Source organism: Halichondria panicea, chromosome 1 (genome assembly GCF_963675165.1).
Source record: "Halichondria panicea chromosome 1, odHalPani1.1, whole genome shotgun sequence".
NCBI lineage: Eukaryota > Metazoa > Porifera > Demospongiae > Suberitida > Halichondriidae > Halichondria > Halichondria panicea.
In genome coordinates, this window is record NC_087377.1 from 3204378 (window position 1) to 3489489 (window position 285112).

At 40.1% G+C, this 285112-nt stretch overlaps 26 protein-coding genes and 7 long non-coding RNA genes across 58 annotated transcripts in view; 24 read left to right on the forward strand and 9 right to left on the reverse strand.

Annotated features, from left to right (window-relative positions):
- Positions 1–660: 660 nt before the first annotated feature.
- Positions 661–5020, reverse strand: LOC135334131 (synaptonemal complex protein 1-like). The gene is made up of 10 exons (XM_064529201.1): positions 4860–5020; positions 4220–4564; positions 3919–4042; positions 3646–3774; positions 3387–3530; positions 2856–2981; positions 2065–2175; positions 1763–1872; positions 1145–1217; positions 661–811 (listed from the first exon to the last, which is right to left on the reverse strand). Exons 2-10 carry the CDS (start codon positions 4237–4239, stop codon positions 746–748), a joined length of 903 nt encoding a protein of 300 aa, XP_064385271.1. The 5' UTR covers positions 4240–4564; positions 4860–5020; the 3' UTR covers positions 661–745.
- A 2999-nt stretch (positions 5021–8019) lies between these two features.
- On the reverse strand, positions 8020–16161 carry LOC135334100 (sodium channel and clathrin linker 1-like). The gene is made up of 15 exons (XM_064529156.1): positions 15522–16161; positions 14771–14854; positions 14390–14434; positions 13801–13845; positions 13173–13659; positions 12515–13098; positions 11423–12106; positions 10939–11141; positions 10605–10728; positions 10321–10449; positions 10018–10161; positions 9562–9678; positions 9253–9362; positions 8705–8768; positions 8020–8348 (listed from the first exon to the last, which is right to left on the reverse strand). Exons 1-15 carry the CDS (start codon positions 16014–16016, stop codon positions 8295–8297), a joined length of 3369 nt encoding a protein of 1122 aa, XP_064385226.1. The 5' UTR covers positions 16017–16161; the 3' UTR covers positions 8020–8294.
- Positions 16162–16232: 71 nt separating this feature from the next.
- On the forward strand, positions 16233–23914 carry LOC135334083 (cyclin-dependent kinase 11B-like). Of its 3 annotated transcripts, XM_064529144.1 has the most exons (16): positions 16233–16499; positions 16870–17016; positions 17317–17469; positions 17600–17683; positions 17836–17929; positions 18026–18228; positions 18521–19108; positions 19422–19550; positions 19997–20122; positions 20316–20537; positions 21844–22254; positions 22312–22371; positions 22467–22529; positions 22582–22623; positions 22682–23620; positions 23684–23914. In XM_064529144.1, exons 1-16 carry the CDS (start codon positions 16419–16421, stop codon positions 23717–23719), a joined length of 3378 nt encoding a protein of 1125 aa, XP_064385214.1. In that variant the 5' UTR covers positions 16233–16418; the 3' UTR covers positions 23720–23914. The 3 variants fall into 3 exon arrangements, with proteins under 3 accessions (XP_064385214.1, XP_064385206.1, XP_064385222.1); XM_064529136.1 differs by having other exon boundaries at positions 17836–18228; XM_064529152.1 differs by lacking the exons at positions 17836–17929; positions 18026–18228.
- Positions 23915–24295: 381 nt separating this feature from the next.
- Positions 24296–38982, forward strand: LOC135334382 (mucin-like protein). The gene is made up of 25 exons (XM_064529538.1): positions 24296–24820; positions 27691–28497; positions 28594–28714; positions 28845–29062; positions 29278–29562; positions 30023–30313; positions 30375–30704; positions 30794–30927; positions 31070–31393; positions 31608–32131; positions 33120–33316; positions 34320–34522; positions 34599–34830; positions 34959–35072; positions 35380–35625; positions 35721–35992; positions 36123–36222; positions 36432–36587; positions 36794–36910; positions 37208–37330; positions 37404–37529; positions 37659–37772; positions 37963–38106; positions 38402–38555; positions 38691–38982. Exons 1-25 carry the CDS (start codon positions 24712–24714, stop codon positions 38842–38844), a joined length of 5595 nt encoding a protein of 1864 aa, XP_064385608.1. The 5' UTR covers positions 24296–24711; the 3' UTR covers positions 38845–38982.
- Positions 38983–39293: 311 nt separating this feature from the next.
- Positions 39294–45446, forward strand: LOC135334887 (uncharacterized). Its single transcript, XM_064530253.1, has 11 exons — positions 39294–39490; positions 39786–39917; positions 41292–41387; positions 41475–41558; positions 41860–42471; positions 43019–43240; positions 43493–43849; positions 43899–43958; positions 44031–44114; positions 44184–45110; positions 45188–45446. The coding sequence occupies exons 1-11, from the start codon at positions 39413–39415 to the stop codon at positions 45191–45193; spliced, it is 2658 nt and encodes an 885-aa protein (XP_064386323.1). The 5' UTR covers positions 39294–39412; the 3' UTR covers positions 45194–45446.
- A 1810-nt stretch (positions 45447–47256) lies between these two features.
- LOC135334981 (uncharacterized) lies at positions 47257–52136 on the forward strand. Of its 2 annotated transcripts, none has more exons than XM_064530380.1 (11): positions 47257–47469; positions 47722–47853; positions 48022–48153; positions 48285–48566; positions 48637–48867; positions 49444–49806; positions 50079–50177; positions 50254–50460; positions 50718–50762; positions 50818–51747; positions 51881–52136. In XM_064530380.1, exons 1-11 carry the CDS (start codon positions 47383–47385, stop codon positions 51905–51907), a joined length of 2535 nt encoding a protein of 844 aa, XP_064386450.1. In that variant the 5' UTR covers positions 47257–47382; the 3' UTR covers positions 51908–52136. The 2 variants fall into 2 exon arrangements, with proteins under 2 accessions (XP_064386450.1, XP_064386458.1); XM_064530388.1 differs by having other exon boundaries at positions 47722–47781.
- Positions 52137–52824: 688 nt separating this feature from the next.
- Positions 52825–60503, forward strand: LOC135335106 (LIM domain kinase 2-like). 4 transcript variants are annotated; one of them, XM_064530527.1, is made up of 13 exons: positions 52825–53209; positions 53353–53499; positions 53986–54105; positions 54161–54253; positions 54479–54709; positions 54954–55211; positions 55653–55913; positions 56211–56405; positions 56509–56562; positions 56609–56671; positions 56725–57662; positions 57729–60208; positions 60330–60503. In XM_064530527.1, exons 1-11 carry the CDS (start codon positions 53126–53128, stop codon positions 57649–57651), a joined length of 2433 nt encoding a protein of 810 aa, XP_064386597.1. In that variant the 5' UTR covers positions 52825–53125; the 3' UTR covers positions 57652–57662; positions 57729–60208; positions 60330–60503. The 4 variants fall into 4 exon arrangements, with proteins under 4 accessions (XP_064386597.1, XP_064386615.1, XP_064386622.1 ...); XM_064530545.1 differs by having other exon boundaries at positions 56211–56396; XM_064530552.1 differs by having other exon boundaries at positions 54512–54709.
- Positions 60504–62087: 1584 nt separating this feature from the next.
- LOC135335422 (probable serine/threonine-protein kinase DDB_G0281745) lies at positions 62088–70113 on the forward strand. 6 transcript variants are annotated; one of them, XM_064530913.1, is made up of 10 exons: positions 62088–62229; positions 63697–63873; positions 65289–65381; positions 65601–65729; positions 66016–66157; positions 66214–66575; positions 66651–66756; positions 66809–66927; positions 68975–69049; positions 69100–70113. In XM_064530913.1, the coding sequence occupies exons 1-10, from the start codon at positions 62152–62154 to the stop codon at positions 69985–69987; spliced, it is 2169 nt and encodes a 722-aa protein (XP_064386983.1). In that variant the 5' UTR covers positions 62088–62151; the 3' UTR covers positions 69988–70113. The 6 variants fall into 6 exon arrangements, with proteins under 6 accessions (XP_064386983.1, XP_064386994.1, XP_064387002.1 ...); XM_064530920.1 differs by lacking the exon at positions 62088–62229 and adding an exon at positions 62947–63511; XM_064530924.1 differs by lacking the exon at positions 68975–69049.
- A 1265-nt stretch (positions 70114–71378) lies between these two features.
- Positions 71379–76224, forward strand: LOC135335167 (extracellular signal-regulated kinase 1-like). 3 transcript variants are annotated; one of them, XM_064530594.1, is made up of 11 exons: positions 71379–71650; positions 71982–72116; positions 72497–72628; positions 72682–72783; positions 73421–73534; positions 73583–73789; positions 74022–74087; positions 74192–74398; positions 74693–74755; positions 74809–75744; positions 75958–76224. In XM_064530594.1, the coding sequence occupies exons 1-11, from the start codon at positions 71399–71401 to the stop codon at positions 75979–75981; spliced, it is 2238 nt and encodes a 745-aa protein (XP_064386664.1). In that variant the 5' UTR covers positions 71379–71398; the 3' UTR covers positions 75982–76224. The 3 variants fall into 3 exon arrangements, with proteins under 3 accessions (XP_064386664.1, XP_064386656.1, XP_064386671.1); XM_064530586.1 differs by having other exon boundaries at positions 71381–71650; positions 73421–73789; XM_064530601.1 differs by having other exon boundaries at positions 71382–71650; positions 71982–72108; positions 73421–73789.
- A 751-nt stretch (positions 76225–76975) lies between these two features.
- Positions 76976–81414, forward strand: LOC135335026 (uncharacterized). 5 transcript variants are annotated; one of them, XM_064530423.1, is made up of 12 exons: positions 76976–77250; positions 77524–77694; positions 77751–77804; positions 77959–78207; positions 78297–78437; positions 78482–78682; positions 78962–79249; positions 79379–79477; positions 79597–79791; positions 80104–80157; positions 80205–81151; positions 81214–81414. In XM_064530423.1, exons 1-11 carry the CDS (start codon positions 77146–77148, stop codon positions 81147–81149), a joined length of 2502 nt encoding a protein of 833 aa, XP_064386493.1. In that variant the 5' UTR covers positions 76976–77145; the 3' UTR covers positions 81150–81151; positions 81214–81414. The 5 variants fall into 5 exon arrangements, with proteins under 5 accessions (XP_064386493.1, XP_064386505.1, XP_064386501.1 ...); XM_064530435.1 differs by having other exon boundaries at positions 78500–78682; XM_064530431.1 differs by having other exon boundaries at positions 76977–77250; positions 77539–77694.
- Positions 81415–100225: 18811 nt separating this feature from the next.
- LOC135334717 (probable E3 ubiquitin-protein ligase HERC4) lies at positions 100226–117934 on the reverse strand. Of its 2 annotated transcripts, none has more exons than XM_064530005.1 (30): positions 117761–117934; positions 117555–117641; positions 117311–117454; positions 116798–116962; positions 116335–116411; positions 115785–115974; positions 114968–114999; positions 114415–114501; positions 114002–114137; positions 113444–113691; positions 112870–113045; positions 112571–112646; positions 112325–112421; positions 111697–111790; positions 111345–111409; positions 110724–110839; positions 110368–110420; positions 109890–109949; positions 109281–109307; positions 108661–108714; positions 107714–107821; positions 104859–104966; positions 104397–104573; positions 104042–104185; positions 103480–103607; positions 101854–101968; positions 101565–101756; positions 101051–101228; positions 100692–100744; positions 100226–100504 (listed from the first exon to the last, which is right to left on the reverse strand). In XM_064530005.1, the coding sequence occupies exons 2-30, from the start codon at positions 117629–117631 to the stop codon at positions 100343–100345; spliced, it is 3339 nt and encodes a 1112-aa protein (XP_064386075.1). In that variant the 5' UTR covers positions 117632–117641; positions 117761–117934; the 3' UTR covers positions 100226–100342. The 2 variants fall into 2 exon arrangements, with proteins under 2 accessions (XP_064386075.1, XP_064386066.1); XM_064529996.1 differs by having other exon boundaries at positions 112571–112652.
- An 88-nt stretch (positions 117935–118022) lies between these two features.
- LOC135334757 (uncharacterized) lies at positions 118023–122181 on the reverse strand. Its single transcript, XM_064530042.1, has 2 exons — positions 122008–122181; positions 118023–121259 (listed from the first exon to the last, which is right to left on the reverse strand). The coding sequence occupies exons 1-2, from the start codon at positions 122046–122048 to the stop codon at positions 118133–118135; spliced, it is 3168 nt and encodes a 1055-aa protein (XP_064386112.1). The 5' UTR covers positions 122049–122181; the 3' UTR covers positions 118023–118132.
- A 1942-nt stretch (positions 122182–124123) lies between these two features.
- Positions 124124–205471, forward strand: LOC135334430 (uncharacterized). Of its 2 annotated transcripts, XR_010394283.1 has the most exons (22): positions 124124–124309; positions 126313–127092; positions 127180–127309; positions 127398–127615; positions 127996–128304; positions 128563–128871; positions 128925–129254; positions 147735–147877; positions 148004–148333; positions 148574–149097; positions 149187–149383; positions 149643–149845; positions 149933–150164; positions 150394–150507; positions 150606–150851; positions 151715–151986; positions 152046–152145; positions 152252–152407; positions 152989–153105; positions 153268–153389; positions 153473–153598; positions 153671–153784. XR_010394283.1 is itself a non-coding variant. In XM_064529589.1 (21 exons), exons 1-21 carry the CDS (start codon positions 124141–124143, stop codon positions 205381–205383), a joined length of 5013 nt encoding a protein of 1670 aa, XP_064385659.1. In that variant the 5' UTR covers positions 124124–124140; the 3' UTR covers positions 205384–205471. The 2 variants fall into 2 exon arrangements, 1 of the variants encoding a protein (XP_064385659.1); XM_064529589.1 differs by lacking the exons at positions 153473–153598; positions 153671–153784 and adding an exon at positions 205372–205471.
- Positions 131465–147538, forward strand: LOC135342586 (uncharacterized). Its single transcript, XM_064539354.1, has 8 exons — positions 131465–131635; positions 141622–142407; positions 142489–142618; positions 142714–142931; positions 145945–146253; positions 146538–146846; positions 147106–147435; positions 147516–147538. The coding sequence occupies exons 1-8, from the start codon at positions 131473–131475 to the stop codon at positions 147536–147538; spliced, it is 2268 nt and encodes a 755-aa protein (XP_064395424.1). The 5' UTR covers positions 131465–131472.
- On the forward strand, positions 132185–134019 carry LOC135337444 (uncharacterized). Its single transcript, XR_010395110.1, has 3 exons — positions 132185–133388; positions 133440–133531; positions 133603–134019. It is a non-coding gene; the product is annotated as an uncharacterized LOC135337444 (long non-coding RNA).
- LOC135336502 (tyrosine-protein kinase SPK-1-like) lies at positions 133628–135479 on the reverse strand. The gene is made up of 2 exons (XM_064532334.1): positions 135272–135479; positions 133628–135227 (listed from the first exon to the last, which is right to left on the reverse strand). Exons 1-2 carry the CDS (start codon positions 135436–135438, stop codon positions 134303–134305), a joined length of 1092 nt encoding a protein of 363 aa, XP_064388404.1. The 5' UTR covers positions 135439–135479; the 3' UTR covers positions 133628–134302.
- LOC135336483 (uncharacterized) lies at positions 135654–136829 on the forward strand. The gene is made up of 2 exons (XM_064532298.1): positions 135654–136550; positions 136599–136829. The coding sequence occupies exons 1-2, from the start codon at positions 135654–135656 to the stop codon at positions 136827–136829; spliced, it is 1128 nt and encodes a 375-aa protein (XP_064388368.1).
- On the forward strand, positions 136796–138332 carry LOC135336978 (uncharacterized). The gene is made up of 6 exons (XM_064532876.1): positions 136796–136969; positions 137016–137095; positions 137150–137633; positions 137701–137769; positions 137835–137985; positions 138034–138332. The coding sequence occupies exons 2-6, from the start codon at positions 137031–137033 to the stop codon at positions 138231–138233; spliced, it is 969 nt and encodes a 322-aa protein (XP_064388946.1). The 5' UTR covers positions 136796–136969; positions 137016–137030; the 3' UTR covers positions 138234–138332.
- On the forward strand, positions 158304–185077 carry LOC135334818 (uncharacterized). The gene is made up of 13 exons (XM_064530161.1): positions 158304–158433; positions 176145–176192; positions 178686–179498; positions 179552–179672; positions 179751–179968; positions 180932–181243; positions 181517–181825; positions 181931–182257; positions 182555–182658; positions 183293–183399; positions 183827–183962; positions 184053–184201; positions 184746–185077. Exons 1-13 carry the CDS (start codon positions 158307–158309, stop codon positions 184924–184926), a joined length of 2952 nt encoding a protein of 983 aa, XP_064386231.1. The 5' UTR covers positions 158304–158306; the 3' UTR covers positions 184927–185077.
- LOC135342593 (uncharacterized) lies at positions 185162–205359 on the forward strand (the record flags this gene model as incomplete). The annotated part of the gene is made up of 20 exons (XM_064539367.1): positions 185162–185448; positions 191403–192251; positions 192330–192450; positions 192852–193069; positions 198562–198885; positions 199243–199551; positions 199731–200060; positions 200206–200348; positions 200465–200797; positions 201107–201630; positions 201731–201927; positions 202781–202983; positions 203056–203287; positions 203413–203526; positions 203624–203869; positions 204038–204309; positions 204428–204527; positions 204628–204783; positions 204939–205055; positions 205166–205359. Coding segments are annotated over exons 1-20 (5199 nt in total), but the record flags the coding sequence as incomplete, so codon positions are not given.
- LOC135341188 (uncharacterized) lies at positions 188121–188591 on the reverse strand. Its single transcript, XR_010396538.1, has 2 exons — positions 188540–188591; positions 188121–188338 (listed from the first exon to the last, which is right to left on the reverse strand). It is a non-coding gene; the product is annotated as an uncharacterized LOC135341188 (long non-coding RNA).
- LOC135337566 (uncharacterized) lies at positions 193870–194791 on the reverse strand. The gene is made up of 3 exons (XR_010395183.1): positions 194529–194791; positions 194247–194332; positions 193870–194178 (listed from the first exon to the last, which is right to left on the reverse strand). It is a non-coding gene; the product is annotated as an uncharacterized LOC135337566 (long non-coding RNA).
- LOC135337637 (uncharacterized) lies at positions 196188–197947 on the reverse strand. Its single transcript, XR_010395205.1, has 3 exons — positions 197738–197947; positions 196297–196437; positions 196188–196239 (listed from the first exon to the last, which is right to left on the reverse strand). It is a non-coding gene; the product is annotated as an uncharacterized LOC135337637 (long non-coding RNA).
- Positions 205472–209311: 3840 nt separating the features above from the next.
- Positions 209312–215801, forward strand: LOC135337098 (uncharacterized). 4 transcript variants are annotated; one of them, XM_064533017.1, is made up of 7 exons: positions 209318–209471; positions 209853–210875; positions 210971–211066; positions 211154–211248; positions 212023–212158; positions 212248–212402; positions 212530–215801. In XM_064533017.1, the coding sequence occupies exons 5-7, from the start codon at positions 212147–212149 to the stop codon at positions 212690–212692; spliced, it is 330 nt and encodes a 109-aa protein (XP_064389087.1). In that variant the 5' UTR covers positions 209318–209471; positions 209853–210875; positions 210971–211066; positions 211154–211248; positions 212023–212146; the 3' UTR covers positions 212693–215801. The 4 variants fall into 4 exon arrangements, with proteins under 4 accessions (XP_064389096.1, XP_064389087.1, XP_064389072.1 ...); XM_064533026.1 differs by having other exon boundaries at positions 209312–209453; positions 209853–211066; XM_064533002.1 differs by having other exon boundaries at positions 209853–211066.
- A 734-nt stretch (positions 215802–216535) lies between these two features.
- On the forward strand, positions 216536–233707 carry LOC135334321 (mucin-like protein). Of its 2 annotated transcripts, XM_064529465.1 has the most exons (27): positions 216536–216725; positions 219468–220271; positions 220355–220478; positions 220554–220771; positions 220948–221265; positions 224008–224688; positions 224887–225029; positions 225144–225467; positions 225775–226298; positions 226362–226558; positions 227263–227465; positions 227521–227752; positions 227924–228037; positions 228095–228340; positions 229297–229568; positions 229652–229751; positions 230097–230252; positions 230496–230612; positions 230800–230922; positions 231007–231132; positions 231323–231436; positions 231564–231707; positions 231927–232051; positions 232100–232212; positions 232686–232821; positions 232887–233050; positions 233238–233707. In XM_064529465.1, the coding sequence occupies exons 1-27, from the start codon at positions 216617–216619 to the stop codon at positions 233413–233415; spliced, it is 6105 nt and encodes a 2034-aa protein (XP_064385535.1). In that variant the 5' UTR covers positions 216536–216616; the 3' UTR covers positions 233416–233707. The 2 variants fall into 2 exon arrangements, with proteins under 2 accessions (XP_064385535.1, XP_064385542.1); XM_064529472.1 differs by lacking the exon at positions 230496–230612.
- Positions 233708–234316: 609 nt separating this feature from the next.
- LOC135336525 (uncharacterized) lies at positions 234317–236187 on the forward strand. The gene is made up of 6 exons (XM_064532371.1): positions 234317–234626; positions 234700–235005; positions 235104–235406; positions 235480–235563; positions 235625–235726; positions 235777–236187. Exons 1-6 carry the CDS (start codon positions 234551–234553, stop codon positions 235980–235982), a joined length of 1077 nt encoding a protein of 358 aa, XP_064388441.1. The 5' UTR covers positions 234317–234550; the 3' UTR covers positions 235983–236187.
- Positions 236188–241199: 5012 nt separating this feature from the next.
- On the forward strand, positions 241200–243788 carry LOC135337000 (uncharacterized). 2 transcript variants are annotated; one of them, XM_064532896.1, is made up of 7 exons: positions 241200–241894; positions 241948–242229; positions 242309–242614; positions 242660–243095; positions 243157–243237; positions 243314–243415; positions 243475–243788. In XM_064532896.1, the coding sequence occupies exons 2-4, from the start codon at positions 242154–242156 to the stop codon at positions 242815–242817; spliced, it is 540 nt and encodes a 179-aa protein (XP_064388966.1). In that variant the 5' UTR covers positions 241200–241894; positions 241948–242153; the 3' UTR covers positions 242818–243095; positions 243157–243237; positions 243314–243415; positions 243475–243788. The 2 variants fall into 2 exon arrangements, with proteins under 2 accessions (XP_064388966.1, XP_064388972.1); XM_064532902.1 differs by lacking the exon at positions 241200–241894 and having other exon boundaries at positions 241911–242229.
- Positions 243789–246014: 2226 nt separating this feature from the next.
- Positions 246015–249216, forward strand: LOC135335875 (uncharacterized). 2 transcript variants are annotated; one of them, XM_064531508.1, is made up of 9 exons: positions 246015–246948; positions 247048–247118; positions 247174–247467; positions 247518–247793; positions 247850–248155; positions 248209–248511; positions 248593–248655; positions 248728–248829; positions 248890–249216. In XM_064531508.1, the coding sequence occupies exons 2-9, from the start codon at positions 247052–247054 to the stop codon at positions 249105–249107; spliced, it is 1629 nt and encodes a 542-aa protein (XP_064387578.1). In that variant the 5' UTR covers positions 246015–246948; positions 247048–247051; the 3' UTR covers positions 249108–249216. The 2 variants fall into 2 exon arrangements, with proteins under 2 accessions (XP_064387578.1, XP_064387587.1); XM_064531517.1 differs by having other exon boundaries at positions 246015–246868.
- A 62-nt stretch (positions 249217–249278) lies between these two features.
- On the reverse strand, positions 249279–250845 carry LOC135337572 (uncharacterized). The gene is made up of 3 exons (XR_010395185.1): positions 250195–250845; positions 249495–249592; positions 249279–249434 (listed from the first exon to the last, which is right to left on the reverse strand). It is a non-coding gene; the product is annotated as an uncharacterized LOC135337572 (long non-coding RNA).
- A 1126-nt stretch (positions 250846–251971) lies between these two features.
- The window catches only part of LOC135334276 (mucin-like protein), a 43340-nt gene continuing 10199 nt past the window's right edge, over positions 251972–285112 (forward strand). Inside the window, exons 1-8 of the mRNA XM_064529406.1 lie at positions 251972–252381; positions 254289–255080; positions 260530–260671; positions 261277–261494; positions 261643–261957; positions 262121–262801; positions 284002–284144; positions 284573–284905. Of these exons, the coding sequence (XP_064385476.1) occupies positions 252018–252381; positions 254289–255080; positions 260530–260671; positions 261277–261494; positions 261643–261957; positions 262121–262801; positions 284002–284144; positions 284573–284905 (2988 nt within the window). The 5' untranslated portion in view covers positions 251972–252017. The remainder of the gene's footprint in view (positions 252382–254288; positions 255081–260529; positions 260672–261276; positions 261495–261642; positions 261958–262120; positions 262802–284001; positions 284145–284572; positions 284906–285112) is intronic.
- Positions 272181–273764, forward strand: LOC135342601 (uncharacterized). Its single transcript, XM_064539380.1, has 5 exons — positions 272181–272457; positions 272520–273184; positions 273246–273326; positions 273394–273495; positions 273547–273764. The coding sequence occupies exons 2-5, from the start codon at positions 272872–272874 to the stop codon at positions 273762–273764; spliced, it is 714 nt and encodes a 237-aa protein (XP_064395450.1). The 5' UTR covers positions 272181–272457; positions 272520–272871.
- Positions 274632–275058, forward strand: LOC135337716 (uncharacterized). Its single transcript, XR_010395261.1, has 2 exons — positions 274632–274917; positions 274971–275058. It is a non-coding gene; the product is annotated as an uncharacterized LOC135337716 (long non-coding RNA).
- Positions 276352–277378, forward strand: LOC135342264 (uncharacterized). The gene is made up of 2 exons (XR_010396816.1): positions 276352–276967; positions 277019–277378. It is a non-coding gene; the product is annotated as an uncharacterized LOC135342264 (long non-coding RNA).

The window sequence follows — 285112 nt, forward strand, 5'->3', positions numbered from 1 at the left end:
TCGAGGGGGGCCTATATCACTAGCGCAATAGGTCCCCCCCTAACACCCCAAATCGCTAGCTTTTTAGGGCCGGGGGCCCCAAAATAAGGGGTGGGCCCAAATCGCTTCTACACCGGTACCTAGTGTGATCTGAACTGCTGTGTAATATTTTATGCCTTTTCTTGTAATTTTATAGCTGATACGATCTTGACACGTAGCTATTACTCTCAACAAGAGTTCATTAGGAAGAGTACGCAACTCCACTTAAAACCATAGTAGGCGTTCCTTCAGGCCTACGTCACAACCACATGCTGTTGTATAAACTGTGAAATCAAATTTGCAATGAATAACATAGTGATGATTATCACTAATGTTATTCATTTACAACTGCGGTAGGAAAGGCAATGAATAACAGCGTTACTAATTTTATTCATTGCCTTTCCTATTTGTTGCGGTTACAACAGCCAGTATCTGTGACGTAGGAGTGGAGGAATGCTTTTTGTGCACAGTCTATTGGAGTTGCGTACTCTTCCTAATGAACTCTTGCTCTCAATTACAACATATAGAAGTGCATGAACACGTACACTCATGAATACAATGGTAACAGCAACACACATGCACTGAAAATAGCGTCCATCTAGAACCTTCTATATAATAATAGTTCCCCAAGAGTCTTCATGATCACATGCAGCAATAGAGGTTCTATTATATACACTATTCTAAGGCAAAATAATAGTTCAGTATACCACAAGTACAGATATAAATTTCAATTAATATTCTCCAATGAGACTACACCCTTTTTCTTGAGCACCTCTAGCTCGGACAATAGCATCTGTAGAATAATAATTATGTGCAAACTGTTATAATTATAAGAGTAGATCCAATTCATGTATTCCTTAGGAGTTATCAGTAGATACTACTATACCCCTTCACAATTAACACCAAGACAAGTAAGGTGCCTACTCGGCTACGCAAGCGACCAAGAATACGTATAATAACTCTATTATCACTAAACGGTACTAATTGCATGGAGTTATAATTGTGCCAGATTGAGTGGATAACAAGACGCACTATGTGATCCTCGAAATATACCCGCTATATTATACAGTATATGCAATTAATATGTACTATAGTATAATAACAATGTGATGGTGTGTATATCTACCGTATTCTTCATAGTGAGGTCATCGATACTTTGCAGACGCTTGTCAAGCTGCTCCTGTAACCGACGACATTGACTGTAGGGAGAAGGGAGTGTGTTTCATACCAGGACGGACAAGTATTAAGATACAAACATGTAATAATCCCTATCAATATCACAACTACATGTATAAGAGACGCATTATGTATTGTATAGGACTATTCACTAATTGGCAAAATTTAATTTGGGATTTCGACAAAAGACCATGCATGCGTGGGCTGCATGGATAATAATTATATACCTCTAGACAAGGTCTATATCACTTGGCAAAGTTCTCGGAGGGGCAAAAAACTGCCAATAATTATTATACCAACAAAGACCACCGTGGGCTATAGCATTATGGTACATTCCTGTGAAAACAATAATAGATACGCTATCTTCGGGAGGTCATTATAAACTGTATGTACATGTATTCATGCAATTATGAATAGTACATTTAATTATGGCACCTGTATGTTCAGCACATGTACATATATAGACTGGAAGCTTAGCATGTACATAACTTTTTTATCTAACATTGTTTACAACGAGCACTTTACCGACCAAGATTATTATATAATGTGTATGACAAATTAAGCTCACCTCTGGATATCCTCCAATTGACGTAGACGTCCAATCAGCTGTTGGTTCTCGTACGTCAGTTTCTTGTTCTCTTTCACTAAATGATCAGTTTGTGTGACGATTGATTCCACCTACATACGTAATGGAAGCACACTGCTGTCATTGAATTGCTCTATAATAGTGGAAGCCCTATAATATTGCATGCGGCAAAGGGTCAAATATTCAACTGATTTAGCTCATTTGCAATATAGTATGCGTGAAACATTCTAGTAAAACTGTACTAATATATAATTTGTACTACCATGCAGCTATTATAGGATCACCTGAGCTTGGAGTATCTGTGCCTGTTCTTTCCTAGTCTCCACCTGGTTTTTGAACTGGTCCACTTGTTTCTCGTACTGCGTTACTTGAGCCGTCTTTGCCTGAATATCCTCCTGGAAAGAGAATAAAACGATCACATGTATAATTATGTAGATAGGTACATGCATGGCAAGTACGTATATACGTCCATATATTATAAGCACTAATAATACCAACAGCGTATAAAAGAAGAGAGGGCATGCAACAGCAAAAAAGCAGACTTCAAACGTGAGCACATGAATGTGCATTAAATGCTAAAATACATTCATCCGCCCACGTTTGAACTCTGCTAGCTATACGTATATGTACTACCTCTCTTCTTTTATACACCCTTAATTGGTAATACTTTTTGTTGTATATAATTATAGCAGTACAAAAATATAATGATCAGGATAAAAATTTATGGGCAAGCTGACCTCCACGAAATGTTTCCCCGCATGAAAACCTTTAGGCGTGGTTAATTACCATGCATGCAATACATGCAGTGCACGTGATAATCATTTTCGTTAGCTAAATTAGTTGTTTACACCACGCACGCAGTCCTATATATATTTTTTCCGGTGATAGATTTTTGCTGACGAAAATCACCGCATTCGGTGAATGAGCTTTTTAACAGACAAAAATACCCACTTATATACGATACATGTATACGTACGTTAAGTTGAAATTAGTGTAAAAAGTACATGTACATGCATGTGATTTTACAGCATGTACTATGTTACAGTAATAATAATCATATATGCTCTATACTGACCTCGAGTTTTTGGGCTTTCTGGCCGTAGTGATGGATCTGATTATTCTTCTCCCTCAAGTCAAACCTTAGTTGAGTGACCTCAGCATCATATCGAGCCTTCAGTTCAGAGTGAGTTGTCACAGCAGCCTGAAAATAATAATTAAGATGCCGATAGTAAATTTGTCTATTTGTGGTGTCCCTATATTTATATAAGCTGGCCATGCACCCTCAAATATGAACAAGTTAAGGAGACCCAAGGTCTCTCTATAATTATAGCATGTATTTGGATCAACATACAATAATTATCGCGTATATACACAGCAGGTATTTTTGTCTGGTAAAAAGTTTGTTCACAAGCTGAGCTATATATAGGCTATACATGTATATACCCCTTTTTTTTACAGCCACTATTGGTCTGCCCAAATATATAATTATGGGTAAACCAATAGTGACAGACCACCTGCAAAAAAGAAGCTATATAGTACATCAGGAGTGCCATGCATGTGCATGCACATTATTTTGCACATAATTATGGTGCAATATTCAACTGACTTGTAGTTCTCTTGCTTTGGTTTGGAGCTCATTGGTCATTGACTCGAGTTTCTTAACATACCGTGTTTCCATCTCAGCTATTTTAGAGTGAGCTTTTTCTCTGTCTTCCCTCTCAGATCTAAAGTCGTCTTCGTAGATTTGCATCTGTTGTGTGTGTGTGTGTGTGTGTGTGTGTGTGTAGGTGTGTGTGTGGGTGTGTGTGTGGGTGAGTGAGGTGTGTGGGTTTATTGTTACTCGATCTATACATAATTATACGTACTGTTTGCTTTGACAAATCCAGTTCACTTTTAGCTTCGTCTCTTTGCTTGCTAATGTGAATCAAATCTGTTCTGTGCTTTTGGATGGCTACCTTTAAAGGAGGCATATCTCTTCGTAAATCATCCAACTCCTAAATCAAGTTTTGAAAAAAGTCAAGTCACACAATTAACTGAATGTAATACTAATTAAGTGTGATGCGCAGTATCTGCACGTATAATTATTTTTATACATGTGAGAAACACTACTACGCACATGCATGTATACATGTATGTACCTTCTGTTTGTTCTCCAGGAGAGCTTGTTGAAATATAATTTTCTGCTGAGAGTTGTTGTATTTTTTATCGAGCTCCTCCAGTTGACCAGCTCTTTGCCTCAACTCATTTCTCTCAGTCCGGATCCTGTAATTTGGAAATTATGCCCGCTAGAGTTATACACAACATTTGCATTAAGGAACTCTATAATTATATACGTATACTAATTGCATGCAGCTACTGAATTAAAGCACATAATTTATATATGTGCATGTACTTGTAAGTATATACTTTATTATATTGCATGCATGAGCATGCATTCACCTGTCCAGATCAGCGTGCATTGCTTGGGATTCTTCCTGAAGTGCTTGAACTACTGCGGAAGTATCGCCTCCCACGCATTCCAATTCTTGATTAAGTTGAGCATTCCGTGATTCCAGCCAATTTAGTCGAGACTCTAGCTCAGCAGACTTCTCCTTTCTGTTGGCTTCTATCTGCTCACTATTTTGATGGGATTCCTATATATAGAGGGTCGACGTATATAGAGGGTCGATGGAAGTTGATCCAATTAAGTTCTTTTGAAATAATTATCGTGCTTGCAGTGGTGTATTTTGCTGACTTGCAGGTAGAATGCTCTTTGACATTGTAAGGAGACCTTCTGCTCGGTTCCTGAATGTAGATAGTAAGAGTATGATCATCTAACACAATCTGGTGTCTGTATAAAGGGTCTACCATGTTCGATGTGACACTGGGGTTCAATTATGGGATGCATACACTAATTAAAATATAAACACCCTCCCGCCAGATGGTAAGCAATGAGCAATTCATTTGATATTTTATATATGAACTACTTAGGCTTAGTACTTTCTGAAAACCATATGTGAGACTTGCAAATTCAACAACATTACAAGTAAATTATCAAAATGCTTGACCTACTATATGCTGCTAGCCTTGAAATACCTACTTGTGAGAATCTTTGCTCGGTTTATATGTGATGTATATGCCCCCAGTTAATTCAGTAATCGATCCAGTGCAAAAGTTAGTATGATAGTTGATCAGATTGTTCAAAAATGACACTTATTAGAGCCTGCTATGACCTTTGAACTTTCAGGCAAATTTTTGTAAATTAAAGAGCACCACTGCAAGAAAACTGATAGTAAGGCCACTCCAAGTGACACTCTGGTTTCCCTGAAGTTTTTCTAATTGCATGCGGGCGGGCGGCTTTTCTCATTATGTCATTATCAGTTTCACCTTATGAATCTCATTATTTTGCAAATGAATATCATTATCACACTATTTTTGTACCGCATGGACCATTATGCGCATGCGTAGTGGAAATAATGGGATAGAAATCCAATAATGAGATAGAAATCCAAGAATAAAATCTGATGCGGGCGGTGGACCAGAAACCAGAGTATCACTTGGAGTGGCCTAACTGTTGGATTCTTCTTGCAACCATACAGACTACTATTGTTGAGATTGACTGCCAATAAACATTTTCAGTAAATTCACAATAAGGGAATAGTACCAGCAAACTATACAAAGACAGCAACTCAAAAACCAACAACTAAAAAGGTAATGGATGGATAACTATTAATTTATAAGAGTCAGGTCCCAGGGGGGTGATCGAGAATAATTCTAGAATGATCCAGAAACAAGGATGCATGATCAATGTGAGAATAAACAACCACAAAGAAAAACTGTGAATTACACAAGAGCGTAAATGTAGGTATGACACATGATAAATAGTAGCTACATCAGGATAAAACAGGATAGAACAGGATAGAACAGGATAAATCATGAACAATCACGCCAGTACACATGCCAACAGTAACGGAAACTGGGATTTAAAGGTGCAGCTGTATTGCTATCATGTACTAGAGTATATACAGCAGAAGTTTAAGACTGATTCGTTCACTTTTATTTTTCCCATTGCGGACCCTACCTAGGGTCTGGAGAACTTCCTATCAACGAGTTGTGCAAGCAGTCTGCCCTAAGACCCCCAACTTTTCAGTATTTGCAAGACAAGACAGAAAATACATACCGCAAGTATGACATCACAAAAACATTGTTTTAATGAAATTCATAATTATATAATGAGATTCATAATGATGACACCCTACAACTCTGCCAGATTGTAGTGAAGGGTGATTTTTTCTGAATTTCCAAAGCTCATAACACAGACCATTTACTGAACTAGAACTTGTTACTAGGAGACAAATTAGTTCAATATGGAATGTATTAACTCAGCAAGTTTGGACTGGATTGAGATAGTGTGAACATGCAGCTTGCGCAAAAATTCAAAGATAGCTCATTCTGAATAGTCTCTGTGGTTGGTGGAACTCATGGCTGCATATCTCCAGATGTGAATGGAACCAGAGACTGCCTAAAGTATCAACTAGTGCATCTGATGCATGTGCATGCTTAGCAGCAAGCTAGAAGGCTTGAAGTCATTCATGATGTGTTCTATGCTATTGCCAAGTTGTGTATTTATGTCAAAGTTTGTGTAACTGCTTTGCAAACACCATTCATTTGTATGGCATTACCTTGAATATGTTGTTATTCAGATGCTTCTTAATTGTTCAACCAATTTTTAGCTTGCTACGTCGATGGTGAACAGCTTGCTCAAAAATTCGAACTTTCCGCAATCGTTTAACACAACTTTAATCCAAATTCATAATTTAAAGTGTTTATCGTATGTTAAAACTGTCTTCTTATTACATATTTCAACTTAGATGGCTCTAAAAACCTTTATTTTTATCGGAAACAAAGAAAAACTGTTCTCATTAATATATTCATGAGGCAACTGGTACAGTATAGTTGAGAGTCCACGGTGCCCAGTGCTCAAATCAGGATGGATCTACAACATGCAAGAAGGAGAGAAGCTATAGCAACTACTCAGAGTCACTAGAAAGATCTAGACTGAGTTTAAACCAGGCATGTTATGTTTCAAGGTTCTCAACAATGGCATGGATTCAGTTCTCAGAGAACAAGATCAAGATGCAAATCAAATCTTATTTGCGGTATACTGCCACTTGAATATGGAATGATGGTTTCAGGTATAGATGTAGTACTAGTAGGAGGCATCCTTGAAGCTAATTATCTACAACTCAGCTCTTGCTTCTGTACAACTACCCATGGAACTTCTCTCTCTTTGTGATCTTCTGGGATAGTCTTAGGGCATATAAATAAGCCATTATTGTCAGTTGCATTTAGCTAGAAACTGTAGCAAGTTAGGCAACAAGAGGCTGCTTTGCATAACTATCTTTCCTTCTTTTTGCCTCCAGTTGACCGCAGCGGTTTAACACGCCAAGAAATCTTCGGCGTGTCGACACAACTTGTACCATCAAGAGTTCATTAGGAAGATAGACTGTGCACAAAAAGCATTCCTCCACTCTTATGTCACAGATACTGGAACCGCAACAAGTAGGAAAGGCAATGAATAAAATTAGTAACGCTGTTATTCATTGCCTTTCCTACCGCAGTTGTAAATGAATAACATTAGTGGTAATCATCACTATGTTATTCAGTGCAAATTTGATTTCACAGTTTACAACAGCATGTGGTTGTGACGTAGGCCTGAAGGAACGCCTACTATGGTTTTAAGTGGAGTTGCGTACTCTTCCTAATGAACTCTTGGTACCATAATATAGATTGAAGAGGTTCAATCTATGCTTGTACATAGGAAGTTCACCAGACCCATGTTATCGACCTAGCGTTCAAATAGAAAACATCCGGGGCTGGCTGTGCGAGACCAGCTACAGTATTTCTAAGCCAAGCTTTAAGATTAATTAATAGCCAGGTTGAGGGTACTTGGGGTTGGGGAATAACTAGCCTCGATCTCCCAGCCCCTAGCTCTCACTTTCTCAACTGAGAGCGGCCTGGAATCGAGGCTAGGGAATAACCTACATTAACCCAATGACATAGTGCAAACTATGCAAACAGCAGCCCCTCCCACTCTTTTGTGCACAATCATGCAATCAGAACAAGCTAATTTGTGTACCTGAGGTAACTCACTAAGACTGTATATATACCTTTCTGATCTAAACTGCTGAGTAATAATAATGATGCCTTTTCTTATTGAGTTAATTTGTTGTAATTTTATAGCTAATACGATAACTTGACACGTATAATTATCAACTCTCGATTACAACACATATAGAAGTGCATGAACACGTACACTCATGAATACAATAACAGCAACACACATGCACTGAAAATAGCGTCAGTCTAGAACCTTCTATAATACAACACACTATAGAGCGTTCTAGTTCCCCAAGAGTCTTCACATGCAGCTATAGAGGTGTTCTATAATTATTATTATAGCTACATTGATTCTAAGGCAAAATAATAGTTCAGTATACCACAAGTACAGATATAAATTTCAATTAATGTTCTCCTACAATGAGACCACACCCTTTTTCTTGAGCGCCTCTAGCTCAGACAATAGCATCTGTAGAATAATAATATTATGCATGTATACAAACTGTTTTAACAGTATATCACTAAACCGTATAGCGCGATTGTTTGAGGCACTTATGTTTCGTGGAATGGCCTCTAAAAGCATTTCGTTGAACAATGTTCGTGGAATGACTGCTTACCGGAAGCCATGCCTTTAATCTTTGCAACGTTAATTAAAGAACAATTTTCGTGGACTTAATTTTCGTGTAGGGTTGCTAACCCACGAAATCCGCGAAAATGTCGCGCTATACGGTATATCACTAAACAGTACTTAATTGGAGTTCTTATTAATTGTGTCAGATAAAGTGGTGGCAAGATATAACAAGATGCACTTGTGTATATACCTACCGTATTCTTTATAGTGAGGTCATCGATACTTTGCAGACGCTCTTCCTGTAACCGGCGAAATTGACTGTATAGGGAGATCGAAAGGAGTGTGTTTCATAGGACAAGTATTAATGTAATAAGCACCTCTAGACAAGGCCTATCACTTGGCAAAGTTCGGGGAGGGGCAAAAACTACCAACACCAACAAATACCATGGGCTATATAATAGCATTATAATTATACTCTCTTGATTTATAGTTCCTGCAAAAATAATTATTCCTGATTATGCTATCTTCGGGAGGTCATTATAAACTGCATTAATGTACATCTGCTCATCATGCATGCATGTTACATTTAAATATGGCACCTGCATGCATGTCCATGCAGCTATATCACACAGTGATGTATACATGGACTGGCAGCTCTGTATGTATATACTCAACCATGCACTCAACCTTTTTGTCTAATCTGAGCAGTTGAATTTGTTCACAACGTGCACTTAACCGACCGAGATTACTTATACCATTAATATTATACAAAATAAAATTAATGTGTATGATATAAGCTCACCTCTGGGTAGCCTCCAATTGACGTAAACGTCCAATCAGCTGTTGGTTATCGTAGGTCAGTTTCTTGTTCTCTCTCTCAAAACGATCAGTTTGTGGGACAGTAGATTCCACCTACATAATTATACGTAATGGCGTTTGCACATACAAAATACTTCTAGCTACCTAAACACAACCTATAAACGTATATATTACTATAGCTGTGCATACATGCATGTATGCTAATTAACAAACATGCGACTACCATGCACACATGCATGTGCATATGTACATGTAATAATACAGCATGTAATGTTACACTATATATACTGACCTGCGCCTTCTGGCCGTAGTGATGGATCTGATTATTCTTCTCCCTCAAGTCAAACTTTAGTTGAGTAACCTCAGCGTTATATCGAGCCTTCAGTTCAGAGTGAGTTGTCACAGCCACCTGAAAATAATAATTAAGATGCCATAGTGAATTTGTCTATTGTGGTGTCCCTATTATAATTATAAGCTGGCCATGCACCCTCAAATATGAACAAGTTAAGGGGACCCAAGGTCTCTCTATAATTATAAAATGTATTTGGATCAACATAATTATAATTATACAATAATTATCACAGCATGCAGGTATTTTGTCTGGTAAAAAGTTTGTTTACAAGCTGAGCCCAAATAATAATTATAGCTATAATTATAGCTATTATAGACCTGCGAAAAAGAAGCTATTATATAATATAGCTAGTGAATGCATAATAATAGAATAATTATGGTGCAATATTCAACTGACTTGAAGTTCCCTTGCTTTGGTTTGGAGCTCATTAGTCATTGACTCGACTTTCTTAACATACCGTGTTTCCATCTCAGCTATTTTAGAGTGAGCCTTTTCTCTGTCTTCCCTCTCAGATCTAAAGTCGTCTTCGTAGATTTGCATCTGTTGTGTGTGTGTGTGTGTGTGTGTGTGTGTGTGTGTGTAGGTGTGTGTGTGTGTGTGTGTGTGTAGGTGCGTGTGTGTGTGTGTGTGTGGGTGTGTGTGTGGGTGAGTGAAGTGTGTGGGTTTATTGTTACTCGATCTATACATAATTATACATACCGTTTGCTTTGACAAATTCAGTTCACTTTTAGCTTCGTCTCTTTGCTTGCTAATGTGAATCAGTTCTGTTCTGTGCTTTTGGATGGCTACCTTTAAAGGAGGCATATCTCTTCGTAAATCATCCAACTCCTAAATCAAGTTTTGAAAAAAGTCAAGTCACACAATTAACTGAATGTAATACTAATTAAGTGTGATGCGCAGTATCTGCACGTATAATTATTTTTATACATGTGAGAAACACTACTAAGCACCACATGCATACGTGCATGTATACATGTATGTACCTTCTGTTTGTTCTCCAGGAGAGCTTGTTGAGATATAATTTTCTGCTGAGAGTGGTTGTATTTTTTATCGAGCTCCTCCAGTTGACCAGCTCTTTGCCTCAACTCATTTCTCTCAGTCCGGATCCTGTAATTTGGAAATTATGCATGCTAGAGTTATATACCTATATACACAACATTTGCATTAAGGAACTCTATTGTTATAGCCTTAAAAAAAGTACATGTATATACGTATACTAATCGCATGGAGCTACTAAATTAAAGCACCTATATAAATTATGTACATGTATTTGTAAGTATATACTTTATTATATTGCATGCATGAGCATGCATTCACCTGTCCAGATCAGCGTGCATTGCTTGGGATTCTTCCTGAAGTGCTTGAACTACTGCGGAAGTATCGCCTCCGAGGCGTTTCAAGCCATTCAATTCTTGATTAAGTTGAGCATTCTGTGATTCCAGCCAATTTAGTCGAGACTCTAGCTCAGCAGACTTCTCCTTTCTGTTGGCTTCTATCTGCTCACTATTTTGATGGGATTCCTATATATAGAGGGTCGATGGAAGTTGATTAAAAATGCTATGAATTGTACGCATTCAACTAAAATATAATCTCTAGCTGTCTAAGTAAATATACGTACGTATATATATACGATACAGCACATGTTCATGTACAGTATGTATAGTACTATATTATATATACAAGATTGTACGTATATAAATGTACGCTTACTGTATATCGGGGAAAAAGCCAACTCGATCAATACAGGTACTGGCATGAATTTCATTATGTACGTTCATGTACCATATACAAAGGTTTTTACCTGCAAGGCTTCCAACTGGCTGTTTAGATCAGCAATTGTTTGGCTCTGTTTCTTGGAGTAGTCTAACACACCTTGATGATCAGTCACCAGCTTATCTATTTGCGACTGACGCTTCTGTATATCAGCAGCCATATTCCCATTGTCAAGATTGAGCTTTTGAATAGTAGACTCCATTTCTGCAATTTTTCCATTGAGTTCATAGATTGTCTTGCAAGCTTTGGAAAATCTTCGCTCTGTATCTCCGCTTTGTTGAGGATGCTCAGTTTTCAATTTCGTACGAGGAACAGGAACCGGAGAGGTTGTGGCTACAACACGTTCTCGCAACTTTTTATTCAATTTCTCACTGAGTTCAAATTGTGCTTGAATTCTTCTTAGTTCCTCAACTGTTTTGGCTAGTTCTGTTTTTTTAGCTTCAAGTTCAGCTGTCTTTTCATCAGCTTGTTCAGTTTTCATTTTCAGCTCAGTTGCTTGCAATTCCAGGTCCATCTGTAACTTTTGCCTATGAGCTGTGACATCTTTCAACTGCTGCAACTGTTCGTCTTTAGCCATCACATCCTGCAGCAGGATTTGGTATTCTTCAGATTCTGTGATGGCAGTATGGTCAGATATGTCGGCTGCTTGATTTTCTTGATGGTGCTGAAGCTCATCAGTTAGCTTTTTGATTTCCTCCTCACTGTTGCGTAGCTGCATGCAAATGATAATTGGAAATTTGGGGCTAATAATTGAAGTCAAAGTATTATTACCCCGTAATATATACTTTGCAAGTAATATAGATATAGCATGACACTAAGTATTTTACAATATACAAGAACAAGCATGGAGGGCAAAGCCCAGGGGACGAGTTACCTGTATATTGCATAAAACATGAGGATTGTCCTGCTATCAATCATGTGTTTTATATCACGACGACCCCTTACCAAATCATGCCTCAAGGCTACGCGACCGTGTACTGCCATCGGTTATTGACCGAACGTTTAATTAGAATGACCATGCATTCCTGCATGTGTCTGGTCAGTACGACTAGACACAAAAATGACATGCATTTGACCATACAGTCAAGAACAATTATTTTTCTAACACTGATATACGTACCTCAGTGACTTTATCCAGAAGCTGATCAGAACATTGCTTTGCTACTTCCTCAAAACTTTCAGCCTTCTTTTTTAGATCAATAATTTCTCTTTGAAGTTCAGGTACTTTGACAGCTTCTTCGGTGAGTACTCTCAGGTGTAGTTTGTCGTCAGTCAATGAAGCCGCCGGGATAGAATCAACCGGAGGTGGCTGGCGAGTTTTTTCTTCCTCAAGAGCAGCCGTAAGTTTTTTAACTTCAGACGTGAGTTGATCCCTCTGGGTTGAAAGTTGTTTTACGAATTGAGCAAGTGTTTTACTCTTAGAAAGTTGCAACTCAAGCTCGGCATTTTTCAAACGTTGTTTTTTCTCTTCTTCTTCAATGTCGGTAAGCCGAGTGGTCAACTCGACTATCTTATCCAAATAGCCATTGATATCAGTATTGCCTTCGTTCGTTTGAACATTTGCTTGCAAGCTATTGATGGTTTCTTGCTTGCGAATGTTCTGATCATTGAGACTATCGACTTCACTCTGCATTAAAGCTAGTTGTGCTTCAAGTGACACCAACTTCTTGTTGAGGTCTTGCTCTTGCCGAGACTGACGTTGACCTACATGTACGCACAGTGTATAATTATGCACGTATACATGCCATAATCATATAAACACATAATTGTGAACGCACCTTTGATCAGTGGAACTCCTTTGTCGTCAGTTTTCATTGATATCATTAGGCCAACCATCTTACATGTATCTCCGCCTCCTGCCTGCAAATCCTCACCACTAGATAGGCCCCCAAAAGACGGCATACTATCGTCTCTCGGCTCGTCTAGAGGATCCACGTTGTTCGTCGTCAGTTTATACATATCCACACTGGTTTCAGTTAAAATTTTGATTTTATTTTCTCGTTCTTCAAGTTGTTTTCTCAAGCGATCAATTTCTTCTCTAAGGTTGTATACTAGAGAATCAGTGGGTGTGCTTTGTCCCATAATAAGGCCAATAGGGATAGAGCTTTCGAGGCCAATCATTTTGTCAGTACAATCTGAATCGGAGCTTGAAACTTTCGAGTACTGTCTTAAGACATCCGTAGAGGCTTCAGAAGTCTTTGAAAAACCTCTCCCATCAATTTGCATTGAGGTATAATCTGATGGAAGCAATTTAGTTGCCACTTCCTATGAATGAGTGTGTATAAAAACAGAGCAATGGCTGATTAAACGATGCTTGGATGCACATAATTATTTTTATAAGAACAGTAGTAGCATGCATGAATAAAGAACTACTTGTGTATTGCGGTTATGGAAAATTGACCTCACCATGGAAGCACACTGTTGAGGTTTCGTTGTTTCATCTTCTCCACGCTATAATTATATGAGGGAAAGAAGACTCCATATAAATATACAACTATCGTACTTCCGAAAGCGTTTGGGCAAGTAATCAGCTGTTCGTTGGCAACAAAAACTGATAAGGTATACTATAATAATTATGAGTTAATTTCTATGAGGTGTCACGTGTGAATCTCCTCTTTATATCGTCCTATACTAATAATTAAGCAATTTGGGGGACTACTAAAAATTAATGATGCATTTAGTGGGAAACCAGGAAATCGACATGCATGCATTATACTGTTCAGTATAATGACAGTATAACAAGGTCGACTGTGTAGTTACATGCGAGCTACAGCACAGCTAGTGTATGAATTAATGTCCATACACCAATTAACACACACAATACGGGGTTATACTTTCAGTTATAATATACACGTACATATTACAATACTCCCGTGCAGATTAAATACCTGAAAGGAACTATACTATAACCCTTGTGGCCGCCGTCCAACCTCGGGTATATAAGAGCCATAATTATGAAGTACAATTATAGGGGACAAGGTAATTGAACACTCACCATGGAAGCACACTGTAAGGGTTTCTTCATTTCATCTTCTCCATACTATAAAGAGTCCATAAAAAATTAATACTTGAAAACGTTTGGGCAAGTATGATTGCATGACAGGGGATTTAACCATTTGTTTGAAATCAACAAGTATACGTACTGTTACAGTACAGTAATTACAGTGACAAGGTTGATTGTCGATATATATAGTTACGTGTCAGCTGCAGCACAGTATATATAGTTACACATGTACGCCTAGCCTAAACCCAACACCACATGCACGTACACTACGTATACAGCTTGTAATGAAAGCAAACAATAACTATTTACTTGCACAGCAGCTATAATAATACATACACACGTATACAAGCTAGTACAATTAATACTAAATACCTGAAAAATCCCTGAATGGTGGAAGTCACCACTACGCTGAGGGCTGTGAAAGAACGTGTCATGATAGAGTGGCACACACGAGTCCTGCATGTGGTGGTGGTTGATTGGGTCAGTGTACATGTATGTGCTACTGCATTTTTATAACAAAACTGTGTTGTTGCAGTACAACTTTCATTCCACAATACAATTCTTATTTCCTCAGTTCCTATATAAGGATGCATTTCAGGCAGTACAAAACATTCCCTAGGGTTTCAGCGTTAATTGGTGCAATGGCTGTAATAGTAATACAGTGCATGGAACCCCTCTATAACGGACACCTTTGGGGAACAATGTTTTGGCCTTTATACAGAGGTGGCCTTTGTTGAGAGGTTGTTTTGTACACGAACTGTTCATTTGGGACCTGGGTGACTGGCCGTTATATAGCAGCTGGCCTTTATTCGGAGGTGGTTAACAGAGGTTCCACTGTAATATTGTTGTTGTTGTTTATTTATACATGTACACATAATTATACCAGTCATGCAGGATTTCATAAAGGAAAAATTGACAGGGGACACAAAAGTCAAAAATGGGGAGGGGGCAAGTCGGATATTCGTGTGCTCAGGCACACTGCTATCTAGGGGGGGGGGGGTCCGGGGGTGACAATGAGATTCCATTTCAGTCATGCATGAATGAATAGACTCAACATACAATTAACTGCAATTAAGAATAATTATGTGAGAGTGCCATCGTGACAAGCTATTGCAGAACTTACAAGCTCAGGTCTTTTAGAATTCCAGTTGGAAGGGACATGCACTTCATTCGGTCGTTGGGTTTTGGGAGGTTGTGTATCACATTGCAGAGATGGTTGTGGTGATGTACAGGATTTGTGACTGCTATTGGACGTATGATTGGCAGGTACTGTACTGAGTGAGGAGTATACATCTTGTGAAGTGATGGGATTTGTTAGGCTCGCTGGACTGGTTGGGAGATCCGATATCGCAGAGGTATTACTCAAACCTTGATTGCTTGTATTCAAGTACTGTGGCCCAGTGTGTGCTGCTGACTTGTCCCTAGTGTTAGTAGTAGGGCTGGACTTGTTCTTCTCATTCTTTTTTCGTTGTCTAGGTATGCTTTGTTCCTTACTTTTAGCATCAGATTGGCCAAAAGTCCCCTGTGAAGGGGGCGAGGTCAAGGACGCTGTTGCTTCAATCGCTGGCTCAAACCGTGACATCGTACTTTCCTTGACAGGCTTTCTCTTCTCTGACATGTTGTCTTTTCTCTATACCGTATAGATCTAGCTAGACTATACATCTACAACTCCATGTGCTATGCCGATCTATATGATACGTAGGTAGAGTCTAGCGCAGCATGTACAGAGCTGATACTGAACCTTACACATCAGCCCCTCCCACTCTTGTGGTGCACACATTAATTGTGTGTGGTCTCTGTGCACATGCATGGCCGGGGTAAGTACCCTTTATATTCCAATATTGAATTGCTGTGTAAGCATTTATATTGCTTGTTACGCCTTTTGCTGAGCTCTTCTTTGCGTTTAATTTTAGCTACATAGATCTAGCTAAATCTACATGCAGACACAAATCAGGCTACACTCTATCTACTGATAGCTATACTGAGAATCGAGTCTGAGAAGGAGGTTCACAAGAGAGCAATGAGTGACAATGGGTACCAAGAGTACACTGGGGACCGACACACACTACCCAGGGCAAATCCTGTAGCAATGCCTAGAGTGGTCAGTTAATATATAATAATATGGATGATACCGGTATATCAGTATTGGTAATTGGGACGATGATTGTTATGACTGGATCACTATAAACTATGCTATAATCATCACTCTGATTTAAAATGCCAGTTTGAGACTGCTTGTATATAGAGCTTAAACAAATGAAGCGCTGTACATGCAGTAGGCAAAATGTTCAATTGGTGAACATGAGTTGCACTTTACTTCAGATGATTATGGTATAATTATATAATGCTAGGTATAGCATTTTAAAAATGCTACAACAGTTTGTACTCCGTCTGTTTTGCTATCAATTTCATGCATTGTATAATTATAGATTGTAGCTATATCATATGTCAAAATGGGACTGATTTTGCAGGTAGAGGAGCTGAATATGATATGGCAAAACCAGAATGGTGGTGACCACACATCTTCCCCAATGAGGGGCAGGTGTGCTTCTCAATCTGCTTCAGCTACTACTACTGGTACTGAAAGATTGCTCGGGACAAGTGTACCAAATTTAAAGGTATGTATCTGTTGTACTTGAGGTAGTGGTGAGGTTAGAGTTGTGGTTTGCCTTTGTAGTTTGTTTAGCATGATAAGGGCCTGATTCCCCCAAAGCCATATAGCATTTTGACCTCTGAGATCAAAGGAAACACTGTGCCACTATCTAGATACTGGCACATGGCTGAAGTTACCTAAAGCCCACCCTCCACCCAGTAACCTGAAACGGTCCCTTTTATAGTATAACACTGTTGCAGTATAAATTCACGTCACAACTATTACATACCAACTTAACATATTACCATACACATGTACTGTGCAGTCACCGTTACAGCAGATGACAGGATCAGACAGAGTGGAAGTGGAAGCTGGAATCAAACCATCAATGTTCGGTGGTACACTACGTCGCAAAAAACCTCCGGTGGCTAGACCTCCGCAAGAGAAAAAGACTGAGCAAGAAACTTCAGGAGCTGACGTACGTTACAAAATCATCATTATGGCCTATATAATTATAGTATAAGGCCTGTAGTGTATAATTATAGTGCATGGTGTCCAATATGCACACAATTGAAACTTAGTCATGAGCACTTTTGTTGGATCTGCAGACTGAACTCGCGAAAATTTTGAACCGGAGAAGGAGAAAAAATGGTGAAGTTTCATCAGTTCAAAATGTGGAGACACTTGACAAAGTGAGCTAGTGCTGTCATTGTGATTGTGATTATAATTAGATGCAAGGAAAATTCACAGATCAAACTTTGTACTGTTCTATATCTCCCACATGCCTATGAATATACATAATAATTATTATCTCCATAATTATTCATAATTTAATTCCATTTAGGATGTCACCAATGCAGTACCTATTCCCCAACAAGTGGGTGCAATGGTGCAGGCTCCCGACAGTAAACCACCACCGACAGATGCAAATCCTAAAACTTCAGTTATACCGCCTCCTGACAGTGAACCACCACCAACAGATGAAGATCCTAAAACGTCAGCTGTACCCAGGCCCTCCCCTCCTCCTGTATTGGCTTCAGCTATACCCAGACCCTCCCCTCCTCCTGTATTGGCTTCAGCTATACCCAGACCTTCCCCTCCTCCTGTATTGGCTTCAGCTATACCCAGACCCTCCCCTCCTCCTGTAGCATTGAGACGGGTAAATTCAGTGAAAATTAGGCGTGAAAAATCAGAGAACAGCAGAACAGAAGAACGGCGTAGATCATTCCTACACCATGTAAGCTATAGCTATACAGTGACTATAATATAATTACGTACGTAAATATTACTCTTACGTCATAATTATATATTATGTTAGAACTACAACAAAGTGATGGCTGCCACTTTTTATATTGCAGTGTCCATATTCACAAATGACACTCTCTACAGTGCATTATAAGCAACAGTGTATTATAAGCATGCAGTGTACATTAAAGATACGTATACTCCCACAGCATTCCACCACCATAACAATCACATGCATGCTCTCACTATAACAAGTACTCACATATCACATGTCACATGTATAGGATCATCACGAGACTAAAGAGGTGGAGCGTAAACCATTGAGTGCACTACCGAAAATTGAGAAGCCTCGCGAGAATCCTGTACCACCTCAGGAAGCCCTAAAATCACAACCAATATTAATTAGTGGTAACCAAAGCAAGCAAGCTATCACTGATGCTGGGTCCACTATAGCAGGGACACAAGCAATCAAACCAACGGAACAAGGATTCCAACTTCATCAAAAATTTTCTGCTAACCCGTTCACAAGTAATGTTCCTGAACCCACGATAAGTAGCACAGCAACCCGATTGCTGCATGATGAAAAAGTCCTTTGTGTTGCTCATGAACAGAATCATACCAGGGTTGATCCTCAAGCTGCTAGGGGAGGAACAATAGAGACAAAAGTTGAGGCTTTTAAAGCTCATGAAAAACCAGGAGCAATTCAGAATCAGAGAGAGGGTTTAAACATTGGGGAGCTACCCAATCATGATGAAGAAAAACAGGACAATACTGACCAAACAGTGAGGCGTCTTCAAGATGGGCACACAAGGATGGAGGGTGAATTGAAGTTACAGCATGAGGAAACACGTCGTTTGGAACAGAATTATAAGGTTAGTGGTGCATGGTGTTGAGAACCTATACGTATAATTATGAGTTCAATTAGTATGAGATGTCACTAGCTGTATATGCTGCTGATTAGTGCATGCATGGTATCTTTGTGAGCACATCAGTACTAGTTTGCATATATGGTATACTACTCCTATATGTATTATTTAGACCATTTGTGATGGCAAGGCACTATGCTATATATATATATACAGACTGCATGCATGTGCACGCATGTTCTTAATGAAACCTCTTGAGTGTTGGTGGTGATTAATTCAAAAGGATGTAATTTATTTATTGTTCTATCTATTATTTTAGAGACAAATTGATAGTATTCATCAAGAAATGCAAGAAGAGAGAAAGCAATTTCAAGATGAGCAGACACGAATGAAGGGTGAACTGAACTTACAACAAGAAGAAAAGTGTCGTTTGGAATTGAATTATAAGGTTAGTGGTGTTGAGTGCTAAGAGATTAATAATTATAATTATGCATGTAGTTGAATTAGGCCAACAGTTTTGTGATGGCAGGCATGTTGCGTATTTTATGTCGTTGTGTTTTACGTCTGTAATTCAGTATACTATTATGCATGTACGTATATTCAGTATACTATTATGCATGTACGTATATTCAGTATACTATTATGCATGTACGTATATTCAGTATACTATTATGCATGTACGTATATTCAGTATACATGTACGTATATACAGTACGTACCCTATACGTATCATTGCAGCAGTTGATTTGTGATTGTATACAGTTAATTATGCTACAGATTGTGTGCACTATTCTTATAGTATGTGCATGTGTACAGCACCCATGCACTTGCATGTAAAGACATCATTATCAGCTGTTACCGTATAATTATTTTGTGTATTATTTTATTATTTAGAGACAAATCGGTAATCTTCAGGAAGAAATGCAAAGAGATAGGACACAGCTTCGAGATGAACACACGAGGATGGTAGGAGAAATGAAAACACAGCATCAGGACGAATTACATCGTTTAGAACACCAGGTGATGCGCTGTCTGTAGATGATGTAATTATAAACCATGCAGCAAAAACGTTCATGATATAAACTATTGCTAATAGCTAGTAGCTGTTGTGTGGCTTTGACACCTCCACCGAGGCATCAGCACCCGCGGTGCTTTCATTGTATTTTAATTTTATGATGATGTAATTATAAACCCTAACATTTCACGCATACAGGTACACACGACACAGAATTCAGTTCAAAGAAATGGCAGAGATGCTGAAATTAAAGACTTGAGGTCGAGACTTGAAGCAGCTCACGAGCACGTGGCCAAGCAAAATGACACCATTGTTCAGATGACTTTTGACTACGAGGCGCTTCAGATTCAGATAGAAGAAGTGAACTCTCAGGAGATAGTTAAAGATCTTGAGGGAAAAGTTGAACACTATCAAATTCAAGTAAGCATATGTATTACGTTTCTGTATCTTTCTTCGATTGTGTATACACGTCTCTTGGAAAAATCATAAATGCTTGACCAAGTATGCAGAACATAGTTTACAGAGCCTATATAATTATTGTGGTCCCACTGCATGTGTACACTTTAGCTATAATATTAATTAGTGATTGACTTACGTCAAGCTAGGGCTTATAAAGAGAAGAAGGCATGCATGCAACTCACTTCTATACCCTATGTAATCAGAGACATACATAGAATCCAGTAGACCCCACTATATATACCCCCATGCGGGGCTGATTGAAAGTAAATCCCTCCCATACCCCCACTTAATAACCCCGGAATTTGACTACACGTGTGCATCTTTCCTGCATGGATCTCTTGTATGTTTGTATACTGAGGAAGTCAAATTCCCCACCCTATATCTCGCTCCTCAGGGTTACTTGCTAAATTAAAACCCCACCTTGCCCCGCAGGGGGGTAGTGGGGACTGACATCAATAGGTGCACAAGTGCAAGCATTTCGCCCACGGGAATGTAGTAACAGATTAAGTTTGCTGATTCTGAGAATAGTTACATGTACATTAGCCTCGATCCCAGCCCCTCTCACTAGAGGGCCTGGTAACCACCGTTTGCGCGTGGGTGGATTCAATAGTAAATTTGTTAGTAAAACTCTTTGTAATTTATCAATTAACCTTTTGTACTATGGTCACCCACGTGGTTGATTAAACTATTTAGTGTCAAGAGAGAGAAATCGCCATCACAACTCTAGGCTCATACGAGGAGCACTGATCTTACTGAGATAGCATCAAACAAGCGTCTGGAAGCAAGTAGATTTGCCAGAGCCGGTCGGTACTGACAGAAAAACGCCTACCACTCTACCACAGTACAAAAGAAGACAAAATCTGGCTTTTCAACACTGGAGAGAGCTTGAACAAGAGCAGAACAGAAGTAGAAGCCATCACAACAAAACTAGTCACTAGTCTAGGTCGTAAATGTTGTAAGTAGCTACTGCTGTGATTTGTGCAATGACATAATTGTAAAATGTACAATATACTGACTAATTTACTAAGATATCTCGATCCCCAAGAATCTTGGGGCAACTGACGCATGCGCAGACAGTGTATACCAGGCCATCTTTCTCAACTGAGAGCGGCCTGGAATCGAGGCTACGTGTACATGCTCTGCTTACGTTTAGGTTTGCAGATGAAAAGAGTTGTACACTGATATTGCATGATTGGAAAAACAGTACTAAAATAGATTTTCTAACACCAGAAGTGAAATGCAATGCACTTTGCATTTTCCATAATAGGTCAGTCAATATGAGAACGACTTCAATGAAGAGCGAGCCGCTCGAGAGAGAGCTGTAGGCGAACAAGCAAGTGAAAAAAGGAGGCACCAGTTTGAAATGCAAGTGCTTGAAGACAACCTCAAAGAAGCTGTGGAATCAGAGAGAACACTTAAGCAGCATGCAACAACAGAGCTCGATGAATTGAGGAGAAAACAGGCTGGATTGGAGAAAGAGTTCAACAAAGCATTGGCTATCCAAACATCACAACTGGATGCAGCTCGGGCAGAGAAGGCACGTCTGCTTACAACATCCGATCAGACTTGGTTGGATCATCAGAGAGAGCTAGACGAGATACGTCAACAAAACGATGGTTTGAATCATACAGTCAAGAAGTATGAAGCTGACATTCAACAGCTGCTCTCTGATAACGAGGTAAATTATACAACTGAAATAAACGTGTGTTGAATATTGTTTCCACTATTGTTATAGCGCACCCGTGAACTGGACAGAAAAATCGGTGAATACAATATTATTGTACAAGCCCTGAAAGTAAGTTGTTAGTACAATTTTGACTTGTAAAGTATTCACAAAATAACCACGAAACCTTGCTGTCAGGATGTATCACATTGTATATGTGTTTACAGACTAACCTTCAACGTCAGAAAGATCAGAACCAAAATCTCACCACAACAAATCAGGAGCTAAATGTAAGAAGATGCATTTGCTTCAATCCTTTACTCCCATTCTACAAATGTACAGGTTATCCTTCAGCAACGGGATCACAAAATCCAACAGCTAGAGGTAGTTAACAAATTGCTAAAATTGCAACTGTTACAATTGATTTTGTGCATGTATACAGGTCTGTTTGAGTAACAAGGATGAGTTGTCTCCCTACATTCTACACCAAATCCCAGATCTTGGAGAGTGTAAAGGGGCGGGTTCGTACGGATCTGTCCACAGTATCCAGCTCAATGGGATTAGTTGTATTGCCAAACGAATTCACGACATATTGCTTGGTCAAGGTAAAGAAGAAAGGGTGAGCTTGGAAGACAAACGAGCTGCCTACCAGAAGTTCTATACCGAGTGTGTGTTACTGAGTCGAATGCGTCACCCCAACATTGTCCAGTTCATGGGTGTGCACTACGGGCCACAGAGAGACTACGGGAAAGAGCTCACACTAGTTATGGAGCGCCTGTACATGAATCTCGAGGATTGCTTAAAGCAGTATAAAAATGTAGAAATGTGGCTAAGGGTGTCAATTCTTCTAGACATCTCCCAAGGTTTGCTCCACCTTCATTCTCAAGGCATCATTCACCGAGATTTGACAGCTGCCAACGTTCTCCTCACTACGAGCTTCCATGCTAAAATTGCTGACCTTGGTGTGTCAAGAATCATCAATGTCCACCCTCTGGCTGCCTCTAAGCAGTCAATGATTCCTGGGGCCCTTGGATATATGCCCCCTGAGGTACTTGCTGAGAGACCTGAGTATGGCTCTGCTTTGGACATTTTCTCTTTTGGTGTGCTAATTCTGTTCGTCCTTCTTCAAGTGTTTCCACAATATTTTGACAATCTTGTTACTCCAGACGGATTGATTCGCAAGGAATCTCATATTCAAAAACGTTCGAAATGGATCAACAAGTTATCATTCGAAAATCCCTTTCGCCAACTAATTTGTGACTGCCTTCAAGATGATCCTGCACGAAGACCTGCCACTAACAATCTCAATTCTAGTCTCATTCAAATTGCCAAGACGTACCCCAAACCTTACCAAGATATTATCAATATGCGAACACATTTGGTAAGCCAATCATTGTGTGGTATAGTGATTTATTTACTCGGTGCATGTGTGTCTATTATGCAGGCTCAGCCACAACAAGGTTTCCCCCGCTACTCTTGATAACTCTCTCTCTGCCATATATATATAGGGAAAACCATAAGTCAGTTATAGCATTAACTTATAATATAGGGTTTGACTCTGCTGTTTTCTATAAGTATCGGCGAGCTTTTACAACTTCGATATTTAATCCTGTATCTTATGATTAATCTGAACGACGGCACACATTTCTTCATTACCTGCATATTTATGTTTTGATACTGTCACAATGTACCAATTCTCGAAGCTTGTATATAGCTACATGCATGCATTGGAGTACATCTATTAAGCAACAATTTAATACTTATACGACAGTGAATACGCGATACAGTTAATTTCAATAATTGCATGATCGGCCTATAGCTATCTATATAGCTGATTTATAACTCCCGATAATAGGGTTGGTAAATATGCTCGAGATATTCCCTATAATTATTAGGCTATTCTTTTATTCTCATTAACAGCCTTCTTGACTTGTTTAATCATCTATGTTTGAAAACAACATTTCACAATGTCAGGCATAGCTACTTGGCTCCCTGTAAGAATAGTTATGGCAAGACTGGGGGTCAAACACATTTTTCTCATAATACCCCTTGTGGTACAGTAGAACCTCGATTATCCGGCCCTCGATTATCCGGAACCTCGATTATCCGGCTTGGCAGTTTTCTTTTTAATCAGATTACATAATTCAGAAAATGGGCGTGTCCCTCAAATGCGCATGCGTGTTGCAGCTGTTACCATGGAGACATGCCTGCTTTTCTTTTGCGCATGCGCAGACAACATGCGGCACTGCTGTTCATCAATAAAGTGGGTGGATCAAGGCGTGGTTTATCTATTCGATTATCCGGCATATTCACTTATCCGGCCTGCTTCTGGAACCAAGGTGTCCGGATAATCGAGGTTCTACTGTACCAAATTCCTGCAGATGCATCGTTATATAAAGTCATGCATAAGTGCAGTTTATTACTATTGTAAGTGTAGCAGCTAAACTCACAGAGACCATTATTTCTCTTGCAATGAAGCTTCTTATAGCTGTGGCTCTGTTGGTTGTTGGACTCTCCCCTAGCCCAGGCTTCAGTCAGTTTGGTGAGGGCTCTGGACAGATCACTGAGGCACCAACTGATGGTAAGTGAGGGGAAAAGTGAGTATTTATAGTATGTTATAGAGTTTGGTCTTAAAGCTGTATAGCTCAATTATTATTGAGAAGTTTTATCTTGAGGCGTAGCTGCAGTAGGGATACGAAAACTGATGATGTGTGTGTGTCGATCTGTTCCCGCTGTAACTGCTCAACAGTTGCAATGCGATGAAAGAAAGACTTCTTCTCCTCTTCTGTGCATGTGCAATGGATTCATTGTCAACAAACTATATCCTTGCGCATGAAGATCATTCATCAAAAAGCTATCGGATACATGTATATCAGTGGCGTAGGAAGTGGGGTGGCTCCAAGGGCTGGAGCCCCCCCTTGTTGGAGAGCAATGTTTAGCTTGAACTGTTGAGCTAGCTTAGCTACAGCATGCTAGCTGCAGCCAGCTATAATTATATGCTGAAACTGTAAATTACGTGATTATTTCAATGATGGGCTAGGCTTCAAGATCAAAGCGATAGATCTACCACAGAGATAAGGATTGATCTGTGAGCCTAGTCTCGAATTCCAGCCTCTTTCAGTCTTTGCAAGAATACGAAGTTGGGGAGGGTGTGGCCAGACTATACTATCAGCCCCCCCTTTCAAAAAATCTTTCTATGCCACTGTATATATATACCTTAGCAGGTGCTATACTAAATCTCAAAGTCTGCAAATGGATCGCGAGAATCACTCTAAGCCCATGTATTAATTACCACAAAGCCATGCGCACACAACATAACTATATGACTTCTAATTGCTCTGTAAACCACAATTAACTACCGCATATAAAATTCTGAGAATTGAGGGATTAGCAGCAATTCATATGATATGCTAGTTCACAATTCAATTCCGCAATTTGCTGATACTGAATACTTAACACACTACCGTATACCTCGCTTGCGCATGCGCACCGACACATAATCATGGGATGCATCATCATATTTTAGTGTTGTCATTTCTACATGAAATTTCAAAAGATGTGTTTCATTTATCATGTTTTATGTTACTGTAACGAATGTGTTTTTACTGTGTAACAAGGAATTATAGATAGTATGTTTATGTATTGTTCATGTATTATTGTCTGTATGGACCTTATTTCTAGTACAAAAAGCTGATGAACTTGCTGAAATCAAAGATATAAAGCATTCTTTGCAGTAGGCAGTACATGATTAGCAATTACGTTGCAAACATATTGAACATAACATGTGGGTGTAGTTTCCTGTTTGTCTGTCATAAGAGGCAGTTTTGCATGAAGTTGGTCAGTTGGGAGCACAAAACTTGTCCTCCGTCTGGAATCAAGAAGGTCCGCTTGTGAGAGGTTATTTTGTGTACTTATAGATAGTAATTTCAATCCGTGAAATTAGCAAATTTTAAATTAGACGCAATCCATTCCACTTGTTGCATGCATCTTGCACACTGAGGAAGTGCAGCCTGGGATCGAGGCTACTTGCACACTAGACTGATTTAAGAAAATTGGCCTTCATGGGAACACGGTCACTTGCACACTTGCCACTATAGATCTAGCACAGGAAGTGAGACTTATATAATAATATTATGGTACTTGAAGGTAGAGTTGTGAAGAATTTAACCATGCATTACATATAATTATATTATAAGTAACATGGCCTTACACCGGTTTTTCAAAATGTGTATGTTAAGATGACGAAAAGTAGAAAATGTGGACAGTAAGGCAAATTTAAGCTAAATTGGTAAAAAAATGAAATTTTGGTCACTCAGGGCCTAGGGGTTGGTAGATTTAATATGCTCGAGATACAGTAGACTCTCGTTGGCTATTCCGGCTCTCTGAAGTAAGGTCACCTCATAACTATAGCACCATGCACTTCAGATACGAAGTATACTGCACGGATTGCTAGCTAGATATTTACTTTGATATTTACTCACGGTACAAAACTCGCCCTGCATGCATGAAATGCAGCCCGGGCTCTCTATTCCGTATTATACTGGTTAGTATAATTATTGGCTGCCCCAAACTAGGTTTTCAATATATGTTTATTACGGCCGGATATGATGTTTTTGGTGTAGTGTGGCAGATAAAAATAATCCTTCATTTATCCTCGAGACAGAACCGCAAAATTAGTCATTAGGTAAGGTCATTTTTTTTTAGCTGCGGCTATTTTCTGAATTGCAGCCACGTCGCTATTCCGCAAGCTAGCTGCACTAGCTGTCCCAAGGGTGACCGGATTAACGAGAGTCTACTGTATTACCTATATTCTTTTATGCTCAAGTTAACAGCTTTTCAATAATTATTGTTCTTTTTATTCCTCCAATGCACAAGGGGTAGAGCCTATGTCGTCACACAAGAAAAATAGTATTCTTCTAATCAATTAACTACTATCAGGACTGCTATCAGGCCTACACTTTTACTAACATTCGTACTGACCTGTATGTACAAAACCTACCCATCATTCTCGTAATTGTGCCTATTAATTATGCGCAGCATAATTCTCACCAAAAAATGTCACCTAAAATGGCCTATTATGCTCAAAATGATGCCAGCATAATCTACTTACCCCTATTAAAGCCACTGGATACCTGCATGCCTTGATACTTTAGAGCTCGTTTTTGCTCTTCTGACTCTGAGTCTGAGCACTCGATAATTGCAATCCGTCTTCATCATATCAATTGGAATCTAGAGCTCTCCTTGAACAATTTTCGCTTACTGTGTCACTGAACTATAAAAGTTTGCAGGCAAATTTCGTATTAATTTTTTGACAGACGACTGTTTTTGGCTCATGTGACTTCATTTACACATCATGTAACTCTAACAAAAGCTATCATGAAGTCATTCATAAGTGTATATATTATGTGTCTGAAAATGTACTGTCTTAATAATTGCGCACCTCTTTTATAGAATCTGTATCAATTGACAGAGTGGAATTCGAGTACAATTATCGTCATGTCTACCTGCGTATCTACTTTAACAACTTGAAACGCGGCCGCCGCGACATCGTTAACGATTATGACTTTCCTGAACGCGAACATCCATCTGATGAACCGTGCTTTTTGAATAAACTTGTTTTAAGAACTAAGGATACGAATGAAACTTTCCAGGCTGAATACCCGGGTTTTTGCACATCTTTCTACTACAACAACTACGTTCAGATCAAAATGGATCCTAGAGATTATTTGAGGCTGAATTTGGGCGATTTTATCAATACAACTTCTACTATGCCCTTGGAAATGTACACTGCAGATATGCTTGGAGATCCTTTCGACCTTCGAATAGAGCCATATGATGCCATTGAGTGTGATGTGATATTGCGCTTGTACCGTGACTACTTCGATTACCATTATAAAATAGATTATTGGATGGATGAGGGGATTCTTATGATTCATGTGAATACTTTAATTGACGTTGCGACTGTCAATGCCAGCAAGCTATCACTCTCTCGCAATTACTATAATCCGGATGCAAACAACATTGTTAACATTACGGGTGGTGAGGTGCTGAACCAGTCGCCTGGCTTAACATCGTCTGTGGCTATCAAACTGACTTCTAGTGATCAAGATCTTCTTGCGAGCAAAGGATTATGCAGGTACAATCTAGTCTGTTTCATGACCATTAAATCTGGATTTGCTGCTACACACTATGGCTTAAAGGTTCGTTCCCCCCGGCCCTATGCCTATGCAGTCTCCAATCTCGGGAGAGCTCCCACAGGTAATTAAATGGAATGTGTTATAATTATAATGTTCCACGTTAGATGTAAGTGTTTGACGATACAATCAATGATCACTATACAATTATTTTTTGCAGAATCTGAGCCAGTGTCGATGTCTATTCAGCTAGAGTACATTGATGGGTTGATTTTGGATGTGACGCTCGGTTTAGGTCAGCCATTCACAGTTCGATCTTATATCGTGGAGAGTATCATCAGGTAAGATATAAGCAGGCACGAGACAATTATTAGAGTATTATTATAATGATTAATAATTTAATTGATAGGGAGAATTTATACATGCGTATACTTAGTGCTTACACAACACCCTCTCCCTCCCCCTCTACAGTGTGACGTGTACTAGCAGGGACACTAACGAACATGTAAACCCCATGCTGGAGATTGACAATGGTGCAGTATCTATTCCTGATAGCTATATCAGGAATGATTGGCCCAACTCCACTACCTTGAATGCACCCAGGGGGCTAGCTGAGTCTGGTTTGGAAGGTTACTACACGTGCAGGACAGAGGAAGATACTTTCCTCAGCCCTCACATTCTGCATTCGAGTAAGTCAGTACGTATAGAGCATTGTATGCATGAAGTACTCATAATTATACTGAGGCTTTGTCCATACACATCATGCATAATTATAAAACTCTTCTAACAACTATAACATAGTTATACATTGTAACATGCTTGAATCACTATACCATAATTATATATTATACATCAGTCTCATAATTATTATTATTGTGAGTTTATATACTTTCTCTTTATTCAGATAGTTATCACCTATTTTTCTACCAAGGAGACTCAGCTACTGCTAATCTTGATGAAGAACTTGTACTACGCTTTGCACATGCCGATTTTAATTTAGTACGTCTTCTCTATTTGTATACTGCTGGATATACGCCACCTTTTGAGTACCGTTTTGAAATGAACACACCATTTCCGTACCATGCTGAGCTGCACATCAACATGGCCCAGGTGGACTACGAGGGAGTGTACTTTGTCACAAAAGGAACGTATTTTCGTCGACGCCCAAGCTTTGTTATCCACGTCAAGGGTAAGTTCAATCTGCATGGCTGTATAGTAAATCCCCGAATGTGTTTCTATTATGATATTAAAGCAATGCTTTTTAATAATTACGAAGCCATAAGTCGCTCATCAAGCATACGTATAATTATGTACACTATATTGTTGTATTGGTTTCTACATGGAGGAAGGCAGTGTTATGTATTCCCAGAGGGCGCGTGCATGCAGCCTCTAGTCAATTGTAATCTTGCATGCACCTCAAATGTATAGTCGTAGAGAATGATTACAATTAATTAATGTATAGTCGTATAATTACTGGTGCCTATTGATCTTGCTTGATTTATTTTAGTCAGGCCTGAGTAGCTGACCATGCATGGTATGGGATTTGCATGGTTGTCTGTACACATCACGGTTCGTTAAAAAATACTTGAAAGTTATCAGCATCTTCATTAGAACGAACCATTACCTGTGTATTTATTAATTTCTCACAGCTCCTACGTTTACTCTCTACCCACCGGTCCTGACTGTTCTCAGCTCTGACACAACCGCCTCTCTCACTTGTACTTCCCACCGTCCAGATGTTCATGTGCTGTTTTCTGGACATCTGACCTCTTTGGGAATCACGACAATCAAAGCTAAAAGCTTTGTGAGATTAGATTTTGAGCTGAACAAACATCGTATTGGTATGCTAGAAGGGAGAGAGTTTATCTGTGAAGCCAGGAACTCAACTAATTACACAACAGTAGTGGCAACTGCCAGCTTAACCTTCAGGGAAGTGCCAGGTGATTTTAGTCTATATAATATTTTAATTTAAGTTTGACTATAATTGTGTACTCGCTGCAGCTCGATTGTCTCTCTTTGCGATTGAACCTGACAGCGATCGTAAGCAAGTTATGGATGGTGCCAAAATTGATACAGCCAGCACATTTGAATGCCTGTGGTATATCAATCCTACACGAACGGATCTTGAGACTATTCCTGGGATGTTGTTATGGAGAATCCACCTCCTAGAGTCCAAACAAGAAATAGATATCACTTCAGACATTAGTGATAAAGATTTTATAGTCACTATCCTCAAGAATAGTATCACTCTCAATATTCTCGGCAATTTCTTAGGAAGTGTTTCGTGTATCTACGGGAATGACAGTATTAAGATCAACGTTATCACTAAATGTAAGTGCGTGTGTATAAATATACCGGAGTTAGTGAAATGCACGCATGTGTGTGCAGAGCCGCTAGGATTATTGTATTTCTCTCTTTAGCTCTAGTTTTGGACTTTCTTCCTATCCTCTCTGGTGATGCTATGGAATTATTTGATAGTGATGATGGATGTTCACAGCGGATTTACTCGAGTACTGGCATTCCTTTTGGATCAGAAACATACCAATACGTTCATGTGAGTTAAAGATATAGGTGTACCTCTTAAACAGTGCATGATCCACACAAAAACACACACAAACATGCAGCAACCTCACTCATAACTACTGTACACCTATAATATGAATAACCGTGATACTGTTTCCTTTATCCTCCTGTAGGTCTGCACGAATGGTATGCTGACTGTTGGCACTCCACCTCTCTTTCTCGGTACAGCAAAAGAACGATTCCCTACACCCGATGTCAGGATCAGCCAATCAAATTTACTCGCTCCATTCTGGAACGACCACGATGGCCGTGATCCTACCTCTAGCGTAATGTACAAAGTGTTCAGTGGTACTGCTGGTTTTATGAATATTGTGAGCACCTTCATCTCAAACTATATTGATGCTAAACTATTTGGTGCATTTGAACCCACCTGGATGCTAGTAGCCTCCTGGAGAGATGTTCCTCCATATCCTTACACTGCAACAGACAGAGGAAGAGTGAGTGCTGTGTGTGTGTGCGTGTGCGCGAGTGTATATACATGTAATAGACTGATGGTACAGGGTCTATTAATAATAATAACATTGGGTGCCCCAACTAGCATGGATTTTTAAAACTAGAGGAAACTTTTAAAGCCTCAGAGTAATGGTTAGGAGGCAGTTATTTTATGAATGTTTTCTATATCAAAAATATATGTTCCCTTTTTATTTATAGAATTCATTTGAAGCCATTATCATAACTGATGGTGTAGTAACCTTTGCTGTCTACACGTATAACTGTGATGATCTGCAATGGAGTCAGTCGCAGGATGGTGACTATTCTACCATCGGCTACAACATCAATCCAGCCTCATTTTTTGGTAGTGATAGTGACGAATTGTCTTTGTTCCAAAATCATCGTCTGTCAAATCTTCCTATGAACGAGATGATTGCATGTTCCAGCCTTGCTGGAGGATCACGTTATCATAACGAAGTGTATTTTGTTGGCCGGTCTAAAGATACCACGCAATTGGCACGTGCAGAATGTACCAGCTCTATCAATAACGATACCTTGTATGGTGACATCATTGATGGAACCACACTAAAGGATGGATGCCCTTGCAACTCGGCTCAAGCATCAAGAGACTTTGCTTATAGTTTCATTGATATGTTTGAGTTGACATTAGACCCTTTGTATGCTGAGCAGTTCTGTGTGACTCAGAGATTTCCCCAGAAGAACACCATTCTCTGTTGCTATAGGTAAGAGGAACCATGCAGAGAGAGTTCAAATAGATTTGGGTTCTTGCATGTTATTTATATTATTAGATCCCATTTGAGTGTATTTAGCAGGGAACTATGAGCTATAGTACCGGTACTATAGATTGCTCTGGGCTACAAACTACAACATTGTACATTGTATTGTGATTTACAAGAAGATACACATGTAATTACATAAAAATTATTGTAGCTAGATGCTCTGTCTCGTAATATAATAACAGAACTATAGAATGAAAGAGAGAAGCTATAGTTGTTTTTTTTGGCTTTGTTCGAGAGTAGTAGGAGACACTCGTTTTTTGGGCAGTGTGCTGTGCTTTTTTGCTGCAAGGATGTATGGGGGAGGAGCTGGATGTATGGAAGTGCTGGGATTCTAGCTTTGGCTTCTTCCTAAAGTTCCTTTCACTTTGTTCAACTTGAACTTCAAGAGTAGTATAGGAGCCGCTCGTTTGCTGGGCTTGTTTGCTGCAAATTTTAGCTTAGGTGTCTTCCTTTCGCTTTGTGAGAGTAGTACGAGCTGCTCGTTTTTTGGGAAGTGTGCTGGGCTTGTTTGCTGCAAAACTGGGGGAGGAGCTGGATATTTCCGTTTTGTGGGTGGAGCTAGGACTATAATTTTGTCAATCAAACTGAGGTGGAGGAACAGGGTTGACTTGAATAGAGACCACAGATTTAGTAGAGACACAGAGATGCCAACTTTATAGATATTAGTTTTCAAAACTGAGAATAATGATGCAGTTGCTAGGTTGGCTGTTTATATAGGTTGACTGTTGCTAAGCTAGTGCATTTTTAGTAGCCAATAGGTTTTGGGATCTAAATCAGTTAGAACATGTGCATTCAGTATCTATGGTTATAGTGTCCCTCATCCATCGGGCTAAAGCCCTCGAGCTTTGGGACACTATAACACATAGATACCTCATGCCCATGTTCTAACTATAACATAGTCATTGTGTTATGATCGTATTAATTATTCTAGACAAAGCAGTGGAGCTCTCAACAATGTTGGTGGTATCAGTGGAGTGGTGGCGTACAGTCCTAGCTTCTTCCCAAAAGAGTTCCTTGATAATGATTACAACTTGCGACGCAAATGCAGCATAGGAGGTGAAGCTGACACACTGTACAGGACTCGACGACCTCCAGTTACCTGTGCCATTTATTCGCCGCCAAGAAGAAGTGAGTGGTAAACTAGATACATACAGTTAATAGTATTATATATACGTAAATCCTACAGAATCCCCTAACCATACCGACACCTATTCTTCCCCAATCGATTTGCTAAAGAATGCATGTTATATAGCTATACACTATATTGATAAGCGACCCTCGTATAAATGCTAGATTGACCTTAACCCTAACATCCTAACCAGACTGACACCTATTCTGCCCCAATCGGTGTGCTATTTATCTATAAGAATGTTAGCTATTGATAAGCGATGAATGGTATTGAATAATTGTTGTATATATAATCATTTGAGAGATTGAATACTGCCGGCTGGCCATTATAGGATCCACCACATTAATTATCACAATTTCCACGTCACAATAATGTGTCTGATCATCCGAGTTGTTAGGTGCATGCATGCATGCATATTAATGCCCCTGAGGTGTGATATAATTATAGTGCGAGTGGGCCCTTCATGATCAAGCTCTCTAGCTCATGTATACATTACATTACAAATAACAGATGGAGAGAACAATTTATCATGCTGTGCGAAGTAGTATATCAAACATACCCATTACGTTCTTCTTAAGTAATACTAAAAGCAGATCCTATATCTCAAGTTGGGTCGTCATTTACAGAAACTGGGCAACTTGATTAGGTACTTGACAGGAGCAAGATTTTTCAACTTAGGGAACTTGCTTAGATTTGTGAAAAATTAAATCGAAGGAGGAACCTAGCCTTATCTTTCATCTGATCTACTAAGCCGAGCAAACCATATACCATAGTGCCTAGTATTCCCTAATCTAATTATTACACTATTGACAAGCAACCCTCTACTCTTCCTATTGGATAGTCCTAGCTCTACAGTTACGAGCACACAGTCAGTCCTAGCTTACACACACATGCACACATGCACACACACACACACACACACACACACACACACACACACACACACACACACACACACACACACACACACACACACACACACACACACACACATGCACACAGCCTTCTGTACGGGTGATCCTCATCTCACCAACCTTGATGGAGCTAAGTTTACATTCAACGGTTGGGGAGAGTACATTCTACTGGAGTTGGAGACTAATGATACCACGTTCTGGGTACAAGCTCGTATGCAACCACTTGTTGATTCTCTGGCTACTGAATTAGGTGGTTTCGCTTTCGCTATGAGCAGGGACACTCCTGTTGAAGTATGTGAGGGGAATTTAATAGATTGAATTGACTATATGTGTGAATTCTATTTCACAATGGTTTTCCCTCAAACAGATTCGCCTGAATGCAACTAGACAGCTTGAGATTCTAATCAATGGAGAAGATGTGACTAACCAACTGGTCAACCTCCATGCTTCTATATCCACTGACCTCTACTCTGTGTCTCGAAGCACTTCCAATTCCATTCTGGCTACATTTCCGAATGGAATGGGATTAATGGTAAATCTCTCGAGCATGCTCACCTTCACAGTCATCATCCCTGATGCCTTCCGTGGACTAACTAGAGGTACATAACATTCATATAATAAGTACACACTTTGTTTTGAATAGGCTGCATGCCTCCCTCTAATCACAAATATGTTACTGCATTTTCTGAACTTATATAAGTATGCATTTATTGAATGCCTCGTGCAGGAATGGTTGGGAACTACAACGGTGATGTCACTGATGATGTTATATTCCGAAACGGAACTATGGTGCCTATTAGTGAATTCTCCTACCGGATACTACATCAAGTGGGACTGTCATGTAAGTGACCTGAGTGTAACTACCGCTAATTTATCGGACAGCTAAAAATTGTCCGGGTATGATTGAAATTTATTGTACAGGTGAGATGTCAGGATTATTAGAACAGGCATGCAGCTGTTTTTAAATTATTTTTTCACGTGGCTGCATGCGAGCTAATAGTACAGTGTGCGACTGAACAGTTGCACTAACTAAAAATTAATTATTAAACCTAATGTGCTCAAGCTAATTTATATGTCCGTGCATATCAATAAAAGATGCAATAATAAATTATAATTGACATGTACATTGTGTATTTTTGTGATCACAGGGCAAGTGGAGGCTTCAGAGTCTCTCTTCACTTACCCTGAGGGCATGACTACTGAAGACTTTGCTGTCCTTGACCACGATCCACCGTACCTGGATGAAGTGGTAGCCAATGCATCAGCAGAAGTGCTTCAAATGTGTGGAGACAATGACGAGTGTATTTTTGACTCCATAGAAACAGGGGACATCAATATAGGCCTTGAAACTAAGTTGATGATTTCTAAAATCAATGAAGATGAGAAGTTTGCATGTACGTTATTTATGAATTAAACTTTTAATGCCAGTATTAATACATGTGTAAATTACAGCTACTTACGTACTGCTAATCATCACCTTTACCCACAGCCAACTTCCCTCCCCTCATCTATGGTCCTGACAGTCTCTATGTTACGCTGGGGGAAGAGGCTGTACTGGTGTTCAATGTGACTGATGACAAAGGTAATATCAATGTTACACTGGTGGATGGACTGCCAGCTGGGGCCACTTTACTGCCTACCCCTAAGGGCAACTGTACAGTGGAGTATACCTTCAGGTTGGAACTTGATGCGATTACCGATATTTCTCTCATGTTTTTGGCTACTGATGAGCTGGATGCTGGATCAACTCTAGAAGTGCAGGTTTGTAGTAATATAAAGAGCATTGGACCTGGTACATTTGGTTGATTTGACCTGTGGAAGCACTGTATTTATAGAGCGGCACATAATAATAGTGTCAAGTTACATTGTACTGCTTTTGCATTTTCCATAGATTGTGATTTGTGCTTGTGAGAATAATGGCAACTGCACACTGGAGGGAGTGGTGAACCAGAGTGCCAGTACTGTTGTCTCTAACTGTGTATGCCCTCAAGGTACATGTTAATGGTGTAACCTTGTAAAGCATTACAGGCTTTTCACAATTCATTAATTGACTGTACACAAGAAACCTATACATGTGGTTGGAAATTGAAACCTCTCAACGAAGACCACCTCTCTATATGGCCAAAAGGCTGTTCCTCCGTTTTATGGAGTTTCCACTGTACATTAGTTTTAGCCTGCATTTACGTATACACTACTTCAGGTTGGGAGGGTGAACTCTGTGAGGCTGACGTTGACGGCTGTGCCAACTTTGACTGTTTCATGGGTGTGGATTGTGTGGACGTCCCTGCTCCAGGAGTGGGGGCAATGTGTGGTTCGTGCCCTCAAGGGTATAATATAGACGGATCAAAGTGCGCTGGTAAGCTGCCATCATGTGTACATTTCATTGCAGCAGCTATATAATTATGTTCATTGTGTGGTATGTAAGCGTGACCCTAGTACGTTGCTTAGAATAAAGGTCATAAAAGTATTATTTCTTTGTATTATATCTTTGTATTTGTATTATTGGGACCACAAATTCCTGGTTGTTATAATTCTGATAAGCTATTTAATTTACTTCCTCAGATATCAACGAGTGTAACGGTACCCATGGCTGTGCTCAACTGTGCGTCAACCAGCCGGGAAGCTTCGAGTGTGCCTGTTACCCTGGTTACGAGCTCGTCAGTCAAACACAATGTATAGGTAAGTGAATGATCACTTTAATTAGCTATTAAAAGTTGCGATTAATTCCGGGCCTATGTGATTGCTATGAATTTATCACGCTTGCATATTCTTTCAGACATTAACGAGTGCTCTTGATGAGCTACATATTTTGGAACTGTATGGACGGTTGAGCTAGAAATGTGGAATTTCCAATTTATATTAACGTTTTGCATTATTAATAGCTCTTTGAATTTGCGATTTTTTCAGGCCCAAATTAAATGGTTAATGCTATGGAACAACACTATAATTATGTTGTATCCTTGCATATTCCTTCAGACGTTGATGAGTGCTCTCTGCTCAATGGTGGTTGTCATCACGACTGCAGCAATACGATTGGAGGGTTCCATTGCAGCTGCTACGAAGGATACACCATCAGCACTGACAAAAGAACCTGCCAAGGTACCACCACACATATAACGTTCTCCTATGCATTGGTTTAAATTCCCTTGCTCATGTGCATTTCTTTTTACAGTTAACCCGTTAGCAATGTGCGATGCTAGTAACAGCTGTGCCCAATCATGTGTGAGATTATCCGGAGTAGTAACCTGTAGCTGTCTCCCTGGTTACGAACTGGCTTCCAATAGGATAGACTGCACAAGTGCGTTGGAGCATTCATTATAATAATCAATGCTGACATGTCTTTTGGAACAGTATTATTGTTTTTTATACAGAGAGGCTTCAATGTATTTCTATGCAGAAATAAGAGTTATCCTCACCCCCACCGTAGACATCAACCAATGCCAGGAAAATCCATGTGAGCAGATCTGCACTGACTTGGAGGGAGGTTATGAATGCTCGTGTCGTGAGGGATACCAGCTGTTGCCTGGGGGGAGATGTACCGGTGAGCTCGAGGGGGTGTTGTGCAATAGCAATTTTGACCAGTTCAGTGTAAGTACAGTTACTGATTTGAACTTACTATTCTGAGCACTTATAGCTATGCGTTATGTAACAATTAAATTAAACACTAGCTAAACCTGTACAATGAATGCTGTATTTATGGCTTCAATTGTCTCTCTCCATAAATTTTACAGATATCAACGAGTGTTTGGTGGCAGCTCTGGACATATTTGCTGCTGACCTTTGTGAACCCTCCATGTTCTGTGTGAATGTTGAGGGTAACTACAGTTGTGAGTGCCTGGCTGGTACACTACTAGTGGAGGGAGTGTGTGAAGCTGGTAAGTTCTCCCCATGCAATAAGAATGAGTTAATTTTCCACAAGATTATCAGTGCTTCAGTATGTCAGAGTTCTGATTGTTGATTGAATTCACAAGTATACCTAACAGAAGATACACACACATGCACACACACACACACGCACACACACACACACACGCACACACACACGCACACGCACACACACGCACACACGCACGCACACACACACACACACACGCACGCACGCACGCACGCACGCATGCACACACACACACACACACACGCACACACACACACGCACGCACACGAACACAGAGGGCGTGTTAGTTACAACACCACCACCAGTGGATGTTCCCGCTGCTACTTATATCACCCCCATTCTGACAACCAACCAGATCATTGGTATAACGGTGGGAGGTGGTCTTGGACTGGTCCTAATACTGGTCCTTCTTCTCATTACTATCACATGGTGAGGCTGCTTTTTAAGTGTATGGATATAAATAGCAGAAACCTCAAGTGTAAATATCCAGTTTATCATTCAGAGTAAATCCTGCATGCATGCAAGGTGTGTGTGTCTATAACTCGTAATGTTCTCCCCTGGTAGTTGCTGTGCCAATCATCGATCAGGACAACCTAAGAATGGAGGAGGTGGTCTAGACTTTATCGACACTGGCGCTGGATTTGAGCTGAAGCCAGTACCCAAAAACAATGTCCTTGACGAACAAGCTGAGATGGAGAAAAAAGTCGATCTCAGCTAATAACTTAATGAACAGTCCAACAATAAGAGCCATGAATGCATGCAGTTTTTGAGTTTGTTTTGACTTTTGATTTGTACATGCATGTGTTTAAAATTTGTCACAACTAAAGGTTAGAGATCAGTAAGTTCTTCAGCTTCAGGCTACAGAAAAGTGGGATGGTTTTGCCAACATTATTAAGTACCCAAATTTGGTTGTCAAACCCAAGAAAACATGACTAGAAGCCTATAGAAACTCTTACTTGCACTTCATTGATTCTTGAGCAGCTGTAGCAGTATACACATGCAGACAGAGACACACACACACCACACACACATGCACAAACCCAATGGCGTGCAAACTCTGCAAACATCAGCCCCTCCCATGCACTCTTGTATGTGCTCTGCAGGTTGCTAATTTGTGTGTGGTCTCTACTGCGCATGGCATGGTATGGAAGCTAGGCCGGGGTAAGTACCCTTCCATATACTCCCTATACTGAACTGCTGTGTAAGCATTATTTTTATAGCTTGCTCTTAGTAACTGAGAATTGAGTCTGAATCTCTCTGAGAAGGAGGTTCACAAGAGAATTACAATGAATGGCAATGGGTACCAAGAGGACACTGGGGACCGACACAGGGAAATTCCTGTAGCAATGCCACTAGGATCATTGGTTAGTTATAACATAATTATGCCCTTGGTTATAATTTATATAGGATGACATCGTATCAGTATTGGTATAATCAGGACAATGTTTGTTATGACTCCATGGCATGTGAATCACTAAACTATACAGTAACTATATATACTATAATTATACTATATATATATATATTTTCATGAGTTACACTTTACTTCTGAATCAGATAATGCTTGTATACATAATAAACATTGTAAAATGCTACAGCAGTTTGTACTTCGTTAGCTTTGCTATCAAATATCACATCCGAATGGGACTGATTTTGCAGGTGAAGGAGCTCAATACGATATTGCAAAACCCAAATGGTGGTAACCACACAATGAGAGGCAGGCCTAGGTGTGCTTCTCAGTCTGCTTCAGCTACCGGCACTGGTGCTGAAATACTCGGGAGAAGTGCACCGGTAGATCTATACAATAATATGTGTCTAAAACCATGCACCTGTTATACTCATATAGAGTCTGATGAAGTAGATGGCAAGGTTAAAGATGTGGTCTGCCTTTATAGGGCCTGATTCCCAAAGTACGGTGGCCCTGAGTGCTACTCCAGTTGGTAGTTGGCAGTTGCAGTTGGTAGTTGGTAGTTCACAGTTGGGAGTTGGCAGTTGGTAGTTCGTGACCTTTAAACTTTGCAAATGTTGTATATAGATCTTTGCACTGCCTCTAATCTTTTAACCATAACTTTAAATAGCCTCAATAGAATCTAAAAGTGCCATGCAAAACCTGTTTCTATAATTCCCCTGGGATCTGGGAATATAGGTACATGAGGATTAGACTTGAAATGATCTCCCTATGCCTAGATGTGTACATATAATTGCCGTCTTAGACTTAGGTCAGCTAGATATCGGTGCCAGTATCATAATTTAAAAACAGGCTAATTATTGTTGCAAAGTTTAAAGGTTACGAACTGCCAACTACTAACTCCCAACTGCGAACTACCAACTGCCAACTGCCAACTACGTGTTTTAACTATCAAGTAGCAACTGCGAACTACCAACTCCGCATTTGAACTATCAAGTATGAACTACTCAGGTGCATTAAGGACTGGGACCAACATAAAAAAGACATTTATAAGAGGCACTTCAACCTGCTGCTGTTTACTGTGTATATTAATCTGTGCAAAACTTTTATGATGAAATGAAACACTGGCTTCCATTCTCTAGGAAAATATTAAAATGAAGCCCCTCCCACTAATTGATCAGTGGGGGTGGTCCGTTTTGTCGAAGCACTATTTCACTTTTCTATTGAAAAATCGGCGTTTAAACACTAAGGCTACTAGCTATTGCTGCTGCTCATTATACTTAGTTCTATCTAAGCTAACAACTCACTCTAGCGCTTAGCCCTCCTGGTCTTTGCAAGGGAGAAATAACAGAAAGTTGTTTGATGTAGCAGTCTCATCTTGGATAGTAGGCTTCCCAGGGACACGGTCAACAATTTGTTGACAAAGTACAAGGATAAATCAGCTAAGGAAGGCTTATGGAAGTCATCTATTGCCTCGCAAGCTTTACTAGAGGGTGTTTTAAACGCCGACTAAGTCACTTCTCTAAACTAGCTGAATTACTGCAAAATGAAAAGTGAGTGGTACGTTGAATTAATGAACGCGTGGGCGGAACCACGGCGACCGTGTGGGCGGGGCTTATAATTTGCAAATTCAGCAATAATTGAAGGTCCCAGTCCTTAATGCACCTGAGTACCAACTAGAGTAGCGCTCAGGGCCACCGTACCAAAGCCATATATATAATATACTAATAATTGTTACCATGCATACACATGTTCAGTCATTAATGGTCGGTGGTACACTACGTCGCAAAAAACCTCCTGTGGCTAAACCTCCACAAGAGAAAAAAAAGGAGCAAGAAGTTTCAGGAGCCAACGTACGTCCCATATTATAATTATAACAGTGAGGCCCTATATGCGAACCACACATATAGTCAAGTCATGAGCACTTCACTCTCATGCAGAACGAACTAGCGAACATTTTGAACCGGAGAAGGAGAAAAAATTGGGAAGATTTATCAAAGCAAAATGTGAAGACACTTGACAATGTAAGTGCATGCTATAATGGTTATTGTGTATATAATTATATGTACGAAAAATTCATAGATCATATACTTTGTATATATACTGTTCCATATCTCTCACATGCCTATAATAATGAATGTGCAACACTATACAACAAAGTAATGGCTGACACTTTAATTTTGCAGTCTAAATGACACTCTCTATACAGTGTAATATAAGCAGTGTACATGAAAGATACTCCTACGACATTCCACACCATAAAGATTAATAGTATGGTCAATTACACATGCATGCTCTCACTAAGTGCTCACATGTCACATGTAGGATCATCATGAGACTAAAGAGGTGAAGCATAAACCATTGAGTGTGCTAAAATCTTCTGAACAACAATCGAAAATTGAGAAGCCTCACGAGAATTCTGTGCCACCTCAGGAAATCTTAAAACCACAAGTGAAACCAATATTAATTGGTGGTGACCAAAGCAAGCAAACTATCACTACTGGGTTCACTATAGCAGGGACACAAGCAATCGAACAAACAGCACAAGGATTTCAGCAACAGTTTTCAGCTGACCCGTCCACAACAAATAATGTTCCTGAAGCCACGATAAGTAGAACTGCCACCCGATTGCTGCATGATGAAGAAGCCCTTTGTGTTACACATAAACAGAATCATACCAGGGTTGATTCTAACCAAGCTGCTGGGGAAGGAATAATTCAGACAAAAGTTGAGGCTTTTCAAGCTCATGAAAAACCAGGAGCAATTCAGAATCAGAGAGAGGGTTTGAACATTGGGGAGCTACCGAACATTCTCAATCGTGGTGAAGAAAAACAAGACGATACTGAGCAAGGAGTGAAGCGTCTTCAAGATGAGCACACAAGGATGGAGAGTGAATTGAAGTTACAACAAGAAGAATTAAAGTGTCGTTTGGAATTGGTTAGTAGTTGAGTGCTAGCTACATGTACGTGTATACACTTTTATTGCTCATGTGGTCAGACATCAAAGGATTAGACTATATATGGTTGTAAATACAGTCATGCCTGGATGTTACCTATAGGATGTGGTCAATATACCTGGATAACAATATTATTACTCAGGATGTAGACCGATGCGGGTAGAATCCTGCAATCTGATTGGTCCATAAGTAATCCTTGAAATTATTGCGCAATCAGTATTAAGTATATAGGTTATATATATACGCCCCTTTATACAGTAGAACCTCGCTAATCTGAATAGAGCCGAATACATGAAATTTCCGGATTAACGGAGTGTACTTATTGCATGAAAACATGGTGAACCTTGTTAATTTTGTGTAATTATTTATTATTTAGAGACAAATTGGTAGTCTTCAGCGTAGAGATAGGAAACATCAAGAATAAATACATCATTTGGAGCACCAGATGATGGGTGGATCTGTTATAATAACTATAATAATAATGGTAATGTTATTATAATTATAAACCCTAACATTTCACGCATGCAGGTACCCACGACACAGAAATCAGTTCCAAGAAATGACAGAGATGCTGAAATTAAAGACTTGAGGTCGAGACTTGAAGTAGCTCACGAACATGTGGCCAAGCAAATTGACACCATTGTTCAGATGACTTTTGACTACGAGGCACTTCAGAAGCAGATGGAAGAAGTGGAATCTCAGGAGATAGTTAAATATCTGGAGGGAAAAGTTGAACTCTATCATTGTCAAGTAAGCATAATTATAATGTACCGCTTTTTGGCATGCCTAGACTTAATATACACGTAATAAAAAAGCAAAAATTATAGACTATAGCCTCAAGTGTGTAGAATAGCCTATATATATTGTCGTTTCATTGTTTACACTGGAGCTATCTAATTATAGTGGTTGACTTATGGTGAGGAGGCAAGATTTGTTATATACCGATTTCATAGAAAAAATATCACCCGAATTGAAGTGAAATGCACTTTGAATTTTCCATAGGTCCGTCAATACGAGAACGACTTAAATGAAGAGCGAGCCGCTCGAGAGAGAGCTGCAGGCGAACAAGAAAGTCAAAAAAGGAGGCACCAGTTTGAAATGCAAGTGCTTGAAGACAACCTCAAAGAAGCCGTGGAATCAGAGAGAACACTTAAGCAGCATGCAACAACAGAGCTCGATGAACTGAGGAGAAAACAGACTGGATTGGAGGCAGAGTTCAACAAAGCATTGGCTATCCAAACATCACAACTGGATGCAGCTCAGGCGGAGAAGGCAGAGATACGTCAACAAAATGATGGTTTGAATCATAAAATCAAGCAGTATGAAACTGACATTCAACAGTTTCTCGCTCACAAGGAGGTGAGGAGTACAAAAAAAAATTAATAATCATTGTTTTTACCATTGCTAGAGCACTCATGAGCTGCGAGGAAAAATTGGTGAACTTGAGTGTGATGTACGAGGCCTGACAGTAAGTTGTTGATGATCGAGAGCTTACAATCAAAACGGTTTTGTATAATACTTGGAGCACTCTATTTTGCAGGTTAACCTTGAACGTAAGAAAAATGAAAACCAAACGCTTGGAATCACAGTTCAACAGTTAAAGGAACAAATCCAACAGCTGGAAGTAAGTTTATTGTGACAAGTAAACTTCACAAAAAAATTCTGTTGTTGAACTTTTATTTTGTGCATACAGGCCAGGGATGAGTTGGCTCCCTACGTCCTTCCTCGACTTCCATATCTCGGAGAGTGTCAGGGGGCGGGGTCGTACGGATCTGTGTATCGTATCCATTTGAACGGGATCAATTGCATCGCTAAGCAAATTCACGACATCTTGCTTGGTCAAGGGAGAGAACAAGGAGTGAATATAGAAGACAAGCAAGCTGCCTACCAGAAGTTCTATACTGAATGTGTGTTACTGAGTCGAATGCGTCACCCCAACATTGTCCAGTTCATGGGTGTGCACTACGGACCACAGAGAGATTACGGGAAAGAGCTCACACTAGTTATGGAGCGCCTGTACATGAATCTCGAAGATTGCCTAAAGCGATACAAAAATATTGAAATGTGGTTAAAAGTGTCGATTCTTCTAGATATTTCCCAAGGTTTACTCCACCTTCATTCTCAGGGTATTGTTCACCGCGATCTGACAGCTCCCAACATTCTCCTCACAACGAGCCTCCATGCTAAGATTGCTGACCTTGGTGTCTCAAAAATCATCAATGTCCACCCTCTGGCTGCCTCCAAACAATCAATGATTCCCGGCACCCTCGGATATATGCCCCCCGAGGCACTGGCAGAAATCCCCGAGTATGGCTCTGCTTTGGACGTATTCTCCTTTGGTGTGCTAATTCTGTTTGTCGTCCTACAAGAATATCCACAGTACTACGATAATCTTGTCACTCCCAAGGGATTGGCTCGCAAAGAATCTCATATTCAAAAACGTTCGAAATGGATCAACAAGTTATCATCTGATAATCCCTTCCGCCGACTAATTTGTGGCTGCCTTCAAGATGTTCCTGAACAAAGACCCACCACTAACAATCTCAATTCTAGTCTCATTCAAATTTCCAAGACGTACCCCAATCCTTACCAAGATATCATCGATATGCAAACACATTTGGTGAGCCAATCATCATGCATGCTAATTATCGTACCGTACAAATTAATTTAATCGTTGCATGTGTATGTATTATGCAGGCCTAACCACAACACGGAAAACCTCACTACTCTTCATAGCTCTATTTAGGGAAAACCCATCCAGATAAATCGTAGATAAATAATTATGATAATGGCCTGAACGACAATACACATTTCTTTATTTTACTGTAGCTATAATTATATATACCTGCATGCATATTGTTAATACTGTCACAATGTATACAAGCTAGTATATACATGCACTGGAGTACATTATTTTTGTGCAAATTTTGTAAGTTTAAATGATTTTCAATACTTACGACAATGAATATAATTATTACGCGATAATAGTAATTGTATGCATGCATGATTGGCATATCTATATAAATAGCTGCATAATTGTACGATTCATGACTCACGAGTATATATATATATATATAGGGGGGGTAACGGTTGGTAAATCATGCTCAAGATATCACCTGTAGGCTAATAATTATGCCTCGAGGCTTAGCCGCACGAGGGATATGGTATAAGCTGACTGTGTGTGTACATGTGTGTGTTAGACTGGAAACCACTCTCCCCTTCTCTCGGGTGAAAGGGACTGGCAAGCTGCAGTGCGTGAAGAATGTCCGCTGCCACAAGAATGTAAACGTCACAATAGTCATGTGCCACCGCCCACACGCTAACTCTATCACTGCACAAAAATATTATCGGCCCTGAGTATAAGTACATCACTGGCGGTCTGTTATAGAGGCTAAAATAATATCACCCACGCATTAACCATTTTCAGTTTGTTCTAATTGCATTCCAACGGAACAACTCTCAACACGGCAACTTGCCAGTCCCCAGAGCCCAGAGCGAAGGGGAGTGATTTCCAGTCTATGTGTGTGTGTGTGTCTATGTGTGTGTGTGTCTGTTCCAGCTGTAACTGCTCAACGGTTGCAATGCGACAGCTAGGGGTTGGTAGATTATGCTCGAGATATTACCTACTATGCTATTCTTTTATGCTCAAGCAAACAGCCTATTATTATTTTCAAATTGCCTATTATTCTTCAAATCGCCTATTATTCCCACATTATTTCTCCAAAGCACAACATAGGCCCCATATCGTGGCACAAGTAACATCAAACTATAACTGAATAATTGCCACGTGACTCTATCTATAATAGCACTATAATAGAATCCCAAGGAGATATTAACCACCAGTAATTCCAATTGTTTATACTATATGACTTGTACTGACCTGTATTTCTATGAAACTTGCCTATTATTCTCATAATTGTTATAAATATATATACCTATTATGCCAGCATAATTCTCACCCAAAAAATATACATAATTATGTCTAATTATTATGCTCAAAATTATGCTAACATAATCTACCAATCCGTACCCCTATCCAGATCCTCCTGGCAGAATCATCTTTTTCATGAGGGCCTGGTAAGCCACAAAACACTACCATATAACAATATAGATAACAATATGCATGTACACAAGTCTTTTCTTCTCAATAGATATTATATACACTGAGCTCCAGATCCTGGAAGAATCAATTTTCTTCCTTTCTTGAGGTCCTGTAGCCTCGATCCCAGGCCGATTTAATCTCGAGGCTAGAGTCATGCATACATGCAGTTTTTGTGTTTGAATCATGTATTTTTGGATCAACCTGTTTGTACAACTTTATAGGTTAGAGATCATGCAGTTTTTCAGCTTCAGGTAATACAGAAAAGTGGGATGCATGGTTTTGCCAATAATTATTTAACTGAGTACCCAAATTTGGTTGTCAAAATGTAGTAGGAATAATTTATGCAGCAAAGGTCGCCTCCGCCTCGATCCCAGGCCGATCCGTCTCCAATTGAACGCTAGGTCGCCTCCTCCGACAAAGGAATAAAAATTAACTAGCTAATTGTTATTTGCATGTGTGAAGCAATTTTAACAGTTGTTACAAGAAAGTGATAAAAATAGCAGGTGTATCCGTTGTGAAGGTTTACGTAGCTTGTGACAAACACACTAAGTTTGGCACAAAACAACATCAGGTAGTATATACATTGATTCCTGTACCAGGACACACTATGATAGAGCTAGAAATTCATGCATTGGAAACGTAAAATGGGAAATGGTTTCAGGTTGGAATGCATTCCCATACTGGCCACTTTTTATGTGAGCACTTATAGTTTATTAGCTTTGATCTTTTGTTATCAGCCTAAGTCTAGCTTTCTATATATGGTTACTAGCACAAGAGATCAGACCAATTAATGGAAGACAGTGGATACCAAGCGAATGCTGGGGACCGATGTGAGATGGTGACAAGTCCACACGATGAATCACCAATTACTCTAGTGGTCAGTGATTACTGTACTAGTACCGATAATGCTCTAACTAATTTACTAAATATTGCACTTGATACCGAATTTTGATCTGCATGACAGTATACAGTTTGTCAGACCAATAGCTACAATTATTGCATGCATGCATGCATGCATGCATGCACTCCTGTTTGTAGCTCTGACTATTCAAACATATTATTATAGCCAGCCCATGTTATTATGATAACATGCATGCATAGTATCACGGTCATGCCTTGGTTTATTCAGACAGACGAGTTCAGGAAAAGAGTGCAACGGCGGAACGATGGTGACAACACATCATCAACTGTGAGGGGGAATGATCACTTTGATAGACCAAGGAGTGGAAGTGTTACTTACTCTACTGCCATTACTAAAACTGTATGTATAATATTTACTTAGAACCATTTTGCAAGTCTGCAGAAGACGTGAGCTATATAGATTTTATATGCCTTCTGTATAATTATTATACGCATAGTTTATTTGTTAGATGATGAATTAAGTCAGCAATGCAGTTGTTACCTGATTTTCCTTTTACCATGCATGCAGCCAGAGCTACAGCAGCTGTCAGCAGCCTCAGTCGGAGTTGAGCAGGAAGCTGGGAATACCAGGCCTTCAATGTTGAGTAAGAGACCACGTCGAACAAAATCTGCACCAAGAAAAAAATCTGGAGTCATCAACGTATGTGTAGCAGCTAGAATTGAAGAAAATAACTTACTACGTGAAATATAAAATGTAGAATGAACGTGTTCTTAACACCACTCTGTATATATATTATACTGTTTGTGTGAATGTCCTCACATTTGATACAGGTTGAAGCCAACGCCAATGCAGTTACAGTTAATGCTCCACGAAGATCTACATCAGAGGAGACACTTGACAGTGATAAAACTGAAAGACCAATAATTGTCCAGCCAACAGATATAAGTCCTATAACTTCAGCTTCACGTAGACCCCCCACCCCTTCTGTCAAACCAAAGAAAAGAAATGTAGTGAAAACAAGTGATCAAAGAGTAGTGGAGCCTCAATTAGATGCTCAGGCATCCCTTACTGACACAGAATGTGTTCATGATGAAGGACAGATAACCATTCAGGTATTGCTGCTGATATAAGTACATGTATAATTATATGCAATCTAATGTCCTCATTTGCTATAATTATTAGGGACAGGACAATTCTAGAAAAGTCAAAGGTGAAGGTGTGCAGGCTGTCCAGGTCAGTTCTATAACTGAGACCACACTCCTACAAAATACAGATGAAAGTGCTTTTCGTTCAGCTACATGCAAACCATTCCTCAAACACAAATCCAGCAAGAGGTTTAGTTCTGTATGTGTGTCTGACAATAAAATGGAGAACAACGAAACAGAGAAGCGGCCTAAATCAATGATGCTCTATGTAAGCTAACTTTATATAATTATACTTTAGCAAGAGCACATAAAGGCATAAAGAGATGTTGACTAATGGCCTGGTATAGCTAGTTGTGAAAAATGTGAATATCATTACCATAATTATGCATGCATGCAGTATATATACTTATAAGAGAAATGTTGCTCACAACACTTACATTATAGACAACAGCTATTACATTTTATTCTGACTGTATGGTATAAATTATGGAGATGCTTCGATTCTTCCCTTTATGTGCTCTTAGCAACTTCATATATGCGGTTACGGTCTAGGACTAATTTAATTACTAGAATATTTTGCGGATGAAAAACCTTTGCGAATGAGCCAAATCAGCAGAAAATTTAACCCTTTTTGCGATCTAACTAGTTATTGCATTCTGGCAAGGATCGTGTGTATTGACTCTAGTAATAATTTAGGTTTTGCGAATTTAATTGTTGTGAATTGATCAACCATCGCAAAGAAAGTTCGCAAATGTTTGATGCTCGCAAAGCATTCTAGTAATAATTATGGCTTAATGTACTAATTGCTCACATGCACCAATTGTACACATGTATAATTATATAGGGTACTGAAGAGGTGGAGCGTCAACGGTCGTATGAGCTAGAGTCTTCGGAAAACAAATCAAAAACACAAATGCATGAAAATGTTTTCCTACTTCAGAAACCAAAAGCCGTGAGCATGCAAGCAGAACGAGCTGATATTCTAAAACAACAAGAAACATTGTATGGTTATAAAGCTACTAAGGAATTGATCAGTGACGCTGGAAATGACGGGTGCCCTAGGCCTACAACAGAACTACCACGTTGTCACAGTGATGTAGCTGTCAAAAAATCCACACTTGCAGTTCAGTATACTGAGTCAGAACAATTCCGGCAGATAGAAGCTGCACATAAACATGAACTTGAAGAAATGGAAAAGGTGTACAAGGTTGGTGGTTTTGCACGTGCAGTGCATGGTATTAGACCTGCTGATTGCGAGATACTTGTCGTTGGTTGCATACACAGTTGATGTTGGCATACTCTACGGGGTAGTACCATATTAAGTACTTATGAACAAAACTGTTTTGCATTACAGCAGTTTGGGATACATCTATAATTATCTATATAGGTGGCTTTATATGTAGTGCATGTGCGACACTTATAATAGATTAGCACCACTGTTAACTTGTATATAACTATTGTTATGTATATACCTAAAAGAAAAAAAGAAAACACCTCGAAGGCAAGTACACGAAGATGGTAGATAACTTTAAAGCACAAAATCAAGATAAAATATATGATTTGAGGCGAAATTACCAGGTGGGTGGTAATATTTCTTTGTCCATCAGAACGGAATCCAATTTTCACACTCTCATTACTCTATACAATTATATAGAACAAGCACGATGAACAGCGGAAACAACTGACAGAGAAGTTCAATAAAGCATTAGCTGTCCAATCAGCTGAAGCACAGGCCGAGAGGGCACGTCTGCTCACATCAGCCGATCAGGCCCGCTTGGATCATCAGAAACAACTAGAGGTGCTACAGCAGGAAAATGATGGTTTGAATCGCAAAGTCAAGCAGTGTGAACTTGACAAACAGGTAAGAAATAATAGCGACAGAAATTTTTTTTTTTCAATTCGACAGTATGCATGCGAAGTTGTTGTAAATGTTGTGGCAATAAATACTTCACACATAGTTATATGCAATAGGCATCAAACGACAGATTGTTTTTCAGGCTTACATTAATTAATTTAGCGTCATGCAGAGAGATGAAGGACAGTTACTTAGAGTCAAGAAGACACTTTTCCTTGTTGTTATATTTACACCGTCCATTTTTATCCATGATATGCATGCAGGCAATCGATAACCAAAGATGTACCACCACAAACCAACAGTTAGAGGTAAGAAGAATTTGATCATTGGAATTAACAGATGATTATGTGGATATGTATACAGACCACGTCTAACTACAAGGATGAGTTGGCTCCCTATATCTTAACTTGGCTCCCTGAGCTTGGTGAGCAACACGACTCTGGGTCGTATGGATCTGTCTATCGTATTCAACTGTATGGAATTTGTTGTATTGCTAAACGAATTCATGACATCTTGCTTGGTCAAGGGAAAGAAAAAGGAGTGAACTTAGAGGATAAACGAGCAGCTTACTGCAAGTTTTATCACGAGTGTGTGTTTCTGAGTCGAATGCGTCACCCCAACATTGTCCAGTTCATGGGTGTGCACTACGGGCCACAGAGAGATTACGGGAGAGAGCTCACACTAGTTATGGAGCGTCTGTACATCAATTTGTACGACTGCTTACATCGCTATCCCAACATTGCAATGTGGCAAAAGGTGTCGATTCTTCTAGACATCTCCCAAGGTTTGCTCCACCTTCATTCTCGAGGTATTGTTCACCGCGATCTGACAGCTCCCAACATTCTCCTCACAACGAGCTTTCATGCTAAGATTGCTGACCTTGGTGTCTCAAAAATTATCCAAGTTCGTGGTACTAAGCAAACCATGGCTCCTGGTAATCCTGACTATATGCCCCCTGAGGCACTAACCGAAATGCCTGTGTACGACTATGCTCTTGATATATTCTCGTTTGGCGTTATCATGCTCTTCGTGTTGAATCAAAAATACCCAAAGCCATATGAGGTTTCTCTTACTGTCACTGGCGTTCAACGAAAAGAAATTCAGATACAGAAACGAATGAAATGGATTGGCAAACTATCTCCAGAAAATCCAATGAGACAACTAATCTGCCGTTGTCTTCAGGACGAACCTCAAAAGCGACCATTATCTCAAGAGCTCAACTCAACTCTGATTCATTTTGCACAGCAGTTCCCAAAGCCGTTCGTAGATACTATTGAAATGCAAAGAACATTGGTAAGTTGTGTTCACAGCACTATCTTATTTTCCCTATTTGCCACCAACTCAGTGCAGAATTACTATTTACTGTGGACTAGCTTGCATTATTCAAAAGAGTGTATATAAGTGTGCTCATGTATTCCCATTGCAGAAACTACCCACGACTCTACCTGCGTAACACCAATTAAGGTTGCTACATTTTTTGATCAAATAATTCACGTAATTTCATATTTTATTTCGTGTGCTTTATTGAGTTATTACACTGCATTCACATTGGTGTATTGTAATTCACTTGCCTTGTACTACAATTAGCTATAGAGTGCGTAACTATTCATTATCGTACTATAATGTGTATAACTATATACACATAATAATTATTATTATACCAAATAGAAATAATTTATTAATGCAGAATTTATATTTCAGTATGCACATAATTAAAAATAATAATAATTCGTTCTAAAAACAATGTCCTCATGCAGAAGGGTTTAGGGGTATATAGGGATGCTAAACTATATAGACTGCATGGCCCACAATGCATGCACCCTGAAAGGATATATAGCTGAGCAACAGTATAGGGGCTAATAATTATAGTAAGTATTATATGTCAAGTTTCTACCATGTATATATGCATGCATGTATACGAGTATAGATATATAATAGTCTACTGAGTATATAGTCTATACTGAGTAGAGCATGCAGCAGCTCACAGTGGAGAAAACGTCTGGATAATAATTCTACAATGAGATGCTCAATCTATTTTTGCAATTGCTTGGTATAATTATGGAGCCAATTAAAAGAATATACATCTTTGTTAAGTATAAGGGCAGTGGTTTTACATAATTATATCAAGATACAAAAGGTTTTCTAATAACTATAATTAGTGTACAGCAACATAACTGCAATAGGTTGAAGCACTCATTATAGCAAGAGTATAGCTAATACTCAGTCTACATGCATATAGGAGCTTAAATGGTTTCAGGTTTGGGAATGCCCCTCAATTTTGCACATGCATGCGACATGCATAATTATGCATTGTGCACTTTTACTAGAAACTATACCCTATACAGTTGAGCCTCGGTTATCCAAATCCCGGTTATCCGAATCCTCGATTATCCGAATGCTAGAGCATAGTGCAATCTGAGCATGCGCAGTAGGAAATTGCCCACGTGGCTGGCAAAAAGAAGCCAGCTGGCATGTTTTGATTATCCGAATATTTCACTTACCCGAATGGGCCCGGGGACAAAGGTGTTCGGATAACCAAGGCTCAACTGTAATACTTCAGCCTATACTAGACTATAATAGTTCACACACTAATTGCAGCAAGTATAGACTATATATAGACTAGAATAATTAATCAACTGACACTGCAAGTTATCTGTAGCTACCAGCAGAGATGATCCAACCAATGGACCGGTACAACCAACCTCATCCTGGGATGATGACACGTCCACACAATGCATCACCAAGGAATCGAGTGGTTAGCAATTATACTATACGGTATACCGATAGATATGATTATCGCATTCATACACTTCATTTTGTAGCTTCAGTCTTTAGTTTGTATACTATAGTATCCCATAGTATAATTATTACATCATAGCCACGTCTTGTATTTTTCAGACAGAAGAGTTTAGGAAGAGAGTGCAACAGTGGAACGGTGGTGACAACACATTATCAACTGTGAGGGGGAATGATCACTTTGGAAGACCAGTGGGTATAAATTCTACTGCCACTCGTAATAAGACTGTACTCAAATCAAGTCCAGAGGTGTGTGTATTATTTCATATTATGCTTTTAAGAGTCTATTGAAAGAAGTGAGCCGGCTATAGATGTGCATTGCCCTGCTTTTATGCACAATAACAAGAGTTCTTTGGGAGGAGTATACGCAACTCCAATAGACATGCAGTATACACTGGAGGAATTTTGTCTGACCTACGTCACAATACTCACTATAATTATTGTAACCGCAACCACTTTAGGTACAAGAATAACAATGCTTATAGGAACGGCCATGAATAACATCAGTGATATTCATCACTGATGTTATTCATTACAAACTTCCTACATTTCACAGCAACAGCATGTGCATGTGGTTGTGACGTAGGTGGGGCAGAATGCCTACTACAGTTTTAAGTGGAGTTGCATGTGTATTCTTATTATTATACTCTTGACGTGCTTATTAGCATTGATAACTCCACTCCGTCAGTTGCCTGATTATCGTATAGATATCGTTGCCATGCACATACACAACAGCAGCTGGCAGCAGCCTCAGACAGAGTTGAGCAGGAAGCTGGGAATACCAGGCCATCAATGTTTGGTGTGGCACTATGTTATACTGTGGCTAACGCTCCACCAGAACGTTCTGGAGTTAACGTAACTATGTATATGTGTAATTATTATTGAAGGTAATAATTGATTATATTCATAGAGTGAACTTGCGCAAGGATGGAAGAGGAGACCAAGAATTAATCAGGAAAAGAGTCAGGTCATATCGGATAAAAATGAGAATATACTTGACTGTGTGAGTGCTTTGTAAAATAATGTATATAGGTCATTCATGACATTGTGCTTGTATATGAAAAACGCAGCATTTGTAGTTCACTTCTTGCATCGGACAAAACATATTATTATAGTACGTACACACCTCTGAATTTGTTGCACCTGACTCACGACGAGCATATAATTATAGTATCATGCATGTATATCATTATTACTATATAGTATCATGTATATCAATTCGCTACAGGTTGATACCAATACTAATATAGCACCAATACAGGCTGCTGACAGTGAAGCACCAATCATCAAGCCAACAGATGTAAATCATAAAACTTCAGCTAGGCGCAGACCCACCCCCCCTCCCAAGCCAAAAAAGAAAATTTCGATCAAAAATAGTGACCAAACAGTAGTGAAACTACAAGATGCTCAGGTATCCCACACAAAATGTCTTCATGACGAAGGACAGATGACTATTCAGGTATCGCAGAAATGAACGTATTTATATAGCACGTTTATTGGCATAATTATTGTATTGCCATGCATATAATACAGTCAGAGCTATAGCAGCTGGCACAGCAGCTTTAGGTAAGGTGTCATGACGTCACTTCTTGTATCGGACGAAAAATACGTAATAATTTACACACTCGGCTCTGAATTTGTACGCACCTGACACGAGCATAATTATTATTACATGCAGTATCATGTATATATATTCGCTACAGGTTGATACCAACACCAACACAGCTATCGGTCCCCAAGTGAATATACCAACACAGGCTGCTGACACTGAAACACCGATCGTCCAGCCAATAGATGCAAAACCTAAAACTTCAGCTAGGCGCAGACCCACCCCCCCTCCCAAACCAAAGAAGAAAAGTTCAATGAAAAATAGTGACCGAACAGTAGTGGAACTACATGATTCTCAGGTATCCCTTACTGACACGAAATATCTTCATGACAAAGGACGGATGACCATTCAGGTATTGCAGAAATTAATGATAAGGACAATCTATATAGTATGCTATTAGTATACGTGCCGTGTCGTTGGCATTCCTGTAATAAAAACACATAAATAATAATTATGTTCAGCTTAATTTATTCAGCACACCCCACCCCCCACCCTCAAATCAAACTACAGAGGTTTAGCTGTGTATATAAACTATATATCGTATGAGTCTCACAAGAAAAGAGAGAAAAACAAAACAAAGGAGCGGCTTAAATCAATGCTGACACTATAAATGGCTTCTTATGAATATAAGGTTTCTTAAGTGGGTTTATCAGTTTAAAGTATACCCCTGATATAGCATCCACTCATTGTGGTCAGATACATACGTGCATTAAGTGTACTGAAGAGGTGAAGCATTAACGGCTAGATACTTCTGACGAAAACACAACTGCATGAGAATGTTCCCCCACTTCAGGAAATTGTAAAACCACAAGCTGCTGTGACCACTCAAGCAGGTGTTCATGAACAACCACAACCACAACAAGCTTTGCTTGGTGAACAACAGATCACTAACGCTGGAAATGAAGGGTTTCCTACAACAAGAACACGAGCAAATCCTTGTGATGTAGCTGTTGAACAATCTGCACTAACAGTTCAGAGTACAGAGTTAGAACAACTCCAGGCGAGAGAAGCTGCACATCAACAGGAAGTCGTAAAAATGAAACAGGAGTACAAGGTTATAATAGTAGTTATGTGCAGTGTATTTAGGCCTGCGATTACATATTATATATATATACATGTCGTATATAATTATAGTGCCAACAACTTGAAAACTTTGTCAGTATAATTATACAAACAGAAAAAAGAAAAAAACCTTAAAGATATATAAGTACAAGAAGATGGTCGATAATGTTGAAGCACATTTGAATCGAAATTATCGGGTACATGCATGGGTGGCTGGCTCTGTTGTTGAGTTTTTACTGAGCCTTTTCCATCATTCAGAACTGAAATTCAATTTTCACTATAATTGCAGGGTGAACTGAAGACACAACTGACTGACCACAATAATACATTGGCTGTCCTGACATCACAACTGGATGCAGCTAAGGTGGAGAATGCCCGTCTGCTTACATCAGCTGATCAGACTCGGTTGGATCATCAGAGACAGCTAGTGGAGTTACAACATGGTTTGAATCGTAAAGTCAAAGCTGATGAAAATGTATACAAAGTAATAGTAGTTGCACAAGACTATTATAGTATACCGGTATATAGAGACTACATGACTTAATAATATTACTATAGAGTAATATTATTAAGTATATCTTTGTCAGGCTAGCCTTCAACATCAGAAAGAAGTGGAGCAAAGGGCAAATCAACAATTTGAGGCAAGAAGATACTTTCTGTTGCTATTATAATTATTCAATTTTCCAGGATATCTTTCAACATTATGAAAATGAAATCCAAAGGCTTACCACAAAAAACGAACAGTTAGAGGTATAAAATTATTATCTATTGCTGTATAATCAATGTTTGATTTGTGACTACAGGCCAAGTCTAACTACAAGGATGAGTTGGCTCCCTACATCCTACCATATCTCCCTGAGCTTGGTGAGCAACAAGGCTCTGGGTCGTACGGATCTGTCTACCCTATACAACTGTATGGGATTTGTTGTATTGCAAAACGAATTCACGATATCTTGCTTGGTCAAGGGAGAGAAGAAGGAGTGAACTTAGAGGATAAACGAGCGGCTTACTGCAAATTCTATCACGAATGTGTGTTACTGAGTCGAATTCGCCACCCCAACATTGTCCAGTTCATGGGTGTGTACTACGGGCCACAGAGAGATTACGGGAGAGAGCTCACACTAGTTATGGAGCGCATGTACACGAATCTCGAGGACTGCCTGAAACAGTATAGTAATATTGAAATGTGGTTGAAAGTGTCAATTCTTCTAGATATTTCCCAAGGCTTGCTCTACCTTCATTCTCGGGGCGTTGTTCACCGTGATCTGACAGCTGCTAATATTCTCCTCACAACGAGCTTCCATGCTAAGATTGCTGACCTCGGTGTCTCAAGAATAATCAATGTCCACCATCAACAGTCGATGATTCCCGGGGCCCTCGGATATATGCCCCCTGAGGCACTGACTGAAATCCCAAAATACGGCTCTGCTTTGGACGTCTTCTCATTTGGTGTGCTAATTCTGTTTGTCGTTCTACAAAAATTTCCACAATACTATGACGATCTTGTCACTCCCGAGGGATTAATTCACAAGGAATCTCATATTCAAAAACGTTCGAAATGGATCAACATGTTGCCGTCAGATCATCCGTTTGTTCAATTAATTTGTGACTGCCTTCAAGATGTTCCTGAACGAAGACCCACCACTAACAATCTTAATTACATGCTGATTCAAATTGCCGCGATGCACCCCAAACCTTACCAAGATATTATCGATATGCAAAAGCGTTAGCAACTTTAATGGTGAGCAAATAAAATTCTTATGTTACACGTGCATGTAACATTAATGACTCTCATTTGTCCCTGCAGGCCCATGCACTCACTATGCCGTCCACCAGTGTAAAGTTAGTGTAAAGTCAGCAAGTTAAAATTACAGAAATAATCCTCATGTAACATTAATGTTTATTAACTCTAAGTGTATTCATTCATTTTCCACTTTAATGTCCTGCTAAAATCAAATTAGCTATAGGTGCAGGTATACCCGCTGCATGCGTATGCGGTACGATGATTATAAGGCTAAGCTATAATAATAAGTTTATATACGCAATGCATTGCTCGATCCAGTTCAGATGTTATAATCGTTTTCTTTTCGTATGAACCACCTAGTTCAAGAACTTGACAATTCTCATAGCAAATTGAAGCAGAGCAGACAATTTCTATCCACTGTCAGCATACTAGCTATATACAGCAGTTTTAAGCACCTTTGCAACACACATGCACACACACACACACAATTAATGTACAAACCCACACTGTGGTTGGTACTGGATGTAAGAACCACGAAATAAGCTGTGTCAGCATTTTATTATTCTATAGTATCTATAGTGTCCAACATGGTGTCTTGTGTAGTGACCAATAGTGTCCAATAGTGTCTTTTGGTATCTAGATAATGTCAACAGTGGTTCAGTAGTGTCCGCGGTGTCTATGGTGTCCTATAGTGTCTATATGGTGTCCTACATGCAGCTTCTCAGTGGTGTTCAGTAGTGTCCGTGGTGTCTATGGTGTCCTATAGTTTCTCAGTGGCGTTCAGTAGTGCCCATGGTGTCCAATAGTTTCTCAGTGGTGTTCTGTAGTGCCCGTGGTGTCTATGGTGTCCTACAGTTTCTCAGTGGTGTTCTGTAGTGCCCGTGGTGTCCTATAGTGTCTATGGTGTCCTACAGTTTCTCAGTGGTGTTCTGTAGTGCCCATGGTGTCTATGGTGTCCTATAGTGTCTATGGTGTCCAACAGTTTCTCAGTTGTGTTCTGTAGTGCCCGTGGTGTCTATGGTGTCCTATAGTGTCTATTATGTCCTACAGTTTCTCAGTGGTGTTCTGTAGTGCCCATGCATGGTGTCTATATGGTGTCCTACAGTTTCTCAGTGGTGTTCTGTAGTGCCCGTGGTGTCTATGGTGTCTAACAGTTTCTCAGTGGTGTTCTGTAGTGCCCGTGGTGTCTATGGTGTCCACGGTGTCCAACAGTTTCTCAGTGGTGTTTTGCAGTGCCCGTGGTGTCTATAGTGTCCTACAGTTTCTCAGTGGTGTTCTGTAGTGCCCGTGGTGTCTATAGTGTCCAACAGTTTCTCAGTGGTGTTCTGCAGTGCCCGCGGTGTCTATTGTGTCCTTCAGTTTCTCATTGGTGTTCAGTAGTGCCTGTGGTGTCTATATGGTGTCCTATAATGTCCTACAGTTTCTCAGTGTGTTCTGCAGTGCCTGTGGTGTCTATGGTGTCCTACAGTTTCTCAGTGGTGTTCTGTAGTGCCCGTGGTGTCTAAAGTGTCTTATAGTGTCCTACAGTTTCTCAGTGTGTTCTGCAGTGCCCGTGGTGTCTATGGTGTCCTACAGTTTCTCAGTGGCGTTCAGTGTGCCCGTGGTGTCTATGGTGTCTTATAGTGTCTATGGTGTCCAACAGTTTTTCAGTGTTGTTCTGTATAGTGCATGTGGTGTCTATGGTGTCCTATGGTGTCCAACAGTTTCTCATTGGTGTTCTGTAGTGCCCGTGGTGTCTCTATGGTGTCCTATAGTGTCTATGGTGTCCAACAGTTTCTCAATGGTGTTCTGTGGTGTCTATGGTGTCCTATAGTGTGTATGGTGCCCTATAATGTCCTACAGTTTCTCAGTGGTGTTCTGCAGTGCCCGTGGTGTCTACAGTGTCCTATAGTGTCTATGGTGTCCTACAGTTTCTCATGCAGTGGTGTTCTGCAGTGCCCGTGGTGTCTACAGTGTCCTATAGTGTCTATGGTGTCCTACAGTTTCTCAGTGGTGTTCTGTAGTGCCCGTGGTGTCTATGGTGCCCTATAATGACATCCAACAGTTTCTCAGTGGTGTTCTGTAGTGCCCGTGGTGTCTACAGTGTCCTATAGTGTCTATGGTGTCCTACAGTTTCTCAGTGGTGTTCTGTAGTGCCTGTGGTGTCTATGGTGCCCTATAATGTCCTACAGTTTACCGCTGAGAAACTCTCCACAGGCACTACTGAACACCACAGACAACAGTAGGACACTATTGTGCACCATAGACACCACGGGCATTATTGAACACCACTGAGAAACTGAAGGACACCAGGGGCGATCCTAGGATTCAGTCAATGGAGGTGCTCATTGCGCGCAAAGCGCGCCGCAAAATTTTAACCACGCCCACTTTCGGGGGTGTCACGCCCCTTTTGTCGGCAACGCCCACTGTTTTCTAGATGGTGCACAGTACTGACAGTATATACAACAGTGCAGTGCAGTACAGTGCCATCAGCAAATCAAGAATGTTTATGACCAGAAGCTCAATTCGCCTGGGATGGCAAACTCTAGCCAACTCTTCTTAAGGTATGTCAAATGTCAATGCAATCATGTCTAGTCTACTCTGTGTAAATGTAGAAGTGTAAGTGATGATAAACGTTTGTTCCTTTGCTTGATCTGACGACAGTCTTGATTCTTTTCTTTTCAGGCCACTAAAAGATTGATCAGCTTACCAGGAGGTGACAGGCAGCGTACAAAGTATGACCACCAGTACCTTGATGTTGAGGAAAAGAGACTTTGTAGTTTACATTGCAAACATTGATTATTATTAATTTATTGTACATACATGTAGGCTTAATTATATAATTATACTATACATTCATGTACCTCATGTACCTGATCCAAGAACCTTGTTGTGCTGCATGTTGTGAAGCAATCAAGTGTTCTATGTGTTTGATACAGCAAACCACTTCCTGCTGCCTAGCCTTATTATTGAGCCCCTCCCCACTCTTAGCTTTACTAGTTCCCGGATATCCCAGTAACGATCGAAGTTTTTTAGGCCAGCTTAGCTAGCTAGCTAGATCTAACTGGTATAAAGTTATTGTAACTATCACTATTAAGCTGTAGATAGCTGCAGTAAGTGTAGCTTCCTTCTAGCCAGCCAGTGATGGTTGAACTATCTACTTGAGCTTCTCTGAGTCTGTATAGGGTGCTGGAGCACCAGAGTCTGGATGGGGGTGCTGGAGCAGCACCCTAAGCACCACCCTGTGTACGCCCCTGGACACTATAGGACACCACAGGCACTACTGAACACCACTGAGAAACTTTATAGGACACTATATAAACAACATGGGAACTATTGAACATCACTGAAAAACTGAAGGACACCATAGACACCACGGGAACTACTGAACGCCATTGAGAAACTAGGGATTTTACCTAAAAAAAGGTCATAACTCTTTCTCAGCAGTCATGCAGCATGCGCATCAGATAGCCTCATTGGGCATGTGCAGATCTGAGAATGCCAGGGGGGGGCTGCCCCCCGCTGTCTACGGCCCTGAAGTACAATAAGTCATCCTCAAAAGATTGCACCATGCATGCAGTGATTACTATAATTATACAACAAGTATATCACTGTTATCTGCAGTGAGAGGCCTGTTATATCAAATGATAGTTTTTTTGTCTATAGCTGTTCCTTAACTATCATTACTTTAATCACTTAGTCAGCAATATACGTATAGTTTTGAAACAATAATTATGCCTCGAGGCGTAGCCGCACGAGGGATACGACTGTGTGTGTGTGTGTGTGTCTGTGTGTCTGTTCCAGCTCAACAGTTGCAATGCGACGAAAGCTAACAGCTTCTATAGGCTTCTAGCCACATTCTCTTGGATTTTGATTCGTGGATTAGCAAACTAAAGCTTCTTTCTCGAGTTATGGCTAGTTTGACTCTTGTACAACGAGTGTTGCAAGCGTGCGCTTGCTAATGCCTCTCGCCATGTTATGCTTTCGCTCAAAAAGTATTAGTGTTATATTAGTTTCTATAATGAATTTTATATTAAAGTTAGCTTATCTCACTGAGAAGAAAAGACTTGTTTACATGCATCTATTGTTGTTATTATTTATTGTATTATGTGGCTTACCAGGACCTCAAGAAAGAAGAAAATTGATTCTTCCAGGATCTGTAGTTCAGTGTATATAATATCTAAGAAGAAAAGACCTGTGTACATGCATATTGTTATCTATACTGTTATATGGTAGTGTTTTGTGGCTTACCAGGCCCTCAAGACAAAGACGATTCTGCCAGGAGGATCTGGATCTGGATCTTGGATATTATTTTCTCACACATGGAGAATGAGCGCGCATGCGCATTACATCCATAGGAATAATTAAAGGGTGTGTCCAAAGAGATCAATTTCACAAAATTAATGGCTACTATACTGTACTGTACTGCTAGCTAGCTGTTTTAACAGATATTTTTTGAGTATTGTAGCTAACAAAAAGCTAGCGCTTTAGTGCAAGGCTAACTCATATGTTCAATAGAAAGTTTGTGCGGACAGATGATGCTATGAAAGATTCTGAAGAGACTTGCAACAGCCTTCAATTCAATGTGAGTCAAACTAGCCATAACTCGAGAAAGAAGCTTTAGTTTGCTAATCCACTAATCAAAATCCAAGAGAACGTGGCTAGAAGCCTATAGAAGCTGTTAGCTTTTGTCGCATTGCAACCGTTGAGCAGTTACAGCTGGAACAGACACACACACACACACAGACAGACACACACAGTCGAGTCAGCTTTACCATATCCCTTGTCGTGCGGCTACGCCTCGAGGCATAATAACTATTACAGTGCAAAAAACAGCAGTGGAATTAACGAAAGCCTATTGAGATCTACAACTAGCTATAGAACAACTGGAGATCTACTTCAATACGTATAATGATACCACGAGTTGCATGTATCACAGTGGCCCGACACTGTATATCATTTCATTGTAGGAGTCAGGGTGGAGACAAGGGCAGTATAATTATATAGCAAGAGTTCTTGATTACAATACTGGAAAATCTCTCTGGTCTCTTGTGACTATATTCAGTTCTTTTGACTTCAAAAATCTTCTTCAGTTTCTCATCTCAAAACAACGTATACAAGGTGGTATTTAGGATGATGTGATCCAAATTGTCTCCTTGCAATTCATGGTATCCAGGAGCAATAGCAAATAAACCACAGTTGTTACTGCCACTGTTCTGCTGCTGAATATAGAGGCCACAGACAGTAACAACCCATTGTGTCACTGCATGCATGTGCTTGTACATTTGGGCGATTTACAGCTCAGCACTTGGCTCCAGATCTTTCCCCCATATTAACCTTGGCAGTTGCAACCTTGCTCTTCATTCACATGCATATAGGTCTACATTCCAGCTGTCACTTGCTGTCTACTATTCATTGCTATACCTTGCTACTAACCTTGCTCTTTATCCTGGCTCTTCATTCACATTCATTTGGCAGGAACAAAACAAGCATGTGCATAGGGAGTCACGTTCATTCCGGGGGAGTCCCTATACACCTTAGGCATGCAGGAATGACCGGGGGGGGTCACTCCCACCAGGGAGTCATTCATTCCTTTGACAATGTCCAATGATTAGTACTTTACTCTAGAAACTCGTTTGTAGATTAATAATAATTATTGCACTGTCTAGATCTAGTCAGCATAATCAATAACTGATCTATACGTTGCCTGGCCTAAGGCTAATAGTAGTTCACACACCAGTCTCTTGCAGCTAGATATATCTACTCAGTATAGTATATTTGACAAGCTCTCAGTGATTAAGTTATAATCAGTAGAAATGATGGGCCTTGGGATGGTGACACGTCCACACAAGACCTCATCACCAGTGGTTAGCGATGACTATGATACCGTATAACTATAGATGCACTCAATACTGAATGTATAGATCTCCATCTGCATGTACAGACGTAACATTTACCAAATACCTATATATAGAGTATTGCATGCAATCTTCCGTTTATACAGTTTGTAGCATTGATACATGGTTATTATGATCATGTTTTGGATTTTCAGGCGGAGGATTTCGGGATGAGAGGACAACAGCAGATTGGTGGTGACCACACATTTTCAACGTTGAGAGAGAACGATCACTCTGAAAAAATCATCAATCCAAGGCCATTGTATGGTGTAGTACTACGTCGCACAAAACCTAAAGCTAAGAAGAGTGAACAAGAAAATTCTGGAATCGATGTATGAAAAGTTAAACAATGGCCTTAAGTGGTAATTGCACGAGGCGAAGCCAAGTGCTATTTACCCTTGCCATTGCTTAATTGTCATGAGAGTGCATGCATATGCATGCCCCTTCTTGATTGTACAAGTATAATATGGTTTCTAATCGTTTATGAGGCAATTCTCTGCAGTTTTAATAATCGGACGCGGTGAAAACAGCCCCTGTGCAATTACTCCCTTGACAACGTGCAATTACTGCAATTACTGATACATTCCAGATTAATAGTATGGTTACTCATGCATTCATAACGGGGTTACTCATGCATTGATACTCTCATGGGGATGAATTGGTAAAGTGATACTATATTATTGTAACAGACCAGGCATGCAAGTCAATTAAGTCAATTAGTGTTAAATTGCAATGTCTCGCAATGCTCCCCCTGAGCTGCAAACAAGATTTTTCTTTCGTGCTAATGATTATCTCAATGTTTTACTTCAAATCAACACAGACATACATCTTTCTCGCTATAAATTATTATAGTGATGTAATGCTGCGACCCAGCTATATTCCAGTCAGAGGCAGCTATCAAACGATAATGATACTACACATCTGTTTCACTTGAACATAGACCTTTGTGAGCGATGAATTGGTCAATGCTTCCACTGCATGGATACCAGTTTTTATTTTGGTATAGACAGCATCAATCAGATATTCCTCAGAACTTGCGTCTTAATATTGTTTTATGCTTTTGATGCTGAGCACTCGGCAGTTGCAATACTCGGTCTTCATTAGTGTAGTTTAAACTAAAGCTCAACAGACAAGTGAAAGGTGGACCACTTTTGGTGCATGCGGACTACAAGTAATAGTTGTGACACATGCACGTGGAATATATTGGCTCAGTAGTGACGTAGGCCCAAGGGCCGCAGGCAACCAGCACTACCAAATCCACTGAGCCAATGTGCATGCATGCACAGGAGTGAAGCAACTGATTTGTTGTACATATTCCTTTTCTTGTACACATTACTCCTTTTATATAGGACACTATACTTGCAGACATACTTATGCCGGCCTACCACAATTATAACTCCAATTATAACCTTGTGATACTAAACTTTGCATGATCTCTGAGAACATACAAATTAATGTAAAAATTTCGCCTCCGGCAGGATGGGAGGGGGAATTTCTCACTCCTGGGCCTATATCCCCTATACCCGCAAAGCCCCCATTTTTTTTTATTACGGCCCTGAACTAGTACCAGGCCTAGTTGTTCGCCTAACCATTATAAAAGCGAAAACTCGATCGGCCTGGGATCAAGACAGGTTAATATAGCACTCGGATACGCCTCGTGCAATTAGAAGCCTTGGCATTGCTTGTTACTCACGCTATATTATCCCATATTGCACTCTTAACCATACTATTAATTATACTAATGTAGAATGAACTTGCGCAAAAATTGAAGCGAAGGAGGAAAATGAATGGTGAAGAGATTGAGGCCTATCCAATTGAACTTGATAAGATGTTTGATAAAGTGAGTGTGCATGGTTATTCTGATAATTATTATATTCAAAGATGTACTATGACACTGCCCTCAATGCCCCTCACAAAATTATAAACAATAATAATTTATTATTATGAATTTAAATCCCCATAATTTCTGGCTTTATTAACTCAGGGCATAGTTATATACAAAGCCAATACTGTTATTGCACATAAAGTAATGGCTGCTGACAGTGCTACAACACTACAGCCAACAGGTGAAAATCCTATTAGTTCAACTGTACGCAGACCCCACATCCCTATCAATTCGAGGAGGACAACAACTAGTGACCTGCAGATAGCAGTGGTACTACAAGATGCTCGCCAGAAACTGAAGCAGGTATCCTTTGCTGGCACAGAACGTCTCAGTTCAGCTATGTGCATACCCTTCAAACCCATTAAGATGCATCAGTGTCATTTCTAAATTTCAAAAGATGCGTTTTATTTAACACGTTTTATGTTACTGTAACGAATGTGTTTTTACTGTAGTCATGCGCATGTATATGTGCGAATCAACAAAAAAGCTAATAAGTATACACATTATCATTTCTGCATTTTCTATACATATAGCTTTTAAGGGATATAAGTTTTTCTAATATTCTTATAATACATTCATGCATGTATAGGATCATCACGGGACTCAACAGACAGAGCACAAACCAACGAGTGGGCTATACTCTTCTGAGAAACAATCAAAAATTAAGAACAGAACTCAACAAGCTGAGCAAGTATTTACTGGTGAAAATTTCCAGGAAAAACCACAAGAAGGTGACAAAACTAACACAAGCAACCTGGAAATGATGGTACAATTCTTTATTCTTCAGGTGGTCGTACGCATGGTGATCGGGACTCTGACATATATCGATGGAACAGTCGAGTCCCTACTCCAGGTTGTAGGAAGGTGTGGCGTACACTGAAGTCCACCACCTCTCAAGCTGTTCTCAATGCCATAGAATCCCTGACGAATGTTTCAACTCAAAACCTCACCATCAAGCGCAAGTTTAAGGAGAAAAGAGAAGGCCAGATGACTAAGTGGTGGTTTGTGATCAATGCAGATGAAGCTATCTTGCTGGAACTTGAAACTGCGTGGAGTGTGATAGAGCAGCAGACGGAATGGACTCTCGGGCCAGTGTTGAGATATCCTGAGTCTGAGAGTGATCCTGTTCCTACTCAACCAACAAAGAAAGTATGGTAGTTATTCCAAGTGATTTTATAATTATGAAGACAGTGGTGCATGCCTCAGTGATAATTTTACATCTAGATGAGCAGGAAAGAAAGAAAAAGAACAACGTATAACCTGCAAATTGAGAAGATTGACCAACTAACCAAGGAGTGTGAGAGGCTTACCGCTGAGAAAAATGCCATGGGTAATGACTTGGATTTTTTTAATTTGATTGCTAAATTTTTGTGTGAACCTAGCTGGGATCTCAATAAAGAAAATGGAGGACGAGCTGAGGAGCCAAAGTGAGGAAGTGACACGACTTCGGATGGAGGAAATACTGAGATTACAAAATGAAGAAAATTATAATTTGGAACAGGTACTGTCCACAAGAGGAAATTTATGTTATTATACTACAATTGAAAGTATGCCTCAGGTGCGCAAATCTGAAGAAGCGCTTTCTAATCCAGGTTGTAATAGTTCGGAAATCCTGTGCAGGAAATGGCTGTACTTGGAGAGAAAATTCTGGGCAAGAAACTTACTTACTTTAAATAGTGTTGAAAAGCATGGTGCCCACTTCCTGTTTAGCAGCATACTTGTGATCAAATGCAAGGCCCAGTTATATGGGATCATGTGTTGCACATGAATGTGTAATGTGCACTATATAGCTACAGCTAGCTCCATCACAAGCATAAACATATTCAGTTGTCAGCTGCAAAGTCTTCCCTCCCCTCCCATGCACCCTTCTATAGCATAAATCTGGCTCAAAGGAAATAATGTTTATCGTATTAGTTATTGCATGAGCACGCTACGGCCCTTGACCACTAATTACTACGTAGCCAATATCAGACATATTGCACGAGTGATTATGCAATAACTGATTTGTTGTATGGGAGAAGCATAGTTATAATGAGTTCATGCATTCTGCATTCCTTATTTTGATACCACAAAAAAGTGAGTTGTAGGAACAATATATAAAAGAGATCATTCCAACTTTAGTACAATTAAGCTTTCTGGCTGTGCGGAATATTGCACTGTGGTAACTTGTTAGCTTTGATGTACCTGGCTTCACTGTGCAATATGCCATAATTTATATTTGCACTGTGGTTTCTTTAAAATGCTACATTTGTAACATAACTGAAGATTCAACAAAATTTTCTAGATATTTAAAAGAGAAAAAACACGTTCAGCAACAGTAGAGGACCGTCGTATTTGTACCAAATTCTCAAAATTTTAACCCTATTATGCTATGCCCCAAGGACTTTATGCCAGCATAATGACCTAACCTATTATGCCCCAAATTATGCCAGCATAATTTGCCAGGGCCTATACATGCAACAGCTTGCAAGCAAAAACTGTAAGTGAGCGGTGGAATTTACTGGAAAAGTACAGTAATATCGCACGTTGGACTAATAGTGAGTTGCATGCCCTTTTCTCTCATACGCCCTTAGTAATATTAAGCATATATGAATGTGGTGTGGCCAAGTGGCCTATAAGCTGTCATCGGTATTAAAAGGTGTTCAAACATGCAGTGATATGAATGTTGGCACAATAAGGGGAGTGGCCCCACAGTTTACCAACCCCCCCCCCCATTTTTCCCTCTGAGGAAATGGGGGGATATTGCCACATCATTGGAATGTTAATTACTTTCTTGTCAGTTAGACGAAGTGGAGTAAAAAGAATGTTAAAATAGTGCAATTTTTAATAACAGTACTATAACAGTGGCGTAGGCAGAGCCCCCCCTGCAACTTAGCTTGGATCACTGTGATCTTTCGATCTATTCTGCCGTACTGCATGCATATTATAGTTACTACTGAAATGTGGGCAGGGCTATCAGCTGATGAGCATGCTTATACTGCTGAGGGTAAGTGATGACCTTTCTTTTAGCAATGAAATTCAGCACCTATGCTCAACCAATTTGAGCCCTGCCCTTCCCAAAATCCTGGCTATACCACTATATAATTCGTTAAAACGTTCATGGATAATAAAAGGAGACATAATTATAACAAACAGAGAAAATAAACAATGTGTCCAGCCAGTTTCTTGGTGTGGCCTTTCCCTTCAGAAATAGAATTGAATCGGAGTCAAAATAATTACTATACCTACTGGTTTTATATTGGGTATAAAGCTGCAAGAGTGAGACAATTAAAGAGCTGCATTATAATAATTATGGACTTTGAACTTTTTGCATTTTTTTAAAAACAATCATGGTATATCATTTCCCACTCCTTCGAACATACCCTGTATATGCAAATGTAATGAATTGATAAATAGTCTGCTATATAGTATACTTTAGCTTCATTGCCCTAAGCGTTGGTGCCTCCACCAAGGCATCACCACCCGTGGTGCTTTCATTTAGAATCAGGTATACATGCATGCGTATGCATGCATAATTATTAAAATCATGATTCTATACGTATTTGCAGAGACAAGCAAGTAGAATATTTAGGCAACTGGATAGACGTATGAAAGAGATTGCCTTGCTATTGCCGTCTAAAAAAGTAATCAATTCTGTAATCACTTGATGTATTAATTATGATTTGTTATGCAGATCGAAGAGAAACGCCAGTATAGTACGGAAGTTAAGGAGTTCACTGTGAAATCAAAGACACCCATCCAATGTTCTGATCAAAACCAAATTGAAAGTGGCAGTTTTGGATCTATATATGCAGTCAACTTGAATGGGACTCCTTGTATCGCTAAGCGTCTACATAACATACTTATGGGGCGTGACAACCACCCTGAGATAATAAAGGAATATCACGAAAATTTTTGTCGCGAATGCGTTTTAATGAGCCGAGCAGAACATACTAATGTTGTCAAATTCCTTGGAGTACATTTTGGTAAAGATGAGTTTGATCTGACACTGTTTATGGAACGACTTCACACTGACCTTAATGTGTACCTCAGCAGTACACCAGACATACCTAGTCGCACTAAGGTATCAATTCTTCACGATGTCTCCTGTGGATTACTCTATCTTCACGAGGAGTGTTTTATCATCCATCGTGATCTCACAGCTGCCAACATTCTCCTAACAGCCGATAACCGAGCCAAGATAGCCGACTTTGGTATATCGAGAATGTTAAATAGAAGTTTTCCACGACTCACGAAAATTCCAGGTCATTTCATATATATGCCCCCTGAGACTTTTAAAGATAATCCTACATATGACGAAAGCCTCGACGTCTTTTCGTTTGGCGTTCTCACTCTTTATGTGGGGATTCAGATGTCACCTGACCTTTCCTGGGATCCTGTGCCCAATGATGCCAAGGGGGAGCAAGAAATCTTCAAGAGAAAAATGTGGATTGAGATGATGAAACAAAAACAACCTGAACTAATCTCACTTGTCCTGTGGTGTTTGTCAGATGACCCCAAAAGCCGACCCAGCACTTATTGTGTGAACGTTACCCTTCAAGAAATGAAATATGACCTTTAGCAACTATACTGTAAGTCTACATGCATGAACAATTTGTTTTTTTACCTTTACCTATAATGCATGTATTCATTGCAATTGTTACAGTTATTACTGTACATGTGTGAGCATTATCTTTTTGAAAATTAACGACAACAATCTATAGTAACTGTTGTGAATTGTATTGTTTTAATCGGAGGATGTCCTATTAGTGCACTAGAACTTGTACAGCAATTAATCCCATATCACATCCAATCTGAACATGTATGGAGGGTTTTTATAAACTGGGGTGGTTCAATTGCCTTGGTTCTGCAATTTCAAGGATTGAGCACACATACCTGAGACGGACGTCATTTAGTGGGTATAGTTGAAGATGTACACTACAGTTAGGTACCAACATCATCATGATCAGGTCCTGATAAAATTTAATGGTGAAAAACTTGATAAATACCTTTTTCGATCACCCTCGTTTTCACCTTAGTGGATTTCCCAGGTCACTAGTTATATATACTGTAATAATGAAAGCACCCGCGGGTGCTGATGCCTCGGTGGAGGTGCATGTCAAAGCTACATAACATAAAGCTACTAATAGCTTAATATTTTACACATGATGATGAACATTTTTTTGCATTAATTAATTTTGCGAAACTCCTGCACACACCGGTATTTCACATGCAATTTATATCATGCATGACCACCTCACAAGAAGGTTTGCTTGGTTATGAAGCTATACTGAGCAACAGATCACTGATGTGCTGGAAACTGGTTCCGTATACAATTGGAACAACTGCTGATCAGGCCAGATTGGATATTATCGGAGACAGCTAGTGGAGTTACAGCAAACAAATGATGATTTGAATTGTAAAGTCAAGCAATAATTATATGAAGCTGATAAAGAGGTAAAAAATAATAATTGTTGTACAAGACTACATAATTATAGTATACTGGCATAGAGACGGTATCAAGAGCAGGAAATTGACACTTTTAAATTTTGAGATAGCGATGTAGACAGTCTTTGAGATTCATACATAGACGCTCCATAACTAGATCTAGACTAATAGTGTGAGCTCTCTCCCGTAATCTCTCTGCCTGGGATCCTATATACTGAAGGATCTAGTAAGTATACATGCATCTGTTAATTTATTGTTTGATTTTTGTCTATTCAGTATACAAATTATCGACATGTGTACTTGTTCGAGTGTTTGTGTGCATGTTGTAATTATAATATCTACTAGGTATATACCAGCTGAGCTATAGGGGACAGTATATACTAGCCACTATAATTATTATAGAGGTGCATATATAGATATAAAGATATATATAGGGCACATGCATGCATGCAGAGGTGTCATGGAGCTGGGGAATACCCATGCTGACCAGTGAGTGGCAGTGACCATTATGCAATGACAGCATGCACAATGCACTCTATCACAGTATGCACTATAATAATTTGTATAGTCTAAGTAAATATTATTATAGATCTAAAATAATGAACATTGCTTCATGTGTAAGAGCATTTATGATTAATTATTCACAAGTTCCTTTGAGTAAGTTGCAACTGCTTCTCAAGCTCTGTCAGTGTAAAATGTCAGAGAGAGGTACGCAAGAGAGCAGACTAATGGATTACCATCGGCACCGAGAGAATACTGGTATGGTGACAAGTCCACACGGTGCCATATTCTTATTGGTGAGTGCATTAGGGATAGTTCATTATCAATTGTTAGACTTAATTGCAATTGTATGTTGTACCATTGCTAAATTATGGTATCGGGAGCTCTGTTTTTTGCTGGTCTTGCAATGTATATACATGCATACGTTTTTGTATTAATACTCTAAGCTTTTACTATTCTTAGCCGGCATGGGGAATTCTAATTATAACTATAGCTAATTAAAGCCAAGCTAAATCCATACGCTATTTCTATGAATTTAGCTTGTACAGCTAAGTACGTAATTATTCGCGAACCATAATTATAGTCCTACACATCACGATCATGCCGCATTGTCGACGAATTTTTCAGGCAGAGGAGTTCAAAATGAAATTGCAGAATCAGAATGGTGGTGACCACACATCATCAACTGTGAGGGGGAAGAATGACCACGTTGAGAGAAAGAGTAGAAGTGCTACTTACTTTGTTGGATCTCGTGGTGAAAATGTATATTATAATTATAGTTAGAGCTAAGCAAAATGAATGATAGGCAATTCTCATGCATGATTATATATGCCCGACATCAGCGACATGTATAATAATCTGATATGGTCGTATATAATCTGACTATTATATATAATAGCATGCCTTTGCTGTTTTTGTTGATTATTTAGGCTGACTATACAGTGACATGCATGAGCTGATCATAATTATAGCTATACACTGATATGATAAAAAAAGTGGTAAAGTGCGTGACTGACTATGTTGCAAATGCATATGCCTGACATTTGTCACTGAAAATTGCACTTGGGTGAAAACCATGCACACATCGTCTTTACAGTGTAACTAATATCATCGCCATGCATGCACTACATGAATCACAACAGCTGGCAGCCTCGGACAAGTTAGAACAGGAAGCTGGAACTAGTGATCATGCACAGCCATCAACGTTTGGTGTGGCACTACGTTGCACAAAACTTGTTATGGCTAGGGATTCTCAAGAAAGTTATGGAGCCAATGTATGCGTAACACTGTAATAATGATAATTGCCAGTTTAATCCGTTTAATACAGAATGAACTTATGCAAAAATTGAAGCAGCGGAGAATGATAGTTAACGATGAAAAGAGATCGCGAGAGGATCCAGCAGTTCAAAATGAGAAGACGGTTAGCAAAGTGAGTGTATACTGTAGAAATTCATACTTATACTTTGTTTATGTTCACAAGATGATATAGCATCCATGGTTGCTTTACTGTGTAGCTATATAATAACATTATATGCATATTCAGGCTGAAAATGCTAATGCAGCCATTTCACAACAATAACAAAAGCAGCTGATAGTGTTAAAAGTGAAACACCAACACTCCAGCAAACAGATAGGAAACCTATCGTGTACCGATGCGAGTTTTCACCAGCAGGTAACTCAAGATACTCAGCGGCCGGCATCTCAGAAATCAGAAAATCAAACGCTTTGCAATAGTTCCTCCATATACCTCTTACACGTGTTTTTGGTAGTGTGTCCCTCACCGACCCAGCATTTAGCCGAAAGGAATGTCAAAGCTTGGGAATTACCTTTATAAGGTTAAAATTAATGCATGGCTACAATAATACAGTACATAGGCACAGGACAACAATATATATAGCACAACATTGCAAGGGTCCAGTGCCACATCGTATAGACTTCACTATAAAACATTACGTAAATCATTTTGTTTCCATTCCCTCTTCCTCTTCCATCTATATGCCTCTCATGCACTAATTGCAGTCACATGCACCAATCCGTTATCGCACACATGTATGTAATAAATATAGGGTATTGAAGAGGAGCGTCAACGGTCGTATGGGCTAGAGTCTTCGGAAAACAAATCAAAAACACAGCCATATGAGAATGTTCTCCCACTTCAGAAAAGTGTAAAACCAAAAGTGGTGAGCACCAAAGCAGAACAAGCTGATATTATAATTCAACAAAAACAGCGGGAACGTGTCCTTGGTTATGAAACTACTAAGGAATTTATCAGTGACGCTGGATGTGACGATGCTCCTATAACAAGAACAGGAGCAAACCATTGTGATGCAACTGTCAACAAATCCACACTATCAGTTCAGTATACATGTACAGAGTTGGAACAACTCCGACAGACACATAAACAGGAGCTTGAAGAAAAAGAAAAGGTGTACAAGGTTGGTGGTTTTGTGCAGTGCATGGAATTAGACCTGCTGATTGCGAGATACATTGTTAGCTAGTATGACTCTTGCATGATTTTTTTTAATAGACTACCATAATTGTATGTCCTTATGAATAGAATTGTTCTGCGTGTGATATCTAACGACGGCTTTAGTATGTGACACTTAGTGATTACTACCACCACCATTAATGCTGTTATAACCCCTTGATTAATTATGTACAAAAAAGAAAAAAAGAAAAAACCTCGAATACAAGTACATGAAGATGGTAGATGATTTGGAGCGAAATTACCAGGTGGGTAACTCTGTCGTAAATATGATATGATAATCATAGTGTGCATGCTTTTCTTTACTGAGCCTTGTCCATCAAAACTGGATTCCACTTTTGTTCTCATTCAGAATAAGCACGATGAACAGCGAAAACAACTGACTGAGAAGTTCAATAAAGCATTAGCTATCCAATCAGCTGAAGCACTGGCTGAGAAGGCACGTCTGCTTACATCCGCTGATCAGACTCAGTTGGATCATCAGAAACAGCTTGTGGAGTTACAGCAGGAAAATGATGGTTTGAATCGCAAAGTCAAGCAGTGTGAACGCAACAAACAGGTAAAAAATATGATTGTTAGACAGCATGACTAATTATAGGTTGTTGATAAACTGCACACAATGAGACAAACCAAAAAATGGTTCAGGGATATACATAGAAAGTAACACTGATAAAGGAGCAGAGCTTTTGTCATTCATTCAAATTACTATAGCCTTACATAATTATACTGATGTATACATGCCGGATGATTAGCACTTATCTAATAATTATTACAAACAACCTCTAATAAGACTATATATACCATTGTATTATTGGACGTACAATTATTGTTGGGTGTTCTTCGATCCTTCCAGGATATCCTTCAACACTATCAAAGTGAAATCCAACTGCTTAGATTCACCAATCAACAGTTAGAGGTAAGAAGAAATCAATTGAATTAACAGATGATTGCATGTGCATGTGGCTACAGACCGAGTCTAACTACAAAGATGAGTTGGCTCCCTACATCTTAACTTGGCTCCCTGAGCTTGGTGAGCAACAAGGTTTGGGGTCGTACGGATCTGTCTACCCTATACAACTGAATGGGATTAGTTGTATTGCCAAACGAATTCACGACATTTTTCTTGGTAAAGGGAGAGGAGAAAGAGTGAATTTAAGGGAAAAACGAGCAGCTTATGAAAAGTTTTACCACGAATGTGTTTTACTGAGTCGCATCCGCCACCCCAACATTGTCCAGTTCATGGGTGTGTACTACGGGCCACAGAGAGATTACGGGAAAGAGCTTACACTAGTAATGGAGCGCCTGTACACAAATTTGTACGACTGCTTACATCGCTATCCCAACATTGAAATGTGGCAAAAGGTGTCGATTCTTCTAGACATTTCCCAAGGTTTGCTTCACCTTCATTCTCGGGGTGTTGTTCACCGCGATCTGACAGCTCCCAACATTCTCCTCACAAGGAGCTTCCATGCTAAAATTGCTGACCTTGGAGTCTCAAAAATCATCCAAGTTAGCGGCACTAAACAAACCATGGCTCCTGGTAATCCTGACTACATGCCCCCTGAGGCACTAACCGAAATCCCCATGTACGGCTATGCTCTTGATATATTCTCGTTTGGCGTAATCATGCTCTTCGTGTTGAATCAAGAATACCCAAAGCCATATGAGGTTCCTCTCAAGACAGTCACTGGCACCGTTCAACGACAGGAAGTTCAGATACAAAAGCGAAGGAAATGGATTGGCAAACTATCACCAGACGATCCAATGAAACAACTAATCTGCCGTTGTCTTCAGGACGAGCCTAAACGGCGACCATTATCTCAATATCTCAACTCAACTCTGATTCATTTTGCACAGCAGTTCCCAAAGCCGTTCGTAGATACTATTGAAATGCAAAGAACATTGGTGAGTTGTGTTCACAGCACAATCTTATTTCCTATTTGCCAGCAACTGCAGAATTACATTGCATGCAATTTATACCCTGAACTATAGCTTGCATTATTCAAAACAGTGAATATAAGTGTGCTACATCGGTTCATAGAATAATCTTTTTTCAGCAGCAGAATCATGTTATTGACTCTAAGAATCACTGAATAAATACTGTATTTCTCATTGCAGAAACCCACAACTCTACCTGCATAACACCTCGAACACGCAATGAGAACAATTTACATTTTAGCTGGTATCACTATAGTTCGTATAATTATAATTATCACTTACAAAAAATTTGTTTTGTTGAGTTTTTATATAATTAGCTATGTGCCCTATTGGAAAAATGTGTGCAATTTACTCGCCTGTAGTATATATAAGTTATGACAATGTTATGATGTTATTATAGTGGCTATAATAATTATATAATTATACGTTGTGTTGGTGCGTCCACTCTGTGTCAATAATTATATAGTAGTACTGCAATCTTCAGGAGCTGATGTCATCAAAACAGTAGAGTTTTTCAGTGTTATCTCAGCAATGGAATAAGCATGTATAGAGGATTTTCTCAATGTAGCCCATTTATCTGTAAACTTACTACAGACATTTAAAAGCTAAGCTATTAATTTTCAGAAGTTATTACTCTAACCAAAAGTAGATCTATATCAGAAAACCAGTAAATCATGAATTAAGTGAACTGCAAACTCATAAAGGATAGCCAGGAAACCTAAACCATTCAACAATTATCTTATAGCTGTTTAAGGTTAGTGTTCTAACCTATGCATTACCCACTATAGCAATTTGCTATTAATCCCTTCAAACCCACCACTTCATGCATGTTTTGATATTTTGTGGCTTGTTCATTCACCTACACAATGGTACTATCGCACCATTTCTTAAAAAGGTTCCAATCAAAAGATATCAACCTTTAAACAACTATTCACACATTTGACTAAAATTGTGGTATATCTACTCTCTAAGCTGGATGCACTGTACATAGCTATGAACAACACAACAACTGTCCAAAACCAGTGGGTATAATATACAGTTATTATAGCTTGAAGTAGATTCTGAGTGTTTACTGTTGTATAGGAAGGTATAGATTGACATGAGGCACAGTGAGCTTGTTAAAGCCATGACATTCTTGGGGATGATGTGTATATGCATGGTTTCAGGGTAGGCCAGGGAATACCCAATGAATATCAACATGTTGACCACTTGTGCACATGACTTGTGTAATCTAATAGCCATTATATTGATATTTAGTTAGTCAGCCTATAAGCTCCTTTGGGTTGCAAGTTGCAACCCAGCCAACTATAATTAGTCTACACACTTGCAGCTATAGCTAAAAAGATATCGGCAAAAGAGAACAGACCAATGGATGACAATAGATACCAAGAGAATGCTGAGGACCAACACACGCTAACTCGTCCTGGGATGGTGACAAGTCCACACGATGCCTCAGCCATGCCTCTAACACTGGTGAGAGTGGTTATAGTGATCACTGCATGTGGTATGCACGCATGCATGAATATATATAGCTATATATCATAATTTTAATGCTACTGGCTATAATACCATGCTGCCCTAAAATAATACGGAATGACATTGTATAGCTACTTAGAATTAAGCAGACTTAATTAACACTGTATATATATGTACTAAGTTAAAATCTTGTCGTGATTATTACACATTTTAGTTATAGTGTAGCTCTAACTATTCATGCATTCTCCATTGAGTAGTGTCACGTCTCAGGACTTTACATTTCAGACAGAAGAGCTCCAGATGCGAGTGCAGCAGCGGACTGGTGGTGACCACACACCTTCAATGTTGAGAGAGAACTCTGACAATGGTGTAGTACAACATTGCTCAAAACCTAGACCTCAACAAGATAAGAAGAGTGAACAAAAAAATTCTGGAGTCGATGTAATGTCATCGAAAATGATAATTAATTCTGTATAATTATTTCTTTACTTTTATAGAATGAACTTGCGCAAAAATTGAAGAAGAGAAGGACAATTCATGAAGAGAGTGAGGTGTGTAAGAGAGTGAGGTGTGTAAGAGAGTGAGGCGTGTACTTGTTTAGTTCACCAATATATTGATGAGTGTGATTCTGTATTCCAGGCCGGATTATAACATGACTATAATTTAATATGTCTATACTGGTTGTATAAGGTTGTATGACCGCAGGTACAGGACAAAGCCGATACAGTCATTGCACACAAAGTAATGGCTGCTGACAGTGCTACAACACTACAGCAAACAGCTATTAGTTCAACTGTATGCAGACCCCACATCCCTATCAAACCAAGGAGAAGGAACAATAGTGACCAAACACCAGTCCAGGAGCTACAAGATGCTGGACAGGGGCTGGAAAAGCTGTCGCTTGCAATTGCTGATACAAAACATCTTCTTAATGAGGGACCGGTGACCATTCAGGTATGATATATGTACGTATAGCTATTGTATATTCAGCTATGCATAATCGGGACAGGACAACTCTTAACACAATAATTATACCGATACAGGCTGGCAGTGAGGCACCGATTGTCCAGCAAACAGATACAAATCCCAAAGTTTCAGATGTTTGGAGATCCTCCATAACCCATCCTAAACCAAGGAAAAGAAATTCAGTGAAAAGAACGGCAGTGGAATTACTAGATGCTAAGGTATTGCAGAAATTATAAGTGGCTATAATTATATGTATGTCCAGCACGCCATTGAAATGCAGGCTGTTTGCAGTTCTCTAATGAAGACACCACATATTCAGCAAACAGATGCGAGTCCTGCTCGTTCAGTTACATGCGGACCACCTCTAAAACCCAGACTCAAGAGGTTTACTAGTTTATATGAGTCTGGCAAGAAAGAGGAGAAAAATAAGACAAAGGAGCGGCCGAAATCAATGCTGCTATTTGTAAGCTACAGTGATTGTTATCGGATGAATAAGGCTTCACATACCTGTGGGTTTTAATTTAAAATACCCTCTTTAGCATTATTCCATAAAAGGATATCACATATACATTAACTATACGAGGTTGACACGCGTGCCTCGATTAGGCTAATTGCCTCTGCAATAATGTTGAGCATGGGCGGCATAATTACGCCCACGCTCAACGTTATTGTAGAGACAATCAGCTTAATCGAGGCACACGTGTTGTACCCTCCTCTGTACACTAACTGTACATGTGTATAGGGTACTGAAGAGGAGGAGCACCAACTGTGTGAGCCTAAGACTTCTGAAAAGCAATCGAAAGCACAGCCATATGAGAATGTTCTCCCACTTGGTTATGAAGCTACTAAGCAACCAATCACTAACACTGGAAATGACGAGTCTCCTACAACAGGAACACGTTGGCACAGTGATGTAGCTGTCGAAACTTCCACACTAACAGTTCAGTATCAGTATACGGCGGAGGAAAGGCTCCGACAGAGAGAAGCTGTACATCAACAGGAACTGGAAGAAAGGGAACAAGGGTACAAGGTTAGTGGTTTTGATTGTATAATGAAATATAAGCCTGAATTAATATAAGCCTGTTATTGCGAAATACATTATTTTTGTTGGTGCATCAGTATTAGTATACCACAATTGATACTATGTATGTACAAAAAGAACAAGAGAAAACATCTTGAAGATGAGTACAAAGGGATGATCGATGAATTTAAGGAATGGCATGAAGAGAAGATGAGTCGTTCGAGGGAAACTTACCAGGTCAGTGGGTATAGCTCTTAGATGGTAATTTGATTTGCTGAGCCTATAATTATATAGCTTGTCTAGAAGTGGAATATGTTTCAAGCATGTTCTCATATTACTCTATACAATTATTATAGAACAAGCACGATGAACAGCGGAGACAACTGACTGAGAATTTCAATAAAGCATTAGCTGTCCAATCAGCTGAAGCACAGGCCGAGAAGGCACGTTTGCTCACATCAGCTGATCAGACTCGGTTAGAGCATCAGAAACAGCTAGTAGAGCTACAGCAAGAAAAAGAGGCTGACATCCTGCTGCTCGCTGATAAAGAGGTAATTATAATTGTACAATACTAAAATAGGACCAGGTTTCATCTAGGGGGGTATGGTTGAACCTCCAACCCCCCATTCTTGCTTACGCATGTCCAAACCTTCCCTCCCAAACTTTTAATCCCAAATGAAACCCTGAGCATGCACTCAGGAAGATTGATAAGTTCATGATTAAAGTAACTTGGAAGAATTGATAAACGTTGTGGGATTCACAAAATTAATCTGACTTTCAGCGTCAGAGAGAAGCAAGAAGAAAATGCCTGTGTGTATATGCACTCCTGCTATATTTGTTCACTGTGTCAATTTTTCCTCCAGGCTAGCCTTCAGCATCATCAAAATGAAAACAAGAGGCTTAATCGACAGTTAGAGGTAAGAAGAAATCATTATTGCTTTGATTTTGTGCAACATGCATGCAGGCAACTAACTACAAGGATGAGCTGGCTCCCTACATCCTACCACATCTCCCTGAGCTTGGTGAGCAACAAGGCTCTGGGTCGTACGGATCTGTCTATCGTATTCAACTGAATGGGATTAGCTGTATTGCCAAACGACTGCACGACATTTTGCTTGGTCAAGGGGGAGAAGAAGGAGTGAATTTAGATGACAAACGAGCTCTTTATGTCAAATTCTATCACGAGTGTGTGCTGCTGAGTCGCATCCGCCACCCCAACATTGTCCAGTTCATGGGTGTGTACTACGGGCCACAGAGAGATTACGGGAGAGAGCTCACACTAGTAATGGAGCGCATGTACACGAATCTCGAGGACTGTCTGAAACAGTATAGTAATATTGAAATGTGGTTGAAAGTGTCAATTCTTCTAGATGTTTCTCAAGGCTTGCTCTATCTTCATTCTCGGGGCGTTGTTCACCGCGATCTGACAGCTGCTAATATTCTTCTCACAACGAGCTTCCATGCTAAGATTGCTGACCTTGGCGTCTCAAGAATCATTAATGTCCACCCTCTGGCTGCCTCTAAACAGTCGATGAATCCTGGGACTCTCGGATATATGCCTCCTGAGGCACTTACTGAAATCCCAAAATACGGCTCTGCTTTGGACGTCTTCTCCTTTGGTGTGCTAATACTATTTGTCCTTCTACAAGAGTATCCACAATTCTATGACAGTTATGTGACCCCCGAGGGATTGGCTCGCAAGGAATCTCATATTCAAAAACGTTCGAAATGGATAAACATGTTGCCGTCTGATGATCCATTTGTTCAATTAATTTGTGACTGCCTTCAAGATGTTCCTGAACGAAGACCCACCACTAACAATCTTAATTACATGCTGATTCAAATTGCCGCGATGCACCCCAAACCTTACCAAGATATTATCGATATGCAGAAGCGTTTGCAACTGTAATGGTGAGCAAATAATAATTATGTACGCGTGCAAAAACATTAATGACTCTCATTTGTCTCTGCAGGCCCGTGTACTCACTCACTATGCCTTCGCACCTGCATGTCCACTGTCATCAAGTTAAAGAAATAATGCTGCATCTAACAAAATTATATGCTGAAACATTTTCTTATAGTCTCTCAATCTCTCCGATCATAATTATTGTTTTATCAATCGGAATGCAAGCATTAACTCTAGTAAGTGTATATTCATTTATTTTCCACTTCGATCCTGTGAAAACTACATATCAGCTATAGGTGCAGTGGTACCTGCTGCATGCGTACGTACAATGATGGCTAGGCTATATATGTTAATTAACTCAAAAGGTTTAATTTAGAGATACGAGTGCATGGCTCCAGTTCTGAATCAGGTATTATAATTATTGATAATCAACGTAAAATATTCGTGGTCAGACCTTCAACCATGTGTGCCCCACGAAAATTACCCTTTATATACGGAAGCGAAACCATGAGATACTCAGTAACTTGTAATTGATAAGATCATATTGTAGTCGTATAGCGTGAAATTGTCGTGGAGTGCAAGGGCGGAGCAGTTAACGCGAAAATTAAAACTGTGATAATACTCCCACGCACTGGTTTTGTGGGTGTAGTTTCTTAATACGCATTTCTGCTGAACCAAATAGCGAAACTTTTCAACCGAACAAATTTCCCGCTATACACGGTATTTAATAGTAAGGTAAGTGCACGAATAACCATGCATACTAACCATACTCAGTACTACGCAGTTTTTAATTGTTGAGCCAGTCGTATGTTAGCTGCTTCCTGGTAAGACACAATGGCGGTGGCAGAATACCTCCCCCAGCCATGATCAGTAACTGACAATGACTTGGATCTGAGTGGATAACTTGGATCAATATGAAGATTCAGGGATCAATGAAAAACAATTATAAACTCCGGCTCTCTAACAGGATATACACATCGCTTCTTTGTCTGCTGCAAGTATATGTACACGGATATAGATACAAGAGTGCATGGTCTTGGTGTTGTGGATTGAGAACAGAACATGCACGATAATGACAGAGTGCACATGTATTCATGACTTTTGTCTTCTGGTCATTATAATAGTCATTGTCAGCACGATGACTGCTTTGTTTTCATAATCACCTTGTGTGGTAAAAATTATTGACCTCATAGTTATAACGTAATCTATGGTAGCATAATTATTATAATCACACATAATTATTTATCCAATATTGAATATTAAATAGCACAACCATTTTTAAACTCTACAAAAAGCATCTCTCTTGATCTTATAACTAGTAACATAACAATTGCCAACAACTGTAACTGTTGGAACTAACACCTACAAACGTTATTTGAATAAGTACCACAGTTAAATGAGACAGTTCATACTTTATTGCGTACGGGGCCGATTTCAGTGTGTGTAACAGCAGGACGACAGTTGACTCTTGGATGGGGAGGGGCGCTGGTCTGTAGTCCTCCATGGTGAGGGGGGCTAGTTCATCTATGTATAGGATAGTCTCAGCTGGTCTGGCTTCGCGGCTGGTCTGATGATCGGAGGAGTGATGTAGCGATCAGGGTCAGCTTCTTCCACAGCTCCATCAGTGTAAGGCTGTGGGTCCTCAATATCTATTTGCTCAGCTTTAAGTTGTTCATCGTCATCATTGGCTTCAAGCTGATGCATTACCATAGCGTTGTTAGGGTGTCCGTTCTTTTTGTATGCAACACCAGTTGTCAAGTTGTTCTTAACAAATTCCCTTATCCTGGGCCATATTTTGGTGTTCTTTAGTATGATGAAGTGGTGGAAATGATAGCTGATGATTGTCACAAAGAGAATGAAAGCTATAGATATTGAAACAATGGTCAGTGTTTCTTGCTGTCGGTGTGTTTGTGCCAATAGATAGAATGCCGAGATTAAGCAGAAAGAATGTTTCTAGGTAGTCACTAAGTTGCTTTTTGTGCACTTGGTTGATCAATGTTATCAGTCCAAATGCAATACAGGCAGATGATAGAAGAGGGAGTGAATTACCTGGAGCTATGGCAGCAACTAGATTATGAACAATCAGAGCAAAGAGGAGCAGTCCCACCCAGTAGCGATGCTTGGGAGTGAATGGAGCATGGTATGCATCCATGAAGCCAATGTAGTATGTGTTTTTAGTCCATATCATTACCTAGTCTCATGAATCAGCCGCCGTTCTTTTGGAACCACCGTCTGAGCACTCTTGTCATCATTTTATGTGCCAAGACGGAATTCCGTCTTGACCAATCAAATTGCAGAAGTCCAGTCAGGTGATGAACTTGGAGGCAGCAAAGAACTGAACTATGCTCAACGCATTTGGATAATCATTACGCATGCATTACGCATGGTAAACACTTCATACATAGAAGCTGCTACGAAGCATAAGCAAGGCAAGCGGGGTCCTTGGGCACAGATTTAGCACCACAGCAAAACACAAGTAGAGAGAGATGCCTTCGCTTGGCGATTTGTATAACAATTAGGAAATATGTGTGGGCGTAAGATCACGATTTAATTACATTCCATTGGTTTTGTGAGCAATCAACATTCCATTTTGAAATGACTTCATGACAAGAGTGCTCAGACGGTGGTTCCAAAAGAACGGCGGCTGATTCATGAGACTAATCGTTACCTTGGAACAGTGAGGAAACCATTGTCCAAAGAAAAGCAGTACAGTGAACAATCCACCAGCAATGACGATAATGGCAGCAGCAACAAACCGAGGAATGTGGTTAAGAGTAAAGTATGGCACATTGCTGTCGTACAACCAAACAGTCTTGGTTGAACCGTCGGAATATTCCAAGACCCTGTTTTGTAGTGCAGCAACGATAAACCGTAAGAATTTAGAATAAGAGAGTTGGGTGAGTGTGCCTAGGGCAGCAACTGGGTTCCTGTTGGAGAGGAGCTTTGCAAATGAGTCGAAGTACTTGCTCAAAATGATAATTAAAAACATTAGAAGAAACAAGTAAGCGGGAAAGACAAATTGAAGAAGCACTTTTGCTTGAGAATTCATTCCATCATAAAAGCAAGTCTCGATTCCCAGATCAAGATTCACCCATGATATGAAAACTGTTAAAAATTTGTTCAAACTAGGAAAGAAAATTGCTCTATTAACAGCTACTATGTTGGCGTAAAATATGAGGCCATGAATATTTCCAGTTGCTATAGTGATGTTGAGCACGAGAATTAAAGCAACTAGCAATATTCCAGCCAGCGCAAATGGAATTAGTAGAAGAAGGTAAAGGTTAGAATCTTTACAGTTTGACGTAGCCAGCACAAGACTGAGTCCAGGTTTACATTCTCCACACAAAACACCACTTCGATTGTAGTCACACTGTTCATCAGGGTTGCTTAGACTGATGTTGACTGGTTTTTGTACGCAATAGTCAGTGCAGCTGCTAACAACATAACCTGTTTCATTGGTGGTATTTATGACTTCTTTCTAGCGTTATGGTTCCATTTTCCTCAAAACAGTTTTTTATCTGATATCGTTGCAAGTCTGGATCGCAGTCACACTTGCATTCAATATCTGAATGGACTAATTTGAGCCCAATAGGGCATGTACAGGGTAGGAAAAAAATATTGATAAGTTGTTTGGAAATTCCCAAATTAATGCATGGACCCTCGACATAGAGTTCCAGTTGAAAAAAACTGGAAACATTTGCTCATACTATTGATGATCATAATTCATATTATTGTTGTAATGGACTTTCTATAGTGCATCTTATATAATATATATAATAGGGCTCTGATGCAGGAACTAGATGACAGTGAGCGCACGTAACATGTTGTAACTATACGCGTGGTAAATCCTAGCCTCGAATCCAGGCCGATTAAAATATTTTAATCGGCGTGGTCTCGAGGCTAGGTAAATCCATGCACAATGAACTGTTAGAACCTGCATGCCTTTAATATTTATAGTTAGTGATTTGTGAAGCAGTTACTCAGACACACTGCATGCCACTAATACCCCCAACAAATTATATTGATTTAATTCACACTGCAAATTGAGACAATTCTACTTTTTATTCGCAGCTGGAACCATAAAGAGCTCGGGCTGCGGCAACGTGCAAGCGATAACAACTGCACTGAGTCACTGACAGTCTACAAAGACGATACTGCCCAAAACTTTTGAGCAATCTGATTTAAATAAATTAGCATTTGATATTAAAACTATAATCGAGGCATGTATAGCAAAACTTAGCTATATAGTTGCCCGTGTTTTGGCGCGTCCCCTTGCCCAATCACAAAGGTGAGAAAAAGTAGCCATAACTGAGGTCAGTATAGGTGAGAGCTTGATTACAGAAATCTGCATGTGAATCAGGTGAGGTAGCAGAGATCTAGTCATTCGGCAGGTAGCTAAACGGTTAATGGAGATGAAACACTTCTCTTCGATTCTTATAGGGCTCTGATACAGGAACTTCATCTAACAGTGAGTGCGCGTAATATGTTGTAATATAGATCTAGATCTAGTTGAAGAAATAACAAATAAATCCATGCACAATGAGATCAGTTTTAGAGCCTGGCTTCAATATCGATCTGGATATGGTATAAGCATTGGCAGATTATGCTCAATAAATTGGTTACCTTTTTATTCTCTAGACTATTCCCCTATGGCTATGAGCTACAATATCCAACCATGGTAACATTAACTTTTAGGTAGTGATTAATAGAGCAGTAAACAATAAAATTTTTGTTATAGTGGGTTAATTATAGGGAGAGAAAAGACCAACGGTTTCCGGCTAAGGTCTAGGACTTGGTCACAACAGTGTAACTGTTGGGCTCTCTTATGAATAGTTCGGTTTACTTACATATCTACATATCCTCTGCATAGTGATAGTTTTTTTTTGGGGTAAGGGAGTAGGGGTTGGTAGATTATGCTAGCATAATTTTGAGTATAAGAGGTACATTTTTTTGTCAGAATTATGCTGGCATAATAGGCACATTTATTACAATAATAGGCAGGTTTCACAGAAATACAGGTCAGTACGAGTCATAATAGTATAAACATTGAAAGTACTGGTTTAATTATCTCCTTGAAATTCTATTATAGTGTTAATAATTATAGATAGAGTCACGTGGCAATTATTTATAGTTTGATGTTACTTGTGCCACGATATGGGGTCTACATGTTGTGTTTTGGAGGCGATTTGAAAAGAATAATACTTGAGCATAAAAGAATAGGTAATATCTCGAACAAAATCTACCAACCCCTAGTAGGGAGAGATTTGAAGAAGATCTAACGGCTATAATTATAAGGTTCAACAAAGTAAGCTAAAAAATTTGTCCAGAAAGCTTTATGTTATAATAATACGTTATTCAATCACCCTTATTTTCACGTTAGTGAATTTTAAGATGTAACACGCTTTAATATAGATATTATAGTTGTAGAAGTAACAAATAAATCCATGCACAATGAGATCAGCTCAGCCACTATTGATAGCAGTCTGAGAATAATGTTTTAGCTTAATATTCATTCACTTGGTATCGCAACAATTTCTTAGAAATGTTCCAATGTAGGAACACGCAGCTACTCATGCACAGTACTCTCTAGCTGCATGTAGACTGGATGCACTGTCCTCGTTTCATTAGTGATTTGTGAAGCATGCACAGTTACTCGAAGCATTTTATCATAATTATTTGGCTATAATTGAAATGATAATAACATGCAGAAGGGTTATTTTCGACTAAATTTATAAACAGTACATCCCGAAATAAGTCTTTGTCGGTACACTATTTGTACTCTTGACTTTCTGCTCTTGATCAGTCTTCACTCTGCTTGAGCATCAAACGCTGAATCATATCGCTTAAAAGTGTCGGGCAGTCATCGTTTTTGTAGGCTGTCAGTGCATTTGTTATTGCTTGTTTGTTGCCAGCATTACCATAGTAACCGTTCACATCACCAAGTATACGATTCACAGTACTACACTTTCCTTGCAAATTGTTGTGGCTCTTTTTGCCTTTAGAAAGAGTAATGAAATTCTTCCCACAATGAAGGTGAGGATACTTGCTTCCTGGATTGCCAACGTACTCATCATTGCCACAATACTTCTTCTTTATGTTGACAGCTTCAGTAGCCAGTACAAGGAGAGTGAGAGCTGCTAGCACCAAAGTAATCTTCATGATTCTTTTCAGAAAATTCAATGAATGCTTGAATGTATTTTAGATGCTTAATTTGGCCAAGTTTTATAGTGCCTGAATGCACTGTCCTCGTTTCATAAATACATGTACTCACCAATATTATCATACTGATTTTAAATTGTACCGACATTGTTAATGGAGGTGAAACACTTTATCTAGTGAGGGTTCTGATGCAGGAACTAGATATGACAGTGAGTGCATGTAATTTGTTGTAACATGCATGCATAATATTAAACGCGAAGTATTGTAATAGTACATGTCATAGGGCTCTGATGCAGGAACTTTACCTGATAGTGAGTGCGTAAGATGTTATAACATGCAGCATTGCTTTAATAGTTAAAAAGAAGCACAAAATTGAACCTGGCTTTGGCGGTCTATTTTTTCTGTTTAGTTAAACAACTATTCCCCTATAAGTGATCCATGGCAACATAAGGTTTATGCATGCATGCATGGTCATTATAATAGAATTGCTATAATTATAATACGTAATTGGTTTGGGAGAGAAACAACTAACAGTTTTCGGCTAAGGTCTAAGACTTGGTAAAAACATCTATAGATAGTGTTTAGCTATCTTAATAAAAGTTCGTTACACATGTTTTATGTTACTGTAACGAATGTGTTTTTACTGTGTACTCTGCTGGACCTTACCGTTAGATGTCCTAGAGAGATTTGAAGGACATCTAACGGCTAAGGTCCAGCAGAGTACACAGTAAAAACACATTCGTTACAGTAACATAAAACATGTTACAGTGGAACCCCTCTATAACTGACACCTTTGGGGAACAATACAATGTTTTGGCCTTTATACAGAGGCCGTGGCCTTTGTTGAGAGGTTGTTTTGTACACAAACTGTTCATTTGGGACCGGGTGCCTGGCCGTTATATAGCAACTGGCTTTAATTTATTCGGAGGTGGTTTAGAGAATATTTTAGGGCTCTGATGCAGGAACTAGATATGACAGTGAGGGCACGTAACATGTTCTAATAATTATGGTTCTGTCTCGAGGATAGTAAATCATTGCTTACTTAGTATAAGTGTTGCTAACTACATCCAAAACGTCCTATCTGGCCGTAATGAACGTATTATACATGTAAAATCACATTCAGTCCCAAAATCTCACAATTCCTAAGTTTTAAGGTGACCGACTACGATTTAAATAATTTAATCCACACTTAGTGTGCCTTAAGTTACTTTGCAGCAGGGGTAGAGTGATGTGTTCGGACAAAAAATGAGCTTGTTTTGAGTGAACTAAGACACTTTCATAGACTGCTAATGAGACGGTAGTTGGAGCTAGTTATAATAATATTATTATAGTTTTAAACTTGTAGGCGATCTTCGAAAGCAACAAAAAACAGTTACCCAATCGATCTAATCGTTGCTGCATATAGATTCAAGATCATTCTTAATAATAAAGGTTATTTGATAAAAATTTATTGTACCATTTTTCTGCTGTGCTGGGCATTATGTCATCCAGTGCCATATATGGCATGTTGTACGAGGTCGCCTGACTTGTTGCCTAATGACGTCAAATTCTTCTGATTGGTCAATTTTTCCCTGTAAAAGACATGTGTTTTGAGTGGAATTTTAGTGAATTCTAGTTGAATTTCATAGTAAATTCATAGGTTTTGTTCCCACAACTAATGGAAAAGGTAGTAGCCTATAAAAGGGACCAAAGGGTGTTCTGGAGGGCCATAAGTCCCAAAAGTATATTTCTTTCATCACAACTTGCAATATATGGTTGCTATGGTAGTGATGCAATATATGCCATATACAGAGCACTGGATTGCTTTGATCTGCCCACTCACTGGGCAACAACTTGAAAAATAACAATACAAGCAAATTGAGATGAAATGGATTCAAATGTATATATATAGCCACTCGCAGGTAGAAAACTAACAGGTCAAGCTGTATGCACGAGGCTATAGAGATGACGTGACAGCACTAAATCCTTTAGAATGCACCTAGCCAATTCAAAATCGTGTAATTTAATGCCTCACTTGGATGGACTCGAGGTTAATGTGGTGCACAAGGCGCACTTGGCATGCATACAAACACTTAATCTTGGCTAGGTGTGCATGTCTTAAATATCTAGTTTGGGACAGCTGGTACTGGCCAGTATATATACGGAATAGCGAGGCCACATTTCAGGAAAAGTTGTGCAGTAAACATGAATCTGTACCAACGATACGACTGGTATATATTGATGTGGCCGTACTCAGAGATTGAGCCGGATTAGCGAGAGTCTATACTAATACACATAGCTATAATAGCTATATAGGAGTCCTCAAATAACATGACACTTGAGTAACTAATGAATGCTACATGTGAATGATTTCCAAAAAATCAGCTATTAATTATCTGCACAATAATTAAGATCGAACACTTTTCACTGTATACACATTCATTGCAATCATTGACAAGATAATTTCAGCACATCTGCAACATGTTCTAATGCTATATAGATATTGAGTTCAACAACTATACACACAGTTCATAAAGCAGATGTATACAATCAGAAGCACAAGAGTCCAAATTACTTGAGTCTGCTCAGAAGAAATTGCAGTAAAAGGCTAGTAGGACAGTCATGCTCACTGTATAAATTTAGCGCAACAGTGATTGCATCTGCGTCAACAGCGGTGCCATAGTATTCTTCAGGGCTGCCAAGGATTTCATTTACCTTCGTGCAAAGGTCCTGTAGGTTACTGTGAGAGGTTTTACCACGAGAAAGGGTAAATAAATTTTTTTCCACAATGGAGGTGTGGATATCTGCCTCCAGTATTCCCAATATACTCTTTGTTGTCACAGTATGTTTTCTTTAAGTTGACGGCCTCTGCCATCAGAAGTAGAGAAGTGAAAGCCAAAACCGTTACAAAGATCTTCATTATCGCTCGATCTGTCTCAGACAATAATAATTATTATTACTGAGCATATAATTATTATGTGTAGTGTCTGTTTCTGAATCAGAGTGTGTCTGTTTTATATAGTCAGTAGCAGTCTACAGGATCCCATGGTTTCTCTTTATTAAATCAAGGGCTTATAAGCCCTTAAAACAAATAATCCAAATGTGAAGGAAATGAGCAAAAGAATATGATTATGCAATTGCTCACAAAAAGTATACATTAAATGCATGCTATACGGCTGATAGGGAACGATAATAGGACTTCCTGTATGCATGCATGCCATGGCGGGATGGCCCTGAATGCAGTTTGACCACTCGCTATGCTAACTAACATCTTTACCAAACGTTGATCACCACTAGTCTAAGGGCTGGTTGGGGAACCTAGGATTTCCTTGATTATGTATTCGCAGTTTGACCACTGTCTATATGCTAAAACAAACATCTAATTCTTCAAAACCAACAGGTTAATCAGTCACTTGGGGGATGACAGGAGACACCAGTTGTGAGGATTCCTGCATCGGCCCTGAATATGCACGTATTGGCATGCAGTTGATCACTTTATGGTACACCATGCAATTTAATTCACCTAAAATCACTGAAAAGGCAAAATAGTTATGCTAGACTATAGTCTAATTGATGATACTCAATTATATAGGCTAGTGCATGTGCAGAGTTGATAATTATGTGGTGGTGTGCAGAAGGAGTTCTTCACAATTGCATGACTAATGCACATGTCCCAAGGCAACTGTTAAAGGAAGTAATTGCATGATCAAGTTGTGATGACTAATTAATGTGTTATTCTATACTGTACCATAGATTATGTATTCTATATTAAGAGTATTCTGGTTAGTTCTCTTCTAGTTTGAGTTATCATTTTGTATAAATACCTGTGTATGCATGTTTATGAATCAGAGTTCTTATTATTCAAGTCCATCTACGATATTACACAAGTGGTAAACCACATGCAACAGTCGTGAAAAAAGTTTTCAAAATGGTTACACGACACATACATGAGCTGCCGCATGCTACTGCTCTGAATAATTATGAACAATTGCATTAAGAAAGTTATCTGCACAATCATGACCAATAATTATTTTCATGCAGGTAAACAATTTTCATTGCACATTGCAATCACATCGCTATAAATAATACAAAATACCTCCAGCATTCCCAACATACTCTTTGCTGTCTGTCACAGAATGTTTCTTTAAGCTGGCCTCTGCCATCAGAAGGAGAGAAGTGAAGGCCAAAACCGTTACACCGGAAGTATAAACCATGCGCATGATTTCCACATTTTCGAAGCAGTACATTATTAATTGAGGTTCGAGATCAATTCGCGAAAACTGTGAAAATTTAGCGTCTCGAAAATAACCAGCTATTATAATTATAGATAGTGGCATGCAGTCTATAATTTATATATAAGATCCTGCAAAAAGATCTCTTTGCATCTAGTAACCGAGAGAAAGTGAGAATCGCAATAATTATTACTTCATATATCTCATCATTAGGCCGAGCAAAGCGATTCTATTATACTTTCCCGCTGAAAAGTATATTGCGGAACGTATGTATGTATGCAAGAGCGTGTGACCGTATATAGTGGGTAATACATTTTTTGTGAGGTAAAAAATTACTCAAACACGGTAATTTTCACGAGTCAAAACTTCGTTTTACTTCATTGCTTGCACGTACGCCTATACATGTTGTGGAGGTCATGCAGCTTTCCTACGAAAGTAACGCTTTTCCCCATGCACGATAATTACCTGCTGTACGATAATTTACATGCATGCAGTGACATGTGTGAAATAATGGTCATAATTATGGCAAAGAAAAGTCAAATCCAATTCTCAAAAAAACAAACTACACATGCATGCACTGATCATGAAATAAACAATAGCATAGTTTCGGCACACTATAATTATAGCTACACATGCAGTCTAATGCAGCTGTATATATTGAGTTCAAACACTATTATAGATACGTATAAAGAACGTGCATGTACGTATGTATAAGCTGAAAACATTGTGACAGTATACAAACCAGCGTTACCATAGTAGTTCTGAATATTGCCCAGGATTTCGTCCACCTTGTTACAACGGCCTTGCAAATTATTGTGACTGCATTTGCTCCGAGAAAGTGTCAGAAAATTCTTCCCGCAATGGAGGTGTGGATACTTGTTTCCTAGGTTCCCAACATACTCTTGATTGCCACAATATTTTTTCTTGAAATTAATGGCCTCTGCCACCAGAAGGAGAGAAGTGAAGGCCAACAACGCTACGAAAATCTGCTTCATGTTTGTTGCTCTGTCTCAGACAAGATCAGCTTGTGACTATATAGTGACTATAGTGAGCATGCAGTGTGTCTATATATAATTTACTTGATATATAGTGGCAGTCTTACTCTAGGATCCTACAAAAAGGTATCTTTGCATCTACGAAAATCGGATTCTGGAATCCAAACGTGAAGGAAGTGATCCAAGAGATTCTCTACATATATATTGAAAAGTACATTGGGAAACGTATACTGTACGCACACAACAGTATAGTTATAATATACAGTGTATTAACTCAAATACGGTATCATGGTCTGACTCTCAAGCAATTGAATGAATAAAACAATTCTTATTTATCAGTGGGAAATTGTCAAGCATGAGGTGCAAACAAATTTCGCGTTTATCGAGAGCTGACAGAAGACGTGAAACTTAAAACTTGGATAAACTCATGCATGCATGCACATGCACTGTGGCTAATAACTCAGTTGCAAGTGTTAGTGACGTCTTCAGTCCTAGATGTAGAATGGAATGTGCGTGGGAGTTTAATACAATGTACTCCTGTTATAACACTATAGCCTCGATCCCAGGCCGCTCTACCTCAAAGAGAGGGCCTGGTATCGACTGCTTGCGCATGCGCTAACCATTAGCCAGATATACTGGCTAACGCAGGATAACAACGTGTATGCTCAGTAAAACAACGACGTCACAACAAACGGAAGTGGATTGAAGTAGATAGAAAGTTCGATGGAAGGTTTCTATATAGCCCATCTGAGAAAGAGCTGATAGCTACCCGTAGCCTGCTATGCTAACAAGACTCACAGCCTGCAACAGTGTGGATGACAATCGTTTGAACGGAGTGAAAGCTGACACTAGCCTAATGGACAGGCTACGCCCATCTAACACTAACTTTGGAAAGTCTACTACATGTATATACTACTACTACCAGGAGCCCATAAATAAGAGAAGGAGCGGTTAACTTCAACGTATACTCGGGGATCACGTCTCGTAATTGCCGGTGAAACCGCACTTCCTTGTTTGGAAGCGACTAAGTGCTTGCAAACCGCTATTGTGTATAACACGTGTAGGGATGTGCGCATGCGCCAAAAGGCTGGAACTCAGACCACGAAAATAAAATCCGCGAAATCCCTTGTAGAGGTCCATCCGCGAAAATGTATACCCTCGAAATATACCCACTATACGGTAATGAAGCTATAATATATACCACTTAAGTGACTCTGCATATATGGAAATGCGGTCATAACCACTTACGAAACGTGATCCCCGTAGTCAGCTGCTCCTTCTCTTATTTATGGGCTCCTGCTACTACTCATGTAGAAAGAAAATAGACATAGCTGTACAACAAAACTACAGCTCTGTCTCTAGCTAGCTATAGCTACCGTATATAGTGGGTATATTTCGAGGGTATACATTTTCGCGGATGGACCTCTACAAGGGATTTCGCGGATTTTATTTTCGTGGTCTGAGTTCCAGCCTTTTGGCGCATGCGCACATCAACATGCAGCTGTACCTCCACACTGTTAGCCTCGAATCCATAATACTGAACATGCCTACTATTATAAATTTTCGTGGGTATAAATTTTCGCGGTACAGGCTCAATCCGCGAAAATTTATACCCTCGAAATATACCCGCTATACGGTATTAAATAGCTCTGTGTATAACCTTCAATACTTTGTCAGAATAGTTTCGTGATAAATTCAGTATTATAGGACATTATTTTTACGGGAACAAATATCCAATAATTTTGCGCATGCGCTAGCAGTCAGTAGCAGGCCTTCTCTTCAGGGGAGGCCAGTGAAGGAGGCTATTATAAGACATGCATGTACATGCATATACTATAATGAATGGTCTGAATATGAAACATTTTCACCAGAAGAAAATTGTTACTTTACATTTCAGCACACTATACAATCTATTGCTATTGAGTTCAACCATCCATACATTATATACATGCATGCACATGCACGTATATATATATACGGCTATAATTAAATTATATACTGACAATAGAGTTGAAGTTGCTCAGTTCTGAAGGACTTGAAGCAGCACATTCACTGCAGTGAGACAGCCAGCTTTCTTATACTTCTTTAACACGGCAGTGATTTCACAGGGTTTACGAGCCTTCCCATAAAATCTGTCAGGACTTCCCAGAATTTCGTTCACCTTGTTACAACGACCATGTAAATTATCGTGCTGGCAATTGCTCCGAGAAAGCGTCAGAAATTTCCTCCCGCAATGGAGGTGTGGATACTTGTTCTTTCGATTCCCAACAAACTCTCGATTGCCACAATAGTCCCTCTTGTAGTTGACAGCCTCTGCCACCAGAAGAAAAGAAGTGAGCGCCAAAATTGCTACAAAAATCTTCATGTTGTTGCTCTGTCTCAGACAATATCAGTGACTATAGTGAGCATGCATGCAGTGTGTCTATTTACACTGTCCTATATAATCATAAAAGATCCTGTAACATGCAGTGGTCATTGTGTCTAATTAAATGGATTCTGGAATCTAACAGTTAAGGAAGAGACAAACAAACATTTTTACACGCACCATCAGATACACACTGCTGCATGAATATAATTATACCGCCCATGCAAGCACATGCAGTCATTATACAAGAGTACAAAATAATTATGATTGCATATTGATGAAACGCTTTTAAACTAGCGGCTGTAATGCATATATTAATTTAGATGCATGATGCTGTACATGTATGTGTTATTACGGACACATTGCCTGCAATACTTATCATTATCACAAACTACGTATAAAATTCTATACTAGCTTACATGATGGTAACAGTGCAGCTGCGTGTATAAAATGATTGTCGGAGAAACACATACCAATCACTACATGCATGTATACTGTATACTGTATACATACATTTGCGAGTGAAAAACCATAGCAAATGTGCCAAATCAGCACTACACTTTGGAAATATAACTTTTGCGATCAGGATCAGCTATATACTGAAGGATCACGTACGATACATATGTACTGCATGTACGTCATACAATTAAGTATACCGGTACATAATTACGTAGGTAATTGCTATCATAATTATGTTCGCTGCAATGGCATAATTATAACTATTCGTAAAATTCGCAAATGTTTAAGTCATACAATATAATAGTACACCTTATCAATCCATGCGAAGAAGTCCACGATGAGGTCAATGAGTTTAAATATGAGATTTTCCTGGAACACAGTGTGTTTGAGTGGGTGGGCGAACGTGACATTCCACTGCATGTACAAATAATTATGAGAATAGCCAAAAGAGAAAACTACAGAACAATTGTACAATGTCTATTGTGCATGCATGGTGTCCCTAGGGTGAATAATTTTACACACAATCAGGGTTTCATCTAGTATAGGGTGAACCTTCCCCCCGAAAATGTTGTAGAATAATGACATCATCACATTAGTACTACATGTACATGACATCATCACATTGATTACTACATGTAAGGTAGAGATCTACTGTGATGCGTTAGGCTAAGCATGTAATCAACAAAAATGGGTGTAGCCAAACATCCATGCAGGTTCCCCAAAGTCTCTCCATAACAAGCAGCACGCTAGCTAGGCTACATCTTTATTATAGCCACTGTTGGTCTGCCCAAAAGGGCCACAGACAGAGTCAGCTAGGTTTGAAATTCACAGTGTAACTACGAAAGTATGTACATTGGCTGAGATTTTATAAACGAAGATATGTTCGATAAATGCTAATTAACACAGACCATGCATGTACATGTACGTATGGCTATAATTATGTGCGTACCTCATGAAATATCTGTAGGAAGTCCAGTAGTGTTACAATCAGGCTGGTTTCACACTCTGTATGCATAGGGTGAATAATTTCACACACAATCAGAGTTTCATCTAGTGGGGGGGGCAGGGGTGAACCTCCCCCCAAAATATTGTAGAATAATGACATCATCACATTAGTACTATATGTCATCATCACTGTGATTATAAGGAAGATCTACTGTGATATGTTATAGGCTAAGGATGTAAGTGGGTGTAGCCAACCGTTTAGCGCTTAATGCGTGCCCAAATCTCCCCCCCCCCAATTTTTGATTCTAGATGAAACCCTGACAATTAAAGTACACAAAACCGTTACACCGGAAATATAAACCATGCATGCATGCATGATTTCCACATTTTCGAAGCAGTATACATTATTAATTGAGGTTCGAGATCAATTCGCGAAACTGTGAAAAAGTGTTGTGTCTCGAAAATAACCAGCTATTATAATTATAGATAGTGGCAGTCTATAATTTATAGAATCCTGCAAAAAGATCTCTTTGCATCTAGTAACCGAGAGAAAGGGCAATAATTATTACTTCATACCTCATCCATTAGGCCAAGCAAATTAAGCGATTCTATTATACTTTCCCGCTGAAAAGTACATTGCGGAATTAACGTATGTATGCAAGAGAGTGTGACCGTATATAGTGGGTAATACATTTTTTGTGAGGTAAAAAAAAATTCGTTTAACTCGAACACGGTAATTTTCACGAGTCAAAACTTCGTTTTACTTCATTACTTGCACGTACGCCTATACATGCATGTTGTGGAGGTCATGCAGCTTGCCTACGAAACTAACGCTTTTTCCCATGCACGATAATTACCCGCTATACGATCATTTACATGCATGCATGCAGTGACATGTATATTTATTCAAATAATGGTATTAATTATCGCAAAGAAAAGTCAAATCCAATTCTCAAAAAAAAAAAACTACACATGCATGCACTGATCATGAAATAAACAATAGCATAATTTCGGCACACTATAATTATAGCTACACATGCAGTCTAATGCAGCTGTACATATTGAGTTTAAACACTATTATAGATATTAAGAACGTGCATGTACGTATGTATAAGCTGAAAACATTGTGACAGTATACAAACACTCAGTTCTGAAGGAGTAGAAACAGCAGTTTCGCCAATTTGGAAGTAGTGGGACAGCCATCAGAGTGGTATTTCTTTAATATAGCAGTGATAGCAGCGGCGTTCTTAGCCGTCCCATAGAAAAACGGAATATCGCCCAGGACTTCGTTCACCTTGTTACAATTCCCGTCCAATCCATTGTGTTTCCCACCAGTTCGAGTGAGGGTCAGATGATCCTTTCCACAATGGAGGTGTGGAGTTCTATACCTGCTGCATTCCCGACGAACTCTTGGTTGCCACAGTAATCCTTCTTGAAGTTGACAGCCTCTGCCATCAGAATGAGAGAAGTGAAAACCAAAATTGCTACAAAAATCTTCATACTGCCGCTCTGTCTCAGATAATATCAGACAAAATCAGTAACATGTGTGCATGTCCATGCAGTGTGTCTACTTTTATAGTGTGGCAGCCATGCAGCTGGAAACCTGTAAAAGGCTAGGACTCTGGAAATCCATTTGTGAAGGAAGTGAAATTTCCCACAAAAATCAATCTTCATGCAGTCTAGTCATGGTCAAGAGGAACAAAACGTTATGTGTTGTGGTGTCAGTGCTCAATGATCGTCTTGTGGAGAGTGTTGTTACCAGCTTAGTTGAGTGTGGGAGTCAACACTCCAGGCCAGCACCATGCATTCCAGAGAGTATATATACACAGATTTGCATGCGAGTATACTAGACTATTATTATGTATTACTATAGCTTATAGACTGTATTATTATTGAACATTAATGACCTTCTAATTACATGCGCTGGTCTATAGGACACTAGGTTATTGCATTTAGAATCTAAAAGTGATGGAAGAAGAAGTTTATACAAGACTATTATGTACCGTACACTCAGATTATAGTGTTCAGTATGGTCCTATACGAGCTAAGAGTACAGTACATTATTGAAGAATTACAAGATGCTCAGTATATATAAGAGCGTGCGTTGACATAACAGACAAATGCATGATGATATTAACGGGCCCTGAATATTATGTATTAGCAATTTGACCATGCACTCTCTCTAACCACTATATAGCTGATAAGGACATGCACTACAGGATATGCTGGGCCCTGATATGTATATACTGGCATTTTGTATAAAATTAACCTTTAAAACCAAACACATGCAGGTTAACCACTGGGGTCAGGAGACACTGGGCCCTGAATATGTACTGGCAGTTTGACCACTCTCAATAATAAATTAACCAACACATGCACATGTTACCACTTTATAAGGGCTGGGGTCAGGAGACACTGCATGCACGCAGAGCCCTGAATATGTACTGCAGTTTGACCAATCTAGCAACCAACATCATCTCCAAAAACAACACAAGTCAACCACTAGGGGTGTTATGGGACACTAGGATATCCTGGGCCCTGAATATGTATTTGAAGTTTGACCACTCTAACCATCACAGGCTATACCTGCACTTTATAAGGGACACTTGGAAGTTTGACCACTCGATCTCTATACTAAAATCAACTAGTGTTCAAGCTGGCGCTGTGCTAATGCCTCTCGCCATGTTTTTGCTTTCGCTCAAAAGTATTAGAGTGTTATCTATAATGAATTTTATATTAAAGTTAGCTTATCTATATAAAGTCACTGAGAAGAAAAGACTTATTTACATGCATCTATTGTAAGTTATTATTTTTTGTATTATGTGGCTTACCAGGACATCAAGAAAGAAGAAAATTGATTCTTCCAGGATCTGTAGTTCAGTGTATATAATATCTAAGAAGAAAAGACCTGTGTACATGCATATTGTTATCTATATTGTTATATGGTAGTGTTTTGTGGCTTACCAGGCCCTCAAGACAAAGATGATTCTGCCAGGAGGATCTGGATCTGGATCTTGGATATTATTTTCTCACACATGGGGAATGAGCGCGCATGCGCATTACATCCACAGGAATAATTAAAGGGTGTGTCCAAAGAGATCAATTTTACAAATGGCTACTGTACTGCTAGCTAGCTGTTTTAACAGATATTTTCTGAGTATTGTAGCTAACAAAAAGCTAGCGCTTTAGTGCAAGGCTAACTCATATGTTGAATAGAAAGTTTGTGCGGACAGATGATGCTATGAAAGATTCTGAAGAGACTGCAACAGCCTTCAATGTGAGTCAAACTAGCCATAACTCGAGAAAGAAGCTTTAGTTTGCTAATCCACGAATCAAAATCCAAGAGAACGTGGCTAGAAGCCTATAGAAGCTGTTAGTTTTCGTCGCATTGTAACCGTTGAGCAGTTATAGCTGGAATACACACACACACACACAGACAGACACACACACAGTCAGCTTTACCGTATCCCTCGTGCGGCTACGCCTCGAGGCATAATTAACATCTTATATAGATCAATCAACAAACACATGCATGCATGCATGCAGGGGTACTATAATTTTGGGGATTCCTATATAATTATATAGGCCCTGCATACGTATTGGCCGTTTGATCGTACTCTTTATAATGAATAATTATTATTATGCTACAATTCCTTTTCACCTCAAATGTTAAAAGCAAAAAACAGAAATGTCACTCATGCAACTGTACATTGTGGACGTGCACTGTGTGTGCACTATATATACAGCTGTATAGGCAGGTTAATTATTGGCTGGTTTGCATTTTCAAGTGAGGTTAAAAGGGATGTAACACTGTACACTGTATGTGTAAAAGGTATATTAATTAAAAAAGGCAATTAGGGCCATAGTTACTTGCTCTGAGGCACTTTTCCCATGTACTTCCCATGTACATGTAGACCTTATCAACTATTGTCTAAACCCTGGGCATGGATAAATAATTAATTGTTGGATAAAAATAGTATGGTTGTTTGGTCACACAACTCAAATAAAAACACAACAACACAAAAAGAGATTATTATAAGCTATACAGACAACACAACGAGTTCATATGAGTCCAAACCCACTAGTAAAGTTAATAGCTTGAAGCAGTTTCTGTTTCATTATGAGCTTACGATCGTAGGGAGGCAGATCGAGAACGTTGAAGCATGTGTGAGCCACAGGGAGCTTGTCACAGCCACGACCACCGTCCATTCTCTGGATGATCATCTGTGTGTGTGTGTGTGTGTGTGTGTGTGTGTGTGTGTGTGTGTGTGTGTGTGTGTGTGTGTGTGTGTGTGTGAGTGTGAGTGTGCGTGGGGAGTGGTGGGTGGGAAGGGGTGATAGCTAAATTAGAAAAACTCCACTATGACAATATATAGGCTTTGTCACTACGTACATCATGATGTACACTCACGTTCATGCTTTTGACTCCTGCTACGGGTACACGATGGCTTCCAGTGTAGAAAACTGCAAGGGATAAATTGTATGCACATTATTGCATTCTAATGTACGTAAAGCACCATCAATTAACAAGGCTTCTATATACACATTAATGTTGCATACATTTATGAGCTGATGGCCCTTAATTTGCATGAGCACATCACATGCATGAGACATGTTGTACATATACAGTACGTGGTATAGCAACAGCTACTACTCTGCTATAAAGTTTATGCACACAAAGGAGCTGTAATTAACAAACTATGCATTTTGTACATAATAATTATAATTACATGTATACACACAACGTATGCACGATGTACAATTACTTACAAAGAAACTTTTTCTTAAGATCATTGGGAAATTCGTTGAAGACCTCCCAGAATAGTGTGATGCTAGGGTGGTTAGAAGAGTAGCCGTTCGTATAGCTCATGTGAGTCTCCAGCTCTGACCAGTTGACAACGTGTTGACCGACCACCAACGTCTTGAGGTCATCCGGGTGCATCATCCTCTGTGTGTGTGTGTGTGTGTGTGTGTGGATGGGGGTGTGTGGGTACACGCATGGGTGTGGCAAACACATAAAGCTATTTCAGTATACAAAGTACATGTACATGTGCAGCACTGCCGTATTACTAGAATATTTTACTGGTAAAAAACCGTTGCAAATCAGCCAAATCAGCAAAAAATTTGACCCTTTGCGATCTAACTATTGCGTTCTGGCAAGGATCATGTGTAGTTACTAGTTTTATTGTTGCGAATTGATCAACCCTCGCAAACTTCGCATATGTCCAAATATTCTAGTAATACGGTGCTTATGTGTATTATGTGTACACACACAAAGACTCACGAGCACTTTCCCATCACAGACTTTCATGAAGCCCTCTTTAAAAGCATCAAACTGAGCTTTAACTGATGCGTTGAAAGTGTAGTCTACAAAGGCGGCACAGTACTCGTCCCTGGTCTCCATGGTAACCAGCTTGTTGGCTCCGTCTTTAACCAGATTGATTGTGAGCAACTCTCCAAACACTGACCGAGTTATCTGAGAGAGAGTGGGTATTATGGATAATAATAGTGACCACTATAATTATCATTTATTACGGAAATGGACCAGAAACTTTAATTTGGCTATAACTTACTGTAAAGTTTAGGTCAAAGGTCGAGGTGAAATCGTCTCCATCGTATTTAAGCAGCTCCTCTAGACCGTGACCCACCGAGGGAAAGGTCTCCACCAGGTCACTCAGATCTGGGCTCCTGCATGGAGGAGATAAAATCAATAGTGATCAAGTACTGCACGCCCCAAAAATTGACTATTAAATTTTGGGATGATCTACATGATTGTACATAATATAAGCACACCATACATGTACTATATATGGTACTACCAGGAGTACATGAATAGGAGTAAGCAACTACTATACAGCCCATACAAACGTGTTGTTATCTCACTGTGTCATGTCACGTCATACTACATGTGTAAAACGATACTACATGTGTAAAACGCCCACATCTCAAGTGGCCTACAACCACAATCAAAACAGTGTGGTTAATTACATACATTGTGCAAGCACACTTGGTAGAATAGGTCCAGGTGGCTAGCTCTTGCACAAAATGAAGAAAAGCAAGAAACATGAACACAGCAAAGCAACTGTGATAGAAGTTGCCAAAAGCTTGCTACTGAATAAAATAATCTAGCATTGGTGAGAAAATTAACTGAAGAAGTAGAGAAGCTACCACAACTAGAGATGTACCCTGAGAGAAAACAGGTTTTTAATATAATGTCTAAGGAACAGGATGATGGCTTGGTGAAGCTTGCAGACTGCCTGTGCAATCAATACAAACAATTTTACATCAAGTGTAAAGGCAAAGGTGCATACTTAAATTTTCAAATTCAGTGGTACGATTTCCTACGTTGCATTGCATCTGGGGTAGAAATAAAGCTCTCAAAAGACTCACAAGTAATCGACTCAGACTATGAAGAAACTCCTACTTTTAGTGCATGGGCATCCCTTGTTACTGCTGTGTCTCTCAAGGTTGACGTTGTTTTCCTCAGACACACAACTTGCAATATTCCATGACATTGCAAGTAAGAGATGGAGCAACTTTAGCAGCTTGTCACACCTCTAGTTTAGTTCTCTCTATAAACGGTAACCCAGCACCACACACAATGCTAACTGCTTTGCATTGCACCAAACAGCAAAGATTAGCATGGTGAACAGCCAATTCCGTCTTTTTCTAAGGTTAAGCATTCTCTAGATGATATTAGCTGAGTAGATCTAGATCTATGCTATTCTCTAAGTCTTGTATATAGTTTCAGCCTAGCCTGCACATGCACTTGCACTCTTGTTGACAATTTCTAAGTGAGCCAGGCTACCATGCAGCCATACATGGTCATGTGTACACAAAGTAACCCCAGTTTACACTACTACATGTGTTTGTGACGTAGTGAGATAATAACGAATTTATATGGTGTACATAGTAGTTGCTTACTCCTATTCATGTACTCCTGGTACTACCAAACAGCTACTACAGAGTGTAAATGCATATTCTACATGTAGCTTTGGAATTGGACGTTCCTACAAGATATGGACCATCACGTTACTGTACGTAGCTCCAAAAACAAGTCTGATTCTTAAAAAGCACCCACTTACGTGTACTGTTCACACACAATGGGTGTTGCTATCATTGAATTTTTCTAAATTTACCATAATATAGACAGGACGGTATTGTGTGCGACCTAGCCTCGAGGTGATGCATCTACTCACCATCCTAACAGTTTCTTGTAGAGTGCCATTGGGAATGGTATGTCAACAATGACAGAGTTGTAGATAGCCAGTCCACACAGGATACCAATCAGCACAAAGTGGTCCAAATCAATCTCAAATAAACCACTCTGAAGGGGGGGAGGCGGAGTCAGTGCTTATCTGGTGACAGTTGAATCTTAATATTAATTATGAGCTGAATAAGATACAGTACATGTTTTGTTACATTGTGCACATTGTTGTTACAATTTGAGTGGGCGGTGACTACTCAACCGTGAACTAACCATGTACCATTAGACCACGTACACATAATAATGAGTTCCATTTTAGATTTCATGAGGGAGTGTGCAATGAATCTATGAATCTCAGTGCAATAGCCTAAAGCATACACACACACACCCAGCCCTCATGAACCAGATGCAATGGTCTAAAAGTACACCCAACCACACACCCAGCCCAAATCCCTGAACCAGATGCTGTGACCTAAAGCACACACCCACCCAGCACTTACATAATCCCTGAACCAGATGCTGTGGCCTAAAGCACACACACACCCAGCACTTACATAATCCCTGAACCAGATGCTGTGGCTCTCATCGTCCTCCAAAAACATTCCAAAGTCAGGACTGAGTATCTTCTGCAGCACAAGAGTGAAGAACTCCTTCTGCACACCACCAGCATCTTCCCCTTCCTCTCCAATAAACGAGATCTGTCAAAAAGGACGTATAAATGAAAGCACATGCTGATACAAATACGGGCATAGATAAGTATTCAAATTGGACATTCGATACCTATTAAAGCTACAGAATATTTCCTCATTTCCCAAAGTATTAACCCAAAATAATTTTATTTTGGTATTGGAATTAGACGCATAATTGCCAATCTGAGGAACTACATGTATCAGCACATAGTCAACGTACATGCAGTGGTTTCTTGAAGTTGACTAGCTCATCAGTGGTGACCAACTGTGTCATAGTGTCTTGTATCAGATTGCTCCTGTTCACACTGAGTCGATAGGCAGTGGGGGAGGGATCATTGATGATCTGGGATAAGAGGAGGCTGTGGTAGTTGGACGACTGGGCCTGCGCCACGGCAATCTGGGGGGAGGGGGAAGAGGTGTGGTCGAATAAATCACTCACACATCTAGTATGTTGTCATGTACGCATATACATATGGCCACACAAACTTGATCACTTATTTCTCAGGCATATTCTACTAAAAATCGAAGAGGGGAGGAGACTTTTTTGTTGTTTTGGGTGGGGAAAAAACTTCCGGCCACTCGTCCTTACATGTCGGGTGAAAGTACATTTAAAATACCATCTTAGGAACAGTTACCTGCTTGCTACAATTACAACTACCATGTACTATATTAAAGCACTTACATTCATTTGCAGTTTTGACTCTATCATCATGAGTCTCTCTTTGGCTCTGGCATCGAGTACAAACGGATACTTGCAGAATATGACAGCAGGAGCCTGTCCATCATCAGTCTGCATGCAGAGAATAAGAACAGTGTTATACATTTGTAGCAATAGTCAAAAGCAATGACAGTTATAGAACACAATAATTATACGTAGCTGTATTATAGGCAATGCAGCCCAAACCCTAATTGCCCTATAACTCTAAAAAATAATATTAATACAACCGTTAAAAGCATGCGTCTCAGAAATCAGTGACAAAACAACCGTATTAATGAGTATATAATTATACAGGACACACGGGTATTTGTAGGCCAACATTTTCGTCCAGCTTAAAAATGGTAGCATAATTATAGCAGATCATAATTATACTCAATTAATTTCCATTCTCAGACGAATTCTTTAGCTGCTACAAAATCTGCAGGAATAACTAAGCCCAATTCTTAGGGTAAAAACAATCTTCACATTGAAATCAACAATTACATAATTTCAGCACACTACAATCTAGCTATTGTTGCTATTGAGTTCAACCATGCACTATACACACACTTGCACAACATGTATACAGTTGTATACGGCTAATAAAATCCTAAGTAACAAACTATAAACTATAGTAAAAGTATTATAGTACACAAATCGACTTAGTTCTGAAGGACTTGAAGTAGCAGACTCAATAAAGTGGGACAACCATCATCTCGATATTTCGTCAACACAGCAGTGATAGCACCGGGGTTACCAGCGTTACCATAGTAATTCTGAATATTGCCCAGGATTTCGTTCACCTTGTTACAACGGCCTTGCAAATTATTGTGGCTGCATTTGCTCCGAGAAAGCGTCAGAAATTTCTTATCACAATGGAGGTGTGGATACTTGTGTCCTGGATTCCCAATGTACTCTTGATTGCCACAATATGTTTTCTTGAAATTAACGGCTTCTGCTACTATGAGCAGAGAAGTGAAGGCCAACAACGCTACAAAAATCTGCTTCATGTTTGTTGCTCTGTCTCAGCTACAGTTATATAGTAGACTAGTGACATACAGTGTGTCTTTTATACTTATTTGATAGTGGTATAGCTATAGTCTAGGATCCTGTTAAATGGTACCTTTGCATCTACGAAAATTGGATTCTGGAATCTAAACGTGAAGGAAGTGAGCCAAGAGATTCTCCATAACCTAATAATATATACACAGTGCGGAACGTACGTATATATATACCGGTACATGCACAAGAGTAAATATAGTACAACAGTATACATGTACGTACTAACTCTCTGCAAAAGGGGTATCTTTGCATCTATGAAAATCAGATTCGTAGGAAGTGAGCAAAATGATATTCTTTACTTTTCCAGAGGAAACGTATACACACAAGAGTTGCGGTGTATTAAGATCATGAAATTAACGAAAACACGGTTTATTGTGGTCACCATGCATTGCATTACATGGCACAAAAGAAAATTTAGAGCAAGAAATTCTCAAGATTCACTATACAGTATATACATGTACATATTGTAACACTACAGCATGTATCTGTATACACACACACAATCTAATTCTAGGTTCAACTATATACTCGCTATAACTTTATAAGCAGCATGCAAGTAAGCAAATAAAGCTGTACAATTAATAGTACAATTCTCAGTTCTGAAGGAATTTAAGCAACAGATTCTGCAACAGATTCTCTAATTTGGATTCAGTGGGACAGTCATCTTCGCTATACGCCTCTAACACAGCAGTGATAGCAGCGGGGTTACTAGCCGTCCCATAGTAACCCGGAATATCAGCAAGGATCTCGTTCACCTTGTTACAATCACCTTCCAAATTATTGCGACCGCCATTCTTGCTTCGAGAAAGTGTCAGATGAGTCTTCCCACAATGGAGGTGTGGATATATTCCTCCTATTTTATTTGCTTGTTTTTTTGTTTTTGGTATTGGAGTCCCAACGAACTCTTGATTGTTACAATAGACCTTCTTGTAGTTGATGCTTTTAGCCTCTGCCATCAGAAGGAGAGAAGTGAACGCCAAAATCACCACAACAAAAATCTTCATGTTGCTGCTCTATGTACACCTCAGACTATACCATGCAGTGACTTCAGTGAGCATACATGTAGTGTGTCCATATTTATATACAGTGGCATGCAGTCTAGGACCCGGTACCTTTGCATCTAGATTCTGGAATCTAAACGTGTGAAGGAAGTGAGCCAAGAGATTCTCTAATTAACCTTATAGTATAAAATATAAGGTGTATGCAGTGCACGTCTATTGCACGTGCATGGTCTCCAAATATAGAAGTTAATTAAGCCCATGCATTTAGATTCTGGAATCTAAACGTGTGAAGGAAGTGAGCCAAGAGATTATCTAACCTTACAATATAAAGTATAAGGTGTATGCAGTGCACGTCTATTGCACGTGCATGGTCTCCAAATATAGAAGTTAATTAAGCCCATGCATTTAGATTCTGGAATCTAAACGTGTGAAGGAAGTGAGCCAAGAGATTATCTAACCTTACAATATAAAGTATAAGGTGTATGCAGTGCACGTCTATTGCACATGCATGGTCTCCAAATATAGAAGTTAATTAAGCCCATGCATTTAGATTCTGGAATCTAAACGTGTGAAGGAAGTGAGCCAAGAGATTATCTAACCTTACAATATAAAGTATAAGGTGTATGCAGTGCACGTCTATTGCACGTGCATGGTCTCCAAATATAGAAGTTAAGCCCATGCATGCAATTCTCAATTTTCATTATACAAATTGCAATTATTTATAAGGACTTGCAAAATTCGCCAGTTTATTAGTGACACAAACACTAGTACACGAACCTTATTTTCAATCCATGCAAAGAAGTCCACAATGAGGTCAATGAGTTCAAATATGATATTTTCCTGGAACACAGTGTGTTTGAGTGGGTGGGCGAACGTGACGTTCCACTGCATGTGCGTGCAAACAATTATGAGAATAATTATATGTAGTAAGAATTGGCAAAAGAGAAAACTACAGTACAAATGTACAAGCCTCAAATGCAGCCGTACATACATGTACATACATGTGTGTGATGCTCAGCCAAAGTAATTATATTATATAGCATGCATTTGGACGTGTAGGCCACTTCTTTATTACCGCCATGGCCCTGTTGGTCTGCCCAAGCCACATGCAGCATGGACGTGTGTTAGCAGGCCACCTCTTTATTACCGCCATGGCCCTGTTGGTCTGCCCAAGCCACATGCAGCATGGACGTGTGTTAGCAGGCCACCTCTTTATTACCGCCATGGCCCTGTTGGTCTGCCCAAGCCACATGCAGCATGGACGTGTGTTAGCAGGCCACCTCTTTATTACCGCCATGGCCCTGTTGGTCTGCCCAAGCCACATGCAGCATGGACGTGTGTTAGCAGGCCACCTCTTTATTACCGCCATGGCCCTGTTGGTCTTCCCAAGCCACATGCAGCATGGACGTGTGTTAGCAGCTAGGCCACCTCTTTATTACCGCCATGGCCCTGTTGGTCTGCCCAAGCCACATGCAGCATGGACGTGTGTTAGCAAGCCACCTCTTTATTACCGCCATGGCCCTGTTGGTCTGCCCACGCCACATGCAGCATGGACGTGTGTTAGCAGCTAGGCCACCTCTTTATTACCCTGCCCAAGCCACATGCAGTCATGCAGATAGGTTTCACAGTATATATATTTGTTGACATTTTACAAATGAAATAGAAAAGTAACACAGACCATGGCATGTACATGTATATGGCTGTATAATGAATGATGTGTGTACCTCATGAAATATTTGTAGGAAGTCCAGTAGTGTTAGAATCAGGCTGCTGTCACTCTGTATAATACATATAGGCTGAATAGTTTCACACACAATTAAAGTACACATACATGTACAATATGTACAATATGGAAAACATATGAGCCAGAATTAATGGATGATACACGTACTGTATATAATTATGTACATGTATACCTGCCCCACTTGGGGTCTGTATCGTCATAGCAATTGGGTGGAGTTTAACTACCAAAAACTCCTCATTCCTTATAAACTCCCTTGCCTTGAGGGCGCACTGATTTTATACTAGATCTACACAGCTAAGCTCACCGCTTGGACATGGACAAGTTACGTGTAGTACAAAGAGCTATATAAAACCTTAGCACTGGCTACAAGCTGTACGGACATACTTTTTGCTCGTTTTCAATAGTTTTTGGGACTGTTAGCTAGTTGTATCCAAGGTGAGGTAGCTTACACATAGGTATAGCAAGTACTCTTCATTCAAGTGTATAATTATGGGTATATAACACTTAGAATTTATGGCAATGTAACCGTCCTTGGTCTCGGGGCTTTGCCCTCGTCCCTCGGAGGTTTACTGCCATAAATTCAGACAATACGTAACTTACCGGTGGTATTCGGATGAAAGCAATCATCTGTGAAAGTGAACAAATCCATCAGGGTCGAACACTTACATGTTCATGTACATGCATGTATTATGAAATCTTCTACACAAAGCTATAGGACTGTACAATTTACATAGAATGTTTAATTTCCCTACACAATTACAATGTATGTAAGTCACTGTAACATATGGAATGTGAAAATCTCCTTATATACATGCGTGTATACATGTATGTATATATGTACAACTATCAAACATGAGAGTATCAAACGTAGGCATGCTGTGTATCAGATGTATGCGTATAGAGTAACGTGACTTCCTGTATCTGTCATCATGCATGGGCTTGGAATTTGCACACTGACCAATCCAAGTGTAATCTATCAAGAAAGTAGATTACATCACCCACGCTTGGATTGGTCAGTGTGTAAATTCCAAGTCCATGACAGATACAGGAAGTCACGTTACTCTCCGCATACATCTGATACACAGTATGCCTACGTTCGATACTCTCTCTCTATCATAATTATACTCTTGATATCACATTATTATATGTACAGTACAGTACGTTATACGCAATGGGCTATATAGAGCAATATGCGTGTACATGATGTACCTTCTTTCCTTGTCTTGAGCCGATTTCTGTCAGTTTAGAGTTGAGTAGAGAGCTAGCCATCTGCAGAGTGAGTGCAGTGCTTGATAGTGGGCATGTACATTGAAGTCATCATCGTCCATGAAAGCATGCAACCATTATAAGCTACATTTAACACTAGCACATTTATAGATCAAAGGGATACCGTATTACTAGAATATTTTGCGAGTGAAAAACCTTTGCGAATGAGCCAAATCAGCAGAAAATTTGACCCTTTGCGATCTAACTATTGCGTTCTGGCAAGGATCGTGTGTATTTACTAGTAATCATTTAGGTTTTGCGGATTTTATTGTTGCGAATTGATCGACCATCGCAAAGTTCGCAAAACATTCTAGTAATACGGTACACACAATAATTCATCGATCCTTCAATTGTGGAAGTGGACAATCCAAGATATAGCTGTCAAAACATGACATAATAATTATAATGACGTTAAACTTACTTTAACAGTAGCTTGAAGGTGATCACGAGAAGCCGCATTAAAGAACCACTTTCCTATAAGAGAGAGAGTAAATATAGTAGCCTATCACAAACAGTGTCACAGGTCCAAACACATGCTAATGGAGACTTTAATTGCATTAACCTGGCTGTATTATAGAGGGTGGCCTGCTTATATACAATAAAATGTATAGGGTGATCACAATATATTATATTATTATTGTGACTGTGTACCTGCATGTGCAATGTACAATATATACATGCTGCACAGGTACCTCTGCATACATGTACATGTACATACAAGCTCTAGAATTAGCTAGAGAAAACAAACACGCCTCATGCAGCTAACAATGCACCCACCTAGACAAGCCTTCATCCTGGGAGAGGTGGTCACAGTCTTGAAGATCCTCATGTAGTGTGCGTGGGAGGGGGAGGACACACAGCTGTGCAGGTACACTGGGAGCACATACAGTACTCTGCATGGGGACAAATTTCAGTACATTCATAAGCCTCGATCCCAGGCCACACTTCACCAGTGAAGGAGGCTATACATTCATACACATGCGTACAGTGGAATATCCATCTATCACAACCGCTAATAACTGAACGTACAAACTTATGGAAAGAAGTACACGTATAAAGAGGTGACTTTTGTTGGGGGATTTATTTGTACGTACATGTATTCACAAAGGCTTTTATATCGCAATTGCAATGGCCTTTCTTTCAGGGGTGGCCATTAAAAGGGGTTCTGCACTGCACACAATGATTTTAAACTGAACGCACGCACGCACGCACACACACACACACACACACACACACACACACACAGGTTCGTAAGTAAGCGTTGGCTGGCCACATGAGTAGAGAGGGACACAAGGCCACCCACCTAACGGCACTACTAGCCAATGTATCCAATGTGGCACGAGTGAAGCCGTAAGTACTGCAAGTCAGTATACCTGCTAAACACTCAATATGAATCACCTTAGACATTCCACCCCCAGAGGCTGCAGTGGTATGCTAGGTAGGAGCTGCTCCTTCACTAGTACCTACACAGAGAGAGAGAATGTGCATGGGCTAGAGCATGGATGCATGGGCTAGAGCATGCATGCATGGTTGTGTATGTTACTTCCTCTGAGAAGAGCCAGAGGAGGTACATTTGTATATAGAACATGCATCACGTGCGCCTCAGTACGTAATTAACAGTCTACGTTCAGACCAAAAACTACATTATTATAGATACTGTCACAGTGAGATCACAATTGTATGGAAATACTAAGTGTTTCAGCTAGTATAATATAATTATACACTGTAGCTTAGAGTGTTAATTGCAAACCTTTGTTGCCTCTAGTCTGAACGCTGGCTGTGAGAAGAGAGATTTGAATGGAGCCAGCTCCACACAACAATCATCCTCCCTCACTCTACAACCACTGTGTGTATGCGTGTGTGTGTGTGTGTGTGTGTGTGTGTGTGTGTGTGTGTGTGTGTGTGTGGGTGGGTGTGTGTGGGTGGGTAGTGTGAGGTGTGAGAGCCCCTCACTCTACAACCACTGTATAGGGTAGTGTGTACAGTTAAAAAGTCCAATGCACATGCATGCAGTGTACTCTATATACCGTATAGCAGGTACATTTTCATGGGGTAAAAAATTCGTTCAACTCGAGAAACGGTGGTTTTTGTGAGCAAAATTTTCGTTTAGTCTCGTTGCCTGCTTGCATTCATACGTTCCGGTAAGCCACGCCTACGTTAACATTTCGTGGAGGTCAGATTGCCCACGAAAATAACGAATATTTTACCCCACGAAAATTACCCGCTTTACAGTATACATTGTACATGACTTGTAGCTATTATAGCTGAAGCATGTTCAACTTTTTTTGCACAGTTTTGTAACATGACAGCATATCAATTCCAAATGTGGGGGTTATAAATGTTAATCAGTGATTTATGATAATCGATGCATTGCCTACCTGTTGAGAAATAATGAGTTAAAGGCAGCCGCAGAAGAGAGGTGAGAAAGAACAAGAGAATAATCATCTCCAGAGAGTGGCGAATCAGTTTCTTCAACTGTGTGTGTGTGTGTAGAAGCAAAAACACAATTCAACGAACGACAACCACATCATGAAAATAAAGAAATTCATAATTACACGGTGAGAATTTACGTACAGTATAATACAAATGTACATAATATTACAGAGTTTGGAGCATGTTCTTACATTGTGGTGGCTGGTGTAGTACATGTGTTGACTGTCTGAGATCCACTGTGTAGCTGGAGAGACACTCCCTAGTGCCCTGTATCTGAGAGAAAGAGAGAGAGAGAGAGAGTGACCATTACTGAACTACGTACATTGGTATACATAAGTACGCCAAACTAGAAAGCAAATATCAATCCTAGAGCAAAAAAATACCATACATATTGTTGTGGGTGAAAAACCTTTGCAAACGACAGCAGCTAAATTTTGTGATCAGGCAAGATCGAATCATGATACTACATGTGTGACAGTGATTGACTTACATGGGTTACTCTGAATATGGTAGTAAAGGTTTGGTCACCCCCGGCAAACACCCGCCGCAGACAAGCAGTATTCGTCCAATCAGAATGCCTCGATTCTTGTTCGTTATCTGAGCAACTATCCATGGAGGCAGTTCGACACACACTCTCAACCGAAGACTGGGCAGAGTAGGTCAGCTCTAGGGGGGTGGATACAGGTATATAAACACACCTATGGTGGAACCAGCCCTAGGGGGATACATTTATAAGCAGCTACAATGGAACCAGCACTGGGGTAGATATACATGTAGGCATATACATGTAGGCGTGAAATCAGCACTAGGGGAGGGGGGGGGGTGCATGGATACAGGCATAAGCAGTTACAGTGAAACCAGCCCTAGGGGGATACACTTAACGGGTACATACAATAATTATATGAGCAGTTATAATGGAACCAGCACTGGGGGTGGATACAGGTAGAGTACGAAACAGAATGGACTGAAGTATAAATGTATAAACTATTACTACTTTTCATAATTATATCTAGAGTATCGCTATACACGTATACGTTACATGTACACAAATACAAACTACCCACCTTCCTCCAGCTCCATGGGTTCATCTGTGGGAGGGTCCACTGATGTACCACACAGTGGAACCTCTTTCGGTGACAATATTCTCTTTGTTAAACCGCTACCCACTGATCTGGGGGGCAGAACGCTGAAATCGTGGTCTATCTGCGAAGGGGTGCTGACGTTGGTTCTAGCAGGAATCCCCAGTTGACCCCCTGACCCCTGGCCAAAACTGTAGACAAGGCCTGTGCTGTCCACTGCAAGTGTATGCATCCTGCAAGTGTATGTGTGTGTGTGTGTGTGTGTGGGTGGGTGTGGGCGTGGGCGCGTACAGTTAAATGTACATAGTAGATAAGTTTCACTTACATACTCATGTAGGCACACACCAGCAGTCTATGTTTTTTAATGAAAACATAAAATTTGGGCTCGAAAGCTAACACACCATTTGACAGGCCTTTCTAAGCTATAAATAATTCTTTAGCTTGGAAATCGGACAAGTTATCAATCATAAAAGATACATTGTACATGTACGTATAATTATGGGGCACTGAGAAGTACATGTAATGTAAAGTACATGTACGTACCTTCCACAGGCCACCTGACAGATCTGTTTCCCATGGAGAGCTTTAACTTTGGTGGGGGTGTCAGGTGAGAGCAGTGTACCGTGACCCAACTGACCAGAGCTGGCAGCACCAAATGTCAGCACTTCACCTTTCTGTAGTGGAAAGAGGCAGTATAACTTCCTATCAGCTCATAGCCGCTGGAGGCATATACGATTGAATGCATGAAATCGAGGATACAAACTTAGCAACCACTTAGATTTTCTGGGCCCCACCCTGTATAACTACATGTACAGTGCATGGCACATGACAGCTAGAGCACCTAACAGGCTATAAAAAGAGGCAAATATTTGTTGGGATTGAGGAAAATAGAAATGCTGGGTACATCCATGTATACATGTAACTATACATATGACAGCAGAGTGTACTTGCCTGAGTGAGAGCTGCAGAGTGACTCTCTCCACACGAGATGAACCGGACACTCTCAGAGCTCAGACTCAGAGCCTCAGTAGGCTGCCCCACACCTGGGAGACACACATACCAGTACATCAGTATTACATGTAGTATGAGCTACACTGCATGTACATATAGCTTACAGTTAAATACACGAGAGCCTGACTTAAAACTGACCCAGTGTATGTATACATGTACGTACACTAGGCCTTGTGATGAGGCTACCATGCATACACCAATAAACGTATAAAAGTGGTTAGAAGGGTAAAATATCATTATAGTGGGTTGGAAATATAATTATACGTTGATGGAAACCAGCCCTTTCACCTCACTTGAAATTCCAAGTTATAAATGAAAGTAAAAATGCTACACTAAGAGCCTATAGCGTGGTCCTACTGTGTACACTGGTGGGTTGACTTGTAATAGTATTACCATAATAATTATGAAGATAACCCGCTATATATGGTAATCGGGTGAACTGATGAAATATTCCTTATGTACATGTAGGTGGATTGTATGTACAGCCTATGGACTCACCTATGTTGTGTCCCAGACCCAGCTGCTTGAAGCTGTGCACATGCATGAGACACAATTTATATATGAATGAAAACTCAATTAAACGATAGAAAAGTACACAAATTGCACTTGAATGTGAAAATTATAGTCATAGAGCACATACTGAAGCTCGGACAGATGCCTCATATATACATTGTACATGTACGTAGACCACATATAAATATGAATTCATTTTAAGAATGAAAATTCATAACCGTTTGTTATCTAAGGGGGTGACCTACACCTGTACCTATGTATCTTATTATATACCGTGATTACCGTATAGCGTGAAATTTCGTAAGATGCGGGCAGAGCATTTATTTTCGTATGGTGGGAAATTTAGTTAATTTTGTGTTGTAGAGTATCATACGATGAGTTCAACGTCACTATCCTAGCTGAGCTGTACGAATATTTAAATGGGTAATTTATATGAAAATTTGCACCAACGAAAATTACCCGCTATACGGTATTTAACAGTTAGTAGTGTACTGAGAGCAGACTCACTTGTTCAAGTTCAACTATACAAAAATTTGCACCAACGAAAATTACCCGCTATACGGTATTTAACAGTTAGTACTGTACTGAGAGCAGACTCACTTGTTCAAGTTCAACTATACAAAAATTTGCACCAACGAAAATTACCCGCTATACGGTATTTAACAGTTAGTACTGTACTGAGAGCAGACTCACTTGTTCAAGTTCAACTATACAAAAATTTGCACCAACGAAAATTACCCGCTATACGGTATTTAACAGTTAGTATTATATATTACTGCATGTACTGAGAGCAGACACTCACTTGTTCCTGCCCCATCCAAACACGTAGAGGCTTCGAGTGAGGACAAAGTTGTGAGCTCCTCCGGCCGCTAGCTGGAGTACGGGTAGGCCGGCCAGCTGTGAGATGGGGGTGGGCTTGGAGATGACTGACTTATCCAGAGAGTGGCCTAACTGGAAGTGAGTGTTCTCCCCCCACGAGTACACAGTGCCGTCTAGAGGGGGAGAGGGGACCGGTAGGGTACAGGGAAATATGTACATGTACTTATAAATATATACATAGACACTGACTGCCTCTTGAGTTTAAGATCGTGCTATTTCCTATTATTATGTTATCTCTAGGGAGTCCCATGTGCTTAAGTATTTCACTACCTGTAATTCTAATAATTAACATAACAGTGCAAAGAGGCTCATGCTTCTAAATCAAGCCTTGAAGGTTATATGCAAATTATATAATGCTGTGCAATTTAAAAATAGTACAACGGCCAGCTATGCATACAGAGCTGTATGTACAGTGTTAAGACCCAGTGTACAGCGTTAAGACCCAGTGTACAGCGTTAAGACCCAGTGTATACCTTGACTGAGTGCTAGTGTGTGGTTGGACCCACACGAGACCTGCACCACTGGTACACCTCTGAGACTACGCACTCGCCTGATATATAGTGGAGGAGGAGGACAATCTCATTAGCCAGTGATCACACAAAATGCACCAACACAGTAGAACAGTAAACAGTAGCGTAATTTTTACCTTAAGTGTCAACCACTACACTGTTTAAAACAGTGGGACCACATGACACATGTGTATTGGGTTTCAAATGTGACGTTGTTTCGATATGCAATTCGCAATTAAAAGAATGCAAAGAGTGAGCGTGCTCATGTATGCAATTCACACTAGTTAACACAATTATTGTACTGTGTTATTCGCAATCGATGCCTCGCATTCAAAACCTATAATTATACGATATATAATTAGTACGTACATTATTCAACTGTAAAACAAGCATTTCTGCTCTGCTTTTTGAAGATGTTGAAACTCACATAGGGAAGAACTTGTTGTCAGTCTGAGTGTCTGATCCCAGCTGACCGTAACTGTTGTCCCCCCAGGTGAACAGTGTGCCGTCGTCGTCAATGGCAACCGAGTGAACGTTCCCACAAGCTACGGCAGTGATACTGTACGTATCCAACGCACTAATGAGACCAGGCCTGCATGGGAGTATACAAAAATTAATGGTGATAATAACATTTGTATGAATATTGTCCATTCACATAATTTACAGTGTAACTTGTCTATTGTGGTGTCCCTATAAGCAGGTCGCCACCCTCTATAATACTGCCAGGTTAATAGGCCCCAAAGTCTCTCCATAGCATGTGTTTGGACCTGTGCTAGCAGGCCACCCTCTATAATACAGCCAGGTTAATAGGCCTCAAAGTCTCTCCATAGCATGTGTTTGGACCTGTGTTAGCAGACCACCATCTTTACCACAGCCACTGTTATGGTCTACCCAAGAATCACTGTACTCAAGTATTTAACAGATCAATGTGTACATGTACCTTGTTGAGGAATGGTCTTGTCCTAGTTGACCTTTCTCGTTGCTCCCACACGAGTACATGGTGCCATCGTCCAATAGGATTACAGTATGCTTGAGACCACACCCCACTCTCATTATACTCTCATCATGAAGAAACTTGTTCCACCTGAAAACAAGAAAATTAAACACTGCACACAAACCCCACCCACCCACACACACACTACACACATACACACTCCCACACACACACACACACATACACGTACCTCGGCAGGGATATAGTGTTCTCCTCGATGCCTCCTAAACCAAGCTGACCATCAGTGCTCCGGCCACAGCAATACATAATAGTTGCCCTGAATAAAAAAGGTTATTAGCTAGCTATAAATTATATAGTACTGTCAGCAGGATACATGATGTCAACACACTGCACTGGTATGCGGCATAACAACAGGTCTATTCATGTAATACTCACCTTTCTAGGGGCAGAAATTCGACAAAGTTATTTATGAGCTAGGATACGCAGTCAAGGAAACGGTTGAAAGCTTCTTTAGAGGCTTTTACAAGGAAAGAAGCTTATAACATGACATGCTCTTGCTCTTGTAAGCACGTCGAGTCTTTTTGTTATCAACATAACTTTATTATAGCTTTTAACTTTAACGACCATACTGAATTCACAAACTTACTGTCTGAATACTACATGTTAAGTTAATGATCTTTACCCTTTTATAATCATCCAATTTTTGTTCATAAAATAATTGTCACAAAGGGGGGGGGGGTTGGTATTGACTAGACACTAGAAATCATAATTTTAATTCAGCTCTTTAGTTTTCGTTTAATTCTCACATTAGTTATTTAGTGGCTCAGCAGTAGGCCAATTATAGTTGAAGACAGGTCCACACGTTTGGTTGGGGTGACCATCGGGAACTGGCACTTGGATCTGCATCAGCTTCTTTGCTTGTAGTTGCATTGCTTCCATAATAGTCACTGCCTCTGTGATGCTATCAGGGCTGCCATTGAAAGTAGTCTGCAGCGATCTCAGCATGGAACGATAGATACGATGGAATATCTTAGCCTCCCTGTACACGTGTGATCCCACAGGCAGTCCATTCAGTGATGGATTATTTCTCATTGGCCAGACACCCTCCGAAACAAACTCAATCTCGGCCCCTTTGAATTTATACGAATGTTCAGGAGTCGATTGAATGTGATGTTTGCAAGCGAGTTGTTCAAATTTGAAAAAATGAGCAAGCTGCTGAGTGCCTTGGTAGGTCGGATCCTCTTGTGTACTTCCTTCTCCTTGTTCAATTATCATCTGTATTGCTTTCTTTGCTTCTTTTATGTTGGACACCTTCCACAACTTACTACCAACGTCGTGTATTTTCCATGGCCAATGTAATTGCTTATTCAAATTTCCAAAGTTAATTTTACCTTCACGATCCAATTGCACCATACATTTTTGGATGGTGCTGTAAAAGGCTCCAATCGTAAGTACATTCAAGTCTATAGTTTCGTCGTGGAAAGGTCCCTTGTAAATAACATCGTCTGGAAACTCTATCATCATGAATACGTCCGCAACATGTTTAGGAGAGGCTTTTTGCAGTGTTACAGTTAGACCGGGTAAAACTCCACCGGGGAGATTAGAGGGAAAAGATTGAGGAATCACACTTGGATCGTCAATTAATGGTTGTCCTCCGATTGCAATGAGTAAATTGGCAGCTTGTGCCAAATGCAACATTTCCTGCATGACAACAGAGCGAATGGTGTCATAAACCTCACGATTGTAACCATCTTTGATCGAGTAAAGAGCAGTCATGTACGGGGGAATAGTTGAGAACTCAAGTGCAATGGCTGTTTGTAGATTCTCTTTAAGAATATCAACTGAGCAGTCTACTGTACTCCATCGGGGAAGTGAGGAGGAAAAATCATTCAGTGATTCAGAAACACTTCTTCGTGAAATATCGGAAAAAAGTCTCGCAATCTCGGAAGATGCGAGTGTGAGTATATCAGCAGCATCATCATCATCCTCATCAGAATTGACAAGCAATGACTCAGAAACATACTCTGCCTTGCTTTTCTCCTTATCGTCATATGCAAAAACGACCTGCTCACAGAATTTAGGCGATTCGTATAGCCTGTTGTCGACGTCCTGCCAGTTTCTATAGTGCTCGGTAGTGTTCAACCAGTCTAGAATCATCTTTAATTTAGTTGGGGAGAGATCTCTAGTTGCAGGCATGTAGCTGGGGTGGTATATGTCCAATGACATTGAGTATATGAGCATGTGAATGTTCCATGGTTTAGTAACATCGTCATAGTCGCCCAGTTTCAGAATATCACTCATTATCGGATAGAGATTCTGATATTGCGTGAAAATTGGTTGTATATCAGTGTCCCAGAAATACGGAGTGCTGTATTTTACTGGGCTCCAAATCAAGAAGACGAGCTGATTTCCGATGTTCGTAGGAACACATCGATCACATTCGCTGATGCATTCTTCAGAGCAGTAACCAAACGTGAACAGTTGTCCATCAAGGTGAATATCACCTCTTGGGTTACCCACATCTCCAGCCTCGAACTTAAAATATGCTATTCCATCCTCTGGATTGGTCTTAACTGTGCTCTCATATACCATCTGATTACCACTTGCAGCAGGTCCATTTGGACTTTTATCAAACAGAGTAACTGAGGTCGGATTGGTCGGTGAGACACCGTAATGCTTGACTTTCATCGGCACGGTTATTGTATTGCCTTCCTCCATTCGATAAACGTAGTAGTCCATGGGGCGAACAAGACAGGGGGTCTCTTCCAGTATAGTATATACGCAATCATCTCGAACCGCGGCATCACTATGCTCACTGCTGCAAATTGGATATTTTGAGCCTTCAACAATTACATCTGGGGAGGTCACTATGACAACTCTATGCTGTGTGCTTAACAGTTGTTGCTGACTGTCAGTCAGATAAAAATCTTGAATTCCTGCGGTCAATAAATACCAGTTTTCTTCCATGTAAGGAATTTCCCCAATAATCTCGACATCAGAGTTAGTTGCTAATGTGCTAGTGCTCTCTGTAATAACACCAACATAGAACCGAAACAAGTGACAAATAGTTCCTTGAACATTTATTGGGAGCGAATTAGCGAAATTTACCGTCATCTTTTTTCCAACTACATCGAAATAAGTCGTACTCATCCAATCACCAACATCAGCGCAAGGATTTTCTTTGGGGATCTCCATCGGGGGATTTTTAGAACGAAACACCATCATTCTGTTTTCAGGAAAAGACAACGATTCTCCGGTCTCGGCTATACCAATACTGCCGACAACATTACCGTATGAAAACAAGTCTGCCGTTGGTGGCCTGGTAAAGTTGTAGACTGTGAACATTACTGATAGTTTGTCTGCACCTTTAAAACGATTCAGCACATTCGACGTTATACTATTGGACCATTTTACATTTTTGATATGTGATACGGTGTCGGAGGCGACAATTTGTTGAAGTGGTTCCTCAGATTTAACTTGACGAGGCCATATATCACGTGTGATTACAGATGGGACGAAATCTCCAATAAATGCGTTTGTAGTCTCAGCGTTATTTGGATCCCAATTAACACCTAAATTCATGCCGTATATCGTTGAAGATTGCTGTTGATCCGGGTCCACGTCCACCAGCTTAGGAAACGCTGATTCAGGATTATTGACGATCGGCAAACCAATGATGTCATCATCTTTAGAAGTGGTCAAAAGTTTGGTCCTCCCATCAAGTTCGGTCAATGCTACAGAAGTAACAACACAATTGATCATTGCCCAAGTATTTGTACCATTCGGATTCCATAGCTCATTCAAGCCCTGGTTGGTGGCGCTTGAAAAGAGGTAGTTGAGTCGAACGTTATTGTTGGTAGCGACGTCGACTCGAAATTGACCAACGAAATTGATTCTTGGGGTTTGCAGAAATGATGCAGCAGCTAGCTGGAACCTGTATAGTAGTAAGGTGTATATGAGATCTATCATAAAGTAAAAGGAATGTTAAAGCGTGGAATTTTAGGCTTATAGTGTGCTAACACAATCAGTACAATGCCAAAATACTAGGTAGCCATATTGATGTTTTTACTGAATGGTTTTTGTATCTCCAGTTTGCACACGATCCTTGCCAGATCACAATAGTTTGATCGCAAAGAGTCAAATTTTCTGCTGATTTAGCTCATTCGCAAAAGTTTTTCACCCGCAAAATATTCTAGTAATACGGTAGGAAATAGAGTATTAGGAGAGACAGTCCTATCATAATAATTATTGGGCTTCAGGTTAACCTCGGTGAGTACAATGTCATTAATTATCTCATGGATAATCTCAGTGGTGGTGTTCCCATGGAACCAGACAGTGCAAGTGCAGGTGCGTGGCTCGTGTATGCATTAATATGTATCTGAAAGATATGAAGAGATACTGATATAAGTATTACAGGCTTTACACTGTAATAGCACAGCACTCCTGAGCCTAGTCGAGCACGCATTGTATGCATTACTCTCATCAATCTCTGACTGTCACTCATGATAATAATTATAGATCGACACGCATAACTTACAGAATATATACTGTATTTAGGCAACCAATGATTATTCTAGATCTAGTCTGCCTATGTCAATTCAGTTATTTTGAATTGAAAACGTATTAAATGCGGATAAGTATCTAGAGCAGCATGCATGTAAATATGAATGTATCTGACCTACCATAGGAGCACCAGTAGCTGCACCCATTGAAACTTGTGCATATTCTTCTAGTCTGTCCTGTAGAACACAATAGACCAGTCACCAAGACAAAAGCCAATCTCAAGGAGTGAGTCAAAACTTTGTGAATCAATATGGGGGTGGGGCTCAATCTGCTGTCGAAGACGTATATAATGCCGAATTTCAGATATTGGTAAGAATTGTCCCAATTTATTTTTAGTTTTCTTCATGCACAGTAGCCTCGAATCCACGCCGATTTTAATCGGCGTGGATTCGAAGGCTACATGCACAATAAACTCTCTTTTTGTATTAACCAGTGGAATCCTTTTGCTCCTTCAAGTCTTCTCTGCAACATCACTGAAAATTCAAGTCTACAACATCTATACAAGTCAAGTCTCCCACCTCATTTCATTCCGATCTAGAATCCCTGCAACTGCCCCCCCCGCTATCTACGGCACTGATACTGCAGTTTTACAGTATTAAAATGGCTGTCATTATTTTAATACTGACCCACACATTCAACATATAATAATAACGTGAATGACGTTGTAGAGTTATGCTCTTGCCGGATTTCTTGTTTTCACACTTTTAGGTGTTTCCCCCGGCCAATCCTAGCAATTTTTCATATTGCAAATGTTTACAGATACCTCTATATGGTATAATTACCATAATTATAGATGGTAATTTCTGGGGGACTGTGGTTTTCGTGGTTGGAGCTCAGACCACGAATATTTTACCCACGAATGAAGCGACCTTGCCTATACCTTTATACCTGCAGTGCAAGCAGCAACCACGAAAATATTATCCACGAATCGAAGTGGCTAAATATTGCTCAACCACAAATGTTTTGTCCCCCAAAAATTACCGCTAATAATTTATATAGCATATAGATAAGCTTGAACCTTCAGATTGTATATACAGTAGTCTATAGCTGGCACAATAAACTTTAGCTATAGCACTGCTTACATGCACTTATGCAAAATTAATGCTGCTTAACACTTACAGGAAACTATAGGCAACCCACATTCAGTAAGTTGAGTTTTGGAAAGTTATCGAAATGATTGGTGCATGTAATCCCACATCCTATAGCTATAGTTCATAGAAATGATGTAAGTTCTTTACAGAAAAGCTCCAAAATAGGAAAGAGGAACTCTGATGTAACCCATTACTGGTAAATTGTAGCTAGGTCATTGATACTAAGAAAATAGTTAACCACATGTATCCTATAATTATTAGATAAGCACCAAAATAGGAAATGACAGCAAATTCTGGTAAATTGTAGCTACTGCTAGGTCATTGATACTAAGAAAATAATTTAACCACATCCTATAGCTATACATAAAATTAAACTACATCTAAAAACAAGTGGTATACCATGCAGTCTTCACCATAAGTATATGCTGATCTATTACGTATATACCATGCATGGAAACATAAGCTCTATACCATGCATGCATGCATGTGTTAAAACAAGAGATGACTAGCACAGCATAGACCCCATATTATCGTCGCACAAGTATAACATTAAACCATAAATAATGGCCGTGCGCACATGACTCTATCCATGGATTATAAACCTGCCTATGTACCATTGACTTCTCTGTTATAAAGGTGCCACACTGTATAGGGCCTATGCTATAGCATAATTCTCACCAAAAATTGTGCCTATTACGCCGATTATAATGTACCAACCCTATATACCTGTCTCATAATACCCAAATTACTTCAGAGCTACCGTTAGCCTCGTTCCCAGGCCGAGTTTTGGCATTGATACGGATGGGTGAATAACTATTAATTTTGATAAAAAAGTGTGGTATATGTGACCGTTTCAGTGTGCCTACCGCATTTCATTTGTTACGGTGTAGCGCTCCATTAGAGAAAAATTGACATTGTATGTAGTGACGAGGCTAAGCTAGCGTTAAATAACAAAGCACTGTCACGCATTGCTATGCAAAGCCCATATAGATGTTATCTTATAATTATAATGAGCAAACTAGTTTGTTTCCCCTCAAGATTGATGTAATATTTACAGGGGGTTCATTGAAATTCTCATAATTCCCCTTTTATGTTTACCACAATTATTTGCATATAAATAGCATGCATACAGTTACTTGCTCTATTAGCTCAGGACTGCATATGCTTCTCTTGCATGCAATGAAGCTTCTTATAGCTGTGGCTCTGTTGGTTGTTGGACTCTCCCCTAGCCCAGGCTTCAGTCAGTTTGGTGATGGCTCTGGACAGACCACTGAGGCACTAACTGATGCAACAACTCAGAAACCAACTGAGGCAACAACTGAATCAGATAGTAAGTCACTTACTGAAGTGCATGAGATTAATGAATTTTTATGAGCCACTTAATAATTATCTACCCCTATACTGAATTATAGTCCTAATCCCCACAAGTTGGTTGTGACGCACGCTTTGCGCTTAGCGATGATGCTCATCAAAAGCAGTATAGATATGATATATGCATGTGCATGTGGCATTTGTACAATCACAGAAGTTAATTTGTTGATATCAGATTTCAGAGATCTATAAGCATCATCGATATAATTATTACAACCTTCTATGCAACACTGTAGAGAAATAATTTATTAGATCTATCATAGCTACTGTATAGTTGAATCACTATTCAATTGCCAATGAGAAGTTTTATCTCTGAGTTTGCATGATAATAGCTTCGCTTAAAATGATCTTGGCATCCCTCATAATTATGCCTCGATGTGCATGCGCAAGCTAGGTATACGGTAGTGTGTCTGTGTGCAGGGGCGTATAGCCAGGGGGGGTGCTAGGGGTGCTCGAGCACCCCCAACCAGCCTGAATCAAGTACAAATCACAGAGAAATGTATCTGATTATCCAGCTGAGCACCCTTTTCTTCCAAATCTTGCTGCAGTTAGCTATATAGCTGATAGGCAAGCAAAATGAGTCAGTCTCTACACTGTCAGCTAATGCAAGTAAGAGGCTTCTATAGTCATGTTTTCATTCGTTGGTTCTCGAGTTATGCTTCACCGGCCTTCGAAGAGAAAAGAAGACCTGCTACTGACTGCTTGCGCATGCGCAAAATTACTGTATTTTTTCCATAAAATTAATACTGAATTTATATATCAGAAAAAATATCCTATACATGCACAGAGCTAGCTAGCTATAGAGACAGAGCTGTAGGTTGTATACAGCTATTTTCTTTCTGATATAGAGTCGGTAACAGTAGTATAGTAGACTTTCACCAAAGTTAGTGTTAGATGGGCGTGGCCTGTCCATTGCATTATAGGCTCTTGTCATGCAGCTTTCACTCCGTTTAGATGCCAGATGATTGTCATCCACATGCAGGCTGTGAGTCTTTTGTTAATTAACATATAGCAGGCTAAGGGTAGCTATCAAAGGAATGCTATCGGATGGGCTAGAAACCTTCAATCGAACTTTCTATCTACTTTCTATCTACTTCCTTCAATCCACTTCTGTTTGTCGTTTGTTTTACTTCCAAAGCCTCCGGGATACCGGGGTGAGATTTAGCGCATGCGCATGCAAGCAGTCGATATCAGGCCCACTTCCTTGATGAAGTGTAGCCTGGGATCGAGGCTAGTCAAAACCTGACTAACCTGACTGGTGGCTACGGTCCTGTATTGGTAGCTGCAAGAGTGAGAAGAGAGCTGCAAGGCTCTGCTCATACAGCCATTAATTTTAGACTTGGACTTTAGGCATAAATCGTTTTTAACAACAATCATGAGTCATCATTACCCACTCTTTAAGTTTTGGCCTGCATGCAGCAAAATCAAATAATGCAAAGATTATCGTATCAAAGCTAGTAGTAGCTTTTAGTTTATGTTATGTAGCACAGCACCTGTGGTGCTTTTAGTGCTTCACGGTCTTGCCTGGAAAATTCCAGTCAATTCGTGATCCAACACTCGGGAAACCGCAGAACTCTTAGGGCTTGGCATGCAAGCCTAGCTTATTACATAGTGCTTAAATAAAAACAGACACAGCGTAGTCTGTAGTCTAGTGCGTGGGCTAACCACAAAGCTATACAACATAATTATGAAGTCAGGACTCAGTAGCTTCCTAAAGCCACAAAACTAACCAATTCTTAGAATGCGGATCATGTAGAGTTGACTCATGATTCACAGTAGACTAAAACACTAAAATTACTACCCGTCTATAATAGTACATTGAGATATATAATTATAACACATCTAGCAACACTTTGTTCAGTTGGTACTGCTATATGAATATCTATAACTCTGTCAGTCAAATTTTGTCTGAAATGATATATGCACTGCCTGAATGTTCAGTGCTTTTTCCTTTATTAATAGGAGTTGACAACGTCCTAATCAATTACAGCTATGAAAATGTCTACATATTCATTTTCTTCGGAAATTCATTTGACAAAGACTTCTACCAGCTGTTTAATCATGATACACCGTGCTTTTTGAATCAACTTGTTTTCAGAAAAACAAACACAAATGAAATCTTCCAAACGGAATACATGGGTAGTTGCAAGTACTTCGATGGCTTTGTCATTCGGATCACTATGAATCCTAGAGATCATCTTAAGCTAATTTTGGACGAGTTTATTGACACCAACTCTACTACACCCTTGGGCTTGGAAATGTACACTGCAGATATGCTTGGAGCTCCGTTCAATCTTCGAATAGAACCAGAAAACGCCATTGAGTGTGACGTGAGATTGTCCTTGTCTTCATATGTAGGGATTATTGACACTGATTATTGGATCGATGAGGGGATTCTTTTGATTCATATCTATTCTTTCATTGATGTTGCGACTGTCAATCCCAGCAAGCTATCGCTCTCTCGCAATAACTATCGGGATGCAAGCAACACTGTTAACATTATGGGTGGGGAAATATTGAACCGGTCGCCTGGCTTAACATCATCTGTGGCTATTAGACTGACTGCTAGTGATCAAGATCTTCTTACGAGCAAAGGAATATGCACTGGTGGTAATAAGAGTTTCAATTACGACTGTTACCTTAGCATAAAATCGGGATTTGCTGCTGCGTATTTTGGAGCAGAGGTTTATCCTACTCGCTATAAAGGTTATACTGTCAATAACATCCAGAGAGCTCCTACAGGTGAACAGAATGTGTTATAATTCTCCATGCATGTTGGATATTATACAAGTGCACTTCTAACTTGATGATAACAAAAATATTTTACAGATTCTGAGCCAGTGACTATGTCTATTCAGCTGGAGTATGTCGATGGGTTGACTTTGAACTTGACGCTCGGTTTAGGTCAGCCATTCAATGTTCGCCAGTCAAATTTTGCTCTGGGCGAGAGAATTATCAGGTCAGGCAAGAGAAAATGTATAGATTAGTAATTCTTGAACATGCGTGCTTACACAACACCCCCTCCCTCCCCCTCCATCCATCCACAGTGTGACATGTACTAGCAGGGACACTAATGAACATGTGAATCCCATGCTGGAGATTGACAATGGTGCAGTGCCTATTCCATCTAGCTACATCCAGAATAATTGGCCCAGCTCTACCACCTTGAATGCACCCAGGGGGCTAGTTGAGTCTGGTTTGCAAGGTTACTACACGTGCAGGACAGAGGGAGATACATTCCTCAGCCCTCACATTCTGCATTCCAGTAAGTACTGTAGAGTATTATAGACGCCAGAACAATTTTGAGTGAACAAATAGAAAGGATCGAGAAAATCATGTTAGCTTTAGATAGCAACAATTATAACTTAATTGGATTGGTTCACTGAGAGCTAATAACTGTTCACTCTAGGTACTAGGAGCCTTTTTTTTTACGATAATTTATAATTATAGCACGTATATACAGAGCATTGTATGTATAATTATATATGTACTCATAAATTATGTACAAAGTATAGCAACTCAAGTTGGGCTTATTTGTTTGACAACATCTGTTGAAATGTGCTGTAGAATCTGCATGCATGCACTGTACTTTTTTCCTGTTGACTCCGAGTCAGTTACATTGTGTTTTGGTTTCTCTCCATTCAGATTATTTTTACATCTTTTTCTACCAAGGATCCTCTGCTACAGCTGATGTGCATGAAGACATTGTACTCCGCTTTGCACATGACGACTTGTATGACAGTCAGTTTGCAAATTTTGGCAATCGGTTCTATGTTCTTAATGCTGCTGACAGATATAACGAGGTACCTTTTGATTATCATTTTGAAATAAACACACCATTTCCGTACCATGCTGAGCTGCACATCAACAGGACACAGTTTGACTATGAGGGAGAGTACTTCATCGCATACGATTATTATTCTTTAGGTCCACATTTTATTATTGATGTCAACGGTAAGTTTTGTATGGCTCTAGCAAATCAGATTAGATGTATCATAACCATGCATGTAATCTTCCTGTATCTCGGTTTCTTACATATATATACACTACTGTTCCAAAGAAGCTTCCTAGCATAACACTCTATGACGGAAGCAAAACATGCCTTGAGGCATTATATAAGCACTACTGGGCTTGTGGCATTTTTATGTTGTGTATTAATTAAACGTATATAACTAAATTGGAATGAACTTTGCTTGTGTATTTTCCCGACAGAACCTGAACTCACTCTCTACCCACCGGTCCTGACTGTGCTCAGCTCTGGCACTCCCGATACAACCGCCTCTCTCACTTGTACCTCTGACAATACAAATGTTCCTGTGCTGTTCTCTGGAAACTACAGTTTAATGGGCATCACATCTACCTACCTGGATGACACCAACAGCTCTGTGAGATTGGATTTTGATCTGGACAAAGACTTGATTGGCATGCTAGAGGGGATGGAGTTCACCTGTGAGGCCAGGGACCCAGATGACTTTAATTCAACTGTATCAACTTCCAGCTCTACCTTCCGGGAAGTGTCAGGTAATGGAAAATATCAGGAGGTTAATATTACAGTCCATTCATTATTATTGCAGCACCATTGTCTCTCTTTGCCATTGAACCTGACAGTGATCGCAAGCAACTTATGGATGGTGCGATGATCAATACAGCCAGCTCGTTTGAATGTCTGTGGCATATCAATCCTACACGAACGGATATCAAGTCCATCCCTGGGACATTGCTCTGGAGAACCAACCACTTGGAGACAAAAGTAGAAATGGAGTTCACTTCAGACGCTAGTGGTAAAGATTTTATAGTCACTACACTCGAGAATGGTATCACTCTGAATATTCTCGGTGATTTCCTTGGAAGTGTTTCGTGTATCTATGGCGATGACAGTGTAAATATCAACGTTGCCACTAAAGGTAAGTGTGTAGATACTCTATTATACATACACCTATAACCTCATACAGTGAGTGACCTTTACCACTAACTACGTACGACCACAATTATACACTTGGGCAGTTCAGGTCCTATAAAAGGGTGCCCAGACATGTATGCAAGTGGGTACTCAATGTCAAAAACATAGCACAAGAGCTTCATAAAATGAATCTATACTATTTCTCTACGATGAGGATCGAAGTATATAGTTCATTGATCCATGCCAGATTCAATAATTATATTACCGTATATAGCTAAAAATTTCTGCGGCCCAAAATTCTGCGAATAGCTGTAAAAAAGACATTCTGCGGATGATATTTCTGCGAATTAAACTTTCAACTGTTAAATTAGGCGTGGTTAATAAGCATTTGCGGATAATAATTATTTCTGCGTTTACTCATTTATTCGGAGAATTCGCAGAATTTTTGGGCCGCAGAAATTTCTAGCTGTATACGGTAATAATGAAGGGTGTGTATAGCATTTTTTATACCTTGAACGAGCGTCATTCACCTGCATGTATAAATGATGGGTACAGGAGTTTTTAGAGTTCACAAAAACAAAAGGCAGAGTATAAGTGAGTAGGAGATTATTTTCATAACAAATAAGCCGAACGTCTAACACTTTACTAATAATTATAGCAACTGTGTTGTTAACAGTACATGTGCATATGCTATATATTGTGTATGCTGACAGGGTTACTCTCGTTATAAAAATTATATACCCCCCCCACACAGGATGAATTCAAGGGCAACAGAAGAATTAATTATGTAACAGTAAACTCGTATAATTTCAATTTAGCTGCTTATAGATTATTCTATATGCATTATTATACGTTGAGCTTGACAATTAAGATCGTTTGTACTGCATCCTTCTTCTTCTTGTCAAAAATGAGAATTATAAGTATGTTCAGAACTGATAAAGGGTATAGATGTATAATGTGTTGTATTATGATGATTGCTGTCATAACTTGTATTACCATTGGGTTGTACGTGGGATTGCATTTGTGACCAAACAGTTGCTGAATAATCTTCGACCAGCTCCTGTAACTTAACATTGTGTTTTCCCTCTTCACATGCATACTCAACAATATCTTTGGTTCGAATTTATTCCAACTTTCCTCAAGGTAGAATCTATAGGTTCTCTTTTCCCGTAATTTCAGAAAATTACTATATAGCTGCTTGAACAAAGCTATAAATAATTATACTGTTAATGCAATAATAGTGAACTTACCTCAGTCAGTGGGTAAGTACATCTATATATTGAGGGGCGATCCTCTAGCTTGTAAGATCCCAGCTTAGACATAACACTCCCTTAAGTATACGCTTTGTTTTGGACCATTCCTTTTGAAAAGCAGTGGTTTTGTCTTTGGACAGATGTTGAATCTAAAGATTTGCTTGCTCCATGCTTGGGTATAATAGCTCAAATACTAGCCTGAGTCTACAGTGCTTGATTTGTGACGCATATTCTTTAGAATAACTCGACTCCATGAACTGAACCCTGCATGAAAAGAGTACATAATTTACTTCTAGTGCCTTTTTTATATATTGATGCGATAATTAACAACATCAACTTGCATTGTCGTTGGAAAAATGCAGTATAGATAGCTTACACCAATAATTGGAAGTGATGAGACATGTATGTTGATCTGCTGATGTATATAAAAATTATACATAATTATGTGCGAAACCATACTGACAGGAAAGTGTCCCTAAAGCTCAAATCTACTGACGGACATTCACAAGTCCCCACAGAGCTCAACAAGAGTTATTACAATTCTCCAACGTCCCATAGTAGCGAGTGAGTACAGAGACTTATACGTATACAGTCTATCTGCACGACAATTGTTTTGCAGCAACTTTTTAGCCGAGTTTTTGCATTTATATCGGATGGGTGAACAACTAGCTATTAACTTTTTCGACCTATAATTATAGCGCTCCATTAGAGAAAGATTAGTCTAGTGACGAGGCTAAGCTATATCATCAAGAAATGAAGCACTGCATGTCACACATTGCTTATACATGTATTAAAGCCCATTAATTATCTATAACAGATAAATGGTTTTATAATGAGCAAACTATCTAGTTGCTTTCCCTCAAGATTGCTGCAAAGGGGGTTCATTGAAATTCTCATAATACCCCCTTTGTATATAGATCTACTCCCACGTTTACCACAGGTACTTAACAGCTCTATTAACTCAGACGTATGTTTCTCTTGCATGCAATGAAGCTTCTTATAGCTGTGGCTCTGTTGGTTGTTGGACTCTCTCCTTGCCCAGGCTTCAGTCAGACCAGTGAGGGCTCTGGACAGACCACTGAGGTAACAACTGAGGCACTAACTGAGGCACCAACTGGTGCAACAACTGATGGTAAGTCACTTACTGAAGTGCATGCATGAGATTAATGAAGACTACCTAAAAATGTATAACGCTTATGGCAATCATGCATTGCTCATCAAAAGCAGTATATCTGGTATTATTTTGTGTAATCATGGAAATTTGTTGACATCAGATTTCAGAGATTTACAAGGACCATATCTATGGGGTGCCGTTTGTCTCAAAACTAATAAACAGTCAATGTTTACCAAAGAGGTCGATGTTTACCAAGGAGGTCGATGTTTAGCAACCAAGTTGATGTTTAGCAACCAGGTCGATGTTTAGCAAAGCTACCAGATCACACAATGTGCAGATATTAGGGCGTGGTTTCTTGTGATACGCCTTAATTAGAATTGTGCTAGAGATGAATGCCGCCCCTACTGCCTAATTATTGCCAGTGCTATTTTCATCTTCAGAATCTACTATATAAGTAAACCGCTGTTTGTAACAGCAGTAGTAAGTAAGAGCAATGGCTATAACATCTTGCAACTAGCTAGCACATTAAGTATCACAAGAAACCACGCCCTAATATCTGCATTTTGTGTGACATTGCCAGCAATTGCCATTGTATTTTGGACACTATTGTTCTAGCATCCTGTCTAAATATTTGTTCTATTTATATGAAAATTCAAATATTACTCAATCATTTTAACTACTGCGGAAATAAATGCTACTATAGACTATTGTAGTGCGTGCGCAAGATCTTCGCTGAACTAGCTACGTTCACTGCACTGGTGCTGGTGAGTAATATTATTGTTTACCTGTTGGTTGAGCTCATGTAGACTTCTGTGGTAGATTCTATCCTGTGGCAGATCTCTCTAGTCACTGTTACAGGCCGGTACAAGTAATAACAAAATACTGAGCATGCAGTACTGCCAGCTCAGTATTTTGTTATTACTTTTACCGGCCTGTAACAGTGACTAGAGAGATCTACCACAGTAAATAATTATATAGAACAGTACAGTATAGTAGTGAGTTCTTAGTCATATTCTTCTCAGTCCTGTTCTAGTTACAACACTTTTACTAAATTAAATTTAACTTTCTTTCTTGGCTCTTTGTTGTCCGCTTCTTTTGTGCTTTCTTCTTTTGTATTTTTGGCTCTAAATCCTAGCAACGTGTAGTCTGGGTTTAAAACTTCTGACACCTGGACATCGTATGTTTGGCTGAGCCTCACAACTTTCTTTAAATAGTTCTGGGCCTTTTTCTGAGACCCCATCGGAAAATAATGTGTTCCAGTATCATCTGCTGTTGTAAAATAAAATTGTTTTCCCTCAGTTCCAATCTTTACTAGCGACCCAATAGGAAAGGAGTTCCTGTGGTGTCTGATCTCTCGTAAGTCGGAGTCGATGTAGTACGGGTACGGGTGGAAGTGGCAGCAATTTCCCATCTCAATTCTTTCTCTGTTCTTTTTTGTATAGTAATTTACTGATTCACATGACAGTAATAGCATGCAATCAATGGTAGTAAAGTGTGTCAAATGAATAGAGATAAAATCTTTATGGTCACTAATTATTAATCTTCCAGCAGACCTGTTCATGCAGATCGACCTGTTATGGACTCGTCAAAGAGGCAACGACCTGAGAAAGGATACTATTCCTACCTCCATAATATAAGCTCGGCTGACATGGACTTATCTAGCATGCGGGAAGCACGAGATGTGAGAACCACTCTGAGCTGTAAGTCTGATGACAGTCTGCCAGAAGGGGTCTTCCTTGTTGAGAGGATAATTCATCATCGACTAACTAAGGTACGTAACATTTTATGATATATAGCCCTATACGATTGATTCTATTTCTAGGGGAAAACGGAGTATTTGGTAAAGTGGGCTGGTTACTCATTGGAACAGTCTTCATGGGTCGCTAAGGAAGATGTGACTGTCTCTACTATCCAGTAAGATTATTAAGTATGGCATGGCAGTGCACTGTGTATTACTATATATCTGCACATTTCCCCCCTTTCAGATCATACAATACACCACAAGCACCACATACCGAGCTTATAAGCGACGCAACAAGAAGATTTGTTCTGTCCATTCAATGTAGTTTAAATTTAGGTACTGTAAAATCCTGTAATTTAACTATAGATTTCCGGCTAGATGTATTTCGTTACCTATTTAAAGATCGAGGAACCCAAATGACCCGCGGAAAGCTCCAACTTCAACAAACTGATTTTAACGATGAATATTTTATAGGTAGTTGGTATATTTTGTATGATAGATATGGCAATGGCTGCACAGTAGATTTTCCTATTGTAGTATGTCCTAGAATTAAGTATGGACCGAAAACATATAGAAATAGCAATGGTGAAATGTTAGAGTCACCTAGACTACTATCTGAAATTGTATGTGTAAATCTGGTGAAAAAACGTTGTTGATCATTTTTAATTGTTAATTGTTAATGCATGCATGGCCCAACCTGAGCAGCCAATACGCACTATGTGACTCATAACTAACTGCTTCAGGCCAATTCTCTACCATAATGCTTTTAATGACTCTCAAACAAATGGCTGGGTCAACACGCATCCCGACTTACAGCTAACCTTGTCAGCCTTCCATTAGAGAGCACGGATTTGCCTACAATTATACATAGACTATGTCATAGTTAAAGCTAGCACCAGATTTAAACATGAACGAATGAATGTAAGACATAATTAGTCACATAGTCATTCAACATTAAGAGAAATGGTTTCTAAGCTAGGACGGTCATGAGCATGATAAGAAAGACATTCCTTAATTACATGGGCAAGTTCAGTTGACTTAATTACAATGGAGTTCATCTTCTTCATTATTCTACCTAATGAGTATATATCGCTCTGTGTGCTCTGTAAAACAAGCCCATCACGGAGGTCTGGAGCTACTTGAGTGTGTTCTTTTATGTAAATAACTTTCTGTTCCTCGGTCAGGCAGTACTTCTTAGCATGCTTTTCTTTACATGCCTTTCCAAAATCCACAATACATGGCCGGATACATTCTAACAAAGTAGTCCCTAATACTACGTTGTCTACTTTAAGATCATTGTGAAGAATACTCAGCTTGTGCATGTATGATAGACCATCACAAATTTGGATCAGTATTTGCATCCATGTCTTAGGGTTTAATTTAATTTCGTTAGTCGAATACAAGGCAGAATATAATGAAACTTGTTGCTGCTTCACGCTTACATTAGACATTACTAAAGCTCTCCTGGTGGAACAAATACCAAAACAGTGTGGTATATAAGGGCTGGAATTTAATGTAAGTAATATACTGGCTTCATGCCTAATCGATTCGATTGAGGAGTCGGAAGTAAATGTTTTGACACAGACGTCAAAACACTCTTTAAAAATCATACGAGAGCATGTTCCAAACCGACCATTTCCTATATGAACATCACCACCCCCATCTGCTAAACATTTCTCACTTATCTCTGGAACTACAGTAACTCCTCGCATAATATCAGCATTCGTACACATTCTTGGAGTTGCCTTGGGTAGACTGATTGCACTCGTCTTCATGGCTGCTGTTAGTAACTTTAGTGGTCGTTGGTGACTGCAGGATGTTCCCAGAGTTCCTGTCCGTAATTGCTTAGCTCGATACACGTTGAGTTCCCTGTATGAACAATATTATTTACTGGCTGTTAATCAGCAACTTACAGTTTATAATCTATTGCCTTCTTCTTCCAATTCTGAACATTTTTCTCGGCACATTCAAGGCTCTTCTTCTCCATACACAGCTGCTTGCCAATTTTGTCAACTCTAGCTTTTCGATTGAGCCTCTTGAGCTTGGATCTTGAGAATGTCTCTTTCTGCTGGTCAGCCATTTTGTAATAAGTCTAAGAGAACCAGAGGTCGCAAAATACCCGCCATAATGCATCTGAGAAGTGTTATCATGCTATTGAATGAGTACTGTGGTTAATTTAGTGGGTGATAACACCCGCAGCCTATTCACCCACCCACTCATATTGACATGGCTAATTAATTTTGTTACATAACAGCTCAAGGGACCTTTTGTTCCATTATCCCGGGCCTCCTAGCTATGGCAGTAAACAAGCAGTCCAGAAGAGCAGAGAGCCTGTCCATCACCATCTCAAATTCAGCAAAGAAGTACTCTGACTTCAGCCACACAGAACCACAAGTACAGCCAAACTTCTCTCTCTCTATTCCTATCGAGTTGCTGCATCATTGGTACATGAACAAGAAGGCAGAAGAGACATTCATTAGCTTAGTTAATAGCATGGTAACAATAGTTAAACTAGCACAAAGCAATCGTCTGGAGAAAAGGCTTGCAGAACAAGCTAGCAAGGTAGCAAGAAGGATACGGGGGCTAAAAGGAAGAAGGAGGTATGCCGTACTTGCTGGAGAATACAACCTCTTCGTGCTTGATGGAGAAGCAGAATCGTATTCTGAAATTGAGCAGCAACTATCCACTGAATCTCCACAGCCAACAACAATCCCCGAAACAAGTAGACCTACCACAGCACACATCAACAAAGGCAAAAAAGTTCACGAGGTATCACCACGACAGGTAAAACGAAAGCTAGCACACTGTAAGAGCTCTGCAGAGCAAGCGCTTTGGTTTTGTGAATCATTCGGTCTTCAGCCAGAATCTTTAGAGCTACGCAAACAGACAGGATCTCCCATCAAATTCAATTTTTTATCTAGCCCATCTCACAAGCCACAACATCAAACGCCAGCTCTTTCACCAAACGATTCTGCGAGGGTACAGCAAGCTCTTTATGTACTTGACAGGTTTGCTGTGAGTGATGAAGCTTATCATGAATTGAGCGTCGCATCTGATTTACCACCACTGTACCGAATCAAGGATGCTCGCCTCTCAATTAACAACTCTCTCGACATCCGACATCTCGAAGGTCCTTATCCTGGTGCTTATAGACCACCGAAAGCTGCAATCCAGGAAGAGCTAGCTAAGATCGTAAGTAAAGAAGAAATTATACACTATTATTATGGATTATTATTTTAGGTTCATTCAGGGAAAGCTATCACCCAACCAGTAAAAGTAAAACTCAGTGGTGACGGAGCCAGATTCACAAGATCATCCAATATCATACTTCTCTCATTTGCATTTCCAGAAATTCAAGACAATGTTTTATCAGGCATGGGTAAGCTTAACAATAAAAATATTAAACGAGAAAGTGGTGAAAATATTTTTATATTGACATTCATACAGGCAATCATACTTTTGCTGGCCTAAAAGCCGAAGAGTCGTATGAAACAATTAGTTCAGGACTATCTGAGGTATTGAAGGAGTTGAACGACATCATTTCACACCCACTACTCACTGTTGATGAAACAGAGTACCGCCTTGAGTTTTTCCTGGGTAGTGATTACAAGGTGAGAATGTATAGTTAATTACTGACTATAAAAATTGCATTATTAGTTTCTTTTACTGAGTATGGGCCTCAACAAAGCAACCTCTATGTACGCTTGTGTCTGGTGTACCATTAAGAAGGATGAAAGGTATATCTATAATTATTATGCTTAAACCTAGCTTCCCCATTTGCCGCTATATAGGTGGGATATGTCAAAGGATAGGGCTGACTACACCGTAACAAATGCAAGAACATTGAGTTCCCTACAAGCAAAAGGCGCACTTCCCAGCAGTAAACCAGCAAGTGTACGACTAGGATCAATTACAACACCACTACTGAACATAGAGCCAGACCATATAATACCCGATGAGCTACACCTACTCCTACGTATAGCTGACGTTTTAACAAGAAATCTCATTCTAGAGATAGTGGCATCTGCTAAACAAGACAGACAAGGAAACGCACATATACTCACTCACCTACAAACACTACAGACGATCGTTAAAGACTGTGGTATCACGTTCAGGGTATGGGAAGCAAGGGGTCCAGATGGCAAAGCTTCTGGACATTACGAATGGACATCACTGCAGGGGAACGACACCAAAAAGTTTCTGGAACGTCTCCCAGTGAGGTTTGCTGACCTACTGAAGGAAGAAATTCAAGCTAAAATGGCCCAACTTTGGACAGTGAGTACTAATTAAATTTCCCTTCGCATTTTACAAACATAATTATTTATATGGTCTGGCTCTATAGGAATTTCTCTCTTTGTATAAGATGGTTTCTAGCTGGACTCCACCTCCCAGTGAAGTGGTTGAGCAAAAGGTATAGTGTTAGTTTACTAGTAGGGAGAACCATTGTATCTAATTTACTATAATCTATCATGATAGGCGAAAGACTGGATAAGGCTTTTCTTGAGCTTGAAGCACAAGTGTCAAGGGTTTCAGGAAAAGAATATTACGCCCTATATGCACACACTGGTCTTTCACTTCCCTTACTTTATTTCAAAATACGGAAATGTCAAGATGTTTAGTGGACAAGGTGAGTTCGAGTGTAAAGAGATAACATTTTAATCACCTTTTTCTCTAGGGGTGGAGAAAAATAATGATGACGCCAAGAGACACTACTTCTCCAGTAATCTGCATGACCCAGTGGGGGAGGTTCTGAAAGCTGAAGCGAGAATAGACGAGACATCACAATTTAAGCGAAAGAAACGAAAGTACATACGAAAAACTCCATTAGATTTAGTAGACATGAACAAACAGCCACGACTTGACTCTGAATCATGATTAATTCTACCCAACATAATAATATAGTATACTATATATCCTGATAGATTGTAGACATTTACTATCTTCAAGTAAATGACTGCTAGCCTATACTTACTTGCAGCCATATACACTCACTTTACATTGCTGGTACATTGCGATTAATGGGGAATTCCCCAAATTAGTGGCTCTACGCAGCTCTTGGGTATGTGTAGATAATGCGATACGTCATTGATAATTGTGGATTTTTTGACAAAACTGGACACATTTTGGAACCGCTTAGTCCACTTTATATCGAGCAGCAGCCGCTTTAAGCAGCAGAGTAGGCCGTATATTTTTGCTGGCAATCGGCAAAAATGAAAATATATGTGTAAGAATGCCGCAAATCAAACACAAAAATACAAAATAATCAAATTTTACAATACAATACACAAGACAAGCGCTGAAACATTGATCAACAAAAGCAGTTAGGGAACTTATACAAGCTGGCTGGCTAGCTTCTTGTGGGATTCCAAGGTTAGCTAAGGTGTATTTCTTCTTCTTTGTATCGGCAAATCAACTGAAAGTAGCTCCCTACAAGGGAAAAAGGGAAGCATAGCCTTTGGTCTCATAAGAACACATATAAAATCATACCGTAATATACAGAAAATTACTAACTGATTTACTGACATATTTTAATTGGTGTCCAGTCATTGCTGGCAATGGCTGGTAGCTTTGCTAAACATCGATCTGGTTGCATGCTAAACATCGACCTGGTTGCTAAACATCGACCTGGTTGCTAAACATCGATCTGGTCTCTAAATATCGATCTGGTTGCTAAACATCGATCTAGTCTGCAAAGATCTGGTTGCTAAACATCGATCTGGTTGCTAAACATCGATCTGATAAGCATAAATTTGTCTCTAAACATCGATCTGGTAGGTAAACATCGACCTCGTTGGTAAACATCGACTCTTTATTAGTTTTGAGACAAACGGCACCCCATACATATCGATACAATTACTACAATTGCAAAATTTTATACGGTAAACAGTGTGCTCATGAATATTCATTATAATGATTTTTGTGAAACTATTGAAGCACACATGATAAGGTTATCATTCTGTATGAAAAGGCTTCAAAACATTTCAGTGGAAGCTTTGAGCAATCGTTACGTTTACTAGAAACAACACAAACTATAATTATAGTATACATTTTAAACTTCCAAAAAAACACTTCTAGCTCTGTGTTCTTGCTCTTTTATACTTCTCCATTCCGGAGGCCGACTCTAAATTTTTTTTTCTTTCCAGGCCAAGAAACTCTCACAAGATAATAATATGTATATAGACTATAACGGCGGTCAGAGCTAAGGAAAACAACCTCTTGCGAGCTTTTAGTATAACCTTTTTTCGAAATATATCATCTTCGAGTCGCCCTGCATAATAGTGAAGCTATAGTATAGATTGTATACCTAAGCTATCTAGTCTATTCGAGCCATGAAATGACTACTGCGTTTCAGCTGGACTTCCAGCTCATTCTAGCTGCTCACGATCACTAGCTCATGAATAATTAATGAGCAAATGGTTTACCGTAGCCTTAAAGCTCCACTTTTAATTTTCTACTATAATTATATATATGGAATCCGTTTTTAAAGTTCTCTGAGTTTGCATGATAGCTTTGTTTAAATTTACTTGGCATCCCTCGTAATTATTTCAGCACTTCAATATACAGTGTTGTAACATGCAGTCTTACACGGCTGATTTCCCGATCAATTCATGATCCAACACTCGGGAAAACGCAGAATTCTTATGAGGGCCTGGCATGCAAGCCTAGCTTATTACACAGTGCATTAATTAAAAACAGACACAGCATAGTCTGTAGTCTAGTGCGTGGGCTAACCACAAAGCTATACAACATGAATGGACCAAGTAGCTTCTTAAAGCCACAAAACAAACCAATTCTTAGAATGCAGATCATGTGCAGAATTGACTCATGATTTACAATTATAGTCATCATTATGCCTCGATGCGCATGCGCAAGCGAGGTATACGGTAGTGTGGTTGTGTGTTTGTGTGTGTGTCTGTGTATCTGTGTGTCTGTGTGTGTGTGTGTAGACTGCTACAGCTGCTCAACGATCAATGGCTTCTATAGTCATGGATTTTAATTCGTGGATTTGCAAAGTAATGCTTCGTTCTCGAATTATGCCTAGTTTTGCTTATACTTGGAATGCCATTGCAGCCTTTTCAGAAGAGTCAGTGCGTAGCAAAACTTGTTCACCAAATGTTGCTACTCTACTTAGTAGTTAGCTCTGCACCTGAATGCTAGCTATTGGTAACTGCAAGTGAGAAGAGGGCTACAAGGCTCTGCTGATGTAGACATCAATTTTAGACTTGAACTTTCGGCATCGATCGTTTTTAAACAACAATTGTGGTCGATCATTACCCACTCTTCGAGTTTCCCTGTGATTCTGGATTCTGCCTGAATTAATTATGCAAAAATGTTCATCATGTTATGTGTGTATATAGTAGCTTTGGCACCTCCGCGGTGCTTTCATTTATGGTCAGTGATGACTGCCAACCAATTTGGCAGAAAATATGGTCCTACCGTAACAAAATTGGCCCTTATAATTGTATTAGAGGCCATTAGGAATTCATTGAGAAATTCTCTGAGCCTCTTCCGTCTACTGGCGCTATTGTTCAGTATATATAATTATGCCTCGGTGCGCATGCACAAGCGAGGTATACACTATGGTAGTGTGTTTGTGTGTCTGTGTGTAGACTGCTATACATGCAGCTGCTCAAGGAAGTGCAAGTAAGAATTTCTATATAGGCTTCTAGTCATGTTTACTAGGATTTGTATTCGTGAATTTTCAAAATAATGCTTTGTTCTCGAGTTATGCCTACTTTTGCCTACTTGGAATGCTATTGCAGCCTTTTCAGAAGAGTGCAAAACTTGTCCATCAGGCATGGAGTGTTGCTACTCTACTTAGTAGTTAGCTCTGCACTAGAGCGCTATAGCTATTAATTGGTAGCTGCAAGAGTGAGAATAAAGCTGCAAGGCTGATGTAGCCATTCATTTTAGATGGCATTGATCGTTTTTTTAACAATAATAATGGTCGATCATTACCCACTCGTTGAGTTTCTCTGTGATTCTGCATGCAGCAATTATAAAAATGTTCATCATGATAATTATAAATTAATTTGTGTATAAAAGCTATTGCTATAATAGCTAGTAGCTTTATGTTATGTAGCTTTGACACCTCCACCGAGGCATCAGCACCCGCGGTGCTTTCATTTAATTATGTGTTTGATATAAAATGTATATGAGGCATCAGCACCCGCGATGCTTTCATTTAATTATGTGTTTGATATAAAATGTATATGCACTGCTATGAATTATGCATGTTCGGTGCTCTTTCTTTTATTAATAGGATCCCTTAGAATTGACAGCGTCCTTATCGATTACAGCTATGAGAATGTCTACATATTCATTTTCATACTTGACAACCAGCTGTTTGATCGTGATGCACCGTGCTTTTTGAACCAACTTGTTTTCAGAAATACAGACACAAATGAAATCTTCCAATCAGAATACCTGGGTAGTTGCAATTACTTCGATGGCTTTGTCATTCGGATCACTATGAATCCTAGAGATCATCTCAAGCTAATTTTGGACGAGTTTATTGACACTAACTCTACTACGCCCTTGGGTTTGGAAATGTACACTGCAGATATGCTTGGAGCTCCGTTCCACCTTCAAATAGAACCAGATGACGCTGTTAAGTGTAACGTGACATTGAACTTGTATTCCGATGTAAGGATAAGTGACATTGATTATTGGATCGATGAGGGGATTCTTTTGATTCATTTCTATACGTTCATTGATGTTGCGACTGTCAATGCTAGCAAGCTATCATCACTCTCTCGCTCTTCTTATTACCCTCGGGATACAAACAAAACTGTTAACATTAATGGTGGTGAAATACTGAACCAATCGCCTGGCTTAACATCATCTGTGGCCATTAAACTGACTTCTAGTGATCACAATCTTCTTGCAAGCAAAGGAATATGCACTAGTACTGGTAGTAGGAGATTCATTTACGACTGTTACCTTGGCATAGAATCGGGATTTGCTGCTGCGTATTATGGAGCAGAATTCAATGGTGGTTATCGTGTCTACGGTCATTCTGTCTATAATATTCGAAGAGCTGCCACAGGTGAACAGAATGTGTTATAGTAGGTGCACTTTTTATTTGATGATAATTATAACAATCTCACTATAAACATTTACTCTGCAGATTCTGAGGCAGTGACTATGTCTATTCAGCTGGAGTATGTCGGTGGATTGACTCTGAACTTAACCCTCGGTTTAGGTCAGCCATTCAGTGTTCGCCGGTCATATTTGGCTATGGACGAGAGGATTATCAGGTCAGGCAAGAGAAAATGTTTAGATTAGCATTGTTTAATTCCAGAACATGCGTGCTTACACAACACCCTCTCCCTCCCCCTCCATGCATGCACAGTGTGACGTGTACTAGCAGGGACACTAATGAACATGTGAACCCCATGCTGGAGATTGACAATGGTGCAGTGCCTATTCCACCTAACTACATCCAGAATGATTGGCCCAGCTTTACCACCTTGAATGCACCCAGGGGGCTAGCTGAGTCTGGTTTACAAGGTTACTACACGTGCAAGACAGAGGGAAACACTTTCCTCAGTCCTCACCTTCTGCATTCCAGTAAGTACTGTAAAACGTACTATAATCATGCCTCGGTGCGCATGCATGCGCAAGCTAGGTATACGGTAGTGTGTTTGTGTGAGTGTGCATGTGTGTGTGTGCAGGGGCGTAAAGCAGGAATTTTAGGAAGGGGGGGGGCTGAGCTGAAAGGGTGCAAAGCACCAGAAAGTGATAATGTAGCTGATCAGTTACTTTGCTGGCTCTTCATCAGTACTCAGGCTGGCAGTACTGGAGCTTGGCAAGCTGGCACTAGAGCTTGGCAAGTCAAGTTGGCACTAGATCTTGGCCTTGAGAAGTAGTGGTCCAGTTTCTGTGACATAGTTGCTGCTCTCAATCAACCTCTGTGGTAGATTATTAATCAGTTGCACAGTGCATTGCCATGTGCAAGAAATAGTTTATAGCCACACCTGCTTCAATTAATAATTATTTAACTGCATGCTAAATTAAAGAAGCTAGCTAGCTAGCTTAGTTACGCAAGACCTCGATTTAAGGGACCCTCCAAATATGCGACACCCAGAAGCTTCAGCAATTTTCTGACCTCTAAAAGTAGCGACAGCTGCGTTGACAATTATTTTTTAATGTCGCGTTTTAAATAGAGGTAAATGTAGCCACTCCCTATCCTGAATTGTAGCCCACTGCAGTGTTTTTAAGCGGCCTGAAATCGAGGCAAGTAGACTCTGTAAAGTTACCTCCAATTAGATACGACCCTCTAAATATGCGACACCAGGACTTCAATATAATTTTTCAACCTCCAAAAGATGCGACCTCTGGCTTCGTAATTGTTAAAAGTGTCGCTTTAAATTCGAGATCTTACGGTACACTGAAGAATCAAAGTTACTAGTATAGTATATAGCTAGCTCTTGGACATGCTGTTTGTCTGCCACTAATCTATACCAGTAATTCCCAGGCTGAAGACAGTCATCAGAGAAGGTGGGGCTCTTAGTGTGGTTTTTGCAGAGGAAGGGGGGCTCCAGCCCCCAAAGCCCTGCCCCTCCCTACGCCCCTGCAGTGTGTGTGTGTGTGTGTGTGTGTGCGTGCGTGCGTGCGTGCGTGCGTGTATGTGTGTGTAGACTGCTACAGCTGCTCAAGGATGAATCAAGTACAAGTAAGAGTTTCTATACACTGTAAAAAAAAAAGTGCGGTGAGCACACTAAAACCGTCGCATATAGCTAGCACACTTTTTCAAAAAAGCGTGCTATATGCGACGGTTTTAGTGTGTCCACCGCACTTTTTTTCAATCATTTTTTTACAGTGTAGGCTTCTATATAATTAGTCATGTTTACTTGGATCGATTCGTGGATTTGCAAAATAATGCTTCATTCTCGAGTTATGCCAGTTTTGCTTACTTGGAATGCCATTGCAGTCTTTTCAGAAGAGCACGTATAGCCAAACTTGTTTACCGAGTGTTGCTACTCTACTTAGTAGTTAGCTCTGCACTAGAACGCAAGCTATATAGCTATATTGGTAGCTGCAAGAGTGATAAGAGAGCTGCAAGGCTCTGCTGATGCATGCAGCCATTAGACTTGAACTTTTGGCATCAATCGTTTTTAACAACAATCATGATGGATCATCCATGATGGTCCATCATAATGGACCCACTCTTTGAGTTTGCATGCAATTAATGCATCATATGAGTGTATAAAAGCTTTTAGGTTATGTAATTATAGCTTTGGCATCCCCACCGAGGCATCAGCACCTGCGGTGCTTTCATTAATAAAGTTGCCAGAAAATGTTTTGAGTACACAAAATATAGAAAGGATATTAATATCATGTTATAGCTTTAGAATTGTGCTTCATTTAGCATGTACAGAGCATTGTATCATAATAATTATTATAGATATGAAACGCCTCCGTGAACGGACATTTGGACTGGGATGACGATTGCGTCGGATAGTATTAATATAGCGGTCTATATAGCTAGTATACGATTATTGGTTACTGCATGAAAGTGTGTCTAGTGCATGTGTCTCTATAGTTGTTCCAGCTCTGAGAGTGTCACTTAGATAAACTGATATAGATCGAGTTGACAATAACAAGGATGCACTTTACATGTATTATAGATCCAGGATTTATGTATCTATAGATAGATTGGACTATAATTATGAATGAAATGACAATGCTTTGGTTGTTCTAATAGCTGATATAAAGTAGAGGCTTTGACGTGGACATGTGGACATCACATTCTAGTGTCATTCTCAAGTTTCGTCCGTCAATGAGTGATTTCCTTAACTTCTTTCTTTTGGCGAGGCATGCATATAGTTTGGCTGCAAAACATAAGCTAAGTCAAGTATGACATTGTAACTATACTGACTGTAATACGAACGAATAATATCTAGCTATAATTTTCAGTTATAATGGTTAATAATCAACAACAAATTCATTGAAAGCGTGTACATTTTGAACTTATGATCAATACAAAATTAGTAGACCCGGTGAAAATGTCCTACTATTCTACGCAATATAGACTAAGTAGAAGTCAACTGACACAAAGAAGGACATGCACCTGAAAACCCTTCAACTGTTTGTAACCAGGGAGTTAAAGCATACACATATATATACAAGGTCAGCACTCACTGGCTCACTGTTACACATAAAATAAACACAGAAATCCTTTTCAAACAGCAGATCAACTGACACAGTTATTACAAGAGTAAATACAGCGATTTTCAGCTCCACAAATCAGCTACAACGCTCTGGCTGAAATAATCATAACTAAAACTTACTTTACAGACCTATATAGTAAAGCCAATCACAGTGGTAGCACTTTTCAGCCTGCAATCGTAGATTCAGATTCTTTGCTTGCCAGTACCAATAGCTCTTAATTCATTTATGGTAGCTGCATGCGGGCAATCATCCTTCCAGCGTTTTTTATGCATGCATGTCCATGTCATTGTATGTATGTACTCATGGCTTTGTTCATTAGACAACCTCTGCAAAAAAATTGATGTGCTGAAAATGAGTCTGCCTATCCTGTTGGTCAGTTACATTCTGTTTTGGCTTTCTCTCCATTCAGATGGTGTTTACATATTTTTCTACCAAGGAGCCTCTGCTACAGCTGATGTGCATGAAGACATTGTACTCCGCTTTGCACATGATGACTTGTATGACAGTCAGTTTTCAAATTTTGGCAATCGGTTCTATGTTCTTAATGCTGCTGACAGATATAACGAGGTACCTTTTGAGTACCGTTTCGAAACAAACACACCATTTCCGTACCATGCTGAGCTGCACATCAACAGGACCCGGTTTGATTATGAGGGAGAGTACTTCATCGCATACGATTATTATTCTTTACGCCCACATTTTATTATTGATGTCAACGGTAAGTTCTAGCTCTATAGCAAATCAGACCAGATGTATAGTTGTACCATAGCGCCTATAATTGTGTATCTAGCTATAGGATTTACTGTGTTACTTAGCTACTTGCATTTCTGTTTCAAAGAAGCTTCCCAGTACTGACACTCTAAATACTTTTTGACGGAAGCAAAACATGCATGCTTCGAGGAATTAAGCACTGGGGTGCTTTTGAGATTTTCATGGTGTATTTATTAAACGTAAACTAAAATCTTTATTGGAATGAACTTCGCTTGTGTGTATTTCCCACAGAACCTGAACTCACTCTCTACCCACCGGTCTTGACTGTACTCAGCTCTGACCCTCCCGATACAACCGCCTCTCTCACTTGTACCTCTGACAACACAAATGTTCCTGTGCTGTTCTCCGGAGATCACACCTCACTGGGTATCACGACTACCTACCTGGATGACACCAACAGCTCTGTGAGATTGGACTTTGAACTGGACAAAGACCTCATTGAAGTGCTAGATGGAATGGAGTTTACCTGTGAGGCCAGAGATCCAGATGATTTAAATTCCACTGTGTCAACGGCTAGCTCCACCTTCAGGAAAGTATCAGGTAATTATAGAGGGAGAGAAATAGTATTTGCTGCCTTTTAGCCTCTGCATGACATCAAAGGAAATGCAGTGGCATAATTGTACTGTAGAAAAGGGACATTTTAATTTTGAGACACTCACTAACCATGCACTACTTGTGAGACAGGAGTATATTCAAGTGGTACCTGATGCATTTCGGTATGGTTTCGAGTGGGTTTCTACTCAGTGCCATGTAAGAGTAATTATAGTTGACTATGTATAATTATGCATAATTATTGCAGCTCCTCTGTCTCTATTTGCGATTAAGCCTGACAGTGATCGCAAGCAAGTTATGGATGGTGCGATGATCAATACAGCCAGCTCATTTGAATGCCTGTGGCATATCAATCCTACAAGAACGGATATCAAGTCCATCCCTGGGACATTGCTCTGGAGAACCAACCACTTGGAGACAAAAGTAGAAATGGAGTTCACTTTAGACGCTAGTAGTAAAGATTTTATAGTCACTACACTCGAGAATGGTATCACTCTGAATATTCTCGGTGATTTCCTTGGAAGTGTTTCGTGTATCTATGGCGATGACAGTGTAAATATCAACGTTGCCACCAAAGGTAAGTGTGTAGATACTCTACCTTGTTCTAATTGTCTATCTTCACCACTATCCTAATTCTTACTATCCCTGACCTCACAGTCAGTCGTAATAGAACTATATAGCACATATATAGTATACTCTACTTTGCTTTGTTTGTCTATCCACCTTCTTCTACACTATATATTATCCTAATTACGTACCACTATCTCCAAACAGTAATAGAACTAGCACTGCTATAGTATGAAGCGTTTGACCCACATTTATGAATTTAAAGTGAGCCTCTCCAAGTTTAAATGCTCATCCAATTTCTCTCTTCAGCTCTGGTGGAGGGTGTCGACTTTATTGCTCCCATCTTCCCTGATGATGCTGTGGAATTGTTTGATAGTGATGATGGATGTTCACAGCGGATTTACTCGAGCACTGGCATTCCTTTTGGAGCCTCAGCTCACCAATACGCTCATGTGAGTTGAAGGTATAGGTATAGCTCTTAAATGCATGATCCACGCACACACTAGCTCTTGCAATGAATGCATGCTCAATATTATAGTCTTCATGACTGTATTACTGTTTGTGCTTTCTTCCTGCAGGTCTGCACGAATGGCATGTTGACTGTTGGCACTCCACCTCTCTTTCTCGGCACAGCACAAGAACGATTTCCTACATCTGATATCAGGATCAGCCAATCAAATTTGCTCGCTCCATTCTGGAACGACCACGATAGCCGAAACCCCGCCTCTAAAGTAACATACAGAGTGTACAATAGTGCTGCCGGTGATCCAGATATTATGTATGTGAAATCTTTTATCTCAAATCATGTCGATGCTAAAGAATTTGGCAAGTTTGTTCCCACCTGGATGCTAGTAGCCTCCTGGAGAGACGTTCCTCCGTATCCTCACACTGCAACAGACAGGGGAAGAGTGAGTGCTGTGTGTGTGTGCAATTACTTGGGTGCCAATGAATTTGAAATAGCACAAATTGTTTAAGCCTCTGAATAATGATATTTGTAATGTTCTGAATGGTTTGGAGCATTCACACTGTAAAATGGAAGGTTTCCACTACTGAGAGCTAGGTTAAGTACTAGCAATTATTAACAAAGATTACCTTTTATTGCTTATGAATAGTAATCAGTTGAAACATTATTATTTTTGCTTATCCAGAATTCGTTTGAAGCCATTATCATAACTGATGGTGTGGTAACCTTTGCTGTCTACACGTATAACTGTGATGATCTGCAATGGGGTGAGTCGCAGGATGGTGACTATTCTACCATCGGCTACAACATCAATCCAGCCTCGTTTTTTGGTAGTGATAGCAACGAATTGTCTTCCTTCCACGATCATCGTCTTTCAAATCTTCCCATAAGCGAGATGATTGCATGTTCCAGCCTTGCTAGAGGATCACGTTATCATAATGAGGTGTATTTTGTCGGTCAGTCTAGAGATACCACGCAATTGGCACGTGCAGAATGTACCAGCTCTATCAACAACGATACCTTGTATAGTGACATAATCAATGGAACCACACTAAAGGATGGATGCCCTTGCAACTCAGCTCAAGCATCAAGGGATTTTGCCTTTCGTTTTATCAACATGTTTGACTTGACATTGGACCTTGTATATGCTGAGCAATTCTGTGTGACTCCAAGCTTCAACCATACAAACACTATTCTCTGTTGCTATGGGTAAGATCGAGGGTGACTTTTCTGAGCCTTTTATTCATACTATACTCATAGGTAATTTATTGAATTATGACTCTTTTAAATACATGCAGACAAAGCAGTGGAGCTCTCAACAATGTTGGTGGTGTCAGTGGAGTGGTGGCGTACAGTCCTAGCTTCTTCCCAAGAGAGTTTCTTGATAATGATTACAACTTGCGTCGCAAATGCAGCATAGGAGGTGAAGCTGACACATTGTACAGGACTAGACGACCTCCAGTGACCTGTGCCACTTATACCCCACCAAGAAGAAGTGAGTATAGAGAAATTTCTTAGAAAAATATGGAGGAGGGAATCATGCATATAGACTTTCTATCATTTCATCCACTAAGCCGAGCCAACTAACTGTTAAGTCACACCTTTTTGCCCCAATATGTGTACACAAAATATTACTACACTATTGATAAGCAAGTTTCTTACTATTGGACAGTCCTAGCTCGACATTATGAACATGCACACATTCTGTCCTAGCTCACACACACACATGCACACACACACACATACACACACAGCTTTCTGTACGGGTGATCCTCATCTCACCAACCTTGATGGAGCTAAGTTCACATTCAACGGTTGGGGAGAGTACATTCTACTGGAGTTGGAGACTGATGACACCACGTTCTGGGTGCAAGCTCGTATGCAACCAATCACAGATTCTCTGGCTACTGAATTAGGTGGTTTCGCTTTTGCGATGAGCAGGGACACTCCTGTTGAAGTATGTAAGAGGAATTGAATATTAATGTGCTTGTAGCATTTTATACTTGTCCTATATCTATTTCACAATGGCTATTCCCTCCAACAGATACGCCTGAATGCAACTAGACAGCTTGAGATCCTAATCAGTGGAGAAGATGTGACTGACCAACTGGTCAACGTCAGCTCTTCTATATCCACTGATTTCTATTCAGTGTCTCGAAGCAACTCCAATTCCATTCTGGCTACGTTCCCGAATGGAATGGGATTAATGGTGAATCTTTCGAGCATGCTCACTTTCACAGTCATCATCCCTGATGCCTTCCGTGGACTAACTAGAGGTACATAACATTCATACCTTGATGGTCAGACGTTGCATAAATTAGGTTACAGTGTATAAATAAAGGGTGATTTTGTAAGGTGTAAGTTGGATATACAGTTGTATGTGAACAGTGTATAAAATTATAATTATTGTGTTAAACAGTGCATATAAATGGTGATTTTAAGGTGTAAGTTGTTCGTATTAGGATATACAGTGAGGTTAATATATTCATTGGCAGTTTGTTGCAGGAATGGTTGGGAACTACAACGGTAATGTCACTGATGATGTCGTATTCCGAAACGGAACTATGGTGCCTATTAGTGAATTTTCCTTTCGGATACTTCATCAAGTGGGACTGTCATGTGAGCTATATCTGAGTATAATTAATTAGCTACTGCCTCGCGATCCATAGTGTATGTGCATGTGTATTTTGTTATATTATTGACTGTTGTGATCACAGGGCAAGTGGATGCTTTGGAGTCTCTCTTCACTTACATTGAGGGCTTGACTGCTGCAGACTTTGCTGTCCTTGACCACGATCCACCCTACCTGGATGAAGCGGTAGCCAATGCGTCAGCAGAAGTGCTTAAAATGTGTGGAGACAATGTCGAGTGCATTTTTGACTCCATAGAAACAGGGGACATCAATATCGGCCTTGAAACCATGACGATGATTTCCATAATTGATGAAGATGAAAAGCTAGCATGTACGTTAAAATTACGTTAATAATGAGGTAATATAGATGTACATATGTGGTTGGGCGGATAATTATTGTTAATTGCCTGAGCTGCACCGCGCCTGTCGTACCTCCTCTGATGTGGTAGCCACGCATGCAGACATGACTATATAATAGTGTAGGAAGTTCTCTAGATTAGAAGCCCAAAAGTACTGATTTAGTATCCCGAGCGTATAGCGAGAGGTACTATAAGTGGCTGAGGCTTTCTATAAATCACATGGACACATACAAAACACTCATTTAGATACTAGTGCGCATGCCCAAACCTTGCCCTAGCTCGATGCTTGACTACAATATAATTACGGAATACTAGTCAGGGGCGTAGCCAGGGGGGGTGCTAGGGGTGCTCGAGCACCCCCAACCAGCCTGAGTCAAGTATACAAATCATAGAGAAATGTATCTGATTGTCCAGCTGAGCACCCCTTCTCTTCCAGATCTTGCTGCAGTTAGGCTGTTAGCTAGCTAGTATAGCAAGGAAAACGATCCAGTCTCTAAACTGTGAGCTATTCTGGTTTAAATCTATGAACTAGTTCTCTTTTGTGATCGTGGCCAGCTTCTCTATGCAAATAAAAGTTCAGCCACGCCCTACTTGGCAGATAAGTTAATGATGATGTCATTAAGAAGAGGTGTGGCTTCCGGTCAACCAAATGTCGGCGCTTCGCGCCCTTACCCCTTTCTTTAAAATCCTGGCTACGCCGCCCTTGTATAGTATACCTGCTCTGAGGCATTTTTCCTATGTACTTCCCATGTAGATATATGATCTTCTCAAATAGTGTCTAAAACCTTTAAACTACTTACTACTGCTAACAACCAACGTATAACTTTCTATACAGCCAACTTCCCTCCCCTCATCTATGGTCCTGACAGTCTCTATGCTACGCTGGGGGAAGAGGCTGTACTGGTGTTCAATGTGACTGATGACAAAGGCAATATCAATGTTACACTGGTGGATGGACTGCCAGCTGGGGCCACTTTACTGCCTACCCCTAAGGGCAACTATACGGTGGAGTACGCCTTCAGGTTGGAACTTAATGCAATTGCCGATGTTTCTCTCGTGTTTTTGGCCACTGATGAGCTGGATGCTGGGTCAACTCTGGAAGTGCAGGTTTGATGGGTTGAGTAATGGCTATAGTAAGGTTTCATTTGTTTTGAATTTCCCAATAGGTTGTGATCTGTGCTTGTGAGAATAATGGCAACTGCACACTGGAGGGAGTGGTGGACCAGAGTGCCAGTACTGTCGTTTCCAACTGTATATGCCCTCAAGGTATGATGTAACGTATAGAATTGGAGCAATTCATTGCACACAAAAATACACTATTCAATAGTAAGCCCAGTCAATACTATTGTATGCATGTGGTACACTGCTTCAGGTTGGGAGGGTGACTTCTGTGACGCTGACGTTGATGGCTGTGCCAACTTTGACTGTTTCATGGGTGTGGATTGTGTGGACGTCCCTGCTCCAGGAGTGGGGGCCATGTGTGGTCCATGCCCTCCAGGGTATCTTGGAGACGGGTCGAAGTGCGCCGGTAAGCTATTCACACCCCCCCAGGATTTCGTATGCTGTATTTAAACGCCCTTCTTGATTAAACGCCCATCTCATTTAAACGCCCATTGTAAAAGCTGTCTTTGTCAATAAACTCTCCTCTTAAATAATCGCCCATGTATGGGGCATGGCACTGTGGGTGGAGCTGAATTAGCTCGTGGAACCAGCTGAAATAATGGCAGCATAGAATAAATAGATACTGTTTATGATGGCAAAGAGGACACAGAGGGAGAAACACCACTCCTACAACTTACAATTGAAGCTGAGAGCTGTGGCAGCAGCCAAAGAGAGCATAATAACTGCTGATGAGCAAGAGTTTAAAGTAGACAAAACAATAAATACCCGTTTCGAATAAGCGCCCATCTTGTTTAAACACCCCCTCTACATGCAGATGCTGCTAGGAAATACGGTATGTATGTTCAATGTATGGTCAGCTTTGAGAGCATCCATTCTTGTACGGGATCTCTATAGACTTTGTGTAAAAGTAACTTTAAAACTGATTTAGGCCTATAATTATAGTTCCTATGGCTTACTATGATAATTTGACAATCTATCATTTTCCAGATATCAACGAATGTAACGGTACTAATGGCTGTACTCAACTGTGCGTCAACCAACCAGGAAGCTTCGAGTGTGCCTGTTACCCTGGTTACGAGCTCGTCAGTCAAACACAATGTAGAGGTAAGTGAATGAGTTATTTCGAAAGTGACCTTTGATGATTGATAACTTTAGTTATAACAATGTCCAATTGTACACAAGTATAGCTCTTTAAATTTGCTTGTACCCAAATCGTTCGTGATTGCTATGGAAAACACTCTTTATCCCGTTTGCATATTCCTTCAGACATTGACGAGTGCTCATTGCTCAATGGTGGTTGTCATCAGATCTGCACCAACTGGATTGGAGGGTTTGATTGCAGCTGTGATGAAGTTACACCATCAGCACTGACAACAGAACCTGCCAAGGTACGATCACTGCTATCATAAACTTCCTCTACTACTTTAAATTCTCTTTGAGATTTTATTTCCCTCTATTCTATCTCCTACAGTTGACCCGGTAGCGATGTGTGATGCTAGTAACAGCTGTGCCCAATCATGTGTGAGATTATCCGGAGTGGAAACCTGTAGCTGTTTCCCTGGTTACGATCTGGCGTCCAATGGGATCGGCTGCACAAGTGCGTTATTAATTTGAATCTGTGCTTTGGGAACAGTATAGTGTGATGGTCCTTTGAAGTATCCTCTCACAGATATCAATGAGTGTCAGGAGAATCCATGTGAGCAGATCTGCATTGACTTGGAGGGAGGTTATGAATGTTCGTGTCGTGAGGGATACCAGCTGTTGCCTGGGGGGAGATGTACCGGTGAGAGTGTGTTGTGCAATAACAATTTTGACCAGTTATAATATAATTATCACTGTATATATTCTGTACAACTGTATAATATACAAATATTATAGTAGATCTGTTTTTGACGCTATAAAGTTTATAATGAATGATGTAATTATGACTCAATAATTATCTTCTTATCTCTTTCCATTCACAGATATCAACGAGTGTTTGGTGGCAGCTCTGGACATATTTGCGACTGACCTTTGTGAACCCTCTATGTTCTGTGTGAATAGTGTGGGTAACTACAGTTGTGAGTGTCTGGCTGGTACACTACTAGTGGAGGGAGTGTGTGAAGCTGGTAAGTTCTTTGCAGTTGACTGTATGATGTATATCAAAACGTTTGAGTGTCAGTACGTGGATTCAAATTAATTTTCCATTTAAATCGTGGCAATCAAGATGATAAGTGCAAGAATTCAGTGAGAGCTCTGATACTACACACGCACACACTCACACACATGCACACACACACATATCAGAGGATGTGCTAACCACCACTGCTGCACCACCAGTGACGACTGTGACGACTGTACCTGATGATACTGATACTATTCCTACTGACGCTATTCTTAATGCCGTTGTCGTAGAGATCAACGGATACATTCCTTCCACGGTAATAATTTACAACTAATACAATAAATATGGTGTCTACAGTTATTTTCCTTTCCCTCTAGTTCACTCCCGAGAATCAGAGGCGCTTCAGAGAAGCCACAGCAGATGCAGTCAATGCTTACTGTGAGGACAAGGAATGTCTGGTAGCATACCCTCAGGCAAGAACAAGGTGAATTGATTGATTCATCACTATATATATACAATGAGGTTATAAGCCTGTACACTTAATTAAGTGGGTGATTACAATGTATCCTTACCCCGCTCAGGAGAAACACTCTCACGGCTGACAATCTCTACATTGCTGACATCACTAGTACTGGAGATTCTAGAGTCAGCTTCAGCTTGTATGCTCGTTTAGATGGTGGCATCCTCAGCGGCAGTGTCTTGGCAACGGCTGTGCTGGTAAGAGTCATTCCTTGTCATGCATACGAATATGTCACTTAATAATTATGTATATGGGTGTATTTGTCATAATTTAAACCCCTCCCCTATAGGACCACCGTGACGAGTACGCAGCCCTAGGCTTTAATGTGGCTAGTGTACAGCTGCCTACGGAATCAACCACTATTCTGACAACCAACCAGATCATTGGTATAGCGGTGGGAGGTGGTCTTGGACTAGTCCTAATACTGGTCCTTCTTCTGATTACTATCACATGGTGAGGCTGTATACTCGTTAATTTGTGTACCTCCGTGTATTTATCAGATGAGCAGTTAAAAAAGAAACCTCAAATGCTGATCTATAATTATTATAAGAATCATTCGTGAGAAAATGATGATAGACTAAATAGCTACGATATTTAGTTCAACATTAATTTTAGTTCAACACCACTCATGATCATCATGCATGATACTATTCCCTTGCAGTTGTTGTGTGAAGCATCGATCAGGACAATCCAAGAATGGAGGAGACCTCACCAATGTTGGCACTAGCCTTGACCTGAAGCCAGTACCCCACGAGGGCCTCGAAGAACAAGCCGTGGGACTAGAGTCTGAGCAGAAGGAAGGGGATCTCGACTATGAGAGATATAAGACCATTACATAATCTAGTCTTAACAACAACATTAATTTTGGTGACAGTTATTAAAAGTAGATAAGTAGCTTAGCTGCTGAACTTATACCTATGATTTGTATTTCAGAACTCCTTGTTCTCACCTAGTTGGGCGTGGCCTGACTGTCCCTAACGGGAGGTCGGGTTGCAAACCTATCTAGGATTTGTTCTGGCGCCACTATAGTGGCACCCTATCAGATTGCAGCATTTTTCACGTGCTTGGTATAATGCAGCAGAACAAATTCCAGATAATTGCTTGACACGCCCTACCCTGCTTCTATATATAGTTCCTTCATTCATAACAGCAGGAGTGTATATGAAGACACACTCCTGATAACAGGTAAAGGTGAACAAGTTGTATGATTTCTGCCAGGAACATAATTATGAGGGAATCACAATTTCAGCACAATTATTATAATTGATCATAATTTACCCACTGAATGCTACATGTTTAGTTAACGATCTTTACATACCTCTATTTTGTGGGTGGGGCTTGTGTCTAACCTTGCAAAACAAAATTCTTAATTGTCAATGGGGGGGGGGCTAGGGCAAGACTACTGATTTTTTAGGGGGAAGGCTAGAAGTGAGCCGCCGGGGCTCAGTGATGAGAAATAACACTTTGCCTGTCCTAATAATTATTGTTTATAATTATAATTATACACAAGTGCAAAAACATTAGTGAAAAAATGCGGAAAATAGGGTTCGCAAAGCTGCTCAAACATCAAAAATGACGTAAACAAGATGGGTTGGAGTTGGTTATTTTATGGTTGATATTGGCATGGTTGGAGTTAGCCTCGATTCCAGGCCGAGTTGTTTCTAGCTAGGCCGACAAGCATGACATGAGAGGAAGAACGACAAGTTAGTTTTGCTGTTACATTTATTCATGCAATGTTCAATTCCCACTAATGTCACAAATGATAAGGGCAACAGCTAATTATCTTGTGTCTTGGGTGAGGTTGGGTTTTTTTTGTTGTTCAACCCATTGGCAACCCTATTATAATTTTAGTTACCGCGCTAATGCTAATTATCCCTCAGTTTGCATGCTTTTATGCATCGGATGATCCCTCCACATGCATATCAGCAGTTACAGTCTTGCATGTGGGATTCAATTCAGCAGAGGAGATCCTCAGAAAAAATGCAGATACTCAAAGTCTAGTGATTTGTATCTGGCAAAGCTATGTAGAATAGAACACAAGTACATAATTGCATGCATGTAGTGATTTGTAGTACAATTCCCTCAAGAGTAACTGTTTTTGTATAGACATGCATGCAGAAGGAAGTCAAACATAAATATGCTAAAAATAGCCAATTAGTGTTCAGCACAAATTAATTAGTGTTCAGGGGGAGTATTGCGATCGATACCTACACGATACTAATTGGTAAAACCTGACCTGCCGAATCATTCTCGCAAAAATTTCAGTATTTGCTACCTCGTCCGATCCACGTGCAGATTTTTGCAACAAGCTGTCACCCACTGACCTCAATTTTAGCTTCCTTTTCCCCCATTCCAATCCAGCCACATCCAATAACCTAGTGAAACTCGTCCCCTTTTCCACATAATGGCCGGAATGTGACTTGTGTGATAGAGGATCTATTGATATAGCCATGATTGTAGATCTTAGAGAGAAAAGCTATATGCCTGCATCTTATCCAACTGATGGTCTTGTTGTAAGGAAGAGGTGTCACTCTTTTCGCTAACTATAGTCTTTTGTCGCTGATCTTCCCCATTCCTCCAGTGTATTAAAATAATTCAGTAAAACATGTGCCTTCTCATTTTTATCAAGGGCGTATCAAACTTGGTATTTTAACGCTATAAGTATAGGATATACCACACCTATAAGAGGAGGATAATCATAATTATGTACCCATAATATTCTCCGCTACTGTGGTTACTCCGAGGGAATTTCAAGTTGGCGATTAGACGTCCCTTATACTGGAGTTGAAAGCTCTTCTTAATCTAAACCATGCCCATGCATGGACCCATGGAGGCTTAGCTGTCTTAATTGTTGGAGAGCATGCAGCTTCCGTGTTTCTGCCACGCTTTAGAGTCTTAATACTGTCAGTATATGGCTCCTTTCTCTTTGCTTACTTTCTTGCGAACAAATGAAAAAACACCTTGAAAACTGTGCATGCCTGGGGCTGTATGTTATTTTTCTATGTATTGTAGCTGTTGACCAATGAGTGGTGACGTAAGTGTGGTTTATACAGCGTCTATTGTATTATTCTTTCCCTGCATTTGTTGTGTGAAGCATCGATCGGACAATTAACCCAAGAATGGAGGAGACTTCACCAATGTTGGCACTAGCCTTGACCTGAAGCCAGTATCCCACGAGGACCTCGAAGAACAAGCCATGGGACTAGAGTCTGAGGATGAGGAGAAGGAAGGGGATCTCGACTATGAGATATATATAATTATAAGATCATTACTTAAATAATTATAATAGTAATTATAATAGTAATAATTATTATTATTATTATTATTATTATTATTATTATATAATAGCTAATAGCTTAACAACAACATCATTTTGGTGACAATTATCTAAAGTAGCTTAAGCTGTTGAACTTCTAGCTATGATTTATTGTCTGTTAGAAGTATCATCCTCCAGCTCCGTGGTTCCCTTCATTCTATGAAAGACTCTAATCATGGTAAAGTGAAATGCTGAATAATTTGCCCATTGAATGCTACATGTTTAGTTAACGATCCTTACATACCTCTATTTTGGGGGTGCATGCATGGGGGGGGCTTGTTTCTACTCTTTTGCCAGGCAAATATATTCCTGCAATTTTAATAAATAGCTCAAGCTATTACTCAGTGATCATTAATTCTCTTGCAATGAAGCTTCTTATAGCTGTGGCTCTGTTGGTTGTTGGACTCTCCCCTAGCCCAGGCTTCAGTCAGTTTGATGAGGGCTCTGGACAGACTACTGAGGCACTAACTGATGCAACAACTGAATCAGATAGTAAGTCACTTACTGAAGTGCATGAGATTAATTTATGAACCTAACTGATGTACCAACTGATGCACCAACTGAGGCACCAACTGATGGTAAGAAGGTCTTTACTTTTATATGAGCCCTAAAAATATCTATACTCCGATACTTATATAATGCATGTATACATACCAGAATTATGTGGCATAAATTTACATTGACTATGCTATAGATATATAACTTGCACACAGTATATAATATAATTTATACTCTCGTTAATCTGGCCATGCAGCCTTGGGCAGTGCAGCTTGGCTAGAATGGCAACATATTTGCATTTCCTAAAATAGCCACGGCTAAAAAACGCCTACCTCAAATCTAATAACTATAGTATATTTATTTTGCGTTCTGTCTCGAGGATAATGAATCTCTATTTAAGTGTATAATCTTGCCAAACTACAGTACAGGCCGGTTTATATACGAAATAGCGAGTGGTTGCATGAATGCTTTTATGCATCGGATGATCACTCCACATTTACAGTTACAGTTTTGCATGTTGGAAATTCAATTTTAATTCAGCACAAGAACTTCTCGGAAAAAATGCAGATACTCAAAGTTTAGTGATTTGTGTGTGGGCTAAGCTATAGAATGGAACACACTTGATTATTTAATAATAAAGTTGTATGGGTGTGAAATGATTTGTAGTAAAATTCCCTCAAGAATAAAACTGTTATTGCACAGACAGAAGGACGTCAATTAGTTAAATAAATCGCAATACTCCTCCTTGCATGTCTCAATCAGAACATTAGCTGTTGCAAAGAAGATATTTCTTTCATGCTAAGCCTATTGACCGTAATAATTAATATGATCATGTATGATGGTTGTGTTAGTGAACAGACTAGCTAGACATAATTATAGTGAGTTGCATACCCTCTCTTCTTTTGTACGCCCTTGATATTATCATACTGCAATCAAAAATTAACGTGTTGTGAACACATTATTAATATTCTATATAATTATAGAGTGGAGGCTAATATAAATAATATCAATGTTTTACTAGCATGCAGTAACAGCACATGTTTTCAATTTTCAAGAGTTCAACACATGCGTGCATCTTTTGCTAGTGATGTAAAACTGCGCAACCCTCATAGCTATACTCTATAATAATTATAACAGTTTAGAGTTTCTACATGACTTAGAAGCCCAAAGGGTTGTTGTATCTGGTTATTCCCAAGGATTCTACTAGCCCTGAAGTTCTAAACCACGTGTAAACTTCCTATAAACAGTGCCTAAGCATTTTAGATCATAGCAACCATGAGGAGGGAGTGTGTGAAGCTGGTAAGTGTTACCATAATAATTATAAGTTATAATTTTCCATTTAAATTGTGGCCATTATTAAGAATTCTGCAATTACGAGCTATAAATGTGATTGATGATTGATTGTATACCGTCCATCTCCTGTATAGTACTTGAACAGATCACAGAAAACGCTCTGCCATAAAAAAGAAAGGGCTAAAAGTAGAACATGTATACATGCATGTGTTCTGGTGTTCATGCATGCATGCAAAAGGAAACTGTCTAATCTTGAACACTTGATGTTTGTTGTATATATAGGATAGATCTAACAGATGCATGCAGTTGCATACTGGTGTATACCTAGTATACTATCATAGATTGAAAAGTTAGAGGGATAGGAAACGGTTGGTATTCTCAAGTATCATCCGCACTGTTCCATTAGCTCTAAAACAGCCTTGGGAACTTATAACTTTATTGGAAAGTCTCTTTTACTAGGTGTGGTCAGTCATTAGCAAGTACTACACGTGGCTCACGGACTATATAGGCGTGTTATAAATTGCTCCACTGCAGATTCAATGTAAAATTATCACGTGCACCACTCCGTTTCCTATCCCTCTAACTCTTCAATTTATGGTACTATAATTATAACGTTTTAAAGTCTTATTTTTTAGCTAGAGCTATATCTATAGGTGCATAGTTAAAATGTTGCATCATGTTAAACTTTGACCCAATATAAGCATGCGCAATAGTGGGCGATGGCAATTACAGGACTTTCAAGAAAAAGAAGGGGGTGGGCGGTTATGGCATTTTGACGATGAACTACGGTACATGTATCTACACACACATATCAGAGGATGTGCTAACCACCACTGCTGCACCATCGGTGACGACTGTGACAACTGTGACGACTGTACCTGATGACACTGACACTATTCCTACTGACACTATTCCTAATGCCGTTGTCGTGGAGATCAACGGATTCACTCCTTCCACGGTAAAACTCCATAAATTAATCCATCATCTCCCATACATGATGTCTATAATTATTATGCCTCAGTTGCGCATGCGCAGCGAGGTAGACGGTGTATATGTACGGTACTCTGTATACGTGTAGTGTAGACTGCTATGATGAAGTGGTCTAGGTTTCTAGTCAGGTGTGTTTGTGTGTCTGTGTGTAGACAGCAACTCAATATTAAATAAGAGATTCTATGAGCTTCTAGTCATGTTTTATTGGTGAAATAATGCTTCGTTATCAAGTTATGCTACATATATATAGGTTTGCTTACTTGGAAGACTATTACAGACTCTTTTGGCTATCTATTAGTAGTTAGCTCTGCACTAGAACGCTAGCTATTGGTAGCTCCAAGAGTTAGAAAGGAGCTGCAACTTGCATGCACCGTTCCATGAACCATCCTTTTTAGCAATTCGATGATTTCCTACTCTTTTACACCATAATTATAACCACAGCAATGTAATGAATTGTACTGTATATACGGTGTGATATTTATGGTTTGCTAGTTCTGTATAATAGCATAAATATTTGGCCCCTACACCAGGCATCAGCATGCACCTGCGGTGCTTTCACTATACTTATTTATTTATTATTTATTTATTATTAGAGGTTTTCTTAATGATAATACTACCCTCCAGTTCACTCTTGAGAATCAGAGGCGCTTCAGAGAAGCCACAGCAGATGCTGTCAATGCTTACTGTGAGGACAAGGAGTGTTTGGTAGCATACCCTCAGGCAAGATCAAGGTGAATTGATTCATAGAACAGCTAGAGGTATTAATAATGATTATGTTGGTATGCAGTCTTTGCAAATGAACCACATCTGAAAAAAATTATTTTGACCCTTTGCATGATGTTCCGGAAAGATCTTGTGTCATATACCATGATCAATGTGTAGGTTTCTGTTTTGCGAAGTGATCAACACTCGACTTATGTTTTTAATACAGCATTAATGTAGTAGCTAGTCTTGCATATAACCTGCATGAATGTAATTTGGTTTTCAGTTATAGATCCATTTTTACAACGTACCGTATGCATGTAGCAAGTTTTTGAAAATTTCCCATATAATTATACTGTATGTTATAGTTATAACACGGGCACAAGGGATGTATGGAATATATTGCACTGAAGCACGAGGGCGTAAGCCCCGAGGGCTGAGTGCAATATATTCCATGCAGCCCGAGTGCACGTGTAATAACTAGTTTATATCCCGAGGGCATAGCAACATAACACTGTCTTAGTAACACAATATAAACTGCACAAAAAGATGACAAAGACAACTCTAGACACAGCTCCATCTCTTCTCTCTCCTAGACGCCAGTATATGCAGCGTATAAGATTGGCATGACCAACGAATGGCTTGACACAAAATTGTTGGAGTTCCAACGCTGAAACCACTGCAAAACAGCCCCACCCCACTTCTGGTGCTGCAAAACAGCCCCACTCCACTACTGCTGCAAAGAAACAGCCCCACCCCATTTACTGCTGCAAAGAAACAGCCCCACCCCACTATACTACTCATCAGTGTAACTGCTGCTAGAACAGCCCCCTCCACTATCCTCGGCATCACAACCAAGCCAAAGAAGCTCGCCTCTACACTGCTGCAAAACAGCTCAAGCCCCCTGCAAAAAGAGCCGCTTCTAGTGCTATGGTGAAGCCAGAAAATTGACCGTGCATCAAGAAGTGGAGGACTAGGTCTAGGAACACAGAATCTTCACAAAATGAGCCTGGGACGATTTTAAAACCTGCATGGTTGCAAAGAAGAAACTCCAGCAGTGCTGAACATTCCTGCATGGCTGGACTTACTTTGATACTTGTTATTTCTCATGATACAATATTTAATTTAATTATGCCAGAGGGGCGTTTTGTGGTTAGTGCAATATGACTTTGCGGTCAGTGCAATATGACTTTCAGCAGTGCATTATGCTGCATATTGCACTTGGCAACAACGTAGCAACGGGATATAAGTATAGGATATACCACACCTATAAGAGGAGGATATGCACCCATATATCCTCCGCTACCGTGGTTACTCCGAGGCGGAGCCGAGGGGTATGTAACCACGGTATAGGGTGCATATCCTCCGAGTAGGTGTGGCATATCTGACTTATACCACGTGACCGCAGCACTATAAAAGGACCTCCCCCTAGCAACAATTCAATCACAATGCAGACTGCAAAAAAGAACAAGACTATGCCCGGTTTTGCAGCCGTCAAAGAGCTAGTTGAGCAACATGTTGACTCCTACAGATGCTCAAGAGCTTCCTTGGTCCAAGCGTTGACCATTCGACGTCCCTTACTGGAGTTGCAAGCTCTTCTTGGATAAAATGTATCTAAACCGCGCCCATGGACCCATGGAAGCTTAGCCATCTTGTTGGAGAGCACCTTCCGTGTTTCTGCCGGCGCTTTGAGTCTTAGTACCGTCAAGCATGGCTCTTTTCTCTTTGCTTACTTTCTTGAACAAATGAAAAAACTAAAAAACAACTTGAAAAACTGTGCATGCCTGGGGCTGTATGCTAATATTCTATATATCCTACAGCTGTTGACCAATGAGATCAATTTGTGGTGACGTAAGTGTGGTATAAACATAGATAAACATCACCCGAAAATTAAGGTATAGTTTATATGAAAATTTAGGCAGCGAAATGTTCCTCTCTATAATTATACGGTATCTTTATACCCTCCTCCTCCCACACTCCACACACATGCACACACACACACACACACGCACACACTCTTGTCTCAGGAGGAACACTCTCACGGCTGACAATCTCTACATTGCTGACATCACTAGCACTGGAAATTCTAGAGTCAGCTTCAGCTTGTACGCTCGTTTAGATGGTGGCACCATCAGTGGTAGTGCATTGGTAATGGCTGTACTGGTGAGAGTCTCTCGATCCTTTCTACAATTGAGCTACTACTGATAATTATGTGTGGGTGAATTTCTAAACCTCCCTCCCCTATAGGAACACCGTGACGAGCACGCAGCCCTAGGCTTTAATGTGGCTAGTGTAAAGCTGCCTACAAAGTCAACCACTATTCTGACAACCAACCAGATTAGTGGTATAGTGGTGGGAGGTGCTCTTGGACTGATCCTAATACTGGTCCTTCTTCTCATTACTATCACATGGTGAGGCTCAGGGATGTAGATATAGCGGGGGGAAGTTGCTCCCCTGGTATTCTAGATCTATAGCATTGTGGCGCCCACTTTCTTGTACATGCATGCAGGCTATATTATATATGAATTATTGTGAAACGCAGTGGCGGATCCAGAGGGGGGTCCATGGGGTCCCTTGACCCCCCCTTTTGAAGTTAACTTTAAAAGGCTTAATGACACCAGCTATTTATCAGTTTTTGTAGCTATTATAATTTGATTCAATGATTGTATCTGTTGTTTTGATGTATCAACTGCCAAAGGAGTGTTCAGGTTAGCCTAGGCTAGCTAGTTGACTGTTCGTTCGTGGCAGCTCTACACAAGTCTATTATGGGACTTCCCCTGGCTGAGCATGGGATTTTCCCTAGTCACGTTTGACCGGAAGTGGGCGTAACCTAAAAATTTCGCGCTGCAAGTGACTTTCATTACTTGCGCTGGGCGCTAGTTAGTTTGGACCCCCCCTTTCATTTTTCCTGGATCCGCCACTGAAACGTTAACAATGATGGGGTGATCTACCAGTAGCAAAGAAACAATCTTCATTTCTGAAACATGATCTATAGTCAATCTATAGAGCTAAATTAACTCATGTTGCTGTTTTCTTGCTGCCAGTAGATCAAGTACCCTACATAATAATTTATTATGCATTTACTCTCGTAACTGACAAAAAAGGAGGTTCTATCTTGCTACCCCTTCATGTAAATCTAAGCTACCTATACGGTTGCTCCTTTATTAATTGCATGATTGTGTATGCAGTGACGTACCTCAAGTTCAAATCTTTTTCTATATCCACTCTCTCATTAGTATAATATTTTCCCTTTGCAGGGTTTGTGTAAAGTTTAGATCAAAGCAACCCATTACTGAAGGAGACCTCACGTATGCTAGCCCTAGTTTTGACATGAAGCCAGTACCCCACGAGGGCCTCGAAGAAAAAGCCGTGAGACTAGAGTCTGAGGAGAAGGAAGGGGATCTCAACTATGACAAATATAAGATCAGTTAATAATCTAGTCTTAACAACAACACATCATTTTGGTGACAGTTATAAGTAGCTTAGCTGCTGAACTTATAACTATGATTTGTCTTTTAGAACTATCATCTCTTACTTGTTCCCTTGAAGTATAATGAAGTGAATAGTGTTTCTGACCATAATTGCCGATTGAATGCTACATGTTTAGTTAACAATCTTTATTTTGGGGGTGAGGCTTGTTTCTACTCTTTTGCCAGGCAAATAAATTTCTGCAGTTTTAATAAATAGCTCAAGCTATTACTCAGTGATCATTAATTTCTCTTGCAATGAAGCTTCTTATAGCTGTGGCTCTGTTGGTTGTGGGGCTCTCTCCATGCCCAGGCTTCAGTCAGTTTGGTAAGGGCTCTGGACAGACTACTGAGGCACTAACTGATTCACCAACTGAGGCACCAACTGATAGTAAGAAAGTATTTAGAGCCCTAAAAATATCGGTATCCCAGTCGGAATTAACAAGTTGCTTGAGGTACTTAGTGCATGCATGACATGTATACCAGAGTTATATATATGGCATCTACATTAACATTTATTTTATATATAGCTATAGATTTAATTTGCATGCAGTAGACTTATTAATCCGGTCACCTTTGGGACAGTGCAGTCTGGGAATAGCGAGGTGGTCACATTTCTTAAAATATAGCCACGGCTAAAAAACGATCCTACCTTGAATCTAATGACTAATTTTACGGTTCTGTCTCGAGGATAACGAATCAATTATGCTCTCAATTTTATTTGCCAAACCACACCCAAAACGTCATATCCAGCCGTAATAAACGTACACTAAAAACCTCGTTTGGGGAAGCCATACAGCACTGGCCAGTATACACGGAATAGTGCATAAGTGGCCGCATTTCAGGGTCAGTTTTGTGTATAGTAAAAACATCTAGATCTATAGCTAGCAATTTGTGCAAAATGAAACGACCAGTATAATTGTCGATGTGGCCTTACTTCAAAGAGCCGGAATAGCGAGAGTCTACTGTATTTAAGGGGGGGTTTTGGGGACTGTAGCCCCCCCCTCCATCTTGACGGACTGTAGCAGCAACACTGCTCTAGCTAGTCTACCCAGCTGAAGGGATCATGCATACAGTGCCCAAAAACTGGTTGACATTTTTTTTAGTACATTGCTACACTCAAAAACAGTTGACCTTTTTTTTAGCAAAAATGTTCTGGTGATTAGCCCCCCTTTCAATATTCCTGTATCCGCCCTTGGACTAGTATAGGTGTTTCGCCAAATACGTTGATATCATAATTATAACGGTAATTCCATACATTGAATTGGATGATTGGTAGATTGAAATTTTGGCAAGAATCATTCGGCAGGTGAATGGTTAAGGCGGATTTAATTTTTGCAGAATAGCAGCCTTTCTACAGCATGCATGCCGAAGACTGTAACTCCTGAAGTGTAAATGTGCAAGGAGGGATCATCCCAATGCATAAAAGCATACGAAGTCAGAGACAAATCATTGATAAACTCGCCCAGAAATGCGTTTGTATAATGTCAAGTCAAATGCATGTACTTATTTTTCCAAGCATCTCTACCTATAATTATAGGAAAATACACCCAGGTATATTCCTCACATTTCAAGGAACGTTTCCTTGAAATTTCATTCATATAAAGTTATCAATTCAGCATCATGAAAACCTCGGAAAAATGCGAAGTCTAGTTGGCTAAATTTTATCCACAAAGCTCATATCAGTTTTCAGCAGCTTATAATTCTTAAACTACAAACTCTAACCCGATCGACCGTTTCCTCCTTTTTTTCCCATACCAATCCACACCCAGATTTATATATCCATGTCCAGATTTATAAATCCACACCCAGATTTATATATCCATGTCAGTGGCGTGTACAATGGGGGGTTTTGGGGGCTTGAGCACCCCCCTGTCCTCCCAGACAACCATGAAATATCACTCAGTAGCTAGCTAGCTAACTGTGCAGCTCCAGAGATATGTGCAGCTCTATCTCATATTGACAACGACAAGTCATGATCGACCACGCCCAATTGAGCATGCGCAATCAGTATTGCCATTCCAATGGTTATGTAATGCTAAATAGCTGATCAAGATCCTTTGCACTCTCCCAGTGCAGACAGAGATTAATGGTTGCATGTGCAGACATGATCACTGCATGCATGTGCAGACATGATCACTGCACACGCAGAGACTAATGGTTGCATGTGCAGACATGATCACTGCACACGCAGAGACTAATGGTTGCATGTGCAGACATGATCACTGCATGTGCAGAGACTAATGGTTGCATGTGCAGACATGATCACTGCACACGCAGAGACTAATGGTTGCATGTGCAGACATGATCACTGCATGTGCAGAGACTAATGGTTGCATGTGCAGACATGATCACTGCATGTGCAGAGACTAATGGTTGCATGTGCAGACATGATCACTGCATGTGCAGAGACTAATGGTTGCATGTGCAGACATGATCACTGCATAAGGTGATCATTGCACGTGCATGCTATGTCGGTATATTCACACCAGGACACGCCTATGTATATGCAGACATTGTTATTGAAACACACGGCGCGCCATACGAACCAACTAGGCCTGCGCTAGCCTCGATCCCAGGCCGAGTTTTCGCTTTTATAACGGTTAGACGAACAACTGGGCCTGGTACTAGTTGTCTGCGCATGCGTCAATCGTTCGCCAGATTCTGACGAATGGATATTCTCGTTCACTTTCGTGACATTTATATTCGTGTACTATCGTGTACTAGAAGTCAGTTCCCGTTTTATCATTATTGGAATCGATTGGAATGGCTCTTAGCTGAAGCTTCTCTCTTCTCTGAAGATTATTCTGAAGACTAAACAACAAGGGAAGAGGTATAAAGCTTTGTCAAGCTTGTTAAGGTCAGATATTTTTGTGTGGGCCCTATGCTATCAAGTCTTGTTCATGTTTGGCAAGATCTAGGTAGAGTATAGTTTCATCATTAATATGGTGGATCAAGTGAAGAGTGTGAGCTAGAGAACTTGGTGCTGCCATCATCAGCTCGTCGACAATGACACTATAACCTGTTTAATACGAGAAATTTAATATGTATATAGATCTACACGTGTTTAGAATGTCTACTTCTCTGTACAGGAGCAATGGCTAATGTCCAGCTATCCCAACAGTGCTCCTCTTGGGCAAGAGCCTTGGCTATACTAACGGACGAGACTGGACAGTTTGAGGTAAGGGTTTAACCGTCTTTTGTTTCTTTTAGTATTTTCCTATATTCACAGGATTGAAGTATGACCTGCTCGTTCGAGCGTTGCTGGGTAGCTCAGAGGCATCAAAAGAATCTACGTTTTCAAAATTTAACTGATTTACAAGTTGGAGCCTAGAATCAGAGAAGTCCAGTAGCCTGCTAAATCTTTTTGAAACATAATTTGAAGGCATTCAATCATCCTGAAGTTGCCCTGGGTCACTGTAATTGTGCTGCAGCACAACTGGCAACTCCCCAGACCCTTGTGAAGCAGCTCTCTATGTGCATATTTTGTGTACTCATGCACTCTGTGTATTTTCTGTGTACGAATTTCGAAATATTTTTGCCGGCTACAAATACAATGAAAATTTGACGCATGCGCAGACAACTAGTACCAGGCCTGTTGTTCGCCTAACCGTTATAAAAGTGAAAACTCGGCCTGGGATTGAGGCTATGTTGGAGCTGTGCACACGCTGTAGGTAACAGGACATGCGCATTGAGTAGCCTCGATCCCAGGCCGAGTTTTCGCTTTTATAACGGTTAGGCAAACAACTAGGCCTGGTACTAGTTGTCTGCGCATGCGTCAAATTTTCATTGTATTTGTGGTTGGCAAAAATATTTATAATCGAAATTTGTACACAGAAAATACACAGAGTGAGTACACAAAAGATGCACATAGAGAGCTGCTTCACAAGGGCCTGGGGAGTTGCCAGTTGTGCTGCAGCACGATTACAGTGACCCAGGGAAACTTCAGGATGATTGAATGCCTTCAAATTACGTTTCAAAAAGATTTAGCAGGCTGCTGGACTTCTCTGATTCTAGGCCCCAACTCGTAATTCTTGAGAAAACGTAGATTCTCTTGATGCCTCTGTCAGTCTGAGCTACCCAGCAACGCTCGAACGAGCAGGTCGTACTCCAGTCCTGTAAGTATAGGACAATAATTACAAAGACGGTTAAACCCTTACCTCAAACTATCCAGTCTCGTCCGTTAGTATAGCCAAGCGGAGCACTGTTGGGATAGCTGGATATTAGCCATTGCCCCTGTACAGATAAAATTTAATAGACATTCTAGATCTATATTAAATTTCTCGTGTTATAGTGTCATTGTCGACGAGCTGATGATGGCAGCACCAAGTTCTCTAGCTCACACTCTTCACTTGATCCACCATAATTATTAATGATGAAACTATAGTCTACCTAGATCTTGCCAAACATGAACAAGATTTGATAGCACAGGGCCCACACAAAAATGTCTGACCTTAACAAGCTTGACAAAGCTTTATACCTCTTCCCTTGTTGTTCAGTCTTCAGAGTAATGTTTTCTAAGCTTCAGAGAAGAGAGAAGCTTCAGCTAAGAGCCATTCCAATAATGATAAAACGGGAACTGACTTCTATCTAGTACACGATAGTACACGAATATAAATGTCACAAAAGTGAACGAGAATATCCATTTGTCAGAATCTGACGAACGACTGACGCATGCGCAGACAACTAGTACCAGGCCTAGTTGTTCGCCTAACCGTTATAAAAGCGAAAACTCGGCCTGGGATCGAGGCTAGCGCATTGAGCTGCTCTTTCACGTGGTATATTTAATATCTTGCCTCGAGGTACGCTTGGTGCAGTACTGCTAAAAGAAAAGTGACCGCATGTGACTAAGGCCACTCCAAGTGATACACTCTGGTTTCTGGTCCACCGCCCGCATCAGATTTTATTCTTGGATTTCTATCCCATTATTTCTACTACGCATGCGCATAACGGTCTAATTATGATATTCATTTGCAAAATAACGAGATTCATAAGGTAAAATTGATAATGACATAATGAAAAAAGCCGCCCGCCCACATGCAATATTAGAAAAACTTTAGGACCAGAAACCAGAGTGTCACTTGCCAAGTTGGAGTGGCCTAATAAATTGATAATGGCTTCGAGATCTTCTTAGTACAACCTCAGTGAAGTTCTAGGCAGCTAGACAGTGAGGAGAACGATGCTTATGGCCTTGTTGAGTGAGAGGACAGTGGCTGGGATCATAGCTAGATAAGAAACTACCTCAAGCTAGAAAATATAGAGCCTGAAGAACAGGCTGATGAAGAAGCTCTTACGATGGACTAAGTTCCTGGATCTGGTAAGGCTAGAGTAGCATCTGTAGTCTTGATAGCTTCAGTATAACTGTATTTAGGCTAGTTAGTACAGCAGTGGACATCACATGAGCCACTATTTAAGTTGTAAACCTGTGTGTAGGTGAAGAAAACATTTCCCGGGAAAATGGCGTCTGCCGATGTGACCTCATGGACAAGTTTCTGCTGATCCTGCTTGAACCATGTCTCCGTGAGAATATTGAGAACACATAATTATATATAGTGTCTTTAGTCACATTGTGCCTTCATACAATAATTATTGTTTGTGTACATAATTATAAATGTTTGTAAACAATCGCTAATTAGGGGGGTGGTCAGTTGCTAGGTAATGATGATGGTGTCAAGATACCTCTGGGATCTGCGCTACCTGTAGGAAATATTTACAAGTCATTTCAATGTGTGGTTCATGATATATGAATTTTTAAAGAAAAACTGTATTTATTCTGTATTTTCTTTTTTTAATTAAAACGGGGAAAGGGTAGTCATGTGAGTATCACTTGACTGACATTATAATATAAATCTGGGTGTGGATTTATAATCTGGACATGGATATATAAATCTGGGTGTGAATATATAAATCTGGACATGGATTTATAAATCTGGGCATGGATATATAAATCTGGACATGGATATATAAATCAGAGCATGGATATATAAATCTGAGCATGGATATATAAATCTGAGCATAGATATATAAATCTGGACATGGATTTATAAATACAGACATGGATTTATAAATCTGAGCATAGATATATAAATCTTGGCATGGATTTATAAATACACACAGATATATAAATACGGGCAATTTTTTTAAATTTTGACACATTTGGCACCCCATATGACACGCCCTACCCTGCTTCTACAGTGGCGTAGGCAGAGGGGGGCTGACGGGGCTAGAGCCCCCCCCTTTTGTGTTTCATCAACTCCAAACCAGCTTGAATCACCTTGATCTGTCAATCTATTCTGCACTACACTGCATGGTAGTTACTAGCCTCGATTCCCGGCCGCTTGAACAAGGCGGCGCCTTGTTCAAGCGGCCGGGAATCGAGGCTAGGTAGTTACTAGAATGATGTCATTCAATGGAAATGTGGGCAGGGTCATCTACTGCGCATGCTTACTGCTGATGAAAAGTGATGACCTTTTTTTTTAGGTAAAATTCCAAGCTATTCAGCGCATGCTCTGGCCCTGCTCAATGGATTTGAGCCCTGCATGCCCTTCCCAAAATCCTGGCTACGCCACTGTTCTATATATATAGTTCCTTCATTCATAACAGCAGGAGTGTATATGAAGATACACTCCTGATAACAGGTAAAGGTGAACAAGTTGTATGATTTCTGCCAGGAACATAATTATGAGGGAACCACAATTTCAGCACAATTATGATCATAATTTACCCACTGAATGCTACATGTATAGGATATACCACACCTACGAGGAGGATATGCACCCATATATCCTCCGCTACCGTGGTTACTCCGAGGCGGAGCCGAGGGGTATGTAACCACGGTAGCGGAGGATATATAGGGTGCATATCCTCCGAGTAGGTGTGGCATATCTGACTTATACCATACTGCGCATGCGCGTATCCAAGCTTGCACAGCAACAGTAATTCATTCTGCAAAACTCAACTGTACGACGAAATGGAAGAAGCAATTGAAAGAATGGTTTGTGAAGCTACTGCGTCCGCGAATGCAGAAATTGAAGAAGAAGTGAAAGAACTACAAAACTCCCTCTGTCCTAGCCTTTTACAGTGGCTCAAGACTCCTGTAAACACCTCTGCTTCTCCAGTTGCAGCAACAGAACAAGAGAACACTGCTCCCTCCAACTCCAACTCTGCAACAGACCAAGAGAATACTGCTCCCTCCAACTCAAACTCTACAACTGAGGAAGAGAACACAGCTCCCTCTGCCGTTTTGCCACCCGTTGACAGTCTCTCACCAGCCCCACCCTCATTCCAGCCGCTTTGGAGAGCCCATTACTGATGACCAACTACAGTCTGCAATAAAAACGAGAATACCAAAGAATACAAAAAAAACCACCAATTGGGGATTCAAGGTATAATTATACTGACTGGTGCACAGTGAGGGATATATCTCAGCCAATCGAACAGATGGACATAACCACCATGAATACCAAACTAGCTAAGTTTGTTCAAGAGACGAGAAGGAGGGACAGCAAAGAGTATCCTGCTACTTCACTCCACAATATTGTTGCTGCAATTCAGAGACACCTTCGCGAGAATGGACGACCTGAGATTTCCTTTTTCAACGAAAATTGTCCTGACTTTGATATGCTTCGAAAGAGCCTCGACGCAAGGATGAAGCAACTGACGAAGAAAGGTGTCGGGAATATAAGGAAGCATGCTCAGCCGATCACTCCCGAAATGGAGGAGAAATTGTGGCAAATGGGAATATTTTCTCGTTCTACTGGGGAAGGTTTGATAAACATTGTTTTCTGGTACGCTTGTAAGATGTTTGGACTCCGCGGCGCTGATGAGCACAGGGATCTTCAGAAAGACCAGTTCATCATTGGAAAAGATGACAAAATTTCTCCGCTTTGTTGGCAAGAGCTGCAAGAACTGGCAAGGAGGTTTGCACCAGCGAAAAATTCAACCAAAAGACCTCCACATATATGCAAAACCTGACCTTGAAGAGAGATGTGTGGTCTCTTCATTCTGCTACTACATGTCACGTATCCCAGAGGATGGTCCCTTCTATCGACGTCCGATTGCTGATAATCCACCTAGGTTTTCGAAGCAAGTGATTGGTGTCCACAAGCTCTCAAACATCGTCAAAACATTTTGCAGACAGGCAGGCTTTGATGGGAACTTCACAAACCATTCAGGGAAAGTCACCTGTGCAACAGAGCTCTTTAAAAACAATGTTGACGAACAGCTCATCATGCTCCAAACAGGTCATCGAAGCCAAGATGCTGTCCGAATGTACAAACGACCAACACAAGAGCACCAACAGCTTGTTTCGGACATTCTCCAAGCACCAGCACCCAAACGCCACCACCAAGCTCCTTCGCACTCCGATCAACCGATGATTAAAGAAGCTTTGAAGCCTATTGCAGCACCAAACTTCAACATTAACACCTGTGGTGGAGGAACACAGAACATTGTGATTCAATACTACCAGTCGCACTAACACTCCACACTTAACTCTCACCCTAACTTGTTATTTATTTATTTTATTTATTTATGTAAGCTTCATACTCTTCAATCTATGATTCAATTACCTTTCCTTCATTCTCTGTTATTAGTAGTTGCAATATATACATGGACTGCGCATGTGCGATGTTGTATTGGAATAACTACTGTATGCCCTGGGCCGTATCCTATATCCTACAGCTGTTGACCAATGAGATCAATTTGTGGTGACGTAAGTGTGGTATAAGTTTAGTTATAACGATCTTTACATACCTCTATTTTGGGGGTGGGGCTTGTGTCTAACCTTGCAAAATAAATTCCTAATTGTCAATGGGGGCTAGTGCGGCTAGAAGTGAGCAGCTGGGGCTCAGTGATGAGAAATAACACTTTGCCTGTCCTAATAATTATTGTTTATATCATTTAATTATAATTATACACAAGTGCAAAAACATTAGTGAAAAATGCGGAAAAGTTGGGTTCGCAAAGCTGCTCAAACATAAAAAATGACGTAAACAAGATGGGTTGGCATTGGCATGGTTGGAGTTAGCCTCGATTCCAGGCCGAGTTGTTTCTAGCTAGGCCGGCAAGCATGACATGAGAGGAAGAACGACAAGTTGTATAGCTTTGCTGTTACATTTATTCATACAATGTTCAATTCCCACTAATGTCACAAATGATAAGGGCAACAGCTAATTATCTTGTGTCTTGGGTGAGGTTGGGTATTTTGCTGTTCAACCCATTGGCAACCCTATTATAATTTTAGTTACCACGCTAATGCCAATTATCCCTCAGTTTGCATGCTTTTATGCATCGGATGATCCCTCCACATATCAGCAGTTACAGTCTTGCATGTGGGATTCAATTCAGCAGAGGAGATCCTCGGAAAAATGCAGATACTCAAAGTCTAGTGATTTGTATCTGGCAAAGCTATGTATAGAATAGAACACAAGTACATAATTGCATGCATGGGAGGATTTGTAGTACAATTCCCTCAAGAGTAACTGTTTTTGTATAGACATGCAGCATGCAGAAGGAAGTCAAACATAAATATGCTAAAAATAGCCTATTAGTGTTCAGCACAAATTAATTAGTGTTCAGGGGGAGTATTGCGATTGATACCTACATGATACTAATTGGTAAAACCTGACCTGCCGAATGATTCTCGCAAAAATTTCAGTATCTGCTACCTCGTTCGATTCACGTGCAGATTTTTGCAACAAGCTGTCACCCACTGACCTCAATTTAGCCTCCTTTTCCCCCATTCCAATCCAGCCACATCCAATAACCTAGTGAAACTCGTCCTCTTTTCCACATAATGGCCGGAATGTGACTTGTGTGATAGAGGATCTATTGATATAGCCATGATTGTAGATCTTAGAGAGAAAAGCTATATGCCTGCATCTTATCCAACTGATGGTCTTGTTGTAAGGAAGAGGTGTCTCTCTTTTCGCTAACTATAGTCTTTTGTCGCTGATCTTCCCATTCCTCCGCTGTATTAAAATAATTCAGTAAAACATGTGCCTTCTCATTGTTATCAAGGGCGTATCAAACTTGGTATTTTAACGCTATAAGTATAGGATATACCATATAAGAGGAAGATAATCATAGTTATGTACCCATAATATTCTCCGCTACCGTGGTTACTCCGAGGGAATTTCAAGTTGGCGATTAGACGTCCCTTATACTGGAGTTGCAAGCTCTTCTTAATCTAAACCACGCCCATGCATGGACCCATGGAGGCTTAGCTGTCTTAATTGTTGGAGAGCATGCAGCTTCCGTGTTTCTGCCACGCTTTAGAGTCTTAATACTGTCAGTATATGGCTCCTTTCTCTTTGCTTACTTTCTTGCGAACAAATGAAAAAACACCTTTAAAACTGTGCATGCCTGGGGCTGTATGTTATTTTTCTATGTATTGTAGCTGTTGACTAATGAGTGGTGACGTAAGTGTGGTTTATACAGCGTCTATTGTATTATTCTTTCCCTGCATTTGTTGTGTGAAGCATCGATCGGACAGTTAACCCAAGACTGGAGGAGACTTCACCGATGTTGGCACTAGCCTTGACCTGAAGCCAGTACCCGACGAGGACCTCGAAGAACAAGCCATGGGACTAGAGTCTGAGGATGAGGAGAAGGAAGGGGATCTCGACTATGAGATATATAAGATCATTAATTAAATAATTATAATAGTAATAATAAATAATAATAATAATAATTATTATAATAGCTAATAGCTTATAATTTTGGTGACAATTATCTAAAGCAGCTTAAGCTGTTGAACTTCTAGCTATGATTTATTGTCTTTTAGAAGTATCATCCTCCAGCTCCTTGGTTTTCCCTTCATTCTTTAATACTAAAGACTCTAATAGTAAAGTGAAATGATGAATAATTTGCCCATTGAATGCTACATGTTTAGTTAACGATCCTTACATACCTCTATTTTGGGGGTGCATGCATGGGGGGTTTGTTTCTACTCTTTTGCCAGGCAAATAAATTCCTGCAATTTTAATAAATAGCTCAAGCTATTACTCAGTGATCATTAATTTCTCTTGCAATGAAGCTTCTTATAGCTGTGGCTCTGTTGGTTGTTGGACTCAGCCCAGGCTTCAGTCAGTTTGGTGAGGGCCCTGGACAGACTACTGAGGCACTAACTGATGCACCAACTGATGCAACAACTCAGTCACCAACTGAATCAGATAGTAAGTCACTTACTGAAGTGCATGAGATTAATTTATGAGCCACTTAGTAATTATCTACCCCTATAATTATATATAGTCCTAACTGATGTACCAACTGATGCACCAACTGAGGCACCAACTGATGGTAAGAAGGTCTTTACTTTTATATGAGCCCTAAAAATATCTATACTCCGATACTTATACAATGCATGTATACATACCAGAATTATGTGGCATAAATTTACATTGACTATGCTATAGATATATAACTTGCACACAGTATATAATATATACTCTCGTTAATCTGGCCATGCAGCCTTGGGCAGTGCAGCTTGGCTAGAATGGCGACGTATTTGCATTTCCTAAAATAGCCATGGCTAAAAAACGACCCTACCTCATATCTAATAACTATAGTATATTTATTTTGCGTTCTGTCTCGAGGATAATGAATATCTATTTAAGTGTAATCCTGCCAAACCACAGTACAGGCCGGTTTATATACGAAATAGCGAGTGGTTGCATGAATGCTTTTATGCATCGGATGATCGCTCCACATTTACAGTTACAGTTTTGCATGTTGGAAATTCAATTTTAATTCAGCACAAGAACTTCTCGGAAAAAATGCAGATACTCAAAGTTTAGTGATTTGTGTGTGGGCTAAGCTATAGAATGGAACACACTTGATTATTTAATAATAAAGTTGTATGGGTGTGAAATGATTTGTAGTAAAATTCCCTCAAGAATAAAACTGTTATTGCACAGACAGAAGGACGTCAATTAGTTAAATAAATCGCAATACTCCTCCTTGCATGTCTCAATCAGAACATTAGCTGCTGCAAAGAAGATATTTCTTTCATGCTAAGCCTATTGACCATAATAATTAATATGATCATGTATGATGGTTGTGTTTGTGAACAGACTAGCTAGACATAAATATAGTGAGTTGCATACCCTCTCTTCTTTTGTACGCCCTTGATATTATCATACTGCAATCAAAAATGAATGTGTTGTGAACACATTATTAATATTCTATATAATTATAGAGTGGAGGCTAATATAATGTTTTACCGTAACATGCAGTAACAGCACATGTTTTCAATTTTCAGAGTTCAACACATGCGTGCATCTTTTGCTAGTGATGTAAAACTGCGCAACCCTCATAGCTATACTCTATAATAATTATAACAGTTTAGAGTTTCTACATGACTTAGAAGCCCAAAGGGCTGTTGTATCTGGTTATTCCCAAGGGTTCTACTAGCCCTGAAGGTTTCTAAATCACGTGGAAACTTCCTAAACAGTGCCTAAGCATTTTAGATCATAGCAACCATGAGTCTCTAGCCAATCAGACTGTTCTTATCTATCTAAGTAACTACATGTACATGTACATGATTTTCTAGAACACTACCTCTATAGCCAATCACATTGCAGGATTTATTGCTGACATGATGTAATTCTAGTATTAAAGAGGTATAGTTCCTGAACTTCAGTATCAAACAAAAATGACACATCAAGCGTTCTATTTTGCTTGGACGAGTAATAGACCTTCATAATCGATGAATTGGAAAGCAAGTGGATACCGCCAAGAGTAAATAGTAGTAATAGTTAGAGTAAGAGTGTTGAATTGCTAGTAACAGCATTTGCCTGCTCCTGCGTCATCACAATCACTTGATAGTAATCAGTACTAATAACAACACTTCCCAGAAACCGCACATGCTGATTGCGCAGTTCCTGATACAGGCAATGCTACAAATCACAGACCGCATGCAGTTTACTTAACAGCACTTATTAATTGAATAGTGACGACAGTGATGACGCATATTAAGGAAAATGATGCGGCTCCACAATTACTATACAGCAGTTCATCACTCTTACTTTATCTACTCTTGATACCGTATAATCTGATAAGCGCACTTGGTTAATAAGCACACATCAACTAATAATTATAGGCGCATACTGGTTAGCAGACCAAGAGCCTTGATAGAAGGCGCATAGTTTTCTGCACAGTTCTCTGCCCAACAACTGCAACTGGTCTCCACACTTCTTTATAGATGTTAAGTACCGGTAGTTGTGTTACTGCTGTCAGATATGACTATAGACTTCTTGCAGACAAACAATCAAGCTAGCTTATAGTAATGGAGATTTTCTTCTGTTATCATTGAAACGTCATGGGCGTGGTTAATCTCTATAAGCGCATCTGGAGGCGCATAGAGGCCTGCTCTTTTCCCTATAGGCGCATGCACTTACGAACGGTACATGCCTTCATTTTGGTAGACGGCATCAATCATGCAGGTAGTCCTCAGAATTTACGGCTTGTTTTATGCTTCAGATTCTGAGCACTTGGCATGCATGCATTTGCAATAATGTTTTCAATATATTTACTTGACAGACCAATTTGTGAAAGGTGGACTATTTTTGGCGCATGACATGGACTATAATTATACATTTGACGGACTGGTGTGAAACCTCTAACAAAACTTTCTTTATATAGTTGTTGTTTGACATGCATATTTATAAAAATATCTATAAGCCTCTTATAAAGTCAATCAAATGCTATTATAGCTTGATTACCGTGTGTAGACTTGTATGTGCATGCCGGTATAACTGCCTGAATAATATTATACTTAATTGTTCTCATTAGGATCCGTATCAGTTGACAGTGTGGATTTCTATTACTTTTCCGATGCTGTCGACATACAGATCCTCTTTAACAACTTGATGGAGAATCCATTTGTAAACGATGACGAGTTTTTTTCGGTGGATCATACGTCTGATGTACCGTGCTTTTTGAACCAATTTGTTTTTAGAAATACGTACACGAATGAAATCTTCCAAGCAGAATACGGGGGCGTTTGCGAATCCGACCGTGTCAACTCCACCCTGATCACCATGAATCCTAGAGATTTTCTCAGGATGGTTAGGAATGAGTTTATCGATACAACCTCTACTATGCCCGTGGAAATGTACAGTGCAGATATGCTTGGAGCTCCGTTCAACCTTCGAATAGAACCAAATAATGCCATTCTGTGTGACTTGAGATTGAATTTGCACCATGTATTCATTGATAGCTTTGATTATTGGACCGATGAGGGGATTCTTCTGATTCATTTCAATGCTTTCATTGATGTTGCGACTGTCAATGCCAGCAAGCTATCACTCTCTCGCAATTACTATCAAGATGATATAAATGACTTAGTTTATATTACGGGTGGCGAAGTACTGAACCAGTCGCCTGGCTTAACATCATCTGTGGCTATAAGACTGACTTCTAGTGATCTAGCTCTTGTTGCGAGCACAGGAATATGCACTGGTAGTGATGGGAATTTCATTGACGACTGTTACCTTGACACAAAATCAGGATTTGCTACCGCGTATTATGGAATAGAGGTTGATCCTACTGCTAGCGATACATATTTTTCTTATTTTATTGATAAAATCCGGACGGCATCCACAGGTGAACATAATTATGTTTGCATGGTGACCTTTAGTTTAATTATATCTCTGCAGATTCTGAGCCAGTGACTATGTCCATTCAGCTGGAGTATGTCGATGGATTGACTCTGAACCTGACGCTAGATTTAGGTCAGCCATTCAGTGTTCGATCGTCTCTTGGCGAGAGGATTATCAGGTAAGCTATGAGCAAAGGCATAGATTTGCCTTTGATTATGCGTATTGGCACAACACTCTCCTCTCCATACATACACAGTGTGACGTGTACTAGCAGGGACACTAACGAAAATGTGAACCCCATGCTGGAGATTGACAATGGTGCAGTGTCTATTCCACCTAACTACATCCAGAATGATTGGCCCAGCTCTACCACCTTGAACGCACCCAGGGGGCTAGCTGAGTCTGGTTTGGAAGGCTATTACACGTGCAGGACAGAGGGAAATACTTTCTTCAGCCCTCACCTTCTGCATTCCAGTGAGTGCAGCACGGACAGAACATTGTATATGTACTCATAGTCCTGGTCTATTGACAGAGAATTGTACCTAATCAAGTTGGGCCTTGTCCATCGCTTATTACCTGAGGCCGTGCCGCGGCCAGCGGGTATAGTAGTCCGTTGGTTTCTTTGCTTGTTTGTTTATGATATCTGAGTTTGCTCACCTGGCTGCCATAGCACTGCGTTTACATGCAGCATAGATAGCCTCCACACAATACATAGTTTTAATAGTGGCAGATTTTGATATTAAAGCTTCGTTGTCGAACTAAACGAGCAAAGGCTATGAAGCTTGTTTCTGAGTCTGCTTACCTAGATGCTATAGGCACTGCTGGATAATTATAGCCTCCACACACCAAGTTATTACTTTTAATAGTGGCAGCTTTCGATGTTAAAGCCTCGTTGTTGAATAAAAGCGAGCAAGCTTGAACTTGCAACGTTGGCCTCTATAGATACAATTGTCCTTTATTCAAGGTAGATCTACGTGTTTAGACATAAAGTGATCCTGTACCAGGAACAAGAAAAGGATCACTAAAGTACAAAGCAAGAATTATGATTGTTCCTTCTTTGCCCCCAGCCCCAGATTATACCACGAGCCATAATTATTATTTCTAAGACTCTAGGTATAGGCTTCTTCGCAGTGATCCTATAGTCCACAGTGCATGTCTCATACCAAGGCTCTGTTTCAGCACGCCTTTTTCAGTAGTCTATACAACTTCATTGCGCATGTTACTTGCTATTTAACCAACTTCCATCCTTCATATACATACAACTGCTTAATCCTTTATTGTATTCATGTAAACAGCCGAGGGTTTGCACTTCAGTGCTCTAGTTAATTTGATCTGTTAGACAGCGCTCTGTTCTAAGAACCATGTACTTTAGTTGGGTTTTTCCAGTGTGATCATTTCCATTCTATTTTTAGTGTGTTTTGCTTTCTCTTTATTCAGATGCTTTTCGTATCTTTTTCTACCAAGGATCCTCTGCTACAGCTGATGTACATGAAGACATTGTACTCCGCTTTGCACACACCGGTTTTACTACTGATTTTTTTTATGATCTTCGTGGTGATCGATTTAATTTGTTTCATGAACCTGATGTACAACTGGCAACTTTTGAGTACCATTTCGAAATAAACACGTTGTTTCCACATCATGTTGAGCTGCACATCAACAGGATCCAATTTGACTACGAGGGAGAGTATTCTATCGTATACGATTTTAGTTTTCAATTACGACCAAACTTTGTTATCAATGTAAACAGTAAGTTATCAGAATGACGATGATTGTATACTGTATTATACTGTAAGTAGAAAAAGTTTGTGAGAGAGCCAAATCTGCGATCTGGCAAGGATTGTGATGTTGTACAAGTGTTATATTTAATGCCGGGTTTTCTTTGATGTTCCATATACACATCAAAGTTTCAGTTCAATAAATGCTTACATGGGATTACCTATTGCAAACATCAGCATCTTTCTAAGGCTAAGGCATCCATTTGAATTGCTTGTACGTATACCTAAGCTTTAACACCCACAGAACCTGAACTCACTCTCTACCCACCGGTCCTGACTGTGCTCAGCTCTGACCCTCCCGATACAACAGCCTCTCTCACTTGTACATCTGATAATACAAATGTTCTTGTGCTGTTCTCTGGAGATTACACATCACTGGGTATTACGTCTACCTACCTGGATGACACCAATAGCTCTGTGAGATTGGATTTTGAACTGAACGAAAGCAATATTGGCATGCTAGAGGGGATGAAGTTTATCTGTGAGGCCAGGGACCCCGATGTTCTTAACTCTACTGTGTCAATAGCTAGCTCCACCTTCAGGAAAGTGTCAGGTAATTAGAGAAGCTAATAGTTCCTGCATGCCTCTCTGTAAAGGGAGATAAATTGTTCAAATTTCAAACTACTTCGACTAATTATTATACTTATAATTATTGCAGCTCCTCTGACTCTCTTTGAAATTAAGCCGTCTAGCCGTAAGCAAGTTATCGATGGTGCGATGATTAATACAGCCAGTTCGTTTGAATGTCTCTGGTATATCAATCCTACACGAACGGATCTTGAGATCATCCCTGAGACGTTGTTCTGGAGAATCAACCACTTGGAGACAAAAAAAGAAATAGAATTCACTTCAGATGTTAGTGGCGAGGATTTTATAGTCACTACCCTCGAGAATGGTATCACTCTGAATATTCTCGGTGGCTTCCTTGGAAGCGTTTCGTGTATTAATGGCGAAGATAGTATAAGTATCAATGTTGTCACTAACGGTAAGACGTTTCTACGTATAATGTATCTCTGTTAACAAAACAAGTCATATAATAGAAGTAGTTAAGTATGCATCGTTTGACCCAGACTTATGAATTTGAATGATACCTATAATTTGAAATGTCCACCCTTAAATTTGTGAGACCAAAGATAACTTGCCAACAATTTGGCTTCCTACAAAAACCGAACATAATTCTATTCTTTTCCCAAGTTTTTGACAACATAGTTTTCAACATAGAAACCGAAAGCCCAGACGTGATGTAACTAGATTTACATGTATCTACACTCACACATATCAGAGGATGTGCTAACCACCACTGCTGCACCAGACACTGATACTATTCCTACTGACACTATTCCTAATGCCGTTGTCGTGGAGATCAACGGATTTACTCCTTCCACGGTAACAATTACAACTATAACTCCATAAATTTATCCATCATCTCCCATACATGATGTCTATAATTATTATGCCTCAGTTGCGCATGCGCAGCGAGGTAGACGGTGTATATGTACGGTACTCTGTATACGTGTAGTGTAGACTGCTATGATGAAGTGGTCTAGATTTCTAGTCAGGTGTACTTGTTTGTGTGTCTGTGTGTAGACAGCAACTCAATATTAAATAAGAGATTCTATGAGCTTCTAGTCATATTATATTGGTGAAATAATGCTTCGTATCGAGTTATGCTACATAGGTTTGTTTACTTGGAAGACTATTGTAGACTCTTTCAGCTATCTATTAGTAGTTAGCTCTGCACTAGAACGCTATAGCTATTGGTAGCTCCAAGAGTTAGAAAAGAGCTGCAACTTGCATGCACTGTTCCATGAACTGGCAGCCATTCTTTTTAGCAATTCGATTATTTCCTACTGTTTTGCACCATAATTATTATAATCACAGCAAATGTAAGGAATTGTATTGTACAGTGTGATATTTAAGGCCTGCAAATTCTGTGTAATAGCATAAAGATTTGGCCCCTACACCAGGCATCAGCATACACCCGCGGTGCTTTCATTATAGAGATTATACTTCCCTCCAGTTCACTCTTGAGAATCAGAGGCGCTTCAGAGAAGCCACAGCAGATGCTGTCAATGCTTACTGTGAGGACAAGGAGTGTCTGGTAGCATACCCTCAGGCAAGATCAAGGTGAATTGATTTGTACAACAGCTATAGAGGTATATATCAATAACGTTAATAATTATGCCAAATCAGTAAAAATTATTTTGATCCTTTGCAATCTATGCATGGTGTTCCGGAAGGATCTTGTGTCATATATACCATGATGTATAGGTTTCTGTTATGCAAAGTGATCAACATGTCGCTCGACTTATGTTTGTAATACAGCATGACTGTATAGTCTTGCATAAACCTGCATAAATGTAATTTGGTTTTCAGTTATAGATCCATTTTTACAATGTACCGTATGTATGTAGCAAGTTAATGAAGATTTTCCTGTATATACATAGATAAAACATTACCCGAATAGAAAATTTAGGCAGCAAAATTTTCTTATACGATGTCTTTATACCCTCCTCCTCCCACACACACGCACATGCACACACTCTTGTCTCAGGAGGAACACGCTCACGGCTGACAATCTCTACATTGCTGACATCACTAGCACTGGAGATTCTAGAGTCAGCTTCAACTTGTACGCTCGTTTAGATAGTGGCACCATCAGCGGCAGTGCCTTGGTAACGGCTGTACTGGTGAGAGTCTCTCCTTGCTATACAATTGAGCTATACTACTGATAATTATTTTGGGTGCATTTGTCATATCTAAAACTCCCTCCCCTATAGGATCACCATGACGAGTATGCAGTCCTAGGCTTTAATGTGGCCAGTGTAAAGCTGCCTACAAAGTCAACCACCATTCTGACAACCAACCAGATCATTGGTATTGGTCTTGGAATCCTAATACTGGTCCTTCTTCTCATTACTATCACATGGTGAGGCTCAGGGATGTAGATATAGCGGGGGGAAGTTGCTCCCCTGGTATTCTAGATCTATAGCATTGTGGACGCCCACTTTCTTGTACATGCATGCAGGCTATAATTATTGTGAAACGTTACTCTTTATGCACATGCAATGATGGGGTGATCTACCAGTAGCAAAGAAACAATCTTCATTTCTGAAACATGATCTATATAGTCAATCTAGAGCTAAATTAACTCATGTTGCTGTTTTCTTGATCAAGTACCCTACATAATAATTTATTATGCATTTACTCTCGTAACTGACAAAAAGGAGGTTCTATCTTGCTACCCCTTCATGTAAATCTAAGCTACCTATACGGTTGCTCCTTTAGTGTTATGCGGTGACCTCAAGTTCAAATCTTTCTTTATATACACTTGTAGAATATTTTCCCTTTGCAGGGTTTGCGTAAAGTTTCGATAATTATTTTTCCTTTAGTGTTATGCAGTGATCTCAAGTTCAAATCTTTCTCTATAATTATATCCACTCTCTCATTAGTATAATATTTTCCCCTTGCAGGATTTGTGTCAAGTTTCGATCAAAGCAACCCATTACTGGAGGAGACCTCACGTATGCTAGCCCTAGTTTTGACATGAAGCCAGTACCCCACGAGTGCCTCGAAGAACAAGAACAAGCCGTGGGACTAGAGTCTGAGGAGAAGCAAGGGGATCTCAACTATGAGAGATATAAGATCATTTAATAATCTAGTCTTAACAACAACATCATTTTGGTGACAGTTATAAGTAGCTTAGCTGCTGAACTTATAGTTATGATTTGTCTTTTAGAACTATATCATCTCTTACTTGTTCCCTTGAAGTAAAATGAAGTGAATAGTGTTTTTCTGACCATAATTGCCCATTGAATGCTACATTTTTAGTTAACAATCTTTACATACCTCTATTTTGGGGGTGAGGCTTGTGTCTACTTTTTTGCCAGGCAAATAAATTCCTGCAATTTTAATAAATAGCTCAAACTATTACTCAGTGATCATTAATTTCTCTTGCAATGAAGCTTCTTATAGCTGTGGCTCTGTTGGTTGTTGGACTCTCCCCTAGCCCAGGCTTCAGTCAGTTTGGTGAGGGCTCTGGACAGACCACTGAGGCACTAACTGATGCACCAACTGAGACATCAACTGGTGCACCAACTGAGGCACTAACTGAGGCACCAACTGAGGCACCAACTGATGCACCAACTGAGGCACCAACTGAGGCACCAACTGATGGTAAGAAAGTATTTATTATTATGAGCCCCTAAAAATATCTGTACTCCAGTCGGAATTAACAAGTTGCTTGAGGTACTTAGTGCATGCATGACATGTATACCAGAATTATATATGGCATTTACATTAATTATTATTTTATGTAGCTATAGATTTAATTGAATGTAAATTGCATGCAGTAGACTTATTAATCCGGTCACCTTTGGGACAGTGCAGTCTGGGAATAGCGAGGTGGTCACATTTCCTAAAATATAGCCACGGCTAAAAAAACGATCCTATCTTGAATCTAATGACTTATTTACGGTTCTGTCTCGAGGATAACGAATCAATATGCTCTCAATTTTATTTGCCAAACCACACCCAAAACGTCATATCCAGCTGTAATAAACGTACACTAAAAACCTCGTTTGGAGAAGCCATGCAGCACTGGCCAGTATACACGGAATAGTGCATAAGTGGCCGCATCTCAGGGTCAGTTTTGTGTATAGTAAAAACATCTAGCTAGCAATTGCAAAATGAAACAATCAGTATAATTGTTGATGTGGCCATACTTCAAAGAGCCAGAATAGCAAGAGTCTATGGGGGGGGGCTTTGGGGACAGTAGCCCCCCCCCTCCATCTAGGCGGACTGTAGCAGCAATACTGCTCTAGCTAGTCTACCCTGCTGAAAGGATCATGCATACAGTGCCCAAAAAGTGGTTGATTGTACACTCAAAAACAGTTGACCTTTTTTTTATCAAAATGTTCTGGTGATTAATTAGCACCCCTTTTTTTCAATATTCCTGTATCCGCCCCTAGACTAATATAGGTGTTTCGCCAAATACGTTGATATCATAATTATAACGGTAATTCCGAATTGGATGATTGGCAGAGATTGAAATTTTGGCAAGAATCATTCGGCAGGTGAATGGTTAAGACGGATTTAATTTTTGCAGAATAGCAGCCTTTCTGCAGCATGCATGCACGCGATGTTAAATTCGTGGGTAAAAATGTTTGCGTTCAGCGAAAGCCACAAACATTTATACCCTGTCTGTTCACTATAACAACCAGAGTCAATAGGCTTTGCATAAAAGACAAATCTTATTTGCAGCTAATGTTGTGATTGCATGAGACATATATACAGGGGGAGTATTGAAAGAAATTGCTATCTAATTGGCTGTAATTATGTTTAGCGAATTCCTCTGTCTATACAATAACACTTATTCTGAGGCAATTTACTACACATGCATGCACCCACATAAAGTTTACCATGCATGCAAATCACTAAACTTTGAGTCTCTGCATTTTCCGAGGAGTTTCTCTGCCGAATTGAACTTTAAATAGAATTGTCCGCATGCGAAGACTGTAACTCCTGAAGTGTAAATATGCAAGGAGGGATTATCCCAATGATAAAAGCATACGAAGTCAGAGACAAAAAATTCTCATTGATAAACTCGCCCAGAAATGCGTTTGTATATAATGTCAAGTCGAATGCATGTACTTATTTTTCCAAGCATCTCTACCTATACTATTATTATAGGAAAATCCACCCAGGTATATTCCTCACATTTCAAGGAATAATTCCTTGAAATTTCCTTCATATACAGTTATCAATTCAACATAATAATTATAGTCATGAAAACCTCGGAAAAATGCGGAAACACGAAGTCTAGTTGGCTAAATTTTATCCACAAAGCTATACAGTTTCATATCAGTTGTCAGCAGCTTCTTATAAACTACAAACTGTAACCCGATCCACCGGTTCCTCCTTTTTTTCCCATACCAATCCACCTCGCCCACAATAGTTGGCTCCCTTAAGAAGACAGGGGGTCAAGATCTCATATAATACTCCCTTCTTGTATATACACTTCCTATCAAGTTTCTGTATAGAGTTTCTTCCTAATACCTGTCATGGTAAAATCCTATATAGGCAGACAACTAGTAAAGTATTATAAGCTCAGTAAAGTTAGAGGTGCCATATTTTGTTAAGTATTTATGGTAACGTGAGCAAAAACCTTATAGGAATGTTATGTTGAAAAATGAATGGTGTCCAACTTCACTGCATGCATGGGTTATTAGGCCCGGGACAAAATGTGAAGAAAAATAATGGTCCTCCATGCCATGGCCAGTTCTTAAGGAAGCCAACTAGTCTGTTCACTATAACAACCATGGTCAATATAGGCTTTGCATGAAGTGTACAGCTCAGGGGGAGTATTGCGAGACATTGCAAATTAATTATTGGCTAGGTCTAGCATATTTTTGACTTCCTTCTTTACAATAACAGTATTACTTTACCAATTTATCACCCATGAAGGTGTTATTCGTCCGAGCGAAACAGACGTGCAGTGCATGTCATTTTCTTTTGATACTGACTGGAAAATGGAGTATATCTATGGGGATTGCAGCATTACATCACTAGCGAGAAATATGTACATCTTTTCAGCATGTGTTGAGCTAAAGCACGCTAGCTGTTACTGTAAAACATTGATATTATCATTTAGCCTGGTGTTACCGAATATAATGAGTTTACAACACATTGTTGATTACAGCATGATATTCTGCACAATATTTTTAGACTTCAGAGAAGTTCCTCAGCAATGTTTTCCAAATGACCTACCAGCAAATTTGAGTGTACAGCAGGACCAAATTATTTTCATTTCGCATTGTTTTGGCAGTTAAAATGCTGAAAGATATGTACAAGATGGGATCAAGATGTCTCATAATTTATAGTATAGTATACACTTTCACTTTTCAATAGCTTCTTAAAACCAAAATAATACCTATAGCCACTTATGCCAAAAGAATGACTGTGATATATAAATTGAACAGTTTGTGAACAAAACAACCCCTCACAATGAGGTCTGACTCAGCTGCGTCGTTACTTTAGCCCAGATAGCCTCAAGACCTTTTGGAAACTGTATAGAGAATAAAGCTGATCATAACAACCTAGCTATTGTACGCACAAAAATAGTATTATTAATAGTCAAATTACCAATTTTATGGTACTTAGCTAGAGTAAAGCATGGAAATTCAAGCTACATGAAAATCTGCACGACGGCTAGCAAAAACAGAAAGAGCTATGCAGAAACTAACTTGACACATAAAGAGAAACATACCTTGTAATCGATCTGGTGCGGTACGGTATCAGCTTCACAGCTTTCTTCATAATGAGGTAATGAGCATGCAAAATAATCCTACAAGTCAATTATCGAGGCTAGCCGCACCTTGTGTTGCTATGGTATTAATGCTGACCTAGCACTTTTTGTGCGAATACCTCTCAGCAAGTTTTGTGCAGCAGTGCAGCTGTTTCTGCTCAGCTAAAGGTTGATCCAGAGTAAAGTGGACATGAAAAAGCTGATGGTAAACTCAGATTTAGCTAATTGATGCTCTAAGTAGCTCAACTCGAAATTGCATCGCATTCTCCGAAAATGCAATTATCCGCACGTTTATTTTGCATGCTCATTACCTCATTATGAAGAAAGCTGTGAAGCTGTTTTTGCTAGCCGTCGTGCTAAATCGTCCGGATTTTCATGTAGCTTGAATTTCCATGCTTTACTCTATAATTATATCTGTGGATCTTAAGACAGTACATTCTCGAGATACTTGACCTCCACAATGTCAGAAGCATATACTCCTTGCTCTCAAATGGTAGGCCAGTCGATTCTGGCTGCTTGAAGTGTGGGTTAAAGTTCGCCATCCCCACTTACAACAAAAGCCACCTTTTCATGTATAATAGCTGAGATTTTGTTCTCTTAATTTTGCTCTGAAAAAAGCATCTGCATGGACACCTGGCTTAGTATGATCGTGAGAGTTCCCGGCAAGTCGGCTCCACTCGGCCACCAGAGCATGGAATGGGTTATAGGTGCTACCAGAATGGCTGAACCGTATGCAGGTTTCTGTGTGTGCATTATATAACGTGAGCAAAACCTCGGAATGTCACCTGAAAATAACGCATGTTCGAACTCCATTGGGTCCAAATTTAAGAAAAATAATGGTATACCCCAGGCTTGCCAAAACAATGTGAAAATAATTATGGTTACAATAATTATATATAAGTTTACTATCAAAGTTGAAAATTTGGAAAGCATTGAGCAATCGTCTGAGGTCTGAAAATATTTATTATTATAGTTTGATAGTGTACTGGCGTGATATGAAATGTTTCCGGATTCGCTAGAAACTATCATCGTCATACAGTACACTATTCCTTGGTCATTTACAAAGCGGTACTGTGAGAGAGACTTTCCGGTTTCTAAATCAAAACCCTTATAGATGCATGGACCTTCGCGTACAAGCGATGGGTATCAAGGGTTATATTGGATTTGTACGCCCGAGAGAATACATAGAATACATACAACAGCACAAGAGTAACAAGGTAGCCAAGAAAATCTTCCGTTTAGTTACTATAAATACATAGTAATAAGAAGGTGACATTAATTTTTGTTATAGTTGTGACACATGCACGAGTGCCACATAATTATGGGATATATTGATTGGCTCAGTAGTGACTTAGGCCCGAGGGCCGCAGGCCTCGACGGAAAAGGCACTACTGAGCCAATATATCCCATGTGCGCACGAGTGAGCTGTGACAACTGATTTGTTGCATTCCTTGTGCATTCCTTTCCGTGTACACATCACTCCTTTTATAGGACAACTAGTTTGCAACTACTTGTGGTCGGCTGTGGAATGCACCAGACGCATGAAAAACGTTTTCTGCCTACCACTGAATCTGTTAACACTATAAAAGGGACCGTTTCAGGTTACTGGGTGGAGGGTGGGCTTTAGGTAACTTCAGCCATACTATGCCAGTATCTAGATAGTGGCACAGTTCAAGGCTTTACCTGTGCCAAATAGCAGATATTGCCACAGTGTTTCCTTTGATCTGCCCACTCAAAATGCAACAAGTTTAACATGTATATGGATTTTACATATGATAGTTTTCTGCTGCATCAACACATAAAGGTTTTCATCAGCAAAATATGCAGAAAGTATAGGCTCAACAAGTTTAGATAATCTCACACAACCAGTGTAACTCTTTAGGCCTTTGTACAGCACTTAAACTTTCATAACTGTTGTCAAATATAAATTCTCCTCATATAGTTTATACAATGTATACTAACTCAAGTATACTACTGCTTAAATATTTACTGTCCTAGCCAAAAATCTCACACAAAGTATTTTTTACAGTTTACAGGAAAGTAGACACTATAATTATACACAATATGATACTCTCTCATGAGCTTAGGGAAACTCATGCCTGCAAGTCCACTGCAAGTATCGATGTGTGCCGGTCATTTTAACCGGTTCACAGACACATGCATGCAGTACACTGTTACTACACTTTGGTCATGACATAAACATAAACATAATTATGCTATAAACATGACAGTTACATGCAGGGTTCTTATACACCTGCACGTTACGATGATAGCTTCAGACACTTCCCGTGGACCACTCCGGATACTATATAGGCCATTTTCATTGAAAATCCACGTCAGTACTATAATCATCTATATGCTGCAATCAACAATGTATTGGACGTATATTCTAGTGGAGTAAAATCAGGTTAATGAAAATTAAATTTTAATATCAAATTTAAACGCAGTAACAGCGTGTTTTCTATTCAAGGTCAACACATGCATGTATCTTTCTCGCTAGTGATGTAACTGTAACCCCCATGCATCAGTCCACATTTATGACAATGACACTGCACATTAAACGTTTCTGTCTCACTTGAATGAATAATAGACCTTCATGAGCAATAAATCGGTTGCTTCCACTGCATATCTTACTTTCATTTTGGTAGACCGCGTCAATTAAATAGTCCTCGTAACTAGCTTGTTTTATGATTTTGATTCTGAGTACTTGGCAGTTATACTCATGCACTCCTGCTACCATGCATATACATTAGACTGTATGTACAGTTTATGTGCATGTCTGTATATGCACTGCCTGATTATTTGTTCTCTCTTTTATTCATAGGATCTGTATCGGTTGAAAGAGTAGATTTCTACTACTACTACCATGGTGTCAACATCAACATTTACTTTAACAACTTGATGGAGAATCCATTTTACAATGATAACTACTACAACTACTACTACTACAACTACAACTACCAGTCGTCTGATGTACCATGCATATTGAACCAACTTGTTTTCAGAAATACTCACACAAATGAGGTATTCCAGCCAGAATACACGGGTACTTGCAATTCCTACAGTACTAACATCATTCAGATCACCATGAATCCTAGAGACTTTCTCAGGCTGTTTGAGAACGAGTTTATCAATACAACCTCTACTACGTCCTTGGACTTAGAAATGTACACTGCAGATATGCTAGGAGCTCCTTTCAACCTTCAAATACAACCAGATGAAGCCGTTGAGTTTGTCTTGAGATTGTCCTTGTCTTCATATGTACAGATAAGGTCCTCTGATTATTGGACCAATGAGGGGATTCTTTTGATTCATTTCAATAATTTCATTGATGTTGCGACTGTCAATGCCAGCAAGCTATCACTCTCTCGCACTTCTTCCTATTACTACAATCGGGATGCAAGCAACACTGTTAATATTACGGGTGGTGAAATACTGAACCAGTCACCTGGCTTAACATTATCTGTGGCTATCAGACTGACCTCTAATGATCATGATCTTCTTTCGAGCAAAAGAATATGCACTGGTGGTAATGAGAGTTCCATTTACGACTGTTACATTGGCACAGAATCGGGATTTGCTACCGCGTACTTTGGAGCAGAGGTTTATCCCACTTCTAACTATATATATTTTGGTGGTTATACTGTCAATAAAATCCAGAGGGCACCCACAGGTGAACAGAATGTGTTATAATTCTCTATGCATGGTCGTCTTTAAGAACAAACTCAGTTTGACACTATTTCTTCTGCAGATTCTGAGCCAGTGACTATGTCTATTCAGCTAGAGTATGTTGATGGATGGACTATGAACGTGACTCTTGGTCTAGGTCAGCCATTCAGTGTTCGGTTGTTTGTTGGAGAGAGGATTATAAGGTAGGGGCTAGCCTCGATTCCAGGCCGCCCCCGAAACTCAGAACTGTGGCCTATAATACAATTATGCGCATGCATGCGCGTATATATTACTCCAAAAACGGGGCTGGTATTCCGTATATTTCTGGATACTGTAAACATGTATACTAGCTACCATAATTATTACGGTCAGTGAACATTTTACCACTAACCACGTAGTTTTACGTATTCTTCCTTTGTGTACTTTGTCCGTTTATTTACAGGATGAAATTTACAGTGTGACAAATTATTTCGCGCATGCGCATGCAAAGTATACCAGGCCGCCTTTCTTCTTCCCAGCAGCCTGGAATCGAGGCAAAGGCATAATTATAGATTTGACTTTGGTTGAACATGCGTGCTTACACGACACCCTCCTCTCCATACAGTGTGACGTGTACTAGCAGGGACACTAACGAACATGTGAACCCCATGATGGAGATTGATAATGGCGCTGTGTCTATTCCTGATAGCTATATCAGGAATGATTGGCCCAGCACCACTACCTTGAATGCACCCAGGGGGCTAGCTGAGTCTGGTTTGGAAGGTTACTACACGTGCAGGACAGAGGGAAACACTTTCCTCAGCCCTCACATTCTGCATCCCAGTAAGTACACCATGCAGGTACACAACATTGTATCAGTATACATTATACCGTATAATTATGCTCTAATTAATCGGACAGCAAAAAATAAGGAAATTGTCCGGGTAAAATTGGAACAAATTTTTTTAGAGTAGTATGAAGTGTCCAGAACAAGCAAGCAGCTGCATGCGAGCTAGCTAAGTTTAATAGAACAGTGTGCGACTGAATAGTTATGCCTCGAGGCGTAGCCGCACGAGGGATACGGTAAAGCTGACTGTGTGTGTGTGTGTGTGTCTGTGTGTGTCTGTGTGTGTGTCTGTTCCAGCTGTAACTGCTCAACGGTTGCAATGCGACGAAAGCTAACAGCTTCTATAGGCTTCTAGCCACGTTCCCTTGGATTGTGATTCGTGGATTAGCAAACTAAAGCTTCTTTCTCGAGTTATGGCTAGTTTGACTCACATTGAAGGCTGTTGCAGTCTCTTCAGAATCTTTCATAGCATCATCTGTCCGCACAAACTTTCTATTCAACATATGAGTTAATTAGCCTTGCACTAAAGCGCTAGCTTTTTGTTAGCTACAATACTCAGAAAATATCTGTTAAAACAGCTAGCTAGCAGTAGCCATTTGTGAAATCATAGATAGTAGAGGAGAGGGATTGGAAACGCATACGTAAATGCCCGGCCCATGCGTGTCACGGTTAAATTTCTTCCTTTCCTGCCTCCGTCACTAGAAATTGACCTTTGTCCTATGATAATTTTAGTATTTTAATCTTTAACAGCCAAAAGACAGGCAGGAAGGCTACTACTGACTAGCCAGAAAGAGAGGCAGGAAGGCTACTAGGATCAAGTTAGGCTACTAGCTTCCATTCGTGTTTCAGAAGTTAGTATTAGAGGAGTTTTCGCCATTGTATGAAATAGTTTACAGTGGGATCAGACACAGTGTTAATAGAAGTTCAAGAACATGTTAACTTCTCTTTTATAGATCTAGATCATAAACAATTCATTATACAAACAATTTAACATAATTATTGTATGTCTACTCGTGATGTAAAGACAGAAATAATGATGCAATTTTCTTGAACGTCCTCTTTGGTAGTGGTTCAGTGAACGTGCTACAGTCTGCCGATGTAAACTCTGAAGAAGCATCATCAGATGCACACAATCTGAGATTAAAAACAGTATCAGTTTGAGATAACAGTTACCTTGGGTCTTCCTTCCACAACTGACACTTCCGTCGTTTATTCTCTCATAACTTTTCCCCAAAAAACTTGCCGATCCATTTGTATAACTACAAATAAAGTGTACAATAGCATGTAGTAACATTAAAGGGTCACTTCTAGCCTATATACATTTGCTACTTCAACACCTACACTTCCACAAAATCCCACAAGTGAAAGTCATGAGTGTGATAATAAATTTGTCAGTAAATACTACCATGGAGAGTCAATCACAAAGTTGCTACATTTAAAAAATACTTAACATACCACTGTACTTGTCTTTAATCTCAAACAGGCTGTACTTCTTTTTGGAGAGATAAAAGAATCCCACAATCCTCAGCCAGTCAAGGAAAGCTTAAAAAAACTCATGAAACTCCTTTAGTAGACACTTCTAGGTTAAGGTTACAACTATACTAGGTACTAAGAGCATAGTACTAACTGGCATAGCCCTGTGCAATATCCCTGAGGCCAAGGCACTTCTCTGTCCTTCTAAAAAGGGATTGGCTTTGTTAACTCGATGTCAGGAACGGAAGTTATTTAACCACAACCACACCCCTCGAATTCTTTACATAATAGCTTCAGGGGGCACAACATTCATAAAGGAGTAATGGATGATGCTGAAAGCCTCCTAGAGCTGTACTGTACAGCTCTAGGAGGCTTTCAGCTGTACTTTACTAAGTAGACTACTATGAGTACATTGGTACCAGGACTCCAGTGAGCAAGCTATAGAAACAGGTGCAAGGTGGACGACGAAAACAGATTGTTACCGAAATAACATTAAAATTGTTATTACAAATATTAATTTGTAGGTAACCATTCAGGGCAATTAAATAATGTTCGATAGCATCCCATTATTGTTTCGAGCATTCGAAAGCAGCATTGTGGTGCCATGTCAGTATAGTTTGGTCAGCACAGTACTTTACTTCAACATCTAGTCGAACACGTCTCCAAGATACACGCGTACACACAAAGTGGGCTGTCCAGCACACATTCATGCATATGAGTTGATACTTCCCATCATTTGCTGTTTCATTGAACCCAGCAACCATTCACTCGGATCTAGAAAACAAAGGCAACAAAAATTGCAACTCTAAAGTATTCTTAACAGAGAAGTGGAGACAACAAAATGTAGTAACATATACGATACTCTCGGAGACATGATAAGGCACTAAGACATGCAGGTATTATGTCGTCACATTTCAAACATAATACTTGATACAGTTGAGCCTCGGTTATCCGAACACCTTTGTCCCCGGGCCCATTTGGATAAGTGAAATATTCGGATAATCAAAACATGCCAGCTGGCTTCTTTTTGCCAGCCACGTGGGCAATTTCCTACTGCACATGCTCAGATTGCACTATGCTCTAGCATTCGGATAATCGAGGATTCGGATAACCGGGATTCGGATAACCGAGGCTCAACTGTACATGCATTCTTTGATACATTTTGTAGGCTAGGAAAAATTACTGGAATAAAACGCTTCATCTAGTCTCATCCACAAAGCAGATTTCTTTTAATACACGTTATGAATGTACATACGTACTTCTGATTTCTGATTCAAACAGGGAGAAAAGAGGAGAAAAAGAAGTGCAACGAATGCTCTGAATGTAAAAGAAGATTGTGGTTTGTGTCAAACATGCAAAGACAGTCATGCTGTTGGGGGCAGTATACGCAAAAAACAATGCTGTCAACATAATTATAATTATATAGAAACTGTGTTTAAACAGTTAATACGCAACTTAAATCGTTGATACTCACCGGCACAATGCAGGCATCTTGTAACCAAGACAATCTTCTCAGAGTATTCGTTGTACCTCTTTCTCCCTGTTTGCCATAATCAATCATTTATATATCTCATGCATTTACATGCAGGTACATTCATTAAAGCGTGTAGTGAAACAAAAAATTTACTGCTTTGTGGCTGAGATTATAGATGGGCTCAGCAGGAGCGTTTTCTTCCAGTAATTTCTCCTTAGCCTACAAATGTATAAGGAAATTAATTATAATAATTATGTTTGAAAAGTGACGACATACCTGTCTTAGTGCCTTTATCCGTGATAATCTCTTGAACATTATGTTACTACATTTTATTGTCTCCACTTTCTTTCCCAAGAGTACTTGCTTTAGAGCTGCAAACTTTGTTGCCTTTGTTTCTTAGATCCGAGTGAATGGTTGCTGGGTTCAATGGAAACACCAAATAATGGAAGGTAATAACTTATATTAATAACTGATGGAAGGTAATAACATGTACATGAATGTGTGCTGGACAGCCCACTTTGCGTACGCGTGTACCTTGGAGACGTGTTTGACTATAGAAGTTGGTCCCTTAAAGTACTGCTGATCAAACGAGTGTTGCAAGCGTGCGCTTGCTAATGCCTCTCGCCATGTTTTTGCTTTCGCTCAACAGTATATTAGAGTGTTATAGAAGAGGTAAATACTTTGCAATGTGCTTTGATTGTTTCACAAGAAAGGAGTGTCCACAGTTAATTGATCGTCTTAAATGGCCTGTAGCCAAACAGTGGGAGCAAACCTTTGTCAAAGGCATAGACATGCAGTGATAAGTATTGAAAACAGAATTCAATCACAGAAAGTAGTATATCTATAACAAGCAGTCTAAAAAGAGTTATCGAAAAGGTTGGTTTGTCTTACCAGGACCTCAACAAAGAAAATTGATTTCTGCCAGGATCTGGGGTTCAAAATGGATTCTCTTACACGTAGTATATTAAGCGCGCATGCGCATTACATCCAGGAATAAGGGGTGTGTCTGTAAGTTAAAAAAAAAATAATAGCTACTGAGCAGTTACAGCTGGAACAGACACACAGACAGACACACACAGTCAGCTTTACCGTAACCCTCGTGCGGCTACGCCTCGAGGCATAACTACTGCTTTTGAATGCTCAAAACAATAAATCAGTGGGATGCCATCAAATGAAAAATTCCAAAACACCGTTACCGTATTTACCTGAATTACCGGGACACTCTATTCTAAGGGACACTTCGGACTTACGTAATTTTTTTCACTCTATATTAAAGAACAACAGGAAATGTAAATATTTTTAGATGTCCCGATCTAATTAGAACGAAAAAGAGCATGCCCCTAATGTCAGCTCGATAGACACTCCAAACTCTTAGAAACTCTCTGGATTCTACTCTCTGGCACCGTAATATGTCACTGACGGTTGAAGACACCACTTTGTAGACATGGAACCCGCGTACACAGCTTCTAAACTGCGAAAGACATTTTAGCTGCAGAGCTAGCCTCGGCCTGGAATCGAGGCCGTGTACGTACCTTAAATGGGGAAATATTCGTTCTAATTACTACGGGACACCCTAATACAAGGGACACTTCGACTTTAACGTAATTTTTCTTGCTCTATTCCAAGGGACACTGCAAGCCGTAATAATTTTTTGTGTCCCGGTAATTCGGGTGAATACGGTAACGATACATGTTCTTAACTTACTGTCATTACTTACTTTGGTAACAATGTGAGTCTGTTCATCGTCCATGCACCTGCACCTGCACCTTGCTCACTGAAGTCCTGGTACTCATAGTACAGTAGAGCTGTTCAGCCCTAGGAGGCATTCAACATCATCCACTACTCCTCCATAATATTGTTGTGCCCAGTCCCAGTGCAACTGCTGAAGAATTCTAGGGGTGTGGTTGTGGTTAAATTTAACTTCCGTTCCTGACATCGAGTGAACAAAGCCAATCCCCTTCTAAAAAGATGCCTTGCTTCAGTTACCGCTACAGCATTGCGTGGGCGTAGGCGAGACACGGATGGGCCGAAATTGTACTGAGTCCCACGCATGCGTTCCAATCCCTCTCCTCTACTATCTATGGTGAAATTGATCTCTTTGGACACACCCTTTAATTATTCCTATGGATGTAATGCGCATGCGCGCTCATTCCCTGCGTGAGAAAAATCCAAGATCCAGATCCAGATCCTCCTGGCAGAATCATCTTTGTATTGAGGGCCTGGTAAGCCACAAAACACTACCATGCATATAACAATACTGATAACAATATGCATGTACACAGGTCTGATATTATATACACTGAACTACAGATCCTGGAAGAAGAATCAATTTTCTTCTTTCTTGAGGTCCTGATAAGCCACATAATACAATAAATAATAACAACAATAGATGCATGTAAATAAGTCTTTTCTTCTCTTGAGGAGCTTTTTCAGCTTGATATGTTTTCCTCCATTCATGACAGATGCATGTCTGTTCTAAGATGCAATGTAATTCATTATATTATCCTGCTGGCCATTGTGTTTTGCTTTCTTTCCATTCAGATCCTTATCACATCTTTTTCTACCAAGGAGCCTCTGCTACAGCTGATGTACATGAAGACATTGTACTCCGCTTTGCACACGCCGGCTTTAACAATGGTTTTAATGATATTCGTGATTATCGATTCTACTTGTTTTATGAACATGATGACAATTACTATTATAGACAACAGCCATCTTTTGAATACGGTTTCAAAACAAACACTCCATTTCCGTACCATGCTGAGCTGCACATCAACAGGACCCGGTTTGACTACGAGGGAGAATATTTTATCACATTCAATAATTATTATACATTACGGCCAAACTTCGTTATCAATGTCAATAGTAAGTTATCAGAATAATGATAATCATACTGCAATAATTATACTGGAGCCAAATCTGACACTTCGCGATCTGGCAAGGATTGAGATGTTGTACATATACATATACTGGTATTTATATGCAAAGCCGTTAGCACTCGCAAAGTTTACATAATTATGTTGTAATGGATGCTTAAAACATGGTATAATTATTAGCTGGACCATGGCTTTCTAGGGTGTATTGGGTTGTATACTCGGAGGAGGGCCGTTGTATATTAGCAGCTGTAGCCCAACAATAATAATTATTATACCCTAAGGTTAGGACCAGCCGATATATTATATCTTTCAGGGTCTGGATTAAACATTATTATTTTCCCCACAGGACCTGAACTCACTCTCTACCCACCAGTCCTGACTGTGCTCAGCTCTGGCACTCCCGATACAACCACCTCTCTCACTTGTACCTCTGACAATACAAATGTTCCTGTGCTGTTCTCTGGAGATTACACCTCACTGGGTATTACATCTACCTACCTGGATGACACCAACAGCTCTGTGAGATTGGATTTTGAACTGAACGAAAGCATTATTGGCATGCTAGAGGGGATGGAGTTTATCTGTGAGGCCAGGGACCCAGATGATCTTAACTCTACTGTGTCAACAGCTAGTTCCACTTTCAGGAAAGTGTCAGGTAATTTATAGTTGTATAGAGTTCCTTAGTAAAGGATAGTTACTTGTGTTATTTCATAGTATTGCTATTGTACACTATATACTTACGTGCATACATGTGTTTTGTTATTTCATTCTTTTTACAACCTACATGCATGCTTCATTATCATTTTACTATAATTATATGTACTGATATTGCAGCTCCTCTGTCTCTCTTTGCGATTGAACCAGACAGTAGTAGTAAGCAACTTATGGATGGTGTGATTATCAATACAGCCAGATCATTTGAATGTCTCTGGTATATCAATCCTACACGAATGGATCTTGAGATCATCGCTGGAACATTGTTCTGGAGAATCAACCTCCTGGAGACAAAAGAAGAAATAGAGTTCACTTCAGATGTTAGTGGCGAGGATTTTATAGTCTCTACCCTCGAGAATGGTATCACTCTGAATATTCTCGGCAATTTCCTGGGAAGTGTTTCGTGTATCTATGGCAAAGATAGTATAAGTATCAACGTTGTCACTAACGGTAAAAACGTTTCTATGTATATTATAGTAAAACGAGTCGTAGTTAGAACTAGCACTAGTAATGCATCGTTTGACCCACTTATGAATCAGAGTCAGCCTGAGTTCTTTAATTTGAAATGTCCACCCTTCTGTATTTCTCTCTTCAGCTCTGGTGCCAGGTGTCGACTTCTTTCCTCCCATATTCCCTGATGATGCTGTGGAATTATTTGGTAGTGATGATGGATGTTCACAGCGGATTTACTCGAGTACTGGCATTCCTTTTGGAGCCTCAACACACCAATACGTTCATGTGAGAGTTGAAAATAATAATATATACACACACATTTTAACACAAGCACACATACTCCGTTCTTATTTGTGATGACTGTATAATTATATGCTTTTTTTTTCTCATTCTTCCTGAAGGTCTGCACGAATGGCATGCTGACTGTTGGTACTCCACCTCTATTTCTCGGTACAGCACAAGAACGATTCCCTACATCCGATATCAGGATCAGCCAATCAAATTTGCTCGCTCCATTCTGGAATGACCACGATGGCCGAAACCTCGCCTCTAACGTAAAGTACAGAGTGTACAATGGTGCTGCCGGCGATCCAGATTTTATGTATATTGTGAGATCTTTTATCTCAAATCATGTCGATGCTAAACTATTTGGCAAGTTTGAACCCACCTGGATGGTAGTAGCCTCCTGGACGGACGTTCCTCCGTATCCTCACACTGCAACAGACAGAGGAAGAGTGAGTGCTGCATGTGCATGAGGGGTAGTTTCCTTCGGCAAATTAAACCACAATGGTTGGGACCAAACCTTCACAAGAGAAAGAGAGGCTATAATTATAATCAGTATCAATATTGAGTGCCCATAATTATATGAATATTTATAGCACGCGCTTTTCAAGCCTCTAAATACGGTTGTGGCGTGCAGCATGCACTTAATTAATTACCTTTGTTCAGAGGTTATACAACACTTCCAGACAGATCGAGGTTGCGTTCTGTATTGCTAAAAGAGTTAATGATCAGTTGAAATAATTTCTTCTTTTAATTCCCAGAATTCGTTTGAAGCCATTATCATAACTGATGGTGTAGTAACCTTTGCTGTCTACACGTATAACTGTGATGATCTGCAATGGGGTCAGTCGCAGAATGGTGACTTTTCTACTATTGGCCACAACATCAATCCAGCCTCGTTTTTCGGCAGTGATAGCGACGAATTGCCTTCTTCCCACGATCATCATTTTTCTAACTTACCCATGAGCGAAATGATTGCATGTTCCAGTCTTGCTAGAGGATCACGTTATCATAACGAGGTGTATCTTGTCGGCCGATCTAAAGATACCACACAATTGGCACGTGCAGAATGTACAAGCTCTATCAACAGTGATACCTTGTATGGTGACATCATTGATGGAACCACACTAAAGGATGGATGCCCTTGCAACTCGGCTCAAGCGTCAAGAGACTTTGCCTTTCGTTTCATTGATATATTTGAGTTGACATTAGACCCTGTGTATGCTGGCCAGTTCTGTGTGACTCCATCATTCTCACGGACAAACACCATTCTCTGTTGCTATGGGTGAGAAGGGGCTATCTAACTCATAACTGACTTAAGGGGGTACTCGCTAAAACTCATCTCTTGTGTGTTGACGCTTATGAATGCTTTTATTATCACACAGACAAGGAAGTGGATCACTCAACAATGTTGGTGGTATCAGTGGAGTGGTGGCGTACAGTCCTAGCTTTTTCCCAAGAGAGTTCCTTGATAATGATTACAACTTGCGTCGCAAATGCAGCATAGGAGGTGAAGCTGACACACTGTACAGGACTAGACGACCTCCAGTTACCTGTGCCATTTATTCCCCACCAAGAAGAAGTGAGTGGTAAACTAGAGACATGCAGTTAATGGTACGTAAATCCTACAGAATCCCCTAACCATACTGACACCTATTCTTCCCCAAGTTAGCCTGAAATCCAGGCCGATTAAAATACGGCCTGGTATCTATTCATTATTGCATGTGTAGGCGTGGTCCGTACACGCCCACATACTATCTACTGTTTATATGAAGCTTTATAGCCTAGCTAGCTAGCTGTGGCTCTCTATGGTGTTGTCGAGAAGGCTTGCAAACTAATCTGACACACTAGTCTGAAGCCAAAAGAGGCTCTCATCTACCTCTATGATGGTTGAATGGTCGTGATGTTTTGAACTTGGTTTCTGTACAGATAAGAGCCTCTTCTGGCTTCAGACTAGTATGCCAGCCTTCTCGACAATGCCATAGAGGGCCACAGCTAGCTAGCAAGCCTTCTCGACAACGCAATAGAGAGCATAAGCCACAGCTTCACAGGAGACAAGTAAAATTAATACGGAAAGAAACTAGTAAACAAACTAGTTTACGGTATAAGTTTACGATAGACTATTAGTTTCACTAAGGTAAACGAATCTCCCAGAATCTGGGGGATTCAGTTTGCGCATGTGCACTATCACCCATGCAATAGCCGTATTTTAATCGGCCTGGTCTCGAGGCTATCCTTAAGTGTGCTATTTATCCACAAGAATTTTAGCTACACTTTTGATAAGCAACCCCCTCGGCTTAATAAAATATGCTAGTTCGACGATTACAAGCACACAGTGTGCAAATTTTACCTCAAAAATTTATTATGCAGCTGTTTAGCTAAACTTGAACAATATTGATTTGATTGAGCACATACGTGCACACATGCACACACAGCCTTCTGTACGGGTGATCCTCATCTCACCAACCTTGATGGAGCTAAGTTCACATTTAACGGTTGGGGAGAGTACATTCTACTGGAGTTGGAGACTGATGACACCACGTTCTGGGTGCAAGCTCGTATGCAACCAATCACAGATTCTCTGGCTACTGAATTAGGTGGTTTCGCTTTTGCTATGAGCAGGGACACTCCCGTTGAAGTATGTGAGGGGAATTTAATCGATCACTTATTATGTGTGAATTCTATTTCACAATGGTTTTCCCTCAAACAGATACGCCTGAATGCGTCTAGACAGCTTGAGATCCTAATCAGTGAAGAAGATGTAACGAACCAGCTGGTCAACGTCAGCTCTTCTATATCCACTGACCTCTACTCCGTGTCTCGAAGCAGTTCCAATTCCATTCTGGCTACGTTTCCGAATGGAATGGGATTAATGGTGAATCTCTCAAGCATGCTCACCTTCACAGTCATCATCCCTGATAAATATAGAGGACTAACTAGAGGTACAAAACATTCATAGCTGCGTTTTATACTCTGTTTAGTTTGCCATTATATAATGTCGTTTTATTCGTGTGGAAATGTAAATTTGGCGTAGTACAGTACGTAGGTTATTTATTGAGTTGTGCAGGAATGGTTGGGAACTACAACGGTAATGTCACTGATGATGTCATATTCCGAAACGGAACAATGGTGCCTATTAGCGAATTTTCCTTTCGGATACTACATCAAGTAGGACTGTCATGTGAGCTATATAATAATATTATTGAGCTGTAGCTATACTGTTTCCATAGTATATTATGTGTGATTATCTAGTAATAATTGTTTGTGATCACATGCAGGGCAAGTGGATGCTTCAGAGTCTCTCTTTACTTATCCTGATGGCATGACTGCTGCAGACTTTGCTGTCCTTGACCACGATCCACCCTACCTGGATGAAGTGGTAGCCACTGCATCAGCAGAAGTGCTTCAAATGTGTGGAGACAATGTCGAGTGCATTTTTGACTCCATAGAAACAGGGGACATCAATATCGGACTTGAAACCGTGACAATGATTTCCATAATTGATGAAGATGAAAAGCTAGCATGTACGTTAATCCACTTAATACTATTACGGTATATGTATAGTCTTATGAATTGTATGGCATCATACTTATAATTAAGTGATGCACACGGAAGTTTAAGAAGCTACATGTACTATACACTAACCGTCTTGGCAATTGCACTTATACTGCTTCTATAAACTTTACCTACAGCCAACTTCCCTCCTCTCATCTACGGCCCTGTGAGCCTCTATGTTATGCTGGGGGAAGAGGCTGTACTGGTGTTCAATGTGACTGATGACAAGGGCAGTATCAACGTTACACTGGTGGACGGACTGCCAGCTGGGGCCACTCTACTGCCTACCCCTATGGGTGACTATACAATGGAGTTCACCTTCAGATTGGAACTTGATGCAATTGCCGATATTTCTCTCGTGTTTTTGGCTACTGATGAGCTGGACGCTGGGTCAACTCTGGAAGTGCAGGTATGTGGCTTATAGCAATAAAGAGTGTGTTAGACCATAATTATTGAAAGTACAATTTACTAAGAATTAAATACGTTGAGTTATTGCTGCAATGAGATTCCGTTGCATTTCCCAATAGATTGTGATCTGTGCATGTGAAAATAATGGCAACTGCACACTGGAGGGAGTGGTGGATCAGAGTGCAAGTACTGTCGTCTCCAACTGTGTATGCCCTCAAGGTATGGTATAACCTAATTGTCAATAGCGGAATTAATTCATTTTACTAGATCTAGTGTAGTAGAAGTGACCTACATGCACACAATACATGCACTGCTTCAGGTTGGGAGGGTGACTTCTGTGAGGATGATGTTGATGGCTGTGCCAACTTTGACTGTTTCATGAGTGTGGATTGTGTGGACGTCCCTGCTCCAGGAGTGGGGGCAATGTGTGGTTCATGCCCTCCAGGGTATCTTGGAGACGGGTCAAAATGCGCTGGTAAGTTTATCACACTGCAAGAAATGCTTTTATATTATGTAGTAGCTATATATCCAGTGTGGTAGTTAATCTGTTATTATACGTCTTATTATAAAAGTTTTAAAGTTATTGTGACCAATTAATTGGTAATTGACAAGCTATTAATCTCTCCTCAGATATCAACGAGTGTGATGGTATCCATGGTTGTGCTCAACTGTGCGTCAACCAACCGGGAAGCTTCGAATGTGCCTGTTACCCTGGTTACGAGCTCATCAGTCAAACACAATGTATAGGTCAGTGGTTGATCACTTTAATTAGCTATTAAAAATGTTTAAAGTTGCAATTAATTCCGGGCCCATGATTGTGATTGCTATGAATTTATCACGCTTGCATATTCTTTCAGACATTGACGAATGCTCTTCACTCAATGGTGGTTGTCATCAGGTCTGCAGCAATATGATTGGAGGGTTTGATTGCAGCTGCTACGAAGGTTACACCATCAACACCGACAACAGAACTTGTCAAGGCACAATCACTGCTGTCATAAACCTCCTCTTAGACTACTATAGTTTAAATTCTCTTTGCAAATTTATTCCTCTTCTTCTACAGTTGACCCAGTAGCGATGTGTGATACTAGTAACAGCTGTGACCAATCATGTGTGAGATTATCCGGAGTGGAAACATGCGGGTGTCTCCCTGGTTACGAATTGGCGTCCAATGGGATGAATTGCACAAGTACGTCTAGTAAAGCTTTTGAAGCACTCTATGCTTCGGGAACAGATGGGTATAGTAGTGTATAAACGAAGCCATTAAAATGTCCATTGTATCGACCTATTTTTGGGGAATGGTCTTTAATTCATAATTATGAGTCTTTACTTCGTCGTATAATGAATAAGACTTTAAGCTTATGAATTGTCCCCATCTCTCACAGATATCAACGAGTGTCAGGAGAATCCGTGTGAGCAGATCTGCACTGACTTGGAGGGAAGTTACGAATGCTCGTGTCGTGAGGGATACCAGCTGTTGCCTGGAGGGAGGTGTACCGGTGAGGGGGTAGCCGTATCATTTCCAGTAATAATAAACTATTCAATCTAGTTATCCTCAGTGGCGTAGCCACATGGGTGCAGAGGGTGCTCCAGCACCCCCCTCTGGCCTCAGACTCTGCTCCACAAGTTCCTTAGCTAAGCTAGTAGCTGATATGAGAGAACTAGAGCTCAACTCAAAACTCCACCTCCAACTAGCTAGCTCCACCTCCAAATATTCAGTGCACATGTGCAAAGGCGCCATGTGGGCTGAGCAGGTCCCCCACAGAGTTGCACTGACTGTTCAGCAGCTATCGCCATCATCATCATATCACTCTTTGAGTACTTTTCAGTTGAGCCCAGTTCACAGAGCAGCACAGCAACCTGCTAATTCACAAGCAGAATCTGGTTAGCAGCTGTATGATTTAATTGTCACAACTCAAAACAATGCATTTTATAGGACATCTTCAGATGAAGATGTGGCTTAACCACCAGTACCCTCAAAGCAGCAGTACCCTCATTTCTTTAGCCAGATTGCGTTAGAATCAATCTCAGAGCATGTAACAAAATTTTTTTTCTGGGGCACATTTTGCACCGCCAGTACAGGTAATTCAGACAATCAGCACCCCCCTCTCTCAAATCCTGGCTACGCCCCTGATCCTATAAGCAGGTCACCCTGTATATATATAGTATAGCCAGCCAGGTTTATAAGCCAGTGAGAGCTAGATTGTTGTGCAATAAAAAAATTGTACATTTGTATTCTGAGTATGATCGATGCTACTCAGATGTATGAACGATGTAATTGTGGCTCAATATCTCTCTCCATTTACAGATATCAACGAGTGTTTGGTGGCAGCTTTGGACATATTTGCGACTGACCTTTGTAAACCCTCCATGTTCTGTGTGAATGTTGAGGGTAACTACAGTTGCGAGTGTCTGGCTGGTACACTACTAGTGGAGGGAGTGTGTGAAGCTGGTAAGTACTAGCTATAGCTTTAATTAGCTGCATAGTGAAAACCTTGTATTATGTTGAGTTTGACCCAATTATAAGCATGTGCAATAGTTGGCGCTTCTACGATTGTAGTTACAGCACTTAAAGTAGGAAGTGGGTCGTTATGTGGGCAGTTATGTGGGCGGTTATATGGGCGGTTGTGTGGGCGGTTATGGGCGGTTATGGGCGTTTCGACGATGAACTACATGACTGTATACATCTACACATACACACATAAACACACATATCAGAGGATGTGCTAACCACCACTGCTGCACCACCAGTGACGACTGTGACGACTGTACCTGATGATACTGACACTATTCCGACTGACGCTATTCCTAATGCCGTTGTCGTAGAGATCAACGGATTCACTCCTTCCACGGTAACAATTACACAAATTAATTCCTCATCCTCCAAACATGGTGTCTATGCCTTGGTTTTGCACGAGCAGTGAGGTATAATTATATGCATGGGGTAGTGTGCCTGTGTGTGTTTAATAGCTATATAAACGTTTTGATAATACCGAGTCTTATCTCTCTCCATGCAGTTCACTCCTGAGAATCAGAGGCGCTTCAAAGAAGCCACAGCAGATGCTGTCAATGCTTACTGTGAGGACAAGGAGTGTCTGGTAGCATACCCTCAGGCAAGAGCAAGGTGAATTTTAGATTCGTAGAACAGCTATAGAGGTACTAAGCTAGAGGTGTTGATCATTGTTTTGGTATAAAAAGCCCCTGTGAATGAACCAAATCAACAATTTTGTTACCCTTAATTTGCAATCTGTATAGTACTCCGTAAAGATCTTGTGTCGTATACCATTGGTTTCTGCAATTTAAATATAGCGAAGTGACTTTTATAGTGCTGCGGTCACGTGGTATAAATCAGATATGTCACAACCTACTCGAAGGATATGCACCCCATTATCCTCCTCCTAGGTGTGGTATGTATATCCTATACATAACTACATGTACGTACCTTGTTGTTAGTGTAGTTGATATAATGATGTCATATCTATGTTTAGACTTACCGCTAATTTAGTCTGGAACATTCTAGAACTTTCTTGTATGTCATTGTGACCATGTGCATAAAAGTCAGTCCATGATATCTTTCTAAATTTTGTCAATCTGAGAACTTGCTCTATCTAGTTAATTAAGTCACATTGCAAGCTTTGCTAACACGTATGACTGCATGTATAGCGAGTTATTTTAGTATGTCACATATTGTATACATAGATAGAGCATCACCCGAAAATTATAGCTGTGAAATTATTGGTAGTTCATATGAAAATTTGGAGAATGAAATGTTCCTCTCTATACGGTTTCTTTACCTTCCTTCCTCCTCCCACACTCCACACACATGCACACACTCTTGTCTCAGGAGGAACACTCTCACGGCTGACAATCTCTACATTGCTGACATCACTAGCACTGGAGAGTCTAGAGTCAGCTTCAGCTTGTACGCTCGTTTAGATGGTGGCACCATCAGCGGTAGTGCCTTGGCAACGGCTGTACTGGTAAGAGTCTCTGCAATTAAGTGCTACTGCATGCATAAATTGTGCAACTCCTCTATATCATTATGTGGGTGCATTTGTCATAATCTATCCCCAGGATCACCGTGACGAGTACGCAGCCCTAGGCTTTGATGTGGCTAGTGTACAGCTGCCTACGGAATCAACCACCATTCTAACAACCAACCAGATCATTGGTATAGCGGTGGGAGGTGGTCTTGGAATCCTAATACTGGTCCTTATTCTCATTACTATCACATGGTGAGGCTCAGGGATGTAGATATTCTCCCCCGGTATTCTATATAGATCTAGCATTGTGATGCCTTAATTAATTGGCTTGTGCATGCTATAAAACGTTAATCAACACAAGTATGCGCAATACAATAGTATAATAGGCTTATCATAGTAGCTGCAGTGTATGCATATGGAAACCATGCAATGATGGATGATCCTCCAGTAGCAAATTCAGAAACCAATTTCTGACTTTTCGAAAGCAAGTCCAAAGCTTTCTCTTCCACTCTCTCATATTTTCCCTTTGCAGGGTTTGTGTCAAGTTCCGATCAAAGCAACCTATTATTGGAGGAGATCTCATGTATGCTAGCCCTAATTTTGACATGAAGCCTGTACCCCACGAGGGCCTCGAAGAACAAGCCGTGGGACTAGAGTCTGAGGAGAAGGAAGGGGATCTCAACTATGAGAGATATAAGATCATTTAATAAACCGTTCGCAAAAATAATTATTTAGTGACTATTATAATACATATAGATTCGCTGCTGAATTGTTTTGTTTTGAGGGTCCAGTAAATATAGTAGATTTTAGCTGCTGAACATTATTTTACTTTAATATAATGTGTTGTGCATATAATTATACGTAAAACTATAATATCATTTATGTTTGCTGCTGAGTCAAAGTGTCAAAAACATTTTGGTGAACTAAATATGCACAGAAAGGTTGCATGTGAACTCTGACAACAACATGACCATGATTTAGTTAACCACCTTTACACACCTATAATAATTTGGGGGTTGGGCTTGTAGCCTGCTTGTATCAATACCCCCTTGCCAAGTGTAAAAATAGCTCACTCAAGACCATTCTCTTACAAAGAAGTTTCTTATAGCTGTGGCTCTGTTGGTTGTTGGACTCTCCCCTGGCCCAGGCTTCAGCCAGACCAGTGAGGCACCAACTGATGGTAGATCACTTTAATAACTGAAGTATAGACATGATAAGAGGGTTTTGTCTTTATGAGCCACTTAAATCAGTTGAACAACAAGTCACGTTAACACGCTAGCAAAGTGTTGCAATGGGCAAATGGTCCCTATAAGTAGTATATGCATGCAATTAGCAATATGTAGGGTATAACCAACAAGTATAGGTTATAACGAACGCTCTCTGGCTACGCCCCTCAAGTTCGAGTTGTATTAGCTGTATACATCCTCTTATGATTGATTATTTTATCAATTTTGATAGTGTATGCGTGGGGACCATTTGAAAACTTCGTAGGATAATTATAAACAAAATAATGTAAATGATATAGCACTGTCTGAATATTGTGTCTTCTTTCCTTTATTAGTAGGATCTGTATCAGTTAACAGAGTGGAGTTCTCCTATACCTACAGTGGTGTCAACATCAACATCTACTTTAACAACTTGTTAGAGAATCCATTTTTCGGCGATTACTACTCCTACTCTTACTACAACCCCGGCTTGCCGTCGGATGTGTCTGATGATGTACCATGCATTTTGAACCAATTTGTTTTCAGAAATACACTCACAAATGAAATCTTCCAGGCAGAATACCTGGGTACTTGCAATTCCTACGATATCAACCATATTCGGATTAAGATGAATCCTATAGTATAGAGATTTTCTCAGGCTAGTTGTGAAGGATTTTATTGATACCAACTCTACTACGCCCTTGGGCTTGGAAATGTACACTGCAGATATACTTGGAGCTCCGTTCAACCTTCGAATAGAACCAGATAACGCCATTGAGTTTGACTTGAGATTGGACTTGAGGTTCAATGTTAGGATTAGAGAACTTGACTATTGGACTGATGAGGGGATTCTTCTGATTTATTTCAATGCTTTAATTGACATTGTGACTGTCAATGCCAGCAAGCTTTCACTCACACTCTCTCCCTATTACAGTCAGGATGTAAGCAATACTGTTAGCATTACTGGTGGTGAAATACTGAACTAGTCGTCTGGCTTAACATCATCTGTGGCTATCAAACTGACTTCTAGTGATCAAGATCTTGTTGTCAGCAGAGGAATATGGGCTAATGGCAGTTCAATTTACAACAGTTTCATTGTCTTAGAATCAGGATTTGCTGTTGCGTATTTTGGAGCAGAGGTTTCTCTCACCACTCCCTATTTAGTCACTAATATCCGGAGAGCCCCCACAGGTGGTTTTAATAGATCTATATGTGCCACACGTATATAGTTTGATGATAACACAAGTTGGCTATAGATCAATTATCAGCTATAACGTGCAAAGATTAAACGTGGCTTCCGGTAAGCGGTCAACGAAACGCTTTTATAGACGCCATTCCATGAAATTTAAGTGCCACGAAAATGTTGCTCTATATATACGGTAAGTTCATGTCATGTAAGTAGCTATATGATGTACAAGTATATACCTACACACATGTACACATGCACACGCACATGCACACACATATTCGCTAGCCACCACTGCTGCACCATCAGTTATGACTGCATGTACCTGATTACGCTATTCCTAATGTCGTTGTCGTGGAGATCAACGGATTCACTCTTTCCACGGTAACAATTACAACTAACTAAATTAATCCATCATCTCCTATGCGTGCATGGTGTTTAAAATGATAATACTGAGTCCTTTCCCTCCAGTTCACTCTAGAGAATCAGAGGCGTTTCAGAGAAGCCACAGCAGATGCTGTCAATGCTTACTGTGAGGACAAGGAGTGTCTGGTAGCAAGAACAAGGTGAATTAATTCATGTATAATAATACCACACACAGAAGAAATATCAAGAGAATAATACCTTTATTCCACAAATTTGACTTGACAATAATTATTAGTGTCTCACTGATGACCTATACTTTATTACACAGGCACACATGCACTCACAAGATGAATTGGTTTATTCATATATCTATATATATTATCTACCGTATATCTTCTAATTTATCGGACAGCAAAAAATAATTATTTTGGATATTGTCCGGGTATAATTGGAACAGACTTTTATAGAGCATGCGAAGTGTCCGGAATAATTAGAACAAGCAAGCAGCTGCATGCGAGCTAGCTAAGTTTAATAGAACAGGGTACAACTGAATAGTTGCACTAGCTATCTAAAACTAGCTACTCAAAGCTATCTAACTGCAGCACTCTAAGTCTTACTTGCCGTCTATGAATGGTAACTCAACTTTTCAAGGTATTGTCCGGATATTTAGAACAAATGTAATATTAAAGTATTGGAGTGTCCGTTGTATTAGAAAAAGGAAAATTGCCCAAAAGAGTGTCCAGGTAATTAGAAGTGTCCGATAAATTAGAAGATATACGGTACATGTATAATAATGTACAGAAGAAGCAAAGTGGTTACTGAATACTGTATAGCGAGTAATTTTCTAAAATTCGTTCAACTAGAAAACGGTGATTTTTGGGAGTAAAAATGTCATTGCCTGCACAATAAACCACGCCTCAGCTTGCCTTCAACACACATGCACATACACATAATAATTATACGCACATGCTCAGGAGGAGCACTCTCACGGCTGACAACCTCTACATTGCTGACATCACTAGCACTGGAGAGTCTAGTGTCAGCTTCAGCTTGTATGCTCGTGTGGGTAGTGGCATCCTCAGTGGCAGTGCCTTGGCAATGGCTGTACTGGTGAGAGTCTCTCCTTGCTATAATATAAGCTGCAATTGCATGCATGGGTGCATTTGTCATAATAATCTAAACCTCCCTCCCCTATATAGGATCATCGTGACGAGTACGCAGCCCTAGGTTTTAATGTGGTGCCTACGGAATCAACCACTCCCATTCTGACAACCAGTCAGATTATTGGTATAGCGGTGGGAGGTGGTCTTGGACTGATCCTAATACTGGTCGTTCTTCTGCTTACTATCACATGGTAAGGCTGCTCCTACGTATATATTTTTAATAAGCATGTATAGATGAGATGATCAGTTAAAAGAAAACTAAAGTTCAGATCACCAGTTTTGTGTGTCCACTCTCCCATATAATATTTTCCCTTGCAGTTGTTGTGTGAAGCATCGATCAGGACAACCCAAGAAAGGAGGAGACCTCACCAATGCTGGAACTAGCCTTGACCTGAAGCCAGTACCTTATGAGGGCCTCAAAGAACAAACCGTGGGACTAGAGTCTGAGGAGAAGGAAAGAGATGTCGACTATGAGAGATAATTAAGTAAACCGCTAACAACAACTTATACCACACTTACGTCACCACAAATTGATCTCATTGGTCAACAGCTGTAGGATATATAGAATATTAGCATACAGCCCCAGGCATGCACAGTTTTCAAGTTGTTTTTTAGTTTTTTCATTTGTTCAAGAAAGTAAGCAAAGAGAAAAGAGCCATGCTTGACGGTACTAAGACTCAAAGCGACGGCAGAAACACGGAAGGTGCTCTCCAACAAGATGGCTAAGCTTCCATGGGCCCATGGGCGCGGTTTAGATACATTTTATCCAAGAAGAGCGTGCAACTCCAGTAAGGGACGTCGAATGGTCAACGCTTGGACCAAGGAAGCTCTTGAGCATCTGTAGGAGTCAACATGTTGCTCAACTAGCTCTTTGACGGCTGCAAAATCCGGCATAGTCTTGTTCTTTTTTGCAGTCTGCATCGTGATTGAATTGTTGCTAGGGGGAGGTCCTTTTATAGTGCTGCGGTCACGTGGTATAAGTCAGATATGCCACACCTACTCGGAGGATATACACCCAATATATCCTCCGCTACCGTGGTTACATACCCCTCGGCTTCGCCTCGGAGTAACCACGGTAGCGGAGGATATATGAGTGCATATCCTCCTCTTAGGTGTGGTATATCCTATACATGTTTGTGTATGTTTTAAGTATGTAGCTGGTGAACTTTTATATAGGATTTATGCCAAATAATTATCCCATTGTATGCCTTGGAGGTATATGAACGGTAACCCGCTGGCCGCGGCACGGCCTCAGGTTAATTAGGTACCTAACCCACTTAGAGTATCCTTATCAATGTTTATTGTGCACATTGCACTTATACCACACTGCTTTCAACTTCTGCACTGATGACTGATGACTGATGGGTGACGTCGTATTCTCAAGCATGCATATAGCAGTATAGAGCTGCACTCAGATGATATATGCACTCTGTATATCCGCTACGCCTCGGAGTAACCACAGGAGGATATAATTGTGGGTGCATAATTATTTCCTCCTCGTAGGTGCATGTGCATGATATAATTATATCCTATATATACAACATTAATCAGCCAACAAACCTTAAATTAAGGCCAGTGGCGTCGATTTGTAGGCTATTAAGTAGAGATGACTTAATATCCAAGCTGCACTATAATTATGTAGATATAGCCTTATACTCTTTTAAACTAGAGCCCCCCCCCAAGAAATTGAGAAATTGCTTCCTATACTCCACTGGTGGCTATGAGATATGCTATATAGCTGGAGAATTCTAAAGAGGGGCAATCCTTTAAGGGCTGACTGTCTTAAATATTGTATGATGTTCTCTTCTCCGTGTCTGACTATATAATTATACGCTGAACTGAACATGAAGCTCCCTCCAAGCTGATATAGGTGATCAATAGCTGTAACTTTAACTGTGGTAGAGTAAGTAGCCGAACTCTGTCAGAGATCCAAGAGATGATGTGTAACACGAGCTATATTTGTGATTACGCAACTTAGTTTTTCTCGTCCTGCATGAGTGCGCATGTTGTCCCACTAAAACGAAACGGTATTCAATAATATATATAGCCTTATAGGCATAACATCTAACCTAACTCTATTATAAACCTAACCCTAACCCTAACCATAGCCCTAATCTTCTTTCGTTGTAGTAACACATATGACCCCATGCACACGGGGCATAATTATACATATACAACTGCAAGGTTCAGACCACAATAGACACATGATAGGTTCAGACCACAATAGACACATGATACCACACATGTACTTGTACTTTATGTAACATGCAGATCCTCTTTGATCTTTTAAATATACATATAACTGCATGCAATGCTCAGACACAATAGAAATCTATACATGTGTGTTAATAATTCTTTTTTAAGAAAAGGTAATTCAGCACTGGCTGGCTGCAGTGTCTGAGTGGCTGTGGAATGTGTTGTTGTTTCCCCTTGCAGGATGTTCAATATACACATGCATCAGTATACGTACATAATACTTTGGATTCAATTGAAGTGTATACCTTTTATTGCTAACATCAGCATGCATCTTTCTAAAGTTATACTTCTTTCTTTATAAACGTTTCATTTGAATGAACATAATTATAACGTATGACGCTTTAATTTCAAGGAACTAAAATTATATTTTCGAGGTTCAAATGATCACACTTTTACAGTATTTACAATACATGCAGGAAGTAAATAATGCCTAAAATTTCGTCCAACCAACTGCTGCTGACTGCCAATTTCCCTCCCGTCATCTACGTGTATTTGGCAATGTGACTGATGACAAGTTAAGAGTGTGACTGACGTGGTATTGGTGGATAGACTGCCGGGCCACTCTACTGCCTACCCCAATATATTATAACCATGTTGAAACTCGATTGCGGATATTTCTCTCGTATTTATGGCAACTGATGAGATGAGCTGGATGCTGGGTATATTATAATTCATGGCTTAGTGTTATACCTGGTGCATTTGGAGGGCAGTAAATTGAGCAACGTAGAGTATGTATTATGCATGACTTCAATAAGGGGTCACTATTTTTGGTTGTACAGGAATGTGATTTATGCTTGTGAGAATAATGGCAACTGCACACTGGACAGGAGCTAGTGGAGGGCCGGAGTCAGTGAGAGTGTATACTATCATCTCTATGAATCTGTGTATGCAAAGTAGTTATTAGTGCATGTGCCACAAGCTGTTTATATATAGATTTGATGTTGATGTTTACTATAGACTCTATATAATTATATACTCCCTAATTGTGGCATTCACATTGAGGAACTATATATTTTGGGGGTGTGGCTTGTATTTCTATTATATAAACAGCTCTAGCTATTTAACCTCTCCTCTCCAGCGACCAAACCTGTGCACACAATAATTATACAGTGATAAAGTTTCCACTATAATTATAGAGGCTCGGCTTTCTTATTCCTGGTATATATACATTAATGTGAGAAATATTGATCAATAATTCCCCTTGGGGTCTGTATCATAGCAACAGGGTGGGGTTTAACTACCATAAACCCCAGCCCTGGAGCACATTCCTCATAAACTCCCTTGCCTTGAGGGCGCACTGCATGATTTTATACTATAAAATTATAAAATTATAATAATTTGTGTAGGCCGGGGAATGATTGGTGCATAGTCGTTTATAATAATTATAACAGCAAAAAATTGTTATAGTAGGCAATCGCTTAGCGATGAAAACATCAACCGTTGTCGGCTCTATATAAGGTCTGGCAAAACATAAGTGGATAGTTTACCTAACATATGCATGCATGATCTGACGTTGTATTGAAACACGCTGTTTTGTACCCATTTGAGCTAGGGTACCTTTTTGGTTAGGGATGATTGATGGAACTCAAGCAAATTCGTCAGCTAAAGTCTATATACTTGTTTTACACATGCATGCATTGCTATGTCTATAACATTAGAATACTTGTACTTATACTTGCAGAGATAAACGATGCTATATACATTTTTACATTTTCACCTAAACGGTTTCCCACTAATAACTATACACTTTCTCTACCAGTGATCAAGACCATGCAGTGGGTGTTTACAGTGACACCAAGAAGTAATGTGGAGGGTAGTCTCAATGGAACCCCCAGCAGTGACACCAATAAGCTTGTCTCTAGTGAAAGTCGGACTTCTTTTGAAGTGGTTATTCCAACTATGTTGCTAGCCTTTCTACACAATTGTTATCATACAGTAATGGATGTATTGTTATCAACATGTTGCTATAGCTTTCTACATGTGTAACATGAAATGACTCAAAATAAATGCTCCCCCTCAATAATGAGGGGGTTCAAAAACATTTGTAATACCCCCTTGTATATAGCTATAGCTACAGAATTAGATTCCTGCAATCCAATATAGCTATAGCTATAGTCTATAAAACATTAAACGTGCTGCAGGAGACTGCATGACTGTTTCTCTTGCAATGAAGCTTCTTATAGCTGTGGCTCTGTTGGTTGTTGGACTCTCTCCTTGCCCAGGCTCAGGACAGACCAGTGAGGCACCAACTGCTGATGGTAAGCACAAGCAAGAGAAGGTAAATTTGTTATGAGCCAATGTACCTTCACCCCCCCCCCCCCCAGTCCACAAATTGATAATACTAGATCTATAGTGCTATCTATTAAATCTATTGTATGACTGTATATGACTGTATATAGTATTATTTTACCCATGCACTATTTTATACGTAGTGTCTGCATGCATGGTTTTGATTTTATCATTGTCTCTGACTTCGCAAATCTATATATAGTTTTGCTTTTGCATCCAATTTGATCACTTAGACATAATTATGTATGCATGCGTGGCGTATTAAAATGCAGAGACACAAAGTCTAGTGGGCTATAAACAAACCTATACAACATTCGATTTTTCAGTAGCAGCTTATAAATGTAATAAAAACCATGGAATTACCATATCAATTCTGCTGAATTGACAAATCGGAGTCAAGAGCCCATAAATAGATAGAGGAACCATCTAACTACAGGAAGGGATCACGTTTCGTAATTTGGTTATGACCACAAGTGGTTGAAGCCCTATATAACACGTGTTATACGCGATATACAGCACAACACTGCGGTTTACAAACAGCATTGTCTCTGACTTCGCAAATCTTGCTTTTGTATGCATCCAATTTGATCACTTAGACATACTTGCATGCGTGGCGTATTAAAAAATGCAGAGACACAAAGTCTATAGTGGGCTATAACCACAAAGCCATACAACATTCGATTTTCAGTACCAGCTTATAAAAACCATGGAATTACCATATTAAAATGTCCAAACTAGGCTTTCCATTTACAAGAACTGCAGTTCACCGGCAATAGTCCGATTCGTTTAATAGCCTGGAATTTTGATTGCTTTTTGAACGCCCACTAACTATACTTCCTTATAGCTTCTGCAGTAAAATTGTGCTGAGCTTGGCACACTCTTTTACATTGTAAAATTAATGCGTTTTTGCAGCCTCTGCATTCTGCAATGCATGCGCTATTATTCTAAAGAAAGGAAGTGTGTGAAATATTGAAGTAAGAGCTACACAATGGTTTTTGTCACCCTGGATCCGGCACTGGATTAGCCTCAAGACCAGGCCGATTAAAATACGGCCTGGTCTCTATTGCATGGTTGATAGTGCACATGCGCGAACTCAGTCACCCAGAATCTGGGTGACTCGTTATACTTTAGTAAACCTTTGTAAAATTAAACCGTAAACTAGTTTGTTTACTAGTTTCTTTCCGTATTAATACTTGTCTCCTGTGAAGCTGTGGCTTATGCTCTCTATTGCGTTGTCGAGAAGACTTGCTGGCTAGCTGTGGCCCTCTATGGTGTTGTCGAGACGGCTTGCACACTAGTCTGAAGCCAGAAAAAGCTCTCATTTGTACAGAAACCAAGTTCAAAACATCACGACCATCCAACCATCATAGAGGTAGATGAGAGCCTCTTCTGGTTTCAGACTAGTGTGCAAGCCTTCTCGACAACACCGTAGAGGGCCACAGCTAGCTAGCTAGGCTATTAGTAGATAGTATGTGGGCGTGTATGGACCACGCCTATGATTAATTACACATGTAATTGGTACCAGCAAGGGCGTATACAGAGAAGAGGGCATGCAACTCACTATGATGTACCCTACGTACTCATCCGACTTCGTATCAGAGACCGGATATGCTAAAAATAGAATCCAGTATACGGACGTGAACAAGTGGGCGGTGTTGTTACGTTTACGGAGTTATAATTATGGGCGTGTACATCAGAGCTGCCTTTGCTAGCTAGCTAGCTAACAGTGCAGTATTATTTTAGAGAAGTGTCATGACCAGTCCTAGTCCAGCCAGGTCCAAGACAACCCCTTTGAGTGGGAAGTTAAGTGCTGGGCGTATTGTTAAGAAGTACCAGAGACTCAGGAAGACAGGTTTATTGTACCTAGGTTTCATCTTCTTGGAGTTGCAACTGTTGGATGGTTTGCCTTTGCCTTTGACACTGCTAGTACGAGCCATACTGCTGCTGAGAACTAGTTTTACTATGCTGCAATCGAGCTAGCTAGCTAGCTAGCACAGATATAAAAAGACTTTGATTTACCTTGTGCGCGCGGTCAAAGGTTACGCGTGGGCGTTTTTGTGGGCAGTTCTAAAAATAGCTCAATAGTCGGATGATTCTGAGAATAGGGCGAGTTGCATGCCCTCTTCTCTGTATACGCCCTTGGTACCAGGCCGTATTTTAATCGGCCTGGATTCGAGGCTAGCACTGGATGTGTCATTGCTTTCCGCTGAAGTCAGCACAAAACAGTGAAAAAACAAACTAGCGTACTCAGGTAGGTTAAGGCAGATTTCAAGAAAACATTAAAATTGAATAAAAATAACCTTGGTTACTATCTTTTTGTGTGCGTTAGCTGTGACCATATAGATAATACAAATTAAGCAATAATTATTATCGTCAATTTAATTATTCAGAATTATGCATGCTGTACATGAAAGCAGTCCTAAAAACTAGTGAAGGTAGACTACTTTTTCCGCATGTAGACTATAATACATTAATTTGTGGACTGATTTTTAGGTGTGGCACCTCCTCTGTCAGTATTATAACATGTATTATGCATTTTTTAGTTCTTGTTGGAATATTATGGTTTATATAAATATCCTACCTCGGTCTAAGCATAATTTTATATCTTATACACTGCTTTAGATACCATGCGCATGCATGTATTGTGTGTGTATAGTTATTATGCATGTATAAATTATTATGTGCTGAATATTAATTGTCCTTATTAACAGGGTCCGTATCAGTTGACAGAGTGGAGTTCTACTATACCTACAGTGATGTCAACATGAATATTTACTTTAACAACTTGATGGAGAATCCATTTTACAATGATGACTACTACAACAACTACTACAACAACTACCCTATGTTTGATGTACCGTGCATTTTGAACCAACTTGTTTTCAGAAGTACTCACACAAATGAGGTATTCCAGGCAGAATACACGGGTACTTGCAATTCCTACAGTGCCAATATCATTCATATCACCATGAATCCTAGAGACTTTCTCAGGCTGGTTGAGAATGAGTTTATCAATACAACCTCTACTACGTCCTTGGAAATGTACACTGCAGATATGCTAGGAGCTCCTTTCAACCTTCAAATACAACCAGATGAAGCCGTTGAGTTTGTCTTGAGATTGTTGTCTTCATCTCTAGGGATTAGTGCCGCCCCTGATTATTGGGCCGATGAGGGGATTATTTTGATACATTTCCTTGCTTTCATTGATGTTGCTACTGTGAATGCCAGCAAGCTATCATTCTCTCGCAATTACCCTCGGGATGTAAATAACACTATTAACATTACGGGTGGTGAAATACTGAACCAGTCGCCTGGTTTAACATTATCTGTGGCTATCAGACTGACTTCGAATGATCAAGCTCTTCTTGCGAGTAAAGGAATATGCACTGGTGATATTAGGAATTCCATTCGAGACTGCTACCTTGCTGTAGAATCAGGATTTGCTGCTGCGTATTTTGGACCGGAGGTTTCACCCAATACCTACTCTGTCAATACTATCTGGAGTGCACCTACAGGTGAACATGCAGAATCAATGTGCGGCTATTATAGTCAATTTGGCTGATAAATCTAAGTGCAAACATGCATTATTTCTCCCCAGATTCTGAGCTTGTGTCTATGTCTATTCAGCTGGAGTACGTCGATGGGTTGACTTTAGACTTGACGCTCGGTCTAGGTCAGCCATTCAGTATTCGATCAACTTATATTGGCGAGATGATTGTCAAGTAAGGCATGAGGTGTTTGGTCAGAATAGGATGAGGCTACTTTTTTTAACACGTACCCTCTCCCCCCCTCTACAGTGTGACGTGTACTAGCAGGGACACTAACAAACATGTGAACCCCATGCTGGACATTGACAATGGTGCAGTGTCTATTCCGCCTAACTATATCCAGAATGATTGGCCCAGCTCCACCACCTTGAATGCACCCAGGGGGCTACATGAGTCTGGTTTGCAAGGTTACTACACATGCAGGACAGAGGGAAACACTTTCCTCAGCCCTCATATTCTGCATTCCAGTAAGTGCAGCACAGACAGTATATGTATTTACCTACTATTATATACAACACATCTATAGCTGTTAGACAACGTCTGTTATTCTAGAGTTCGAAGACGTTATGAAATTTTTTCCTATACTTGATTCAGTTGTACATTATATATAATTATATAATTATAACCTTCTCTCTCTATTCAGATCCTTTTCATATATTTTTCTACCAAGGATCCTCTGCTACAGCTGATGTACATGAAGACATTGTACTTCGCTTTGCACACGCCGGTTTTAACAGAGGTTTTGTTGATGACTTTCGTGGTAATCCGTTCATTGTGCATTTTGCTGATAGTAATTATTATGACCAGCCATTTTTTGAGTACGGTTTCAAAACAAACACTCCACTTCCGTACCATGCTGAGCTGCACATCAACAGGACCCGGTTTGACTATGAGGGAGAGTACAGTATCAGTTACTCTTATAGTTATCTACTACGGCCAAACTTCGTTATCGATGTCAACAGTAAGTTATATGTATGTCTGTGGTAAACCAGAATGATGTATAATAATAATTACCGTATTATTACTGCAATGTTTTTTGCGATTGAAAAATCTTTGTGGGGAAGCCAAATTGACACTTTGCGATCTGGCAAGGATTGTGATGTTGTTCTATAATAATTGCTTGCAAAGCCATATAATTATTAGCATTCGCAAACTTTGCATAATTATATAAATTATGTTGGATGCTTGCGCGAAAAACGTTGTAGTAATAATTATATTTACGTATAATTATGATGTGCTAATAGTGACTGGAGATCAGTGCATGTACAGCAATTAATCCCGTATCACATCCAGTCCAGTTTTGGGCCGGAAGCCACACCCCTTTTAAACTAATTAGAATTTTGCACATGCGGACGGACACGCAGTGAGGACCCCCACAGAAGTAGACCTAGTGATTTCTGAATCTAGCCTAAAATGGACCAACATTACACGTACCATCACTTGTTTTTTTCTGCATGGTTCTGAGTGCTCTATTGATGGATATTATTGGCCGAGCAGAAGTTCGAGAAGCTTATGTAGCTCGAGGCGAAGCCGAGTGCTATACATGATGCTTCGGAGAACTTCTGCGAGACCAATAACATCCACATAGAGCACGAGCGTAAAACGGTGCATTAACTGGTTTGTAGTTTGCAGCCTGAGCTTCTTGCAGCTACCAATATAATTTATAGCTATCGCTCTAGTATAGAATAGCAACCTTCTACGAAAAGATTTTGCTATTCATATTGTGTTGTCGAGAAGGCTTGCTGTGGCCCTCTCTATGGTGTTGTCGAGAAGGCTAGCTACTAGGCTATAAAGCTTCATATACATATAGTAGATAGTATATACATGGGCGTGTATATGAACCACGCCTATGATTAATTACACATGCAATAGATACCAGACAGTATTTTAATCGGCCTGGATTCGATTAAACTACTACAGTTGTAGATCCTAGTCTGGGGCATAGTTTTTCCTTTGATCCAATGATCGAGCTCTGTACAAAAAAACTACAAGGCTAGGTATAACCACCTTGCCCTGGGCTGCACCCTATAAAGCTCGGTGGTTTTAGTGCCATAAAAATCCCTAGAACCCTGGTGGTATAACTATTACGTATAATTATTAGCTATATATTATATCTGGATGTATATAATTATGGGTTGTATGTGTTCAGGGAATATAAATCTACGTAATGATTGCACAATATCTAGGGTGTGTTGGGTTCGCACCACAGGTATGTATATTAAGAGAGGGTGCAGCCCAAGAAATGCATACTACTCAAGACTACAATAATTATAGCCACTTTACTATGAAAACAACACAAATGTAATTATGCTTAAAATAATTCTTTTTTAAGAGACCCAATTAAAGGTAATTCAGCACTCAGTCTGGCTATAGGAGTCTGAGTGGCTGTGGAATTTGTAGTGGTTTTGTCCCTACACATCATAGTACAACGGTTCAGTTCAATATAATGATGTGTATCAAGATAGGTGCAGTAAGAGTGTCAAACACTCACTGTCACCACTGTTAAATTTAATAGTGTTGTTGAGTAAACTGTGGTTTGCGTTGCCGCAAATGATTACACAGAATGGGGCAAATGCTGTTTCAACACTTTTTACTCTTCTCTATACTCTGGTGTGTATTGCAAACATCAGCATATCTTTCTAGGTTACTTTTTTAATAATTATTGTGTATATATAAGACTTTCATTGAAACGAATGTGTACAGTCAACATTTTTTCTGGAAATGGAAAATGGGCATGTCTGTTAATGAGCATGCAACAGCTGTTACCAGAGGAGGTACGACAGGCGCGGTGCAGCTCAAGCAATTAGCTACTGATTACTCTCAGCAAAAACATACAACGTGGGCGGGGCGTGGACGGATAATTATTGTTCAATCAAAGGCTAATTGCCTGAGCTGCACCGCGCCTGTCGTACCTCCTCTGAGCTGTTACTATGGACATAGGCATGTTTATCTTCTATGCATGCACAGATCGACGCCCACGTGCACTAAGTTTGCACTGCTGTTTGCACCCACGCATACAAATTTCGATATGAATATCATTAAAACCTGCAATCCCACAAGGACACATTGTAGTAGTTTTAAATTTCGTTGTACGTTGAATAAAAGCTAAAGAGCTGTGGCGGTGCATAGTGACGTTTGCATTCTTGTGGGATGTCACGCTCTGGGACAACTCTCAACACAGCAGCATGCCAGTCTCCAGGGTGCATATAAAGCTAGGGAGTGGTTTCCAGTCAAGTAAGTATATCATTTGATATCAGACCTTATAGCTTCTAGTAAATCTACAAAAAGGCATGCATGCAACAAAGTTGCTCCTTTACCTGAACTTCATGTAATAATATAATATTTAGAGGTGTGTTTCAAACCTAATATTGATGGCACTGTTCAGGGAATACGTAAAATAATATTAAGCTATAATTATGAACAGTACAAAATTAATGTAGAATGGATAATTCTCTTTTAACACCCAATTATAAAGGTAATTCAGCAATGGCACCAAGGTTTGAGTGGCTGAGGAATTTGTATTACATATTTTAGTGGTTTCTTTTGATGTACGTTACATCATCCTACACAGACAGTTCTTTGAAGTGTACCTATTAACAAGGCAAATGCTTTTAGTTTGCTTGTGTATTTCATTAATTGCCGAAGATATCATTGGAACTTAATTATACATTGCTATAATTGTGTCTTAAACATTTCCCCACAGAACCTGAACTCACTCTCTACCCACCTGTCCTGACTGTGCTCAGTTCTAACTCTCCTGATACAACCGCCTCTCTCACTTGTACCGCCAGCAATTCAAATGCCCCCATAGTGTTCCCGGGAAATTACACATCACTGGGCATCATGTCTACCTACCTGGATGACACTAACAGCTCTGTGAGATTGGATTTTGAATTGGACAAAGACCTCATTGAGTTGCTAGATGGGATGGAGTTTATCTGTGAAGCCAGAGATCCAGATGATTTTCAATCCACTGTGTCAACGGCTAGCTCCACCTTCAGGGCAGTGCTAGGTACTTTATTTATTGGTTCCTCAGGGCAATCATTTTCTATTGTTCGGTTATCTCTCTTTGCAATTGAGCCTGACGGTGATCGTAAACAAGTTATGGATAGTGCAATGATCAATACAGCCAGATCGTTTGAATGCCTGTGGTATATCAATCCTACACGAATGGATCTTGAGACCATCGCTGGGACGTTGTTCTGGAAAATTTACCTCCCGAAGTCAAAAAAAGAAATAGAATTCACTTCAGATGTTAGTCGTAAAGATTTTATAGTCACTACACTCGAGAATGGTATCACTCTCAATATTCTGGGAGATTTCTTTGGAAGTGTTTCGTGTATCTATGGCGGTGACAGTGTAAAGATTACCGTTGTCACTGAAGGTAAGTGCATGTGCAACTCTATATACCTTGCTTCGTTAATTTTGTCTATAATTATAGATCAGAGTTTGTTATAAAATCAGTCCTAATCATAAACTAGCACTAGCTGTGTGCAACACTTGACCCAGCCAGACTCATGAATTATAATTATAGAGTGAGCTTATCTATAAGCTGAAATGCTCATCCTATCTCTCCCTTCAGCTCTTGTGGAGGGTGTCGACTTCTTTCCTCCTATCTTTCCTGATGATGCTGTGGAATTGTTTGATAGTGATGATGGATGTTCACAGCGGATTTACTCGAGTACTGGTATTCCCTTTGGAGCTTCAGCACACCAATACGTTCATGTGAGTTGAAAATAATGTCTGATTAACTTAATTTGTCCAAACGCACATGCACACATGCTCACGTATACAATGACTATTATAGTTTTGCTGAATGGACGTACTTTTTCCCTGCAGGTCTGCACGAATGGCATGCTGACTGTTGGCACTCCACCTCTCTTACTCGGTACAGCACAAAAACAATTTCCTACATCCGATACCAGAATCAGCCAATCAAATTTGCTCGTTCCATTCTGGAATGACCACGATGGCCGAGACCCTGAGTCTAGCGTAACTTACAGAGTGTACGGTGGTGCTGCCGGGGATCCAGATTTTATGCAGAATGTGAGCTCCTTCATTTCAAAATACATCGATGCTGAACTATTTGAACCTACCTGGATGCTAGTAGCCTCCTGGAGGGACGTTCCTCCGTATCCTCACACTGCAACAGACAGGGGAAGAGTGAGTGCTGTGTGCATGCATGAGGGTGTATTACTATAATTTTTATGATAGTATAGGGCCTATAATTATAGCATCAGCTAGAGTTCATTAAGAATTGCTGTGTGTGATAGTAGATGGCCTATAATATTGGGTGCCCATAACTAGCATCAAGAATTCATCCTTGAATAGCGAAAATGTTTCGAGCCTCAGAATAAGTGATCAGTTATAGTTTTTGTAGAAGGTGCATGTCCTTTATTAAGAGAAGATTGCCTTCAATTGCTAATGGAGTACTAATCAACATTGATTAATTTCTTTTTTTATATTTCAGAATTCGTTTGAAGCCATTATCATAACTGATGGTGTAGTAACGTTTGCTGTGTACACGTATATCTGTGATGATTTGCAATGGGGTCAGTCGCAGGATGGTGACTATTCTACCATCGGCTACAACATCAATCCGGCCTCATTTTTTGGTAGTGATAGCAAAGAATTACCTTCCTTCCACGATCATCGTCTTTCAAACATTCCCATGAGCGAGATGATTGCATGTTCCAGCCTTGCTAGAGGATCACGTTATCATAACGAAGTGTATTTTGTTGGCCGATCTAAAGATACCACACAATTAGCACGTGCAGAATGTACAAGCACTATCAACAACGATACCTTGTATGGTGACATCATTGATGGAACCACACTAAAGGATGGATGCCCTTGCAACTCGGCTCAAGCATCAAGAGACTTTGCCTTTCGTTTCATTGATATGTTTGAGTTGACATTGGACACTGTGTATGCTGGCCAGTTCTGTGTGACTCCATCATTCTCACAGACAAACACCATTCTCTGTTGCTATGGGTAAGAGGGTCACATGATGGGGTACTCGTTAGCTACTTCTGATTAATTTTCTTTTTATTACAGACGGAACAGTGGAGCTCTCAACAATGTCAGTGGTATCAGTGGAGTGGTGGCGTATAGTCCTAGCTTCTTCCCAAGAGAGTTTCTTGATAATGATTACAACTTGCGTCACAAATGCAGCATAGGAGGTGAAGCTGACACACTGTACAGGACTAGACGACCTCCAGTGACCTGCGACACGTATTCCCCACCAAGAAGAAGTGAGTGCTAGTGGAATAATTGTTTGTTGTAAAGTAGAGATCTATAAAAACAGTTAATGGCAAGTACAGCTACATAGCTATAGCTATTTAGCTAAATATGCAGTTACCTGTATATATAATGTGTCCTTCAACCGGGCGACGCCCCAACTTGATTTATTATTAACTTATTACATTGTGATGAGGGAATCGAACCCATGCCTTTTCTATCATCTGATCTTATAGGAGAGCTACCTAACCACTAAGCCACACCTATTCTTCCCCGATCTGTGTACTATTAGTAATTCTAGTGTGATGAAATCAGTAATTGTTAAGTACCGTATTTGGTAATAGAACATAATTATGCATAGGAAGTATAATAACCTTTAGCTTTATTAGTGGTGTATGATTATGTCCTGAGTTGTTATTCTTTTACTAGCTAAGTCTAGAATGTTCTCTACTTGCCAGTGTTACCATACCTACTAATTCTTCACGATTTTTGTACTACTAGTATTTTCGTCTGTTGTGACATTGCTGAGAGTCTATAATTACTAGTATTAGTGGAGTGTTGGCAGTTAAATTCACCTGCTAGAAATGTTTACTAGTTTATACAAATATCCACCTGTTCAGCTAAGTAAAGTGCGGAGTTATCTATTCTATAATCATGTAATTGTCTGCGCACACACACACACACACACACACACACACACACACACACACACACACAGCCTTCTGTACGGGTGATCCTCATCTCACCAACCTTGATGGAGCTAAATTCACATTTAACGGTTGGGGAGAGTACATTCTACTGGAGTTGGAGACTGATGACACCACGTTCTGGGTGCAAGCTCGTATGCAACCAATCACAAATTCTTTGGCTACTGAACTAGCGGCTTTCGCTTTCGCTATGAGCAGGGACACTCCCGTAGAAGTACGTCATGAATATTAGTTAGTTGGAATTGTGTGAATTATATTCCCTCCAACAGATACGCCTGAATGCAACTAGACAACTTGAGATCCTAATCAGTGGAGAAGATGTAACGGACCAGCTGGTCAACGTCAGCTCTTCTATATCCACTGACCTCTATTCTGTATCTCGAAGCAGTTCCAATTCCATTCTGGCCACGTTCCCGAATGGAATGGGATTAATGGTGAATCTCTCCAGCATGCTCACCTTCACAGTTATCATCCCTGATGCCTTCCGTGGACTAACTAGAGGTACATAACATTCATAGCTGCGTTTTGTGTGAACAGAGTACATACTAGCTGAGAGCTCTTTCTGTTACAGTGTAGTGGGTAATTTTGTATGGTGGTATTAATGTTAGGTATGCACATTCAATTTGGCGAAAATACAGTAGGTCATTGATTAAGAGTTTATTTTCTATGCAGGAATGGTTGGGAACTACAACGGTAATGTCACTGATGATGTCGTATTCCGAAACGGAACTATGGTGCCTATTAGTGAATTTTCCTTTCGGATACTACATCAAATAGGACTGTCATGTGAGCTATTGATTTATGACCTGAGCATATCCTGACTAACTAACTTATTGTTCACAGGGCAAGTGGATGCTTCAGAGTCTCTCTTCACTTACCCTGAGGGCTTGACTGCTGCAGACTTTGCTGTCCTTGACCACGATCCACCCTACCTGGATGAAGTGGTAGCCAATGCGTCAGCAGAAGTGCTTAAAATGTGTGGAGATAATGTCGAGTGTATTTTTGACTCTATAGAAACAGGAGACATCAATATCGGCCTTGAAACCGTGACGATGATTTCCATAATTGATGAAGATGAGAAGCAAGCATGTACGTTAAAATTATGTTCCATTGGGTAATCTTAACTACCGTATAGCGGGTACACTTTGTGGAATAACCGTTAGTTGAGCTTTTTTGTTTGCAGCATGCATGCATGCGATATTGGGTATAAATGTTCGCGTATAGCCGAGATTAAGTGTTTTATCCGAGTGAGCTGGTATTAAAACACATGATTTTGGCTAGGTGCATGGGTTCTAGTGCTGTCACGTGATCTCTAGTTTTGTGTACAACTTGTCATTTGTACAGCTTGACCTGTTAGGCAAGTTTTTACCTGCATGGCTATCCATTTCATTAATTCAATGTCTCGATTTATTTGTATAAGTAACTTGAAAACTCAAGTTATAATATTAAGTTAATAATTATGACTACTTTTAGATAAGCTGAAGTTGGCTAGAGATTATGTAATCTAAATTATGTAAGTGGTATTTTTTTGGAATAACTAAGAAAGGTTTTTGCAAAATAGCAGCCTTTTGCAGCATGCATGCATGCGATATTAAATTTGTGGGTATAAGTGTTCGTGTAGCCGAGATTAAGAGTTTTATCCGAGTGAAACATTAAAACACGTGATTTTGGCTAGGTGTGTTCTAAAGGATTTAGTGCTGTCACATCATCTCTAGCCTCGTGTAAAGCTTGTCATTTGTGCAGCTTAACCTGTTATATACCTGGCTACATTTCATTCAATGTGTCTCGATTTGTTTGTATAAGTAGCTTAAAGCATACGTATTAAGTTAAAGCATAGATAGCTGATTGTCTAGAGATCATGTAAGTTATGTACTTAATTACAGCAACTACTTACTGCTGCTCTGTCCACTTACACTTTCATTTACGTACCTGCTTGAGATTAAAGTTTAGGCTATTAAGTTATGTCAGTATAATACAGTCATGTGTAAATTACAGCAACCACTTACTTACTGCTACATTGCAATCGTCACCACCTTTACCTACAGCTAACTTCCCTCCTCTCATCTACGGCCCTGTGAGCCTCTATGTTACGCTGGGGGAAAAGGCTGTACTGGTGTTCAATGTGACTGATGACAAAGGCAATATCAATGTTACGCTGGTGGATGGACTGCCAGCTGGGGCCACTCTACTGCCTACCCCTAAGGGTGACTATACAATGGAGTTCACTTTCAGGTTGGAACTTAATGCGATTGCCGATATTTCTCTCGTGTTTTTGGCCACTGATGAGCTGGATGCTGGGTCAACTCTGGAAGTGCAGGTTTGTGGCTTGCAGCAACAAGAGTGTTAGACAATAGTTATTGCTGCAATGAGGTGCCACTATGTTTTTGCATTTACTCATAGATTGTAATCTGTGCTTGTGAGAATAATGGCAACTGCACACTGGAGGGAGTGGTGGATCAGAGTGCCAGTACTGTCGTCTCCAACTGTGTATGCCCTCAAGGTATGGTGCACCTTGTCAATAGCTATATATACAGGAGCTGCATGTAACATCAACTTGCATGCTTGTCTAAGAAACCAGAGAGATGCTCAAGCCCCTATACAGTCAACTGATCTAAACTAGCTCACTAGGCTAGTAGCCAGCCCAACCCAATCATGCAGAGAGAGACTGTGTTGTCATGACAGTATAATTATAGCTAGCTAGCTTGCTCGAATCAAATATTTTTATCTGCTAACTGGAAGGGTGGTTTGTACGAACCTAATGAACTGACCATGGATCCGCCACTGATATTGCAACAATATAGTAGTAGAAGTTACCTACATACATGCATACAATGCACTGCTTCAGGTTGGGAGGGTGACTTCTGTCAGGATGATGTCGATGGTTGTACCAACTTTGACTGTTTCATGAGTGTGGATTGTGTGGACGTCCCTGCTCCAGGAGTGGGGGCAATGTGTGGTCCATGCCCTCCAGGGTATCTTGGAGACGGGTCGAAGTGCGCTGGTAAGCTATCACCCTCCAGGAAATTGTTATAGTTATGTAGTAGAGCTACATTGTATGTTCTGATTAGCATGCACACCCTGGCAATTTCTATATGTAGTATATAGCTATGTGCATGCTCAGTGTGTGCTGCATGGTTGGCTTTGAGAGTATATAATTATACAGTTTCTTACGAGTCGTCATAAAACTACGTATTTAATTATCGTCACCTAATCGTAATTCCTTGTAATGCATTGATCTCCTCAGATATCGACGAGTGTAATGGTATCCATGGTTGCGCTCAACTGTGTGTCAACCAACCGGGAAGCTTCGAGTGTGCCTGTTACCCTGGTTACGAGCTTGATAGTCTAACACAATGTATAGGTAAGTGGATGAGTTATTTCGAAAGCGACCTTTAATTTGATATAGGAATAATTATAATTATGTCCATTTTCATGGTTGCATTGAAATAGCATTTATGTATAGTAGCTCTTTAAATTAGCAATTACTTTCGGGCCCATGGCCATGCAAATCTATGATTGATATGGAAAACACTACTTGCTTCCTTCAGATATTGACGAGTGCTCTTTGCTCAATGGTGGTTGTCATCAGATCTGCAGCAACAGGATTGGAGGGTTTGATTGCAGCTGTGAGGAAGGGTACACCATTAACACTGACAACAGAACATGCCAAGGTATTATGACTATGTACTGCTATCATAAACCTCTTATTTATCTTTGCAAATTTATTTACCCTCTACATTTATTTATACATGCAGTTGACCCAATAGCGATGTGTGATGCTAGTAACAGCTGTGCCCAATCATGTGTGAGATTATCCGGAGTGGAAACATGCGGCTGTCTCCCTGGTTACGAACTGGCGTCCAATGGGATGAATTGCACAAGTAAGTTTAGTAAAGCTGTCGAAAAACAACTTTGTGCTTTGGGAACAGATGCTGTCTTTAATGGGATGTATAGTAATAATTATAAATCGAAGCCATTATTGTACAGACCTATATTTTGGAATGGTATTTTATATATGAGGCTCCCACTGTGATGCACATGAATAAGAGTTTCCCTCACCACCCTTCACAGATATCAACGAGTGTCAGGAGAATCCATGTGAGCAGATCTGCACTGACATGGAGAGAGATTACGAATGCTCGTGTCGTGAGGGATACCAGCTGTTGCCTGGGGGGAGATGTACCGGTGAGGGGGTGTTGTGCAACAACAGTTTTTATATATTTATATACAAGTACGATGCTATACAGTACCCATAATAAATTATGTATGAATGATGTAATTATGACTCAATATAAATCTCTTTCCTTTACAGATATCAACGAGTGTTTGGTGGCAGCTCTGGACATATTTGCCCCTGACCTTTGTGAACCCTCTATGTTCTGTGTGAATGTTGAGGGTAACTACAGCTGTGAGTGTCCGGCTGGTACACTACTAGTGGAGGGAGTGTGTGAAGCTGGTAAGTACACCCAATCCTAATAGACTATATCAGAATGATAGGAGTGTCATATCGGATTCAACTTAATTTTTAAAATCAGTATATATACAGTAAGAGCTCAGATGACATAATATTTTGTTGTAAATCACATTATCACATCGTACACGCTGTCATACTACATCACACATTCATGCCGTACCAGAAGCTAGTTTCAGTTACCTATATACAACACACACACAGAGAATGTGCTAACCACCACTGCTGCACTACCAGTGACGACTGTACCTAATGACACTGATACTATTCCTACTGATACTATTCCTAATGCCGTTGTCGTGGAGATCAACGGATTTACTCCTTCCACGGTAATAACTACACAAATTAATATTTTGTACTGAGTCCTTTTCCTCCAGTTCACTCCTGAGAATCAGAGGCGCTTCAGAGAAGCCACAGCAGATGCTGTCAATGGCTACTGTGAGGAAAATGAGTGTCTCGTAGTATTCCCGGACCCTCAGGCAAGAGCGAGGTGAATTGATTCATACAGCTACTGTATTAACGACGAAGAATAAAATCACAAGAGAATAATACAGTGGCGTAGGCAGAGGGGGGCTGACGGGGCTAGAGCCCCCCCCTTTTGTGTTTCATCAACTCCAAACCAGCTTGAATCACGTTGATCTGTCAATGTATTCTGCACTGCACTGCACTGCATGCGTAGTTACTAGAATGCTGTCATTCAATGGTTATGTGGGCAGGACCATCTACTGCGCATGTTTACTGCTGATGTTAAGTGATGACCTTTTTTTAGGTAAAATTCCAAGCTATTCAGCGCCTGCTCTGGCCCTGCTCAATGGATTTGAGCCCTACCCTTCCCAAAATCCTGGCTACGCCACTGTAATACACAAAGTTGCATTAATTATGTGACTCAAGCACTGATAGCCTGCCCCCCCCTCCTACACACATGCATACATACACACACACATGCACACACTCTTGTCTCAGGAGGAACACTCTCACCGCTGACAACCTCTACATTGCTGACATCACTAGCACTGGAGAGTCTAGAGTCAGCTTCAGCTTGTATGCTCGTTTGGGTGGTGGCATCCTCAGCGGCAGTGCCTTGGCAATGGCTGTACTGGTGAGAGTCTTTCCTTGCTACGATATAATTATGTGTGGGTGGATTTGAACCTCCCTCTCCTATAGGATCACCGTGACGAGTACGCAGCCCTAGGCTTTAATGTGGCTAGTGTACAGCTGCCTACGGAATCAACCACCATTCTGACGACCAGCCAGATCATTGGTATAGCGGTGGGGGTTGTTCTTGGACTAATCTTAATACTGATCCTTCTTCTGATTATTATCACATGGTGAGGCTGCTGTTTTATTATAATAAGTGCATGGATCATATTAAATAGCAAAAACTCAATATCTATAGTTATAGTAGTAAAGCCTGCATGCATGGGCCCTCTCAATGCACAACTTTATTTGTTGCAATCTTTTATTCAACGTCTAGTCTAGTGTGACCACTCTCTCATAATGATTCTTTCCTTGTAGTTGTTGTGTGAAGCATCGATCAGGACAACCCAAGAATGGAGGAGACCTCACCAATGTTGGCACTAGCCTTGACATGAAGCCATTACCCCACAAGGGCCTTGAAGAACAAGCCGTGGGACTAGAGTCTGAGGAGAAGGAAGGGGATCTCGACTATGAGAGATATAAGACCATTAAATAAACCATTAATTTACAGTATTTTGGTGACACTATAATAGATATAGGTATAGCTGCTGAACTTTTAGCTTTGTTTTGTCTTCTAGACTTATTATTGTCCATGTCCCCCTGCGGCTCTACTATTAATAAATAAATAGAGCGGGTATAAACGTAATTTTTCATTAGTGCAAACTTTCGTATGAATTCCCATTAATTTCTGTTCTATTCGTACAGCTCAGAATAGCGATGTACACATGTAGAAGCTATTGCACATTATAAATTGTTTGTACTGCTTAATTTTCTTATTCAGAGTCTAATGCCTAAATATCCACCATACGAAAATAACCCGCTATTATAATAATTATGGACACACTGACAGTCAATCGATATCATGAATGATACATGTTTAGTTAATGATCTTTACATCTCTACATTTACGGGTAATACATTCTAGTTCGATTGCCACTAAAAGCGATATGGACCTGAGATGGCTCATTCTTTCAACAACTCTTGTGGCATCTATACAAGGTTTGTCTGTGAGGAGTCAGTGCATTGTGTTTCTATGTGGTATAGAATCTACGTGTATTATATTTGCAGCTCAGTTCGCAGTACAACCAGTATCAGTGGTACAGGCCCAAGGGCTGGATGCAGTGTTTGAGTGTCTGTATCCTGGAGCGCAAAGTTACAATTGGGGGCTCAATGGAGAGTTTCCTACTGAGAATAACTACCCACCTGATGTGACTGTTACCCCATCGTCTGGTGATATCCCAGCAACCCTGACCATCCCAGCCATAGGGCTGTACAACAACACTGTGGTGCAGTGTGAGGCAGTAGTTAGAGACGGACGAACGTTCATACCTGAATTATCAGTAAATGCTACCTTGCAAGTACAAGGTACTCACAAACAATAAATAGCTTGTTTTTCTACCCTGTTCCTCTCAGGTCTTCTTTCAGCTGTCTCCAACCTCCATGCTCAGTCATCAAGCACCAACATCACAATCACCTGGGATGCTCCCTTCTCTCTTAACCTCACCACAGCTGAACCAGACATACAATATTGTGTGGATGTGTACGATAGTGCCTCTGGTGTTCTACTACACTCTGAGTGTGGTATTATTGAGGAACACTACACCTATTCCCTTAGCAACCCCTGCTCGTATATGTTCACAGTGATACCTAGGAGCAATGTAGATGGAGCTCTCAATGGGACCACTGTGTTCGGATGTATACAAGATGGTAAGAACGTGAAATTGCACTAGAGTAAGTTTGAGTTGGCTAATTGATTTCAATCACATGCACTCAAATACAGCACGGACTCAGAGATTCACAGTGCAGCCAGTGTCAGTGATGCAAGCTGAAGGCTTGGAGACAATATTTGAGTGTTTGTACCCTGGTGCCCTGAGTCACAGTTGGGGGATCAATGGAATGTACCCAGCTGATGATGCATTTCCACCTGATGTAACTCGTACCCTACCGTCTGGTGATACTCCAGCAACACTGGCCATTCCAGCCACAGACCAGTACAACAACACTGTGGTGCAGTGTAGGGCTGTGCTCATTGTTGAAAGAAATATGCAGATTGTGCCAACATGTGATGTTCTATTATTAGTACAAGGTATTACTAGCAAGTTTTCTAATACGTTGGTTATTTTCAATTGAATACCTTGCATGTTACGTACTAATAGCAGAAAATACCGCATTATTACACTTCAGGTCGACTGGGTTCAGTTACTGGACTGAGACTGAACATGGTGACCTCTACTTCAATGACTCTCATCTGGGATGCTCCCTTCTCTCTAGACCTCACCACAGCTGAGCCAGACATACAGTATTGTGTGGATGTACACAGTGTCCCTGGAGGACAACTGGTGGAGTCAACATGTGACATCATCGACACTAACTACACCTTCTCTACCAGTGATCAAGACCAGTTAATGTTTACAGTGACACCAAGAAGCAATGTGGAAGGTAGTCTCAATGGAACCTCCAGTGAACTAGTCGGACCTCCTTTGCAAGGTAATTAAAATGGTATGTGTACCAAGTAGGATAGCCACATGATACTTAATCTTTCCCACCCCTCTCCTCACAGGTAACGGCACGATCACTGACGGCACACCATCGCCATCTCTTCCTACTATTGAGTCTGCTCAACCACCGTTTATTACGATAGTTGGTGGGTATTAAAATAGGCTAAGCCGCGGCAGACTTAACTATATATATACCCATGCATGCAGTGTCTTCCGGTGTGACTGCTGTGGTAGTTCTACTCCTACTCTTAGTCATTGCCATTTTAACCGCTATTGTCATAGTGAAACGAAAACAAAGGAATCACAAAGGTAAATGTTTATGTTAACTTTTTATAATTTAGGTGATGTTGTTGTATCAGATGGAAGAGTGGATTTATCATCAACATTGCCAGGAATTGAGCAGCCTAACGAAGCTCATGCTCCAGTGCTCAATAAGAACATTGCCTATGAGCAGACACGGATACCAAGACACAATGAACACACCACCACCATCGTCACGACGGTAGTAGCAACGGAGGATGAGAACATTGAGCCAAGTCATGACTATGAAGAAATATTGCTCTAAATATCCAAATAGCATTTCGAAGAGACATGCAATTCAAATCAATAATCACTAGTATGTCACGATGTTGATTTTCAAGTAGATCTGTAAGCACTCACTAGGCAGGTGCGTGTATAAACAATTCAAGTCAGTGATATAGCACAACTAGCATGCATGATTCAACACATTTTAAATTATCATAACAATAATTGTGCTCTTGGGTGGTCTGTTGGGGTTTGGTGTATATGTACACTTGCAGACAGGCTCACTGAATGTTACTTGTTTGGTTAATGATCTTTATGTGCCACAAATGTGCATGCCTACTGTAACTATAGCTATTGAGATGGAACTGAGATGGCTCTTTCTATCAACAGCTCTTGTATCTATAGAAGGTTGGTTTGTGTTGAGTCAGTAGATTGTATTTCTGTCTATGCATGGTATTATAATTATGTTTGCAGCTCAGTTCACAGTACAACCAGTGTCAGTGGTACAAGCCCAGGGGATAGATGCGGTGTTTGAGTGTCGGTATCCTGGAGCAGCACATCACAATTAGAGGATCAATGGAGAGTTTCCTACTGAGGATAACTACCCACTAGATGTGACTGTTACCCTATCGTCTGGTGATATCCCAGCAACACTGACCATCCCAGCCACAGCACAGTATAACAACACTGTTGTGCAGTGTGAGGCAGTCGTTGTAGCCGGACGAGTGTTCATACCTGAATTATCAGAAAATGCTACCTTGCAAGTACAAGGTATAGTCACAAACATTACATTAATAGCTTGTTTTGTACCCGGTTCCTCTCAGGTCCTCTTTCAGCTGTCTCCAACCTTCATACTCAGTCATCAAGTACCAACATCACAATCACCTGGGATGCCCCCTTCTCTCTTAACCTCACCACAGCTGAACCTGTAGTTTTACTCCTACTCTTAGTCATTGCCATTTTAACAGCTGTTGTCATAGTGAAACGAAAACTAAGGAACCATAAAGGTAAACTGTTGACAATTTTGTTTATTATATTTACTATTTCTCTTTAATTTAGATGATGTTGTTGTATCAGATGGAAGATTGGATTGGTCATCAACATTGCCAGGAATTGAGTAGCCTAACGAAGCTCGTGCTCTAGTGCTCAATAAGAACATTGCTTATGAGCAGACACGGATACCAAGACACAATGAACACACCACCACCATTGTCACCAGGGCAATAATAATGAGCCTAGTCATGAGTACGTATTAGTTATTGCCCAGCCAGAGTGCAACATGCCATATATTGCACTGGATGACATAATGCCCTCGGGGCCTGCGGTCCTCGGACATTATATTGCTCCAGTGCAATATATGGCATGTTGCACGAGGGCGCCTGCAATAACTAACTTGTTGCCCAATGACGTTAAACTCGTCTGACTGGTCATATAAACCGTCATAAAAGACATGTGTTTTGAAGGAATTTAGTGTATTCATTAGTTTTGCTGAATTCCATAGTAAATTTTTTAGGTTTTCTTCCCACTATAGTAGTTGTAAAGGTAGTAGCCTATAAAAGGGACCAACTGAGTATAGGGTGGGATGGTGGGGCATAAGTCCCAAATGGATATCTCTTAAAGAAATGTACTACATATACACACATGCATATAATCCAGTGCATTATGCCATATAATGCAGTGCAATATATGGTAGCCATGGCAGTGATGCAACATGCCATATACTGAGCACTGGATTGCTTTGATCTGCCCACTCACTGGGAAACAAGAAGAAGTATTACCTCAGGGACATTTTTAGAACGATTGAACATCACTTCACATCGATTAATGTGGCAACATAAACCACATCTCGCCCTCCAACCATAGTATAACTATAACATAAAGGTCAATTTAGTACCCTATTATTCTCAATTATGCTAGTTGCTAGAAGTTATTATTATTAGAACTATTATTCCAAAAATTATGCTAGCATAATTTTCCAAGCGAGGGCTTCAATCCATAATCACTCTGTTGTCTACGACCTCAGTATCTCTCCTCCACCTCTGAGCTCTCAATGACAAACAGTTTAGCGATATCTTTAGCTTGAGTCGTAGCTTGATTGGGTAGTCATCGTCCTTACACAACTTTTTGCGACCATTATCATAGAACACAGAGAACTTGATCGGACATATCATTCTCAACGACAAAAGGAAAGAGGAATTAATGTTTAGTTGCATGCATGGGAAGAAGCCAATAGACGAGCTAAATGTATTACTGTCTGATTATAATAATTATCAGACGTGGTGGAGGCCAACTGCATGGCCACTGCATGCATGTGCCGTTTGTTATGCCTCTACATACAAGAGTGTATAATTATCATAAATGCTGCCACCAGCGCAAAAAAGTGCCCATGCATACAACTATAATTATGTCGATAGCTAATGTGGTGATATGAATGGTATTCACAGATATGTCTATCCAGGAGTACATTAATGGTCTACCTGTTTAATAGCTAGCTGTACATGCAATTGTTGCATGTCAGTATCTAGAAAATCAAGTCTGACCTTATAAAACCAGTTGTCAACAAGAAGTATACTCATTTTTAAAATTATCGAGATTTGCATTTACACCTGAACCTTTAACCTTAAAACAGTTGTCAACAAGAAGTAGTAATATAGTGTTTTTAGATTTGCATTTACACCTGAATCTTTCCAGTTGTCAACAAGAAGTATATAGGGTATCTATAAGTATAATTATAGTGCACATGGTTTCTAGAGATTTTCATTTACATCTGAGCAACAACTTTAAACCTAGTGTAGTATATTGGTTTTTAAATTGAACCTTTAACTTAAACCAGTTGTCAAAAAGAAGTACGTAGTATATAGTGGTTTCTAGAGATTTGCATTTACATCTGAACAACAACTTTAAACCTTGTTCAAACCAGTTTGAGATTTTAGTATAAAATGCATGAACCAAGGAACACCATGGACTCTGTGTTCAGAACATTGAGGAAGGAAGGTATTGGATCGGAGAAGAAAACAGCAAAGCCATTTTCGAAGGAAGAAGAGCAGCAACTTTGGTCATCTGGAGCATTGGGTGTGCAAGACCCTGTATCACTTTAACGTGCTGTATTCTTTTCAAATGGCAAAAGTTTTTGCCTGAGAGGAGGAAACGAGCATCGTGAACCCAGTTGAAAAGAGAAGTCGGAGGCTACAGATACACTGAGAATGCATCCAAAAACCGTGCAGGTGGACTTGGCCAGTTAAAACTGCAGAACAAAACTGTTTTCATAGCAGCAGTTCATGAAGCTGGAGAAAGATGCTATTGCTACCTACTGGATCTGTACATCAGTAAGCTTCCTAGAAAGCTATCGAAACCGACTTGTTTTACGTCCGTCCCCTCGAAAATGTCCAACTCGAATCTCAAACATGGTACACTTGTGTCCCTGTAGGAAGAAATAAACTGTACAAAATGGTGAACGACATGTGTACTCTTGCTGGGATTCTGGGAAGAACAAATCATCGCCTCAGAGCAACAGGCGCTACTGAGCTATACAATGCTGGTGTTCCAGAGAAAATCATTAAAGAGCGAACTGGACATCGTTCTTTGGAATGTCTACGAATGTACGAGCGTACAAGTGAGAAGCAACAGAATGCCGTATCCAGAGTTTTATCTGCACAAAAAGAAACCTGTTTCAATGTGGAAATGACGAAACTGGCAGAAAACACAACGAACATTGCAACTCACTCATCTGTTCCAGTTATGAACTTCCATAACTGCCAAGTGAACATCAACCAATACAGTCACGGGTCCATCGTCGACAGTGGAGCTTCTCTCAACCATTAGTTATGTTATTACGTTACTGGACTAGCTCTTATAATTATTTTGTTATTACTGTCATGCATTGTAAATCACAATAAACTGTTAATGTTGTAGTTTGTAGCCCAGATATTACTATAGCTCATAGTTCCCTGCTAAATACACTCAAATGGGATCTAATAGAAATAGAGCACATAGCAACAATAAGCAAAAACACTCTAAAACTATGGTATAATGCGTTTTGCAAACCACTCCACAATTCTATCACTGAATGCTGAATGCTATGATTATAATTATGTTTAGTTAATGATCTTTACTAGAATCTAGGTGATGGCGGTTAGATTCCCAGCAATCATAATTCTCTTGATGGCAACTAAACTAAAAGTAATGGACCTGAGATGGCTCATTCTTTCAACAGCTCTTGTGGCATCTATACAAGGTTGGTCTCTCATAGTCAAACTCAGTGCATTGTGTTTTTATGTGTTTGCAACTCATGATCAGTTCACAGTAGGACCAGTGCCAGTGGTACAGGCCCAGGGGCTGAATGCAGTGTTTGAGTGTCGGTATCCTGGAGCACTAAATTACAATTGGAGGTTCAATGGATACTTTCCTATATACTGACAATAGCTACCCACCTAATGTGACTGTTATTCCACCATCTAGTGACACCCCAGCAAAAATGATCATCCCAGCCACAGGCCTGTACAATAATACTGTTGTTCAGTGTTTGATAGTGGTTATAGTGGAAGGAGAGTTCGTTAGTGAACTGCATGCATATATCAGAAAATGCTACCTTGCAAGTACAAGGTAACCATAATCTGTCATTAACTATAATTATACCATAATAATGTATAATAATAACTATATTGGCGTAGGAAGTGGGGTGGTTCCAGGGGCTGGAGCCACCCCTTGTTGGAGAGCACTGTTTAGCTTAAATTGTTGGTTAGTTTAGCTACAGCATGCTGGCTGAGGCCAGCTAGCTATTAAATAATTACGTGATTATTATACCTCGGTGCGCATGCGCAGCGAGGTATACGGTGGTGTGTGTGTGTGTGTGTGTGTGTGTGTGTAGACTGCTACAGCTGCATGCTCAAGGATCAATGAAGTGCAAGTAAGAGTTTCTATAGGCTTCTATAGTCAAGTTTTCTTGGATTTTAATTTGTGGATTTGCAAAATAATACTTTGTTCTTGAGTTATGCTTAGTTTTGCTTACTTGGAATGCCATTGCAGCCTTTTCAGAAGAGCACGTAGCCATTAATTTTAGACTTGAACTTTTGGCATCGATCGTTTTACAACATTCATGGTTGATCATTACCCACTCTTTGATCATTACCCACTCTTTGAGTTTTGCATGCAGCAACATTTGTGTGTGTAATGCAAAAATGTTCATCATGTGTATAAATTAATTATGCCTCGGTGCGCATGCGCAAGCGAGGTATACGGTAGTGTGTTTGTGTGTCTGTACTGTATGTGTGTGTGTGTCTGTGTGTGTAGACTGCTACAGCTGCTCAAGGATGAATCAAGTGCAAGTAAGAGTTTCTATAGGCTTCTAGTCATGTTTTCTTGGATTTTAATTCGTGGATTTGCAAAATAATGCTTTGTTCTCGAGTTATGCCTAGTTTTGCTTACTTGGAATGCCATTGCAGCCTTTTCAGAAGAGCACGTAGCCAAACTTGTTTACCGAGTGTTACTACTCTACTTAGTAGTTAGCTCTGCACTAGAACGCTAGCTATTGGTAGCTGCAAGAGTGAGAAGAGAGCTGCAAGGCTCTGCTGATGGCAGCCATTAATTTTAGACTTGAACTTTTGGCATCGATCGTTTTTAACAACAATCATAGTCGATCATTACCCACTCTTTGAGTTTGCAAAAAAAAAATAAGCTATTAGTAGCTTTATGTTATGTAGCTTTGGCATCTCCACCGAGGCATCAGCACCTAGCTGCGGTGCTTTCGGCATTTCAATGATGGGCTATAGGTTTCAAAAGTAAAGTGCAAAGTGATAGATCTACCACGGAGATAATGATTGATCTATGAACCTATATAGTCTCAAAGTCCAGCCTCTTTCAGTCTTTGCAAGAATACGAAGATTTAGGAGGGCGTGGCCAGACTACTATGAACCCCCCTTGTAAAAAATCTTCCTACGCCTCTGCTATATAAGTGTAACTATATACAACTACCCCTTCTATATAATTATATACAGGTCCTCTTTCAGCTGTCTCCAACCTCCGTGCTCATTCATCAAGCACAACTATCACAATCACCTGGGATGCCCCCTTCTCTCTAGACCTCACCACAGCTGAACCAGACATACAGTATTGTGTGGATGTGTACGATAGTGCCACTGGTGTTCTACTACACTCTGAGTGTGGTATTATTGAGGAACGCTACACCTATTCCCCTAGCAACCCCTGCTCGTATATGTTCACAGTAACACCTAGGAGCAATTTAGATGGAGCTCTCAATGGGACCACTTTGTTCAGATGTATACAAGATGGTAAGAATGTGACTTTGTACTAAATTGAGTAAGTTTGAGTTGGCTAATTGATTTCTCAACCACATGCACTCAAATACAGCACAGTCTCAGAACTTCACAATTCAGCCAGTATCAGTGATACAAGCTAAAGGCCTGAAGGCAGTGTTTGAGTGTTTGTACCCTGGTGCCCTGAGTCACAGATGGGGGATCAATGGAACGTACCCAGCTGATGATGCGTTTCCACCTGATGTAACTCGTACCCTACCGTCTGGTGATACTCCAGCAAGACTGGCCATTCCATCAACAGACCAGTACAACAACACTGTGGTGCAGTGTAGGGCTGTGCTTGATGCGGGAGGAGATGCGCAGTTTGTGCAAACATGTGATGCTTTGTTGTTAGTACAAGGTATCCTGCTATCATTATTATGAGCTTTACATTATAACACTTCAGGTCCACTGGGCTCTGTTACTGGACTGAGACTGGACATGGTGACCTCTACTTCAGTGACTCTCATCTGGGATGCTCCCTTCTCCCTAGACCTCACCACAGCTGAGCCAGACATACAATATTGTGTGGATATGCACAGTGTCCCTATAGAGGACAATTGATGGAGTCAACATGTGACATCATCGACACTAACTACACTTTCTCTACCAGTGATCAAGACCAGTTAGTATTTACAGTGACACCAAGAAGTAATGTGGAGGGTAGTCTCAATGGAACCTCCACACTGTAAAAAAAAAAGTGCGGTGAGCACACTAAAACCGTCGCATATAGCACACTTTTTCAAAAAAGCGTGCTATATGCGACGGTTTTAGTGTGTCCACCGCACTTTTTTTCAATCATTTTTTACAGTGCAGTGAACTAGTCGGACCTCCTTCGCAAGGTAAATGGTCTGTGTACCAAGCATTATCTATTATAGTTATGTAGTACCACTCTCTTCACAGCTAACGACACAATTACTGACATCTCACCATCGTCATCTCTTCCTGAGTCTATTCAACAACCCTCTATTTATACAATAGCAGGTGAGTAATAAAATATGCTAAGCAGGCTTAACTGTCGTATGATTGGCTGTTTATACCCTATAATTATGTTATACAGTGTCTTCAGGTGTGACTGCTGTGGTAGTTCTACTCCTACTCTTATTCATCGCCATTTTAACAGCTGTTGTCATAGTGAAACGAAAACAAAGGAACCACAAAGGTAAATGTTGACAATTTTATTTATTGTTTTTATTAATTTAGGTGATGTTGTTGTATCAGATGGAAGAGTGGATTTATCATCAACATTGCCAGGAATTGAGCAGCCTAACGAAGCTTATGCTCCAGTGCTCAATAAGAACATTGCTTATGAGCAGACACAGATACCAAGACACAATGAACACACCACCACCATTGTCACCACGGTAGTAGCAATGGATAATATTGAGCCTAGTCATGAGTACGAAGAAGTATTACCTCAGGGACATTTTTAGAACGATTGAACATCACTTCACATCAATGTGGCAACATAAACTACACCTCGCCCTCGAATCATAGTATAACTAAGGTCAAATTATGCTAATTTAGTATCTCAATTATGCTAGTTGCTAGAAGTCTCCCTATTATTCCAAAAATTATGCTAGCATAATTTGCCAAGCCCTATAGTGGGGGCTTCAATCCATAATCACTCTGTTGTCTACGACCTCAGTATCTCTCCTCCACCTCTGAGCTCTCAATGACAAACAGTTTAGCGATATCTTTAGCTTAAGTCGTAGCTTGATTGGGTAGTCATCGTCCTTACACAACTCCTTGCGGCCATTGCCATAGAATACAGAGAACTTGATCGGACATATCATTCTCAACGACAAAAGGAAAGAGGAATTAATGTTTAGGTGCATGGGAAGAAGCCAATAGATGAGCTAAATGTATTACTATCTGATTATCAGACGTGGTGGAGGCCAACTGCATGGCCACTGCATGCATGTACCGTTGGTTATGCCTCTACATACAAGAGTGTATACCAGTAGGTATCATAAATGCTGCCAGCTAAAAAAAATTTGCCCATGCATGCAACTATATGTACGATAGCTAACGTGGTGATATGAAAATGGTATTCACAGATATAATTATGTCTATCCAGAAGTACATTAATTGTCTATCTGTTAGCTAGCTGTACATGCAATTGTTGCATGTCAGTATCTACAAAATTGCCTCGAAGTCTGACCTTATAAACACATGTCAACCAGAGGAGGGAGGACACGATTAACCTTAGGCCACTCCAAGTGATACTCTGGTTTCTGGTCCACCGCCCGCATCAGATTTTATTCTTGGATTTCTATCTCATTATTGGATTTCTATCCCATTATTTCTACTACGCATGCGCATAATGGTTCATGCGGTACAAAATAGTGTGATAATGATATTCATTTGCAAAATAATGAGTTCATAAGGTGAAATTGATAATGACATAATGAGAAAAGCCGCCCGCCCGCATGCAATTAGAAAAACTTCAGGACCAGAAACCAGAGTGTCACTTGGAGTGGCCTTAGCTATAATTAGCTAACTCTGAACTAAACAATTCCATGTTGCAGCTTTATCACAGAGACAGGAGTGCCTAGCCTGGGGTGCTTCTCACAGGGATCTTGGAGACAGGAGTGCCTGGGGTGCTCCTCATAGGGATCCTGTCTCCAGGATCAAGAGTGCTTCTCACAGAGACAAGATCAGAGTGCCTGGGATGCTTCTCACAGGGATTTTAGAGATAGGAGTACTTGAGGTGCTTCTTATAGGGGTCCTATTTATAATTACCTTCAGGTCCTGACAACTTGGCCATAGGGGTACCTCCAGTAGGAGAAAAGGCTTACTTTGCTCTAGCTCTTGTGTCCAATATGTAGAGGTTATAAAGAAAGAAAAGATGAATCGTTCAAAGAATGTCATTAAAAGGTCGCGAAATTAGCTAATTAGAGCTAAGGTTAATCGTGTCCTCCCTCCTCTGATCTCTACCCAAATTCTGGTAGAGACAGAAGCTGTAGCCCAGAGTCACCAGTCCCTTTTCTCCCGGGGGGCCCGTCCAATCAGAGAAAAGGGAGTGGCTTGCGAGTCTAGCTAGCTAGCCTGGCTTGCCCCCCCCCCCCCATTTCCTCTCATGTAGAGCTAGAGTTTAAAGGTCACCAACTACCTACTAAAGCTAAATAGGTAAGCCGGCCAACTACTAGCCTCGAGACCAGGCCGATTACAATACGGCCTGGTCTCTAGGCCCTGGCAAATTATGCCGGTATAATTTGGGGCATAATAGGTTAGATCATTATACTGGCATAATTGGAGCATAATAGGCTTAAAATTGTGAATTTGGTCAGCTTGGTGCAAATGCAACGGTCCTCTGCTGTTGCTGAACGTAATTTTTCTCTTTTAAATGCTTCTTTACATCTAGAAGATTATGTTGAATTTTCAGTTATGTTATAAATGTGCAATACAAGAGATAATTTTTTTTACTACTACTGCTGAAAAAAGGACGTCAATGTGGGGCATAATGGGTTCTTTCCACAAGCATAATAGGCTGAATTTGGGGTAGTGCTCAAAAGCATAATAGGCAGAAAAAAGAGCATAATTTGCCAGGGCCTATACTGGTCTCTATCAGAGGAGGTACGACAGGCGCGGTGCACCTCAAGTAATTAGCCTTTGATTGAGCAATAATTATCCGCCCACTCCCCGCCCACGTCGAATGTTTTTGCTGTGAGTAATCAGAGGCTAATTACTTTAGCTGCACCGCGCCTGTCGTACCTCCTCTGGGTCTCTATTGCATAGTTAATTAATCATAGGCGTGGTCCATACACGCCCATGTACTATCTAGCTAGCTAGCTGTGGCCCTCTATGGTGTTGTCGAGAAGGCTTGCACACTAGTCTGAAACCAGAAGAGGCTCTCATCTACCTCTATGATGGTTGGATGGTCGTGCTGTTTTGAACTTGGTTTCTATACAAATGAGAGCTTTTTCTGGCTTCAGACTAGTGTGCAAGCTTTCTTGACAACACCATAGAGGGCCACAGCCTTCTCGACAACGCAATAGAGAGCATAAGCCACAGCTTCACAGGAGACAAGTATTTGTTTAAAATTAATACAGAAAGAAACTAGTAAACAAACTAGTTTACGGTATAATTTTACAAAGGTTTACTATAAAGTATACGAGTTACCCAGATTCTGGGTAACTCAGTTTGCGCATGTGCACTATCACCCATGCAATAGAGACCAGGCCGTATTTTAATCGGCGTGGTCTCGAGGCTAGCCAACTACCTACTTCGAAAGCTAAGGCCACTCCAAATGAGACTGTAGTTTCCCGTCCAACTCGCGCTTCCTGCTTTAGCTACCTCATTGATAGTCATTATGGCCATTATTTCTCTAATTATCAATGAAATATTGAAATTACTTTTTTCTTGTTCTTTGTTGCCTCTAAGCACATGGTTGGCTGAATTTTTGTGGCTAATTAATTAAATTCATTGATGACGGAACAATAATATTTATAATTATGTGTAATGAATAATGATTTATAATTTACTGGAGTCTCTGACGGGAAACTACAGTCTCATTTGGAGTGGCCTAAATAGCTAAGCCAACTACCTACTTCAAAAACTAAATAGCTAAGATAAATAATTTATTGAACTACCTACTTCGAAAGCTAAGTAGGTAAGCCAACTACCTACTTAGAACGTCAACTGCAAGTAGCTCTCAGGGCCACCGTAGATCTGTAAGCACTTATTAGGAAGGTGCGTGTATAAACAATTCAAGTGATATAGCACAACTAGCATGCATGATTCAACATAATTTTAATTATCATGGTTAACGATCTTTATTGTGCCACAAAGGCGCATGCCTATAGCTATTGAGATGGAACTGAGATGGCTCTTTCTATCAACAGCTCTTGTATCTATAGAAGGTTGGTTTGTGTTGAGTCAGTGGGTTGTGTTTCTGTCTATGCTATATGTTTGCAGCTCAGTTCGCAGTACAACCAATGTCAGTGGTACAGGCCCAGGGGATAGATGCAGTGTTTGAGTGTCGGTATCCTGGAGCACAAAGTTACAATTGGGGGCTCAATGGAGACTTTCCTACACACAATAACCTCCCACCTGATGTAACTATTATCCTACCATCTGGTGATATCCCAACAAAACTAATCATAGCCACAGGGCAGCATAATAACACTGTGGTGCAGTGTGAGGCAGTGGTTAGAGACGGACGAGTGTTCATACCTGAATTATCAGTAAATGCTACCTTGCAAGTACAAGGTAGTCACAACCAACATTAAATAGCTTGTTTTGTACCCTGTTCCTCTCAGGTCCTCTTTCAGCTGTCTCCAACCTCCGTGCTCAGTCATCAAGCACCAACATCACAATCACCTGGGATGCTCCCTTCTCTCTTAACCTCACCACAGCTGAACCAGACATACAGTATTGTGTGGATGTGTACGATAGTGTCACTGGTGTTCTACTACACTCTGAGTGTGGTATTATTGAGGAACGCTACACCTATTCCCCTAGCAACCCCTGCTCGACGTACGCATTGTTTGTGACACCTAGGAGTAATCTTGACGGAGCTCTCAATGGAAGCATTGGTAAGTAGACTTATTGAAATGTGTGAGTGGCTCAATGAAATCACAATCTAACACAGCACGGTTTCAGGAATTCACAGTGCGGCCAGTATCAGTGATACAAGCTGAAGGCCTGAAGGCAGTGTTTGAGTGTTTGTACCCTGGTGCCCTAGGTCACAGTTGGGGGATCAATGGAATGTACCCAGCTGATGATGCGTTTCCACCTGATTTAACTCGTACCCTACCTTCTGGTGATACCCCGGCAACACTGGCCATCCCAGCGACAGGCCAGTACAACAACACTGTGGTGCAGTGTAGGGCTGTGCTTGATGTGGGAGGAGATGCGCAGTTTGTGCAAACATGTGATGCTCTGTTGTTAGTACAAGGTATCCGATTAATATAGCTATCATTATAATAGCTTTACATTATAACATTTCAGGTCCATTGGGTTCTGTTACTGGACTGAGACTGGACATGGTGACCTCTACTTCAGTGACTCTCACCTGGGATGCCCCCTTCTCTCTAGACCTCACCACAGCTGAGCCAGACATACAGCATTGTGTGGATGTGCACAGTGTCCCTAGAGGACAACTGGTGGAGTCAACATGTGACATCATCGACACTAACTACACTTTCTCTATCAGTGATCAAGGCCAGTTAGTGTTTACAGTGACACCAAGAAGTAATGTGGAGGGTAGTCTCAATGGAACCTCCAGTGAACTAGTCGGACCTCCTTTGCAAGGTAATTAAATTGGTTTGTGTACCAAGCAGGATAGCCACATAATACTATCTAGTCAATCTCTCCCACCCCCTCTCCTCACAGCTAACGGAACAATCACTGGCGGCCCTGCTATTGAGTCTGCTCAACAACAGTTTAAAATAGCAGGTGAGTAATAAAATACGTTAAACAAGCTTAATTTAGTATGCTTTGTGTATAATTATTGTCTTTCCCATGCAGTGTCTTCAGGTGTGACTGCTGTGGTAGTTTTACTCCTACTCTTAGTCATTGCCATTTTAACAGCTGTTGTCATAGTGAAACGAAAACAAAGGAACCACAAAGGTAAACTGTTGACAAATTTGTTTCTATTTCTTTTTAATTTAGATGATGTTGTTGTATCAGATGGAAGAGTGGATTTGTCATCAACATTGCCAAAAATTGAGCAGCCTAACGAAGCTTATGCTCCAGTGCTCAATAAGAACATTGCCTATGAGCAGACACGGATACCAAGACACAATGAACACACCACCACCATCGTCACCACGGTAGTAGCAATGGAGGATGAGAACACTGAGCCAAGTCATGAGTACGAAGAAGTATTACCTCAGGAACACGATTGAGCGTCACCTCACATTATTACATAATGTAGTTGTTCCAAATACACGTAAAATAAATTGTGGTTACATTAGTGTTGTTATTTTTCCGAAAAGTTCGATAATTTGAACCATGACAACCATGCCTCGTTCACACACTCAGTATTCAAAGTGATTGGGCCTGAAAGCAATCGTTGATTTAAGCAAACCATTCTCAATAGAGCTATATGAAATAGCTACAAAGTGCACCCTTTATCACAAATAATTATTACACAACAACTGTACTCTAAGTGCTAAGTGTCTGTTTGTGAACTATTCAGTGCATCTTTAACCTCTCCTCTCCAGCGACCAAACCTGTGCACACAATCATTATACAGTGATAAACTTTCCACTATACAAGCTCGGGTTTCACACCTTGATCTAATCCTCTTTTCCTCCTTTTCTTCCTCCTCGGTAAATTTGGTGCAGAATGTCTCCAGTTCGTGCACAGTGAACTTGATCCACTGTGAAGCCTGGATGAAAGGGTGTGCATACAATGGCGTAACTTAAGACATTTAGGGGGGATCTGAGGTAATTGGTAAGGCACGCTGACTCTTATAATTATGGGGGGGAGCTTCAGCCTCAAAATCATGTTGTTTTCTACGTGCATGAGCTTCAAACAACAAATACGCAATAATTACAGAGCAATTCTTGGTTGCTGGCCTCACAGTTGAATGCAAAGTTGATTACAGAGTCATTGTATTAATTGATAGTGCATGTTTTTTCTAAAGTATTGAACCAATGAGAGCCTATAATTATACGTAATAAGAATGAGACTGATGAATGCAGCTAGCAATGTACCAGTCAGAGAACAACATTGCATATGCAGAGCATCACTAATGCAGCAGGCAGGAATAGACATAATAATTGAGGAGCGTTACTTTTAAAAAGCTGGTGGGGGCAGCTACTTAAATTGAGATCACTGAACACACACTGTTACAGTAACTAGCACTGGCTAGTTGCATTGATATAATCACAGTTGAGTGTTACATTCTACAATCTTTGGTAGCAAATGACTTTCTCACTATACGAATGTGAGTTGATATAAGAGGCACTCAAAGTGAAACTCCTGCACCTCTGCTGACAGAATCTCCTCCACCTCTGAGGTTTCAATGCACTGTAAAAACAAAACTATAGTGACAATTTCAGTCTTTTACACTGGTGAAGTAGAAAAATGGTGAAGCTCACCACTCAAATTGGTGACCTTCACCGGGGTGTTTTTACAGTGTGACAAACAGTTTAGCAATATCTTCAGAGGGTCCTAACTTGAGTCGTAGCTTGAGTGGGTAGTCATCGTCCTTACACAACTCTTTGCGGCCATTGTCATATATAGAACACAGAGAGAGAGAACTCGGACACATCATTCTCAACCTGGACAAGAGGAGAGAGGAATTTTAGGGGATATACACAAGATAATAGACAGGCTATATATATATATAAAATATAGAGCTCTGCATGCAGGTATTAGCTAGGCCGCCAGAGATCAAAAGAGAAGCAGTACATGCAAGTGATCAAGACCAGTGGGTGTTTACAGTGACACCAATAAGTAATGTGGAGAGTAGTCTTAATGGAACCTCCAGCAGTGACACCAATAGTGAAAGTCGGACTTCTTTTGAAGTGCTTAATTCCAACTATGTTGCTATAGCCTTTCTACACAATGGTTATCATACAGTAATGGATGTATTGCTATCAACATGTTGTTAGCTTTCTACATGTGTAAACATGAAAGGTGGCTTACTTAGCCACACACACCTCCGCACATGCACGCTCACACTGCCTATAATTATATAATGATGCCCCTGAGTATAAATACATATTAATCTTAATGGGGACAAACATAACAGAGACAGATTTATTGTTACACTAGCTATAATAGTTCTGGTAAGTTCTTATGCAGTTTGCAATACTGATCTGTTACAGGAACATGGGGGGGGGCGGGTAATAATGGTTTGACCCTTATACAAAGGTGACCTTAGGGACTAGGATATGGCCTGTTGTTGCATATAGGTACTAGTGGAAAGTACAGGGAATTTGAGTATCAAAGTGGCGTTCTGTGAAGTGACGAGTTAGCTAGATATAAATTATTTTGATATAGATAAAGTATAGATATAGGTCTAGGTTAATGATAGTGGGCAGCGCATTCCAAAGCCTAGTATAATACGGTTGAAATAGAAGTGACGGCTGGTATTGTAGTGCATGAGAGACATTGTGCAAGCTTGTTGGAAGTTATCAAACGAGTTTTTCTGCTTGAAGTATTCTTGGTGGCAAACTGGCTTATGTCAAAATTGTCAGCTAGCTGTTGTATGCATTTCACAAAGAACATAATGTCTGAGCCAGTGCATTAAGGGTCCGCGCTAATAATAAAACGCATTTAAAAAACTCATAAAATAATTTTTTGCTTTTTCTAGTACTTTTGAGAGTATGCTAAGCTAGCCTCGATTTCAAGGCCGATTAAAATACGTATTTTAATCGGCCTGGAATCGAGGCTAATGTTAAGCAAGCTAGCCCTTTTTTCATCTGTATATCTGACTCCAAACTTTCCATTTCATCTTTTGACAAATATTGTGTTAATGAATTTTCTGCAACAGATTTTTCTCTGAAAACGCTAAAATTACCTACACACAGCATGTTATATCATCGTATTATAGTGATTTTAACAGACTGAAATGTATGCCATTTCTAAAAGATATACTATTAAAAATGTTTTGTGTTAACATTTATATGCTTTTACTGTGTACCCGTATAATAGACTATATATAGTTTACTCCCTCAAGAATGCTGCAAGATCCCCCTATGGGGGGGTTGCTTTTTTCTCATCAATATATCAATTACCACATTCCATTTACAAATCATTTCTGCATAATAGCTATAGAGCATCCCAGGATTATATCTCTTGCAATGAAGCTGTTTATAGCTGTGGCTCTGTTGGTTATTGGACTTTTTCCCAGTCCAGGCTCAGGACAAACCAGTGAGACTCCAATTGAGATAACAACTAAAGCACCAACTCAGGAATCAACTGATGCAACAACTCAGGAACCAACTGAGGCCACAACTGATGCAACAACTCAGGAACCAACTGAGGCCACAACTGATGCAACAACTCAGGAACCAACTGAGGCCACAACTGATGCAACAACTCAGGAACCAACTGAGGCCACAACTGATGCAACAACTCAGGAACCAACTGAGGCCACAACTGATGCAACAACTCGGGAACCAACTGAGGCCACAACTGATACAACAACTCAGGAACCAACTGATGGTAAGTGTATGAGAATGCATGGTATTAATTCATTTTTGGATCCCCATCCTAGCTCACAATTGCAAGTTACTTTTGTATTATTTATAATTATGCTCATCTAAAAGCAGCACTATATAATTATATTCTTAGCTATTTAGTGTTTGTATACATTGACTATAATTGTAATTAAACTGCATGCATATGTGCATGCATGGAAATTACTGTTCACTTCTGATCTAACTATGTTGCCTTTTGACCTCTGAGATCAAAGGAATAACAGTGCCAGTATATGGCATGTTGCACCGGGGTAAAGTGACCTTTTTGAGACCATGCTAAGTCTGCTTAGGAAGCAAAATTCAAAAACAAAATGGTTTTTTCTTGTGAAAAAAACTGACCAAAGCATTATTTGGGATATTAAGATGGAGAATAGTGCATCAGACAGAGCTGCTTGGACTATCTTATCAAAGTGTTGCTGAGAATCTTCAAGTTGATCCATCAACTGTTTGCAGAATAGTGCATTGTTGACATGCTGACTAAGATCTACAACTTTATGTATTGCAAAGATTCTGCAAAACCCTGTACTATACACAATAATATTATTGTAAATCCAGCCACCAAAAACAGAACAAAAACTACCAAATTACCTATTTTTTCACATCTATATGCAGCAAGTGGTTTTTATACTGGTTTCTATGTCAAAAAATGGTTATCAAGGCAACAAATTAGTTATTACATGGTAATTCGTGCACAAGCAGTTCATTGGCCCTTGTAGTAGATAATGATCCACAATCTACTACCGGGCCAATAAACAGCTTGTGGCACTCATACCGTAGAAACTGGATTATTAGCGCTTACTCGACTATAAGCGTATCTTTATTTTAAGAGCATGCTCAACTGCAGGCTTTTTATACTCAAATTGAAGTACTTTTCCAATTATGAACTAGTTAGCTTGTACAGTGCATGGATAGCTATGTAGCTGGTGATATCCATCTGGAAGGACTCTCTGGGCATGCTGTTACCTTGTCTGATCATGCTGAGAGAATGTGAGACATGGAAATGAACTGTAAAATGAACTGTAACAAAATAGATCCAGTTAGGGTTGCCTGCTTTCCTTGCTTGCTCACTTTCTAGCCAGCTTGCTAGTCAGCACTCATCACAGAGACATCCGGTTGCTGGGTGGCTATAAATGACTGCATTATAGGCGCATTCTCAAATATAAGCGTATAGAGCTCTGCTATTTACCCCAAAAGCGCATGCGCTAATAATCCAGTTTTTACGGTAGCCATGTAATAACTATAATTATTACATACATTAGGCTGTAAAACCTGTATGTGATTAGTTAATGCAATAACTGATTTGTTGCGTGGGAGAAGCATAGTAACCGATGATGATGTCATTAGTAAATATAGACCAAATATGCAGTGCTAATAATAGCTTACTAATAGTGAAATCACTCTGCAGTTATACTTGATACCACAAACAGGTTAGTTGTACGAACAATATAAAAGAGATCATTCCATGATGCAACTTTCATCCAAGCTTTCTGGCTCTCCGCAAATGATTACCGTATAGCAGTGAAATTCAAAATTACCACCATAATTATAATGTTTTATGTACATAGTATCACAAAAATAATAATTTTTTTCTAGCGCTGTAACTACATCAACTACGGTAGCTACGTACATGTAACTATAGCTGCTAGTATTAATAACTTTTTTGGATGCCACGTGCAGAATGCTAGAGTCGAAGTTCACTACTAAATGAGAGTGGCTATACTAAATGTTTTATTTTGCTAGCAAACGAAACTACTATTTGAGAGCGGCCTCTGATCGAGCATATAATTTATACGGTATATACTGCGTATAGCTATACTGATATACAACTGTCTGGTATTCGCTATTGTGCATGTGCTCCTTCCTTTATTATAGGATCCATTAGAGTGGACATAGTGGAATTCTTGTACATATCAAATGATGTTTTGGTAAGAATCCACTTTAAAAATTTCATGGAGAACATTTATTACTACGAATCGTTTGATACTGATGTGCCGTGCTTTTTGAACCAACTTGTTTTCAGAAACAGGGACACGAATGAAATCTTCCAGGCTGAACACCAGGGTACTTGTTCTTTCTACAACATCAACTCTGGATCCATTCTGATCCACATGACTTCTAGAGATTTTCTCAGGATGGTTGTAAACAAGCTTATTGACACAAACTCTACTAATCAGTCCTTGGAAATGTACACTGCAGATATGCTTGGAACTCCTTTTAACCTTCAAATAGAACCAGATAACGCTATTGAGTGTGACTTGAGATTGGACTTGTACTACAATGAAATGTATAACAAGTTTGATTATTGGATCGATGAGGGAATTCTTTTGATTCATTTCTATGATTTTATTGAGGTTGCCACTGTCAATGCCAGCAAGCTATCACTCTCTCGCAATAACCGTCATCGGTATGCAAACAACACTGTTAACATTACGAGTGGTGAAATACTGAACCAGTCACCTGGCCTAGCAAGATCTGTGGGTATCAAACTGACCTCTAATGATCAAGATCTTCTTGCAAGCAAAAGAATATGCACTGGAGATAATAGGAGTTCTTTCATTCAATACTGTTACCTCGGCATAGAATCAGGATTTGCTGCTGCATATTTTGGACGAGAAGTTTCTCCTAATACCTATTCTGTCAATATTATCCGGAGGACACCCACAGGTGAACAAATTGTATCATAATTAACCTGAGGCCGGGCCGCGGCCAGCGGGTTATACCGTATAGCGGGACATTTTCGCAGGTGCATAATTTTCATTATTTGGCTCCAAAGCCTTCAGAATACCGCCCTATATGTGGAATCGTTGAGACTTGCAGCTGCTGCAGTTGATGCTAGCTGTGCCAATCCGAAAACTATTATATGCCAGAGAATTGTTAAAGTCAGTATCGGCTTTATTAACTTGGATTGGCACCACTTTCGTAGCTTTTTAGCACTTTTCACGTATTTTCTCCTATGTCTAAAATGTTATATCTCTGCAAAAACTAGGTTCATCGCAAATGAGTGACTGACTAGATTCTTTGCCCTGATCCTATTCATGCATCCTATGGGCATAAATTTTGGCATGCAAGTTGAGTAATGAAGACTAGCTGTGATCGATAGTACGATACATAGGTAATATCAAGGGCGTATAAAAGAAGAGAGGGCATGCAACTCCACTATATATATCAGTACACGTAGCTAGCAGAGTTCAAACGTGGGCGGAGGAATGTGTGCATTTGCATGAAGTGCTAAAAATAGAAATTTCTATTTTTAGCATTTCATGCACAGTCATGCACATTCATCCGCCCACGTTTGAACTCTGCTCATATGGGAGTTGCATGCCCTCTCTTCTTTTATACGCCCTTGGTAATATAGCTAAATCTAAGTGTCACGTGCAGCAAACTGACGTCACGAAAACCCAGAATCTCGTCTGATATGCTGACTGTGCAACACAAGATTCTACACAGAGTTTGACCCAGAGGATCTCCGACATGTGTGCAAGAATCACTACAAGTTCAGTGCATTGATGTCATTGCGGTCATGTGATAACGTCCAGGCTAATACAGTTATGTAGCACTTTTATAGTGATTCGTGCATGCACGCATGTCTCGAACCTCCTCTGAGTTTGACCGGTCTGTTGTTCGCCGTGCAACTTAACTTAAGGCTTGCGAGTTTAAGAAGTGAGTGGGTTTTCCAGTACTGTAGCGTATCTGATCACTGTTGTTCAGGTATAATAATTTACCTATGGTTGTCGTGACAGCAACCTTGAGTTTATATGCATGGTTGTTATGTTAACTACCCTGGTTGTTGTGTAAACAACCCTAGTACGTATTACCTCATAACAAATGAGTTTAACATCCTGTGGTTGTCAGCATTATAATTATGGAGTATACGTACCATAGATCTAGTTACCACGTGAACATCATCAGCTTTTGCCTTGCAACTTTGCAAGTGTACATTTTCTGGTGCTATGATTACATCAATATACATGCAGTTGTCACTTAAATAATTATTAGTGAAGTGTCCAGCCTGTTACTGTTAGGTCTGAGCTGTATTACAAGAATAGAATGAGTCATAAAATATCCAAACTGCAAAGTTCCTAGCATCTACAGTACGTCACTACCTTAGCTTGTGTCAGAAAATAGCTAATACGCTCAAAAACTAAAGTAACACCTTCCGATACAGGCTCTTCTTTTTCCTAACTCTACCTCTATTTCTTTCTACCATATTATTTTATCTTATTGAACGATTGTGAAAAAGATAGCCTGCGTAGAAGTAGAGGAGGTTGGAAATCACTTCAACTTTCACCTTTTAATGACATTCCAGGCCAAATTGCTTTACGTTTTTACTGACTCAGCATTATAACACTAAATCTAGTTGCCACGTGAAAATATCAATTTTTGCCTTGCAATTGTACATTTTCAGGCGCTGTATGATTGCATCAACTATACATGCAGTTGCCACTATATAATCTATTAGTGAAGTGTCCAGTGAGAGTAGAAGGGTGGAGGAGGTCCAACAACCGTGCGCTTAGGCATTAATATTTGCTGAATCAGCTTAATAAAACTTTCCTTTTAATAAAACTTGCCTTTACAGACTTTGTTAAGAGTGTTAGACTATTACTAAAACTAGACCAATACAATACGAGACAGAAGACTAAGTCAAAAAGAAAGTACTCTAAAGGCTAGTGTTATGAAATGATTCAGCAAAATTAATGTTAGTTGGACCTCCTTTGGGTAGAAAGCAGAAGAGGTACGACACGCGTGCTTCAATTTAGCAATTAGCCTCTGCAATAATGTTGAGCGTGGGTGGATAATTAGACACCCATGCTCAACGTTATTGCAGAGGCTAATTGCTAAATCGAGGCACGCATGGTCGTACCTCCTCTGGGTAGAAGGGTGAAAATGAGCGTGGGCATGCAGAGCTAGTAGAGATGTTGGACTGCCCACATGTTATAGTTGTGACACATGCACCACATGCACGAGTGCCACATGGGATATTGACTCAGTAGTGACTTAGGCCGAGGGCAAAGGAACTACTGAGCCAATATATATCCAATGTGTGCACGAGTGAAGTATAGCGTAACAACTGATTTGTTACATTCTTTCCGTGTATAGGTCACTCGTTTTTATAGGACACCTAGTTTGTCGGCTGTGACATGAATCAGAAATACGTTTTTTGCTAAAAAAAATGCACCGGATGTCATGAAATACTTGTGCCACAAATAACTCCAACCTTGCGATACTATAAAAGTGATCATTTCAAGTTCATAGGGTAGATGGCCATGGGACTACTATCCAGCGAAAACTAGGATAGGACAAGTCGCTTCCAGTCCGAGCAGTGATCACTTGAAAAAAACTACTGTAGCTTAGTCCGGCAGTAAAGCATCACTTATTAACACATTAAAGTTGTGGATGGTGAACACCTGCACGATAATTATGTCAGACTGACGGGCAGCTATACCCACATTTTTCCTATAATTAATGCCCATGTTGCAGCAGCAACGACGGACTAATGGTGGCTCTCTCCCCAATTGTGGCACCCACTCGAGTGTCAATCATTTACTCCACCTGGGTGAGCATATTAAATTATGTGGCGAGAAAGATATGGGTCATAAATTATGGCTTTATAACTATTATAACGTATAAGTGGCTTAATTTTCGCTTATTTCGTGTGTACACCATATATACATGTAGCCATACACGAAAATTAAGTCCACGAAAATTGTTCTTTATCTGCTATAACGTGCAAAGATTAAAGGCGTGGCTTCCGATAAGCAGTCATTCCATGAACATTGTGCAATAAATTCTTTTAGAAGCCATTTCATGAAATATAGCTAGCTAAGTGCCTCGAAAATTTGCGCTACGGAAAGATAATAATTATGCTTACAGCAGCACATGCATCACCCGGGACATACTATGTCATAGGGCAGCAGTACCGAGTTTAGACTTAGTTTTTATACTAGTGTTGTCTACTGGTCTAGCTGACCTCTCCTTGGATATCTATCGGCGGCCGAGAAGGGTCACCCGCCTCCGCCTACAGCCACAGTACAATTAAGCGCGCATGGATTTGGAAGTTTTATTTGACCGCGCACAGCTTAAATATCTATATGCGCTTCGCGGTAAGCATAATGAATGCGCGCGGTAAGAGACACACAACGCGCGCAGTTAAACAAAGAACCAGCAACACATTTTCAGGTCAGTCTGCACAAGATCAAAGGTCAATGAATCATGTCTGTATTCTAATTAACGCACGTATTACTTTTGTTGAAATGATGCAGGTAAGTTGGATTTGGTCCCACTATGCTATGCTATAGTGATACACTCTTTAAGAGTAGCTCTATAATTATAGGACCAAATCTAACTCCGGACTGCATCGATAGCCAAGAAATATCTTGCGTTAATTAGAATGTAGAACGGAAGTGAGCGTGGTGCATGCCATGTGACTTCCAGTCATGCCCCCTTCCATGGAGCCGTGCATCCGTTATGATCCCATACGCGCTCAGAGGAGGTATGACACCCACGAGTCAAATGAAGTATTTTAGACTCACATTCCTTATTAACTCTAGTTCAAAGTTCAATTGCGTGTTACCTGCCAAACACAAGCACTCACTGTGTTATTTTTAGCTGCCAAGAGTCTGATTCATGCACTGTTTGATCTAGGTTATAGCTATTAGCTTAATCAACCATAAAACGTTTCAGCTTCATATCTAGAATCTTCTGGGGAGGGATGCCTGGAGTTGCTTCATTTGTTGAACTTTGACCTAGATATAATTAGGAATGTGGGGCTTTATTAGTTTAAGACTCGCAAATTTCGTACCTCCTCTGATGCGCGCTCATCCCCGTGTGTGAGAGAATCCATTTTGAACCCCAAATCCTGGCAGAATCAATTTCTTCTTTCTTGAGGTCCTGGTAAGCCATAAAACACAACAATGATACCATAAATTATACATGTATAACAGATGCATACACCAAGTCTGACTCTTAGTTACAGATAGACACTTTATTCTGCAGACTGCTTTTCATAGATACTACTTTTTGTGTTTAAATTCTCTCTTACTATAATTCTCACAGACTACGGACTATGCCTTCGAACAAAGGTTTGCTCCCACTGTTTGGCTAAGATGATAAAGTATGGCAATTCGTTCGTTGTCTCAATTGCAAATGCAAACTTTAATGCAAAATTCATTATAGAAAAAAGCTTATTCCTTCACTCTAATACTCTTTACAGTGGCGTAGCCAGGATTCAGGGGCGGATCCAGGAAAAACAAAAGGGGGGGGCTAGCTAGAAAGGGGCAGCCTCGCCAGAGGTGATTTTTTTGCAAGATTTGACCTTTGAACTTTCATATTAATGAGTAGAATACGTTGACCTCTGCACTTACTTTTAATACTATGGTGATACTGTACTGATCAGATGTACATACGTACGTACAGCTAGCTAGCTAGCTAGGTACGTCCAGCTAGCTACCCTAGATCCTTTATACTCCTAGTAGCTGTTGTCTAGCATCTCTCAAGTGATTTCAAGTGAGTCTACAGATGCATAATTGGTGGCAAAATTGTTGTAGAGTCAGACTACAACACATGGTAGTTTTTTCAAAAGGGGGGGGCTTCAGCCCCTCAAAATCACCCCTGGATCCGCCCCTGGGATTTTGGGAAGGGCAGGGCTCAAATTAGTTGAGATGAATTTCATAGAATCTGTCATCACTTTTCCTCAGCAATAAGCATGCACATCAGATGGCCCTGCCCACATTTCATGACATCATTCTAGGAACTATGCATGCAGTACTGCAGAATAGATTGACAGATCACAGTGATTCAAGCTAAGCTGAAGTTGATGGAGCACAGAAGAGGGGGCTCTAGCCTCGTCAGCCCCCCTATACCTACGGCACTGCTTTAGCGAAATCCTAACATGGCGAGATCGAGGCATTAGCACAGCACAGCTGCAACACTCGTTATATCTTGGTTTCCTGTCTGGTGATCCCACATGTGTTTTTTTTGTTCACATTTACTGTTTATGAGAAAAGTGTTTAGCCTATTCAATCCTAGAGTAGCTCTATACATGTGCCTTTATTAAATAAGACATACGTAGTTCGATGAAATAGCAACCACTATATATACAATCTTTTATGTCCAGATTCTGAGCGAGTGTCTGTGTCCATTCAGCTAGAGTACATTGATGGATTGACTTTGGACCTGGCGCTCAGTCTAGGTCAGCCAATCAGAATTCGATCAATTAATTTTGGCGAGGAGAGGATTATCAGCGAGAGGATTATCAGGTAAGGCACGAGAAAAAATATAGATATAGGATATACCACACCTACGAGGAGGATATGCACCCATATATCTTCTGCTACCGTAGTTACTCCGAGGGGTATGTAACCACGGTAGCGAAGGATACACTGGGTGCATATCCTCCATAGGTGTGGTATATCTGACTTATGTCACGTGATCGCAGCATTACTAAAAGGACCTCCCCCTAGCAACAATTCAGTACACAATGAATAATAGTACTGCAAATAGAGCAAATCTATATCCCTGATTTTACAGCCGCAAAAGAGATTTAGATTAGTGGGCCCATTTAAAGTGTATATCTGGAAAGTGAAAGCACTAAGAGAATGCAGTGATATCATTGTAATTTTGTATTATGAATCACTGAAACAAGAGACATCAATATCGGCCTTGAAACCGTGTCAATGAATTGAATTTTATGAATGGTGATCACCATTGATATTCAAATGACTATTTTGCAGTAAATCAGTAGATCAGTTGTTGACTGGTTGCCTATAGTATACATGAGTATTACACATGCAACACTAATCCCCCTATAAAGTGTGACATGCATGTATAATTAACACCCCCCCCCCCCCACCTTTCCATACAGTGTAACGTGCATAAGCAGAGACACTAACAAACATGTAAACCCCATGCTGGAGATTGACAATGGTGCAGTGTCTATTCCACCTAACTACATCCAGAATGACTGGCCCAGCTCCACCACCTTGAATGCACCCAGGGGGCTAACTGAGTCTGGTTTGCAAGGTTACTACACGTGCAGGACAGAGGGAAACACTTTCCTCAGCCGTCACATTCTGCATTCCAGTAATAATTATAGCACGTACAGAACATTGTACTCATGTATTTACCTACAACATAATATTCAGTAGACAACGTCTGATTAAAGATGCAATGAACTTCTTTTCCTACTTGACTATAATTACTTTACTGTGTTTGCTTTCTCTCTATTCAGATGCTTTCCACCTCTTTTTCTACCAAGGGACCCCTGCTACAGCTGATGTAGGAGAAGACATTGTACTCCGCTTTGCACATGGCGACTTTTCTGATCGTTTTATTGAGGAATTTCGTAGTGATCGGTTAGATGTGCATTGTGCTGATCCATGTGGCAATCCACCTTTTGAGTACCATTTCGAAACAAACACCCCATTTCCGTACCATGCTGAGCTACACATCAACAGGACCCAGTTTAACTATGAGGGAGAGTACTATATCTCATATTATGATGATGATCATCGACTACGGCCAAACTTCATTATCAATGTCATCAGTAAGTTACGTATGACTGTAGCAAATCAAACCATAATGATGATGTGTACCATATTACTAGCGTTTCGCAAGTGAAAAACCTTTGACACTTTGCAATCTGGCAAGGATTGTGATATTGGAATGTACATTGTTAATTGTGCCTCTTGTTTAGCATTTCCCCACAGAACCTGAACTCACTCTCTACCCACCGGTCCTGACTGTGCTCAGTTCTAACTCTCCTGATACAACCGCCTCTCTCACTTGTACCTCTAACAATACAAATGTCCCTGTGCTGTTCTCTGGAGATTACACATCACTGGGTATTATGTCTACATACTTGGATGACACTAACAGCTCTGTGAGATTGGACTTTGAACTGAACAAATACCGTATTGTAATGCTAGATGGGATGGAGTTTATCTGTGAAGCCAGAGATCCAGATGATTTTCAATCCACTGTGTCAACGGCTAGCTCCACCTTTAGGGCAGTGCCAGGTACTTTATTTATTGGTTCCTCAGGGCAATCATTTTTTATTGCTCGGTTATCTCTCTTTGCAATTGAGCCTGACGGTGATCGTAAACAAGTTATGGATAGTGCAATGATCAATACAGCCAGATCGTTTGAATGCCTGTGGTATATCAATCCTACACGAATGGATCTTGAGACCATCGCTGGGACGTTGTTCTGGAAAATTTACCTCCCGAAGTCAAAAAAAGAAATTGAATTCACTTCAGATGTTAGTCGTAAAGATTTTATAGTCACTACACTCGAGAATGGTATCACTCTGAATATTCTGGGAGATTTCTTTGGAAGTGTTTCGTGTATCTATGGCGGTGACAGTGTAAAGATTACCGTTGTCACTGAAGGTAAGTGCATGTGCAACTCTATATACCTTGCTTCGTTAATTTTGTCTATAATTATAGAGTTTGTATATAAAATCAGTCCTAATCATATATAAACTAGCACTAGCTGTGTGCAACACTTGACCCAGCCAGACTCATGAATTATAATTATAGAGTGAGCTTATCTAATAAGCTGAAATGCTCATCCTATCTCTCCCTTCAGCTCTTGTGGAGGGCGTCGACTTCTTTCCTCCCATCTTTCCTGATGATGCTGTGGAATTGTTTGATAGTGATGATGGATGTTCACAGCGGATTTACTCGAGTACTGGTATTCCCTTTGGAGCTTCAGCACACCAATACGTTCATGTGAGTTGAAAATAATGTCTGATTAACTTAATTTGTCCAAACGCACATGCACACATGCTCACGTATACAATGACTATTATAGTTTTGCTGAATGGACGTACTTTTTCCCTGCAGGTCTGCACGAATGGCATGCTGACTGTTGGCACTCCACCTCTCTTACTTGGTACAGCACAAGAACAATTCCCTACATCCGATACCAGAATCAGCCAATCAAATTTGCTCGTTCCATTCTGGAATGACCACGATGGCCGAGACTCTGAGTCTAGCGTAACATACAGAGTGTACGGTGGTGCTACCGGGGATCCAGATTTTATGCATAATGTGAGCTCTTTCATTTCAAAATACATCGATGCTGAACTATTTGAACCTACCTGGATGCTAGTAGCCTCCTGGAGGGGCGTTCCTCCGTATCCTCACACTGCAACAGACAGGGGAAGAGTGAGTGCTGTGTGCATGCATGAGGGTGTATTACTATATGATAGTAGAGGACCTATATAATTATAGCATAAGCTAGAGTTCATTAAGAATTGCTGTGTGTGATAGTAGATGGCCTATAATGGGTGCCCATAACTAGCATCAAGAATTCATCCTTGAATAGCAAAAATGTTTCAAGCCTCAGAATAAGTGAATTAAAGGTTGTGATCAGTTAGTTTTTTGTAAAAGGTGCATGTCCTTTATTAAGAGAAGAATGCCTTCAATTACTAATGGAGTACTAATCAACATTGATTAATTTCTTTTTTTATATTTCAGAATTCGTTTGAAGCCATTATCATAACTGATGGTGTAGTAACGTTTGCTGTGTACACGTATATCTGTGATGATTTGCAATGGGGTCAGTCGCAGGATGGTGACTATTCTACCATCGGCTACAACATCAATCCGGCCTCATTTTTTGGTAGTGATAGCAAAGAATTACCTTCCTTCCACGATCATCGTCTTTCAAACCTTCCCATGAGCGAGATGATTGCATGTTCCAGCCTTGCTAGAGGATCACGTTATCATAACGAGGTTTATTTTGTCGGCCGGTCTAAAGATACCACGCAATTGGCACGTGCAGAATGTACAAGCACTATCAACAATGATACCTTGTATGGTGACATCATTGACAAAACTACACTAAAGGATGGATGCCCTTGCAACTTGGCTCAAGCATCAAGAGACTTCGCTTATAGTTTTATTGATATGTTTGAGTTGACATTGGACCCTGTGTATGCTGGGCAGTTCTGTGTTACTCAGAGATTTCCCCAGAGGAACACCATTCTCTGTTGCTATGGGTAAGAGGGTCACATGCCGGGGTACTCGTTAGCTACTTCTTTAATTTTCTTTTTATTACAGACAGAACAATGGAGCTCTCAACAATGTTGGTGGTATCAGTGGAGTGGTGGCGTACAGTCCTAGCTTCTTCCCAAGAGATTTTCTTGATAATGATTACAACTTGCGTCACAAATGCAGCATAGGAGGTGAAGCTGACACACTGTACAGGACTAGACGACCTTCAGTGACCTGTGCCACTTATACCCCACCAAGAAGAAGTGAGTGCTAGAAATGTTTACTAGTTTATACAAGTATCCACCTGTTCAGCTAAGTAAAGTGCGGAGTTATCTATTCTATAATCATGTAATTGTCTGCACACACACTCACACACACACACACACACACACACACACACACACACACACACACACACACACACACACACACACACAGCCTTCTGTACGGGTGATCCTCATCTCACCAACCTTGATGGAGCTAAGTTCACATTTAACGGTTGGGGAGAGTACATTCTACTGGAGTTGGAGACTGATGACACCACGTTCTGGGTGCAAGCTCGTATGCAACCAATCACAGATTCTCTGGCTACTGAATTAAGTGGTTTCGCTTTCGCTATGAGCAGGGACACTCCTGTTGAAGTATGCAGTGAGGGGAATTTAATTGATTGAATTGACTTATTATGTGTGAATTCTATTACACAATGGTTTTCCCTCAAACAGATACGCCTGAATGCGTCTAGACAACTTGAGATCCTAATCAGTGGAGAAGATGTAACGGACCAGCTGGTCAACGTCAGCTCTTTTATATCCACTGACCTCTATTCTGTATCTCGAAGCAGTTCCAATTCCATTCTGGCCACGTTCCCGAATGGAATGGGATTAATGGTGAATCTCTCGAGCATGCTCACCTTCACAGTCATCATCCCTGATGCCTTCCGTGGACTAACTAGAGGTACATAACATTCATAGCTGTGTTTTGTGTGAACAGAGTACAGTCATACTAGCTGAGAGCTCTTTCTGTTACAGTGTAGTGGGTAATTTTGTATGGTGGTATTAATGTTAGGTATGCACATTCAATTTGGCGAAAATACAGTAGGTCATTGATTAAGAGTTTATTTTATATGCAGGAATGGTTGGGAACTACAACGGTAATGTCACTGATGATGTCGTATTCCGAAACGGAACTATGGTGCCTATTAGTGAATTCTCCTTTCGGATACTACATCAAGTAGGACTGTCATGTGAGCTATTGACCTATGACCTGAGCATATCCTGACTAAATATTTGCTAACTTATTGTTCACAGGGCAAGTGGATGCTTCAGAGTCTCTCTTCACTTACCCTGAGGGCTTGACTACTGAAGACTTTGCTGTCCTTGACCACGATCCACCCTACCTGGATGAAGTGGTAGCCAATGCGTCAGCAGAAGTGCTTAAAATGTGCGGAGATAATGTCGAGTGTATTTTTGACTCTATAGAAACAGGAGACATCAATATTGGCCTTGAAACCGTGACGATGATTTCCATAATTGATGAAGATGAGAAACAAGCATGTACGTTAAAATTATGTTCCATTGAGTAATCTTAACTACCATATAGCGGGTACACTTTTGTGGAATAACCGTTAGTTGAGCTTTTTTGTTTGCAGCATGCATGCATGCGATATTGGGTATAAATGTTCGCGTATAGCCAAGATTAAGTGTTTTATCCGAGTGAGCTGGTATTAAAACACGTGATTTTGGCGGCTAGGTGCATGGGTTCTAGTGCTGTCACGTGATCTCTAGCTTTGTGTACAACTTGTCATTTGTACAGCTTGACCTGTTAGGCAAGTTTTTACCTGCATGGCTATCCATTTCATTAACTCAATTTATTTGTATAAGTAACTTGAAAACTCAAGTTATAATATTAAGTTAATAATTATGACTACTTTTAGATAAGCTGAAGTTGGCTAGAGATTATGTAATCATAACTAAGAAAAGTTTTTGCAAAATAGCAGCCTTTTTGCAGCATGCATGCGATATAATTCGTGGGTATAAGTGTTCGCGTAGCCGAGATTAAGAGTTTTCTCCGAGTGAAACATTAAAACACGTGATTTTGGCTAGGTGTGCATTCTAAAGGATTTAGTACTGTCACATCATCTCTAGCCTCGTGTAAAGCTTGTCATTTGTGCAGCTTAACCTGTTATATACCTGGCTACATTTCATTCAATGTGTATCGATTTGTTGTATAAGTAGCTTAAAGCATACGTATTAATTTAAAGCATAATTATTATAGATATCTGATTGTCTAGAGATCATGTGCATGATGTATAAGTTATGTACTTAAGTACGCAACTATACTAAGTCTTACTGCTGCTCTGTACACTAACACCTTAATTTACGTACCTGCTTGAGATTAAAGTTAAGTTATGTCAGTATAATTATACAGTCATGTGTAAATTACAGCAACCACTTACTTACTGCTACATTGCAATCGTAACCTTTACCTACAGCCAACTTCCCTCCTCTCATCTACGGCCCTGTGAGCCTCTATGTTATGCTGGGGGAAGAGGCTGTACTGGTGTTCAATGTGACTGATGACAAGGGCAGTATCAACGTTACACTGGTGGATGGACTGCCAGCTGGGGCCACTCTACTGCCTACCCCTAAGGGTGACTATACAATGGAGTTCACCTTCAGGTTGGAACTTAATGCGATTGCCGATATTTCTCTCGTGTTTTTGGCCACTGATGAGCTGGACGCTGGGTCAACTCTGAAAGTGCAGGTTTGTGGCTTGCAGCAACAAGAGTGTTAGACTATAATTATTTTGAGTTATTGCTGCAATGAGGTTCCGTATGTTTTTGCATTTACCCATAGATTGTGATCTGTGCTTGTGAGAATAATGGCAACTGCACGCTGGAGGGAGTGGTAGATCAGAGTGCCAGTACTGTCGTCTCCAACTGTGTATGCCCTCAAGGTATGATGCACCTTGTCAATAGCTATATATACAGGAGCTGCATGTAACATCAACTTGCATGCTTGTCTAAGAAACCAGAGAGATGCTCAAGTATACAGTCAACTGATCTAAACTAGCTCACTAGGCTAGTAGCCAGCCCAACCCAATCATGCAGAGAGAGACTGTGTTGTCATGACAGTATAATTATAGCTAGCTAGCTTGCTCGAATCAAATATTTTTATCTGCTAACTCGAAGGGTGGTTTGTACGAACCTAATGAACTGAACATGGATCCGCCACTGATATTGCAGCAATATATATAGTAGTAGAAGTTACCTACATACATGCATACAATGCACTGCTTCAGGTTGGGAGGGTGACTTCTGTCAGGATGATGTCAACGGTTGTGCCAACTTTGACTGTTTCATGAGTGTGGATTGTGTGGACGTCCCTGCTCCAGGAGTGGGGGCAATGTGTGGTCCATGCCCTCCAGGGTATCTTGGAGACGGGTCAAAGTGCGCTGGTAAGCTATCACCCTCCAGGAAATTGTTATAGTTATGTAGTAGATCTACATTGTATGTTCTGATTAGCATGCACACCCTGGCAATTTCTATATGTAGTATATAGCTATGTGCATGCTCAGTGTGTGCTGCATGGTTGGCTTTGAGAGTATATAATTATACAGTTTCTTACAAGTCGTCATAAAACTACGTATTTAATTATCGTCACCTAATCGTAATTCCTTGTAATGCATTGATCTCCTCAGATATCGACGAGTGTAATGGTATCCATGGTTGTGCTCAACTGTGTGTCAACCAACCGGGAAGCTTCGAGTGTGCCTGTTACCCTGGTTACGAGCTCAATAGTCTAACACAATGTATAGGTAAGTGGATGAGTTATTTCGAAAGCGACCTTTAATTTGATATAGGAATAATTATAATTATGTCCATTTTCATGGTTGCATTGAAATAGCATTTATGTATACCGTATATCTTCTAATTTATCGGACAGCAAAAAATAATTATTTTGGAAATTGTCCGGGTATAATTGGAACAGATTTTTATAGAGCATGCGAAGTGTCCGGAATAATTAGAACAAGCAAGCAGCTGCATGCGAACTAGCTAAGTTTAATAGAACAAGGTACGACTGAATAGTTGCACTATCTAAAACTAGCTACTCAAAGCTATCTAACTGCAAGCACTCCAAGTCTTACTTGCCGTCTATGAATGGTAACTCAACTTTTCTATGAATGGTAACTCAACTTTTCAAGGTATTGTCCGGATATTTAGAACAAATGTAATATTAAAGTACTGGAGTGTCCGTTGTATTAGAACAACGAAAATTTCCCAAAATAGTGTCCGGGTAATTAGAAGTGTCCGATAAATTAGAAGATATACGGTAGTAGCTCTTTAAATTAGCAATTACTTTCGGGCCCATGGCCATGCAAATCTATGATTGATATGGAAAACACTACTTGCTTCCTTCAGATATTGACGAGTGCTCTTTGCTCAATGGTGGTTGTCATCAAGTCTGCACCAACACGATTGGAGGGTTTGATTGCAGCTGTGAGGAAGGGTACACCATCAACACCGACAACAGAACATGCCAAGGTATTATGACCATGTACTGCTATCATAAACCTCTTATTTATCTTTGCAAATTTATTTTACCCTCTACATTTATTTATACATGCAGTTGACCCAATAGCGATGTGTGATGCTAGTAACAGCTGTGCCCAATCATGTGTGAGATTATCCGGAGTGGAAACATGCGGCTGTCTCCCTGGTTACGAACTGGCGTCCAATGGGATGAATTGCACAAGTAAGTTTAGTAAAGCTGTCGAAAAACAACTTTGTGCTTTGGGAACAGATGCTGTCTTTAATGGGATGTATAGTAATAATTATAAGTTGAAGCCATTATTGTACAGACCTATTTTAGAATGCATGGTATTTTATATAATTATGAGGCTCCCACTGTATCAATTGCACGTGAATAAAAGTTGCCCTCAACCCTTCACAGATATCAACGAGTGTCAGGAGAATCCGTGTGAGCAGATCTGCACTGACTTGGAGAGAGGTTACGAATGCTCGTGTCGTGAGGGATACCAGCTGTTGCCTGGGGGGAGATGTACCGGTGAGGGGGTGTTGTGCAACAACAACTTGATCACCACTTCAATTATAAATTCTATGTGTATACAAGTATGATGCTACCCTGAAGTGTGAATGATGTAATTGTGGCTCAATATAAATCTCTTTCTTTTACAGATATCAACGAGTGTTTGGTGGCAGCTCTGGACATATTTGCCGCTGACCTTTGTGAACCCTCCATGTTTTGTGTGAATGTTGAGGGTAACTACAGCTGTGAGTGTCCGGCTGGTACACTACTAGTGGAGGGAGTGTGTGAAGCTGGTAAGTACACCCAATCCTAATAGACTATAAACAAATTATCAGAATGATAGGAGTGTCATATCGGATTTAACTTAATTTTTAAAATCAGTATATATACAGTAAGAGCTCAGATGACATAATATTTTGTCGTAAATCACATTATCACATCGTACACACTGTCATATTACATCATACATTCATGCCGTACCAGAAGCTAGTTTCAGTTACCTATATATATACAACACACACACAGAGAACGTGCTAACTACCACTGCTGCACCACCAGTGACGACTGTACCTGATGACACTGATACTATTCCTACTGATGCTATTCCTAATGCCGTTGTCGTGGAGATCAACGGATTTACTCCTTCCACGGTAATAACTACACAAATTAATATTTTGTACTGTCAGTGAGTCCTTTTCCTCTAGTTCACTCCTGAGAATCAGAGGCGCTTCAGAGAAGCCACAGCAGATGCTGTCAATGGCTACTGTGAGGAAAATGAGTGTCTCGTAGTATTCCCGGACCCTCAGGCAAGAGCGAGGTGAATTGATTCATACAGCTACTGTATTAACGATGAAGAATAAAATCACAAGAGAATAATACACAAAGTTGCATTAATTATGTGACACACACACACACACACACACACACACACACACACACACACACACACACACACACACACACACACACACACACACACACACACACACACACACACACACACACACACACACACACACACACACACACACACACACACACACACACACACACACACACACACACACACACACACACACACATGCACACACTCTTGTCTCAGGAGGAACACTCTCACGGCTGACAACCTCTACATTGCTGGCATCACTAGCACTGGAAATTCTAGAGTCAGCTTCAGCTTGTATGCTCGTTTGGGTGGTGGTATCCTCAGCGGCAGTGCCTTGGCAACGGCTGTACTGGTGAGAGTCTTTCCTTGCTACTTAATATAATTATGTGTGGGTGGATTTGTCATATCTAAACCTCCCTCCCCTATAGGATCACCGTGACGAGTACGCAGCCCTAGGCTTTAATGTGGCTAGTGTACAACTGCCTACGGAATCAACCACCATTCTGACGACCAACCAGATCATTGGTATAGCGGTGGGGGTTGTTCTTGGACTAATCTTAATACTGGTCCTTCTTCTGATTATTATCACATGGTGAGGCTGCTGTTTTATTATAATAAGTGCATGGATCATATTATAGGTAAATAGCAAAACCTCAAGTGCAGATATCTACTTTATAGTAAAGGCCATCTCAATGCACAACTTTATTTGTTGCGATCTTTTTTCAATGTCTAGTCTAGTGTGACCACTCTCTCATAATGATTCTTTCCTTGTAGTTGTTGTGTGAAATATCGATCAGGACAACCCAAGAATGGAGGAGACCTCACCAATGTTGGTACTAGCCTTGACATGAAGCCATTACCCCACGAGGGCCTTGAAGAACAAGCCGTGGGACTAGAGTCTGAGGAGAAGGAAGGGGATCTCGACTATGAGAGATATAAGACCATTAAATAAACCATTAATTTACAGTATTTTGGTGACACTATAATAGATGTAGGTATAGCTGCTGAACTTTTAGCTTTGTTTTGTCTTCTAGACTTATTATTGTCCATGTCCCCCTGCGGCTCTACTATTAATAAATAAATAGAGCTGGTATAAACGTAATCTTTCATTAGTGCAAACTTTCATATGAATTTCCATTAATTTCTATTCTATTCGTACAGCTCAGAATAGCGATGTACACATGTAGAAACTATTGCACATTATAAATTGTTTGTACTGCTTAATTTTCTTATTCAGAGTATAATGCCTAAATATCCACCATACGAAAATAACCTGCTATTATAATAATTATGGTACACACTGACAGTCAATGATATCATGAATGATACATGTTTAGTTAATGATCTTTACATCTCTACATTTACGGGGCACTAAAAGCGATATGGATGTGAGATGGCTCATTCTTTCAATAACTCTTGTGGCATCTATACAAGGTTTGTCTGTGCATGAGGAGTCAGTGCATTATGTTTCTATGTGGTATACATGTATTATATAAGCAGCTCAGTTCACAATACAACCAGTGTCAGTGGTACAGGCCCAAGGGCTGAATGCAGTGTTTGAGTGTCGGCATCCTGGAGCACAATATCGCAATTGGAGATTCAATGGAGAGTTTCCTACTGACGATAGCTATCCACCTAATGTGACTTTTACCCTACCATCAGGAACACTGACCATCCCAACCACAGGCCAGTACAACAACACTGTTGTGCAGTGTGAGGCAGTGGTTAGAGACGGACGAGTGTTCATGTCTGAATTATCAGTAAATGCTACCTTGCAAGTACAAGGTAGTCACAAACATTAAATAGCTTGTTTTTGTACCCAGTTCCTCAGGTCTTCTTTCATGCAGCTGTCTCCAACCTCCATGTTCAGTCATCAAGCACCAACATCACAATCACCTGGGATACCCCCTTCTCTCTTAACCTCACCACAGCTGAACCAGACATACTGTATTGTGTGGATGTGTACGATAGTGCCACTGGTGTTCTACTACACTCTGAGTGTGGTATTATTGAGGAACGCTACACCTATTCCCCTAGCAACCCCTGCTCGATGTATGCGTTGTTAGTGACACCTAGGAGTAATCTTGACGGAGCTCTCAATGGAAGCATTGGTAAGTAGACTTATTGAAATGTGTGAATGGCTCAATGATTCCATGATAACAATCTAACACAGCACGGTCTCAGGGATTCACAGTGCGGCCAGTATCAGTGATACAAGCTAAAGGTCTGAAGGCAGTGTTTGAGTGTTTGTACCCTGGTGCCCTGAGTCACAGTTGGGGGATCAATGGAATGGAGACAGCTGATGATGCGTTTCCACCTGATGTAACTCGTACTCTACCGTCTGGTGATACTCCAGCAAGACTGGCCATTCCATCAACAGACGAGTACAACAACACTGTGGTGCAGTGTAGGGCAGTGCTTGATGTGGGAGGAGATGCGCATTTTGTGCAAATAATTATGTGATGCTCTGTTGTTAGTACAAGGTATCCTTGATAGCTATAATTATAGCTTTACACAATTTTTTTATGCACTTTAGGTCCACTGGTTCTATTACTGGACTGAGACTGGACATGGTGACCTCTACTTCAGTGACTCTCACCTGGGATGCTCCCTTCTCTCTAGACCTCACCACAGCTGAGCCAGACATACAGTATTGTGTGGATGTGCACAGTGTCCCTGGAGGACAACTGGTGGAGTCAACATGTGACATCATCGACACTAACTACACTTTCTCTACCAGTGATCAAGACCAGTTAGTATTTACAGTGACACCAAGAAGCAATGTGGAGGGCAGTCTCAATGGAACCTCCAGTGAACTAGTCGGACCTCCTTCGCAAGGTAAATGGTCTGTGTACCAAGCATTATCTATTATAGTTATGTAGTACCACTCTCTTCACAGCTAACGACACGATTACTGACATCTCACCATCGTCATCTCTTCCTGAGTCTATTCAACCACCCTCTATTTATACAATAGCAGGTGAGTAATAAAATATGCTAAGCAGGCTTAACTGTCGTATGATTGGCTGTATAATTATGTTATACAGTGTCTTCAGGTGTGACTGCTGTGGTAGTTCTACTCCTACTCTTAGTCATTGCCATTTTAACAGCTGTTGTCATAGTGAAACGAAAACAAAGGAACCACAAAGGTAACTGTTGACAATTTTGTTTATTGTATTTACTATTACTCTTTAATTTAGGTGATGTTGTTGTATCAGATGGAAGAGTGGATTTGTCATCAACATTGCCAGGAATTGAGCAGCCTAACGAAGCTTATGCTTTAGTGCTCAATAAGAACATTGCTTATGAGCAGACACGGATACCAAGACACAATGAACACACCACCACCATCGTCACCACGGCAATAGCAATAGAAAATATTGAGCCAAGTCATGAATACGAAGAAGTATTGCTCTAAATATTCAAAGCATTTCAAAGAGACAATAATAATAATTCGATAAAACGAAAACATGTGCAGACAACTAGTACCAGGCCCAGTTGTTCGCCTAACCATTATAAAAGCGAAAACTCGGCCTGGGATCGAGGCTAAAATAATGTTGCTACACTCAGCCAGAGGCCTTTGACTATGCGCATGCGCATTACGGTTTTCATTATAATATTATCGCCGCGGTGTTTAATCGAAGCTAATTTCCTGAGGCACTTGACGACATGCAATTACAGCCCTGCATGACGACATGCAATTACTCGCTTGACGACGTGCAATTAATTACAGCCTTGACAACTGGACAGGATGTAACTAATGATGTAATACGCTTTTAATAGCTGTAAGAATTGCAGTATAGTAATAGTATATCATAATGTTAGTGGAGGGTGTGCTAGTAGTGGAGGGTTCTTCCTATGATTAAAATCAATAATCACTAGCATGTCATAATGTTGCTTTTCAAGTAGATCTGTAAGCACTCACTAGGCAGGTGTGTGTATAAACAATTCAAGTGATATATGGCACAAACTGGCCATGGATTGAACTATAATCTATGATTTAACACATTTTATTTTCTCTGACAAGAATAATTATAACAATGCTCACTGAATGTTACTTGTTTGGTTAAGTATCTTTATAATGTGCCACAAATGTGCATGCTGACTATAGTCTAACTATATATACATGTAGCTATTGAGATGGAACTGAGATGGCTCCAGCTCTTGTATCTATAGAAGATTGGTTCTGGTTTGGTTGGAAGGTTTGTGTTGAGTTCAGTGGATTGTGTTTCTGTCTATATGTATGCCGTATTATAATTATGTTTGCAGCTCAGTTCGCAGTACAACCAATGTCAGTGGTACAGGCCCAGGGGATAGATGCAGTGTTTGAGTGTCGGTACCCTGGAGCACAAAGTTACAAATGTGTGCCGGCTCAATGGAGAGTTTCCTACACATGATAATTTCCCACCTGATGTAACTGTTATCTTACCGTCTGGTGATATCCCAACAAAACTGATCATAGCCACAGGCCAGTGCAACAACACTGTTGTGCAGTGTGAGGCAGTAGTTAGAGACGGACGAGCTAGTGTTCATACCTGAATTATCAGTAAATTCTACCTTGCAAGTACAAGGTATATAATCACAAATTAAACACATTAATAATGTGTTTACCCCCGTTCTTCAGGTCCTCTTTCAGCTGTCTCCAACCTCCATGCTCAGTCATCAAGCACCAACATCACAATCACCTGGGATGCTCCCTTCTCTCTTAACCTCACCACAGCTGAACCAGACATACAGTATTGTGTGGATGTGTACGATAGTGCCTCTGGTGTTCTACTACACTCTGAGTGTGGTACTATTGAGGAACGCTACACCTATTCCCCTAGCAACCCTATACTCAACGTATGCAGACATACAGTATTGTGTGAATCGATGCATGTATATACAGTGTCCTTGGAGGACAATGAAGCAATGTGGATTCAATGGAACCTTAAATTCACAGCAGTGAACTAGTTGGACTTCTTTGCAAGGTGATTAAAATGGTCTGTATGCCAAGCCGTATATATATAATTATGGCTACAGTCATGATAATAATTATTTAGTCAATCTCACTTACCACGTCTCCTCACAGCTAATGGCATCACGATTGACAGCTCACCATCGTCTAGGCTATACTAACGAGTCTACTCAACCAACCTCTATTACAATAGCAGGTGAGAATAATTATACTCTCTCAAACTAATACTATAATAGTGAAACAGTGATAAGGAAATTTGGGCATAAATTTAGCACAAGCTTGATATTTGTAAGTCCTATGTATAAGTGTTGTTAGTGAGCTAGTTTACTCCCTCAAAAATGCTGCAAGTCAGGGGGTTCTTTAATTTCTCATAAACCCCCTTGTAGATCTACTCTGCACGTTACCAAATAAAGTCATTTACTAAAAGTTCTATGTATATAACAGCTAGCTAAACTCAGGGACCATTTCTCTTGCAATGAAGTTTCTTATAGCTGTGGCTCTGTTGGTTGTTGGAATCTCTCCTTGCCCAGGCTTCAGTCAGACCAATGAAGGCTCTGGACAGACCGCTGAGACAACAACTGAGGCACCAACTGATGGTAAGTGCATGAGAAGGTTTCATAAATTCATCCCCTGTTATATCTGGCATTTGTAAATTGCTCGACACATTAATTAACTGCACGCATGCAGGCTTGTAGATCGGTACAGTTACTTACTTATTTTATTAATGTGCTATAATAAATTACATATCTAAAGCTAGAGTCTGGTTTATAGCTGCTATTCAATAATTATATAAGTAAGTAAGTTATGAGTATAATGTGGACTCATGGCAAGGTGAATAGCACTCGCTGCTTTGCCTCATGCAACTATAGAGGCCCTTCCATTGCACGCCTGCTAATTATTGCACTCTAATTTAACCGTGCATACTATTAAATATGCCAATGTATCAAAACACTTGCTCTAGCTGTAAACTTTATAGCTTTATTTTATAGCTATACGGGTATACCGTAGAACTATAGTTCGACTAGCTTCCAAATAAAATATTTATCTAGCAGACTCTTAGCCTCGATCCCAGGCCGAGTTTTCGCTTTTATAACGGTTAGGCGAACAACTGGGCCTGGTACTAGTTGTCTGCGCATGCGTCAGTCGTTCGTCAGATTCTGACGAATGGATATTCTCGTTCACTTTCGTGACATTTATATTCGTGTACTATCGTGTACTAGAAGTCAGTTCCCGTTTTATCATTATTTGGAATGGCTCTTAGCTGAAGCTTCTCTCTTCTCTGAAGCTTATTCTGAAGACTGAACAACAAGGGAAGAGGTATAAAGCTTTGTCAAGCTTGTTAAGGTCAGATCTTTTTGTGTGGGCCCTATGGCTATGCTATCAAGTCTTGTTCATGTTTGGCAAGATCTACCAGTATGTAGGTAGACTACAGTTTCATCACTAATATGGTGGATCAAGTGAAGAGTGTGAGCTAGAAAACTTGGTGCTGCCATTATCAGCTCGTCGACAATGACACTAACCTGTTTAATACGAGAAATTTAATATGTATAGATCTACACGTATTTAAAATGTCTACTTCTCTGTACAGGAGCAATGGCTAATATCCAGCTATCCCAACAGTGCTCCTCTTGGCTATACTAACGGACGAGACTGGACAGTTTGAGGTAAGGGTTTAACCGTCTTTGGTTTCTTTTAATATTGTCCTATACTCACAGGACTGGAGTATGACCTGCTCATTCGAGTGTTGCTGGGTAGCTCAGAGACATCAAGAGAATCTACTTTTTCTCAAGCAAAATTTAACTGAGTTACGAGTTGGGGCCTAGAATCAGAGAAGTCCAGCAGCCTGCTAAATCTTTTTGAAACGTAATTTGAAGGCATTCAATCATCCTGAGTTGCCCTGGGTCACTGTAATTGTGCTGCAAGCACAACTGGCAACTCCCCAGGCCTTTGTGAAGCAGCTCCCTATGTGCATCTTTTGTGTACTCACTCTGTGCATTTTCTGTCTACAAATTTCCATTATTGATTTATTAAATATTTTTGCCGACCACAAATATACAATGAAAATTTGACGCATGCGCAGACAACTAGTACCAGGCCCAGTTGTTCGCCTAACCGTTATAAAAGCGAAAACTCGGCCTGGGATCGAGGCTAGCAGACTCTCTGAGCCTCGTGTGCTGAACTTCCTCCTCTAAGCCAGACCCCTAGGTACTACCACCTGCGCAGTACTCACAGAGCTAGTGCAACAATGATCGATCGAGTCCACTCTGCTGAAAATAACTGTACTATCTTTCTTAGAAAATGTGATGGAGCTATCTTTTCTTAACAATAATGACCTCAAGCTATTACCCTATAATGGGTGTTTTAATTTGGCGATTTGGCGGATTTTACCCAAAATCACCATAATTACAAGTTTTCCTGTGAACACAACGTCATGCTATTAGCCACGCCTGAGACACCAAATTAAAAAATGCCAAGTCGGTTCAAATGGCTCATCCGCCAAATGTTCCATGCAGTTATACGGGAGTACAACAAAGCAACCAATAATAGATTTATGGCAGCTTAGTCTGCAGAGGGCGTAAACTATCACCACAATTATAGTCATCACTATCTACAAGATCTATATATGCAGTGATATCAGGAGCCCATTAATAGAAAGAAGGATTTTATTATGTGGATCACGTTTTGTAGTTGCTATGACTCCATTGCCATATATGGAGAGCTAGTGCCAACGTTATACACTATTTGAAGTGGGTTGAATCCCTACACGCGATATACACAATAATTTGTAAGCACTTAGTCACTTTCCGTGAATTATTTCGGTTTTACCGGAAATTACAAAACGTAAACCACCTCGAATATACACTAAGTTAGACGCTCCTGGTGATATTTATTAATTTTGATCCCCCGTTACACTTCAGCACTTTCGTATATCAATAAAAATCTCTTACTTTGATGAATGCTAGTGGCTATAACCACAAAGCTATACAAGATATGTGTGAAGTTTCAATTTCCTGTAGCTTCCTAGCAACAGTAGTTTATCAATAATTATTTGCTGAATCGACTTTAGCCTCGATCCCAGGCCCTTGGAAATAGGGCCTGGTATAGGCAAATATTCAAATTTGTTCACCTATTATTCAAGTCTCACTTCATCAGCCTATATTATCAGATTCATGACACCTATATTATCAGAGACAACCCTATAGACAATTCCTACAGTAAATGCATAAAAGCCATAGAAGCAAGAGTACCGTACTCTACCGAGATTACGCCCACCCTAATTGCATGCTACAAAACAGCTACAGGTGGGATGGGCTTAACTTCGAAAACAGTAGTTTTTGCCTTGAAATTAAGCCCATGTACTCATTAAGAAACTGTCTGCGAGGCCTGCCAGCTCTTGAAATACGTCACTATGCAACAATGGTAATGCATGGGTATAAAGTGGCTAGGTATATAAAGAGTCAAGATTCTGCATCAGAAGGTTGTTCCTTGTCACTGTCAGAGTCTTCATCAGAGATTCAGAGAAGAATGTCCTTGTCTCTTATGCTAGAAAATCTATATATCTAGCTATATTCAAAGTTAACCAGCGTCACCAGCGTACACAATAAACTGCTAAACGTTTTCTTGACAACTTGCTCACTGAAAAATGCATCACTTCCTGGTGGGTGTATTCTCGAGGCAAATTAGCCTATGCAGGAACTTTCACTCAAAAGTGTGGGTGGGCGTAATTTCGGACGTGGGCGTAATCTCGGTAGAGTACGGTATTATGATAATTATAGAGAGAGTATCGAACGTAGGCATACCAGAAAATATCATCCTGCTCTGCCAAAATTGGCCCACCGTTTTTGATAGTAGTACAGATTCCACTATAGCAATTCTGGGATTCCACTATAGACCAATGCTCTAAGTTTCCCTTTAGTCGCCCAATGAACTGTATAATTATATAGTCAGTTATTGTTAATTTTTCATAATTTTAATAGCTATAGACTATATATCCATATCCATGCATGTAGACTATTCGTTCCATGCTGTAAGTCAAAAACGTGTAGTGAAGTTATAGTTAGAACATGGGAATTCTAGATCCCAAAACATATTGGCTACTAGAAATGCACTAGCTTAGCAACAGTCAACCTATATGAACAGCCAACCTAGCAACTGCATCATTATTCTTTTGAAAACTGAAGTTAGCATCTCTGTGTCTCTACTAAATCTGTGGTCTCTATTCAAGTCAACCCTGTTCCTCCACCTCAGTTTGATGGACAAAATTATAGTCCTAGCTCCACCCACAAAACAGAAACATCCAGCTCCTCCCACAGTTTTGCAGCAAACAAGCCAGCACACTTCCCAAGAAACGAGCGGCTTGTACTACTCTCACAAACGAAAGAAAGACGCCTAAGCTAGAATTTGCAGCAAACAAGCCCAGCAAACGAGCAGCTCGTATACTACTCTTGAACAAAGTGAAAGGAAGTAGAATCCCAGCACTTCCATACATCCAGCTCCTCCCCGATGTAGCCTTGCAGCAAAAAGCACAGCACACCTCGCAGCACACTGCCCAAAAAATGAGCGTCTCTTACTATTCTCGAACAAAGCCAAAAACAGAAACTAGAGCTCTTCTCTTTCATTCTAGTTCTGTTATTATGTTACTAGACAAAGCATCTAGCTACAATAATTTTTATGTTATTACATGTGTATCTTCTTGTAAATCACAATACAATGACTGTACAATGTTGTAGTTTGTAGCCCAGAGCAATCTATAGTACTGGTACTATAGCTCATAGTTCCCTGCGAAATACACTCAAATGGGATCTAATGAAGTATAAAGTATAGAGGGTCCTTTTTTGAGGGTTAATTTTTTGCGAATTTTTCGCATAATATTTTCGAGGATAATTTGTTAGTGAAGTTGTGTATTGAACATTTAGTATTTTCGTGGTTATAATAATTACAGTAACAGCGTTTCTCAAGTGTTGTGATACCACTGTTTGCAGCCCCATGCATTGCACCATACTCTATAGCTCCTGTCGAGGCAGATCTTGAACTTATCAAACAACAGTGACAATGCGCATCAAATGTCTGTTGTACTTGGACAAACAATAAACTTAAATGAGCAATAAATTGGTAAATGCATCCACTCTTTCATTTACCGTAATCATCTGGGTAATTATGGTACAATTGTACTCCATCAAGCAGGTTGTCTTTCTTCAAACATTTGCTTGCTTTTGCTATTACCTCAAAACAAAGCAGTGCAATGCTGCACTCCATCATCAATACTACAAAGTAGGTATCAAACTAAAAGCAAATTTTATGTTTGTGAAGGGGGACTTCGTCATGACTTCTCTAACAACACTTTTTTTAGTTGGTGTTGAATAATCTGAGCTATACCATAATAAAATTATATATCAATAAAATGTGTCTGATACATATATATATATACAAACTGTCTGAATATTATTTTGGTGCACTTTCCTTTATTAGTAGGATCTGTATCAGTTGACAGAGTGGAATTCTACTACCGCTACAGTGGTGTCAACATTCATATCTACTTTAAAGAATTGATGGAGAATCCATACTTCTATAATTCATTTGATCGTACATCTGCAGTACTGTGTATTTTGGATCAATTTGTTTTCAGAAATACAGACACGAATGAAATATTCCAAGCAGAATACGCAGGTACTTGCACTTCCTACCGTGCCAACTCCATTCGGATCAACATGAATCCTAGAGATTATCTCAGGCTAGTTTCAGACGAGTTTCTTGACACCACCTTAGAAACTATACCCTTGGAAATGTACACTGCAGATATGCTTGGAGCTCCGTTCAACCTTCGCATTGAGCCAGATGACGCCATTGAATTGGACTTGAGATGGAATTTGATTCCTTTCATTAGGAGTTTTGAGTTTGATTTTTGGATCGATGAGGGGATTCTTCTGATTCATTTCACTACTTTCATTGATGTTGCTACTGTCAATGCCAGCAAGCTATCACTCTCTCTCTCTCCCTTTTACAATCGGGATGCAAACAACACATGTACAGTTAACATTACGGGTGGTGAAATACTGAACCAGTCGCCTGGCTTAACATCATCTGTGGCTATCAAACTAACTTCTGATGATCGAGATCTTCTTGTGAGCAAAGGAATATGCACTGGTGGTAATTTGAGTAGGACATTTATTTACAACTGTTACCTTGACATAGAATCAGGATTTGCTACTGCGTATTTTGGAGTAGACGATTTTTTCACTAATGGCTTTGAGGTCTTTAATTTCCGGAGAGCCGCCACAGGTGAACAGAATGAGTTGTAGTTCTTCATAGTACACATAGTTTGACGAGTCTTTTCTCCAGATTCTGAGCCAGTGACTATGTCTATTCAGCTGGAGTACATCGATGGATTGACTCTGAACCTAACGCTCGGTCTAGGTCAACCATTTCAAGTTCGATCAACTTCTATTGGTGAGAGGATTATCAGGTAAGGCACCATGCAGACAACAGTTGATTATAGCATTATTTTTTGCTTGTACATGCGTGCTTACACAACACCCCTCCCCCTCTACAGTGTGGCGTGTACATGCAGGGACACTAACGAACAAGTGAACCCCATGTTGGAGATTGACAATGGTGCAGTGCCTATTCCCCTTAACTACATCCAGAATGATTGGCCCAGCACCACTACCTTGAATGCACCCAGGGGGCTAGCTGAGTCTGGTTTGCAAGGTTACTACACGTGCAGGACAGAGGGGGATACTTTCCTCAGCCATCACCTTCTGCATTCCAGTAAGTACTGAACATGTACTTTATGGTAGCTTACATGTAGAGCGACAAATACATTCAAGTTGCAGCAATAAATAGCTTGGAGGCAAATAGCTAGATTGTTCAGGTTAGAGTGGTGCCTTTAATTGTATATTGTATACAGTATAATACGAGAGCATTGTAGGTATGTACTTGATCATAATAGTGGAATTTGTCATGTTATATAATAAATTATTATTATGTTATGTATAGAAAACGTCTGTGCTTGACTCAGTTACAGTATGTTTTGTGTTTTGCTTTCTCTCCACTCAGGTATTTTTCACATCTTTTTCTACCAAGGAAGCTTGGCTACAGCTGATGTACATGAAAACATTGTACTCCGCTTTGCACATGCCGACTTTAATAATGGTGTTTTTGCTGATCCTCGTGATTATCAGTTTAATGTGCGTGACATTGGATATGATCAGTCATCGGTATGTTGTAGGACTACTCTTGACCAATACTTTCACCTTCTCCTATAATTATGTGTAGGGTAAGACCAAGCGAGAGGGAAGAGTCTTTCGTCGGCAGGGTGGCAGAATTGGAAAAGATCCACCTTTTGAGTATCATTTTGAAACAAATACACCGATTCCGTATCATACTGAGCTGCACATCAACAGGACCCGGTTTAACTACGAGGGAGAGTATTTGATCATAACTCAATATGATACTTCTCTACTCCCAAGCTTTGGTATCAATGTCAACAGTACGTTATATGTATGACTGTATAATCAAATCAGACCAGATACATAGAGATACCGTATTACTGTAATTTTGCGAGTGAAAATGTTTTTGTGAATTAGCCAAATCAGCAGTAAAATTGGCACCGTGCGATCTGGAGGTCTTTGCTTGCGAACGCTTTAATAATTTTTTAAGACCCATGCAATTAAAGGTAATAAGGCTGGCAGAGTGGCATGTGGCATGTGGAAATGTTCCATGTTCAATAATGCTATAATTATAAGGTTACTTCGTTCCTCAATGAACATAATTATATGAACTTTGCTTGTGTATTAAAGCACTTTCCCCATAGAACCTGAACTGACTCTCTACCCACCGGTCCTGACCCTGCTCAGCTCTGACACTCCCGATACAACCGCCTCTCTCACTTGTACCTCGGACAATACAAATGTTCCCGTGCTATTCTCTGGAGATTACACTTCACTGGGCATCACGTCTACCTACCTGGATGACACCAACAGCTCTGTGAAATTATATTTTAAACTGAGCAAAAGACTCATTGGCATGCTAGATGGAATGGAGTTTATCTGTGAGGCCAGAGACCCTGATGATTTTAACTCTACTGTGTCAACTGCCAGCTCCACCTTCAGGGAAGTGTCAGGTAATTATAAAGCTAGAGAGCAATAGTGTTCAAATTACAAACTACTTTAACTCTATAACTTATTGCAGCTCTATTGTCTCTATTTGCGATTGAGCCTGACGGTGATCGTAAACAACTTATAGATGGTGCACTGATCAATACAGCCAGCTCGTTTGAATGCCTGTGGTATATCAATCCTACACGAACCGATGTCAAGTCCATCCCTGGAACATTGTTCTGGAGAATCAACCACCTGGAGACAAAAGTAGAAATGGAGTTCACTTCCGACGCTAGTGGTAAAGATTTTATAGTCACTACACTCGAGAATGGTATCACTCTGAATATTCTCGGCGAATTCCTTGGAAGTGTTTCATGTATCTATGGCAATGACAATGTAAAGATCAACGCTGTCACTAAAGGTAAGTGTACGGATACTTTACTTTGCTCTGTTAATTTGGCCCCTTTGTCAGTTGCCTCTATCCACAGTTAGTCATAATAGAGCTAGCACTGTGTGCAGCATTTGATGGGCTGAATTAGAGTGAGCCTGTCTAAGTTGAAATATTCATCCTATTTTCCTCTTTCTATTTTCCTCTTCAGCTCTTGTGGAGGGTGTTGACTTCTTTCCTCCTATCTTTCCTGATGATGCTGTGGAATTGTTTGATAGTGATGATGGATGTTCACAGCGGATTTACTCGAGCACTGGCATTCCTTTTGGAGCAGAAACATACCAATACGTTCATGTGAGTTGAAAAGAGACCTAGTCGGGTGCCGCCACCCTCTACCATTGCTCGGAAGGAGGTCTGGAATCAAGCTTATCCACAGTTTTGTTCTGCTGGTGGAATTCCACCAGCTCCAATCAGATTGCAGTATCTCATCACACCCACTCAACTTTACCACGTGTAAATTGTGCACACGTTGGATTGGCTGAGCAACAATTTTTAATAATCGCTATTGGCTAAAATGAAGGATATTCATGATACTATTGCGTAACAGGCCAGAACGAAACTGTGGATAGGCTTGATTCCTGACCTCCTTCAAGGAGGGCGGCGATGCCGACTAAGAGACCATCCACACAAACACACGCACATAATTATTATACACTCATGCAATGAATCACATTAACTTGATGACTGCATGTATAGTATACTGTTTTTCTCTCCTTCTGCAGGTCTGCACGAATGGCATGCTGACTGTTGGTACTCCACCTCTCTTTCTCGGTACAGCACAAGAACGATTCCCTACATCTGATATCAGGATCAGCCAGTCAAATTTGCTCGCTCCATTCTGGAACGACCACGATGGCCGAAACCTCGCCTCTAACGTAAACTACAGAGTGTACAGTGGTGCTGCCGGTGATCCAGATTTTATGTATATTGTGAGATCTTTTATCTCAAATCATGTCGATGCTAAACTATTTGGCAAGTTTGTTCCCACCTGGATGCTAGTAGCCTCCTGGAGAGATGTTCCTCCGTATCCTCACACTGCAACAGACAGAGGAAGAGTGAGTGCTGTGTGTGCATGTGTGAGTGCATGTGCGTGTGTGTGCATGTGTGTGCTGTGTGTGCATGAGGGGGTATTACTGTAATAATTATTATGATAGTATAGAGGGCCCATAAAATAGGATAATTATAGCATCAAGAGTTCATTAAGAATTGTTGTGTGTGATAGTAGAATAACTAGCATCAAGAATTCATCCCTAATGAACTTT

Excerpts from the sequence above, each read along its gene's own strand:
- LOC135335167 (XM_064530586.1), top strand. The coding sequence starts at position 71,399 with ATGCACTATAATAATTTGTATAGTCTAAGTAAATATTATTATAGATCT. Across the intron at positions 72,784-73,420 it reads ATGAGAAGACGGTTAGCAAA|GGTATTGAAGAGGAGCGTCA; the intron begins GTGAGTGTATAC and ends TAATAAATATAG. Across the intron at positions 73,790-74,021 it reads AAAAAGAAAAGGTGTACAAG|AAAAAAAGAAAAAACCTCGA; the intron begins GTTGGTGGTTTT and ends TGTACAAAAAAG.
- LOC135335875 (XM_064531508.1), top strand. The coding sequence starts at position 247,052 with ATGCCTATAGCTATTGAGATGGAACTGAGATGGCTCTTTCTATCAACA. Across the intron at positions 247,119-247,173 it reads AGCTCTTGTATCTATAGAAG|CTCAGTTCGCAGTACAACCA; the intron begins GTTGGTTTGTGT and ends ATATGTTTGCAG. Across the intron at positions 248,830-248,889 it reads AAAACAAAGGAACCACAAAG|ATGGAAGAGTGGATTTGTCA; the intron begins GTAAACTGTTGA and ends TTGTTGTATCAG.
- LOC135337000 (XM_064532896.1), top strand. The coding sequence starts at position 242,154 with ATGTTCACAGTAACACCTAGGAGCAATTTAGATGGAGCTCTCAATGGG. Across the intron at positions 242,230-242,308 it reads GTTCAGATGTATACAAGATG|CACAGTCTCAGAACTTCACA; the intron begins GTAAGAATGTGA and ends ACTCAAATACAG. Across the intron at positions 242,615-242,659 it reads TGCTTTGTTGTTAGTACAAG|GTCCACTGGGCTCTGTTACT; the intron begins GTATCCTGCTAT and ends ATAACACTTCAG.
- LOC135336525 (XM_064532371.1), top strand. The coding sequence starts at position 234,551 with ATGTTCACAGTGATACCTAGGAGCAATGTAGATGGAGCTCTCAATGGG. Across the intron at positions 234,627-234,699 it reads GTTCGGATGTATACAAGATG|CACGGACTCAGAGATTCACA; the intron begins GTAAGAACGTGA and ends ACTCAAATACAG. Across the intron at positions 235,006-235,103 it reads TGTTCTATTATTAGTACAAG|GTCGACTGGGTTCAGTTACT; the intron begins GTATTACTAGCA and ends ATTACACTTCAG.
- LOC135337098 (XM_064533026.1), top strand. Across the intron at positions 212,403-212,529 it reads CTTCTGCTTACTATCACATG|TTGTTGTGTGAAGCATCGAT; the intron begins GTAAGGCTGCTC and ends TTTCCCTTGCAG.
- LOC135334818 (XM_064530161.1), top strand. The coding sequence starts at position 158,307 with ATGAAGCTTCTTATAGCTGTGGCTCTGTTGGTTGTTGGACTCTCCCCT. Across the intron at positions 179,969-180,931 it reads CCCTCACCTTCTGCATTCCA|ATGCTTTTCGTATCTTTTTC; the intron begins GTGAGTGCAGCA and ends CTCTTTATTCAG. Across the intron at positions 181,244-181,516 it reads CTTTGTTATCAATGTAAACA|AACCTGAACTCACTCTCTAC; the intron begins GTAAGTTATCAG and ends TAACACCCACAG.
- LOC135335106 (XM_064530527.1), top strand. The coding sequence starts at position 53,126 with ATGATCCAACCAATGGACCGGTACAACCAACCTCATCCTGGGATGATG. Across the intron at positions 53,210-53,352 it reads CATCACCAAGGAATCGAGTG|ACAGAAGAGTTTAGGAAGAG; the intron begins GTTAGCAATTAT and ends TGTATTTTTCAG. Across the intron at positions 56,563-56,608 it reads GGGCAAATCAACAATTTGAG|GATATCTTTCAACATTATGA; the intron begins GCAAGAAGATAC and ends TCAATTTTCCAG.
- LOC135336483 (XM_064532298.1), top strand. The coding sequence starts at position 135,654 with ATGGCAGTAAACAAGCAGTCCAGAAGAGCAGAGAGCCTGTCCATCACC. Across the intron at positions 136,551-136,598 it reads AGGAAGAGCTAGCTAAGATC|GTTCATTCAGGGAAAGCTAT; the intron begins GTAAGTAAAGAA and ends TTATTATTTTAG.
- LOC135334430 (XM_064529589.1), top strand. The coding sequence starts at position 124,141 with ATGCTTCTCTTGCATGCAATGAAGCTTCTTATAGCTGTGGCTCTGTTG. Across the intron at positions 149,846-149,932 it reads GCAGGGACACTCCTGTTGAA|ATACGCCTGAATGCAACTAG; the intron begins GTATGTAAGAGG and ends TCCCTCCAACAG. Across the intron at positions 150,165-150,393 it reads CTTCCGTGGACTAACTAGAG|GAATGGTTGGGAACTACAAC; the intron begins GTACATAACATT and ends AGTTTGTTGCAG.
- LOC135335026 (XM_064530423.1), top strand. The coding sequence starts at position 77,146 with ATGGATGACAATAGATACCAAGAGAATGCTGAGGACCAACACACGCTA. Across the intron at positions 77,805-77,958 it reads CAATTCATGAAGAGAGTGAG|GTACAGGACAAAGCCGATAC; the intron begins GTGTGTAAGAGA and ends GTATGACCGCAG. Across the intron at positions 79,792-80,103 it reads TGCTGCTCGCTGATAAAGAG|GCTAGCCTTCAGCATCATCA; the intron begins GTAATTATAATT and ends TTTTTCCTCCAG.
- LOC135334083 (XM_064529136.1), top strand. The coding sequence starts at position 16,419 with ATGAGTGACAATGGGTACCAAGAGTACACTGGGGACCGACACACACTA. Across the intron at positions 20,123-20,315 it reads TACATCGTTTAGAACACCAG|GTACACACGACACAGAATTC; the intron begins GTGATGCGCTGT and ends TCACGCATACAG. Across the intron at positions 22,372-22,466 it reads TTATTGTACAAGCCCTGAAA|ACTAACCTTCAACGTCAGAA; the intron begins GTAAGTTGTTAG and ends ATGTGTTTACAG.
- LOC135342586 (XM_064539354.1), top strand. The coding sequence starts at position 131,473 with ATGTTTCTCTTGCATGCAATGAAGCTTCTTATAGCTGTGGCTCTGTTG. Across the intron at positions 142,408-142,488 it reads TATTCGAAGAGCTGCCACAG|ATTCTGAGGCAGTGACTATG; the intron begins GTGAACAGAATG and ends TTTACTCTGCAG. Across the intron at positions 142,619-142,713 it reads ATGGACGAGAGGATTATCAG|TGTGACGTGTACTAGCAGGG; the intron begins GTCAGGCAAGAG and ends ATGCATGCACAG.
- LOC135334100 (XM_064529156.1), bottom strand. The coding sequence starts at position 16,016 with ATGTCAGAGAAGAGAAAGCCTGTCAAGGAAAGTACGATGTCACGGTTT. Across the intron at positions 13,846-14,389 it reads CCTTACAGTGTGCTTCCATG|CGTGGAGAAGATGAAACAAC; the intron begins GTGAGTGTTCAA and ends ATATAATTATAG. Across the intron at positions 10,162-10,320 it reads TGAATTTGTCAAAGCAAACG|ATGCAAATCTACGAAGACGA; the intron begins GTATGTATAATT and ends CACACACAACAG.
- LOC135334717 (XM_064529996.1), bottom strand. The coding sequence starts at position 117,631 with ATGTATTGCTGTGGCCGGAGCACTGATGGTCAGCTTGGTTTAGGAGGC. Across the intron at positions 116,963-117,310 it reads CAAGACCATTCCTCAACAAG|GCCTGGTCTCATTAGTGCGT; the intron begins GTACATGTACAC and ends ACTCCCATGCAG. Across the intron at positions 101,969-103,479 it reads TACAAGAAACTGTTAGGATG|GAGCCCAGATCTGAGTGACC; the intron begins GTGAGTAGATGC and ends TCCTCCATGCAG.
- LOC135335422 (XM_064530913.1), top strand. The coding sequence starts at position 62,152 with ATGTTCAATAGAAAGTTTGTGCGGACAGATGATGCTATGAAAGATTCT. Across the intron at positions 66,576-66,650 it reads CTACTCAACCAACAAAGAAA|ATGAGCAGGAAAGAAAGAAA; the intron begins GTATGGTAGTTA and ends TTTTACATCTAG. Across the intron at positions 66,928-68,974 it reads AAAATTATAATTTGGAACAG|AGACAAGCAAGTAGAATATT; the intron begins GTACTGTCCACA and ends ACGTATTTGCAG.
- LOC135334757 (XM_064530042.1), bottom strand. The coding sequence starts at position 122,048 with ATGCACAAGTTTCAATGGGTGCAGCTACTGGTGCTCCTATG. Across the intron at positions 121,260-122,007 it reads CAGCTACTGGTGCTCCTATG|GTTCCAGCTAGCTGCTGCAT; the intron begins GTAGGTCAGATA and ends ACTACTATACAG.
- LOC135334887 (XM_064530253.1), top strand. The coding sequence starts at position 39,413 with ATGAATGGCAATGGGTACCAAGAGGACACTGGGGACCGACACAGGGAA. Across the intron at positions 43,959-44,030 it reads GTGATGTACGAGGCCTGACA|GTTAACCTTGAACGTAAGAA; the intron begins GTAAGTTGTTGA and ends TCTATTTTGCAG. Across the intron at positions 44,115-44,183 it reads AACAAATCCAACAGCTGGAA|GCCAGGGATGAGTTGGCTCC; the intron begins GTAAGTTTATTG and ends TTGTGCATACAG.
- LOC135334131 (XM_064529201.1), bottom strand. The coding sequence starts at position 4,239 with ATGCACGCTGATCTGGACAG. Across the intron at positions 3,775-3,918 it reads TCCTGGAGAACAAACAGAAG|GAGTTGGATGATTTACGAAG; the intron begins GTACATACATGT and ends AACTTGATTTAG. Across the intron at positions 812-1,144 it reads ACCTCACTATGAAGAATACG|ATGCTATTGTCCGAGCTAGA; the intron begins GTAGATATACAC and ends ATTATTCTACAG.
- LOC135334981 (XM_064530380.1), top strand. The coding sequence starts at position 47,383 with ATGGAAGACAGTGGATACCAAGCGAATGCTGGGGACCGATGTGAGATG. Across the intron at positions 48,868-49,443 it reads CTAAATCAATGATGCTCTAT|GGTACTGAAGAGGTGGAGCG; the intron begins GTAAGCTAACTT and ends ATAATTATATAG. Across the intron at positions 50,763-50,817 it reads CCACAAACCAACAGTTAGAG|ACCACGTCTAACTACAAGGA; the intron begins GTAAGAAGAATT and ends ATATGTATACAG.
- LOC135334321 (XM_064529465.1), top strand. The coding sequence starts at position 216,617 with ATGACTGTTTCTCTTGCAATGAAGCTTCTTATAGCTGTGGCTCTGTTG. Across the intron at positions 224,689-224,886 it reads GATTACCGTTGTCACTGAAG|CTCTTGTGGAGGGTGTCGAC; the intron begins GTAAGTGCATGT and ends CTCTCCCTTCAG. Across the intron at positions 231,437-231,563 it reads GCCTGGGGGGAGATGTACCG|ATATCAACGAGTGTTTGGTG; the intron begins GTGAGGGGGTGT and ends TTTCCTTTACAG.
- LOC135336502 (XM_064532334.1), bottom strand. The coding sequence starts at position 135,438 with ATGGCTGACCAGCAGAAAGAGACATTCTCAAGATCCAAGCTCAAGAGG. Across the intron at positions 135,228-135,271 it reads AAGGCAATAGATTATAAACT|GGAACTCAACGTGTATCGAG; the intron begins GTAAGTTGCTGA and ends TTGTTCATACAG.
- LOC135342601 (XM_064539380.1), top strand. The coding sequence starts at position 272,872 with ATGCACTTTAGGTCCACTGGTTCTATTACTGGACTGAGACTGGACATG. Across the intron at positions 273,185-273,245 it reads AGTCGGACCTCCTTCGCAAG|CTAACGACACGATTACTGAC; the intron begins GTAAATGGTCTG and ends CTCTCTTCACAG. Across the intron at positions 273,496-273,546 it reads AAAACAAAGGAACCACAAAG|GTGATGTTGTTGTATCAGAT; the intron begins GTAACTGTTGAC and ends TCTTTAATTTAG.
- LOC135336978 (XM_064532876.1), top strand. The coding sequence starts at position 137,031 with ATGGGCCTCAACAAAGCAACCTCTATGTACGCTTGTGTCTGGTGTACC. Across the intron at positions 137,096-137,149 it reads ACCATTAAGAAGGATGAAAG|GTGGGATATGTCAAAGGATA; the intron begins GTATATCTATAA and ends GCCGCTATATAG. Across the intron at positions 137,634-137,700 it reads AAATGGCCCAACTTTGGACA|GAATTTCTCTCTTTGTATAA; the intron begins GTGAGTACTAAT and ends CTGGCTCTATAG.
- LOC135334382 (XM_064529538.1), top strand. The coding sequence starts at position 24,712 with ATGAAGCTTCTTATAGCTGTGGCTCTGTTGGTTGTTGGACTCTCCCCT. Across the intron at positions 34,523-34,598 it reads GCAGGGACACTCCTGTTGAA|ATTCGCCTGAATGCAACTAG; the intron begins GTATGTGAGGGG and ends TCCCTCAAACAG. Across the intron at positions 35,993-36,122 it reads GATCAACTCTAGAAGTGCAG|ATTGTGATTTGTGCTTGTGA; the intron begins GTTTGTAGTAAT and ends CATTTTCCATAG.